At 44.4% G+C, this 288358-nt stretch overlaps 2 protein-coding genes across 3 annotated transcripts; both read left to right on the top strand.

The window, feature by feature from the left end:
* The first annotated feature begins 65 nt into the window (after positions 1 to 65).
* Positions 66 to 22973, top strand: pex3 (peroxisomal biogenesis factor 3). Of its 2 annotated transcripts, XM_087991109.1 has the most exons (12): positions 102 to 224; positions 1741 to 1872; positions 5330 to 5411; positions 7603 to 7646; positions 8223 to 8347; positions 12642 to 12708; positions 14005 to 14059; positions 15369 to 15537; positions 15812 to 15882; positions 16968 to 17090; positions 20967 to 21063; positions 22405 to 22973. In XM_087991109.1, the coding sequence occupies exons 2-12, from the start codon at positions 1866 to 1868 to the stop codon at positions 22489 to 22491; spliced, it is 927 nt and encodes a 308-aa protein (XP_087847235.1). In that variant the 5' UTR covers positions 102 to 224; positions 1741 to 1865; the 3' UTR covers positions 22492 to 22973. The 2 variants fall into 2 exon arrangements, with proteins under 2 accessions (XP_087847236.1, XP_087847235.1); XM_087991110.1 differs by lacking the exon at positions 20967 to 21063 and having other exon boundaries at positions 66 to 224.
* Positions 22974 to 47571: 24598 nt separating this feature from the next.
* On the top strand, positions 47572 to 189997 carry cd109 (CD109 molecule). Its single transcript, XM_087991108.1, has 33 exons — positions 47572 to 47992; positions 53534 to 53694; positions 61606 to 61634; positions 63136 to 63360; positions 69043 to 69168; positions 72802 to 72841; positions 73361 to 73448; positions 75518 to 75605; positions 76898 to 77099; positions 87386 to 87495; positions 88680 to 88934; positions 90914 to 91015; positions 91097 to 91159; positions 97436 to 97612; positions 99361 to 99513; positions 103322 to 103399; positions 103808 to 103862; positions 109467 to 109587; positions 117227 to 117344; positions 123125 to 123238; positions 125236 to 125454; positions 137606 to 137747; positions 151102 to 151278; positions 154512 to 154593; positions 158631 to 158859; positions 162411 to 162582; positions 164837 to 165033; positions 165848 to 166003; positions 168975 to 169040; positions 177352 to 177491; positions 185249 to 185405; positions 185577 to 185679; positions 189141 to 189997. The coding sequence occupies exons 1-33, from the start codon at positions 47916 to 47918 to the stop codon at positions 189332 to 189334; spliced, it is 4416 nt and encodes a 1471-aa protein (XP_087847234.1). The 5' UTR covers positions 47572 to 47915; the 3' UTR covers positions 189335 to 189997.
* The last annotated feature ends 98361 nt before the right edge of the window (positions 189998 to 288358 follow it).

The raw sequence follows: 288358 nt of genomic DNA, 5'->3' as shown, positions 1-288358 counted from the left end.
ATAACTGTCAGCAAAGGAGGCAGAGGAGAACTCCACTCCCCATCTTTGCAATACTGCCACAACATCTTTTGCCCCACCACGATTTGAGCATATCTGAAGACTGTTCCTGTGACTGCGGCACTCCCTCGTACTGTTTCGGGAGTGTCAGTCTGGCTTTTGTGCCTAATTAGACAAGCAGGAGGCTGGAATAGTGGGACTTTAATCTACTGCCTTTTATCTCTGAGGTGAGAAGGCTCCTCCTCGCGACACTGTACCATTCCAAAAAATTATAGATTTTCAAAACAAATGAACTGCGAATGCTATAAATCTGAAACAATAACAGAAATTGCTGGAAAGGCTCAGCAGGTCAGGCAGCATCTGAGGGGAGAAAGCAGAGTTAACGTTTAGGTTCCAATCACCCAGTTGGTTTGAGTTAGTTCTGAGCAGGGTCACTGATTTCTCTCCACAGATGCTGGCAGACCTGCTGAGCTTTTCTAGTCATTTTGGTCTTTGTTGTAGATTTACAGGATCTACTTCAAGCCCCACTTTATACATTGATAGTGTCATGCAGCACAAAATAATAATCTGCCTACTGTGCATGTACTGGCTCTTTAAAGAAAATCTTTCGCCTCTCTCCACTGTTTCTCTTTCTCCTCTGTGCAGTCTAGTTCTCTTCAAGGATATGTCCAGTCGTCTTTTGAAAGTTCCAGCATAATCTTCTTTCACCACACTGTGAAGTCATGCATTCCAGCTTACCAACTTGCTCTGAGGAAATTTCTTGTTTCTTCATTAATTCTTTTGCCAATAATTTAAAATCTGTGACTGATCCACTTAAGAGAAAATAGTTATTTCCTACTTGGTCTGTCAAAGCCCCTCACTATTTTGAATAATCTCTCCCCTTCACCTTCTTCGTCCTCAGCAGAAAAGAACTCTCCTGTTCAAAGTTGCCGAAATAAACAATCATCCCACCATAATTGAGAGGAATCTGTCCCAACTTAAAGTGGGATTTTACTATTCCCATTTACAGAAGACTTGCAGTGCCTATGTGTCAGAGAAGGCATCAAGCATATCAGTGGACTCCACGTCATCGGCTTGGGATAGGGAAGATACCACAGAAGGGAGACTGGCAGCCAGGCTGAACCTCCCATCATGGCTCTCCTCAGTCCTGGCTGTAGAAGTTCCTGTTTTGTCAGTACTGCAGCAGTGCTGCACCATAGGAAGTGACATCTTTCAGAGGAGATGTTAACCAGCGATTCCTCCCGGACATAAAGGACCCCCTGACTATTATCGTGAAATATTCTGCCAGATCAAATGGCAACAGAAACAAAGACAAGTTGATCCTTTGGACCAGCTGATCCATTGGAATCAGTACAGTCAGGCTTTTTTATGGATACTGACAGAAGCAAAGTGAGGAATGCTGAGTAATCAAGGGCAAAATTATCATTTTAACACAGACAAGAGCATTCTTTGATATCTTTTCATATAGTAAAACATCCCGAAGGAGCTTAAATACACAATCTGCTCAGCAATCTTTTTAGCAACTTTGTGCTTTGCGTTGCTGTCTTCTAACCCATTGATTTACTTTTGCAGTCAGTGGATCAAAAGAGCAAAATTCTGGACATCCTAAAGTCCTTTGCAGCTAATTAAGTACTTTTAAAGTGCAGTTGCCTTTATGTGCTTTATTAAAAATGATTTGAAAACATGCTTTTTCTGTGGGGCAGGTAGTCTAACAAAGTGTTCATTGATTTATTTCACTTCTAGGTGTGTACTTGCTAGGGAAGTATGCCCAAAAGAAGCTCCGGGATCTACAGGAGCGAGAAGCAGCTGAGTACATCGCACAGGCGCGCCGGCTGTGTCATTTTGAGAGTAACCAACGGACTTGTAACATGACTGGTAAAAACACATCTGTCACCGTTAGAAAAATCATTCTGTCTACGAGAAGGAAAATGTGATGACTACACAGTCCCAGAGCGGTCCCATGTAACTGCTCCCAGGTTCCAGCAATTTTGCAGCTTCCCAGTGGGGTGACCTCCTGGAGGCATGACTTTCTTAAAGGGCGTCAAACTGCCTAAACGTACTTTTGGATAATATTAACAGATGGTTTATCATTGGAGTTCCAAGAAGAGCAATAGACCAATACGGCAGCACGGTGGCTCAGTGGTTAGCACTGCTGCCTCACAGCACCAGGGTCCTGGGTTCAATTCCTGCCTGTCTGTGTGGAGTTTGCACATTCTCCCTGTGTCTGTGTGGGTTTCCTCCCACAATCCAAAGATGCGCAGGTTAGGTGAATTGGCCGTGCTAAAGTGCCCATAGTGTTAGGTGCATTAGTCAGGAGTAAGTATAGGGTAGAGGAATGGGTTTGGGTGGGTTTCTCTTCGGAGGGGCAGTTTGGACTTGTTGGGCCGAAGCGCCTGTTTCCACACTGTAGAGAATCTAATTTAATCTCATTTTTCTATTCCACATACCAGTTGTTGGTTTCAAGTGCTCTGACATCAGGCAAAACACAGGCCAGATGTGGTGTCAAGTTCCCTCTGTTTTACCTGGTTTTGTTGTCAGTATATAGGCATTCGCACTCCCACGTGTAAAAATTCCCTTTGCATGAGAACAGAAAGCATGAAGGCAAATTGGCAACATCAGCATTTTCATTGTATCATGCAAGGAAGTTAGAAGGCGAGCGAGGTGGAATTTCATTTTTATGTTACCACACCAAGACTTGGAGACTGTCAAGTTCTTACAAGTGGAGAAAGTAATTGCAGTGGAGGTAGTTAAGAGGAGATTTAATAGATTGACTGCAGACATCTGGGATTTGTGGTCTACTGTTGCTATTTCTTATGTTGTGGGGGACTTTCACTGTCTTAATTCAGGCATCTTAATAATGCAGATTCCAATTAGGTTTGTTTTAGTCAATGAGGGATGTGACTTACTAGGTTATCTAGAGCCAGGTAAAGGAAACTTGTCCCAGTGATAGAGACATATGTGTCGTACTAAAATAATATGTTGTTTTACCAGGACAGCAGTATTATATCATCTAATACACATCCTATTATTCCACCAGTGGTATTTGGGGCCCATTCCTGAAGAAGGGCTTATGCCCGAAACGTCGATTCTCCTGTTCCCTGGATGCTGCCTGACCTGCTGCGCTTTTCCAGCAACACATTTTCAGCTCTGATCTCCAGCATTTGCAGACCTCACTTTCTCCTAGTAATTCAAAGACCCAGTCGAATGAAATGGGTACGATTCCCCCCCCCCCCCCCCCTCCCCAGGCAGCTGGTAGAATTCAAATTCAATTAATAAATCTGGAATTGCAAGCCAGTCTCCGTGATGGTGATCATGACAACCAACAAAGATTGTTGTAAAAACTCTATCTGGTTCACAACTGCGCTCGAGGGAAGGAATTCTGCCATGTTTACCCAGTCTGGCATACATTAAAGGGAAGTGCTGATGTAGTGGTAATGTAATTTGACTAGAAGTCACAACACTGAATTAATATTCTGGTGACATGAGTTTGAACCCCAACATGGCAGGTGGTGAGCAATTAAGGAAGGGCCGTGCCAGTGACACCCACATCCCAAGAAAGAATAAAGGAAAATACATTTTATGCTTTTCTCATAAATGAGCAACAGAATATTTCCTTGCAAAGCAGGGTACCATAGAATTCTATTATCTCTGCATCAGAGTTTATCTGGAGATTAGCTGAGCCACGCAGATGTAAAACATCCTTGGATTGACAAAGTAACCTATTTCTTGGTTTATGGAAACTTGCAATGTCTAACAGTTATGGAAAATAACAGTGTGCACTCCGAGCACTGTAGAAGACCATGGAATGTTGCAACATAGAGAAGTTATTTTAATTAATAGGTCTATGGCAGTTCTTTCTGTTCATTTGTCTCCATTTATTCCATGTTTTCCTACAGGATTTTTTCTTTCATCAGGTAACTATCTGGTTTCTTTTTGAAAGCTCCTGATCACCATCCATTAGACCCAGCTGAGAAATGCATTTATGCAGTTATAGAGATGTACAGCATGGAAACAGACCCCTCTGTCCATACCAACCAGATATCCGAAATTAATCTAGTCCCATTTGCCAGCATTTGGCCCATATACCTCTAAACCCTTCCTATTCATAGACCCATCCAGATGCCTTTTAAATTTTGTGATTGTATCAGCCTCCACTTCCTGTGGTAACTAATTTCCATACATGCACCACCATCTGCATGAAAAAGTTGCCCCAAGGTCCCTTTTAAATCTTTTCCTTCTCATCTAAGTTTATGTCCTCTAGTTCTGGACTCCCCTACCCTTGGCTATTCATCCTATCAACCATCACATGATTTTATAAACTTATATAAAGTCACCCCTCAGCCTCTGACGCTCCAGGGAAAATAGCCCCAGCCTATTCAGCCTCTCCCTATAGCACAAGCACTCCAATCCTGGCAACACCCTCGTAATTCTTTTTAAATCCCTTTCAAGTTTAACAACATCTTTCCTTGAATGCGGTATTCCAAAATTAGCCTAACCAATGTCCTGTACAGCCGCAACATGATATCCCAACTCCTAAATTCAATGCGCTGACCAATTAAGGCCAGTATACAAAACACCTTATTCACCACCGTCTACCTGCGACTCCACCTTCAATTAACTACGAGCCTCCACACCCATAGTCTCTTTGAGGAATTTGAATGCAATTGAACTTGACTTTGACTACCCCCTTCCTTCCGCCTCACTGTGTGTTTAGGTAGCCTGCCTAAGTTCAAAGGCAGGTTCGCTTGGAGGCTGCTTGCACCAGGCAAGAAGCATGGCTTCCAAAGGAGTGGGGGACTTGTTTAAATGAAGATTCAGGTTGAGGATGTGAGCATTGCTGTTGAAGTTGGCACTTTTTATTTGTTCTAATTGCCCTTGGTAAGGTGGTGGTAGACCTTGAAACACTGCTGACATAACCTGCAGTATTAACAGAAGAAGATGAACATCTTTGCCTCTCCCTATACACTGATACTTGTATCTGAGTTTGTGATAGCTCATGTATTGTGCCAGTCGTGTGTTTTTTTTTGACACTGAAACTCCTTTCGTACTTTTCTCCTCCGCTTCCTCTTCCCATTGGTTGATCTCCCTGTATTTTGATAATAAGCCAGTAGCTTAAAAGTATAAAGAAATAATAGAATGGATATGTGATCATTTGTCTTGACAAACATTTATAATTTGTCTCATCATTGGTGCTTCTGAAGTTAATTTTCTGTGAGTTTTCTTTCACAATTTGCAGTCTTTTCTTCAAAGCCCAGCCATTCTGTGAGAAATTCCAGTTGTGTGGGACATACTTCAGTAAACCTGTCGTGTTTTTCTATTTATGTGTTGACAGTGCTATCGATGCTGCCAACCCTGAGGGAAGCAATTGTGCAGCAACTGAATTCAGAAAGTCTGACTGGCCTGCTGAAAAACAGGTAATGTCTGGGGTAGAGTGGGTAACCTGCACTGTTTTAACAGCTTAATGCATTCTCGTGTACAAGGGGCATCCCAGAGCTGACTCAGGCCAAGCATGAGGTTGTGCACAGTCTGATTTCCGTATTTCGGACAGGATGTGCAAACATTGGAGATGGTGCAGAACAGCACCTTCTACACGCACAGAAGATGGCTGTGAAGAAAGATGAAAAAGATCTTAATTTTGTACAGTTTACAGGGAAGGGAAGAAAGAGCAAGCAGACATGGTAAGAGGAGGCTTGAATGAATTATTAGTACCAGCATAGACCACTTTGCGATTTGACAAGAGTTGTAGCTCAGGTTGTGGATCGGGTTGGAAGTTTGCTTGCTGAGCTGGTAGATTTGTTCTCAGACATTTCGTCACCATGCTAGGTGACATCATCAGTGAGCCTCTGATGAAGCTCTGGTGTATTGTCCCATTTGCTATTTATCTGCCTTGGTCTGTTGTGGTGGGTGATATTACTTCTGGTTCTTTTTCGGAGAGGCTGGTAAATGGGGTCCAAGTCGATGTGTTTATTGACGGAATTCTGGTTTGAATGCCAGGCCTATAGGAATTCCCATGCATGTCTTTGTTTAGCCTGTCCTAGGATGGATGTATTGTCACCACTTTGGTGAAATTAATTGTTTCTCTGCTGCAAATACCCGCCTAGAGTTAGTGAGCAGTTTAGGTAGAATAGAATAGAATCCCTACGTTGCAGAAAGAGGCCATTCAACCCATCGAGTGCACCGGTATATTGGCTTTATATTGGATATATTGGTCTTTGAGACCATGTAGTTTAAATTTACAGGATTCATACCTGGATCCAAGGGTTAATTACAAGGCGACTCGTGGCTGAACCAGAAACTGCCTTCTGTTGTGAGGCTGCCCACTCCAAACTGGAAGAATGCTTAACCAACGGCACTAAAGGCTCGGCTCCCAATAAGATACCGTCACTCTGGCAGAGCTTACAATTGTACGATTCAGAAGGAGGCAAGTGGAGGGAGCTCTTGACAATCCTGACCTTGTCCCTCCACCGTAATGCCACATAGTGGATAGTAAACCTGTAGCATCTCTGTCACAGAAGGCTGTGGAAGCCTAGTCGCTGGATATGTTCAAGAAATAGATAAATTTTAGATTATAATGTTGCCAAGAAATGTGGGAGTAAATGGGAACATGGCATTGTGACTGGATCAGCCACACTCCTATTGAATGGTGGAGCAGGCTTGATGGGCTGAATAGCCTACCCTGCTCCTAGTTAGAATATGGATTAGTGGTGCTGGAAGAGCACAGCAGTTCAGGCAGCATCCGAGGAGCAGTAAAATCAACGTTTCGGGCAAGAGCCCTTTACCTCTATGTTTAGAATAGTTTATCTGATCAGTATTATTGCTGTTTGTGGGATTTGGCTGTATTCAACTTTGCTAAATTGTTTCTTTTTCTAGTACAACTCACTTCTTCACTCTGCAAAGCTTGTTCACCATCTGAAAGGTATAAGTCAGAAGTAGGATAGGGTACACTGTCCTTCTTTCAATTGGCTGCAGCTCCAATAACACTCAAACTGAATAATACAATCCATTTGATTGGCACCCCATCGAACACCTTCAACATTCAGAGCCTCCACCACTGCCACACAGTGGCTGCAAGGTGCACTGCAGCATCTCACCAAGGCTCTTTTGACAACACCTTTCCAAACCATGACCTAAAAGAACCAGGGCAGCAGACAATTGGGACACCACTACTTGCAGGTTCCCTCGAAACCAAACGCCGCCCTGACTTGGAAATTCCTCACTAATCCTTCAGTGTTTTGGTGTCAAAGTTCTCAAATATTGCTGTAGATGTCCTCTGCCCCAAGGAGTGTCACAAAGATGGCTCCTTACTCACCACCTCCAGGGGAATTAGTGGTGGTCAATAAACATTGGCCAAGCCAGGAGACCTACATTCTATTAACAAACAAAACAAAACTGACAATATTTCAAAACTATCTAATTGGCAATGAAGGGCCATGGGGTGTCCCGTCCTTGTCAAAGATGCAATGTGCATACAATTCTTTTGTTCTACATCCGCTATCATGTTATCGCAAAGTACCTCTCACAGTTAGGGCAAGTAATCAGGCAGTAGTAGTGTAACGATTAAATGTGTGTCAGTCACTTGTAACATTTTGTTTGTATGTCTTTTAGACCTGCCAACAAGTTGGAGATATGGGAGGATCTCAGGATCATAAGTAAGCCAGCTTTCCACTCTTTTTGATTTATCTAAAACTTGAGAATGAATTGGAGATGCTCTTATAAGGTTGATGACTCAGAATGCTAGAGTTGTACCAAAATCTGAGCATAAGCTAGCACCGTTCCCTTATAAAGATGGACAGTGATTAACATGAATACCTTCCATTGGTGCAGCTTAACTTAACTATTTGGGTTTTCTTCCTTGAGGGGATTGTACCCAGCAAACATTGAGAGATCTTGGTGGTAGAATGCCTACTTTTAAACTGAAATTGCTTTCTACTGATGGAAATCCAACCAAAATTTAGGGCATGAGGTTTTTGGGTATGTTTGGAGCTTGGGGAAGGTGTTGATGAAACAGACAAATAGTTGAAGTAAGTTGGAAAGCTGTAATATTACAAGCTGATACAGTGCTTCAGTTTGCACAACTCATCACCTCCTTGAGAATCTGTGTTGTGCTTCAATAATAATGCTGCACAGTTTTCCAGAAGCTGTAGGTCTTTGCACAGGTAAGATGTATTATCCATCACTCTTATTATCATTTCTGTTCTTTCTCTTCACTCTGTTCCCCTTCCAAGGTTTCAGCAGGAGCATTGTAGCTGTGTATAGTACCTGCATGCTGGTGGTCCTCTTACGAGTTCAATTAAATATCATTGGAGGATATATCTATCTGGACAATGCCGCAGTTGGCAAGAATGGCACTGTAAGTTCACCCTGCCTTTGCACTGAATTTCTTGTGTGTAAAAGCGAAACAATAGTGTTCAGGAATGTGTAGGCTAGGTGCATTAGTCAGGGAAAGTGTAGGGTAAGGGCATGAGACTGGGTAGGATACTCTTTGGAGGGTCAGTGTGGACTTGTTGGGCCAAATGACCTTTTTTCCACACTGTAAGGATTCTTTGAACCCACAAATGACTGAAAACCAACCCAAAATCATGGAAATTGCTGAAATTACACAGGTCAACAACAGCTTATGTTTATGCAGACCCTTTTGACATTATAAAATGACCCAACAGAAACTTTAGCAAATGTAATTTAGTACTTAACTGGGTTAAAAGGTCAAGCCAAATTTGCCTCGAAGAGATAGGTTTGAGGGACAAAATAGAAGAGAGATTTAGGGAGAAGGTTCCAGAGTTTATGGCTTTGGCAACTGAAAACGCAATTATTAATTAATGAGATGACTAAAACTAGGGATATTTAGAGCCAGAATTTCAGCGTCTTTCAGGTTGGAAGAAGTTACAGATATGAAAGTCTTGTGGTCTAGTGGGTAGCATCTCTGCCTCTGAGCTCAAAGCTCTGGGTTCCAGTTACCCTCTAGGAGATGTCGGCCTTCAGGATCCTATCCCATACTCCAGTTACAGGCAGTAAGAGTGGGAGAGTTTCCTGGCCAGCTATATAATGGAAAGAGCACTGGAGTCTCTACTATCACTTTCCACAGCTCCAGATTACAACATGCAAGTAAAAAGTGTATGTTCTCATAGATACTGAGACTTCCAGAGTGAGCTGTAACACATCATCACAGAGATGGGGGGGGGGGGGTGGAGGATTGTGAGGCTAAGGAAGGGTTTGGAAACAAGGATGAGAATTTTCAGCAACGTTTGGGAAAGCAACCCTTGGACAGAATACCTTGACATACGAAACGAACGCAGAAGTTTGGAGAAACACGGTAGGTCTGGCGGCATATATCGAGAGAGAAACTGTTAACGTTTCAAGTGTGATATGACCCTTCTCCAGAACCTTGAAAAGAGTTGACCCCAAACATCAATCTATCTGTTCTTACAGATATTGATAAGCTCAGTTTTTTTTTCCCCCAGCATTTTGTGGTTATTATGACATGTTCCAAGGATCTATTCAGTGTGCACCTGTTTCTGCACTGAATTTAGTTCGCACAGAAAGTAATTCTATGAAAATGACTCTTCTACAGCTTTCTGTCAGCACAGTTAATGACTAATTTCTAATTTCATGGGCCCAGTGCCCAGAAAATCACCTGTTTATTAGGTTTGCGGTGTGGAAAAGCAGAAGTCAGTTTAACTGCTACAGTACTGAATCTTACCAAGAGATGGCACCAAAGGCCATTTTACATAGCTGTGAGCAGTGAATGGACTCACTGCACAGTGAACGTATGACAGTAATCCTGGTATTATTTTCTGAGATTCCTTTTTTTTGAAAATTGTGGTTCAATACCACATAAGGACACTAGCACCTGCCTATTTCTCCCTAGGCCACACAGCATCCTGGCTTGAAGGTATATCACCTTTCATTCAGTGTTGGGTCAAATTCCTGCAACTCCCTCCCTGATGGCACTCTGGGTGTCTTCTACACCTCACAGGGCAGCTCCACATGACCTTCTCCAGAACAATTAGGGATGGGCAAACCATGCTAGCTACCTAGCCAGCAACACCCATCTTCCATGAATGAACAAATGAACACACAATCTATCCTATGCAGAACGTGACAAGGTCATAAGCTAAATACCAGAGGTGCTTGAAATCTGAAATACAGACACATTGCTGCAAATACTCAGTGGGTCAGACACCATCGGTGAGGATAGAAACAGTTAACATTTCATGCCAATGATCTGCCAGAAACAAGAATTCTGTTTCTCTCTGAGCTGCTGTCACCTGACTAGCAGAGTATTTCTAACACCTTCTGGCCTTTTAATGGAATCTTGCTGGTCAGGACAAACAAGGGTTTTCTGTAGTGTTCTGACCAACAGCCCAGGAGTGCTCACTGTGAAGACATTTACCCCTTCACAAGCAACAGCAGCCAATGTACTTGCAAGATGATTAAGTTTACTTGAAGCAAGTTGACATTACTGTAATGAATTGGTTTATACGGCACTATCCACTCAATGCTTACAGAAATGTATCCTGGTCTCTAGTGTTACCTCATAGCAGCATTGAGTATGGCGGCAATTGCAATGGCCTCTTCCCTTTTATTTTGTCCAAACCCAGTGAACAAGTGTTTTTCTGGGTACCGTTAAATCATCAAACAATTATTATTAACATTCCTAGCAGGGATACTAGATGAGTTATTTTCTGCACAGGTCCTTCCCAGTAAATTAAATTATCAGACTTGAGAGTGTGTTGCTGAAAAAACACAGCAGCTCAGGCTGCATCTGAGGAGCAGGAAAATTGATGTTTCAAGCCGGAGCCCTTCATCAGGAATCCTGATCTGCTGTGCTTTTCCAGCAACGCACTCTCAACTCTGATCTCCAGCATCTGCAGACCGTACTGTCTCCTAAATTATCAGACTGCCAACCTGATATCCAGAATTCGATAAGCAGAAATTTCATCAGCTGTTTGTTCCAAACTTCCACTCCCTAGCTACTCACTCTATCTCTCTCCTGTTTTGGAACCTTGTTGCTACATTTGACCCTCAGCTGAGCTCCTAATCTATTCCAGCCATCATAGAGACTGTCTGTGGCCACCTTGGCTTGTTCAGCCCCTGCTTCACCATTCAATAGAATCATCACTGATCTGACATTTCTTATGTCCATTTTCTTGGCCTTTCCCCATGACCCTTGAGTCCCTTACTGATTTAAGAATGTATCTATTTCAGCCTTAAATATATACAAGGACTCTGTCCCCACAGCTCTCTCTGTGGCGAGGAGTTCCAAAGACACTCAACCCTCTGAGAGAAGAAATTCCTTTTCATCTCGGTCGCAAATTGGTGTCCCTTTATTCTGAGATTATGCCCTCTCGTCCTTGACTCGCCCATGAGGAGTAATAGTCCAGAGCATTTACCCTGTGAAGTCCCTTAAGAATCCGATATGTTTCACAGAGATCACATCTCTCCTTTTTATTTCTAATAAATTCTGATGTGTAGAGTCCCAAGCTGTTGAACCTTTGCTCATAAGGTAGTCCCTCCATTCCAGGGATCATCCTAGAGAACCTTCTCTGATATGCCTCTGATGAAATGTCTTACCTTAAATAAGGGGACCAAAACTGTTCACAGTACTCCAGATGTGGTCTCACCAGCACCTTGTACAAATGCAGTTAGACTTTCCTACTGTCAAGCGACACCGCTTTGAAATAAAGGCCAGCTTTCTATTAGCCTTCCTGATTACCTACAGCACCTATGTGCTAGCTTCCTGTGTTTTGTGCACAAGTATCCCAAGGTTCCTTTGTGTTGCAGTTTTCTGCACTTTTTCTCCTTGGTTCAGGCCTTTATTACTGTCGACTCAAGTATTCCAATGCACTTCACTTTGTTTCCCACGATGCACCCTCTGTAAACTTGAGGTAATCCAGAATTCTGCGACCCTCCTCTTGACTTGCACCTTTTCTGTCACTGCTGTGCTCGCTGACTTGTGTTGGCTCCTGGTCAGGCAATACCTTGATGTTTAAAATCATCCTTCCCTTAAAATTCCTTCCGGCCTCCCTATCTCCCACGCTTCCATAACCCTCTGAAATAGCTTATGCTTCAAATTCTGACCTTTTGAGAACATCCCTGAATGTAAGTGTTTCACCATTGTCAGCCATGCCTCTGTAACCTTGGTCCTTATCTCAGGAATTACCTCCCGATACTTCTCAACCAACCCCCCGCGCCCCCCCCCCCCCCCATTTTGTTCCTTTAAGGCAATCCTGCAATCTGATCCTTTCATACAATTTTTGATCACTTTGACCTAGTATCTCTCTATGTGCCTGGTGTCATAGTTTGTTTTGAATTGATCCTGTGCTGCAACTTGGGAGGCTTCATTTTGTTTAAGGTGCTGTGTAAAGAGAAGTTATTGCATGCGGGTTGCCTTGGTGATGGCATGGATATGAAGTCAGCAGCTTGCCTCCCTGTTGAACCATTCTGGCCAAATGTCATACTTTTGTCAGGGAGCGTGACAAAGTCAACAGCTAGGGAGTGAGTTCTAGCACATAAATATGTTTGTTTTTATTGTTGTAAGATGTAATAAAGTGGTTTAACATTGTAAAGGGGTGTTCTTTCTGATGTGGTATGGTGTTGGCAATTATTACTGTGTCACTCACTTTGAATTTGTGCTTGTATCACAGGCCCCTTTAGCTCCTCCTGAGGTACAGCAACAGTACCTGTCGAGTATACAACACCTCCTTGGAGATGGTAAGCAGGCTTGCTGGGTTCATCCTGTGCCAACTTATTTCGGGAATAAATAGGGTCACAGTAGCGCCGTGGTTATGTTCCTGGAGACCTGGACTAATGTGTGTGTAATCCATTACTGTATTTGAGAAATTTAAATTTAATTAAAAGTTTATTAAAACCTGAAGTTAAAAGTATGGTAGCTGCATCAGTGACTTCGTCAAATGAAAGCTGGATCACTAATGTCCTTCAGGGAAGGAAATCTTCGATAGAATCTCTACAGTGTGGAAACAGGCCCTTCGGCCCAGCAAGTCCACACTGACCCTCCGAAGAGCAACCTACCCAGACTCCGTTCCCTACCCTATTATTTCTACATTTATCCCCTGACTAATGCATCTAACCTACACATCCCTAAACACAATGGTCAATGTAGCTTGGCCAATTCACTTAACCTGCACATCTTTGGACTGTGGGAGGAAACACATCGATAGTCGCCCAAAACTGGAGTCAAACCCGGGTACCTGGCGCTGTGAGGCAGCAGTGCTAACCACTGAGCCACTGTGCTGCCTCTGTCCTTTCCTGGTGTGGTCTACCTGTGTTTCTTGAACCACATTATTTGGTCCATGGGTAAAAGGTGGGGAGAGCATGGGACTAGCTATGTGCTTCCCGTAGAGGGTGGTGTAGACATGACTGGTTGAATGGTCTCATTGTATGTTGAAACCATTCCATAATGCTGAGTCTCAACATGTCAACAATGTTATAGGTTGTGATTTTTAAAAAAAATCACCATTATTTCAAGTTTATAGCACATAATGCATAGTTCTTACTAAATTTCTCCACCTTGCAATCTTGAGGGAGATTGAGGTGGATGGGGGTTGTATAACAGAGGGTGGTGGTGTTGGTGGAATCTTTATTGGGGTTGCACAGAAGGTAACACCACCATTGTGATTCCTCTTTATGTACCTGTGCATTTATGTATGTCATCTATACTGATTTAAACAAGCAATCCCTTACTTTAAAACAGTCACCCTTAGTTCTAGACTCTCCCACTAAAGGAAAGAATTAGTCTCTTTGAGAGAGGAGGTAGGGTTCCAGGGGAACATCAGGGAGATTTGACGTTAAAGTGGCTCCATGTGGAAAGCTGAACAGAAGCATAGCCATGGCTCACCATTTCCATGTGAGCAGCAGTCCCCATGACCAGCAAGGAAAGCCTCTCCCTGGCCCCTGCTGGTCTTGGGAGAGTTGTAAACAAAGAGCAAGAAAGCCTTTCTCACTGATACCTGAGCTTCTAACACTATCTGTATCTGTTCTTGTATTTAGGTTTGAGTGAACTAATTACAGTGGTGAAGAAAGCTGTGCAGATTGTGATTGGAAGGTAAGATGTTGGGTAGGGATGAGATCAGGTCACATGTTCTGCTTTGTCCTGGATTTCAAAAAGACCTGAAAGCCAGAACTTGTATTTATAAAGTACTTGGCACAACATCAGGATATCTTGAGGGTTTTGTAGCCAATAATATGTATTGATGGTTGTAGTGTAGGAAATATAGCCACTATTTTACATCAAGTTCCCAGTCTCAACATTGTGGAAGTGACCAGTTAATCTGTGTCTGGACAGGTAATGGTGTGATTAACGGTAAAACTCAAGCTCTCACTTAAAGTCTTAGAGATGTACAGCATGCAAATAGACCCTTCGGTCCAACCCCTCCATGCCGACCAGATATCCCAACCCAATCTAGTCCCACCTGCCAGCACCCGGCCCATATCCATCCAAACCCTTCCTATTCATATACCCATCCAAATGCCTCTTAAATGTTGCAATTGTACCAGCCTCCGCCACATCCTTGGCAGCTCATTCCATACACGTACCACCCTCTGTGTGAAAAAGTTACCCCTTAGATCTCTTTTATATCTTTCCCCTCTCACCATAAACCTATGCCCTCTAGTTCTGGACTTCCTGACCCCAGGGAAAAGACTTTGCCTATTTACCCTATCCATGCCCTCATAATTTTGTAAACCTCTAGAAGGTCACCTCTCAGCTGCCCAACACTCCAGGGAAAACAGCCCCCAGCCTGTTCAGCCTTTCCCTGTAGCTCAAATCCTCCAATCCTGGCAACATCCTTGTAAATCTTTTCTGAACCCTTTCAAGTTTCACAACATCTTTCTGATAGGAAGGAGACCAGAATTGCACGCAATATTCCAACAGTGCCCTAACCAATGTTCTGTACAGCTGCAACATGACCTCCCAACTCCTGTACTCAATACTCTGACCAATAAAGGAAAGTATACCAAACGCTGCCTTCACTATCCTATCTACCTGCGACTCCAGTTCCAAGGAGCTATGAACCTGCACTCCAAGGTCTCTTTGTTCAGCAACACTCCCTAGGACTTAGAGACTGACTCTTTGGTTCACAATTCAGGAACCAGGAAAAAGATCCTCGGAATCTTGTACATGCACCTGAGAGGATAGACAAGGAGTTGGAATAACTTCTCATCTAAAAGTAACATCTCTGACAGTACAGTAGCCCTTGGTACCCAGTGTGGAGCATAAACACCTCTTTCTGTTCTGTAAAGACCTTTGTAAATCTGAGCTATGTGCGTCCATGTAGTTTTCTTTGTGATCTGATCAATACGTTGTGCTCGTGGCTCTGCTCAATTGCTAATGCCCTGTTTGTTTGCCTGCACAGTGTGTCGCTGAAGCAATGTGTGTCACTGCAGGAGCTGGAACGGTATCTGTGTGAGATTCGACAGCTGGTGGAGCACCACAGTCAGTCCGGTCAACGAGAGGCTGACACCAGCAAGTCCCCACTGTGTTCGTATTTAATTCCCAATGAAGAGAGCACCTTAGCCTCCCAGGTACGTCTGCCAACTGGCACTGTCAGACCTGCTGAGTTTCTCCAGCATTCTGTGTGTTTGTTTGGGATGACATGTTTGAGGCACCAGGACATGTGCACAAATTGTCTTCTGCGGATTGGTTGTTTGCGTATTAATTGAACGAGGTCCAAGACCACCTCATTACTTTCAACAGAACCTCCCAAATGGTTGTTGAATAACTAACCCTCACTGACTGAGTTACAAAGTCCATTCTAAGATTTGTCTCTGAAATTTCTGTATTTATTTTTTCCCACAGGCCTGCGGTTTGACAGAGAAAGATGTAACCACATTGAAGCTGCTAAATGAAACCAGAGATATGCTGGAAAGGTCTGTATGAAGAATTACTGAGGAAACCAAATTCAATTCCCCTTCTGACATTGTGTTTTTTAGCTGATGATGCTTCTCCATTAGACTGGGATAGGGATAGAACCAGCATAGCAATGATACTCCCAGTGATATTCCCAATCATTAGAGACTGTAGGATTGCCTAGTGCTGGTCAGGAAGAATGCCATGTTTTTGTTTACCCTCCTTTAGGCTACATTTGGGAATTCTGAATGGGAGTGGTACCGCACTGGCATAATAAGTCAGTGCCCGACCTCCAATGTCAAGAGCAACAAAGGGGGATCTGTGCATTTCCTAATGTAATCTAATTGCGTAACGCAGGTACATGACTGGCAGCACATTGAACTGTGATGGGTTATGTAACCAGGATCTCACTGACCTGCTGTGCTCGAGCTCCCACCTCGAGACTGATTATTTGATTCACAGCCCAGGGTAGTAGTTGAGCCTGCCTAAAGGAATCAGAGTGGCAGCATGGCTGAACAGTGATCCACTTAATTTGTAAATGAAAGGCCCTAACCCGCTTATAATAGATTTAATAATTTAACCCATTCTTGAGTGTATGCTAGCAGGTTGCTTTTCAATTTTTCCCTTTTCAAGCAAAATGTTTTCAGATCAAACCACAGCAGAAATGTGCTGGAAAAGCTCAGCGATTCTGGCAGCATTTGCAAAGAGAAAAATCAAGTTAATGTTTCTGGTTCAGTGACCCTTCCTCAGAACCTGGACTCAAACGTTAACTCTGGTTTCTGTTCAGATATGGTGCCAGACCTGCTGAGCTTTTCCAGCGATTTCTGTTGCTCTTTCTGCTTTACAGAATCCGCAGTTCTTCTGTTTTGTTTTATTCAGATCAAACAATGTTCCTGAAGAAAGTGGAAAGCTGGGATATTCAGTTGAATTACTGTCTCGGAAGTAACTGAGTTGGTGTCCACCCCCATTGGCTCATTCTAAGTTGAGCAGGGATCAGTGACCTTGTCTGAATGCAGTTGTTCATCTGTGTGTTATTAACAAACTGATTAAAACTGAAGCAAAATTCGCTTGTCTAACTAGCCACTACTTTGTGTAAATGTTACAGTCCGGACTTCAACACGGTTTTAAATTCCTGCTTGAATCGGGGATTTAGCCGACTGCTCGACAACATGGCAGAATTCTTCAAGCCAACAGAAGAAGAACTGATGCAAAATGGAAAGGTCAACAGGTCAGTACATCCCCCCTTTGCAACATCAGCCACCATTCAAGAGGTAACAAATATGGCTATTGGAATGATCCCATCTGATGCTAAAACTGCACAATCTCATCCAGAATGAAATCTGGCTTGATAGATCATAACAAGTTTTACAGTTGGTTAGTTATTATGGTCATTAATCACATATTTACCTCAGGCTGCAAATATACATCAAAAGTATTTTGCACAAAAGGAAAAAACAACACAAAGCTCTACATACAAGACAGTTTTGAAAGATTGTAAAACAAAACAAAATATCAACCTTTTTCCCAGCAATATCCTTTTACAGTTTTTCAATCCCAGAGAAATGTTACTCCTCCCACAACTCTTTTTTTTCTTGTTTTATTTTCTTACTTAGCTAACTGCCCGTTTTTCCTTCTGCCACTGCTGATACAGCTTTGTGACTTTTTTCCCCTTCTCCTCTGCTGGTCTAAATCACTTTTCAATTCTGACAACTCAAAAGAAACCTCTATACAAACACTCAGCTTGAAAATTTCACAAACTAAAACCTTTCAGTGAGAGAGAAAGTGCTATTCTGAACTTAAAAACCTGATTCCCCTGCTGGGAGGAAATCTATCCCTTAACTGAACTTCTGAATCATCTTTGATGAAGTCAAGAGTGAAACTAATGGCTGTTGGTCTGTTTTCCCTTTGTGTCAATGACTCAGCAGCACAAATATTTCATCATTCCATCCTCTAGATACTTGACTTGATCACATTCCTTCTTGGATATGATGTATGTAGGTCACTGTTTATCATCTTGATCTTTTCAAAACAAAACGCTACACAACCGACCAAATTTCAAATGTTTCTGCTTTAAAAATGCAGATTCCAAAAATGATGGTAACATCAGTTTAATTTGGATTATGTGAGGTATCGCATTTTGGTAAAAGAAACAAGGACGTGGCTTCTACAATTAATGGTAGTGCCCCGGGTAGTGTTGTATGGCAGAGAGGGAAGGGTTCAGGTGGATAGTTAATTGAAATTTATGTTCCGCGTAAACAGGGTGGTTAAGGAGGTATTTAGCACACTTGCCTACATTGCTCACACCTTTTGCATATCGGAGTTGGGACATCATGCTAGGGTTGTACAGTGGGTAAGGTCTCTTCTGGACTACTGTGTGCAGTTCTGGTCACCCTGCTTTGGAAGGATATTATTAAATCTAAGAGGATTCTGAAAGGATTTACCAGGATGTTGTCTGAAAAGGAGGGTTTGAGTTATAAGGAAAGACTGAGTAGGCTGGGACATTTTTCATTGGAGCGTAGGAGATTGTGGGTGAACTTGTAGACATTGATAAAATCATGAGGTGTATAGGTAAGGTGGATAACCAAGGCTTTTTCCCAGGGTAAAGGATCCCAAAAATAGGGAGCATAGGTTTAAGGTGAGAGGGGAAAGGCATAAAAGGGATCTGAGGGGCAACTTTCTCACACAGAAGGTGGTTCATGTGTGGAATGAGCTGCCAGAGGATATGGTAGATGTAGGTATAGTTACAACATTTAAAAGACATTTTTGGTTGTACATGAATAGGAAAGGTTTAGAGGGATATGAGCCAAACGCAGGAAAGTGGGACTAATTTTAGTTTGGGAAACTCAGTCAGGACCGACGAATTGGACCGAAGGATGTGTTTCCATGCTGTATGACTATAATAATGCACATATGGAACAGATGGTTAGGAGGGGGAGTAGCTAATATTGATAAAATTAAAAGGTATTCTTATGCAAAAGCAAAATACTGTAGATGATGAAAATCTGAAATGAAGTCAGAAGCTACTGCAAATACTCAGCAGGTCAATAGGCATCTCTGTTTGAAACATTACTGCTGTTTTTAAAATCTGTCCACAGCTGCTCCCTGGCATGCTGAATATTTCCAGCATTTTCTGTTTTTATTACAGATTAGATTATGGCATTGGGACTAGGAGTAGCAGTGAGTAGAAACTGAGAGGTGTAAAAGGCAGAGTATATGTTACTAGCCAGATCGGGCTGGTTTTTGTCAGCTTCAAGAACAGTGCCATGTTTAGAGTTAAGGTTAGTCTCTTCCCATCCAGCACATCCTGTGGTAGAGTGGGATTTATTTTACTACACCATTGGGTTCTGACCATAAGGAGCAGAAATAGACCATTCAGCCCAGTGAGTCTGCTGTGCCATTCAATGAGATCATGGTTGATAATCCTCAACTCCACTTTCCTGCATGTCCCCATAACCCATGATTCCCTCCCTGATTTGAAAGTCCATCTATCTCAACAGTCAGCCTTGACAGCCCTCTGCGGTACAGAATTCCAAAGAATTATCACAGAATCCCAACAGTGTGGAAACAGGCCCTTCGGCCCAACAAGACCACACCAACCCTCAGAAGAGCAACCCACCCAAACCCATTCCCCCACCCCATTATCCTGACTAATGCACATTCCTGAACACTATGGGCAATTTAGCATGGCCAATCCACCTAACCTGCACATCTTGGATTGTGAGAGGAAACTGGAGCGCCCAGAGGAAACCCACGCAGACACGGGGAGAATGTGCAAACTTCACACAGACAGTCACCCCGAGGCTAGGATCGAACCTGGGTCCCTGGTGCTGTGAGAAAGCAGTGCTAACCACTGAGCCATTTGCCCCTCAAGATAAGTTCTTCATTTTTAAATTCTAGATGCAGCCATGTTGGGACTTGAGCCCACAACCTCTATCATATTATGCTGGGCTGCTGCATTACTAAACCAGTGACATCACTACACTACCAACTTTCATTACGGATTCATTATCCCCGGAGAGAAATGCTTCCTCTTTATCTCCTTATACGATGTGTGACTTTTAGATTAGCGCTGGAGTCTTCTAATTACTGATCTTCCTGGTATGGAAATAGCCTCTCCTTATTTGCTGTATTAAGAGACCTCTGTTTTTAACACATTATTCTTGTGCTAAGAAGGATGATACCAACTTCTCCCAGGAACTGAAGTTCTGCAGCCCTGGCACCATTCTGGTAGAGCTCCTCTGCCCTTCTCCAAAGCCTTCACAGGCTTGGGAAAGTATGGTGCCCAAGACTGGAGAGTGTTCAGCAGCTGAAGCTAAACCAATAGTCTATAGAGGTTGAGAACAACTTCCTTTTCTATGGTAAAGTCAGGCCACAGTTTCTGTGTACAAGTAGCTATACTGTGATAAACATGTATAATATAGAATCATGGAAACAGGTTGGTCTAACTAGTTCATGCCAACCATGTTCTGAAACTAAACTAGTTCCATCTTTCCTGTGTTTGGCCCATATCCTTACAAGCCTTTCCTATTCATGTATGTATCTAAATGTCTTTTAAACGTTGTAGCTATACTCAATCCACCACTTTCTCTGGAAGTTCATTCTACACATGAACCACTCTGTGTTTAAAAAAATATACACAGTACTCCAAAAGTGGCTTCACCAATGTCCTGTACCACCGCAATGTGATGTCCCAACTCCTGTACTTAATATCTGAGCAATGAAGGCCTTCTTAACGACTCTGTCTACCTGTGATCCAACACTCAAAGAACTACTCTATCTCGACCCTTACTCAGCTGTCTGCTTGTTATATTTGGGTTTGCGATTATATTGTTTGCAATTATTAATACCTCCAGATCTCCCAGGGCTACTGTAACTCGATTGTAAAGGAGCAGTTGGTTATTTGAATATTAGTAGTCATGATTGTGCTGATTGGATTCTGTGCTTATTTGGTTGTATTCTTGGAAGCAATTAGAAGGGGCAGCAGACAGGACTGTGAATTCATCACTTGCACCTCCTACATTTAGTATGCACCATTGTGGGACTCAGTATCACCAACAACCAATTTCCTCTCGTTTCATGTTCATCCTTTTTTCTCCCTTGGCAGCTTGTCCAACATTAGACTTCCCCTCGCTAAAATCATCCCGATTATAAATGGGCAGATACATTCGACCTGCAGCGAGACATCCAGCCATTTTGTTCAGGTGAGTGTTAGTGTTTTGTGAGTACAGTTCCTCTGCTCCCTGTGTTATAAGTAAGTCCCTGTTGACATGCATGTCTAATTCACTACTTCCTGCATCACAAAAACTGTCTCCTACAATCCACAGATAACAATCTTGGCATCACTGAAAACAATAGATTGGATTACTTAGTGTGGAAACAGGCCCTTCGGCCCAACAAATCCGCACCGACCCTCCGAAGAGCAACGCACCCAGACCCATTCCCCTACGTTTACCCCTTCACCTAACACATTATTTCTCAGCTTATTCCATGTCTTACTTTCTTCAGCTGGGTCATACCTTCCACTGCCTGTCTCATCCTACATTGTGACATCAGTTTTAAAAGTCTTGCTGTTTTGGTACTATCAGAAGGTTGACCTCTTCTATTTCCCACCAATGTATAACAGCCCCTCTTTGGAGCAAATTTTGTCTAATGCACAGCATTGGATCCATTCTATGGTATTCACTGTTAAAGCTCTGGTGCTGACCGGCTCTGTGCAGTGTCAGCATCTACATACATGAGTGTAAGAAAACCAGGAGCAAACCAGCAGGGTGAAGGTGCAGCATGTACTTGATGCTTATTCAGTGGAAGCAAAGCACGAGCTGCCTCCACCCAGAGACTACCTCCCCTTCTCTCCGTTAGCTCTCCATTCACTCGCGCCTCCAATTTAAAATCCTTAAGTTTTGGCATTTTAAACTCTGTGGCTTCATCTCCTCCCAACCTGAACAAATGGTGGCTCAGTGGTTAGCACTGCTACCTCACAGCACCAGGGTCCCAGGTTCAATTCCAGCCTCGGGTGCCATGTCTGCATGGGTTTCCTCTCACACTCCAAAGATGTGTAGGTCAGGTGAAGTGGCCATACTAAATTGCCCATAGTGTTAGGTGCATTAGTCAGAGGGAAATGGGTCGGTGTGGACTTGTTGGGCCGAAGGGTCTGTTTCCACACTGTAGGGAATCTAATCTAATCTAAACTCCTCAAGCTTCATATACTCTTCCTTCGTGGAGTTTCTCCTGTTTAAGGTCTGACCTCTTAATGTTTTCCCCTGTGCTACCCCCACCTTTTGATCTTACAGAATGTGCCTTAGCTTCCTTGGACCTACTGAGTGGAATTCTCTCCATTCCTCTGACCGTTTAAAGCTCATTGTTTTGACCCAGGTTTTGGCTCCTGCCTCCTAATCGCTCCTCTGGCCTGGCCTCCACATACATCTGATTTGTTCCTCTTTGAAAGATTGTGGGAGCTCTCTCCCATTTTAACAGGTGGTGGGTGGGTGAGGGTTGCTCTATAAATGCATGTTGTTGCTGACTGCTGGAATTGCTGCTCACAGGACCTGCTGCTGATGGACCAGGTGAAGGACTTTGCTGCCAATGTCTACGAAGCATTCAGCTCCCCTCCTCAGCAACTCGAGAAGTGACCCTCAGCCAGCAATTCTCAGCACAATGAGGGGCACTCCAGACTGATTTCATCCCCCCCCGTTTCCTGAGATGGCATGAAGTCCTTCCTCTCAGTCCTGCAACGCTCTTGTGATGGAGGTGCCAATGCCTGTATTTGCCACCCTGTCACTCGTGGCTATGTGACTTTAACTGTCTCTGAATCTTTACAGACATGATTACATTAATCTGCCTGTAACTATTTTGTATCATACTGTTATTTGTATCATTGTATTGTAGATTATAATGTATGCATCTGGATACAGGATTCTTCAGGTAGTGTGGGTAAATATTTTTACTGCAGGAGATTCCAGCTCAGATTCTAACTAATTATGTGAACAGTAATATATGTTGCCAGCTGGCATCTCTTTCCGTAATGTTAATAGTTTGATTTCTTTGCCCACAAACTTCCTTGTTTTAGTAGTATATAGTATTAAAACAATAAACGATAAGGCCATTTTGTTGATCAAGTCGTATCATTACAAAAATGGAGGTGGTAACGTGTTCAGGGAATAAAGCGTACTAAATATTTTATGAAACTTATTTTTGTGGATGTTGCTGGTAAAGCCAGTACCTATTGTCTATCCTAGTAGTTTGTGGTGAACTTTTGTAGAACAGTTTGCGTTAGCTAAGTAATTTACTAGGATACTTTAGAAAGCAGTTAAACGTTAGCCAGGATGGAATGGGAATTGTCAAATAGACAAGGTCTTTTCCCTGAGGTGGGGGTGTCCAAACCCAGAGGGCATAGGTTTAAGGTGAGAGGGGAAAGATTTAAAAGGTGCCGAGGGGCAATCTTTTTTCATGTAGAGGGTGATGGTGCGTGTATGGAATGAGCTGTTAGAGGAAGTGGTGGAGACTGGTACAATAACAACATTTAAAAGACGTCTGGATGGCTATATGTATAGGAAGGGTTTAGAGGAATATGGGCCAAATGTTGGTAAATGGGACTAGACTTATTTAGGATATCTAGTTGGCATGGGCAAGTTGGACTAAAGTTGTTCCTGTGTTGTATAGTCTCTATGTTCTATATAGGCCAGATTAGGTCAAACAACGTTTGCTTCCCCAAAGAACACTATTTAACCAGTTAGGTTTTTACTGGAGTCCATCAACTTCAAGGTCATTTATTCAAATTCAGTTTGATTTATTGATCTGGCATGAACTCTGGCTGGTCTGTTCGATTATAATTTACAGCCTCTGAATTATGTGTACAATATCTTATCACCATTATTCTGGATGGAGGGGTTGTCTTATGAGGGAAGGCTAAATAGTTTGGGGCTCTACACTCCAGAATTTAGAAGATTGGGAGATGATCTCATTAAAGAATGGGAAGTGATCTCATTGAAGTATTTAGCGTTCTTAAAGAGCTTGACGTTGGGAGGATGTTTCCCCTCATGGGAGAGTCTCTGATGAGTGGGCATTGTCTCAGAGTAAAGGGACTCCAATTTAAAATTCAGATGAGGCAGAATTTCTTCTCTGAGAGGGTTGAGAGGTTTTGGAGCTCCTTGCCGCAGAGAGAGCTGTGGGGGCAGAGTCCTTGTGTGTATTGAAACCTGAGATAGATTCCTGATCAGTCAGAGAATCAAGGGTTAGAGGGAAAGGAATATCAAATTAGCCACAATCCTGTTGAATGGCAGAGCAGACTTGAGGGGCTGAAATGCCTACTCCTGTACCTATTTCTTATGGCTTCTGTACCCCTCATCCAGGATGTTCAAAAAAATGGTCACTAAGGCTTAAATACAGTGAAGGTTTTAAAAGGGTGCAAATTTTTAAAAGGCGAAGCCCATGGGGTTATGGACCAGACCAGACCCCCTCAAAATATTTTAGGAAAGTAGCCTAGATCCTAACTTTTTCTTATTTTAAAGATGAATGTACGACGTCTGTTCCATATGTGACTGGTCAAACTACTCTATATTAAGCAAAACAATTTATTTTAAACACTGTAGTTAAAATACAACAAAGAAAGAATTTGAATAACTTTATTGGAAACTTTACAGAATAATAGATGCAGTAAGTATTACTAATTAATTCCTCCAGTATAGTAACATCCCATAAGCACACTTCTTTGGAAAAAGGAAAATGGAGATACAGATTCTCACATGCAGTTTTCCAATCCATGAGGGGAAAACATAGAGAAAATTCTGAGAGAGTAACAGCCAAGAGACATTCACTGAAGCTTCAAACTCTGTTAAGACCCCACTAGCTTCTGACAAAGTCACAGAGATGTACAGCGTCGAAACAGACCCTTCGGTCCAACTCGTCCATGCTGACCAGATCTTCTACCTAATCTAGTCCCATTTGCCAAGACTTGGCCCATATCCCTCCAAACCCTTCCTATTCATATACCCACTCAGATGCCTTTTAAATGCTGTAATTGTACCAGCCTCCACCACTTCCTCTGGCAGCCCATTCCATACACACGCCACCCTCTGTGTAAAAACCCTTTTGGTCTCTTTTATATCTTTCCCCTCTCACCCTGAACGTATACCCTCTAGTCCTGCACTCCCCCACGCCAGGGAAAAGACATCCATTTATCCTGTCCATGCCCCTCGTGATTTTATAAACCTCTATAAGGTCACCCCTTAGCCTCTGATGCTCCAGGGAAAACAGCCCCAGCCTATTCAGCCTCTCCCTGTACCTCAAACCCTCCAACCCTGGCAACATCCCTGTAAATCTTTTCTGAACCCTTTCAAGTTTCACAACATCCTTCCAGTAGAAAGGAGACATGATGTTACTGAAAAAGCAAAACCCAGAAATCCTAACCTGTAGAAGCCAGTCACACCCATTCAATGTTTTGTTAAAGAAAACAAGGCCTCCCAAGCCGTTAAATTTAATGGCCTGAACTAGCTAGCTCATCTCTTCTGCTTTACAACCTCTCTTCAAACAAAAAAGCCCAGGTCAAAATAACCTCTTACAGTGACAGCATTGTCACAAAGGACTGAAAAGGATCATTAACAGCCTGGATTGTGATTGAGTGACCGGAAATAATGGAATGGGCAGGGATGAATGGTTAGTTGTTTTTTTTTGTACTTGGGGAATGTGTGTGTTGGTGGTTCCAAGGGCTGTGGTAAGAAGACACTGCATTTTTTGTTATCTTTAGTGACACAGTCAGGAAATGGACACAGCACAATTTTAAAATTGCAAAACTTGGAAATATTGTGGGCTGTGAACAGGGCGTGATGGACTTCACCAGGACAGAGACAGGCATGTGACCTGATCTAGCTAAGTGTGAAGTTCTACATTATGGTAGAAAGCATGGAGACAGGCAATGTAAAATAACGAGTGCAATTCTGAACAAGGTGCCAGGAGCAGAGGATCCAGGAGTGTATGTGTAAAAATCATTGAAGGACGCATTGCAAAAATGACTTAAAATGTCTGACAGTATCTAGAACAGGAATGCTGTCCAGGAATTCTGGACACTGCACTTTAGGAAGGTACAAACATTCAAAGACTGGACTTGCAGCATCTTTTCAAGAAAAAAATTCCAGAGATGTCTCTGTGAGAAAGATTTTGCCTAATCTCTATTTGAAATGGGTGACCCTCTATTTTGATACAGTGAGCCAAGGTCTAGTATCTCTCAGACAACAAAAAGTGCTCTCAACGTGTACTAATACCTAAAATGGATGATTTGCCTTGTAAGGAAAGATTGGCCAAGCCAAGTTTATATCCACGGGAGCTCAGCTAAGTAAGTGGTGACTTGGATGAAACATAGAAGATCCTAAAAGGCCTTGACAATGCGCCATATGCCTTTTTAACAGCCCTATCAAGCTGGGTGGCAACTTTGAGATCTGTGTAAATTGACACCGAGAGCTCTCTGCTCATCCAGACTACCAAGAATCTTACCAGTTGCCCAGTACTCTGCATTCCTGTGACTCCTTCCAAATTGAATCGCCTCAACTTCTCTGCATTAACCTCCATTTGCCAGCTCTGCAGCTTATCTGTGCCCCTCTGTAACCTATAACATCCTTCGGCACTATCCATAACTATACAGACCTTATTGTTATCCACAAATTTACCAACCCATCCTTTTACACCCTCATCCTGATCGTTTATAAAAATGACAAATTGCAGTGCACCATTAGTAACTGAACTCCAGGATGAACATTTCGTATTAATCGCCATCCTCTGTCTTCTTTCAGCGGGTTGGATTAGAAATTGGCTAGCTATATTGCCCTCAATCCCATGCTTCTGTATTTTGTGCAGTAGCCTACCAGGGGAAACTTATCAAATGCCTTGCTGAAATCCATATACACCACACCAACAGCTTTACCCTCAGCCACCTGTTTGGTCACTTTCACAAAGAACTCAATAAGGTTTGTGAGGCATGATCTACCCTTCACGAAACCATGTTGACTATCCCTAATCAACTTATTCCTATTGAGATGATTATAGATTCTATCTCTTATAACCTTTTCCAATACCCACAACTGAAGTAAGGCTTATTGGTCTATAATTCGCAGGTTTGTCTCTGTTCCCTTTCTTGAACAAGGGAGCAACATTTGCTATCCTCTAGTCTTTTGGTACTATTCCTGCAGACCTAAAGATCAAACTCAAAGGCTCTGCAGTCTCCTCCCTGGCTTCTCAGTGAATCCTAGGATAAATCCATCCGGAACAGGGATTTATTTATTTTGACACTTCACAGAATTTCTAACACCTCCTTATGAACCTCAATCCCATCTAGTAGCCTGTTTCTCAATATTCTTGACAACATTGTCTTTATCCAGTGTGAATACTGACACAAAATATTCATTTAGCTCTTCCCCCATCTCCTCCGACTCCGTGCACAACTTCCCACTACTGTCCTTGATTGGCCCTAATCTTACTCTAGTCATTAATTTATCCCTTAGATCCCTGTAGAAAGCTTTTGGGTTTTCTCTGATCCTATCCGCCAACAACTTCTAATGTCCCCTCCTCGCTCGTCTTGGTTCGCTTTTTAGGTCTTTCCTGGCTATCTTCTAACTCTCAATCACCCTAACTGAGCCTTCACATCTCATCCTAACGTAAGCCGCCTCCTTCCTCTGGATAAGAGATTCAACTTGCTTAGTAAACCATAATTCCTGTGCTCAACAACTTCATCTCTGTCTGATAGGTACATACTTATCAAGGACACACTGTAGCTGTTCCTTGAATAAATTCTACATTTCTATTGTGTCCATGTCCTGCAGTTTCCTTCCCCATGCTTTGCATCCTAAGTCTTGTCTAGTCGCATTGTAATTGCCTTCCCTCCCCCCCAGCTGCAGCTCTTGTCTCTGGTGTATAGCTATCCGTCTCCGTCGCTAAAGTAAACATAACTGAATTGTGGTCACTATCACCAAAGTGCGCCTTCAAACCTAACACCTGGCCAGGTTCATTACCTAGTACCAAATCTAATGTGGCCTCGCCCCTTGTTGGACTGCCTACATACTGTGTCAGAAAACCCTCCTGCACACACTGGACAAAAACTGACCCATCTAAAGTACTTGAACTATAGTATTCCCAGTTAATATTTGGGAAGTTAAAGTCACCCTGTCACTCTCGCTCCTGTCAAGAATCATCTTTGCCATCCTTTCCTCTACATCTCTGGAACTATTCAGAGGCCTATAGAAAACTCCCAACAGGGTGACCTCCTTTCCTGAATGTGGGGAAATAAGTGGTGACATCTTGAAAATGTCACTTTTACAGAGGAGGAGGTGCTAGATATCCTAAAACACAAAAAGGTGAATAAATCTCTGGGACCTGATCAGGTGATCCCTAGAATTTTGCGGGAAGCTAGGGAAGTATTTGTTGCTGGACCTCTTGCTGAGACATTTGTATTGTCACTGGCCAGAGTTGAGGTGCTGGAAGACTGGAGTTTGACTAACATGATGGCACTAATTGAGAAAGGTGATAAGGAAAAGCCAGGAAACTATAGACCAGTGAGCCTGACGTTGGTTTGACTGAGTTTTTTGAAGAAGTAACAAAGAGGATTGATGAGGGCAGAACCATGGATGTGATCTATATGGACTTCAGCAAGGTTTTTGACAAGGTTCCTCATGGTAGTCTGGTTAGCAAGGTTAATCACATGGAATGCAGGGAGAACTAGCCATTTGGACATAGAACTGGCTCGAAGGTAGAAGACAGAGAGTGGTGGGGGTGCCCAGTTGGGGGGGAATGGGTTGGTGAGGGGGTGCTGGCAGGGGAGGTTTGTGGAGGTGGTGGTGGAGGGTTGCTTTTCAAATTGGAGACCTGTGGCCCAGTGGTGTGCCACAAGAATTGGTGCTGGGTCCACTGCTTTTCATCATTTATATAAATGATTTGGATGTGAACGTAGGAAGTATAGTTAGTAAGTTTGCACATGACACCAAAATTACAGATCTAGTGGACAGCGAAGAAGGTTACCTCAGTACAATGGGACCTTGATCCAATGGGTGAAGGAGTGGCAGATGGAGTTTAATTTAGATAAATGTGAGGTGCTGCATTTTGGAAAGGTAAATCAGGGCAGGACTTATACACTAAATAGTAATGTCCTGGGGACTATTGCTAAACAAAGAGAGCTTGGAATGCAGATTCATAGCTCCTTGAAAGTGGAGTCACAGGTAGACAAGATAATGACGAGGGTGTTTGGTGTGCTTGCCTTTATTAGTCAGAGTATTGAGTATAGGGGTTGAGAGATCATGTTGTGGCTGTACAGGACATTGGTTAGGCCACTTTTGGAATACTGTGTACAATTCTGGTCTCCCTGCTACAGGAAGGATGTTGTGAAATTTGAAAGGGTTCAGAAAAGATTTAAAAGGATGTTGCCAGGGTTGGAGGGTTCGAGCTATAGGGAGAGGCTAAAAATGCTGGGGCTATTTTCGATGGCGACTGAGGGCGACCTTATAGAGGTTTATAAAATCATAAGGGGTAGGGTGAATAGCCACGGTCCTTTTCTCTTGGGTGGGGAAGTCCAAGATTGGGGTGCATAGGTGATAGGGGAAAGGGCAACTTAAGGGGCAACTTTTTCACGCAAAGGGTAATGTGTGTATGGAATGAGTTGCCAGAGTAGAGGAAGCTGATATAATTGCAACATTTAAAAGGCATCTGGATGGGTATATGAACAGGAAGGGTTCAGAGGGAGGGTCAAATGCTGGCAAATGGGACTAGATTAATTTAGGACGAGTTAGATCAAAATGTCTGTTTCTATACTGACCAGCTTTATGATTATATGATTCTACGTCCACCGGTTCTCTATAATCTACACCAAATTTGCAAAGAGCTCCAAAGGATTGGTTAAACATAGTTTGCCTTTCACAAAACAGTGTTGACCCTGTATGAATGCCTTGAATAGAAGTGTCTTGTGATAACTTCATTCATTTATCCTTGCTTGCATTTTCCCTCTCACAGCTATTAAGCTAAATGGCCTGCAGTTGTCTCCTTTCTGTCTCCCATTTGAAAGAAAAAGTTGCATTTGGTATCGATTGGGGCCTTCCCTGAAGCAAGGGAACCTTAGAAAATTGGAACCATCAAGTATCTCACGAGCCACTTTTTTTAAGACTCACTCAACTTCAGAAGAAAGTTTCTTCTCATGTTGCTTTCTATTCTGCTACTCGTCTCTTGAATGGCTTGGATCTAATTTTGAGGTTATGATCACTCCACCAAAGGAAAATGTTTAATTTTATCTAGCCTATTGAATCCTTTTATGTTTTTGTAACACGTCAGAACATCTTCCAAGTGCGTATACACCTGTCTATCCTGTTCTCATGATTTGGGCACTCCAAGCCACAGAAACATTCCAGTGAATTTCAACCACACCCCACTCCTAAAGTTAACACTTCATGTTGCCCAAAAGTGAATGCATTTCTCCAAAGGGGTTTGGCCAAAGTTCGATAGAGAAGTGATCTTTCTAGATCTACTCCTGTCAGGCTTGCTAACCCAAGAAATAGGAACTGGAGGAGGCCATTCAGCCTCTCAAGCTTGCTCTGCCATTTCTGAGATGCCACCCTGCCCCAACTCTTCAATCCTTGATGATCAAAATCAACTTAATTCTGCCTTAAATGCATTCATCCATTCTGTCTCCCCTACTTTTTGGAGAATGAAATCAAGCAGGATAGTAATCCACTGAGAGAAAGAATCTCTCCTTATCTGTGTCTAAAATGGGAAATGTAGTGATGGTAACCAGCCAGGTGGACCGCAAAGAATATGAGTTCCTTGACTGGGGCTATTAATCTGATCCAATCAGGGAGCCCTGGCTGACAGATATAAACATGAGTGTAGATTCATGCACCTTGTGTCTCTCACTGTGTCTCACACTTGCACACACACCACATGGGTGCTGGGGAAAAAATAAGCACTACCGCGGTTAGGTGGTAGTGTGGGGGTTTAAAGGGGAAAAAAAAGAAATAGGAGTGTCAGAGAGAAAAAGAAGAAAAGAAAAAAGAGAAAAACACAGGAGTGTAAAGAGAAAATAAAGAACAGGAGTGTCAGACATTCTGAGAGAAAAAAGAAAAATAAACAGGATGTCAGAGGTTCTGTTCACTCTGAGAACTGGCTCTGAGGGAGCCTGACCATGTCAATGACCCTGGATCAGTGGTGCTGGAAGAGCACAGCAATTCAGGCAGCATCCGAGGACAGGCAAAATCGACGTTTCGGGCAAAAGCCCTTCATCAGGAATAAAGGCAGAGAGCCTGAAGCGTGGAGAGATAAGCTAGAGGAGGGTGGGGGTGGGGAGAGAGTAGCATAGAGTACAATAGGTCAGTGGGGAAGGAGATGAAGGTGATAGGTCAGGGGAAAAGGAGCTGGGCAGGTCGGACAAGTCCGGACAGGTCAAGGGGACAGTGCGGAGCTGCAAGTTTGAAACTAGGATGAGGTGGGGGAAGGGGAAATGAGGAAACTGTTGAAGTCCACATTGATGCCCTGGGGTTGAAGTGTTCCGAGGTGGAAGATGAGGCGTTCTTCCTCCAGGCGTCTGGTGGTGAGGGAGCGGCGGTGGAGGAGGCCCAGCACCTCCATATCCTCGGCAGAGTGGGAGGGGGAGTTGAAATGTTGAGCCACTGGGCGATTTGGTTGATTGGTGCGGGTGTCTCGGAGATGTTCCCTAAAGCGCTCTGCTAGGAGGCGCCCAGTCTCCCCAATGTAGAGGAGACCGCATCCGGAGCAACGGATACAATAGATGATATTAGTGGATGTGCAGGTAAAACTTTGATGGATGTGGAAAGCTCCTTTGGGGCCTTGGATAGAGGTGAGGGAGGAGGTGTGGGCGCAGGTTTTACAGTTCCTGCGGTGGCAGGGGAAAGTGCCAGGATGGGAGGGTGGGTCGTAGGGGGGCATGGACCTGACCAGGTAGTCACGGAGGGAACGGTCTTTGCGGAAGGCGGAGAGGGGTGGGGAGGGAAATATATCCCTGGTGGTGGGGTCTGTTTGGAGGTGGCGGAAATGTCGGCGGATGATTTGGTTTATGCGAAGGTTGGTAGGATGGAAGGTGAGCACCAGGGGCGTTCTGTTCTTGTTGCGGTTGGAGGGGTTGGGTCTGAGGGCGGAGGTGCGGGATGTGGATGAGATGCCATGACCAGGGCCTCCAAGCCCTCCGTTTTTTCCTCTCCAGACGTTCCCAACAGTACCCCTCCACCGACACTCTCATTCGTTTGGCCGAACTGGTCCTCACCCTTAACAATTTCTCCTTTGAATCCTCCCACTTCCTCCAGACCAAAGGAGTAGCCATGGGCACACGTATGGGCCCCAGCTATGCCTGTCTCTTTGTTGGCTACGTAGAGCAGTTGATCTTCCGTAATTACACCGGCACCACTCCCCACCTCTTCCTCCGCTACATTGATGACTGCATTGGCGCCACCTCATGCTCCCGCGAGGAGGTTGAGCAATTCATCAACTTCACCAACACATTCCACCCTGACCTTAAATGTACCTGGGCCATCTCTGACACCTCCCTCCCCTTCCTGGACCTCTCCATCTCCATCAGTGACGACCGACTTGACACTGACATCTTCTACAAACCCACCGACTCCCACAGCTACCTGGATTACACCTCTTCCCACCCTACCTCTTGCAAAAATGCCATCCCGTATTCCCAATTCCTCCGCCTCCGCCGTATCTGCTCCCAGGAGGAGCGGTTCCACCATAGAACACACCAGATGGCCTCCTTCTTTAGAGACCGCAATTTCCCTTCCCACATGGTTAAAGATGCCCTCCAACGCATCTCATCCACATCCCGCACCTCCGCCCTCAGACCCAACCCCTCCAACCGCAACAAGAACAGAACGCCCCTGGTGCTCACCTTCCATCCTACCAACCTTCGCATAAACCAAATCATCCGCCGACATTTCCGCCACCTCCAAACAGACCCCACCACCAGGGATATATTTCCCTCCCCACCCCTCTCCGCCTTCCGCAAAGACCGTTCCCTCCGTGACTACCTGGTCAGGTCCACGCCTCCCTACGACCCACCCTCCCATCCTGGCACTTTCCCCTGCCACCGCAGGAACTGTAAAACCTGCGCCCACACCTCCTCCCTCACCTCTATCCAAGGCCCCAAAGGAGCTTTCCACATCCATCAAAGTTTTACCTGCACATCCACTAATATCATCTATTGTATCCGTTGCTCCGGATGTGGTCTCCTCTACATTGGGGAGACTGGGCGCCTCCTAGCAGAGCGCTTTAGGGAACATCTCCGAGACACCCGCACCAATCAACCAAATCGCCCAGTGGCTCAACATTTCAACTCCCCCTCCCACTCTGCCGAGGATATGGAGGTGCTGGGCCTCCTCCACCGCCGCTCCCTCACCACCAGACGCCTGGAGGAAGAACGCCTCATCTTCCGCCTCGGAACACTTCAACCCCAGGGCATCAATGTGGACTTCAACAGTTTCCTCATTTCCCCTTCCCCCACCTCATCCTAGTTTCAAACTTGCAGCTCCGCACTGTCCCCTTGACCTGTCCGGACTTGTCCGACCTGCCCAGCTCCTTTTCCACCTATCCACTCCACCCTCTCCTCCCTGACCTATCACCTTCATCTCCTTCCCCACTGACCTATTGTACTCTATGCTACTCTCTCCCCACCCCCACCCTCCTCTAGCTTATCTCTCCACGCTTCAGGCTCTCTGCCTTTATTCCTAATGAAGGACTTTTGCCCGAAACGTCGATTTTGCCTGTCCTCGGATGCTGCCTGAATTGCTGTGCTCTTCCAGCACCACTGATCCAGAATCTGGTTTTCAGCATCTGCAGTCATTGTTTTTACCATGTCAATGACCCGCCACCTATAAATAAAGGGTGACTTGCTGACAGGATACCTGCCTCCATGAAGTTATTTCAGTGGTTGGGGCAAGCATTTCTGGCATTAGGCTGTTATTTGGGAAGCTTGTTATGCAATGCCTCCCTGTATAGCACTGGGTAGTATTAGATCATAGCTAACTAGCCCACTGGAGAGGAAAGCATGATAGCATGTGCATCCAGGAGTTTGGCTGATGCAGATTGTAAATAAGCCCAGATGGAGAAGGAAGGCGAGGTTGTCATATTTGGAGTCAGGAAGTTCTACAGGTGTCTTTACAGGTGTAAATTTGTAAAAGAAACAGATCACAACCCCCTCCTGGGGCTACTCACGGAGAATAACACCATGCCACTTCAGGTTGAATACAGCAGTGGGTTATCATTCTAAATGGATACAATTATAAGTTGGATCATCTTGTAGGGCCAAATGGGAAATGTGCATGCCTTGAACTACCCCCCACTGGCAGATGCACCACTGGGAGAGTCCGTAATGGCTTTAAACTGTCTGGACACACAATTGCCACTGACAATATCGAACTGTGGACGCAAAAAGATCCGGTCTTGGAAAAACTGAAACGATTGGTGGTGATGGAAGAAATAAAAGGGCCATCACAACTGGAATTGAAACCTTTCTGGGCATGGTGAGACCAGATCCACCGTACGGGACGGCATATTATTACAGGGAATAAGGATGATTGTGCTGAGCAAAGGTCACCGATATTGGCTGAACTTCACAGGGTTAATCCAGGTGTCTCCAAAATGAAGATGTTAGTGAGAAGGTATGTCTGGTGGCCAGGATTGGTTGCAGACATAGCCACAATTGTGGGCAATGCCCAGAGTGCCAAGAAGAACAGAAAGTACTTCCATACATTCATGGGATTGGCCAGGTGACACGTCAACTGTGCCAGTCCTTTCATGGGGTCAATGTTCTCAGTCATTGTGGACACCCGCTCAAAGTGGCTGGACGTGTATAGAGTTCATTCGTCAACACAGGGATGATGATAGAAAAACTGGCCACAACCTTTGCAATACTCAGGCTCCCAGAAATGTTGGGAGCAGATAACAGGTCATTGTTTACCAGCAGGGAATTTGAGTATTTCCTAAAGTCGAATGTCCCAGTTTCTGCTTGATTATCGGACCACCCCTCATGCAACTACAGGGACAGCTCGAGCAGAGTTGCTAATGGGGAGAAGACTCGCCACCAGGTTAAGTCTGATCTTCCCCGACCGAGTGGGTAGGGGGAAACTACATCAGGAACGCCAATGCTGAGGTAGAACAACAAACAAGACTTCTCTAAGCAAGAGACACATTTTACTTCAGGAAATGAAGTTTGGTGCCAAAGCCATGGGAATGGCCCTGCATAGGAATGAGGCGTGGTGGAGGCAATGTCAGGCTCCATGATGTGGAAAGTTCAGGAAGATGAGGCAGTCCTGAACAAGTGTGTGGACCATATGAAAACTGCAAACTCGCAATTGGGGTAGAAGCAAAATATAGCCAGCCTGGCAGAACAGCCAGAAAGATGTTTGGAACCCATGGGTTCTCCCCCCATCCCGTTTAGTGTTGAAGAAACCTTGAGTCTGAGATGTACATGGCAGATGTTGCGGTCTTTCGTCACCTCAAGAAGAGGTTGAATTTCTTCTGAGATGCTCTGGGTGGAAGAGGTGAGTTACAGTCAGGTACACACACCCCCATCTCTGAGGCTGAGTCAGAGGAACCAGACCCAGTGTGAAAATGCCCCAAGAGATGCTGCAAGAGAAAGAACAGGTCTCCATCCCTGGATGTAGTGATTGTAATGAGGTCATGCAGGGGGACCTCAGAATATGAGCTCCCTGATTGGGGCTGTTATTCTGGTGCAATGAAGGAGCCCTGGCTGACAGACATGGACAGGAGTGTTAGAGGTTCTGTTCACTCAGAGCAGGGTCTGAGGGAGCTGGACCAGTGTCAGGTACACAAGGACATAAGAACTCGGAGCAGGAGTAGGCCATCTGGCCCTTCGAGCCTGCTCCGCCATTCAATAAGATCATGGCTGACCTATTCATGGACTCAGCTCCACATACCCTCCCTCTCACCATAACCCTTAATTCCTTTACTGTTCAAAAATATATTTATCTTAGCTTTGAAAGCATTTACTGAGGAAGCCTCAACCATTTCACTGGGCAGGGAATTCCATAGATTGACAACCCTCTGGGTGAAGACGTTCCTTCTCAATTCTGTCCTAAATCTGACCCCCCTAATTTGAAGGCTATGCCCCCTTGTCCTAGTTTCACCGGCCATAGGAAACATCCTCTCAACTTCTATCTTATCTATTCCCTTGATAATTTTATATGTTTCTATAAGATCCCCCCTCATTCTTCTAAATTCTAATGAAGATATAAATAAAGGGTGTCTTGGTGACGTCATACCACCCCTTGTAGAGATATTTGAGGGAACCTCTCATTTTTAAACAGTGTACCTTTTGTTTCAGACTGCACCACATGGAGAAACATCCCCTCACCTTCCAGCCTGTCAAATCCCTTCAGAACCTTTTATATATCAGTGTGACCATCTCTCATTCTGCAAACCTCCAGTAGGTAAATAAGCCCACCCCATTATCTCAGCACTCAGTCAAGTGAAGCCTCTTTGCACTGCTTCCAGTCCATTTATATTCTTTCCTCAATGAGGAGACCAAACCTAACAATGTCATGGTCTCGTGAAGCCCCTGCACAGCTGAGGAACATTCCCTTTCTATTACCCCTTTCAATAAATGCTCACGTTTCATTGATCAAATCCTGTGCCAGTAAACTAACTCTTCTGTCATTAGCACATAAGGACACTCAAATGCCTTTGTACCACAGTATAGCCAGTTCTGCTATAACACATAGTTCTTCAATATGAATTGGCTTTAATGCAATGAACAATGCTATTTGTAGAATGTGAACTTTCCTTACCTATATTGGCTATTTCACAACCTTCTAGGGTTCTACCAGAATCAAAGGATTCTTGGAAGATTACTACCAGCTCATTCACTATCTCCATTGGTACTTCTTTTATAATATCTGAGAATGTACTCCATCACAGAATCTTTCCTTACCTATATTGGCTCTAGTGTGATTCCAACCCAATTAGTTTAAATGACGCAGCTATTGTGAGATTTTCTTATAACATGAGATCGCATGAGAACGGAACCCTCGGGTTATATCAGAACCGACTGTATTCTGCAGTCTCTCCCCAGTTTCCAAGCATTTGGGCCCCTGCTCATCCACTGCTTTTATCCATCCATTTCTCTTCTTCTTTCTTTTACTTTTCCTTCTCCTGTTCTCTGCAGTTCTCTCTCACCTTTTGCTCTTCAGGAGCTCGGCTGTGTGGTGGAACCAGTGACGGTGGCGAGCGTGACCGAGTACCGAGAGATGGCGCCGGAGCATGGGCCTAGTGCAGGACTCGAGGCAGTGGCTGGTTCAAAGGCTCGCGCTCTTGCATTTGCTCAGGAGGGCTGTGGACTCTGATACTTCGATAGGTTCCAAGATGGTCTCGGCGAGTGTTTGATGACTTTGATATTGGTGTGTCCGCCCAGGTGACAGCGAGGTGTGGGACTGGAGCTGGTACCCTCTCAGCGTTGGTGGGTTCAGCACAGATGGGGTTGGTGAGTCCGGATCAAGATTCATTGCAGCGGCAGGGGGTGATCTGGACATTTTCTTTCCCTTTTGTTTCTATTTCTTTAATTTCTGCTCTTATTTTTAATTCAAACAATTGTATGCTAAGACGGCACTGGAGATTGGCAACTGTATACTTTTCACTGTACTTCTGTACTCTAGCACTTGGGTACAGGTGGTAATAAAATCTAATCTAATGTAAAATCTAATCTAATTTAAATAATTAACTGCTTTTCCCTTTTTCCTAGTAAAGTGGGTAAGTTCACATTTACCCATTTTAGCAGTTGATGGAAGCGAATGTGAACTTCCTGACTGAGAGCAGTAAATAGGTCACTGACAGAGACGTGAGAGATATGTTTTGTAGCAAATACCAACATTAGCCTTTGTCGAGCGGTTGCTGCCCATTCAGAACAGTTTACATACTTGAATGCACAAAAATGGATCGGAAACTGAATATAATGAGGCCATCTCATATCCATCACAACCTAGTTTATAAATAAAACCAGTGTCCCCTTTAGATTCCGGTGAAGAAGTTAGACACCTGACTGAAGATTGTTCTCAACAATATTGGAACGGCCCCTTTTTTTTACGGAATGGGGATCCTTTTAAACTTTCTGCACTGGGGAATAGTGAGTGATATTGAGTTAGCTCCTGCTATACACTCCTTATTTTTCAGAGAATCACAGGACTTTTGGACATTCGTGAGGCCACATTTGGAACATTGCATAAAATTCTGGTCACCCTTCTATAGAAAAGATGTTGTTAAACTTGAAAGGGTTCAGAAAAGATCTACAAGGGTGTTGCCAAGATTGGAGGGTTTGAGCTACAGGGAGAGGCTGAATAGGCTGGGCCTTTTTCCCTGGAGCATGAGAGGCTAGGGGGGAGGGGGTGACCTTATAGAGGTTTTTAAAATCATGAGGGGCATGGATAGGGTGACTAGCCAAGGTCTTTTCCCCAGGGTAGGGAAGTCCAGAAGTAGAGGGCATAGGCTTAAGGTGAGAGGGGAAAGACTTAAAAGGGACCTGAGGGACATCTTTTTCACACAGAGGGTGGTGCGTGGATGGAATGAGCTACCAGAAGAGGTGGTGGAGGCTGGAACAATTACAACATTTGAAAGGCATCTGGATATACAAGATAATTAGGGGTTTAGATAGGGTCGACAGTGAGAATCTTTTTCCACGTATGGAGCTAGTGTACTAGTGGGCTAGTGTAGGTTAGGTGGGCTTGGATCGGCGCAACATCGAGGGCCGAAGGGCCTGTACTGCGCTGTATTCTTCTATGTTCTATGTTCTATGTTCAATAAATAGGGTTTAGAGGGATATGGGCCAAGTGCAGGCAAAGGGGACTAAGTCAGATTGGGATATCTGGTCAGCATGGGTGAATTGGACAGAAGGGCCTGTTTCCTTGCTGTAAGACACTATTGTGGGTGCATAAAGATCCCATTTGGCCCATCTGCCAGTATAGGCTCCATTATCTAGTGCCAATCCTTTGCCTTTTCCCATATCCCTGCACACCATTTTCATCCAAATAAAAATCATCCAATTCAATGTGAACAAGTGCAAGGTCTTGCACTTTGGAAAAAAGAATACAAGCATGGACTATTTTTTAAATGGTGAGAAAATTCATAAAGCCAAAATACAAAGGGATCTGGGAGTGCTAGTCCAGGATTCTCTAAAGGTTGATTTGCGGGTTAAGTCTGTGATTAAGAAAGCAAATGTAATGTTGTCATTTATCTCAAAAGGGTTGGAATATAAAAACAGCAATGTGCTTCTGAGACTTTATAAAGCTCTAGTTAGGCCCCATGTAGAATACTGTGTCCAATTTTGGTCCCCACACCTCAGGAAGGACATACTGGCACTGGAGCGTGTCCAGCGGAGATTCACACAGATGATCCTTGAAATGGTAGGCCTAACATATGATGAGCAGTAGAGGATTCTGGGATTGTATTTATTAGAATTTAGAAGATTGAGGGGAGATCTAATAGAAACTTACAAGACAATACATGGCTTAGAAAGGGTGAACGCTGGGAAGTTGTATCCATTAAGCGGGGAGACTAGGATCTGTGGGCATAGCCTTAAAATTAGAGGGGGTCAATTTAGAACAGAAATGAAGAGACATTTCTCCAACCAGAGAATGGTGGGCCTGTGGAATTCATTGCCATGGAGCGCAGTGGAGGCCGGGACAGAGTTTGATAATTTCTTGATCTCGCAAGGAATTAAGGGCTACAGGGAGAGCGCGGGTAAGTAGAGTTGAAACACCCAAATGGTGGAGTGGACTTGATGGGCCAAATGGCCTTGCTCCCGCTCCCATGTCTTAGGGTCTTTTGGTCAATTCCCCTCATTGAACTTGCCTTCACATTTCCAGGCAATGCATTCCAGACCCTAAATACACGCTATATCAGCCTGTTTATCCTCACATCATCTTTGCTTCATTTGCACATCATTTTAATCCGATGTCCTGTCATTCCTGACTCTTTTCCTTTCCATTCAAAGACTGCTCCTCCCCAATTCTGCCCCTTCCGCATTCCCTGATGTCCTGCTCCAACACTGGGGCATTTGGCTTCCACAACCTGGGGGTGGAATTTACTCTTTAAACATCTTCACTTTCTTTCAGCCACTACTGAAACCTACCTGTCACCAGACCTTTGGTCCTTTGCATATCTCTATGAGCACCTTGGTGTGAAACTTTGCCTGATAATCTCTTCTGCACTATATAAATACAACTTCTTCAGGCTCTTAGCAGGCACCAAATCCAATATTGCTTAATGTTAATATTCAATCCCACTGCCTCCACACACCCCATGATCTACTTGTTTCACCCTTTTCATTTCTATTCAGGTATATAGTGCAGTAAAATCCCAATGTGTCAAATCATAGACGACCCACCCGTAGGTGTGTGTTAACTAGAGTTATGCAAGGGCTATTCCCACAGGATTGGATCTTTATGTAATCCTAGATGCCAAATTATGCAGTCTCTATCAAAAGAAACATTCAATTTTAGTTATTCATTCATTGGGTGTGGGCATCTCTTGCTAAGCAAGCATTTATTGCCCATCCCTAATTGACCAGGGAGCAGTTAAGATTCAATCACGTTGCAGTGGGTCTGGAGTCACATGTAGGCCAGACCAGGTAAGGATGGCAGTTTCCTTCCCTAAAGGACATTAGTGACCCAGATGGGTTTTTCCCAACAGTTTTAAGATCATCATTAGATTTTTAATTCCAGATTGTTGTTGAATTCAATTTCTACCATCTGTCAGGCTAGGATTTGAATGCTGCTCCCCAGAACATGACATATGTTTTTGGATTAATATTGTGGTGATAATACCCACTAGGCCACCACCTCTCAAATGGAAGCACCATAAAGTAGTAAACAACCTGTCCACATCTGATAAAGGCCTGTTTTTGATGAAGACTGCAGTTGCACATTGAAGAATGTCTGGAGTTATTTTCAGAAAAAGGTTATGATTTTATTTTATTTAGTATACTCTCACTGTCTTGAGCATAGTGCAGTCCACTGTCCTGTCAATGCGGTCAAATATGTGTTTTGTTGTTTTTATGCAGCATCTCTACGGCCTTTATGGCTTTGGCAGGGCAAGGGGCAGGTACTCATTGGTTTCCTTTAAGGCCATTGGTTCCTTTAAGGTCATTGGTTCCTTTGGAGGCATTGGTCCCCTGCGGTCATTGGCCCCTCAGGGTCATTGGTTCCCTCAGGGTCACTGGTCCCCTCAAGATCATTGGTTTCTTTAAGGTCATTGGTCCCCTCAAAGTCAGTGATTCCCTCAGGGTCATTGGTTCCCTGGGGGTTATTGATCTACTCAAGATCATTGGTTCCCTCAGGATCACTTGTCCCCTCAGGTTCATTGGTCTTCTTAAGGTCATTGGTCTCCTCAGTTGAAGAGTATATTGTATTCAACATTTGCGTTGTCTGTCCCAATGCACTGTCTACCTTAGCAAAAGCTTCCATTGTTGTCTCTGCTCTTTACCAGGGTGACCTCCTTTTCCTGCAGCATTGGACCAGAGAGCAAAAAGTTCTCTGCTTGAGCTGCCATCAACCAGGTGAGTAGAGTGTCTCAACATTGGGATAGGCAGCCATGTTCATCCCTTTCGTTGTTAAGTTGGCAAATGGTATGTTGGCCTTCATAGTGACAGGATTCGAGTAAAGGAACAATGACATTTTGCTCCAAATATACAAGGCTTTGGTGAGACTATGCCTCAAATAGGGTGTGCAGTTTTGGTCTTCTTATCTGAGGAAGGATGTTCTGGTTATGGAGGGAGTGCAGTGAAGGTTTGCCAGACTAAATCCTGGGATGGAGGGAATGACGTATGCGGAGACACTGGATCAATTCGGACTATATTCACTGGAGTTCAGAAGACTAAGCGGGAATATCACAGAGAAACCTATCAAATTGTAACTAGATCAAGGCTGCATGATCAACAGCTGCCCACTAATGATGGGGACCCAGTGATGATCAATAAAATTGCTTAAAAAAAGGGACAGTTTGGAACCCACTGAGATATTCCCAGAAGACCACTCTGGAGTGTGATCATTCGATCCATGTGTGGGAAGGTACAGAAGTGATTCTGACTCCTAGAGATAATCACTGAAAGACTAGAACAATCACCAGGAATGTATCATAGAATCCCACGGTGTCAAAACAGGCCCTTCGGTCCAACAAGCCCACACCAACCCTCTGAAGAGTAACCCACACAGACCCATTCCCCTACTCTATATTGACCCCTGAATAATGCACCTAACCTACACATCGCTGAACACTATGGGCAATTTAGCAGGGCCAATTCACCTAAACTGCCCATCTTTGGATTGTGGGAGGACACCTGCACAGACACGGGGAGAATATACAAACTCCATACAGACAGTCACCCAAGGCTGGAATCGAACCTGGGTCCCTGGTGCTGTGAGGCAGGAGTACAAACCATTGAGCCACCATGCCACCCAACTGTCCCTTTGTTTTTATCTGTAGCATCTTGGAACAATTTCCTTTTCTATAGGTTCTATAGGTTCTATATAATGCATTGTTTAGGTAAGTCAAAATAAAATTTCGGATCCAGACATAATAGGCAAGAAGAGAGAATAGGAATTGTTAGACCTATAGAGTCAATCTGTTAAGTACGGGTGAAATACATGTTCAATTTTGTATTCCTAGTTTATTGTTAAAATTAAGGGTGAAAACATTTTCGTGTTTGCCTCCTTGCAGTAAGAGAACATAACCTCATAACACGAGCAAATAACTATAATTGCGCAGAAGAGAAAGTGGTCATGGATTGCATGTCAAAGGAAAGTATCCATTATTTTTACACTGAAGTGCTGTTTTCCTCAGGGGAATACTTGTTTTTACATGTTGCATGTCTTGGGGAAGGAGAGCTCCTCATTGACGTTAATGACAAGACTGAGCTTTCGCCAAATGTTCAAAATGATTTGTTCAAGTCCCATCACGCTCTGAGTCCAGATGACTTGATGCTGTGGCAGATCAGCAACAGAGAAGGAAGGAAACGGAAGAAAGTCCTGCTGACCTAGGGAAGGACATAGTTGTATTGGAGGCAATTCAAAGGAGATTCACTAGATTGATTCCAGAGGGGAGGGGTTTATCTTATGAAGAGAGATTGAGCGGTTTAGGTTGATAATCTCATGAGTTTAAAAGAATGTGAGGGGATCTAACGCTTTCAGTCCAACTAATTCATGCCAACCATAATCCCAAACTAAACTAGTCCCACCTACTTGCGCTTGATCCATATCCTTCCAAACATATGGGCGGCACCGTGGCACAGTGGTTAGCACTGCTGTCTCACAGCGCCAGAGACCCGGGTTCAATTCCCGCCTCAGGCGACTGACTGTGCAGAGTTTGCACGTTCTCCCCGTGTCTGCGTTGGTTTCCTCCGGGTGCTCCGGTTTCCTCCCACAGTCCAAAGATGTGCAGGTTAGGTGAATTGGCCATGCTAAATTGCCCGTAGTGTTAGGTAAGGGGTAAATGTAGGGGTATGGGTGGGTTGCGCTTCGGCGGGGTGGTGTGGACTTGTTGGGCCGAAGGGCCTGTTTCCACACTGTAAGTAATCTAATCTAATCTAATTTCTTATTCATGTGCTTATTTAAATATCTTTTAAACGTTGTAACTGTACCCGCACCCATTTCTTCCTCAGGAAGTTCATTCCACATGCAAACCACCCTCTGTTTAAAAACATTGTCCCTCATGTCCTTTTTAACTCTCTCTCACCTTAAAAATATGCTTCCTAGTCTTGAAGTCCCCCACCCTTAGGAAAAGACACTTACCATTCACCTTATCTATGCCCCTTATGATTTTATAAACTTCTTTAAGGACACTCCTCAACCTTCTACATTCCAGTGAAAAAAGTCCCAATCTATCCATCTCTCCTTATAACTCAAACCCTCCATTCCTGGCAACATCCTGGTAAATCTTTCCTGAACCCTCTCCAGGTTAATACTATCCTTCCTATAACCGAATGACCAGTATTGGATACAATACTCAAGAAGAAGCCTCACCAATGTCCTGTACAACCACAACATGATGTCTAGTCCTACCTCCTGTATCCAAAGGGCTCCACATTGAAGGCAAGTGTGCTCGTTAACTTCTTAACTACCCTGTCTACACATGATGCAACGTTAAAGAATTATGTCCCCAAACCCCTTGGGATCTCTCTGTTCTACAACACTACCCAAGGCCCTATTTTTAATTGTACAAGTCCTTCCTTGTTTGTTTTGCCAAAACATAATATCCTGCATTTACCCACATTAAACTCCATCAGCCACCCTTTAGCCCATTGGCCCACTTGATCAAGATCTCTTTACTGAATCTAATCGAAGATCCCTCAGATTAAAAGGGTTTGACAAAGTAGACATAGAGCAATTACTTCCTAACTTGGGGCAATCTAGAATGAGAGGCTATACTTTAGGATAAGGGTTAGCAGATTTAAATCAGTGATAAGGAGAAATGACTACATTGTATTGAGTACAGAGGTTGGGGGGTGGGGCATGTTGTGGCTGTACAGGACATTAATTAGACCACTTTTGGAGTATTGTGTACAATTCTGGTCTCCTTGCTATAGGAAGGATGTTGTGAGACTTGAAAGGGTTCAGAAAAGATTTACAAAGATGTTGCCAGGGTTGGAGGGTTTGAGCTATAGGGAGAGGCTGAATAGTCTGGGGCTGTTTTCCCTGGAGCATCGGAGGCAGAGGGGTGACCTTATAGTGGTTTATAGAATCATGAGGGGTATGGATAGGGTAAATAGGCCAAGACGTTTCCCTGGGGTGGGGGAGTCCAGAACTAGAGGGCTTAGGTTTAAGGTGAGAAGAGAAAGATATGGGGGAGGGGATCTAGGGGACAACTTTTTCACACTGAGGGTGGTGTGTGTATGGAGTGAGCTGCCAAAAGAAAAGATGGAGGCTGGTACAATTTCAGCATTTAAAAGGCATCTGGATGGGTATATGAATAGGAAGGGTTTGGAAGGATATGGGCCAAATGCTGGGAAATGGGATTAGATTAGGTTGGGATATCTGGTTGGCGTGGATGAGTTGGACTGAAGGGTCTGTGCAGTATATCTCTATGACTCTACTTCTCACAAAGGATTGTGGAAGCGCATGGGTTCAAACTCCATTTAGGTGACATTTAATCTAAATTGACACCACGGTACTGTCAGAAGTGTCATCCTTTGGAGGAGGATCACTCTATCCCAAATAAAAATCCCAGGACACTATTCCAAGTGGAGGTAATGGATTCTCTCTGACGCCTGGGCCAACATTTGTCTCTGAACCAAAATCTTTTGGTTAATTAATCGATGATGTATCATTGTTCTGCTGCAGTAGGTGGGGTTTGCTTGTGAATCCATCTTCTCCATAATTAGGGGCTGGGTAATGAACACTGGCCCCATCAGCAACATCCACGTCCCCAGAATGAGTAAGAAAGGAGAGAGCAACTCGTATTGTGTTGTGGGCAGGACATGCCCTGGTTACACAGTTCACACCCCTTACTTATTGTTTGCCACCTCTGTGTATTGAAACCACATCAGAGCAGTACTGACTCATCCAGCCCCAAAGGGTGTAATTTGAGAACTCTCTCCTAAATGCTAGGAGGGGTCCTGTGAAGAAACAGGAGAGAACAAAAATTGTATTTTGTTCTATCTTAGTGTTCTTACTGAAAATGAAACCATTCACATGTGTACATAAAAATGAATTAGTTGATTAAAGACACAAAGACGGGGAACAAGATAAAGGGCATTTGGTCTATCAGTCTTAGCTGGGCCTATTCAGAATCTCCTCTACATCCTATTTGACCTGACTCAACTAATAAATCACAGGAAGGAACATTTTGCAAACTGTCTTGCAGAAGAAAATCAAATGGGACATTTTACGTTGCTCGTCGGGGGAGCCAGTGGCTTTTGATTGTATTAGATTAGATTCCCAACAGCGTGGAAACAGGCCCTTCGACCCAACAAGTCCACACCGACCTATTTCCCTTTGACTAATGCACCTGCCAATGTAATGAGACTGGTAATTCGAAGGAACACAAGTTCAAATACTACAGTAGCAGCAGAAGTAGGCCATTCAGCTGATTGAGCCTGCTCACTCTCTGATATCCTTTTCTGTCAAGCAGAAGACATGGAAGCTTTAACACACGCACCAACAAGTTCAAGAACAGCTTCTCCATGGCCGTTATTTGACTGATGAATGGACTCGCTAACTTTAAATAATGTTGATCATGTCCTGTGCGGTGTAACCCATATACCTTACTCTGTCCAAATTTCTTTTTAACCCTATGATCTGCACGTCCTTGCTTACTTTGTACTGCTCGAGAACAAAGCTTTTCATGTACTTAGGTACATGTGACAATACAACAAATCAAATCAAATCAAACCATTTAATTAGATCATGGACATCCTGATAATCCTCAGCTCGCTTTCTTCCTTCTCCCCAGAACTTTTTAGATAAAAAGTTATTTTTAGATTTAAAAAAAGTCTCTGTCTCAGTCTTGAATTTACTAACAACTCAGCCTTCGAAAGCCCTCTGTGGTCAAGAATTCTGCAGATTCGTTGCTCTCAGAGGGAAGAAATTGCTCCTCATCTCTGACTTAAATGGGCAGCCCCTCATTCTGAAATCATGCCCTCAGCCAGTGGAGGAATTGAACCCACACTGTTGGCATCAGTCTGCATCACAAACCAGCCATCCAGCTCCCATGGTTACTAACAAAGGGATTGTAGACTACACATTCCAGTGTCTTCTCCTTTTTATATTTTTATGTCTTACCTCCACCCATATGGATCTTATATCTTCTGATCCTCAAATCAATTCTTTGCATTATATTTATTCCATCTTTTACCAAGCTACTACACTATCCTTTTATTCCTGCATGTCATTTTGAAAAGTTACATACCCCTGAATATGTAATTCCCAGTTTAAAATTCATTTTGTAGTGGAACATGTAACCCACCCTCTCTTTGTTGCAGTCCCTTAATAACTAACTTGATGACATAGTCTCTCTCTCTCTCTCTCTCTCTCTCTCTGTGGCATATGAAATTTGAATTCAACTACTTAACAAACCAAATTTTGTGTTGGAACCTGTAACACACACTCTCTCTGTTAAGTTCATAAGACCATAAGACATTGGAGTGGAAGTAAGGCCATTCAGTCTATATAGTCCACTCCACCATTCAATCATGGCCGATAGGCATTTCAAAGCCACTTACCCAAACTCTCCCCATAGCCTTTAATTCCTTGTGAGATTAAGAATTTATCAATCTCTGCCTTGAAGACATTTAATGTCCCAGCCTCCACTGCGCTCGGTGGCAATGAATTCCACAGTTCCACCATTCTCTGGCTGTTGCAGTCCCTTAATAACTAACTTGATGGCACAGGCTCTCTCACTGTGGCATGTCTTATGAAATTTGAATTCAACTAATTAACAAACCAAGATGTAAAAGCCAGTTACAGTTAGTGAAAGTAGAACATTTGTTGTAAAAACTTATTTCATTCACTCAATTTACTAGTGTCTTTTCGGGAAGGTAAACTGGTTTTGGTATTTCGAATTCAGATTAACCATTTTGGGTGGTGCAGCACTTTTTTTAATTCTGTTGGCACATTGTTGGCTTTGTTAGTAAACCAGCTTTTATTGCCAAGAGCAGGGTTATGAATTACTGAGGTGGGTCTGCATTCATATGCAGGTGAGAACAGCTGTTTCTTTTTGTTCTCTGCAAAAGATAAAGTACCTTGAGACTTCACCTGTCTCAATAACGTAGTCCATTCTGGAGAATAAGCTGAGAGAGAGTCAGAGACAGTGCATTAGGGTAGAGAAAGAGGCTGTGCCAGAGGAACAGAACTGAGCCATAGGAAGAGAGAGAGAGAGAGAGAGAGGGAGTATCATAGAGGGTGTGCCAGAGAAAGAGAGACAGAGAGCGAGCTTGAGTTATCGAGTTAGATATTTAGAGACATAAAGAGAGAGAGCACAACGGACTACCCCGCAAAACCTCTGCAATATTGCAGAGTTGTCATTTATTGATAATCGTAACCCTGAGAGCAACAGATCTCACCCTGAGACCTGCACCATGACAGCACTCACCCAGACTCTCTCAGTTTCCATCCACCTTCTCCTCAGTCTCCTCACCGTCTGCACTGCCTACAGGTAAGTTCCACCTGAAACTGGTACAGTTTGCAATAAAGTATTGCTGCTTTTTAAAGATGAACTTTTCTGTTTAAAAGTAATTCCACTTTGTCATTCAGTCGGGCAGAGAACGCACACAAGATCTGTTTGTAAATTCTTTTACAACAGTTTTTAGAGTTCTGTACAGTTGGTTTCAGATTGAGAATTGCTTTTGGGGTTGATATTGTTTATTAACTCCTACTTATCCCAAAAACATCAGAGATGGAATGATCACTAGGCATTTTTATCCTGCAACCTAATTATGTTGAAACCGCTCTGTGTGAACAACTTAGTTCTTTCAAAGTGCAATATCAGATTTCAGAAAGTAATTCAAATATTGGTTAAATCTACTTGGTATGTAACTATAACAGAGAAACGGTGCTCATATTTCTTCCCAAGTTTAGAAAGTTATGTTTTTTTCATGTATTTTCAAACTATATCTCTTGTTCACTTGTCTCAGCACTTGTATGGGGAGATGAAGGCATATAGTGTGGCTAATGGGACATCAGCAAAAATTTAACATACTCTGAAACAGTCAAAGTGTTATGTGTACATTCATAGAGAGGGAGAGAGACAACCTGAGGATCTGCTGTCCCCCAGAATAAGGATTCCCTATGTCTGTGCATGCTACAGGTTCAGCCAATAGATCAGTGTCACAGGAACATGGGAATCAGGAGCAGTAATAAGCCATTTGGCCTATCAAGATCTTGGCCGAACCAATAGTGACCTGAACACCATATTCTTGTCTACTCCCGGTAACCTTGGAATCTCTTGCTGCAATCTGTGTGGAAATGGATATGTTTCAGTCTTTTTCAATCATTGGCTAAATCTTCTGAAACATTACCCCATTTTTAATGGTATAGTGTATCAATGTGAATATTCCTATTTACATCTTGGGACCTTAATCAGTTTCCCCAAGTGAGGCAATCTAGAATGAGATGCCATACATTTAGGATAAGGGTTAGAGCATAGACCATTGGACTGTACAGCACAGGAACGCACCCTTCGGCTCATGTTGTTATGTTGAACATAATTTAAAATTAAATCAATCCTTTCTGCCTGCTGTTTGTCCATATACCTTCATTCCTTACATATTCATCAGTTTATCTAGAAGTCCCCACCATAACTGCCTCCATTACCATCCTGGCTGCATGTTTCAGACTCCTACCACTTTCTGTGAAAAAATGTGTCCCTCACATCTCCTTTGAACTTGCCCCCTCTCTGCATGACCCCAGACATTAGTAGTGGGTTTAAAACAGAGATACAGAGGAATTACTTCTCTCCAAGGGTCATGAATCTGTGGAATTCACTCCCCCAGAGTGTGATGGATGCTGGTACATTGAGTGAATTTAAGGAGGAGATAGATTTTTCACTATCGATAGTTTGAAGGGTTCTGGAGAGCGGACAGGAAAGTGGATTTAAGGCTGAGATGAGATCAGCAATGATTGTATTATATGGCAGAGCAAGCTCGAGGGGCTGAATGGCCTACTCCTCCTCCTAGTTCTTATGTTCTTGTGTTCTAAATTCTTAATTTGCATATTAAAAGGAAGCCATTGGCTGACAGCAACAGAAATTATTGGAAATTGCAGAGCCATTCTGAAGAAAGGTCACTGGACCTGGAGCATTAACTCTGCTTTCTCTCCACAGGTGCTGCCAGGCCTGCTGGGTTTTTCCAGCAATTTCTGTTTTTGTTTCTGATTTCCAACATCCACAGTTCTTTGATTTTTTTTTTCCTGACGTGCAATTCTGGTCTCCTTCCTATTGGAATGATGTTGTGAAACTTGAAATGGTTATAAAAGATTTACAAGGATGTTGCCAGGGTTGGAGGATTTGAGCTGTAGGGAGAGGTTGAATAGGTCGGGGCTGTTTTCCCTGGAGCGTTGGATGCTTAGGGGTGACCTTATAGAGGTTTATAAAATCGTGAGGGGCATGGATAGGGTAAATAGACAAAGTCTTTTCCCTGGGGTGGGGGAGTCCAGAACTAGAAGGCACAGGTTAAGGGTGAGAAGGGAAAGATATCGGGGCAACTTTTTCATGTAAAAGTTGGTACCTTTATGGAATGAGCTGCCAGAGGAAGTGGTGGACGCTGGTACAATTACAACATTTAAAAGACATCTGGATGGACATATGAATAGGAAGGGTTTAGAGGGCAGGTGGGACTAGATTGGGTTGGGATATCTGGTCGGCGTGAACGAGTTGGACCGAAGGGTCTGTTTCCGTGCTGTATATCTCTATGATTCTATGATTCTATTAGTGGTGACATTGAACACTTGGTGATCAGACCTGACTTGTATTGCTGATGTTTATGCTGGTGGTAGTGTTGCTCAAGGGGAGGTAAGGATGGGGACCAGAGGACAATGACACGTTGCAGTTTAACCAACTTGTTAAGACAGTGAAAATCAACCCACTTGAATCTCTCTACCCACTGATGATATTACCATTTCTTCCAATCCTCCTAACTCAAGAAAATTGAGATCATCTCTCATGCCCTGTGGTGCAGTCAATAGTGTTGTTTGTGTCTCTGTTGAGTGTGGGAAGAGCAGGAAAAAGTCAGCAGGTCAGGCAGAGTCTACAGAGAAAGAACCGGAGTCAAGGAGTTGGATTTTATGGAGGAAATAGGAGCTCCATCTCCCGGGATGAAAGTTGTGTGCTGTCCTGTTATGATCAGGGTCCAATCCCTCAGTTGCCACCAGCTCAGCAGTGCCACCGGGAGCCGTGGCCATTACTGGGACTGCACTTGGATGACTTCAAAGCTTTTGACCTGGAATATTGAATCCGAGTGGGAGTTGTTGGGAGAAGGCAGACAGGCTCCAGGAAGACGTTGATGGGTGGTCTCTGAGGCCAGGTGGTGTTGTTGCTGCAGGACTGGCCATTGATGCCAAGAGACCTCTCTGTGGTCCAAAGATTGACCAAAAAACAGAACCCATGCACCGCACACACCACCCAACCCCAGATCCAAACTGGAGGGTTACAAAAACTGCAAGTTAAAGTGCAAGGGAGAATTTTTTATTGGCCACTGAAGCAGCTCAGTTGGGGTCTGAATGGGATTTTAGAATTAGAATTAAAATTAAGCTTATTGTCACGTGTATTCAAGTATTCAAGTATTCAAGTACAAAGTCACCATTACCACCGTCATCTTAGGTACAAAGTAGAAAAATAAAGAAATTCAAAGTTAAGTGTTACAGTTTTTCTTGGTATAAAGTCGAAAAAAAAGAAGAATTAGAGTCCTCCTTTGGCCATTGTCCTGTGTGTGCTCTACACTGGGCTTACACTCCCTATGATGGCTCAATCTCCACCACAATGGGCTCACTCTCCCTCCCCCATCTTTGCACTGGGCTCACTCTCCCTCCCCCTTCCCCACACTGGCTCACTCTCCCCCCGCACACTGGGCTCACTCTCCCCTCCCCCTCCCCCCACAATGGGCTCACTCTCCCCCCCACACTGGGCTCACTCTCCCTCCCCCTTCCCCCCCACTGGGCTCATGGGCTCACTCTCTCCTCCCCCCCGACACTGGGCTCACTCTCCCCCCCCCAACACTGGGCTCACTCTCCCCACCACACTGGGCTCACTCTCTCCTCCCCCCCCCGCCCCCGCACTGGGCTCACTCTCCCCTCCCCAGCTCTGGGCTCACTCTCCCCTCACCCCTCACACAGGGCTCACGTTGGAGAAACTCAGCACATTTGGCAGCATTTGTAGAGAGAGAGAAACAGAGTTGATGCTTTGAGTTGGTGACTCTTCAGACGATTCTTCTCCAAATCGAAGAAGTCATTGTGGACTCAAAATATTAATTTTTTTCTGCACTGGTGCTGCCAGACCTGCTGAGTTGCTCCAGCATTCTGTTTGCTTGTAATACAAATGGGCCATTCAGCCCAAGTGGTACCTGCTAGCATTTAGACTCAACATTAGTCTTTTCCTACTCCTTTTCAGCTCACTCAGTCTGCACCCCCCCCCCCCCCCCCCCCTTTCCCATCCTTGAGAGGTTTGGTTCTAAGTTGAATGAAGTGGCTAGGTTGAGAATACACTGAGTCATCCAGAGAAGACTCTGACACTGATGTATACTGAAATGGCTGATTTCAGCAACGGTGGGACTAAATACAAGGGACAACGAAACAAAGTCTGCCAGGGTTTCTGCCCTACACCATCGTCCTGTGACAACCTGTCCTGGACCTCCCACGTAGATGTGATGGTCAAAAGAGCACAACACTGCCTCTTTTTCTTCAGGAGGCTTAGGAAATTCAGCGTCTCCATACGGACCCTCACCGACCTTCGCAGGTCCACCACAGAAAGCATACTGTCTGGGTGCATCATGTACGGTACGGCAACAGCTCTGCCGAGGACGGTAAGCAACTACAGGAGCTGGTGTGCACAGCCCAGACCATCATAGAAGCCAACCTTCCATCCATTTATATGTCTTATTGCAGCAGAGAGGCTTCCAACATCATCAAAGACCCATCCCATTCCTGCGATGAGCTCCTACAACCTCTTCCATCAGGCAGAAGATACAGGACCTTGAACACACACATACACACCAGCAGGTTCAAGAACAGCTTCTTCCCAGCCATTATTAGACGAATGAATGGACTTTCTAACTCTTGCTTAATACACGAGCCGTGCAGTGTAACTTGTCCGCCTTGTTCTGGCCGAATGTTTTCCCCCCTATGATCTGCCTGTACTGCTCTAAAACAAAACTTCTCACTGTACTTAGGTACACATGACAATCAATCAATCAAATCAAATCAAATCTTGATGGACTGTGTGGAAGATCAAGTTCCGACAAAAAATGGTCACGGGCTTCGCATAAGCTGCTCACACAATCACTGAGCCAACTCGCAGATGAAGTTATTTCTCCCACCATTTTGTTAGTTCACAGTGATTGATATCCTAACTCCATCCACCGCCCTCCACATTGTTTTGTATCCTCCAGTACATTTGCCCAGTACAGTTGCCTGAATAACAGTTTGGAAAATTTCCATTGACCCCCCCACCCCCACCCCCAACAGTAGTATAGAGAGTCCCAGATTCCCACCCATTCCATGTTGTTGAAGAATAAGGGAAAACCCAATCCAAACTGAGGTGCTAAGGAACTTTGTCCCTAGAGGGCAGCGAGCATCTGGAATTCTCCACCCTCTAGAGTGGTGGAGGCTAGATCACTGGAACTATTTAAAGCGGAGGTAGGTAGAGGAGTGCGGAGTTGAGGGCATGGAAGAGGAGTTGAGGACTGGAGGAGATCCGCCATGATCTTATAGAATGGTGGTGGGGCAGGCTTGAGGGGTGATTGATTGACCAATTTCTGGCCTGAAACCCCTCAAACCTGCTCTGCTATTCCATATGATCTGACTGGGGCCTCAACCGAACATTTCTGCCAACACCTGATACTCTTTGACTTCAATCAAAAACCTTAACCACTTGGAACACCTTGGTTCTGACTTCGGCCTATATCTTGGGGTGGATGAGCATAACAGGGGAAATGAACCAAAGGAATGCAATTAATTGGGTAACCTGTTTCTTTTTTATCCATTGAAGGCCGACCTACATTATTACAGCACCGAAGACTGTCTACCACAGAGATAACATGACGTTCACAGTGTGTCCATTCCTGGACAGCCAACTCCCTCTCAGAGTAACAGTTCAAATCAGCACGAGCAAACAGAATCTGAGCAGTGCTGAAGGCACCTTCGCCCAAGGTAAGATAACAGAACAATCTCAGCATTGTTACGCTGCAGATGGGGAGGTCGTTACGCCCATTGTAATTACTCGGGCACTCTGAGCATTTTAACTTTAATTGCCAATCTCCAGCCTTTTCTTCATAACCCTGCACATTGTTCACATTGTTCCTATCTCAGTCACCATCTGATGCCCTTTCCAATGCCTCAGTTAAACCTGCCTCCACCATACATTCAGGCAGCGTGCCCTAACTACTTGCTGTGTGCAGAGGGTTCTTTTTTCTTAATTCCCATTTGCTGATTTTGCAAAACACTTTAAAACTATGCTTTCTGTTTCTACGAGCGGGAACAGTTTCTCTCTAACTGCTCTATCCAGGCCACTCGTGATTTTGAAAACTGCTGTTGAGTCTCCCCTTAGCCATCGCCAAACCAAGGGGAACTATCCCAACTTCTCCAATCTTTCCTCATCACTGAATTGTCTCATCCCTGGAGCAATTCCACTTTGCACTCTTCCCCCAATGCTTTCACATCCTTCCTATAATGAGGCATCCAGAACTGTATAAATATCCTAGCTGAGGTCTAACCAGTGACTTATAAAATATTATCGTAAGCTCCCTGCTCTTGTAAGCTACACTCCTAATAATGCTACCGAGAATAATGTATGCTTTGCTCGCAGCTCGCTCTACCTATCCTGACATGAGGCTGAGGTCACAGGGGGGTAAAGGTTCCAGGAAAGGTGCAGCATAAATTTACAATTCGTTAAAATGATAAAACTCAGGGAGTAGGAGTCTTGTCTCTCAGAGACAGAGAATCTAGGGCTGTAGACCCACAAAATTAGGCGAGCTCTCTCGACGTTCCTTCACCCAAATGTAACATCACACCAAGAATCACCCTGAGATTGGATATAAAACGATTCTGTGACACCGTTTTGGAGAATGGCAGGGGGCTGTTTCCCTGGTATCCTGGCTGATACATATCCTTCATGACTGAATTAGATTATCAGACCATTACATCAGTGCTATTTGTGGGATCCTGCTGCAAACAAATAATTTGTCACTTTGCCTACATCATCAAAAAGTAAACCTGATTGTCTTCAAAATGTTTGGGGATGTTCTGAAGTTGTGAAAGGAGCTATCTAAATTCAAGGCTTCTCTTTTAGGATGGTGTCTTTGGAGTTGTGCCCCCTTCCCCCACCCCACCCCACCCCCGTGCCCTTCCTTAATCCACACCTCCTTCTCCTCCTCCCCTCATCCTCTTACCCCTTGCCCCATCCACCTCCTTCCCCTGCTCCTCCTACCCTTCACCCCATCCTTCTCTCCTCATCTCCCTCTTATCCCTTTATCTCCCACTCTCCCATCCTTCCCCTTACTCCAGAATTATATCCTCGGGGTTTAGAATCTCCCACCAGGGGAAAACATAATCCAGGCCGCCATTTTAGTGTGGTACCGATGGAGTGCTGCACCACCACAGCTGCTTTTAGCTGGGAGTTCAGTCCAAAGCCTTGCCAGCCTTCTGAGGCAATTTGTTTTTATATTTATTTACTGAATGTCGGTGTCACGGTCTGGGCCAATATTTATTGCCCATCCCTAAATCCCAGAGGGCAGTAAAGAGCCAAACATATTGCTGTGGGTCTGGAATCACAAACAGGCCAGAGGAGGTAAGGAGGGCAGATTTATTTCCCTAAAGGATCCAGATGGGGCTTTCCTGACAATTCACAGTAATCACCATTACACTCTTAATTCCAGGCTTTCCACTATCTGAGGAACGTGAGTGTGATTAATCCTCCTGCACAATTTAGCAGTAACCCACAACATGGTGTATGTACAGGAAGGAATCAGGTATTTGACCCATCTGCTCCATGCTAGAATTTATGCTTCACACAAACTTCCTTCCATGCCTCTTTATCCCTTTCTTTCAGTATATGAATGTCACTGGTCTCTGATCTCTGAACTCCCTTCTTAACAGCATTATGAATGTCCTTACATCCCAAGGCTATTTTCAATTTATTCACAGGATGTGAACATTGTTGGCTAGCTCAGCATTTATTATCCATCCCTAATCACCCAAAGGGCAGTTATTATTCAGCCACATTTCCTGATGAAGGGCCTATGCCCGAAACGCCGATTCTCCTGCTCCTTGGATGCTGCCTGACCTGCTGTGCTTTTCCAGCACCACACTCTCAACTCTGATTTCCAGCATCTGTAATCCTCACTTTCTCCACATTGTCTGTAGTCACATGTAGGTCAACAACCGATTCATGATCACTGGACTCTTAATTTTTCTTGTAAATTATTGAATTTCAATTCCACATTTACACTGTGGGATTTGAATCCATGGTCCCCGGCACATTACCTGGCTTACTGGTTTAATAGCCCAGTGCTAATACCACCAGACTAAATGTGAAAAAGTCCTAACCTCGATATCTTGGTGAAAGGCAGGAGAGTTCTGAACATTAACAGAAACAGAAGTTGCTGGAAAAGCTCAGCAGGTCTGACAGCAAATGTGAAGAGAAATCAGAGTTAACGTTTCAGGTCCGGTGATCTTTCTTCAGAACTGAGTTCTGAACATTACTTATTTCTCAACAAATAAAGATTATCTTGTAAATATCATGTTGGCTGCCTTGTTTTCTCAATAGTTAATCAGTGACTGATTGTGAAGTGCTTTGGAACACCTTATCCAAGGTGTAGTGACATTCTCAACTCAATATTTGGCTTTCATTGGCGGCGGGATTGAGTTTAAGTGCCGCAAAGTTATGCTACAGCTCTATAGAGTCCTTGTTAGAGCACACATGGAAAATTGTGTTTAGGGAGGGTGCAGAGGAGACTTACCAGGATGCTGCCTGGACTGGAGGGCATGTCTTATGAAGAAAGGTTGAGGGAGCTAGGGCTTTTCTCATTGGAGCGAAGAAGGATGAGAGGTGACTTGGTAGAGGTGTATATGATGTTGAGAGGCATAGAAAGAGTGGATTGACAGTGACTCTTTCAATTGGTGGAAAAGGCTATCACAAGGGGGCGTAATTTTAAGGTGATTGGAGGAAGGTTTAGGGGAGATGTCAGAGGTCGGTTTCTTTACACAGAGAGTGGTGGGTGCTCGGAATGCACTGTCAGCAGTGGTAGTAGAGTCAGACACATTAGGGACATTTAAGCGACTCTTGGATAGGCACAAGGAAGTTAGTACAACGAAGGATTGGCAGGTTAGTCTGATCTTAGAGTATGGTAAAAGGCCGGCACAACATTGAGGGTCGAAGTGCCTGTACAATGCTGTATTGTTCAATGTTCTAATACTGAAGGGTCATCATCAATTTCACGCAAAAATACCCCAGAGTTAACTTGAGCTCACAACCTTCAACGATTGAAGTGACGACATTGCTCAGTGATCCACAGTTTAGATGGAAAGTTGTTGTATGTGGGCACTGGAAAGGCTGATACTGAAGAGTGCCATAAGCACCCCTCATTGTGAAAATATCGAATGGACTTGTGGGCAGAACAGCGTAGGATCTGGAAGGAGTGAGACAGAATATTTTGTCCTCCTCAAAGTTTCTGTAACTATGTTTCCCATGTCAGTGTAACCTGTTGTTGACATGTAACAAACTAAATCTCATTAATCATAAGAGATTAATCTGGTTAGACGAGGGAGTGAGTTGTCTCTCCCACACTAAATCAAGTTAAAAGTCACACAACCCACTATGATATAGTCCAACAGGTTTAAAAAACACTCTGAAAGCTAGTGCTTCCAAATAAACCTGCTGGACTATAACCTGGTCTTTTGTAAGTTTTAACTTTGTCCACCCCAGTCCAACACCGACTCCTCCACACCAACACTAAATCAAAAATGTCCTGGAGCCTCCTACACTTCAAGGGGAATGTGGCAACAACTTTCACCATTAGTAACAGCTCATACAACTCACTGGAGAAAGGTAACACCCGAAACATTGACTTCCCCACCTCCTGATGCTGCTTAGCTTGCTGTGTTCTTCCAGCTTCCTGCTTCTCTACCATACAGTGGAATGAGCTGGCTTCGTCATGCAGTAGGTTTAACTCCAAAACGTTGTGCTGTAAATAAGTCCTAACTTGCCTTGATAACCAGGTGCATTAGTCAGGTGTTTTATCACACGTTCGTTAATTTTTTCACATTATCAGAGCTGTTGCTGAGAATTCCAATTTCCTCTTTTGAATCAAAGCATTAATTCCCAACTAAAATCTTGTAAAACAGATATGAAATAACTGTGCAGAGGCCAGTATCCCGTCACCATGTCACTGTTTATTTACCTGTGCACAGTACATGAGCTCTGACCACCCAGCTCAGAGCCAGTCCCTAGAATGAGGTGACTTGCTGAATCTCCTGTATATATCTGTCAGCATTTATTGCCTGTCCCTAATTGCCCAGAGGGTAATGAAAGATTAACCACGTTGTGGGTCTGGAGTCACAGTAAACCAGACTAGGTAAAAATGGCAGATTTCCTTCCCTGAAGGGTATTGGTAAATCAGATGGATTTTTATAAGAATTGGTAGTTACCAATACAGAACATAAATTTTAATTCAAGATAAATTCATTTTTAAATTCTAGATGCAGCAATGTTGGGACTTGAACTCACAACCTCTGTCATATTATGCTGGGCTGCTGCATTACTAAACTAGTGACATTACCACTACACCTTCTTGCCTTACTAAACTCATTGTTCAAGTGGTCATTGTTTTATCTGGTTCTGATTTCCTGGGACTATGGCCATTGTTTCTAAGAAGCTCTCTGTCCCTTTCTTTCAAAACCCTGAACGTTCTCTTCTTCATCAACTTTCTCAAGTCCTTGTCAACACTTGAATAAAAGCAAAACAGCATGGATGCTGCAAATCTGACACAAATGCAGAGAATGCGAGAGAAACTCAGCAGATCTGGCAGCATATGTGGAGCAGGAAACAGAATTGATATTTCAGGTCCAGCATAACTCTTTTTTTAGATTAGCTTACTTACAGTGCAGAAACAGGCCCTTCAGCCCAACAAGTCCACACCGACCCTCCGAAGAGCAACCCACGCAGACCAATTCCCCTACACTTACCCCTTCACCCAACACTGTGGGTAATTTAGCATAGCCAATTCACCTAACCTGCTCATCTTTGGATTGTGGGAGGAAATCAGAGTACCTGGAGGAAACCCCCACGTAGACACAGGGAAAATGTACAAACTCCACACAGACAATTGCCTGAGGTGGGAATTGAACCGGGGTCCCTGGTGCTGTGAGGCAGCAGTGCTAGCCACTATGCCACTGTGCCACCCACCAAAGCACCTTTGTCAATGCTTTGTTATAATCGATGCTCAAGTCTCGTTCCCTCTGAATCTATTTATTCACAAAGCAGTGTCACCCTTTGCTTTCCCAAGCCTATTTTCTAAGTGTGCCTGCATTTATGGGGGACACCAATGCCAACTTGAGCAAAGAATGCATGTGGGCAGAAGTGTATTGTTGCAGTTCAACATTGTCTGACAATTTGATTCAGCCTTGCTTCAAACTAACAACATCATGCAGAAGAGCAAACAGCAGCCCCAAACCTAACTCCATTCAACACATGCAGGGAACTTTCAGGGGAAATTGCAAGCCTAGCTTATCTCAGCCTGTCCACGTTCTCCAGTCTTGAAGATTGGCAAAGTTTCTACTAAGTAAAACCTCAGTAGTGATTGTCAGCCACTGGACCTTGGAGTTCCCTGATTGGGGCTGTTAATCTGGTCCAATCAGGAAGCCCTGGCTGACAGATAGAAATAGGAGTGTTTAGTTCGGAGGACCTCCTCGTGGGTCTGCTCCTGGGCCTGGCCAAGCTGACCGTAAACAGGTCCAGGCAGCGGGCCGTGGAGACGGTCGTTAGGGCTGATTGCCTGCCCCTCTTCCGCGGTTACGTTAGAGCCCGGGTGTCTCTGGAGAAGGAGCACGCGGTGCCCACCAACACCCTGGAGTTGTTCAGGGAGAGGTGGGCGCCGCAGGGAGTGGAGTGCATTATTTCCCCCTCCAACTCTATTTTGATTTAATCCCTGCCCTCCCCTTCACTGTTTGATCACACAGCATTGCCCTTTGATGTGAAGGGCAGTGTTTGTCACTGGCCACTCGGGTGTTTCCTTTCTTCCTGGTGGTCGAAACTGAATAAAGCTTCGTGCACCTTGTGTCTCTCACTGTGTCTCACACCTGCACACACACAGCATGGGTGCTGGGGAAAAAAATTAAGCACTGCTGCAGTTAGGCAGTAGCGTGGGGGCTTTTAAAAAAAAGAAGAAAGCAAAAAAAAGAAAGAAAAAAATAAACAGGAGTGTCAGACATCCTGCTTTCTCTGAGAGCTCGAAAAAGAAGAAATAGGAGTGTTTAGTTCGGAGGACCTCCTCGTGGACCTGGTCCTGAGCTTGGCCAAACTGCCCATAAATAAGTCCAGGCAGCGGGCTGCAGTGAGGGTCATTGTGGCTGATTGCCTGCCCCTCTTCCGTGGCCACGTTTGAGCCCAAGTGTCCCTGGAGAGGGAACATGTGGTGTCCACCAACTCCATCGAGCAGTTCAGGAAGAGGTGGGCACCTCAGGGAATGGTGTGCTTTATTTCCCCCTCCAACACTATCTTGATTTAATCCCTGCCCTCCCCTTCCCTTTTTTTTTTACCACACAGCATTGCCCTTTGATGTGAAGGGCTCTGTTTGTCACTGGCCACTCGGGTGTTTCCTTTCTTCCTGCTGGTGGGATATAAGTAAAGATGTACACACTCGTTATTTTTCACTGTGTCCGACATCTGCACACACACGACATGGGTGCTGGGAGAAAATAAGCACCACCGCAGTTAGGCGGGAATGTGGGGGGGAGAAAGGAAAAATAAAATGAAGAAAGAAACCAGAAACAGGGGTGTCAGAGGTTCTGCTCACTCTGAGAGCTGGCTGTGAGGGAGCTGGGTCAGTGTCAAGGACTCTCCATGTGTAGATAAAGGGTGACTTGGTGACGGGATACCAGCCTCTGGGGAGTTATTTCAACCTCACTTCTTGTGATTCCATCCTGTTGTCACCTGATGTGATCAGAGAGGAAATGAAGATGTCACTGGCCATTTTGAGCAGAATAAAAGCCCCAGGGTCTGATCAAGAGAAATGGTGAATACGTTTGTGTTCAGGTTGGATTGGATGTGCATCTGTGCATGCACAGGTAGATCTCGCTGCTATTTTTAACTGTCTATCACCTGGATTAGGAACACACACACTATTATTTTAAAACTCCTTCTGCATTAATGAATTAATTTTCTTGATTTGATGAACTCATCAAAAACATCTGAGAAATTGGCACCTTGGGAATTAAGGTGGAACTCTCTAAGAACGGGGTTGGTTCAATTTCCTTACTTTTTTTTACAGCTGCAGATTTAACAGATTTCCCGTGGTATAAGACAGTATAACAATATACACATTTATATAGCACCTTTAATGAAGTAGAACTTCACAAGAAGTTTCATGGGAGCCTCATCAAAGAACGTTAGACACCTAATCACATGCAGAGGAAGAGAATTTGGATTGCCCAGTCCAAAGCTTGGCCAAACTTGTAGGCTTTGGTTAATGTTTTTGGTGGCGAAAAGGAGTTGGGGAGGGGGAGTGTTGTTGGGAGGGAATTCCAGAGATTGTTGCCCAGGCAACAGAAGGAGCAGCCACCAGTCTTGGAGTGACTAACACTGGTAACGTTCAAGAGACCAGAGCTAGAGAAGCTCTGAGACCTGACCGGGATGCGGGGCTGGAAGAGGTGACAGACATATGGGTAAAAGAGAGGCCAATTGGGGTTGTGAAAACAAGGAGAGGAATTTCAAAGTCAGTATAGCACAACTCTCAGGAGAGTTCATTTGGCCATTCAGAAAGAATGTAACAATGTGATATTTTATTCCCTCTGACATTTTCATTACAGCTGATTAATGGGAGTTCCTTGCTGTGTTGTGTCTTTCAGGTTCTATGGGAAAATTGGTTCTCCCAACAGTAAGTATTTAAATACAATGATGAAGGTGTTTGAGGTAGGTTCAGTAGGGGGTTTGATGACACTGGGTATCGAATCCGGGTCACGATCTCACAGATGAACAGTGTTCAGGAACAGTCAGTGAATCTGTAGGACACTGTGGGACACAATGTGGAGGATTAAAAAGCATGAGGGTCCAAGAACAGCTTTCCCCCCACTTTCTTTGAACTTTACTTTCTTACTTGTGGAATGATTCGACATTGAGGATACCATAGGGGTTGATTTTCGTAGTTGTGATGTGTGTTTCTGTTTTGACCGGAATGGGTGCAATGGGCCGAAGGGTCTCCAGTGATGTAGATCTCCATGATTCTTTCACTCTATGGCAAAGCACTATTCTTTCTCATGGTGAATATTGCAAAATTGTATGCAGCAGACTTAGAGGCCCAATTGCAGTTGTCTGCAAGTGGAGGGATTAAAATTGGCCTCAGGATCCAGCGACATCTGCCCCTCTGTGTCTCCACACGAAAATAAAATGTTGCAGATGTGAAAACCTGCAATAAAATCAGAAAGCACTGGGAATGCTCCATAGGTCTTGCACACCTGTGGAGAGAAACTGAGTTAATGGTTCAGTGCTCGAGGGTGCGGCATGGTGGCTCAGTGCTGCCTCACAGCCCCAGAGACCTAGGTTTGATTCCACCCTTGGGTGACTGTCAGTTTTTTTTCTCATTTATTCATTCATGGGATGAGGGCGTTGCCGGCTAGCCAGCATTTGTTGCCCATCCCTAATTGCCCAGAGGGCAGTTAAGTGTCAACCACATCACTGTGGGTCTGGAGTCACATGTAGGCCAGACCAAGTAAGGATGGCAATTTCCTTCCCTATAGGACATTAATGAACCAGATGGGCTTTTCCCAACAATCGATTCATGGTCATTACTAGATTCTTAATTCTAGATTTTTATTGAATTCAAAGTCTGCCATTTGCCAAGGCAGGATTCATGCCTAGGCCCCCAGAACATTACCTGGATTTCTGGATTAACAGTCCAGCGATAATACCAGTAGGCCATCGCCTCCCATGTCTCCCTGTGTCTGTATGGGTTTCCTCCCACAATCCAAAAATGTGCAGATTAGGTGATTTGGCCATGCTAGATTACCCATAGTGTCCAGGGATGCCTAGGCTAGATGAGTTAGCCATGGGAAATGCAGGGTTATAGGATTGGGGGGAGGTACGTCCGGGTGGGAAAGGTCACTGCAGACTCAATGGACCAAATGGCCTGCTTTCACACTATAGGGATTCCATAGAAAAAGCTAAAGATCCAAATCTATGGGTTTTAACCAGGTCAATAAGAAAAGGGTATTAACAGGAAAGACAAGAGACAGATGGAAGATGTGCAATAGGTGAGAGACAGTGAAGGTTAAATGACAGACTGCACATGATAACTTTCCCAATGTGTATTTCTGAATATTTGTTGCAAGAAGAGCAATTGTTGTGCTGTGACATTTTTTGTCGTCTTTCTCAACTCCTAGGAGGGATTACCAGAAAACTACTATGAATTGGTAGTCCAAGGCTACTCAGAGGAAAGACTGCTGTTTACCAACTCAAGCTCTGTGAGGATTGTGAAGGAACCTGTCTCCATCTTGATCCAGACAGACAAGGCTATGTACAAACCAGGGCAGACAGTGAAGATTCGAGCCATCTCTATCTACCCTGACCTGAAACCGTATATGGGCAAAATAAGTATCATCATTCGTGTAAGTCCCACTTAAGAGTACTGATGGGCGGAAGAGGTTACATCCTTTGCTTCATTGTAACTATTAGCCTTTCGAGTTTTCATTCATTGCATGGGGTTTGTGAGTCATTGACAAAAATAACCCATTGATTGCACCTCCTTGATTGTCATTGAGAAACTGTTTGAACCACCTGGGTGCAGATACGCTCTCAGCATTGTCAGGGAGGGAGTTCCAAGATTTTGACTCAGTGACAATGAAGGAACGGTGATATATTTCAAAGTCAAGGGGGGATCTTGCAGACATTGGTGTTCCTATGCATCTGCTACCCTTGACTTTCTAAGTGGTAGGAGTTGGTGAGGGGTGGGGACGGTGGTTGGGGGTGGGTGGGGCGGGGGAGTTGGTTTGAAAGATACGCCCAAAGAAGACTTCGCAAGTTCCTGCAGTGTATCTTGAAGTTGGTACACACTGCTACCACTGTGCACTGCAGCGGTAGGAGTGAATGTTCAAGTTGTGGGTGCTGTACCATTTGACCAGGATGCTTTGTCCTGGTTGGCATTGAGCTTCTTCAGTGTTGCTGACACTGCACCCATCCACAAAAGGAGGGAGTTTTCCATCATATGCCTGACTCATGTCTTATAGATGATAGACAGGCTTTGCGGTGTCAGGAGTTGAGTTCCTTGCCTTTCGCCTTCAGAACAAAAGGGTCACTGGACCACAAATGTTAACTCTGCTTTCTCTCCACAGATGTTGCCAGACCTGCTGAGCTTTTCCAGCAATTTCTGATTTTGTTACTAAATGACTGATTATGGTTAGAGTATTTTGCACAGTTCTGGGTACCACATTAAAGTTGGGATATGAATGCACTGGAGAGGGTACAGAGGAGATTTACCAGGATGTTAAATGGGCTGGAGAGTTCCAGTTATGAAGAATGCTGTTTTCCTTGGGGCTTTGGGTACTGAATGGGGGCATGATTTAAATGCTTAAATTTAGAGGGGCATCGACAGGGTAGAGAAAAAAAAAAGTGTTTCTCTTTGGTGGAGGAATCAATCACTGGGATTTAGGTAAGGAACAGAGGCAGGTATCCTCATAATGTTTAAGAAGTATTTAGGTATACACTTGAGATATCAAGGCATTACAAGTGTATGGGCCAAGTGGTGGGAAATGGGATTAGAATAGTTTGGTGGTTGTTTTTGACTAGTATGGCTATGATGGGCCGAAGGGCCTTTTTCTGTGCTGTAAACTTCTACGACTCTATGATGTTAAACAACCAACTGAGGAATAACAAGTTAAGTTAATTTTTGAAGTGTAAGGTGGAAAGTCAAATCCAAAGCTTGTCGTGTGATAGACAAGAATAGAGGAATTGAAAACAGCAACAAAGAGGAATTGCATATTAAACATTCAACACTTATTTTTGTTGCCAATATTGTTACCAAGCTAATTTTATTGTCCCTTTAACTTTTAGTTTTCTTGCCTCAGAAGCTTTATTTGTAACTTTCTGGACAATTTTTGGACGTTCCCTGAGTTTTAATTGTAAAAGTTCACTTTCAGCTAAATTTAGGCTCTAAACTTTGGCACTTGCTCTCCAAACTTCCATCTGTCTTTAAGCCACTTCTGAAATCTGACATTTTTGACCAAGGTTTTCTGCGACTTGTTCTAATATTGTGACTTGGTATCAAACCTTGTCTGGGAGTACCACCATGATGTGCCTTGACATGTTTTGCTGGATAAGGGTGGGCTGTTGCTGTTGGATAAACATCCTCAATTTCCTGTTAGCCTTAATGTTAATGCATTTTGTTTTAAAGTTGAGGAACCGGCCCTGATGATTCAAGGTTTGTAAAAAGCATTATCATTAAAATCTCGTGATTGACATGGTGCTTTGAATGGAATTAATCAAATCAAAACTTTAATTTGCAAGTTTTGGTGCAGCATGCCACTTGAGGCTGTTAATGTGCAAGGTGTTGTATATCCCTCAAACTGAATGGGCCTCTTTGTTTCAATTGTTGTCTGCTCTGGGATTATTTCAGACTGTTTTAGAAACTGAAGCAGGAACCTAATTCTTGACAAGAGATTACTTACCAGTTTGTTTGGTCTCATTGACAACTAACCTGCCAAGTCATTCAGCTCATGATTGTTTACCTAATCCCGTATGGGTGCTAAACAACCCGCGGAACTCTTTACAGAAGTGAAGTGAGTTATCTTATCATGTTGACCGGTGTCCAAACGTCCACCACAAAATGAGGTCTGATTCCATCTCAATGTTGTTTGTGAGCACTTTACACCTAGAAAACATTTGTCATGTTATCAACAGGGGACTACATTTCAGATGTATTTTGTTAGGTGTAAAGCATTTTGAGACATCTGCTGTTGCAGTACAGTGCTATATTATCACAAGTTTCTTGTCTTTAACAGTCACTGAGTTTCTAAATTGGCTTATAATACATAAAGTGTTGTAAGAGATGTATTAATGGATATATTCCTTTGTCCTTTCTCACACTGATACCAAGTGAGTCCCTGACCCTAGACAGATACCAATTGTGTATAGCAGATGATTATATGAATTAGCAGCCAGAGTTGGCCACTCAGTGCCTTAAGTCTGCTCCACCACTGAGAAAAATCAAGGCTGATCTGATGGTGGCCTCAATTCCTCTTCCCCAACTGAGCTGGGTGGTTAGCACTGCTACCTCAGCAGCGCCAGGGGCCCAGGTTCAATTCCAGCCTTAGGTGACCAACTGTGCGGAGTTTGTGCATTTTCCCTGTGTCTGTGTGGGTTCCCTCTGGGTGCTCTGATTTTCTCCCACAGTGGAAAAAGTGAGGACTGCAGATGCTGGAGATCAGAGCTGAAAATGTGTTGCTGGAAAAGCGCAGCAGGTCAGGCAGCATCCAAGGATTTCCTGAAGAAGGGCTCACGCCCGAAACGTCGATTCTCCTGCTCCTTGGATGCTGCCTGACCTGCTGCGCTTTTCCAGCAACACACTTTCAGCTTTTCTCCCACAGTCCAAAGTTGTGCAGGTTAAGTGGATTGGCCATGCTAAAATTCCCATTGTGTCCAGTGATGTGCGGGCTAGGTGGGTTAGCCATTGGAAATGCAGGGCTATAGGGCGACTCTGGGTGCCATGCTGTTCGGAGGGTCAGTGTGGACTCAATGGGCTGAATAGCTCCGCTTCCACACTGCAGGGATTCTATGATATTCCTAATATTCTTTGACTCCCTTTTTAACCCCTTTCCCAGCAACGTTTTTTGGAGAAAACGTTTCATTTTCAGACGAATTATTTAATTCCTTTTTTTTATAGTATTTTTAATGCTGATTATGGAAATAACTTTTGTTTTTATCTATTTCCAATATTTTACTTGAAATTTTATTTTGAAGATACCATTTTCGGCAAAAAAAAATTGGTCTTTCAAGTAGTTCATCTTTCGACCAGTTCATTCCTTGATCTGGCATTTTCACAATACCCCCAAGCATTTTCAAGGTGAAAAACACACAAATTTCTGCCTTTGTTACAGGGCGCCACATACAATCTCTTTCTCCAGTTTGGTCAGCAAAGAGATTAGTTTCGTCCACAATTGGATCAATAATTCTGTTGTCACATAAAAGACTAAAAAAATCCAAAGGAGTCATATCAGCTGTGTCTTGATCAATTGATATTCCAGGATTTCCAGTGCTTGGGAAGCGCGGCGGTGGAGGAAGCATGCATTCTTCTGACACCACATGCCGACACCAAATTCGTCCATCCTCCTCCTCCTCCTCCTCACTTGAGAGAGAATAGCCATTATCAGACAAGCTTGCACTCTCATCTGATGTATCCAAGCTTCTAATAGAAGGTTCATACTCATTGTCATCTTCTGAGCTCGACATCTGGGCGTAATTTGTAAAAAAAAAACAGAAAAAAACGAATGACAGTGTGTGCCCAAAAGCGGTGCGTCGACGCTTCTTGCAATGCCTGAGGCGGAAGAGACACAGCTACCAGACGTATGAGTCACCGAGTATACTCGTTTCTAGCTGAGAAGGGCCCAGAAATGCCGAGAATTGACGTATAAACTCGTCTGTGGCTGTTTTTGAAATTATGTGTTTTGGACGAGTTTACTCGTCGCACTCTGAAAAAGACAAATTGGGTGAAGACAAGTTAACCCGTCTTTGCCGGGTAAGGGGTTAATTAAAAATCTATTTACCTCTGCTTTAAAAACAAACAACATACAATGATTCTTCCCAAACCGGTCTCTCGGAAAGAGAGTTTCAAAGACGCATGACCCTCTGAGCAAGAAAAGTTCTGCTCTTCTCCACCTTAAATGAAACATCCATCATTTTTAAGCTGTTTTAAAGTCTCCCACAAGGGGAAACATCCTTGCGGAATCTGCCTTTTTCGAGACCTTCATGACCTGCTATGTTTTCATAAGATCACCTCTCATTCTACTAAACCCCAATAGACCTCGGTCCAGCCTGTCCAACTTTTTCTTCCAGCATAGCCCACTACCATCGCATGTGTTAGTTGAGTGAACCTTCGCTGGATTGTTTCTAGAGCTTCTCTGTCCTTTTTTTTAATTTGAGGAGATCAAAACTGTGCCAAATCTTCCAGATACAGTGTCACCAATAAAACTGGAGGGAGACTTCCTTACAATTCTCTCTGTCTGTATTGCTCTACCTACCTATTCATTCCCCTTGCAATAAATGCTAACCTTCCGTTGGTCTTTCTAATCATATGCTCTATTAACTTTATGTGATTTGTATACCTGGACACCCGGAACTCTCTGTATCTCAGAGTTCTGCAAACTCTTTTCATTTAAATAGCATTCTGCTTTCCTATTTTTCCTGCCAAATTGCAGAGATTCATGTTTTTCTACATTATATTCCAGCTGCTAAATTATCACCCACTTACTTATCATTTGAAAACTCCTCAAGGATATCTGGTGAGCATGGACGGGTTGGACCGAAGGGTCTGTTTCCATGCTGTACATCTCTTTAAGTCTTCTTCACAACTTACTTTCCCACTGACCATATGAGTTGCCAGTATTTACTGAAAAATGGAATAAAAAGTTGCCAATATTTAGCTTCTGTTAAGATTGTAGGATGTCCCATTAAAAAAACTTTCAAAATGTATTGGAGGAAATACACACACACAGTGCGATCCAATAATCAGATTGTGGTCATGATTAGATAATCTGCCTTTGTCATGTGGATTGAGGGAGGATTACTGGCCAGAATGTCAAGGCTAACCACCCCCGCCCCCCCCCCCCCCCCCCCGCCACCCCGGTCTTCTTGGAAAATGTGACAAGGGATCATTTATTCAAAGTTTGTGCGAAGATTTGTAGCTCGGGTGCTCGTTGTTGTGGTTCTGTTCGCCGAGCTGGAAGTTTTTGTTGCAAACGTTTTGTCCCCTGGCTTCACAGGAGGCTCCCAAGCACTGATGATGTCGCCTAGCCAGGGGACGAAACGTTTGCAACAAAAGCTTCCAGCTCGGCGAACAGAACCACAACAGGGATCATTTATATCCACCTCAATATTAAGTCTCACCTCAACATTTCCCAACCCCCTCAGCGGTGCACTGGGCTGTCAGTCGTCACTTCCGTGCTCAACCAGGTGCTAAATAAATAAAATTTGTTGGTGCTTTATCATTATTGCTAATGCTCGCTGCATAAAATATGAGAGAAATAACTGAACTGAATAATAATTAACACCAAAATGAAATGTAATTTGTATTCCAACAGAGTCCACGGAAGTTTGTGATCCAACAGTGGCTGGACTTGGAGCCCACTGTAGGTGTTGTTTCTAAGGAATTTCCACTGTCTCCAAACTCATTACTCGGAAACTGGTACATACAGGTTATATCTAATGTGAGTATTATTAATCCTACTGTTCACTTTAGCAAAACTCACCACTGACAAAGGCCATGTTTTGTATACAGCAGCGGGTCAGGCCATTTGGCCCATCTGCTGCATACTAGAATTTATACTTCGCACAAACCTCCTTCCACACCTTTTTATCCCCTTCTGTCAGCACATGATATTGTTGGCTCAAATTCCTGGGAGTCCATTCCTAGCCACATTATGGGTGTTCCTTCATTCATGTGATATGGGCATCATTGGCCAGGCCAGCATTTATTGCCCATCCCTAATTGCCGAGAGGGCAGTTAAGAGTCAACCACATTGCTGTGGCGAAAACAGAAATTGTTGAAGAAACTCAGCAGGTCTGCCAGCATTTGTGGAGAGAAAGTAGAGTCAATGATATGGGTCCAGAGACCCTTCATCACAACATTACTGGCATCACATGCAGGCCAGACCAGTTAAGGACGGCAGATTTCCTTCCCGAGTGGGGCTTAGTGAGTTGCGTTATTCCGCAACAATCATTTCATGGTTATTGGCTTGTCAATTTTTTTAAATTGTTGGTTTCTAATTCCACCATCTGCCGTGCAGAATTTGAGCCCTGGTTCCCAGATTGTCACCGGGGTCCCTGGATTAATAGCCCACTGACAATACCACTAGGTCATCAGTCTGATCCCCGGTCAGCAGTGATTCAGTAAAGTAGTTCACCACCACCTTCTCCAGGGTGATTAGGGAATGGGCATCAAGTGCTGTGTGTACATGAAAAGAATCATTTTATTCCTTTATTCCTCATGATCTCAGTTATCTGTAAGAATAATAGGGTGGTTATGGTAGAGGATTTTAACTTACCAAACATCGACTGGGACTGCCATAGTGTTAAAGGTTTAGATGGAGAGGAATTTCTTAAGTGTGTACAAGACAATTTTCTGATTCAGTATGTGGATGTACCTACTAGAGAAGGTGCAAAACTTGACCTACTCTTGGGAAATAAGGCAGGGCAGGTGACTGAGGTGTCAGTGGGGGAGCACTTTGGGGCCAGCGACCATAATTCTATTCGTTTTAAAATCGTGATGGAAAAGGATAGACCAGATTTAGAAGTTGAAGTTCTAAATTGGAGAAAGGCCAATTTTGATGGTATGAGGCAAGAACTTTCAAAAGCTGACTGGAGGCAGATGTTTGCAGGTAAAGGGATGGCTGGAAAATGGGAAGCCTTCAGAAATGAGATAACAAGAATCCAGAGAAAGTATGTTCCTGTTAGGGTGAAAGGGAAGGCTGGTAGATATAGGGAATGCTGGATGACTAAAGAAATTGAGGGTTTAGTTAAGAAAAAGAGGAAGCTATGTCAGGTACAGGCAGGATAGATCGAGTGATTCCTTAGAAGAGTATAAAGAAAGTAGGAGTATACTTAAGAGGGAAATCAGGAGGGCAAAACAGGGACATGAGATAGCTTTGGCAAATAGAATTAAGGAGAATCCAGAGGGGTTTTACAAATACATTAAGGACAAAAAGGTAACTAGGGGGAGAATAGGGCCTCGCAAAGATCAGAAAAGCAGCCTTTGTGTGGAGCCATAGAAAAAGGGGGAGATACTAAATGAATATTTTGCATCAGTATTTACTGTGGAAAAGGATATGGAAGATATAGACTGTAGGGAAATAGATGGTGACATCTTGCAAAATGTCAAGATTACAGAGGAGGAAGTGCTGGATGTCTTGAAATGGTTAAAGGTGGATAAATCCCCAGGACCTGATCAGGTGTACCCGAGAACTCTATGGGAAGCTAGAGAAGTGATTGCTGGGCCTCTTGCTGAGATATTTGTATCATCGATAGTCACAGGTGAGGTGTCGGAAGATTGGAGGTTGGCAAACGTGGTGCCACTGTTTAAGAAGGGTGGTAAGAACAAGCCAGGGAACTATAGAATCCTGAGGGACAGGATGTACATGTATTTGGAAAAGCAAGGACTAATTAGGGATCGTCAACATGGCTTTGTGCGTGGAAAATCATGTCTCACAAATGTGATTGAGTTTTTTGAAGAAGTAACAAAGAGGATTGATGAGGGCAGAGTGGTAGATGTGATCTATATGGACTTCAGTAAGGTGTTCGACAAGGTTCCCCATGGGAGACTGATTAGCAAGATTAGATCTCATAGAATACAGGGAGAACTAGCCATTTGGATAGTTGGAGGTTGGCAAACGTGGTGCCACTGTTTAAGAAGGGTGGTAAAGACAAGCCAGGGAACTATAGACTGGTGAGCCTGACCTCGGTGGTGGGCAAGTTGTTGGAGGGAATCCTGAGGGACAGGATGTACATGTATTTGGAAAGGCAAAGTCTGATTCGGGAAAGTCAACATGGCTTTGTGCGTGGGAAATCATGTCTCACAAACTTGATTGAGTTTTTTGATGAAGTAACAAAGAAGATTGATGAGGGCAGAGCAGTAGATGTGATCTATATGGACTTCAATAAGGCATTCGACCAGGTTCCCCATGGGAGACTGATTAGCAAGGTTAGATCTCATGGAATACAGGGAGAACTAGCCATTTGGATACAGAACTGGCTCAAAGGTAGAAGACAGAGGGTGGTGGTGGAAGGTTGTTTTTCAGATTGGAGGCCTGTGACCAGTGGGGTGCCACAAGGATTGGTGCTGGGCTCTCTACTTTTTGTCACTTACATAAATGATTTGGATGGGAGCATAAGAAGTACAGTTAGTAAGTTTGCAGATGACACCAAAATTGGAGGTGTAGTGGACAGCGAAGAGGGTTACCTCAGATTACAACAGGATCTTGACCAGATGGGCCAATGGGCTGAGAAATGGCAGATGTAGTTTAATTCAGATAAATGCGAGCTGCAGCCTTTTGGGAAAGCAAATCATAGCAAGATGTATACACTTAATGGTAAGGTCCTCGGGAGTGTTGCTGAACAAAGAGATCTTGGAGTGCAAATAGATAGGATAGTGAAGAAGGCATTTGGTATGCTTTCCTTTATTGGTCAGAGCATTGAGTACAGGAGTTGGGAGGTCATGTTGCGGCTGTACAGGACATTGGTTGGGCCACTGTTGGAATATTGCATGCAATTCTGGTCTCCTTCCTATCGGAAAGATGTTGTGAAACTTGAAAGGGTTCAGAAAAGATTTACAAGGATGTTGCCAAGGTTGGAGGATTTGAGGCTGATCAGGCTGGGGCTGTTTTCCCTGGAGTGTTAGAGGCTGAGGGGTGACCTTATAGAGGTTTACAAAATCATGAGGGACGTGGATAGGATAAATAGGCAAAATCTGTCCGACGTGTACAGTCTTGATGTGAGAAAATGCTCACTGGCAAAATCTCATAAATATTTGGTACTATTCCCAGCTCTAACTGAGCACATTTCTGGTATGTCTCATTGCTGAAAGGTTTTATAGCTAGCAAACAAGAGTGTTTATAAAGTAGACTACTTTTAAATGCATAATTTTCAAACTTTTAAATACCCTCTATATAATGTCCATGCATTTCGAGCAAACCTGAGATGGATCCCTATGGATAAAATGTTGCCGAACTTTGGGTAAAATGTTGCTCTGTAAATGAGTGATAGGAAAGGGGGTAACCATTGTGCAGTTTTAAGTTCCTTTTGAAAAATCTTGTTATGGATGCATTAATGTTGTCATTGTATTACAGGGTGTTCAAAAGGAAAAGATTTTCACAGTTTCTGAGTACGGTAAGTAACTTGTGGTCTTTTCGGGTGCAGGACAGAAATAGTTTTCTTGAACTGAGGAAGAGCAGATGCATGGGAGCACCAGTCTCTACATGTTCCCCTCCAAGCCTCTCACCATCCTGACTTATGGAAATATAATCACCGTTCCTTCAGTGTCACTGGGTCAGAATCCTGGAAATCCCTTCCTATGGGCATCTCTACCCCAAATAGGCTGCAGCGGTTCAAGAAAGGCAGTTCACTGGTGCCTTCTCAATGGAAGTTAGGCACGGGTAACAACTGCAGTGTATGAGCTCAGAGTAGCAGTAGGCCATCTGGCCCCTCAAGCCTGCTCTGTCATTAGAGAAATTCACGGCTGATCTGCTTTTGCACTCAACTCCACATTTCTCTCCATTCCCAATAACCTTTGTTTCTCTTGCTCAAAGTGTATGTTTTAGCTCTGCCTTGAAATAAATCAGTTATCTGAACCATGACATTTCCAAGCCAGTTGAGTTCATTGTGTTGTTGACTGATTTCCAATTTCAGTGTTGTCTCGCTTTGAGGTTTTAATCAACACATCATCTGTGTATCTTCCACTTGATGACATGGACCTAACCGGTACTGTCACTGGACGGTGAGTTATTCTGAGCATCAAACTTTACACGGTAACTAAAGGATAATCATCAAATTGTAATAGATTGTCTGACTAGGCCTAAGACAGTGACATCCCTTGAGTAAGAAAGTTGTCCAGCATTGGTGAAACTAAGGATGGGTATTGAATATGTACTGATCTCTACGTTATAAGAAAGTTATCCAGCATTGGTGAAGCTAAGGATGGGTATTGAATATGTACTGATCTCTACGTTATAAGAAAGTTATCCAGCATTGGTGAAGCTAAGGATGGGTATTGAATATGTACTGATCTCTACGTTATAAGAAAGTTATCCAGCATTGGTGAAGCTAAGGATGGGTATTGAATATGTACTGATCTCTATATTATAAGAAAGTTATCCAGCATTGGTGAGGCTAAGGATGGGTATTGAATATGTACTGATCTCTACGTTATAAGAAAATTATCCAGCATTGGTGAAGCTAAGGATGGGTATTGAATATGTACTGATCTCTACGTTATAAGAAAGTTATCCAGCATTGGTGAAGCTAAGGATGGGTATTGAATATGTACTGATCTCTACGTTATAAGAAAGTTATCCAGCATTGGTGAGGCTAAGGATGGGTATTGAATATGTACTGATCTCTACGTTATATCCTCCAGGAACTTGAGGTCATTCAAAACTCTGCTGTCCATGACTTTACTCACAGCCAGTCCTGTTCCCCATCACTGCTGTGTTTGCTGATTTTAAAATACTCATTCTTGTTGTCAAATAACCTCACTCCTCTCTATCTCCACAACCCACCCCAACTCCACAAGATGAAGTCAGAGGCTGACAATTCAGCAGTGAATCACTCTCTCAGTTCCTGTTTTCTCAGCACCTCCCAACAAGGTCTGGATGGGTAACAGCTCCAACAATACTCAGGAAGCTCGACACCATCCAGGACAAAGCCCACTTGATTGGCACCATACCCACCATCTTTGACATTCACTCTCTCCATCACTGATGCAGAGTGGCAATGTGTATGCATTGCAGTGAATATTCAAGGCCCCTCCCAAAGCACTTTGATGGCTACTACCATCTAGACAGATGCAACGGCGGCAGATCCATGGGAACATCAGCCTCTGCATATTCCCTCCAAGCCACTCACCCTCCTGACTTGGACATATATCGCTGTTCCTTCACTGTCGCTGGGTCAAAATCCTGGAACTCCCTCCATAACAGCACTGTGGGGATATCTACACCCAAGAGCTGCCACTGTTCAGAAAGGCAACTCACCACTACCTTCTCCAGCGAATTAGTGATGTGCTTAAATACCCATGCTAACAATGTGCACATGAACAATCAGAAAAATCCTTCTGAGATTTCTGGACCCCGCTAATTCTGGATTCTTTGGCATTCCCAATCAATATTGCTCCATTATTGGTGTCCGTATCTTTGGTAGTCTGAACCTGAAACTCTGGAATCTGTTCTCTATGTAGCCCTGCCTCACCTCCTCTAAATTACTTCATAAAATTGACCTCTTGGACAAAACACTGGCTCACCTGACACAGTCACTTTACATAGTTCGCTGGCATCATACTTTGTTTTATATCAGTCCCCTGAAGTACCTCGGGATGTTCCACTTCATTAGAGGTGCTGTAAAAATGAGGGTTGTTGTTATTGTAGTGCCATAGTGGTACTGACCAGGCGCTAAGATCAAAGGGAGAGAAATGCCAGATGTGGACAGCACCGAGTTTGCTGAGTGGGTGTACAGGGTGTGGAAAATGTTGGCGACAGTTGTGAGTGACGGCCGCCTCAGGAACTCAAGGAGGTTGCTGAACACTAGCTCAGTCAGGAGGTTACACCTTGACGTGGTTTGAAACAAAGTCCTTTCACCAAACTTTGTTGCATCACTGGCCAAAGCTCATTAACAATTTGCAGGAATGTGAACGGCGTTGATTTGTTTTTGTTTGATTTGGTCTTGGGGTGTCGCTGGTAAGGTCTGCATTTAATGCCCGAAGCCTCTGGTGAACGGCAGCAGAATACTGCTTTGTTGTCCCTTCGTTTCTCATCTTGGTTGTGCCAGCCCTCACATCTTCTTCCTTTTCAGATACCTGTATGGGAAACCCGTCAAAGGGAATGTGACGGTTAGCATCTCCTTCCCGTTCTTCTTACAGATGACAAACAAAACTTTTGAGGTACTTCTGAAACTTTATTTCTCTTCAAACCAGCTCTCCCTTTATACCTCAATGCCCATTCCTCCTTCAGTTCTCTCCTCTCCTGGTATCATTACTCAAGAAGGCTTCAATCTCAGATTCTATACAAATGGCCATTACATTGGTTGATCCAGACTGCCTAGATTCAGGCCATTCAGCCCAACTCATCTATGCTGGTGTTTTGCTCCAGATGTGCTTCTCCCCACTCTGCCTCAGCAATGGAAATTCTAACAAGTTTAGGAAATGAATCTCCCTTCCTCCTGGATGCCAGAACACACTGTGAATGTTTTGGGAATTAATTTGATTGCCCAACTCTGTGCGCACTGTGTAAATCCCCTACTATCAACATCCTGGGGGTTACCACCAACTAGAAACTGAACTGGGATAGCCATATAAATGCTATGGCTACAAGAGCAGATCAGAGGTTAGGAATTCTGTAGCGAGGAACTCACCTCCCCATGGCCTGTCTATCATCTACAAGTCAGGGATGTGATAGAATACTTCCCACTTACCTGGATGAATGTAGCTCCAACAACACTCAACAAGTTCAACACCACCCTGGACAAAGCAGCCCACTTGAATGGCACCATGTCGACAAATATCCACATTTTAAATCTGAGATAGATACATTCTTGTTAAGCTGATGTATTAAGTAAAAGTGGGCCATAGGTAGATTATGGAGTTAGGCATAACTCAGAGTGGTCTCATTGAATGGAAGAACAAACTCAAGAGGCTGAATGGCCTGCTGCTGTCCCAATGTTCTTATATTCTCATGTTCACTCCATCCATCACCAATGCTCAGTAGCAGTAGTGTGTACTTTCTATCAGGTGCACTGCAGAAATTCACCTATGACCCTTAGACAGCATCTTCTAAACCCACAGCCACTTCCATCCAGAAGGACAGGGTAGGCAGATACATGGGAACAAGTTCCCGTCCAAGCCGCTCACTATCCTGATTTGGAAATGTATCTATTCTTGAGGTCAAAATCCTGGAATTCCCTTCCCCAGGGCATTATGAGTCAAACCATGGCACATGGACTGCAGCATTTCAAGATGGCAGTTCACCACCATCTTCTCAAAGGTAATAAATGCTGCCCCAGTCAGTGATGTCCATGTTTCATGAACAATTTTTTAATAAAAGACAAAATCCACACCATGACACTGTAGAGACTAAAATGCATAATTTCATCACAGTGTGACCAAGTCAATGACAGCATGTTGATCCTTCAGTCTATTTCAGTGAATAGTAACTCCCTCTTTATCTCGTTTTGCAGACAAATGGGACTGTCCATTTCAGTTTTGCTGCTGCTGAACTTCAGGAAATCTTTCTGAAGATGTATGGAATGTTTCAGGAAGGAGAGGGTGCATTCCCTGCAAACCAGTCGCTCCTATCACTGATAGAGAATTCGCTGCGTTATTACAAGGGCCACAATTTCCCACTGACAATCAAAGCTGCAGTGACAGAATCACAGACGGGTAAGGCCAAATCACAAAGTGTGGTTACCGTGCACAGCCTCTGAAACTTTCTCGAAATAACTCCACAGAGACCGGTATCCCATCACTAAATCACACTTTATCTACATGTGGAGAGTCCTTGACACTGATCCAGCTTCCTCCGAGCCGGCTCTCAGAGTGAACAGAACCTCTAACACACTTTTTCTTTTGATTTTCTTTTTATTTTATCAAACTGTACAAAATAGAGAAAAAAAAGTGAACAATAAACAGCAGTTTACCAGAAACAGTATGTTACAGGAGAAAGGTGTGGCAAGGGGAAACCCCAAACCTCACCGTACAGCCAGTTAGCAGGGAAATGTGGTCAAACCCCAAACCCCACCATACAGCCAGTTAGCAGGGAAATGTGGTCAAACCCCAAACCCCACCATACAGCCAGTTAGCAGGGAAATGTGGTCAAACCCCAAACCCCACCGTACAGCCAGTTAGCAGGGAAATGAGGTCAAACCCCAAACCCCACCATACAGCCAGTTAGCAGGGAAATGTGGTCAAACCCCAAACTCCACCGTACAGCCAGTTAGCAGAGAAATGTGGTCAAACCCCAAACCCCACTGTACAGCCAGTTAGCAGGGAAATGTGGTCAAACCCCAAACCCCACCATACAGCCAGTTAGCTGGGAAATGTGGTCAAACCCCAAACTCCACCGTACAGCCAGTTAGCAGGGAAATGAGGTCAAACCCCAAACCCCACCGTACAGCCAGTTAGCAGGGAAATGAGGTCAAACCCCAAACCCCACCGTACAGCCGGTTAGCAGGGAAATGTGGGCAAACCCCAAACCCCACCGTACAGCCAGTTAGCAGGGAAATGAGGAAGAACCCCAAATCCCATCTTTCCATCACTATTTTAAATCTAGTAGAATTATGGTCACTGGCTCCTACCAGGGAAGGTGCAAACCTTGACCTACTCTTAGGAAATAAGGCAGGGCAGGTGACTGAGGTGTCAGTGGGAGTGCACTTTGGGGTCAGCGACCATAATTCTATTAGATTTAAAATAGTGATGGAAAATGAGAGACCAAATCTAAAAGTTGAAGTTCTAAATTGGAGAAAGGCCAATTTTGACAGTGTGAGGCAAGAACTTTCGAAAGCTCATTTTGGGAGTAAAGGGATGGCTGGAAAATGAGAAGCCTTCAGAAATGAGATAACGTGAATCCAGAGAAAGTATATTTCTGTCAGGGTGAAAGGAAAGGCTGGTAAGTATAGGGAATGCTGGATGACTAAAGAAATTGAGGGTTTGGTTAAGAAAATGAAGGAAGCATATGTAAGATATAGACAGGATAGATCGAGTGAATCCTTAGAAGAGTATAAAGGCAGTAGGAGTATACTTAAGAGGGAAATCAGGAGGGCAAAAAGGGGTCGTGAGATAGCTTTGGCAAATAGAATTAAGGAAAGTCCAGAGGGTTTTTACAAATACATTAAGGACAAAAGGGTAACTAGGGAGAGAATAGGGCCCCTCAAAGATCATTTTCTGGATTAGTGGTGCTGGAAGAGCACCTCTGTTCAGGCAGCATCCGAGGATTTTAACCCCTCAAAGATCAGGAAAGCGGCCTTTGTGTGGAGCCAAACAAAATGGGGGAGATACTAAATGAATATTTTGCATCAGTATTTACTGTGGAAAAGGATATGGAAGATATAGACTGTCGGGAAATAGATGGTGACATCTTGCAAAATGTCAAAATTCCAGAGGAGGAAGTGCTGGATGTCTTGAAATGGGTAAAGGTGGATAAATCCCCAGGACCTGATCAGGTGTACCCGAGAACTCTGTGGGAAGCTGGGGAAGTGATTGTTGGGCCTCTTGCTGAGATATTTGTATCATCGATAGTCACAGGTGAGGTGTCGGAAGATTGGAGGTTGGCAAACGTGGTGCCACTGTTTAAGAAGGGTGGTAAGAACAAGCCAGGGAACTATAGAATCCTGAGGGACAGGATGTACATGTATTTGGAAAAGCAAGGACTAATTAGGGATCATCAACATGGCTTTGTACGTGGAAAATCATGTCTCACAAATGTGATTGAGTTTTTTGAAGAAGTAACAAAGAGGATTGATGAGGGCAGAGTGGTAGATGTGATCTATATGGACTTCAGTAAGGCGTTCGACAAGGTTCCCCATGGGAGACTGATTAACAAGGTTAGATCTCATAGAATACAGGGAGAACTAGCCATTTGGATACAGAACTGGCTCAAAGGTAGAGGACAGAGGATGGTGGTTGTTTTTCAGACTGGAGGCCTGTGACCAGTGGAGTGCCACAAGGATCGGTGCTGGGTCCTCGACTTTCTGTCACTTACATAAATGATTTGGATGTGAGTATAAGAGTATAGTTAGTAAGTTTGCAGATGACACCAAAATTGGAGGCATTGTGAACAGCGAAGAGAGTTACCTCAGATTACAACCGGATCTTGACCAGATGGGCCAATGGGCTGAGAAGTGGCAGATGGAGTTTAATTCAGGTAAATGCTAAGTGCTGCATTTTGGGAAAGCAAATCTTAGCAGGACTTATACACTTAATGGTAAGGTCCTAGGGAGTGTTGCTGAACAAAGAGACCTTGGAGTGCAGGTTCATAGCTCCTTGAAAGTGGAGTCGCAGGTAGATAGGATAGTGAAGAAAGTGTTTAGTATGCTTTCTTTTATTGGTCAGAGCATTGAGTACAGGAGTTGGGAGGTCATGTTGCAGCTGTACAGGACATTGGTTAGACCACTGTTGGAATATTGCATGCAATTCTGGTCTCCTTCCTATTGGAAAGATTTTGTGAAACTTAAAAGGGTTCAGAAAAGATTTACAAGGATGTTGCCAGGGTTGGAGGATTTGAGCTATAGGGAGAGGCTGAACAGGCTGGGGCTGTTTTCCCTGGAGCGTCGGAGGCTGAGGGGTGACCTTATAAAGGTTTACAAAAGTATGAGGGGCATGGATAGGGTAAATAGGCAAAGTCTTTTCCCTGGGGTCGGGGAGTCCAGAACTAGAGGGCATAGGTTTAGGGTGAGAGGGAAAAGATGTAAAAGAGACCTAAGGGGCAACTTTCTCACACAGAGGGTGGTACGTGTATGGAATGAGCTGGCAGAGGATGTGGTGGAGGCTGGTACAATTGCAACATTTAAGAGGCATTTTTGGATGGGTATATGAATAGGAAGGGTTTGGAGGGATATGGGCCAGGTGCTGACAGGTGGGACTAGATTGGTTTGGGATATCTGGTCGGCATGGACGAGTTGGACCGAATGGTCTGTTTCCATGCTGTACATCTCTATGACTCTATGAACTCACTGAAGAGGAAACAGTAGACACAAACACAGAGTCTGATCAAACAAACAATAAAACAGTGCATGCTACCTGGACGCCCTGATAAACCAACAAACGGCCCGCCCCTCTCACCTTCAGGCCACTCAAAGTCAGCCCGGCCCATGCCCTTCTGGCTAATACTCCCTTTCTTAGCTGACAGCCAGGACTCTCTAATTGGACCAGATTACTAGCCCAAATCAGGAACTCATATTCTATGCGATCGACCTGGCTGACCTCGTTGCAATCACTTATCTCCTGAGGCTGTTTTTAATCGGATGTCCCTTGGCATCTAAGATTGTCAGCTGACTTCCTACCTGAGTAACCAATAAGAACATTGGATTCTGCAATGCCCAAAGGATCATTCTTGATTTCATTGATCTCAGAGTTCATCTATATTAGATGAAAAATTGAATTTTGGGTTATGATCCTTAAGAAATATTACTGATCTTATCTACTCCGTAACCATTCTCCTCTCAGATACTCAAATATGATTAGCATGGAGCATTCATGTTATGATCCCACTTCTAACTAGACAAGTCCAATATTAAGATCTGACTTGAGAGACAATAATCATATTAAGAATACAATGCATAGAAGATCCAGGAGGAAGAAAATAAACAGTAGGTTTCCAGGATTAAATAGGAATGTGAAGAGAATGCTCACAAACCTTTAATGTAAGAGAGGTGGGGGTGCTGCATTGTTGATAAAGGAGGCCATCGCTGCAGTAATGAGATTAAAATCACACAACACCATGTTCTCATCCAACAGGTTTTTTTGAAAGCACTAGCGCTGCTCCTTCATCAGGTGGTTGTAGAGCATAGCCATAAGACGCAGAAGTTATATTGTCCTGCTTCACAATCACCTGATGAAGGAGCAGCGCTAGCGCTTCCAAATAAACCTGTCGGACTATAACCCGGTGTTGTGTGATTTTTAACTTTGTCCACCCCAGTCCAACACTGGCACCTCCACATCATGAGGAAGGATCTTCTCACTGGGTCTTCAAACGAGGCGCTCTTGGTAAACCTGAGAAATAAAAAAGGGGTGAATACTTTGCTGGGTTTATGGTACAGGCTTCCCAGCAATCACAGGGCGATAGAGAAGTGGATATGTCGGCAAATCACGAAGAGGTGTGAGAGAAACAGAATTATAGTTGTAGGGGATTTTAACTTTGCTAATATAAACTGGGATCATCTCAGTATGAAAGAATTAGACAGGATGGAATTTTTAAAATATGTCTAGGAGGGCCTTTTGTGCATGTGCATAGGTTGTCTACTATGGATGGAGCAATACTAGACATAATCCTAGGGAATGAAGATGATCAAGTGGTTGAAATTTCAGTGGGTAAGCATTTTGGAAATAGTGATCATAACTCTGTAAGTTTCAAAGCCATTATGGAAAGGGATAACTATAATTCAGAAGTGTTTAAATTTGGGGGGAGGCTGATTTCAATGTCATAAGACAGGATCTGGCAAACATAGACTGGGGTTAGTTACTGGGTGACACAGTGGTTAGCACTGCTACCTCACAGCGCCAGAGACCTGGGTTCAATTCCCGCCTCAGGCAACGGTCTGTGTGGAGTTTGCACATTCTTCCTGTGTCTGTGTGGGTTTCCTCCAGGTGCCCTGGTTTCCTCCCACAGTCCAAAGATGTGCAGGTTAGGTGAATTGACCATGCTAAATTGCCCGTAGAGTTAGGTGAAGGGGTAAATGTAGGGGAATGGGTCTTCGGCAGGTCGGTGTGGACTTGTTGGGCCGAATGGCCTGTTTCCACACTGTAAGTAGTCGATCAGCTGAAAAACATGCAGGTAAGTGGGAGTCTTTTAAAAGTAGCAGTGAGAATTCAGGGCCGGCTTGTTCCTCTGTGAGGGAAGGGCAAGGGAAGCAAGTCCTTGGAAATCCTGGATGTCAAGGGATATCGAGAGTCTGGTAAAGAAAAAGGATGAAGCATATATCTGACTCAATGAATTAAGAACAGGGAGGACCTTCAAAACCATACAGAGTGTAAGGGATTGCTTAAAAAGGAAATTAGGAGGGCAAAGAGGGGACACAAAATATCTGTGGCAGATAGGATTAAGGAAACCCTCAAAGCTTTTCATAAGTATCTTAAAAATAAGAGGATTACCAGAGAACGGGTGGGGCCTATTAGAGACCAATAGGGCAACTTGTGCGTGTAGTAGGTGGATGTGGGTGAGTCTTAAATGAATATTTCTCAACTTCATTTATAGAGGAGAAAGGCATTGTAGCTGGGGATTTCATTTGGGATGGGGAGGTTCTAGACCATGGTAAGATTGATAGGGAGGAGAGATTAGATGTTTTAGTGGTCATAAAGGTAGATACATTGCCAGGGCCCAATGAGATGTATCCCAGGCTGCTTTGGGAGGCAGGGAGGAAATTACTGGGGCCCTGATGGAGATATTTAATACTTTGCTGGCTACAGGGGAAATGCCAAATGACTAGAGGATTATTAATGTGTTTCCTTTGTCTCAGCTGGTTTAGGCCAGGTAATTACAGACCAGTTAGTCTGACACCAGTGATAGGGAAATTATTGGAAACAAGTCTGAAGGACAAACTTAATCCATACTTGGGACTGCAGGGATTGATCAGGAATTGTCAGCACGGATTTCTTAAAGGAAGATCTTGTCTGACCAATTTAATTGAGTTTTTTTTACAAAGGTGACCAAATTTACTGATGTGGTTGGTGCAGTTAATGTGGTTTCCTTGGGCTTCAGTAAGGGCTTTGACTTCATCCCACATGGAAGGCTGGTCCGCAAGGTAAGAGCCCAGGGGATCCAAGGCAAGTTGGCAAACTGGATCCAAAATTGGCTTCCAAACAGGAGGCAAAGGGTGATGGTGGAGGGATGTTTATGTGATTGGAAGCCTGTGACCAGTGGTATACCACAGGGATCGGTGCTGGGACCCTTGCTGTTTGTTACTTACATTAATGATTTGAGTGTGAATGTAGAGAAGTTTGATTAGTAAGAAATTTGCAGATGAAAAATTGGTGATAGTGAGATGGATGGTCTCTGGCTGCAGTCTGATAGTGATCCACTGGCAAATTGGGAAGAGCAATGACAGGTGGAATTCAATCCTGATAAATGTGAGGTGATACATTTTGGAAGGTTTAATAAAGGAAGGATATACACAATGATTGGTAGGTCCCTAGCAGTACTGAGGAACAAAGGGCCTTTTGTGTATAAATCCATAGATTCCTGAAGGCATCAGCACAGGTAGACAGGGTAGACATGGAATGCTTGCCTTCATTAGCCAGGCAGAGAATATAGGAATAAGGAAATCTTATTACAAGTTTTGAGATGAATTCTTGAAATGCTTGAATGCTTGGAAAGAGATGGTCGTGTGAGGGAACCTTGGTTGACAAGGGAGGTTGAATGTCTTGTAAGTTTAGATCAAGTAGATTGGACGGGGCGGTGTTTGTGCAGTGTGTCCAGGAAGCTTTTCTAACTCAGTATGTAGATTGTCCGACCAGAGGGGAGGCCATATTGGATTTGGTACTTGGTAACGAACCGGGACAAGTGATGGGCTTGTTAGTGGGTGAGCATTTTGGTGATGTTGACCACAATTCTGTGACTTTCACCTTGGTTATGGAGAGAAAGGTGCGTGCAACAGGGTAGGTTTTACAGTTGGGGGAAGGGTAAATACGATGCTGCAAGACAGGATCTGAGGAGCATAAATTGGGAGCATAGGCTGTCAGGGAAGAATGTCATTGAAATGTGGAACTTTTTCAAGGAACAGATACGACGTGTCCTTGATATGTATGTACCTGTCAGGCAGGAAAGAGATGGTCGTGTGAGGGAACCTTGGTTGACGAGGGAGGTTGAATGTCTTGTAAGGAGGAAGAAGGAGGCTTACATAAGGTTGAGGAAACAAGGTTCAGACAGAGCGTTGGAGGGATACAGGATAGCCAGAAGGGACCTGAAGAAAGGGATTAGGAGAGCTAAGAGAGGGCATGAAAAACCTTTGGCGGGTAGGATCAAGGATAACCCCAAGGCCTTTTATGCGTATGTGAGAAACATGAGAATGACGAGAACGAGGGTAGGTCCGATCAAGGACAATAGTGGGAGACTGTGTATTGAGTCAGAAAAGATAGGAGAGGTCTTGAATGAGTACTTTTCTTTAGTATTTACAGATGAGAGGGACCGTATTGTTGAAGAGGAGAGTATGAAACGGACTGGTAAGCTAGAGGAGATACTTGTTAGGAAGGAAGATGTGTTGGGCGTTTTGAAAAACTTGAGGATAGATAAGTGCCCCGGGATGACGGGATATATCCTAGGATTATGTGGGAAGCAAGAGAGGAAATTGCAGTACCGTTGGCAATGATCTTTTCATCTTCACTGTCAACGGGGGTGGTACCAGGGGACTGGAGAGTGGCGAATGTTGTGCCCCTGTTCAAAAAAGGGAATAGGGATAACCCTGGGAATTACAGGCCAGTTAATCTTACTTCGGTGGTAGGCAAAGTAATGGAAAGGGTACTGAGGGATAGGATTTATGAGTATCTGGAATGACACTGCTTGATTAGGGACAGCCAGCACGGATTTGTGAGGGGTAGGTCTTGCCTTACAAGTCTTATTGAATTCTTTGAGGAGGTGACCAAGCATGTGGATGAGGGTAGATCAGTGGATGTAGTGTACATGGATTTTAGTAAGGCATTTGATAAGGTTCCCCATGGTAGGCTTATGCGGAAAGTCAGGAGGCATGGGATAGCAGGAAGTTGGCCAGTTGGATAGAGAACTGGCTAACCGGTCGAAGTCAGAGAGTGGTGGTAGATGGCAAATATTCAGCCTGGAGCCCAGTTACAAGTGGAGTTCCGCAGGGATCAGTTCTGGGTCCTCTGCTGTTTGTAATTTTTATTAATGACTTGGAAGAGGGAGTCGAAGGGTGGGTCAGTAAATTTGCAGACGATACGAAGATTGGTGGAGTTGTGGATAGTGAGGAGGGCTGTTGTCAGCTGCAAAGGGACTTAGATATGATGCAGAGCTGGGCTGAGGAGTGGCAGATGGAGCTCAACCCTGTCAAGTGTGAGATTGTCCATTTTGGAAGGACAAATAAGAATGGGGAATACAGGGTTAACGGTAGGGTTCTTAGTAAGGTGGAGGAGCAGAGGGATCTTGGGGTCTATGTTCATAGATCTTTGAAAGTTGCCACTCAGCTGGATAGAGCTTGTAAGGAGGCCTATGGTGTATTAGCGTTCATTAGCAGAGGGATTGAATTCAAGAGTCGTGAGGTGATGTTGCAGCTGTACAGGACGTTGGTAAGGCCACATTTGGAGTACTGTGTGAGTTCTGGTTGCCTCACTTTAGGAAAGATGTGGAAGCTTTGGAGAGGGTGCAGAGCAGATTTACCAGGATGTTGCCTGGAATGGAGAATGGGTCGTACGAGGATAGGTTGAGAGTGCTAGGTCTTTTCTCATTGGAACGGAGAAGGATGAGGGGTGACTTGATAGAGGTTTATAAGATGATCAGGGGAATAGATAGAGTAGACATTCAGAGACTTTTTCCCCGGGTACAACAGTGTGTTACAAGGGGACATAAATTTAAGCTGAAGGGTGGAAGATATAGGGGGGATATCAGGGGTAGGTTCATTACACAGAGAGTGGTGGGGACATGGAATGCGTTGCCTGTGGGAGTGGCAAAGTCAGAATCATTGGTGACCTTTAAGCGGCAATTGGATAGGTACATGGATAGGTGCTTAAGCTAGGACAAATGTTCGGCACAACATCGTGGGCCGAAGGGCCTGTTCTGTGCTGTATTGTTCTATGTTCTAAGCCAACATGATGGGCCACATGTTGGGAAATGGAATTACAGTGGATAGATACTTGTCAGTAAGAAGGGGAGAGTCAAGAGATGTAGAGAGGAAACGTTTTGTCACCCTGAGGATACTGAGGGTCTGGAGTGCACTAAAGGGAGGGAAACGTCACAACCATTAAAGAATACTTGGATGAGTACTTGAAATGTCCTAGCATTCAAGACTATGGGCCAAGTGCTGGAAAATAAAGGTGAGTGTAGATAGTAGTATGTTCTTAAACGAGTCAGACTTGATGGGTTGAAGGCCAGTACTGTTTGATTCCATGAAGACCAACTCAGACACAATGGGCCAAGGGCTCTATTTTCATGATGTAATGCTCTATGACTCAATGACAAAAAAAAAAATCTTCCCTGTATTAGTTATCTTTTACAACATAGTAAAATCAGACAACCAATTTGGACACAGAATATCCCCGAGAACTATCCGTCAAATAAATGACCACATATGGGGTTATAGTCTAGAACTGCCCAAATAGGCTGGGGCTGTTTTCCCAGGAGTGTCAGAGGCTGAGGGGTTTGTAACCTTATGGAGGTTTGTACAATCATGAGGGGCATGGATCGGGTAAATAGCCAGCATCCTTACTCCAGAGCAGGGGAGTGCAATACTAGAGGGCTTAAGTTTAAGGTGAGAGGGGAAAGATGTAAAAGGGACCTAAGGGATAATGTTTTGATGCTGGAGATGGGGGGGAGAGGGCGGGAATGTGCATGTGTGGAATGGGCTACCAGAGAGAGTGGGGGTGGGGTGGGGTGGGGTGGGGCTGGTACAATGACATTATTTAAAAGGCATCTGGATGGGGATATTAGGAAGAGTTTAGAGGGATATGGGCCAAGTGCTAGCAAATGGGACTAGATTAGGTTGGGATATCTGGTTGGCATGGATGAGTTGGACCGAAAGCTCTGTTTCCGTGCTGTACATCTCTATGACGCTAAATCAGGCTCAGGTATATAGTAGAACATGTTCTCATTATCAACGTAAATGGGTGGATTTGATTCTGAAATTGTCCCTTGTGGTTTGAAGTGCACATACAACTCAGTTTGTGAACCTGGGTTTGTACCTGTCCCATGTTGGAATAGGGCTAGTTATTAAATACATACTAAATGGAATAATTTCACCAGATTGACTGAGTGCACGGTCGTGATTAAAACTTCTGTTTTGTGACTGCAGGAGTGACTCAATCCACAGACGTAAATGTCACTGTTTCTTTCACGAAATACCAGCTGCAGACTCTCAGCTATCAGAAAATACTAAAGCCTCCACTCAACTTCACAGCCAGGGTAAGTACTCATCGAGACAGATCTATCCTCAGAGGTCCGATTGTGACCAAGCCTGGGTGAGAGCCGGGAGGTGGTTGGGAGGTAGGCTGGGGTGAGGCAATGGGTGCGGATAGTCAATTCACATTAACACACAATGACAAGTCTCCAGTCCACCAGGATCTTTTAAATTCTCTTTGGATCAGTGCCACCATCACCTTTGAGAAAGGAACTGAACTTGTCTTTGTTCGTTAGTCCAGCATGTATTATAATCCAATCCTACATACTCTGAGATGGCAGCAGTTGGACTGTATCAAGGGCATTATTGTGTCCCCTGGATGTCCAAATGCACTTCAAGCAGTTTATCCACCTTTGCTGCCCCATCACTGCTGATGTGCAATCCTTTTTTGGCTGTTCTGTACACAGCAAGATCCCACAAAGAGCAAATACAATTCATGCCTATTTACCAGGGGGCTGCATAGTGGCTCAATGGTTTCTTCCTGCTGTCCAAAGCTGTATGGGTCAGATGGAATGGCTGTGCTAAATTGCCCATAATGTCCAAGGGATTTGCAGACTGGGTGGATTAGCCATGGGAAACGCAAGGTTATAGGAATAGGAGAGGGTAGGGTGTGTGTCTGGGTAGGATGCTCTCTGAGGAGGGGCAGTGTGGACTTGATGGGTTGAATGGCCTGCTTCTACACCTTAGGGATTCTATTATTCTATCTTTATCCTCATTTGAGAAAGCAGCCTTGATTAACCATCTCCTGCTGAACCGCTAAGTGTGGTGGTTGGGGAGGGGAATGGGTTCTGCCAGGTTATGGGTGCTGGGTTCTGGTAGAAACCTATGACCCCATGAGAGTATCGGTGGGAGCGAAGGGGAGCCAAGGGATATGGGGAAAATGCAGGAAAATAAATGTGAGGAATGTTGGATCAGCCATGATCCTATTGAATTTTGGAGCAGACTCGAGGGGCTGAATGGCCTCATCCTGTTCCTCTTTGTCATGGTTTTATGTCCTTATCTCATTGAGGACATAAGATTTACTTTTAACTCGCTTTTGGTATTTAATTCACAAAAAGATTCATTGCCAGGACTGTTAGCTTCACTAAGTATTTCCCTTCAGTGAATCTGAGCATTCTGGTCATGTCAACGGTGTTGCTGCATTTTTGTGACCATTGAGCGACTGAACGCTTCTCTTGTTAATTTCAAGGTGCATGTGACACGTGTCGATCACAGGAAACTGACACTGCAAGATAGAGCAAACATTCTCATTGTCCAAGTATCAGAGACCCAAAGACACCCAGCTGTAAATTCAACACTCACCAGCAACCCATTGGAACGTGTTGATATCGCCAGGGATTTATGGGAGACATCCAAACGCATCATCAATGTCACTGTTCCAGAGAGCGGATTGGTTACGCTTCAGTTTCCATTGTTGCCAAACACTGTGAACTTATGGATACAGGTAGAATCTGGACCCTCTTAAGCCATCTCCTGCACACACACACACACTCACCACAGAACACACACACACACACACACTCACTTACCATATAACATATACACACACTGCAAACATATATGCTCGCACACACATATTCAACACACGCACACGCAACACACACCACATAACTCGTACACACACCACATAACTCATACACACACCACATAACTCACACACACACTCACTCACAATTCACATTCACACCCACACTCTCACACCACACCACACACACACATGCACGCACGCACACACACACACACAAACACAGACGCACACACACAGCCATGCACACACACAACTAACATATAAGCATGTGGACACGCATTCAACACACACACAACACACAGACTCACGCACAAGACACACACATACACACACTGACACACACATATGCATGCACTGACACACAACACGGACACAATGCACACATACAAGCATACACACACACATACACGTGCATGAAAACACACACAAGCACACATGCACAACTACATATACAAACATGCAGATGCATGCACATGCACACGTGCACACATACACAGAATCACAAACTCTCACTATGACTCATTATCAAAGTCACAGTCATTGACACACAGTGGCTCCCTCTCGCATACACTTACTCACTCACACATAAACATGCCATCACTTACAATCAAACTTGTTTACACAATTTCACTCATTCATTCACACTCTTACTCTCTCTCACTCATTCACACTCGCTCACACTCACTGTCACACACATTCACTCACACACTCTCATTTACACATACTCCAACTCATTTGCATATATAACTCACACACTCTCACACACACTCTCACTTACACACACACACGTTCTCATTTGCTTACACTTTTATCTTTCACTCACCCTCACTCTCACTCATACTCAGTTTCACTAACTCATATCGCTTCTCTCTCACTCACTCTCACTCTTTTCCCATTCCAGTTTGACATGGGCTCTGGGAGGGCTGGTGCTGCTGGACCGATGGGAGTGATGTTGCGTGCTGGCGGGTATTCTGCTCTGTTGGGAATGCTGAGATCTGGTGGTAAATCCATGACAGCATTGAGGGGGGGAGCATGGTGGCAGTGGGTGGGAATGTTCTGGTAAGTCCGTAGGTTAGGATGAGTGGGAATAAACTGCAGTGTGCATGTGTTGATATATACACACATCAACACTACAGGTCAATCAGTGTCAAAGGAACAACTCAATTTGGGCAAAAACCAACCAGTTCAAATAAAGGATGATATGCTCAATATTTTCTTATCCACAGTTGCTCAATTTGATATTTATTTTTACATGCACAAGTTCCCATTCACACATTCACAGTCTCGCTCACTCATTCAAATTCTCATAAACACACACTCATCCTTTCACTCACACTCATACAGACTCACACACACACTCATATTCACATACACTATCAAACACACACTCATTCATACACTATTGTTCACTCATACACATTCTCCCTAACATGCACTCATTCTTTCACTCACACTCATACACACACTCACGTGTTCACGTGTTCACATACACTCTTAAATAGGGTCACACATTCTCACTCACTTATACTCAGCCTCACAGGGACTGGATTTAAATTCAGTTAATAAATTAAATTCTCAGTCAAAATTAACCTAGTTCACTAATGACCTGTTCCTATCTGGCCTGGCTGACCAGTGCCTTCAGACATGTAACAATGTAATTGCTTGTAATTGCCCTCTGAAATGACTTGACAACGTGGGGTCAAATGGGTAAACAATGCTGACCATACCCAGTATTTTAATTATCGTCAAGTGTAATATTCCTCACATATGTCAGTCCATGAATTTATGTCAGTTGAGAATAAAGCAGCATTAGATGAATTTGGGGATTGTAGAAACAGCTGGGGCATGTGGATAAATGCAGGGGATACTCACTTTGTTGCTAAAATTCCCAACAGATGCAATTTGTGAAAACTGTGGAACATATTTCAGTGAGCACTAATAACTGGTTTTACAGGAGACCAGTTATCCAACTTCAAACTCAGAGTCCTGTTCTCAAGGTAATGATCAGAGAGAAATTCACCCCATTATTCTCCACATCTTGATTTTAAAGTGCATTAACGAGCTGTGTTTACCTCTAGGTGGGGCTGCCATTCCAAGTCTCTATTGAAAGCTCAGAGTTATTGAATGAGACGACGTATCAGGTATCTTATTCCGTGACTTATAATTTAAAAGGAAAGGTTCATTTATGCAGCACAGTGTTGTACGTTTCAGTGCACTGCATTTGCCAACACAGGCTGGCAACACCAAACAGCAATAGGTGACAGTCACTCAGTTAACAGCCAACTGGTGCAGGGTGAATCAGATCAATAACCAAACCAGCAGGTCTGGCTGCAACTGTGGAGAGAGAGAAAAACAGAGTGAATGTTTCGGGTCCGGTGACTCTTCATCAGAGCTGAGAGCAACTATGAAAACGTGGTGTTTATAGTGAAGATTGGATTATGGTTGGGATGGGAGTGAAGCAGATAGGTGGAGACAGAGAGAGAAAGAGAGAGAGAGAGAGATGAAAGCGGTAGGCAGACAGACAATGGCATTTTTGATAGTAAGACAGGACAGAGGAATAAATGATAATGACGGCAAAGAACTGGCGATAATGGGTAGGCTGAAGAATCCAAAACATTCTTTGTGTTTCTTTTTCCACAGATGCTGCCGTACCTGCTCAGTTACTCCAGCAACTTCTGTTTTTGTTCCACATAGTAGATTTAGATTTATTGTCACATCTATATAAAAAACTGCAAGGAAAAGGATTTTACTGGTGCAACAGGCCTCAGGGTCACTGTTACATTCCCGGGGTCTCTGTAACAGGCTATTGGGTCTCTGTAACAGGGCCTAGGGTCTCTGTAACAGACTTCAGGGTCTCTGTAACAGACTCCGGGGTCTCTGTAACAGACCCCAGGGTCACTGGTACATTCCCGGGGTCTCTGTAACAGACTCCGGGGTCTCTGTAACAGGCTCTGGGGTTTCTGTAACAGGTTCAAGGGTCTCTGTAACGGGCTCCGGGGTCTCTGTAACAGGCCCCGGGATCTCTGTAACAGGCTCTGGGGTCTCTGTAACAGACTCCGGGGTCTCTGTAACAGGCTCTGGGGTTTCTGTAATAGGTTCAAGGGTCTCTGTAACGGGCTCCGGGGTCTCTGTAACAGTAGTCTGGATGTCGGATGTAAGTTAAATCAGGAGCTGAAATTGGCCTGTTGCAAAGATGTCACTACAGTTGTTATGGGGGATTTTAACATGCAGGTAGACTGGGAGAATCAGGATGGTATGGGGCCTCAAGAAAGAGACTTTGTGGAGTGCCTCAGAGATGGATTCTTAGAGCAGCTGGTGCTGGAGCCGACCAGGAAGAAGGCAATTCTGGATCTGGTATTGTGTAACGAACTAGAATTGGTCAGAGACCTCGAAGTGAAGGAGCCATTGGGAAGTAGTGACCATAATACAATAAGCTTCAATCTGCAATTTGAGAGGGAGAGGGTACAGTCAGAAGTGACAGTACTTCTGTTGAATAAAGGGAACTATGGAGCTATGAGGGAGGAGCTGGCCAAAGTTCAATGGTGCAATACCTTAGCAGGGATGACAGTGGAGGAACAATGGCGGATATTTCTGTGTATAATGCAGAAGTTGCAGGATCAGTTCATTCCTAAAAGGAAGAAAGATCCCAGGAGGAGGCATGGGCGGCCGTGGCTGACGAGGGAAGTAAAGAAACATATAAAGTTAAAAGAGAAAAAGTATAACATAGCTAAAATAAGTGGGAAAACTGAGGACTGGGAAGCTTTTAAAGAGCAACAGAGGATTACTAAGAAGGAAATACGCAGAGGAAAAATGAGGTACGAAGGTAAACTGGCCAAGAATATTGAGGAGGATAGTAAAAGGTTTTGTAGGTATGTGCAAGGCAAAAAAATGGTTAGGACAAAAATTGGGACCTTGAAGACAGAAACAGAGGAATATATTACTAGGAACAAAGAAATGGCAGAGGAATTAAATGGGTACTTCAGATCTGTGTTCACTGGGGAGGACACAAGCAATCTCCCTGAGGTAACAGTGGCTGAAGGACCTGAACTGAAGGGAATTTATATTTGTCAGGATTTGGTGTTGGAGAGACTGTTAGGTCTGAAGGTTGATAAATCTCCGGGGCCTGATGGTCTGCATCCCAGGGTACTGAAGGAGGTGGCTCGGGAAATCGTGGATGCGTTGGTGATTATTTTCCAGAGTTCAATAGATTCGGGGTCGGTTCCTGAGGATTGGAGGGTGGCTAATGTTATACCACTTTTTAAGAAAGGTGGGTGAGAGAAAGCAGGAAATTATAGACCAGTTAGTCTGACCTCAGTGGTGGGAAAGATGCTGGAGTCTATTATAAAGGATGAAATTACTGCACATCTGGATAGTAGTAACAGGATAGGACAGAGTCAGCATGGATTTATGAAGGGGAAATCATGCTTGACTAATCTTCCTGAATTTTTTGAGGATGTAACTCTGAAGTTGGATGAGGGAGATCCAGTAAATGTAGTGTACCTGGACTTTCAGAAAGCTTTTGATAAAGTCCCACACAGGAGGTTAATGAGTAAAATTAGGGCGCATGGTATTGGGGGCAAAGTACTAGATTGGATTGAAAATTGGTTGGCTAATAGGAAACAAAGAGTAGTGATAAACGGCTCCATTTCGGAATGGCAGGCAGTGACCAGTGGGGTACTGCAGGGATCAGTACTGGGACCGCAGCTTTTTACAATATATATTAATGATATAGAAGATGGTATCAGCAATAACATTAGCAAATTTGCTGATGATACAAAGCTGGGTGGCAGGGTGAAATGTGATGAGGATGTTAGGAGATTACAGGGTGACCTGGACAAGTTAGGTGAGTGGGCAGATGCATGGCAGATGCAGTTTAATGTGGATAAATGTATGGTTATCCACTTTGGTGGCAAGAACAGGAAGGCAGACTACTACCTCAATGGAATCAATTTATGTAAAGGGGCAGTACAGAGATCTGGGTGTTCTTGTACACCAGTCAATGAAGGCAAGCATGTAGGTACAACAGGTAGTGAAGAAGGCTAATAGCATGCTGGCCTTCATAACCAGAGGAATTGAGTATAGAAGCAAAGAGGTGCTTCTGCAACTGTACAGGATCCTGGTGAGACCACACCTGGAGTAGTGTGTGCAGTTCTGGTCTCCAAATTTGAGAAAAGACATTCTGACTATTGAGGGAGTGCAGCGTAGATTCACGAGGTCAATTCCTGGAATGGCAGGATTACCTTACACTGAAAGACTGAAGCGACTGGGCTTGTATACCCTTGAGTTTCGAAGACTGAGAGGGCATCTGATTGAGACATATAAGATTATGAAAGGATTGGACACTCTGGCAGTAGGAAACATATTTCCACTGATGGGTGAGTGCCGAACCAGAGGACACAGCTTAAAAATACTGGGTAGACCGTTTAGGACAGAGCTCAGGAGAAACGTCTTCACCCAGAGAGTGGTGGGTGTGTGGAATGCTCTGCCCCAGAGGGCAGTGGAGGCCCACTCTCTGGATTCATTTAAGAAAGATTGGATAGAGCTCTCAAGGATAGTGGAATCAAGGGTTATGGAGATAAGGCAGGAACAGGATACTGATTAGGAATGATCAGCCATGATTATATTGAATGGCGGTGCAGGCTCGAAGGGCTGAATGGCCTACTCCCGCACCTATTGTCTATTGTCTATTGTCTCTGTAATAGGCCCTGGGGTCTCTGTAGCAGACTCCGGGATCTCTGTAACAGGCTCCGGGGTCTCTGTAACAGGCTCTGGGGTCTCTGTAACAGACTCCGGGGTCTCTGTAACAGGCCATGGGGTTTCTGTAACAGGCTCTGGGGTTTCTATAACAGACTCCGAGGTCTCTGGAACAGACCCTGGGGTCTCTGTAACAGGCCCTGGGGTCTCTGTAACAGGCTCCTGGGTCTCTGTAACAGACTCTGGGGTCTCTGTAACAGATTCTGGGGTCTCTGTATGTACAGATGTCTTTTCCTTTCCAAGGCCACGTGACAACTTGTTCTTGTACTATGCCCTCGCCCTTACAATTAGCATCCACTACTCCTATCTTGGCTCCACACACTCTGAGCTGTGGAATTCTGAAGCTAAAATGCCCTCCTTGTGAGAGTCCCAGAAACAATGCGTCGCGTCCCTCACCCTGCAGACCGAGATGCTGGAAGGCACCAGTGATTGTTCTGAAGAAGGGTCACTGAGATTGAAACCTTATCTTTCCATGCATGATTCTAGACCTACTGAGCTTCTACAGCAAGGTCTGTTTACATTCCAGGTTTGCAGTATCTACAGTTTTATCTATCAGAGTAATGGTCAGTTTAGTGCTGAATTCTAAATCATTTATGGTGCGGGTCAGTCGTGATCAGTGCCAAATGGAAGATTTCAATTGCATGTCTCTCTTTAGCAATGTTTAAATTGTGTACTGCCAAGCAGTTATGAGTCTTAAATTGATGGAATTATAGTTGAGCGATTGCTATTTATAATGCTGAGCCCGAAGGTGCACTGAGTGTGGTCTCCCTGCGACAGGAAAGACACTGTGAAACTTGAAAGGGTTCAGAAAAGATTTACAAGGATGTTGCCACTGTTGGAGGGTTTGTGCTATAGGGAGAGGTTGAATAGGCTGGGGCTGTTTTCCCTGGAGCTGAGGGTTGACCTTATAGAGGTTAATAAAATCATGAGGGGCATGGATGGGATGAATAGACAAGACTTTTTCCCATGGTGGGGGAGTCCAGAAGTAGATGCCATTGGTTTAAGATGAGAGGGGAAAAGTATAAAAGGGACCAAAGAGGCAACTTTTTCACACAGAGGGTGGTGTGTGTATGGAATAAGCTGCCAGAGGAAGTAGTGGAAGCTGGTACAAGTACAATATTTAAAAGGCATCTGGATGGGAATATGAATAGGAAGGGTTTAGAGGGATTTGGGGTGAATACTGGCAAATGGGATGAGATTCACTTAGGATATCTGGTCGGCATGGATGAGTTGGACCAAAGGGTCTGTTTCTGTGCTGTACATCTCAATGACTCTATGACTCTAATTAACCTGTGCTTCTCCCCCTTGTTAGAAGTGTAAAGTGTTGGAAAAGGTTATAAAAGATAGGATTTCTAATCATCTAGAAAAGAAACATTTGATTAGGGATAGTCAGCACAGTTTTGTGAAGGGTAGTTCGTGCCTCACAAACCTTATTGAGTTCTTTGAGAAGGTGACCAAACAGGTAGATGAGAGTAAACCGGTTGAGGTGGTGTATATGGATTTCAGCAAGGCGTTCAATGAGGTTCCCCACAGTAGGCTATTGTACAAAATGCGGATTGTGGGAGATATAGCAGTTTGGATCAGTAATTGGCTTGCTGAAAGAAGACAGAGGGTGGTGGTTGATGGGAAATGTTCATCCTGGAGTCCGCAAGGTGTACCGCAAGGGTCAGTGTTGGGTCCACTGCTGTTCGTCATTTTTATAAACTACCTGGATGAGGGCGTAGAAGGGTGGGTTAGTAAATTTGCAGACAACACTAAGGTCGGTGGAGTTGTGGATAGTGACGAAGGATGTTTTAGGTTACTGAGAGACATAGATAAACTGCAGAGCTGGGCTGAGAGGTGGCAAATGGAGTTTAATGCGGACAAGTGTGAGGTGATTCACTTTGGTCAGAGTAACCGGAATGCAAAATGCTGGGCTAATGGTAAGATTCTTGGTAGTGTCAATGAGCAGAGAGATCTCGGTGTCCAGGTACACAGATCTTTGAAAGTTGCCACCCAGGTTGACAGGGATGTTAAGAAGGCATACAGTGTTTTAGCTTTTATTAATAGAGGGATTGAGTTCTGGAACCATGAGGTTATGCTACAGCTGTACAAAACTCTGGTGCGGCTGCACTTGGAGTATTGTGTACAGTTCTGGTCACCGCATTATAAGAAGGATGTGGAAGCTTTGGAAAGGGTGCAGAGGAGATTTATTAGGATGTTGCCTGGTATGGAGAGAAAGTCTTACGAGGAAAGGCTGAGGGACTTGAGGCTGTTTTCATTAGAGAGAAGAAGGTTGAGGGGTGACTTACTAGAGACATATAGGATAATCAGAGGGTTACATAGGGTGGACAGGGAGAGCCTTTTTCCAAGAATGGTGATAGCGAGCACGTGGGGGAATAGCTTTAAATTGAGGGGTGATAGATATAGGACAGATGTCAGAAGTAGTTTTTTTATTCAGAGAGTAGTAAGGGTATGGAATGCTTTGCCTGCCACGGTAGTAGATTCACCAACTTTAAGTACATTTAAGTTGTCATTGGACAAGCATATGGATGTACATGGAATAGTGTAGGTGGGATGGGCTTCAGATTGGTATGACAGATCGGCGCAACATTGAGAGCCGAAGGGCCCGTACTGCACTGTAATGTTCTATATTCTATGTTCTATGTTCTATGTTCCCTCAGGTGATATCACGGGGTCAGGTGATACTGACAGGCAAAAGCAATCTGAGCACAATCCAGCTAACGCCGGAACCTTCCTGGGCTCCGTCAGCAAGCCTCATCGTCTACTACGTTGCAGAAGATGGTCAGCTCATTAGTTCTGATTTGGAGTTGGAAGTGGAAGGCATCTTTAGAAATCAGGTCAGAGCTTTTGTTGATGTTTAAACTTGTTGTTTGGATCTGGACAGCACCAGTAAGGCAGCCATTGTCCCTCAGCTCAATGGTGGCTCTATTGCTGGACAGATCTGAACAAACCTGGCTGTTTCAGATATCTTAGAACTAGAATCCCTAGAGTGTGGAAACAGACCCTTCAGCCCAACAAGTCCACACCAACCCTTCAAAGAGTAATCTACCGAGACCCCCTACTCTATATTTACCCCTGATTAATGCACCTAACCTACACATCCCCTAACATTAAGGGCAATTTAGCATGGCCAATTCACCGAGCATGCATATCTCTGGATTGTGGGAGGAAACCAGATCAGCCAGAGGAAACCCCACAGATGCGAGGAGAATGTGCAAACTCCACACAGACAGTTGCACAAGGCTGGAATCGAACCTGGGTCTATGAGGCGGCAGTGCTAACCACTGAGCCGCCTTGCCATCCTGGAGCACTTCAACACTTTATCAATTCCTGTTTTCCGTTTCTCACATCAAAGATGCATAAGGTCGTCCAACTGTTTCTGCTATTGAAATGTGTTTCGATGTTTCCGTTGCCTTCCTAGCAAACGTCCAATCTTTATTTCGGTTGAGTTCTGAAGAAGATGTTAACTCTGCTTTCTCCTCATAGATGCTGCCAGTTCCTGCTGAGTTTCTTCCAGCAATTTCTGTTCTGGTTTCTGATTTCTAGCATCCACTTGTTTCTGTCCACTTTTTAATTTCTGGTACAAATCAGTCATGATTCTTCAAGTCCAGGTTACTCCCATTTGTGACCTTCTCAGTTAATCAACAGTACTGAGTCCAAGCTTGGACGCTGCTTTTGTTTGGCAGTAAGTCTCACTGACCCAAACTTTGGGAAATCTATCCCCACATCTCCTTAATGAACTTCAGCATGTATCCAATAAATGACCTGTGAAGGGAGGTTCTATTTCATTAAACTCTTGGACAGAGATTAAAACCTTGTCTTATGAAGAGAGATTGAGCAGTTTGAGAGACATTATTGATGTATATAAAATGCTAGAGGGAATTGACAAGGTAGGTGTAGAAAGGATGTCTACTCATGTAGGGCAATGTAGAATGAGAGATCATAGTTTTAGGATTTAGGTAGCAGATTTTTTTATGAAGATGGGGAAAAATTACTTTTCTCCAAGGGTTGTAAATCCATCAAATCCATGATCCCAGAGTGTGGTGGACACTGAATATATTAAAAGAGGAGACAGCTTTTTAATTAGTAATGAGTGAAGGGTTATGGAGAGCGGGTAAGAAAGTGTTGTTGAGACTAAGAGGTCAGCCATGATTGTATTAAATGGTGGAGCAGACTCAAAGGGCTGAATGGCCTACTCCTGCTCTTTGTTCTTATGACAGAGGAGGCTTCCTGTGTTTAGAGATGTACGGGGGCGATGCCAGTTTTTGCAGCTTGTTTTTTTTTCCTGGAGCAAGTCTTTAGTCTGAACCAGAGCCTGTAGTTTGAAGTGTATCACTCTGTATCAAGCATGTTTGACCAGGACTCCCTACTGCACTTACTGGCCTCCATAGGGTGTGCTGGCAGACTTTAGATTAATAACCAAATCTCTTTGGCAGTGTTATGAGCACTCGGTGGATACCACATCCTCGGGTGGGACTTGAAACCTGGAGCCTCATGCACAGAGTCTGTTTTGCTACAAAAAAGGTGCAGTGTAAATGCAACTTGTTGTTCCTGGCAATTTAATGATTGATTTCAATTGGTGCAGGTGTCATTGTCTTGGAGCAAGGAGCAAGTCAAGCCAGCTGATAATGTCTCTCTGAGCGTGTCCACCAATGAAGAGCACTCGTTTGTTGGGATCTTAGTGGTGGACAAGAGTGTCAAACTGCTCAAGGGAGGGAATGATCTCACAGAAGAAATGGTAAGCAATGACTAAAATAATTTTGAGAACTTCAGTCACTGTGGCCTAGAAACATTGGACAGCAGCTGAACAAGAACAAAGTCTTTTTGCAGTCAGCTTATTTGAACAAGAAGATTAATATTCACTCCTGGGTTACAGATCACTAACTTAGAATAAAGCCCAATCATCACTTCTTTATGAGATGGATTTCCTTGAGTGTTGTGAGAGGTACCTTTTCACAGTTTTGTTCAACAATCAAAAACCAATGGCTCAGAATTAGAGAGAAACATACCTTCATGGTTTATGCATATGCTGACCTCTGCATCAAGTATTTGTGTTCAGAGGGAGGCGTATTGGTATTGTCACTGAGTTGCTAATCCAGAGACTAAAGTGTGGCGCTCGAAAAGCACAGCATGTCAGGCAGCATCCGAAGAGCAGGACAGTCGTTGTTTGAGGCATAAACCCTTGACGGGCTGCCTGACCTGCTGTGTTTTTTCCAGCATCCCACTTTTCAACTCTGACTCTCCAGCATCTGCAGTCCTCACTTTCTGTTAACCCAGAGAACCAGATAATGCTCTGTGGATCTCGGTTCAGATCCTGCCACGGCAGATGGTAGAATTTGAGTTCAATAAAAATCTAGAATTAAGCGTCTAATGATGACCATGAATCCATTGCCAATTGTTGGGGAAAAAACCCATCTGGTTCACTGATGTTCTTTTGGGAGAGAAACTGCTATCCTTACCTAGTCTGGCCTTTGTGTGACTCCAGACCCACAGCAATGTGGTTGACTTTTACCTACTCTCTGGGCAATAAATGGGCCTGGCCAGTGATGCCCAAATCCTGTGAATGAATGAAAAAAAAAAGGTCTGGCCATTACAAGAAGGATATGGAGGCTTTGCAGAGGATGTAGAATAGGTTTACCAGGTTGCTGCCTGGATTATAGGGTATGAGCTATAAGGAGAGGCTAGAAAAACTCGGGTTGTTTTCTCTGGAGCAGCAGAGGCTGAGGGGAGACTTGATAGAAGTCTATAAAATTATGAGATGCATAGATAGGGTTGATGGTCAGAATCTCTTTCCCAGAGTTGAAATGTCTAAAACTAGGGGGCATGCATTTAAGGTGAGAGGGGAAAGTTCAAAGGAGATGCGAGGGGCAAGGTTTTTAGATGCAGTAGCGGCGATGGTGGCTCTGGAGTGAGACTCCTGGAATGGACTGTGGTGCAGGGGTATTGATGGGTCTGGAGACCCCCTTCCCCATCCCAATGTCAAGTGGATTACAAGAAGGGAGGAAGAACTGTCTTTTTAATTATATATGTAGTGATAGGAGTCTGGAACATGCTGCCAAGGGTAGTGGTGGAGGCAGATACGATTGGGGCATTTAAGGGACTTTTAGATTAGCGCATGAATATGCAAGGTATGGAGGGATAAGGACCAAGGGTAGGCGGCAGGGATTAGCTTAATTTGTCATCACGTTTGGCACAACCCTGTGGGCCGCAAGGCTCCCTCCTATGCTGTGCTGTTCCATGTTCCATGTTCTCAGTGAGAAAAGAACAGGCTGTTTACCAGACTCTTTGTAAATTAACAGAGATCTTGATAAGTGGATGCTGTAAAAATGCTGAGCAGTTTCACGGGGTGGTGTCAATACAAGCAAAGAGATGCCAATGTTGAATTTTATTACAAGAGCTTGGCTATCCAGGGATTCAGCATTGCTTCGCACCCAATCACAGAAAGAGGTCATTCAGCCCATCCCTTCTCTGATCATTTTAACTCACTGCCACTCTCCTGCCTTTTCCCTGGAGCCTCGAACAGTCTTTCTATTTAAATACTCATCCAGTGCCCCTCCTAAAATGCCTAAAATGAACCTGCCTCCACCACATTTCCAGGCAGTGCGTTCCACACCCTAATAACTCACTGAGTGAAAAAAAAACTATAATCACCTTGTATTTGCATGTTTTGTAAAACACTTTAGAACTGCATCCTCTAGTTTTCAATCCGTTTATGACTCGGAATAGCTTTGTCCCCTCTCTAAAGTAGACAAATAGGAGGCTGGGAAAATACAGCAAGCCACGTCCTGATGCTGCCTGGCTTGCTGTGTTCTTCTAGCCTCCTATTTGTCTACTTTGGATTCCAGCATCTGCAGTTTTTTGCCTCTTATTCCCTCGCCACTCTGTCCAGCCCACTCATGACTCTGAAGACTTCTATCAAATCTCCTCTTGGTCTTCTCTCTTCCAGGGGGATTATTCTCGACTTCTCCAATCTTTCCTCATAACTGAGGTCTCTCATAAACTGCTTCTGCACTCTCTCCAATCCATTCACCTCCTTTCTATAATATGGTGCCCAGAACTGTACACAATGCTCCAGGTGAGGTCTAACCAAGTGTCTTATAAGATGGGTGGGACTCCTTCCCCCTAGGACTTGATGAAGCATGAATGGCTGTAAGACAACAATCTGAATGCAACACAGAGCCTTAAATATCCTAGAGGAGGCAGTTAAAAAGAAAGGTACAGGACAAGATAGCAACAGACATAATGTTGCAAGTGTATTGAATGCAATATTGAGTCCAGGATGCTGCAGAGAGCTGGGTTAAAAGATGCTGCTCCTTGAGTTAGTATTGAACCTCTGATTAAGGCTGGAAACACGAGACTGAAATCAAGGTGGGGATCTAAAATGACAGGGGGTAGGAAATCTAGAGTCGTGTTGCAGACTTCATACAGGTGGTGCACAAGTTTCCATTTGGTCTTCCCAGTGTAGAAGAGATCAGGTAGTGGATAGGGAATGCAAGACATACTTCATAGGTAGAACTAGAAGTGAATCATTGTTTCATTTGGAAGGAGTATTTGGCAGATGGGTGTATGGAGGAGGTGAGTCTCCAGCACTTGCAGGTGGAGAGGTGATGTAAAGAAGGGAGAAGATGCTGGTGGGGTTACTGGAATGTTACACAGGGGAGAGCTGCCTTCAGAATGCTGCAGGATTTGATACGGTTAGGGACGTGAGGCAAAACTGAAGGCTGTTCGCAGCTGAGGCTCTGAGCTTTCGAGTGTGTGATTCTCCTTTATACAAGGGGCTCGATTCCCAAAGGAGATGGTCACAGGCCAGGCTGCACTTCCTGTGGCCATCTGCAGCTTCATAGAGTCATAGAGTCCTCCAGCACAGAGACAGGCCCATCAACCCAAACCAGTTCATGCCAACCAAAATGTCCGTCCACATCAATCCCATTTCCCTGCACTTGAGCTATACCCTTCTAACCCTTTCCTATCCATGTATTTGTCCAAATGATTTTTGAATGTTGTTAACGCACCTGCCTCAACCATTTCCGCTGGCAGCTCATTCTACATGTGTACCACTCTCTGTGTAAAAAAGTTGCCCCTCAGGTTCCCTTTTATTCTTTCCCCTCTACCCTTAAACTGATGCTCTCTAATCCTTGATTCCCTAACCCTGGGAAAAAGACTGAGTGCATTCACCCTATCCATGCCTCTCATGATCCTATTCACTTCTCTAAGACCCCACCTCAGTCTCCTACACTCTAAAGAAAAAAGTCCTAGCTTGTCCTCCTCTCCCTAAACCTCAGCCCATTGAGTCTTTTGTAAATTTCTTCTACACTCTTTCCAGATTGATAACATCCTTCCTGTAGCAAGGTGACCAAAACTGAACACAATCCTCCAAGTGCAGCCTCATCAACATCCTGTACAACTGTAACATAACTTCCCAACCTCTTTACTCAATGCCCAATGACTGAAAGGTTCAGAGAGCAGCTGTAGGGACAGAAAGTGCAAAGTGAATTTATTCTTTCCTGAGGACTGAGATGTGATAATATTGTTACTTTTGTCCACAGGTTATTCAGGAATTAAAAAGTGCGATTAAAGATGATACCAAGCAGATTCATAGCCTGCATTCCTTTAACGCATTTCAGGTGAGGAGGGGAGTGGGGAGGGCTTGGTGTAAGGCATGAGGGTGGGGGGGGGCTCCACACAGTGAGGGTGGGGGGAAGTCAGTAGTGAACAGGTTGAGGTGGGGTTGGTGGGGGTGTGCAGCCTGAAGTTAGGCAGGGGGGGTCTCGTAGAGGATCTGATGTTGGTGGGGAGGATGGGTGATGTTGTACAAGGCCAGTGAGAGTGTGGTGAAGGTGTAGACAGCCTGGTGAAGGTATGGATCATGGAGGGTTATCCGACAATGCAAGCAACACCGGGGACGAGGTCACTGTCTTCAAACCCAAGACTTCGTCAACACCCCCAGCGTGAGCAACCCCGCCCTTGAAAATAACAACATTCAAAACCACACAAATACTAATTGCAACCTTTGTCTATCTTTTCATTCACAGGACAATGACTTAATTGTGTTAACAGATGCAACTATTCCATTCAGTGAACCATTCTGTAAGTATGAATTCTCTATATCTCAATGATTGCATGATTCGGAGATGCCGGTGTTGGACTGGGGTGTACAAAGTTAAAAATCACACAACACCAGGTTATGGTCCAACAGGTGCATTTGGAAGCACCAGCTTTCGCAGCGCTGCTCCATCATCAGGTGGTTGTGGAGTATAATGCTTCCAAATGAACCTGTTGGACTATACAGGCAGAAGTGAGGACTGCAGATGCTGGAAACCAGAGTTTAGATTATAGTGGTGCTGGAAAATCACAGCATGTCAGGCAGCATCCGAGGAGCAGGACTGTTGGACTATAACCTGGTGTTTTGTGATTTTTATCAATGACTGCAGGTGCCATTCGAATTATTCCCAAAGGTGTCCAAACATGGCTACGTATTATTGGAGCACTAAGGTAAAGTCACTGTGGTCTTGTCAGACTACAGGGCTGGCTCTTTCATTTGAGCTAGTCAACTGGTGGTGGTCAAACCTGGGGGTCACCACACCTCAGGCAAGGGGGGGGTGTTTCAGAAGGTGAGTCCTTTGTGGTGACCTCAGCTGGTGTGGGAATTGAACCCACACTGTTGGGATCACTCTGCATCGCACACTGACCAACTGGTCCCCCTGCAGTACTGCAATGAACAAAGAACACTACAACACAGGAACAGGCCCTTTGGCCCACCAGCACTGTGCTGACACATGACACCTTTTCTAAACATAAAATCTTCTGCCTTTACGTAGTCTGCTTTCAGCATCTGCAGTGGACTGTATCCCTCTATGCCCTGCTTATTCATGTATCTTCCATATCCATCAACAATTTACCTGGACCTCTACCAATGTCATCTACTGCATCCATTGCACCCGATGTGGTCTCCTCTATATCGAGGACTCAGGACGCCTTCTTGCAGGTCGTTTCAGAGAATATCTCTAGAACACCTGCACCCACCAACCCCACTGCCCCATTGCTGAACACTTCAACTCTCCCTCCCACTCCGTTAAGGACATGCAGGTCCTGGGCCTCCTCCACTGCCAAACCGTTACCACCCGACACCTGTAGGAAGAACGCCTCATCTTCCACCTTGGGACCCTGCAACCACACATCATAAATGTGGATTTCAACAGTTTCTTCATTTCCCCTTCCCCACATTATCTCAGTCCCAAGCCTCCAACTCGGCACCACGCTCCGGACCTGTCCATCACTCCCCCCTCTGACCTGTCACCTTCTCCCTCACCTTCATCTACCTATCACTTTCTCAGCTACCTTTCCCCAAACCCCACCCACCTCTCAGCCCCGACTCACAAGCTTCATTCCTGATGAAGGGCTTATGCCTGAAACGTCGATTCCCCTGCTCCTCTGATGCTGCCTGACCTGCTGTGCTTTTCCAGCACCACACTCTCGACTCTGATCTCCAGCATCTGCAGTCCTCACTTTCTCCTCCTTATTCATGTATCTGTCAAGGTGTGTCTAAAACATTGCTATTGTACATCCCTCCTCCACCTCCTCTGGCCAGTACGTTCCAGGCACTTAACAACCTGTGTGTGAACAAACCTGCCTCTCACATCCCCTTCAAACTTTCCCCCTTTTTCATTAAAACCTATGCCCCTTAGTAATTGACATTTCTACCCTGGGAAAAACATGCTGACTGTCCATAGTACCTGCGAGGTGTGGTAGGCCCAGTGTGGTATTTCTGGAATACAGTCGCAGTGATGGTGACCCTGGAGTGGCACTCCTGAAATGGACTGTGGTGCAGGGGCATTGATGGGCCTGGAGCCCATTGTGGAGACCCCCCTCCTCCATTCCCATGTCAAGCAGAGTACAAGAAGGCATTAAGGACTGTGTTTTTAATTATATTCTAGTTATATCTTCACATCTTTTGTAACTTGAAGTGGACCTGGAGCACGGCGACATATTACGCTTTTCACCGTATTTATTTGTTAAATACAAGTGACAATTAATAATTCAATTCAATTCTCTCTCTCTCTCTCTCTCTCTCTCTCTACCTCCACTGCTGACAGACCTAGTGAGTTTCTCCAGGAATTTCTGTTTTGTTTCAGATGTCCAGTGTCCACAGTTCTTTACATTATCTTAAGTTTCTCTTCTCCCCTGACTCAATATCAGCAATCCCTTTGTCTGCCTACCCTTATACCTCCCTTTCTCTGGGCTCCATCTCCACCTATTTACTCACTCCTTCCACCCCTCTTCCCAATATCAACATAGAAAACACCTTTTCCGAGCTGCTATCAGTTCTGAGGAACGGTCACTGGACTCAAAACATTAACTCCATTTCTCTCTCCAGAGATGGTTCCAGACCCACTGAGTTTCTACAGCAATTTCTGTTCCTGTTCCATATTGGGTGGCACAGTGGCTCAGTGGTTAGCCTGGGGTGACTGTCTGTGTGGAGTTTGCACGTTCTCCCCGTGTCTGCATGGATTTCCTCTGGGTGCTCCACTTTCCTCCCACAATCCAAATATGTGCAGATTAGGGTGGATTGGCCATGCTAAATTACCCATAGTGTTCAGGGATGTGTAGGTTAGGTGCATTAGTCAGGGAAAATGTAGAGTAATAGGCTAGGGGAATGGGTCTGAGTGGGATACTCTTCGGAGTATTGGGCCAAATGGCCTGTTTCCACTTTGTAGGGATTCCAATATTTTTCCAGCCCCCACAGCAATGGTGGAGCACACTCAATGGGCTGAATGGCCTACTTCACCAAATCTCATGTTGTTAATATTTAATTTTATTTTTCATGTTTATTACTATGGGGCAAGGTAAGAAGGCAGATAGCAAGTTTATGCCAGAACAGGCACTCAAGCAGTCACACATTAATAGAAATGCCATCTCTCCAATGAGGTGCCAAACTGGTTCCCCACTTGCCCTCTCAGGCTGAAGATAAGTGACATCGTTTGAAAACATCTTTTTTATTTGAAGTTAAAAATCACACAACAACAGGTTATAGTCCAACAGGTTTAATTGGAAGCACACTAGCTTTCGGAGCGACGCTCCTTCACTAGGTGGTAGTGAAGGAGCGTTGCTCCGAAGGCTAGTGCTTCCAATTAAACCTGTTGGACTATAACCTGGAGTTGTATGATTTTTAACTTTGTACACCCCAGTCCAACACCGGCATCTCCGAATCATTTTTATTTGAAGATATCATTTGAAAAGGGAAAGAAGAGTTCCCCCTAGTGGTAAAACCAATACTCATTGCTCAACCAACATCATTAACAATGACAGAGCTTGCCATTTGCAAATTGGCTACCACATTTCCTAACTTGCAGAACCTCATGCCCACATTGGCTGAGGGGTGCTTTGGACTGTTCTGAGATTGTGAAATATTCTTGATAAATACAAACTTTTCTTTCATGTTTCCATGACATTTTACTAGTAATGTTCAGTTATTGTATTATTTCGCTTATTTTTCCTAATTGACCTTTTCAGAGATGTTATTATATCCTCAGGAGTAGATGAGACTTGAACCTGGATCTTTCAGTCCATGAGTAGGGACATTACCACTGTGCCACTAGAGGCTGCCCTTGTTTCAAGAGACCTCCCACTACTGATAGTCTGTCAGACGTTTTCTCTGATCAGTTGTTCAGAGATATGCATGCGTGGAATGAGCTGCCAGAGGAAGTGGTGGAGGTTGGTAAAATTGCCACATTTAAAAGGCATCTGGATGGGTATATGAATAGGAAGGGTTCAAGAGGGATATGGGCCAAGTGCTGACAAATGAGACTTGATTAATTCAGTATATCTGGTTGGCATGAACGGGTTGGACCGAAGGGTCTGTTACTGTGCTGTACAGCTCTATGACTCTATGGTATTACATAACACTGGGACTGGAACCCAGGCCACCTAGCTCAGAGGGAGGGAGATACCATCACTCCACAAGAGCCCTTCGTGATGCTCAGTTAAGGTGTGGAGGTACCGTTGTTGGGGGTGGATAATATTGAAAATCACATGACACGAAGTCAAAGTCTAACAAGTTTATTTGAAAATACGAGTTTTCAGAGCGCTGCTACCTTGTCAGATAGGTAGTAGGGCAGGATCATAGGACACAGACTTTATGGTAAAAGATTAAAGTGTCATATAACTGATGCCATGTATTGAACAAATCTAGATTGCTGTTATGTCTTTAATCACTTAGAATGGGGATGCAGGTTTTGATTGATTAATGAGTAAATCCCAGAATTTCTTTCAAGTCACTGCCCTGAGATCTTTTACTTATAAATTCTGTGTCCTATGATCCTGCCCTACTCGCTACCTGATGAAGGAGCAGCACTCTGAAAGATAGTACTCCCAAATAAATCTACTGGACCTTAACCTGGTGTTGCATGATTTTTAACTGTACTCAGTTAAAGCTTTGTGTTAGATCAATTTCAGGTGCCAACACTCAAACATCAGGGAGGTTAATTGCTTGCATGAAGCACCTTTTTGATCAGGCACTGCAGTTTGCAAATCAATTAATCTTCCTGTCAGTAGCTGAATGTTAGTATTCAATCTTAGTGATGGAGCAGTAACACACAATCCTTACTTTTATTAGCTTGATGTCAGTTCCTGACGAGAGTTTGCTGGGAGCGAGTTGAGACAATCCCCTGGGTGTAAATGGATGCATTTAGCATCAATGAATTTAAGAGGAGTCTAAATAAATCAATAAAGAGGAAAGAATGGCAGGATTTGCTGATAAGGTGAAGTGGGAAAGAGTGAGAATCACATTTATAAAGCCTCTTTCACCACCGTGCTGAAGCGTTTCATGGCCAGTATGGTACATCAGTCAGTTTTGCAATTCGGAAATGCTGCAGCCAATTCGCACACTGCAAGTTCCCACACTATGATTATGAACAGTTGACCTGCTGTTATAATATTGCGGTCTGTGTTAGTATTAGTCCAAGGATAAGGGATCATTTTCATTCACCAGAGAGGGGACTGAGAATTTGGAGTGGATTGGAATATATAATCTGCTTATTCTGAGGTGAGAATGAGGCACCGTTGGAACATGGCAGGGGAAGGTGCACGAGGAGCACAAATGGTGACCTCACCCTGCTGGGCCAAACGGCCTGTTTGCTCTGAGTACTCTGTAAGTCTATGCAATGTGTTTCCTCAACAATACTCTACTCACCATGCTTTGGAGAAATACCACAGAAATCCAAGATGAAATAACTCCACTGATTCGGCTCCCTCAGAACCAGCTCTCAGAGTGAACAGAACCCCAGACATTTCTGTTTATACCTGTCAGACAGGGCTCCCTGATCAAATCAGCTTAACAGCCCCAATCCGGGAACTCATTCTATGAGGTCCACTTGGCTGACCTCATTACAATTACTATACAATTAAATTTGAAACTTCAGTCTGCACCTTACATTGGCATTGGAACATATCTTGCAAAGAAGTAAATAATGACTTAAAAAGGCAGGCAATATAATTACATTTTGGGCAATTTTGCATGGAGCAATTTCATCCAGTTCAAATTATGTAGTAATTACACATGGAATCCAAATTGAGATTTCACAGCAATATGCATAGGGTAAGAACCTTGCACTAGCCTTTTTGTATTAACACTACTATAAATACTGGACAATGTGGACAGAGATCTTTCCTAACCTCATGGATTTTCTTTCGCAGACATAGCCTTCCGTGAAGACGCTGCTGAGTTTGAAATCACAAGCCACTCAGTTGAACCAGAAGATCAGAGAATCAGAACATATTTTCCGGAGACATGGATGTGGTTGGATATGATAACTGGGTAGGAATTCCATTTCATTGAACGTGAGATCCTCAGTAGCTGAGTGCCTGAATGCCTCATGTTGTCATAGAGTCATTGAGATGTACAGCACGGAAACAAACTCTTCAGTCCAACCCGTCCATGCCAACCAGATATCCCAACCCAATCTAGTCCCACCTGCCAGCACCCGGCCCATATCCCTCCAAACCCTTCTTATTCATATACCCATCCAAATGCCTCTTAAATGTTGCAATTGTACCAGCCTCCACCACATCCTCTGGCAGCTCATTCCATACACGTACCACTCTCTGCGTGAAAAAGTTGCCCCTTAGGTCTCTTTTATATCTTTCCAACACTGGATACCTCACTGTGAAGAAGGTGAAATTAAACCTTCGCTGTTCTTTGTAGCTGTATGGTGGTTCAGTGGTTAGCACTGCTACCTCACAGTGCCAGTAACCTGGGTTCGATTCCAGTCCCGGGCGACTGTCTGTGTGGAGTTTTTACATCCTCCCCATGTCTGCGTGGGTTTCCTCCCACAATCCAAAGATGTGCAGGTTAGGGTGGATCGGCCATGCTAAATTGCCCATAGTGTTCAGGGAATGTGTAGGTAAGGTGCATTAGTTAGAGGTAAATGTAGGATAGTAGGGGAGGGGAATTGGTCTGGGTGGGTTACTCTTCGGAGGGCCGGTGTGGACCCTGTTTCCACACTTTAGGGATTCTATGATTAGGCATTTGCAGGTAACTGACTTTCAGTCAGGTTTAGTGAGTTCTGAGATGATCGAACAGTTAGAGCACGATCTGCAGACACTGCCCCACATGGACCAGGTCATGTCTGACAGTTTGTTTAGATGATTATAAGACATGGGTTCAAATTCACCTGGACAGTCTCAGATTCCTCCCTCCCCTTCCTCGACCTTTCTATTTCCATCTCAGGCTCCAAACGAAAGGAGTAGCCATGGGCACCCGCATGGCCCCAGCTATGCCTGCCTCTTCTTAGGATATGTGGAACAATCCATCTTCCGCAACTACATTGGCCCCACCCCCCACCTTTTCCTCCGCTACATCGATGACTGTATCGGCGCCGCCTCGTGCTCCCACGAGGAGGTGGAACAGTTCATCCACTTCACCAACACCTTCCACCCCGACCTCAAATTCACCTGGACAGTCTCAGATTCCTCCCTCCCCTTCCTCGACCTTTCTATTTCCATCTCAGGCGACCGAATCAACACGGACATCTACTACAAACCAACCGACTCCCACAGCTACCTGGACTACACCTCCTCCCATCCTGCCCCCTGCAAAAACGCCATCCCATTCTCCCAATTCCTTCGACTCCGCCGCATCTGCTCCCAGGAGGACCAGTTCCAAAAACGCACATCCCAGATGGCCTCCTTCTTCAAGGACCGCAATTTCCCCCCCGACGTGATCGACGATGCCCTCCACCGCATCTCTTCCACTTCCCGCTCCTCCGCCCTTGAACCCCGCCCCTCCAACCGCCACCAGGACAGAACCCCACTGGTCCTCACCTACCACCCCACTAACCTCCATGTACAGCGCATCATCCGCCGTCATTTCCGCCACCTCCAAACGGACCCCACCACCAAGGATATATTTCCCTCCCCTCCCCTATCAGCATTCCGTAAAGACCACTCCCTCCGTGACTCCCTCGTCAGATCCACACCCCCCACCAACCCAACCTCCACTCCTGGCACCTTCCCCTGCAACTGCAGGAGGTGCAAGACTTGCGCCCACACCTCCCCTCTCACCTCCCTCCAAGGCCCCAAAGGAACCTTCCATATCTGCCACAGATTCACCTGTACCTCCACACATATCATCTATTGCATCCTCTGTACCCGATGTGGCCTCCTCTATATTGGGGAGACAGGCCGCCTACTTGCGGAGCGTTTCAGAGAACACTTCTGGGACACCCGGACCAACCAACCCAACCACCCTGTAGCTCAACATTTCAATTCCCCCTCCCACTCCACCAAGGATATGCAGGTCTTTGGACTCCTCCATCGTCAGACCACAGCGAAACGACGGTTGGAGGAAGAACGCCTCATCTTCCGGCTAGGAACCCTCCAACCACAAGGGATGAACTCGGATTTCACCAGTTTCCTCATTTCCCCCCCTCCCCCCAGCCTGTCTCAGTCAAATCCATCAAATTCAGCACCGCCTCCCTAACCTGCAATCTTCTTCCCGACCTCTCCGCCCCCACCCCAATCTGTCCTATCACCCTCACCTTGACCTTTTTCCACCTATCACATTTCCGACGCCCCTCCCCCAAGTCCCTCCTCCCTATCTTTTATCTTAGCCTGCTGGACAAACTTTCCTCATTCCTGAAGAAGGGCTAATGCCCGAAACGTCGATTCTCCTGTTCCCTAGATGCTGCCTGACCTGCTGCGCTTTTCCAGCAACACATTTCCATCTCTGATCTCCAGCATCTGCAGACCTCATTTTCTCTTCAATGGGTTCAGTAATGCCCTTTCGGGAAGGAAACTGCCATCCTTACCTGGTCTGGCCTACATGTGACTCCAGACCCACAGCAATGTGGTTGATTCATAACTGCCTTCTGGGCAAATAGGAATGGACAGTAAATGCTGCCTTGGCAGCGATATCCTCATCCCATGTATGAATAACAAAAAAAGATGCAGAAGCAGGCCATTCAGCCCATACCATCTACTCCACCATTCAACGAGGTTGTGACTGATCTGATAAAGCTCAACTTCACTTTCATGCCTTTCCCCCATTATCCTTCACTCCCTTACTGACTAAATTCTGTCAATTTTGGCCTTGAATATGCTTAATGACAGCCTCGACAGTCCTCTCTGGTAAAGAAGTCTGCTGATTTGGGCAGCACGTTTGCTCAGTGGTTGGCACTGCTGCTTCATAACGCCAGGGACCCAAGTTTGCTTCAACCCTCGGGTGATTATCTGTGTGGAGTTTGTACATTCTCCCCGTGTCTGTGTGGAATCCCCCTCGGTGCTCCGGTTTCCTCCCACAGTCTAAAGGTGGATTGGCCATAACAAATGTGGGGTTACAGTGATGGGTCTGGGTGGGATGCTCTTCAGAGGGTCAATGTGGACTCGATGGACTGAATGGCCTGCTTCCACACTGTAGGGAGTCTATGATCATTCATTACCCTCTGAGAAAAGAAATTCCTGCTGTAAATATGCGACCCCTTATTCTGAGATTATGTCCTCTCTTCTAAGACTCTCCCACAAGAGGAAGGAACCATTCTTCATTTAACCTGTTAAGTCCCCTAAGACTTTTATATGTTTTAATGAGGTCACCTCTCAGTCTTCTACATTCTACCAAGTACAATTCTAATCTACTCCACCTCTCCTCATAAGAAAGACCTTCTATACCTGGTACCAGCTGAGTGACGCTTCTCTGAGCTGCCTCTTTTCTGTGTATCTCTTTCCGTGGATAAAAGACTAAAACTGTGCACATTATTCCAACTGTAGCATTACTAGTGTCTTGTATACTTCCTTACTTTTAAACTCCATTCCCTTCAAAATAAAAACAACATTTCATTTGCCTTTCTCTTTAACCATTGAACTCGGATGCTAGCTTTCAGTGATTCATATGTTTTGAACAATAAAGGAATTAAGGGATACAGTGAGAGCGCAGGTGAGTGGAGCTGAGTTCATGAAAAGATCAGCCATGATCTTACTGAATGGTGGAGCAGACTCGCGGGGCCAGATGGCCAACTCCTGCTCCTAGTTCCCATGTTCTTATGTTATGTTCTTATGCAAGAGGACTCCCAAATTCCTGGGTTCCATAGATTTCTGCAGTCTTTCTCCATTCAAATAATTTTCAGCTCCCCTATTCGTCCTACCAGGGTGCAGCACCTCACATTTCCCCACATTATATACTGTTTGCCAAGTGTTTGCCCACTCACTTAACCTGTTTATTTCCCTCTGCAGACTCTTTGTGTCACTCTCATCACTTGCCTTTCTATCTACACTTGGGTTATCCACAGCCTCAATAGTAGCACACTCACTTTACGTTTGTCTGCTCCCTCTGGAATGTTGGCTTGGCCTCTACTCCTTCCTGCTGACGTCTCTCACTGTACTCCACACCTTCCCAGGCCAGGGCACTAATGAATCACCACGGATATTTCACCCCTTCAGGAATGTGGACTTAGCCATATGGTACTGTGAGGCAGCAGTGCTAACCACTGAGACACTGTGCCACCTGGCTCTTTCAGAGGATTGAGAGTCTTTGGAATTCCCTTCCTCAAAAGGCAGTAGGAGTAGAAACTTTAAATATTTTTAAGGCAGAGAGAGATAGATTCTTGATGACGACGGGGATGAAAGTTTATCAGAGAGGTGCAGGAATATAGAGTTCAGTTAAGATCAGGTCAACCACGATCTTATTGAATGACAGAGCAGGCTCAAAGGGCTGAGTGGCCAGGTCTTTTTTTTTCATATGTTTGTATGAATCATTTGTTATAGGTGCACGTGGTTTGGCTTGATTAAAAACAAACTCATTCTCAAGTTGATTCAAAAATGTTACAGACAACGCAGACGTAGGTACAGTGGCAGTTGTCATTGTTCTAATGGTGTAGTGATAATGTCCCTACCCCTGAATCAGCAGGCCTGGGTTCGAGTGCCACATTGGCGAGAAGTCTGTAACAATATCTCTGAGCAGATTGATTAAAACAGTTGAAAGCAGCTCCGAGGATGGGTGTGCAGAGCTGTCTGTCCCAGGCTGGGCAGATTATTCTTGGAACGAGGTCATTGCTGAAATGTCGCCTGTCTAGTTACCCTTGAGCAGATGATGTTGAATCTTCTGTGTGAACCATTACAGTCCATCCAGAAAGACAGTCCTGTTAGAGCGTTCCAGGAATTTCACCAAAATTGGCGGCACAGTGGACAGTGAAGAAGGATATCTAAGACTCTTAGATCTTGATCAGCTGGGCCAGTGGGCTAAGGAATGGCATATGAAGGTTTTTTTTTCAGAGGATTGAAAGTTTTTGAAATTCCCTTCCTCAGAACACAGTGGATGAAGAATTAAATATTTTTTAAGGCAGAGGGAGATAGATTCTTGATGACCAAGGGGATGAATGATTATTGGGGTTCAGATTTCGGGACAGTATCACTACACCATTAGTGTAATGACCACTATCACTGTATCTAGGCTGCTTTACTTTTAATATGGAGTTTAAATTAGGTGAATGTGACATATTGCATTTTTGTAAGACAAACCAGGGCAGGACTTATATAGTTCATGGTAGGGCCTTGTGGAGTGTTGTTGAACAAAGAGACTGAGGGGTGCAGGTACGTTGTTTCTTGAAAGTGTGTCACAAGTGGACAGGATGGTGAAGGAGGCATTTGGCATGCTTGCCTTCATTAGTCAGATCATTGAGTACAGGAGTTGGGACATCATGTCACAGCTGTACAAGAGATTGGTGAGGCCACATTTGGAGTACTGCATGCAATTCCAGTTGCCCCGCTGTGGGAAGAATGTTATTAAACTGAAAAGGATGCAAAAAAAGATTTACAAGGATGTTTCCAAGGCTGGAAGGTTTGAATTATAAAGGGATGCTGAATAGACTAAGGCTGTTTTCCCTGGAGTGTCGGAGGCTGAGGAGTGACCTTATAGAGGTTTATAAAATCATGAGGGGCATGGATAGTTTGAACAGCCAAGGCCTTTTCCCCAGGTGGGGGAGTCCTAAACTAGAGGGCATAGGTTTATGGTGAGCGGGGAAAGGTATAAAAGAGTCCTGCAGGACAACGTACTCACGCATAGGGTGGTGCGTGTATGGAATGAGCTGCCAGAGGAAGCTGATGAAGGGCTTTTGCCCAAAACGTCGATTTTGCTGCCCCTCGGATGCTGCCTGACCTGCTGTGCTTTTCCAGCACCACACTCTTGACTCTAATCTCCAGCATCTGCAGTCCTCACTCTTGTTTAAAAAGGCATTTGGATGGGTTCATGAGTAGGAAGAGTTTAGAGGGATATAGACCAAATACAGGCAAATGGGACTAGTACAGTTTAGGAAATCTGGTCGGAATGGATTAGTTGGGCCAGAAGGGCCTGTCTCTGTGGTATATGACTCTATGACTGTATAATGTTGATATGTTTGGTCTTTGGCTGGAGGGGGGAGGGGGTACAGGTAGAAACGTACCTCATCAATACCTAGGCATGGAAACCATTTGTGTCTAGAAAATCACCTCACGGATACAATGTTAGGTGTTCAAATTCAAGGTCATGAAATGATTTTAAGCAAAGTATTGCACTTATTCTCCAGAGTTCTGGTCTCCATATTGTAGAAAGAATAGAGAAGCACTGGGGAAGGTGCAGGAATGATTGACATGGACGATACCAGGGTAGATTGGAAAGTTTTCAAACAAATGTACAATGGATGTTGGCAATTTGAAATAAAACCTGAGAGTGCTGGAGAAACCCAGGAGGTATATGCACACCAGTGGAGAGGGAGAAAGAGTAAACATTTTGACTCCGATGTGACTTTTCTTCAGAGCTGGAAAGTGAGGAGGAAAAGTGATGGGTTTTCTCTTGTTGAGAAAGGTGAGGAGCAGTAAGGGGAAGGTCAGGGGAAGATCAGCAGAAGGTTACAGATACTAAAATAACAATGAAATGCATGAATGTCAAAAATCTGCACAAGAACAAGAGGTTTGATAAGGAAAATGCATGTAAACATGTAATGGCATTCAAAACCAAGAGAACATGGATGTAAGACATCTATTGATAAATCCAACTGGGGATTCAAGGGAAACCTCTTTACAAAAGGGTGAGATATGCTAATGCCAGGAGTGTTGGAAACAAGCTTCCTTTAAGCAAACAGGTACATCGGAGCGCCTCTGTAATGCTGTTAGCTGGGGGTATTTTATTGAATGATGAGACGGGTACATTCCCAGGAGAGGATGGTGCATGACTTTGAGTCGTAGAGTCATATAGCACGGAAATGGAACCTTTGGTCCATTTAGTCCATGCCAAACACAAACCCAAACTAAACTAGCCCCAGCTTCCTGCATTTGGCCCATATCCCTCCAAACATTTCCTATTCATGTACTTATCTAAACTTCTTGTAAACACTGTAAATGTACCCACATCCACCACTTCCTCTGGCAGTTCATTCCACACACAAATCACTCTCTTGTAAACCTCATTTCCTTTTTAAATCTTTCTTCTCTCACCTTAAAATATGTCCGCTAGTCTTGAAATCCCCCATCTTAGGGAAAAAAATACCTGCAATTCTATGCCCTTCATGATTTTATAAATCTCCACAAGGTCACCCCTCAATCTCCTATGCTTGAGTGAATAAAGTCCCAGTAGATCCAGCCACTCCCTTATAACTCAAGCCCTCCAGTCCTGGCAACAACCTGGTAAATCTCTTCTGAACCCTCTCCAGTTTGATAAAATCCTTCCTACAGCAGGGAGATCAGAACTGAACACAATATTCCAGAAGAGTGCTTACCAATGTCCGGTACAACCCTAACATGGCGTTCCCAACTCCGATACTTAAAGGTCTGAGCAATGAAAGCAAGCGTGCTAAATGCCTTCTTAACCACCCTGTCTGTATGTGATGTAAATTTCAAAGAATTATATGCCTAAACATGTCAGTATTCTACCATAGGAAGGTTTTAACCACACTTTATGACCATTCCTCTCATAGTTCTTTTCTTTTGGTTAGTTCAAGTTCAAATGTTAGCTTCCAGAGAACAGTTCCAGACTCCCTCACCACCTGGATTGCCAATGCTTTTGTGATTTCCGAGAACAAAGGACTTCAGTTGGCCACCAGACCTGCTCAGGTAAGTCAACCCCACCTTTCAGTCTCCGAATAAAGGGTCTGTTATTTCTGAATTTAGCTGAGGCAAAATTTCCTCTTAGAATTCTGTAGCCCAGAGGGTTGCAGGTGCTCTGAAGTTGGATAGATTCAAGGCTGCGATGGACAGAATTTTGTCTGTCAGGGAGTTAAGGAGTATGGGGAGTGGTCATGGGTTGAAGCTCAAGATTAGCAATGATTATATTGAATGGCGCAGCAGGAATGAATGGTCTACTCCTTCTCCTGTTTCTTATGTGTTTGTGCTTTAGGAAAGGCCTTACAATAGATTATGTTGTTTCAAGAGACCAGGGGAGATCTGAGCTCCAAACTTGGAGAGAGTACAGAAGCGGTTTACCAAGACGTTGCCTGGTTTGGAGGGTATTAGCTATGAAGAGAGATTGGACAAACTTGGCTTGTTTACACTTGAACGTTGATGGATAAAGGGTGACCTGATAGAAGTTTACAAAATTACGAGAGGCACAGATGGAATGGACACTTGGACCTTTTTTTACCCCAGGGTATAAATGTCACTTAATAGCGGACGTAGGTTTAAGGTATAAGGAAGCAAATTTAAAGGAGGTGTGAGAGGCAAGTTATTTTACACAGAGGGTGGTGAGTGACTGGAATGTACTGCCAGAGGAGGTGGTGGAAGCAGATACAATGTCAGTGTTTAAGAGGCATGTTGACAATTTCATGAATAGGAGGGAAATAGAGGGATACGGACCACATAGAGGCAAAAGACATTCCGTTTAGAAAGGCATCATGAAATGGCACAGTACTGGTGGGCCAATGGGTCTGTTCCTGTGTCCCACTGTTCTTTGCTGTAACTTGGTCCTAACACACACTCAGCACAATCTGGTGGATAGGTCCTGTTTCTGCATCTATAACCCAGAGGTCAATCTTCATTGTAAGGAATGGCATTTAGAAATAAAACTGAGGGGAGGCTTTGGAGTACTGTGATGTCATTGAGTTAGCAATCTAGAGTCCTAAACCAATGTTCTGGGGATATGGGTTCAAATCACATCTTGCAGTTAGTTAAAAAGGAATTCAATAAAAATCTAAAATTTAAAAGCTAGTCCAATGGTGGCCATGTAACCCGTTGTTGAAAAACCCTTCTGATTCACCAGTGCCTTTTATGGAAGGAAGTTTGTCAATGGATCTCCGAGTGCAGGACCCAAACCGACTACAATGAGATTGACTGCAAATTGCCCTCTGATCCTGCAAGCTAATTAGGGACAGACAATAAACACAAGAGATAACAATATTAAAATCAACAATCTTTCTGTGCTTGAGTAGCTCTATAATTTGGTTTTAATTCTTTCATAGGGAATAGGTGTCATTGGCAAAGCCAGCATTTCTCACCCATCCCTAATTATTTCCTTCTGAAATAACTGCACAGAGGCCAGTATCCCCTCACCAAGACACCCATTCTTTACCCGTGCACAATACACAGCACGTACAGACCTCCTGAACCCCCTTTTTTAAAAATGTAGGTTGAAGTCATATTGTATTGTGTAGAACTGATAACAGCACAGAAGCAACAACAAAAGAAAACTGTTCCCTGCCCCGAAATGCAAAAATACAATTGGACCAAGTCCAAATATAAAACTGTCCAGAGAACAGCATTAGCCCTTAATTAAACAACTGAGCAATGACTTCCTCATGCGTCTGCCTTGCTGCTTGTAGTGGCTGATCCAGGACTGGTGGCTGTTCTGGTTTGTGATCTTCCTCATCTTCTATGGATTGAAGCTCCTGCTTATGTCTGTCAGCCAGAGCTCCCTGATTAATTTAGGTTAACAACCTCAATCAGGAATCTCAAGGTCAATGAGAGCCACCTGATCCTGGTTCCATCACAACACCTTCCCTTCGGCCATTCATGAACCAGGTGAGTTTTTACAACTGGCTTTATAGTTCCAGATTTCTTGCCACAGTGGGAGTTGAATCTCTCCCTCCAAAGCATTCGCCTCACTCTTGGGATTGCTGTCCCAAGACACCATGTCACTCTATCTCCTTAATGACAGATCTTTCTGGAGCGAAGTTAGGAAGCACTTCAAGGGTGGTTGAGTTTGCTGTTAGTAGCAAATGGTTTGAGGAGAAAGTGAGGACTGCAGATGCTGGAGATCAGAGCTGAAAATGTGTTGCTGGAAAAGCGCAGCAGGTCAGGCGGCATCCAGGGAACAGGAGAATCGACGTTTCGGGCATAAGCCCTTCTTCAGAAATGAGGAACGTTTGTCCGGCAGGCTAAGATAAAAGGTAGGGATGAGGGACTTGGGGGAGGGGTGTCGGAAATGTGATAGGTGGAAAGAGGTCAAGGTGAGGGTGATAGGTCAGACTGGGGTGGGGGCGGCGAGGTCAGGAAGAAGATTGCAGGTTAGGAAGGCGGTGCTGAATTCGATGGATTTGACTGAGACAGGCCGGCTACTTGCGGAGCGTTTCAGAGAACACCTCTGGGACACCCGGACCAACCAACCCAACCACCCCTGGCTCAACACTTCAACTCCCCCTCCCACTCCACCAAGGATATGCAGGTCTTTGGACTCCTCCATCGCTAGACCACAACAAAACGACGGTTGGAGGAAGAACGCCTCATCTTCCGCCTGGGAACCCTCCAACCACAAGGGATGAACTCGGATTTCACCAGTTTCCTCATTTCCCCTCCCCCCATCTTGTCTCAGTCAAATCCATCGAATTCAGCACCGCCTTCCTAACCTGCAATCTTCTTCCTGACCTCTCCGCCCCCACCTCAGTCTGACCTATCACCCTCACCTTGACCTCTTTCCACCTATCACATTTCCGACGTTCCTCCCCCAGTCCCTCCTCCCTACCTTTTATCTTAGCCTGCTGGACAAACTTTCCTCATTCCTGAAGAAGGGCTTATGCCCGAAACGTCGATTCTCCTGTTCCCTGGATGCTGCCTGACCTGCTGCGCTTTTCCAGCAACACATTTTCAGCAAATGGTTTGAGGTCAGTTGTTAATTTTAATTCTGACCTTGTGAGATTTTTGTCAAACCATGCATGAGAAAGGACTGGAATATGGAACTTTGTCATGGGAGAATAGTGTAACAGGAAGGCTCTGACAAGAATCTAGAAGGGTTATGTTCCGGTTTAATTTCTCATTTCTGGGCAGGATGTGAAATTCAAACGTAGCCACAAGATGGCTCCAGAGAAAAGGGTTTGAAGAAAGTTGTTACTTCCTAAAGCGTTGCTTATGAAAGTTGTTACATTCAGTTCTTTTTATTCCACGTACACACTTTAATACCCTTCCCAAACAAAAAAAAAGCAAAATAAATCACAGCATCTTGGCTGTTCACAAATTTGATTAGTGGAGCCTGAAAGGGAGTTATTTCTCATAATTTTTGTTCCTTGCTTTCAAATGGCACCTTGGATTTATTCCGTAATATGTTGTAATCTTGCACTGCCTTATATTGATCATCCTCTATCCCTGACACTTTCTCACCATTGGTGATGTGTCATTCCCACTAACAATCCCACAGACATCTGGAGAATTGGATAAATATTGGAATGGAAATGTGTTCAAGACAATGGGAGGAGAAGGCAGAGGAGTGATAGAGTGCTCTGAGGCGTTTAATATCTGAAAGGGTTTACTGATGTTATGAGAATGTCTCTGACCAGGAGGGGGTTGTTGTGATGAGTGAACAGGTTTTCCGTACCAGTTTCTGAGTGCCAAATTCTGTGGTGTTAAACAGTATTGTGTACTTGCTCTGCATCTAACCTGATCTTTCACAAGAATCTATGATGTTTTTCAGATGTAAATGTAACGAGTTATTAAGAAATATATAAAAGGAAATACCTGATCAATATTGACCCTCTTAATTGCTGAAGACTTCATTTCATACCCTTCTCCACTTCAATCAATGATTTAAGTTAATCCCAGTAAGCAAAGCTGGTGCCCATGAATCTACCCAAGGCATCCAGATGGTACTTGTGGACCCAACCACAATATATACTAGACAGCCTGGGGTTTGGTATGCCATGGACTCCTGCACTCTTTGCTGAGCCAGGGGTCATCCCCGAGCAAGATGGTAATGGTTGAGTGGGGGATATGAGGTTACAGGTTGCTGTTGGAGTATATTTCTGCTGCTGTTGATGGCCCACAGTGCTTCACAGATGCTCAGTATTGAGTTGCTCAATCTGTTTAAAGTCTGTCCCATTTAGCACCATGATAGAGCCACACAACACGATGAGATGATTCTCAATGTGAAGTGCACAAGGATTGTGTGGTGGTCACTCTTACTAATACTAGGAGCATAGAAATGTAGGGACAGGAGTAGGCCATTCAGCCCCTCTAGCCTGTTCTGCCATTCAGTGAGATTCTGGATCATCTTTGACCTATCTCCATATATCTGCCTTTGGCCCATTTCCCTTAATACCTTTACTTAACAAAAGTTTATGTATCTCAGACTTAAAATTAACAACTCATCCAGCATCCATTGTTATTTATGGAAGACGGTTCCAAACCTCTATCACTCTTTGTGTGTAGAAGTGCTTCCTAACATCACTCCTAAGTGATCTGACTCTCAGACTAGTTCTAAAATTCCCCAACAAGTATAAATAGTTTATCTTTATCTATCCTGTCTTTTCATGTTAATATCTTGAAGACTTTGATCAGATCACCCCCTCAATCTTCTAAATTCTAGAGAAAGCAGGCTCAGTTTGTATGATCTCTTCTCAATAGTTAACCCCTGAAGTCCAAGTATCATTCTTATCAACCAATGTTGTCCTCCCTCCAAGGCCAATATATCTTTCCTAAGTATGGTGCATTGATCTATTCCAAGTGCTACAATGGGATTTAACCAAAGTTTTGTATAATATTGCTAAGGCCAATTGTTCTATTTAAACATCTGCATCTTTGTGCTTCAGTCCTTTAGAAAATAAGGGCAACATTCCATTAGTTTCCTTGATTATTTTCTGCATTTTCTTTGTGACCCTTTAAAGATCTACGCACCTGAACCCCCAAGTCTCTTTGGATGTCCACTTCATACCATCTTGAAAGCACCCTGATCTATTCTTTCTCAGTCCAAAATAGATAACTTGATATTTGTTTACGATGAGCTCCATCTGTCACAGTTTTGCTCATTCACTTAACCTATCAATGTCCCTTTGTAATTTTATGCTATTATCTACACTGTCTACAATCTGCCTAGCTTTGTGTCATCAGCAAATTTGGTTGTATGACTTTCAATGCCATTATCCAAGTCATTAAAAAAAATGTGATTTATTGAGGCCCTGACACAAATCCTTAAGGGACACCACTGGTCACATTATGCCAATTTGAGTACCTACCCATTATCTCTACTTTGTCAACCACTCTCCCAATTTACTGTCATGGATCAATGCATCTGCAGCAGGCAGATAGGTGAGGGTGAGGTCAAGTATATTTCTCCCCCTTGTTGGTTCCCCCACCACTTGTTACAGACCCTGTCTAGCAGCTATGTCTTTTAGGACTCAACCAACTCAATTCTATTTGGTTTAATTACCTTGAAACAGCCTGAAGGTATTATATTCAAGCTATATAGAAGTGATTATATGTAATGTTCTCTTGTCCTAAGTCAGTACCATTGTATCTGCCTCTGCCAACAGAAGGAGATCTGGGGTATTTCCATTCATTAACTAACACATTGAAACTAAACACATGTTTTGGCTTCGTCAATTACTTGAGAGCAGTCTTCATCAGATGGGTTCATCACCAAATCTATGACCTGTGTTCCTGTGTCTATGCTAATACCAGTTTGTTCTGTTTAACAGTTGGAAGTCTTCAAATCTTTCTTTCTGGAACTAAACCTCCCGTACTCTGTAACCAAAGGCGAACAACTCATTTTGGAAATAAACATTTTCAACTACCTTCAGCAGGACCTGGAGGTAATCCGTCTCCTGCAGTTTCAATCTCCTACATGAATATTTTGTAGTTGGGATAAAACGTTAATGCATTCCTACGTCGTACCTATTAGTAATGTCATTTTATGAATACTGTGGGATCATTTCATCTTGCCATAGCATTAGATTAGTGAGCGAAAGACTGCTTCAATTTACTAGAAAGAGCATATTGTAATCACTGGTATGAGGATACAGAGAGCAGAAAATTGAAGGGAAGAAATTGGTGACCATTTTAGCCTGATAAACATCACAGCAGGACATAATTATATTTCTGTTCCAATGGCTCCTCTAGAGGGTTTTGTTTGTGATTCTCAGGGTGTACTTCATGGCTTGCAGGGTCTAATTTGCAATTCTCATTTATTTGTTAGGTGAGGTGGTCACAGAGTAACACTGCTGCCTCTATTTGTGTTGACATAAACTCACACAGAGGTAGAGATAGAAGATTTCGTCAATATGTTCAATAATTATGAAACTCATTAAAATTGAAGCCATCACACAAAAGGGCTGCTCAATGTTCCTCAATATCAGAGTATGTAAATTGGCATACAGCGACAGGTATAAGTAAGCAATAAATGTTTTTCAAAATAATTAACTTATACCTCTGCCATCACTCTAATAACACCTTCCATAGATTGATGGGGTCATAGTCAATGGGTTTCCATCATACAAAGACCAAACCTGGAACATTTTAACCAGACAGCTGCTATTTACTGCTTCTCAGATCTCTCTGTCTCAAATTTAAATTTAGCAATCAACACAATCTTCATTTTAACAGCATCTGTCAGATTTTCACTCATATAGCACCTAAACATGTCCTCTCTACCTCCTGGTATCAGCAGACACGCTGCTCCTGGCTCTGGCTCCCCACTTTGACCTCTGCCAAATGACCTCGGGCTTCCATTACCAGCACATAGAATCCCTACAGTGTGGAATCAGACCATTCGGCCCATTGAGTCCACACAGGCCCTCGAAGAGCATCCCACTCAGACCCATTCCCCTCCCACCCATCCCTATCCCTGTCACCCTGCATTTCCCATGGCTACCCCACTCTAACCTGCACATCTTTGGATTGTGGGGGGAAACTGGAGCACCAGGAGGAAACCCACACAGACACGGAGAGAATGTGCAAACTCCACACAAACAGTCACTTGAGGGTGGAATTGAACACAAGTCTCTGGTGCCATGAAGCAGCAGTGCTAACCACTGAACCACTGTACCATCCCTGGATCCCTGGTCCAGGCTGCTTGTTCCTAGACGTCATCCCTATCAGCTCCAGACCCGTGCTCTGCCCCTTACCCTCTCTCTTGCCGCCTGGCTCTTGGACCTCAACTCTCAAATCCAATGTTGACCTCAACCACCCCCAGCTCCCAGCCCACAGCTGCCACTTTCCGGAACCCAGTTCCCTTTGAGAATAACATGAGTATTGTTTTTGGGAGGGGATGAATTTAATAATGCTTATAGAAATACTGTCTCATTCTAAATGTGATTAATTCAGTTGTCCCTTAGAACAGGGGAAGGCGATGACCCAGTCACATTATAGCGAGACCATTAATCCTGAGATCCCAGAAGTGTTCTTGAGACTAGGGTTTAAATCCCCCCATGGCAGATGGTGGAATAATAATCTGGAAGTCAGAGTTTAACAATGACCATGAAACCATTGCTGCGGAAAAGCCCACCTGATTCACCAATGTTCTTTAGGAATTCCAGACCCACAGCAATGTGGTTGGCTCTTAACTGTCTGGAATTTTAGGGATGGGACTTAAATGCTGGCCCAGCTAGTGATGCTCATGTCCCATGAAAGAATAATTTTAAAAAAGCCATAAGCATTTTAATAGGTTTGTTGAGCCATTCATTGTAAGTGTTGTTCTAAAGGCTTGTCATGGACAGAGAGAGAGAGAGAGAGAGAGAGAGAACTAACAGGGCTGGTTAACTCATGTTGCAGATGGCTAGATACTAACTTGTTTATATTTTTTAACGTGCAGGTTTGGGTGACAGTTGAACCAAGTGATTTGTTTGATTTCATCATCGTACCAGATAAGAAGGATCTGGACCCCAACAAGCTGAAAGGCTCTGTGTTGAGTCAAGATTCCCATGTATTTTATTTCCCCATCAAGATGAAGGGCCTTGGCAAGATTCCCATCACCGTTAAAGCCACATCTGGAGTTGCATTCGACGCTGTCACCAAATACGTTTTAGTAAAGGTAGCGTTTTGGTTTGGCAGATTCCAATTCCTTGTTTCTTTCTGTGAAGTAAATGCGGCAGATTCAGAAAGAGTAGAAAAAGTAACAGGAGTAGGCTGGACATCCCCGCAAGATGCAATCATTATACACCTTCACACGTGCCTATATGTTATAGTGGATTTGATGGAATGTTACAAAAATAACTCTATGGGTTAAGTGATCCAAATTAATGAGATTATTAGCAGTTATATTAGTATATTAATTAGTATTAATCAGTAAATATATTTATATATGTATGGTAGTCAATCTATATTAAGCAATATATATACCAGTAAATATAAATATTATGATATATATATATAAAATCTGTAATCTACTTTAGACATAGTAGAATATATCTACACACTAATGAGTGGAATTATAGCTTAAATGATTTTTGACACGTTTGACATGTCTAACAGCGAGTGTCACTGCGTTCTGCCCATCGCGGACCCCATTTTACGATGGCATGCCTGCAGAACTCAAGCTTCCTGACACCAGTCATGATCTCACTCCAAGGTGGTGTCCAACGAGAGCTGCAGAGTCCCTGATATTAATACTGTTCTGGTTCCGTGATGTATCACCATTGCTTACTACCCTCAGTACTTTCAGTACTTTTCCAGATTTTGTGCAGACAATAAGCTGAAAATATCATCCAGGTGGCCACGTGTCAACTGCATTAAAATATGATTCCCACTGACAAGCAAGGTTATACAGTAACCCAAAAGCCAAAATAAGATGTTTTTGCATCAGGCAAGTAATCTTTCACTTGTCTCTAACTACTCACTGTCATGTCCAATTAACCCTTAGCAATTATCCCTTAATGGTCTGGTTTGAAGATATCATTTTTAATATGTCACAACCCTTGCACAGATACAAATAGAATCATAGAGTCATACAGCACAGAATCAGACCCTTCACTTCAACCAGTCCATACCAAATGTAATCTCAAACTGAAGTAGTCCCACCTGCCTGTTCCAGGCCCATATCCCTCCAAACCTTTCCTTTTTGTGTATCTATCCAAATGTCTCTTTAAATGTTGTAATTGTACCCACATTCATCACTTCCTCAGGAAGTTCAATCCACACGCGAACCACCCTCCAAGTAAAAATATTGCCTCTTCTTTTCTTTTTTATATCTTTCTCCTCCCACCTTAAAAATGTGCCCCCCCCCCAGTCTTAAAATGCCCCCTTTTGGGCAAAAGAGAACGACCATAAAGTCGATCTATAGCTTTAATTATTTTATAAACTTCTATCAGGTCACGTCTCAACTTCCTACCGTCCAATGAAAAAAGTCCCAGCCTATCCATCTCTCTTTATGACTCAAACCTTCCATACCTGGCAACATCCTGGTAAATCTCTTCTGCTCCCTCTGCAGCTTAATAATATCCTTTCTATAACTGGGTAACCAGAACTGGACACAGCAAGAAAGTTATTAAAAGGCACTGATTAGGGATTTGATATGGAGAGGATTGTTTTGCCATAGCAAAGCAGTTGTGCTGAACTATTATGAAATAATTGATTAGTCTCCACCAGAGGGTTATGCCCAGTAGGGGGCACCACATTTTGGGAAGGATGTCAAGACCTTGGAGAGGTTGCAAGAGAGATTTACCAAAAATATGCCAGGTGACATAAAGAACAGAATTGATACAATGATGTTGTCGACATGGACTTTAGCAAGATGTTCAACAAGGTTCCACATGGTAGAATGGTTAGCAAGGTTGGATTACATAGAACACAGGGAGATCTCGCCACTTGGATACAAAATTGGCTTGAAGGCAGAAGACAGAGGGTGGTGGTGAGGGCTGTTTTTCAGATTGGAGGCCTGTGACCAATGGTGTACCACAAGGATCGGTGCTGGGTCCACTGCTTTTCATCATTTCAATAAATGATTTGGATGTGAATATAGGAGGAATGGTGAGTAAGTTTGCAGATGACACCAAAATTGGAGGTGTACTAGACAGCGAAGAAGGTTACCTCAGATTACAATGGGATCTTGATCAGCTAGGCCAATGGGCTGAGGAGTGTCAGATGGAGTTTAATTTAGATAAATATAAGGTGTTGCATTTTGGTAAGGCAAATCAGGGCAGCACTTAAACACTTAATGGTAAGGTCCTAGGGAGGGTTGCCGAACAAAGAGACCTTGAGGTGCAGGTTTATAGATCTTTGAAAGTGGAGTTATAGGTAGACAGGATAGTGAAGAAGATGTTTGGTACATTTGTCTTTACTGATCAGTGAATTGAGTAGAGGAGCTGGGAGGTCATGTTGTGGCTGTACAGAACATTGGCGAGACCACGTTTGGAACATCGCGTTCAATTCTCATCTCCCTGCTGCAGGAAAGATGTTGTGAAACTTGTAAGGGTTCAGAAAAGATTTACAAGGATGCTGCCAGGGTAGGAGGGTTTTGTGCTACAGGGAGAGGCTGAATAGACTGGGGCTGGTGTCCCTGGAGCATCGGAGGCTGAGGGGTGACCATATAGAGGTTTATAAAATCATGAGGGGCATAGATAGGGTGAATAGCCAAAAATGTATTTCCAGGCTAGAGGTGTCCGAAACTAAAGGGCATAGGTTTAGGGTGAGAGGAGGAAATATATAAAAGGGACCTGAGGGGCAACGTTTTCACACAGAGGGTGGTGCGTGTGTGGAATGAGCTGCTAGAGGAAGTGGTGGAGGTTGGTACAATTGCAATATTTTAAAGGCATCTGGATGGGTATATGAATAGGAATTGTTTTGAGGGGTATGGGCTAAATGCTGGCAAATGGGAAGAGATTAATTTAGGACATGGACAAATTAGATTGAAGGGTCTTTTTCTGTGCAGAATAACTCTATGACTTTAACTAATGGTAGGGCCCTGGGTAATGTTGTAGAACAGAAAGTACTAGGAGTTCAGGTGCACAATTTTTGAAATTTACATCACAGGTAGGCAGGATGGTTAAGAAGATACAAAACCAGAAGTTGCTAGAAAAGCTCAGCAGGTCTGGCAGCATCTGTGAAGACAAATCAAAGTTAACGTTTTGGGTCCGTGATCCTTCACAGATGCTGCCAGACCAGCTGAGACTTTCCATCAACTTCTGTTTTTGGTTCTGACTAACAGCATTCACAGTTCTCTCAGCGGTTAAGAAGACGTTGAGCACGCTTGCCTTCATTGCTGAGACCTTTGAGTACAAGAGTTGGGGCGTCATGTTGAGGTTGTACAGGACATCAATGAGGCCTCTTCCAGAGTTCTGTGTGCAGTTCTGGCTGCCAATTATAGGAAAGATATTTTTAAACTGGAGAGGGCTCAGAAAAGATTTGCCAGGATGTTGCTTGGAATGGAGTGTTTGAAATATAAAAATGGACTGGATAGGCTGGGACTTTTTTCACTGGAGCATTTGAGGTTCAGGGGTGACCTTATAGAGGTTTATAAAATCATAAGGAGCAGAGAGAAGGTGAATGACAAGGGTATTCTCCTTAAGGTGGAGGATTTAAAGACAAAGGGCCATATTTTTAAAGTGAGAGAAGGAAGATTTACAAAGGACGTGAGGGGCAACGTTTTTACACAGAGGGACTGGTGTGTGGAACAAAATTTCAGCAAAAGTGGTTGATGCAGATACAATTAAACCTTTAAAAGTCATTTGGATAAGTACATGAATAGGAAAGGGTTTGGAGGGATATGGGCCATGTGCAGGCAGGTGGGACTAGTTTAGTTTGGGATTATGGTCGGCATTGACTGATTGGACCGAAGGGACTGTTTCTGTGCTGTCTGGCTGTATGATGGGTATATGGTAGCTCACTGGTTAGCACTGCTGTCTCCCGGAGCCTGTTTCAATATCCATCTTGGCTGACTGTCTGTGTGGAGTATGCATATTATCCCTGTGTCTGTGTGGGTTTCCTCAGGGTACTCCAGTTTCCTCCCACAGTCCAAAGGTGTGCAGGTTAGGTGGATTGACCATGGGAAATGCAGGATTATGAGTATAGAGCGGCTTTGGGTGAGATGCTTTTCAGAGGGTTGGTGTCGACTCAATGAGTCAAATAGTCCCTTTCCATACTGTAGGGATTTGATGATGATGGACTTGAAGCATTGAAGCCAAGTGCTTCTGAGAGCAGAGACATTTACGAGTTTATGAAATATAGATGCTGCCAATTGTGAGGTAGACTAAATAAACTATAGGCCGGTGAGTCTCACTTCTGTTGTGGGCAAAGTCTTAGAGAGAATTGTAAGGGATAGGATTTATGAACATCTGGATAGGAATAATGTGATCAAGGATAGTCAGCATGGTTTTGTGAAGGGCAGGTCGTGCCTCACAAACCTTATTGAATTCTTTGAAAAGGTGACGAAGGAGGTTGATGAGGGGAAAGCGGTAGATGTGGTATATATGGATTTTAGTAAGGCGTTTGATAAGGTTCCCCATGGTAGGCTACTGCAGAAAATACGGAGATATGGCATTGAGGGTGAGTTGGAGGTTTGGATTAGGAATTGGCTGGATGGAAGAAGACAGAGGGTAGTAGTTGATGGCAAAGTTTCTTCATGGAGTGCCGTCACTAGCGGTGTTCCGCAAGGATCTGTTTTGGGACCATTGCTGTTTGTCATTTTTATAAATGACCTGGAAGAGGGGTTAGAAGGTTGGGTGAGCAAGTTTGCGGATGATACGAAAGTCGGAGGAGTTGTTGACAGTGAGGAAGGATGTGGCAGGTTACAGCAGGATATAGAGAAGCTGCAGAGCTGGGCTGAAAGGTGGCAAATGGAATTCAATGTAGCTAAGTGTGAGGTGATTCACTTTGGGAAGAATAACAAAAAGATGGGGTACTGGGCTAATGGTCGGATACTTGGTAGTGTGGATGAGCAGAGGGATCTTGGTGTCCATGTACACAGATCTCTGAAAGTTGCCACCCAGGTAAATAGTGCAGTGAGGAAGGCATATGGCGTACTGGCTTTTATTGGTAGAGGAATTGAGTTCCGGAGTCCTGAGGTCATGATGCAGTTGTATAAGACTCTGGTGCGGCCGCATCTGGAATATTGTGTGCAGTTTTGGTCGCCATACTATAGGAAGGATGTGGAGGCACTGGAATGGGTGCAGAGGAGGTTTACCAGGATGTTGCCTGGTATGGAAGGAAGATCGTATGAGGAAAGACTGAGACACTTGGGGCTGTTTTCATTAGAGAAAAGAAGGTTTAGGGGTGACTTGATTGAGGTGTACAAGATGATTAGGGGGTTAGATAGGGGTGACAGTGTGAACCTTTTCCCGCGTATGGAGTCGGGTATTACAAGGGGGCATAGCTTTAAATTAAGGGGGGGTAGATATAGGACTGAAGTTAGGGGTAGGTTCTTCACTCAGCGAGTCGTAAGTTCATGGAATGCCCTGCCAGTAGCAGTGGTGGACTCTCCCTCTTTATGGGCATTTAAGCGGGCATTGGATAGGTATATGGAGGATAGTGGGTTAGTATAGGTTAGGTGGGCTTGGATCGGCGCAACATCGAGGGCCAAAAGGCCTGTACTGCGCTGTATTCTTCTATGTTCTATGTTCTATGTTCTAAAATGAAGGTTAAAAATATAGCCTTTAACCTTACATGGTACGATCATCAATTTGTCTTCCCGGACATTAAGGTGAAACAATTTCCGATAGTCGGGAGGTGTGAATGGGGTAATCTGAGAACACAGCTGAGAAGAGATGAAAATGTTATTTAGAATTAAGTAAGTTGTGACCTGGAATCTACACTGCAGTTCTAAATTAAACTAATCCTGCTGAAAAATAACATTTCTCTTCTACACATCAGGACTTACGCAAGAATGCTAAACTTTAAAAATAAGCGATAATTTATTTTGCCTATGAAAATAGCGCTGATTGGTTGGCTAGTCAACACTGATTGGTTGGTGTGTTGTTATGGAGAACGCTCTCGGGAACTATTGATCTGAATGCTTTGTTTTAACTCAAAAAGGATCACAATACCCAAATGTATTTCTTTATTCCTGTAAAGGGCAGGGTCCTGCACATGACTATATGAAGCTTCCAATAAGTGTAAGTGAGCCACGTTGGTCATCCTAGATTGCTTGTTAATGGAATTATTTGGTCACCTAGGATTGTTCAGTAAGTTTTGTCCAATTGCAGAAATACAACTCATTTTGACTTTGTGTTCTCTTCTTTGAAATAACGGGATCTATTATGCCTCTAAGAGGTTGGACAATACCTCTGCTTGATGTTACCTGAAAAATAATGATGTGGAGGTGCAGGTGTTGGACTGGGATGGACAAAGTTGAAAATCACACAACACCAGGTTATAGCCCAACAGGTCCATATGGAAGTACTAGCTTTCGGAGCACTGCTTCATTGTCAGGAGCTATGGAGCAGGATCATAAGACACCTTGCTGTGTTGGCAAGCATGACCTTTTTCGAGATCCTGTCTACTTTGAGCCAGCAGTTAGTGGTGTCGATGGTAACCATGATGTGGAGGGGCCAGTGTTGGACTGGGGTGGGCAAAGTTACAAATCACACAACACCAAGTTATAGTCCAACAGGTTTAATTGGAAGCACTAGCTTTCGGAACGCTGCTCCTTCATCAGGTGATGATAACCAATTAAACCTGTTGGACTATAACCTGGCGTTGTGTGATTTGTAGCTTTCAGAGCACTGCTCCTTCTTATGATATTGCTCCACAGCTACCTGAAGGATTTTTAACTGAAAAATAATACCTCTGTCATTTTTTCCCTTTACTCTTCCAGAGGAAGTGAGCACTTTTTGACAAAGGTCAGCATTATTGCCTATACCCATATGCCCCTGAATTAGGTTATTTTAGAGAGCTGTTAATACTGCAGTGCGCCTGGAGTCAGCAGACCAAGTAAGGATGGCCCATCTCGCTCCCTAAAGAACATTCCTGAACTGGATAGGCCTTTAGGTTTTGTGAGACCTTTAATTCCAAACTTTAAAAGTGAATGTAAGATTCCACCAGCTTCTGTGGTGGGATTTCAATACATCACCCCTATCTATCAGCTTGCTGGTCTAGTGACATTGCCACTATACCACCATCTCCCAGTGTAACCTGCCCTCAGTACGTCACTGGGGCATTAACTCAAATCTCTTTCAGGCTACATGAACCCCCTCACCTTCTGAGTCAGGGACCTGAGAGCTACCAACTGAACCATGACTAACACCAGGCAATCTTCAGCTCGTTGGAAGAAGCTGAATATAAAATTCCGACTCGGATTTCACAGTTCCTGCCATTAATGCTTTTGGATTTGACTCTCCTTGGCTATGTACTTGGATTATTTGGACCGTGTCAAATCCATTTCAGATCCCTGCTTCAGTGTTCACCTAAAAAAGGGACAACAATGGGGAGATTGAATTGAACCAAAATTTTACAAATGCATTGCAGATGTTGCGTGGCACTAATCTCCACTACGTCGGCCGAGTTACAGATAATGGAGACATAAACCTGTTGTTTAACTTGAAGCATGAGCTTTGGCCTAGGTTTAAGCCGATAAGTAGCCTCAAGTGAGTTTAGAGATCAGGACTAATCCCTTAACTCAGACTCTTTCAAAGCCAACCTTTTATTACTGCTGTGAAACTCAAGCGTAGGAGCCAAAATCTGGAGTGCAGGAAGAGTTTGAAGGGGATATATCACAGAAAGAAAGAAGCAGAAAAGTGTGTTGACTGGGAGAGATGAGGAAGGATGCAAAGGGTTAAACTCTGGAGGCAACAGTATCTTTATTTGCTGGAGATATGATGGAAGATGGCAAGAGACAAAGATAGGGAGAAATCAGGAGTTACATCGAATGGCAAACGACTTGAGGTTTGAAAGGGAAGCCAATGGTGGGAAGAAGTTCCATGCTTTTGATGTCTTGCATAAGAACATAAAACCCAGAAGCAAAGCAGGCCGTTCAGCCCATTGGGTTTGCTCTGCTATTCACTGAGCTCGTGAGTGAGTTGGTAATCCTCAGCTGCATTTTCCTGCCACTCCTCTATAACTTTTGATTCATTTGTGATTAAAAATGTATCTATTCTCATCTTTGAATATTGTAAACCATCCAGCTTCAATAACGCTCTGTGGAAAAGAGTTCCACAGCTTCACCAACTCTCTGGTGGATGAAATTCCTCCTCATCTCTGTTTTATATGTGCGACCCCTTATTCTGAAATGATGCCTTCTGGTTCCAGACTCTCTACAAGGGGAAACAACATTTTTGAGTCTGCCCTGTCAAATTCTCTCAGTATGTTTCAATAAGTCGCCTCTGATTCTTCCACACTGGAATGAGAAAAGGCCTAAAAAGGTAAAAACAATGACTGCAGATGCTGGAAACCAGATTCTGGATCAGTGGTGCTGGAAGAGCACAGCAATTCAGGCAGCATCCGAGGAGAGGCAAAATCGACGTTTCGGGCAAAAGCCCTTCATCAGGAATAAAGGCAGAGAGCCTGAAGCATGGAGAGATAAGCTAGAGGAGGGTGGGGGTGGGGATAGAGTAGCATAGAGTAGCATAGCATCTATCCCCACCCCCACCCTCCTCGAGCTTATCTCTCCATGCTTCAGGCTCTCTGCCTTTATTCCTGATGAAGGGCTTTTCCCCGAAACGTCGATTTTGCCTGTCCTCGGATGCTGCCTGAATTGCTGTGCTCTTCCAGCACCACTGATCCAGAATCTGAGAAAAGGCCTAACCTAGTCAGCCCCTCCTCATTTGAAAGTCTCTCCCTATCTGGTATCAGCCTGTGAACCTTTACTGAACTGCCTCCAATGCCAACATATCTTTCCATGGGTAAGGGGACCAAAACTGTTTAGAACTGTGGTCTGACCAGTGCCTTGAATAGACTTGGCAAAACTTCCTTACTCTCGTACTTCAAACCCTTTCAAATAAAGGTCAGCATTACCCTCACCTTCCCGAGTTCCTCCTTCCTGTTTGTAATTTAAGAATGGGGACTCCCAAATCCTTCCATTTCATAGCTTTCTACAGTTTGTCACCAATGAAAATTTCGGTAACATTGAAGGATGAGGGGGAACTTGTGATGCCAAGGCATGTACACCTATGGGTCAAGTGCTGGAAATTAAGATTAGAATAGCTCGGTGCCTGTGTTTGACTGGCACTAACACGAAGGGCCGAATGGCCTTTTTCTGTGCTGTAGCTCTCTACGTCTCTGAATAATATTCTTCTTGCCAAAGTACATAACCTCACATTTTCCCCCTTTATATTCTATCTGTTGTGAGTTATGGACCGGGTCGGAGCCTCTCAAAATATTTTAAGAAGGTAGCCCAGACCCTAATGTTTTCTTATTTTAGAGGTAGATGTCGAGTGGATGTTCCAGGTGTGATGCAGCTGGTCAAACCACTTGGCTTTAAGCAAATCAGAATTTATTTAACACTATAGTTGAATCACAAACAAAAGAAAACTTAACTGACCCAATACAGCAACTTAACTAAGGAGTTGTTCCAACCCAGTAACATCTTGTAAACACACCCCTTGGCAAAAAGATAAATTCAAACACAGGGTCTGACAAACAGGAGAGATTTCAGAGAAAAAGTCAGTCAGGAGTCATCTGCTGAAGCTTGGAGCCTTTCTCTAAACACTGAGCATCTTGTGATTGCCACAGCTAAACCAAACTAGAAAAAACCCTGAACTGGGAGAACTGGCCACTCCCCTGCCATTGTTAAACTAGACACTTCTGCATCTCTGCCTTTACAACCTCTCTTGAGAAAAACCAAGGACTAAATAATCTTGTTAAAGTGACAGCATCATCGCATGTGTTTTTGCACAATTGTTTAAATTGCCTACATCCATCTGCAGACTGTTTTAATCATTCTCACCTCTTAGCTTTCCGTCTATCCTTGTGTCATCTGCAAATTTGGAGAATAGTACATACACTTTCCTCATCACAGTCATTAATGTATATTGTGAATAATTGTGGTCCCAGCACTGATCACTATGTTACAGGCATCCATCCTGAAAACACTTTCTATTAGCTAGCCTGCTCTTTTTCTATCCAGCTCGTTAACTCCTCGAAGAAATGTCAGTAAATTGTTCAGGCATGATTTCCCCTTCATGCTGACTCTGTTTGATCATGCTGTGAATTTCTAAATGCTCTGTTATTACATCTTTTACAATATACTTTTAACTTTTTCCATAGCATAATGGACATTAAGCAAACTAGCTTATCAATACCTTTTCCTTGACCCCTTCCCTTTTTAACTGAAGGTGCTACATTAGTAATTTTCCAATTCTCTGGGTCTTTTCCAGAACATAAGGATTTTTGGAACTTACTATCAGTGCATTAATTATCTCTGTTTTCCCAGAATGTATCCCATCACGTCCAGCAGAAGTATCTCTCTTTAGCCCCATTAGTTCTCCTGTCACTTTTTCCTCAAGATATAATTACAATTCTTTCCTCTCCTCCTACTACCCCTTGATTCCTCAGTAATTTCTGAAAGATTACCAGAGTTTCCTGCTGTGAAAACTGACGCAAAGCATTAACTTAACTTCTCTGCAATTTCCTGGCTCCCCATTTCATTACAGAAACCTTCCAGTGTGGAAGCAGGCCATTCAGCCCATCGAGCTCGCACCAACCCTCCAAAGAGCATCCCACCCAGACCCATACTCCTACCCTATTCCTACATTTCGCATGACTAATCTACCCAGCCTGCATATCCCTGGCCACTGTAGGCCACTTCCCATGGTCAATCCACCTAATTTGCACAACTTGGGATTTTTGGAAGAAACCAAAGTACGCAGAGGAAACCCACGCAGACACGGGGAGAATGTGCAAACTCCCCACAGACAGTCACACAAATCTGAAATCAAAACTAGGGCCCTGGTGCTGTGAGGCTGCAGTGTTAAGCACAGAGCCACTGTGTCATCCTGATGTATCTCTTCCTTTTTATATATTTAAAGAAGATCTTGCTGTCCATCTTGATATTACTTGCATGTTTAACTTCAAAGTTTATTTTCTCACTCAGCATTGTTCATTTTTTATTTGTCTTTTGTTGCTTTTTAAAATGTTTTCATTCCTCTGGCTTACCACTAATCTTGAGCATACTATATGACAGCATCTGTGAAGATAAATCAGAATTAACATTTTGGGTCCACTGTTTCTGAAGAAGGATCCCCAGTTCTGAGGAAGGGTCACCGGACTTGAAATGTTGACTCTGATTTCTTTCCACAGATACTGCCAGACCTGCTAAGTTTTTCCAGCAATTTCTGTTTTTGTTTCTGATTTACAGCATCCTCAGTTCTTTGGGTTTTTATTGACCATATTAAATATTTTTTCTCACATAGTGATGCAATCCTTAACATCCCTGGTTTAATCACAGTTACCTCTTGCTAGAATTTATCTTTCTTGCCAGAATGATATCTAAAAGAATGTACCAGAGCATGAAAACAATGCAGTGTACCTTAGCCAACCTCGATCTGATTGAGATTTAACTTCTGTGTTCAAAGTCATGAGTATCTTTGATAGAATAATTTTTGTTTCCGGTGGGTTGCTAATCGAAGGAGCACAGATTTAAGGCTGGTTGGTGAAAGAGCCAGAAATGGTCTGACATTAATAATTTTACACAGTAACTTGTTGTGATCTGGTTTGTGATAATTGAAAGTGTGATTAAGGTGGATTCAAACTGTCAAATAGGAATTTGAAAACAGATTTGAGCATAGAGTCACAGATTTATACAGCACAGAAACAGACCCTTCGGTCCAATTCCCCTGTGCTGTCCAGATATCTTAAATTAACCTAGTCCCATTTGCCAGCATATGGCCAATATCCCTCTAAATCCTTCCTATTCATATACCCATCCAGATGCTTTTTAAATACTGTAAATGTACCAGCCTCCACCACTGGGAATGAATGTTTATGGATGTGGTGTCAATCTAGAGGGCCGGTCTGTCCTGGAAGGCATCAAACTTCTTGAATGTTGTCGATACTGCACCCATCCAGGCCAATGGGGAGTAAATCCATCATACTCCTGACTTGTAGTTTGTGGGCAAGTTTTGGGGAGGTGAGTTACACTCGCTGCAGGATTCCTAGCTTTGATAAAATTTGTAGCTCCATAAACATCAGAACTCCTGATTTATTTATTACAATTTGACTCCTGATTAGTTGTCTTGCTTTTCTTTATTATTCCAGATTTTCAGGCTATGATTTTTACCTGACAGTGTTTAACAACTTGTTTCCCCTTCTGTGTCCAGGCTGAAGGAATACAGCAGTCCTTCTCTCAGGCTCTGTTCATTGCCCCAGAGGATGAGGGACAGCTTTGGTCCAAGGATATACAGTTCACCTTCCCAGAAAATGTGGTGGTTGGCAGTGAAATTGCCCATGTCACTGTGATTGGTAAGTCAGCCTGGTTACTTCTTCTGCCTAATCAAGATCTTCTCTGAATCTCCACTTAGTGAGACAAGACAGTCACAATATGAGGAACAGATTTGAGCATCCAATTACTTAAGCCTACTTGATTTATCAGCTCAATCAGTCCTAATTGGTATCTTGAGTCCATTTACCTGTCTTCTCTTGACCCCTCTAACCAACAAAAATATATTAATCTCTGAAGGCCTGAAGGCGCCATTTGACTCCAAACATTCATAGTTCTTTGGGGGACAGATTTACAGCTTGCCACTCTCTCTTGTGTGAGAAATGCTTTTCCATTTTGTTGCTTACTTTATGATCATTTTCCTTGTTCTTCATTCACCCATCAGAGGAAATCATTTTTCTATTGTTATGAAGTTGAAGGTGTGTGCTGTACCTTTAAGAGAGCGTGAAAACTGAAAAGCTGGCAAACACCTGTCATGTGACTGACTACAGGCACAAAGTGTACTGGACAAGTTGAAGATGTAATATTTGATCTGTAACTCAGATACTGAGTTGTTTTCACAACATTTTGAATTTAGCCAATCAGTTTTAATTATGCCCCAAGATACTAAAACCCAACTGAATTTAAACGTTACTGTTTTGACAACATTGAACCAATGAGACGATCCAATGTCTTGGGGTATAAAAAGCAGGCATTTTGGATAGTTAGCCAGAAAAAGAGCACCTTCTTCCATCATCTAAAAGGTATCTTTTTTGTTCTTATGAAAAATCTGTGCAGCAGAAGACAGAATACGACTACAAAGGAGGATCGACACTGCTGGCTGGTTTTGAAAGTTGACTTGCTGTAATTTAATAGAGGCTTTATTGGATCAGTATATTGTCATAGAGTGGGAGGTAGTTAACAAATTTTTTAAGCGATGGGAGGATTAGGGTTGTGAATTGTTGCTTAATGTTCACTTTTGGAGTTAAGGAATAAAATTGTTATTTTTTCTTTAAATAGTGAAATTTGGGGCAGTTCTCTGTCACTCATACTTTATAACAGATTATGAGGTGATGTGAGCTTTCCTGTGTGGTTGGTTTAATTAGCAGAACACGATATCGACCCAGTTGAGTCCTTCTAACATTTTCAACATGTCCATTACATCTCTCCCTTCTTCTCATAACCTATTTAATCTTGAGCATGGTAGTTTACAGATTATGTTGCTAAACTGGTGACTCTCCATATTGGACCCGTAGTCTTGACATGTAAGTTGAAATCTCCCTCATGGAGCAGTTTGAGTTGACTGTGGTAAGCAGAACGAATTCTCGAATTGGAAGATTTTCATCTGTACAGGTCAGTACTAAAACCCAAATGGCACTTTCAGGAAGGAATCGTGCCATCCTTGTACAATATGGTCTCCATGTGGCACTAGTCCTGCACTATGGTGATGGCTCTTACCCACTGAAATGAGGCTGGCAAACCACTCAAATGGACTCGTGTCTTAGAAGGTGACAAGGTGTTTAATGTTGAAGGCTGGGGCTTGAGTGATTACCTATTGAGTTGGACAAGGAGAAGGTTGTTGGATGGGAATATTTTAGTTGACTGTAATAAGGTGTAGAGAACTTGAGGATGGTCAATGGCCAATGATCCTTGTTGTATATTTTGTGCTCAGTGTCTATGCAGAGATGAAACTGATGTCTATGTAACTGGTTTTATTCACTGTGATGGTCACCCTGCTACAGGAAGGATATTGTAAACCTGGAGAAGGTTCAGAGGAGATTTACCATGATGTTGGTGCGTATGGAAGGTTTGATTAGATCAGATTACTTACAGTGAGGAAACAGGCCCTTTGGCCCAACAAGTCCACACTGACCCTCCGAAGAGCAACCCACCCAGACCAATTCCCTTACATTTACCCCTTCATCTAACACTACAGGCAATTTAGCGTGGCCAATCCACTAACCTGCACACTTTTGGACTGTGGGAGGAAACCGGAGCACCTGGAGGAAACACACACAAACACGGGGAGAATGTACAAACTCCACACAGATAGTTGCCTGAGGCGGGAATTGAACCCGAGTCTTTGGTGCTGTGAGGCAGCAGTGCTAACCACTGTGCCACCGTGCCACCCTATAAAGAAAGGCTGGATAGGCTGGGACTTTTTTCATTGGAGTGTAAGAAGTTGAGAGGTGACCTCATAGAAGTTTATAAAATAATGAGCAGTATAGATAGGGTTAATAGTAGTTGTCTTTTCTCTAGGATGGGGAAACTTAAAGACCAGGAGGCACATTTTTTAAGGTGAGAGGAGATTTTAAAAAAGGCATGTGGAGCAGATTTTTTTACACAGAGTGTGGTTCATGTGTGGAATGAGCTTCCTGAGGAGGTGGTGGATGTGGGTACAGTTACAATGGTTAAGAGACATTTGGATAAGGACATGAATAGGAAATGTTTGGAGGGATATGAGCCAGTAGCAGGCAGGTGAGATTAGTTTCATTTGGGATTATGCTCAACATGGACTGAAGGGCCTGTTTCTGTGCTGCATGACTCAATGACTCTAGCTCATTGTTGACAATTCTTTCTACATCTTTTATACATTTCTCTGAGTCCACACTGACCTTAGTCAAGTGAGCATCAATTTTGATCAAGCTCTGAGCAATCATAATTTTTATCTGGTTGAGGAATCAAACAGTTAAAGGTCATGATGTATTTGGCAAGGATAAGCAGCTTGAGGAGAGATTTATGGTCTTCAAGAACTGAAAAGCTCCTATCTGGAAAACAGCTAACTGAGAGGCAACTGAATAAAGGCCTTTGAAGTTACGAGTGGGTTTGCATCGGTGTTTTTAGGGAGAAGCTTGATAAAAGCATGTTAACATAAGGAGCAGAAATTATGCTGATAGGTTGAGTCAAATTGGAGGATGGAACATTAACATTAGCAAAGACCAGTTGGGCTGAATGGCCTGTTTGTGTCCTGTCAATGTGAGGTTGAGCGTGCCTTTATATCAAGAAAAAGGGATGACACCAGAGTCACATCGGGAGGATGACGATATTGCAGGGTGGGTGCCGCTCACAGTGCCCGCCAACAACACCTGCTGAGGGTTAGTCTCTGACCAGCGGACAGATAAAGTCTGATGCAGCCTTGGTGTTGAGCGTGACACAGAAGCAGGCTTTCAACATCAAGGTGCTTAATAGATTACTGACAGATCTAGCGTCTAATTCACTGGGCTTTGTCGTCCAATCATTCGCAATGTTTCCAGTTTTGAGAAGCATGTGTTTTTCATCTGAATGTTATTCTCAGGCTAACATGTCTATTTTCGGCAAGATTCTTTATTCTTACAAAGAAACTTTCTTTTTCTTCCTGCTGAATTCAATTGTTTTCACAGGACACATCTGTGTCTAATCTATCTCATTTCTAAACAGTCGTTTTGTTTAGACTATGTTGTGGCCCAGATGTGGAGTATTTTCCAGCTTCTTTTCTTTTGCTTCTGTCTGTCATTGTTCTCTACTCTTGCCTGAGAACACTGCTCTGTGCTTGGCTGCAGATCAGTGAGTGCTGCTTGTCCTTCTGTGGAGTCACAGAGTCATACAGCACGGAAACAGATCCTTCGACCCAACTCGTCCACGCCATCCAGGTTTCCCAAATGGAACTGGGCTCATTTGCCTGCTCTTTAAAGCTTTCCTATTCCTGTACCTGTCCAAATGTCCTTTATATGTTGTAAATACATTGAATTACCTTTATTGTCACATGTGCACAAATGAGACATGTGAAAAGTTTATAATCACCAGTTATGGTGCTAGCTTTAGGGACAAAGGTCCCAAAGTACAGCTTCTTCAGTCACACAATTGTTACAGTTTAACAATGTCACCGATGCATGGCAATATCTTAGGTACAGAAAAGAGAAATGAAGATCAGAAATTACATTACAGCTACACAAACCTACCTCCACCACTTCCTCTGGCAGCCCATTTCATACATGCACTACCCTCTGTGTGAAAGAGCTGCCCCTCAGGTCCATTTAAATCTTTCCCTTCTCACGTTTAACCTATGCCCTCTAGTTTTGGACTCCCCTGCCCTGGGGAAAAGACTGTGACTATTCACTTTATCCATGCCCCTCATGATTTTATAAACCTCTATAAGGTCACTCCCTCAGCCTCCAACACTCCAGGGATAAAAGGTCCCAGCCTATCTAGCCTTTCCTTAAATCTTCCAGTCGTTGTAACATCCTTGCAAATACTTTATGCACCCTTGCCAGTTTAGTAACGTCCTTCCTATAGCAGGATGACCAGAATTATACGCACTTGTTCAAAGCATGTTCTGCCATGTTGTTCAAATGTCCCTGATTTGTTGGTCAGCTGGGAAAGAGCATTTCGGCGATGAAGAGAGGCTGGATAGGCCCAGGTTATTTTCTTTAGAGCACATTGGTCGAGAGGTGTGTAAGATTATGAGAGTCATGCACAGAGTGGATAGACAGCAACTCGGTCAAAGAATCCATAACAAGGGAGATTAATCTTAAGGTGGAAGGCAGGAGGTTGTGAGGGGATTTAAGGAAATATTTCTTCACCCAGAGGGTGGTGAGGGTCTGGACTGCCCTCCCTGGGGGTGGGGGAGGGGTAATTGAAGCAGGAAACCTCACAACCTTCAAAAGGTACTTTGATGAGCACTTGAAGTGTCGTAACATTCAAGGCTTTGGGCCTAGTTTTGGAAAGTGGGACTAGTGTAGATTTAGTGTAGCTTTGGCAGTACAATGGGCCGAAGGGTCTTTTTTGTTTTGTAGGATTCTATGACTATGTTGGGATATCACAACAGGAACTGATCCTCCATGGGTACAATATCTGGGAGGGGAGGCAGAAAGCTTGCGGGAGTGGGAATCCTTGTCGATTTTGTCAGACCTTCATTGAGGAACACTAAAAGCAAATATGACCATGAATCTTCACCTCAACATCCATTCAATGAACACTCAGATTTAGAAACTTAAATAAAGAGAATGTTCTTCATTAATTTTCTTTAAACAGATCCTTGAGTATAGGAGACTGTGGGATGATCCGATCAGTGTAAAATGCTTAAGGATTAGATGGGAGAAAATGATGTTCCTCTGTTGAGGTTTAGACTTTTATGCACTTTGAACCAAGCTGTTTGGGGATGGTGTCAGGAAGTACTTTCTACACACAAAGGGCAAAGGATAACATCCCCTCAAAAATATATTGAACTTATTGAGATTTTTGTCAGGTAGGGGTAAGAATTAAAATAAAAATGACAATTGTATAGTGCCCTTAATGCAGTAAAACCCCCAAACATGCTTTCAGGGAGCATGTTAAAACGTGTCACTGAGCGAGATCAGGAGACTTTAGGACAGGTCCTTGGCCAAAGAGGTAGGCTTAAAGGAAGCAAGTGAGACAGAGAGGCCAAGCCTGGTTTAAAGAGGGAAATCCAGAGTTGAGAGCACAGGCAGCTCAAGACAAGGACACCCATAGTGGAATGATTAAAATGCTCAAGAGGCCAGAATGAGAGTATTGCAAACATTGTGAAACTTAACAAAGGTTGAAAGGCCTGAGGCCACAGAGAAAACAAGGTTGAGAATTATACAATCAAGATGCTGCTTATAACCAAGAGTCAATGTTGATCAGCAAGCACAGGGGTGTTAGGCAAGTGGACTTGGTGAGAATAAGGACTTGATTAGCGGAGTTTTAGATAATCTCAAGCTTAGAGAAGGTAGAATGTGGGAGATCAGTCCTGAGTGTGGTGCAACAGTCAAGCTTAAGGGTAATGTAGGCATGAATGAGGGTTTCTACAGAACGTCAGCTGAGTCAAGAAAGAAATCAGGTGGATTTATGGAGGTGGAAACAGATGATCCTGGTTATGGCCAGACTATGAGATCAAGTTAGGATCAAATTCGGCACCAAGTTTGTGATCCAATTGCCTTAATATTGGACTGTTGCCAAGGGAGATGGTGGATAAGGGAGATCACCTGAGGGCCAAATATGAGCAAGAGATAGGAACTAAAGATGGCTTAATAGATTGGATAGATTGAAGTTGGATCATTAAATATACTCAAGACTGAGAGAGACAGATTTTTAATCTGTAAAGGAATCATAGGTGATGGGGAAAAGGCAGGGAAGTGGAGTTGATCAGATCATTCGTGGTCTTATTGAATGGTGGAGCCAACTCAATGGGCTGAATGGTCTGCTTCTACTACTGGTCTTATGATCTAACTGTATGGCAAGGCAGGCTGGAAGGGCTGAAGGGCCTCCATCTGCTCCTGTGTTCCAAACTACAGCTTTCAGTTGCATGGAGTCTGATTGTACATCATTGAACTGAGCACCACCCAAACCTTCTAAAGATCCAGAGAAAGGGGATAAAATATATCGGGGGCAAAGGCAGTTGCAGATCCTTCGGTAAATGTTTAAAATGTGGGAGACCGTGCAAATAAGCAAGGGGTTAGAAGAACTTACATGCAGGATGTTCACACACCAGCAATTGTTAATGCCATGACTGGATATGTTTTTGCTCATTCTTAACATGATAATAATCCTTGCTGGATGTAGGTTTGCTCGCTGAGATGGAAGGTTCATTTTCCAACATTTTGTCACCATACTAGGTAACATCTTCTGTGAGCCTCCAGATGAAGTTCTGGTTGTGTAGCCTGTCGTCTATTTATATGTTTGAGTTTCCTTGTGCTGGTGATGTCATTTCCTATGGTGACATCATTTCCTATGGTGATGTCATCTCCTGTTCATTTTCTCAAGGGGTGGTAAATGGGATCCAAGTCAATATGTTTGTTGATAGTGTTCCAGTTGGAATGCCATGCTTCTAGGAATTCTCTGTGTCTTTGTTTGGCTTGCCCAGTTGTGTTGTCCCAGTTGAAGTGGTGTCTTTCCTCATCTGTATGGAAGGATACTATTGAGAACGGATCATGTCATTTTGTGGCTAGTTGATGTTCATGTACCCTGGTGGCTAGTTTTCTGCCTGTTTGTCCAATATAGTGTTTGTTAAAGTTCTTGCATGGTATTTTGTAGATAATATTAGTTTTGCTTGTCTGTGTAGGGTCATTCAAGTTCATTAGCTGCTGTTTTAGTGTGTTGGTGGGTTTGTGGGCTACCATGATGCTGAGGGGTCTAAGTAGTCTGGCAGTCATTCCTGAGATGTCTTTGATGTAGGGGAGAGTGGCGAGGGTTTCTGGACATGTCTTGTTTGCTTGTTTGAGTTTGTTGCTCAGAAATCAGTGGACTGAGTTCATTCGGTACCCATTCTTTTTGAATACACAAATAGACGATTTTCCTCTGCTCTGTATAGTTCCTCTGTGCTGCAGTGTGTGGTGGCTCATTGGAATAATGTCCTAATGCAGCTTCATTTGTGGATGTTGAGATGATTGCTTCTGTAGTCCATATGTGTTGTTTTCCTGTAGACGCTGGTTTGAAGTTCCCCATTGGCTGTTTGTTCTACTGCGACATCTAGGGATGGCAATTTGTTGTTTCCCTCCTCTTTAGTGAACTTTATGCCAGTAAGGGTATTATTGATGGTCTTGAAGGTTTCCTCTAATTTGTTTCATTCAGTCATCCATATAGCAGACCCAAAGCTTGGGTTGGAAGTTTGGCAGAGCTGTTTGTTCAAGTCTCTGCATTACTGCCTCAGCTAAGAACCCTGATATCGGAGATCCCATGGGTGTTCCATTGGTTTGTTTGTAGGTTTTGTTGTTGATGGTGAAGTGGGTGGTAAGGCATAGGTCCACTAGCTTAACAATACTGTCTTTGTTGATGAAGTTGGTGGTGTTGTGGTGTATGTGTCCTTGGTTCTCCAATAATGTAGTCAGTGTTTGCTTGGCCTGGTTGATGTTGATGGATGTGAACAAGGCTGTTACATCAAAGGAGATCATTATTTCATCCTCTTCTATCTTGGTGTCTTTGATGGTCTTCAGGAATTCTTGGGTGGAGTGGATGTAGTGGCGTGAGTCTCCGACTAAGTGTTTTAGTCTTTGGTATGGCTCCTTGGCTAATCTGTAAGTTGGTTTCCAGGTAGTCAGACTATGGGTCTGAAGGCGGGGGGGTCTCCTGGTTTGTGAATTTTGGGTAATTTGTAGAAGCGTGATATGTTGGATCTGTCTGGTTTCATTTTTTGGAAGTCAGTCTTAATTATTTCTCCAGATGTCTGAGGTTTTTGAGTAGGCTGTGATTCAGTTCTATAGCTGTGAGGTCCAGTCTATCGTCACTTGTTAGCCACTGGATAGACAGGCAGAAAACTAGCCACCAGGATACATGAACATCAACTAGCCACAAAACAATATGACCCTCTCTCACTAGTATTCTTACATATGGATGATGAAGGACACCACTTCGACTGGGACAACACATCCATCGTAGGATAAGCCAAACAGAGATATGCACGAGAATTCCTAGAAGCATGGCATTCCAACTGGAACTCTATCAACAAACACATTGACTTGGATCCCATTGACCAACTCTTGAGAAAAAGAACAGGAGGTGACATAATCATAGGACATGATGTCACCATGGGAAATGACATCACCATAGAAAATGATGTCACCACAGGAAATGACATTACCAGCCCAAGGAAACTCAAACATATAAATAGAAGGTGGGTTACATCACCAGTGCTTCATTTGGAGACTCACTGAAGATGTTACCTAGTATGGTGACAAAACATCTGAAAATGAACCTTCCACCTCAACGAGCAAACCTACATTCAGAACTTCAACCTGAGCTACAAATATTCTCACAACTCGCTAATAATACTTGCCTGTTGGCATTTTCTTTCCATGCTGACACTGAAGTGCTCCAAGCCAAGTAATACTCATGTGTACATAGGAACAGGAGGAGGCCATTTAGTTTATCGAGTCTGTTCTACCATTCAGTGCTATCCTGGTCAGTCGACAACCTAACTCCCAAACTCACATTTCCCCAAATTGATTTGGCTAAGAAAAATTCATCTGTCTCCATTTCAGAATTGATTGAGCTTCAATTGCCGTTTGCAAAAGAGATTTCTAAACACCTGTAATTATTGTGCACAAAAGTGTTTTAATGTCATTCCCATACAGTCTATCTCTCGGTTTTAGGCTCTGTACCCTAGCCCTGACTGCTCTGAGCAGCAGAAATGTCTTTCATCTATCTACACAGGCTGTTCTGTTTTTTTTAACCTATTTTTCTAATCAACCTGCTCAGAGATGTCATTACGCACCTTTCGAGCAGTTGGGACTGGAATCTGCATCTTTCAGTTCAAGAGTAGAGACCCTAACCACTGCACCACAAGAGGGTCCCCTGTTCTCCCAAACTATCTTGATAACCTCAATCAACTCTCCTCTGAACCTTCTAAATTCCAGAGAATATAACCTAGCTTTATAACCACCTCTCTGCTCTTGGCAGACAACTTATGTCACAAGAGCTTCTAACAAAAATATTCACGTGCAGTAAATATCAGTTCAGTTCTCTACAGCATTATCCGAATTTTATGGAAGCTCTTATGCATTAGAATTCTGTATCTGAACGTACATAGTCTGGACACTTTCATTGGAAGCAAATAATTTTGAAATGCATCATTGGCCCTCCATTTGCCTTTAATATATTAGCTTCAGTGATCTTGAAGACTTATCAAGACTACTGATCCCTTGGGAACAACCACTTAATATAAATATAAATGGACCAGGGACTGAGCCAGGAATCTGGGAGTATTGAGTTTACTCCAGCTGGAAAGCTCTCATCAGCTCAGGTCCTTCCACACTGTACTCTCTACGTTTTTCATCCAAGGACTTTTGATTAGTATCCAAGGCTGAGAACTCTTTATGACTTGTCTTGGTGTCAACCTTGGCTCAGTGGGTAGCGCAGTCACCTCTGAGTCAGAAGGTCAGTAGCTGTTCCAAACGCTGGAGAATGCAGTTCATGCTGGTCTTCCCAGAGCAGTGCAAAAGGGATGACGGTGCTGTCAGAGAGACCGCCTAAATCCAAGGCACGCTCATCCCCCTCCCCCCAGCCTGTCCTCTCAGGAGGACATAAAAGATCCAGAAGTACTACTTCAGAGAAGGGCATGGGGACGTTCCCATTCACTTGATTAAAACAAAGACCATGAGCTGCAGGAACAGAACTAGTCCTTCAGTCCATCGCATCTACCATTCAGTGATATCGTGGCTGATCAGAGGCAATTCAGCCCATCAGGTCTACCATTCAGTGATAACATGGATGGTCAGGGGCCATTCAGCCCATCAGGTCTACCATTCAGTGATAACATGGATGGTCAGGGGCCATTCAGCCCATCAGGTCTACCATTCAGTGATAACATGGCTGATCAGAGGCAATACCCTTATTTCCAACTCGCCCATGCCGACCAAATATCCTAAATTAATCTAGTCCCACCTGCCAGCACTTGGCCCATATCCCTCCAAACCCTTCCTATTCATATACCCATCCAAATGCCTTTTAAATATTGCAATTGTACCAGCCTCCACCACTTCCTCTGGCAGCTCATTCCATACACGCACCACCCTCTGTGTGAAAACGTTGCCACTTAGGTCCCTTTTAAATCGTTCCCTTCTTGCCTTATACCTTTGCTGTCTAGTTCTGGATTCCCCCACCCCAGGGAAAAGACTTTTTCTATTTACCCTATCCATGCCCCCCATGATTTTGTAAACCTCTATAAGGTCACCCTTCAGCCTCCGACGCTTCAGGGAAAACAGCCCGAGCCTGTTCAGCCTCTCCCTATAGCTCAAGTCCTCCAACCCTGGCAACATGCTTGTAAATCTTTTCTGAACCCTTTCAAGTTTCACAAAAGCGGGGAGACCAGAATTGAACAGAATATTCCAAAGGTGTTCTAACCAATGTCCTGTACAGCAATGGTTTCTAAAATGGAATCCTAGTTTCTTAGGAAAGCAATGGTCAGTATGTGTCAAGTTTAGCTAAAAGATAAATCATTACCTGCTTCTCTATCCACAAATGCTGCCTCTGTCACTCAATGTCCACTGAAAGACAGTTCTGATTCACATATCTGTGAGATCTCTCTGTGCAAAAGTGGGTTCATTAGATTAAAAGAAAAGTCATCTTCAGGATGTAGATGTCACAGTCCAGGGCAGCTTTTATTGTACATTGCAAATTGGCCTTGTAATGATCATGGTCAGCGGCATTGCCGAGCCCCCACAGCCCGTGTGGTATAGCTCCTCTCAGAGTGAGGTGAGGAAAGGGGGTTCCAGTATTCACACACACTCACATAGAAGGAACAATGATATTATTCCAATTCAGGATGCTGTGGTGTGCCTTTGGATCTGTCATCTTTTGAGGTAGTAGAGGTCACAGATCTGAAAGATGTCATCAAGTGGGCAGCGCGGTGGCTCAGTGGTTAGCACTGCTGCCTCACAGCACAAGGGTCACAGGTTCGATTCCGGCCTCGGGTGACTGTCTGTGTGGAGTTTGCACATTCTCCCTGTGTCTGTGTGGGTTTCCTCCCATAGTCCAAAGATGTACAGGTTAGGTGAATTGGCCACGCTCAATTGCCTGTAGTGTTAGGTGCATTAGTCAGAGGAGAAAGTGAGGTCTGCAGATGCTGGAGATCAGAGCTGAAAATGTGTTGCTGGAACAGCGCAGCAGGTCAGGCAGCATCCAGGGAACAGGAGAATCGCGTTTCGGGCATAAGCCCTTCCTCATTCCTGAAGAAGGGCTTATGCCTGAAACGTCGATTCTCCTGTTCCCTGGATGCTGCCTGACCTGCTGCGCTGTTCCAGCAACACATTTTCAGCATTAGTCAGAGGGAAATGGGACTGGGTGGGTTACTCTTCAGAGGGTCAGTGTGGACTTGTTGGGCTAAAGGCCCTGTTTCTGCATTGTAGGGAATCTAATCTAAAAAAAGTGCCTTGGTGAGTGAAAGAATTTTACTGTATTTTACAGTACAGGAGGAGGCCATTTGACCCATCCTTGCTGTACCAGCTCCTGAAAGAGCTACCCAGCTGGTCCCACTCTCCAGCCCTATTTCTGGGCCCACAAATATTTATCCAGCTCTCTTTTGAAATCTCCTATGCAATCCGCCTCCCCCACCCTCCCAGGCAGCACATTCGAAATCCCAACAACTCTCTGAATAAAGAAATTTTTCCTCATCTCACTCCTTGCTGTCTTCTGACATTCTTGAAATTGTGACCCCCCCGCCCCAGTTACTGACATACCAACTCATGGAACACAATATCCTTCTTTACCCTGTCAAAACTGTTCATCATTTTGAACACCTCAATAAGGTCACCTCTTAATCTTCTCTGTTCCAAGGAGGACAAGCCCAAGCTCTCTAATCTTTCCTTGTATCTAAAATCCCTCATTCCTGGCATCAACCTAGTAAATCTCCTTTGCATTCTCTCCAGAAATAAGATGTCCAGAACTGAACACAGATCTCCAAATGTGGTCTGACCACATTTGGGATGTTGCAATGTACCTGGTAGAAATCCCACCTGTCACAGACTTGTGTCATAGCATACCTGAACAAGTTGAATAAATAATATCTGTATTCTGCTGTCACTGTTGGGGAATCAAAAAGTCAGAGAGGTCTACAGTACAGGAAAAGGCCCTTCAGCCCATTGAGTCTGCATCAAACTATTCTACTCCCATCTGGCTCGTGGCCCATAGCAGGGATCATGGAGGAAGTGAATGTTGAAGGTGGTGGATGAGATACCAATCGCATTGACCTGGATGGTGGTGAGGGTTTTGCTTTTTGTTGAGGCTTTTTCATAATTCATTTCCTTCTGTTTATCTTTTTAGGCTGGACCACATGAAGGGGGTGTTTTCCTGAGAGACAGGCATCAATTTATTTAAGTCAGCTAATGCCTGAGCTATTCTGTATATAAGCCAGTTGTTGTAAAGACTCCTACATACCTGGTTCCCTGATATCTGCATTCCCTGATACCAGGGTCCCCTGACCTTTCCACTTGTACTTGAGCAATACCAGCTGGGAATGGTATTCATCACACTCCCTATCAGGATTGGCACCATGCAGATGGCCACTCAGGTCAGTCAGTGGAAGAGACCTCCCATCACACTAAATAAGTCCATAAATAACTCCGGAGTGGACACGAGCTGTCCCTTAACCCTCACTGCCCACCTGGGGAACTTCTGTAGTCTGCACAGAAGACTATCTGACATCTTGACTAACACATCATACCTCTTGTCTAGGAAGTAACAGGTCAAAATTGTACATAGTCAATGAGGAAACAGTTGCTCTAACAAACATCTGATTCATTATCCAGGCTCCCTGCAGGGCACCCTTTGTTAACTGGTTTGTTTTTAGATTTTAAGAAGTTTTTTACAAAACATACACAAACCCAGATTATGGCAGAATATTAATCTCTTTGGGAACTGGGTCGGTTTGTGGCAATTGCAGTTCAAGTGTAAATGAAATGGATTGTGACAATTGGTTCTCTCTTTCAGGTGATATCCTTGGACCTTCCATCAATGGAATCGAGGATCTTCTTCAGATGCCTTATGGATGTGGTGAACAAAACATGATCAGATTTGCTCCAAATGTCTACATTTTACAATACCTAACAGCCATAAACCAAGTTAATAAGGAGATTAAGGAGAAAGCTTTGTTATTTTTGATGCAAGGTGGGTTTTGTACTTTGTCAAAAAGTGTGGCGCTGCAATAGCACAGCTGGTCAGGCAGCATCCGTGGAGGAGAAGAATGGACGTTTCGACCCTAAGCCATTCCTCATTTCTGATGAAGAGCTTATACTCCAAACATCAATTCTCCTGCTCCTCGGATGCTGCCTGACCAGCTGTGCTTTTCCAGTGCCACACTTTTCAACTCTGATCTCCAGCGTCTGCAGTCCGCACTTTCTCTGGGTTTTGTACAATCACAGGGAGAGGGGAGGGGAGAAGGGGTGAATGGAAGAGTTCAGACACATGGCAGTCCCAAAAGGAAGACAGGGTAGATCACAGATTCAGGAAAATCTGAAATATGGGTTCAGGGAGGGTTTTGAAGGCTCAGGGGCGTGGGGTGGGTGGGGATGGGTTTTTGGGGAGCAGGTTTTTCAGAGCCAGCAAGTTGGTATGAAGGGTGGGGTATCACCATCTGTTGGGGAGTAGTGTTATTACAAAGTGCACACCCAGAAGACAGTCATACCCCTTTCTTTCCTCAGTTTGAAAACTTCCTTACAAAGGTGATATGTCCATTCCCATGCAACTGCCCCTGGCCAGCTGGGGTTTGGTGAGGGCAGGGTGGATGGAACTGTTAATGAGCTCAATATTTCTTAATTATTCAGTTACAAATGGTGGGCAGGTTTCTTATTTTGGCGCCTGCCCGACCTCTATTATTGTGACAATATGTGACAAAGGAAAGTTAGTCAGACGTTGCAAATTCCTCCAACACTTTGTTATGCCTGTTCTGTCTATATCTATTTCCAGAAATGACAGCACTAACATAAGGGGGCATAAGGAACAGGAACAGCTTTAGACCAGCCTGAATTAGAAAGCCAGATGTACGATTTCTTTTTATTCCCTTATGGGGCTTAGGTGTCGCTGGCTGGGCCCAGCATTTATTGCCTGTCCCTAGTTGCACTTGAGAAGGTGGTGGTGCGCTGCCTTCTTGAACCACTGCAGTCCATGTGCTGTGGGTATTACCCACAGTGCTGTTAGCGAAAGTGATCTAGGATTTTGACCCAGCAACACTGAAGGAACAGCAATATATTTCCAACTCAGGATGGTGAGTGGAGGGGAACTTGCAAAGAGGTGGCATTGCCATGTATTTGCTGCCCTTGTCCTTCTAGATGGAAGTGGCTGTGGGTTTGGAAGGAGTTGTGTAAGGGCTATTGGTGAATGTCTGCAGAGGATTTTGTACATGGTACACAATGCAGCTGCTGAGTGTCAGTGGTGGAGAGCGTGCATGTTTTTGGCCGCTTTATCTTGGATGGTGTCAAATTTCTTTACTGCAGCGCATAGATCTGATCCGTTGGTTGTGGGATCCCTTAGCTCTATCTATCGTTTGCTGCTTATGTTGTTTGGCATCCAAGTAATCCTGTTTGGTAGTTTCACCAGGTTGACACCTCATCTTCAGGTACACCTGGTGCTGCTCATGACATGCCCTCCTGCACGTTGTACCTGCCTGTTCACCAACTACCCCATCGTCTGATCCAAAACTCTGGCCCATCCCCCTGCTAACCTAGTGTAAACGCTCCTGAAGAGCTCTAGTAAACCTCCCACCCAGGATATTGGTGCCCTTCTAGTTCAGGTACAACCATCCTCCTTGTACAGGTCACACCTTCCCCAGAAAGTATCCCAATGATCCACATATCTGAAGCCCTCTCTCCTACACCAGCTGTGCAGCCACGTGTTCATCTGCACTTGCTCTCTGTTCCTAGCCTCACTAGCCCGTGGCACCAGTAGTAATTCTGAGATTACTACTCTGCTTGTCCTTCTTTTTAGCTCCCAACCTAACTCCCTATATTCAATTTTCAGGTCCTCCTCCCTTTCCCTCCCTGTGTCATTGGTACTGATATGCACTACAATTTCTTGCTGCTCCCCCTCCCCCTTTAGACTCGATCCGAGACATCCAGGGTTGATCTCCTGGCTTGATGGCAATGGTTGAGTGGGGGTTATGCCAGGCCATGAGGTTGCAGGTTGTGCTGAAGTACAGTTCTCCTGCTGTTGATGGCCCACAGCACCTCATGGATGCCCAGTCCTGAGCTGCTAGATCTGTGTGAAATCTGTCCCAATTAACATGGTGATAGTGCCACACAATGCAATGGAGGTTATTCTCAATGTGAAGGTGGGACTTTGTCTCCACAAGGACTGTGCGGTGGTCACTTTTACCGATACTGTCATGGACAGCTGTATCTGCAGCTGGCAGATTGGTAAGGATGAGGTCTGGTATATTTTTCCCTCTTGTTGGTTCCCTCACCACCTGCCACAGTGCCAGTCTAGCAGTTATCTCCTTTAGGACCCGACCAGCTCCATCAGTAGTACTGCTAGTAAGCCATTCTTGGTAATTGGCATAGAAATCCCCGCCCAGAGTACATTATGTACCTTTTCCATCCTCTGTGCTTCCTCTCAGTGTTCAACATTAGCTGAAGGAGGATGGTACGTGATAATCAGCAGGAGGTTTCCTTGACCATGTTTACCTGAAGCCATAAGATTTTATGGGGTCCTGTGTCAATGTTGAGGGCTCCCAGCACACCTCCCCCCTGACAGTATTCCACTGTGCCACCACCTCTGCTGAGTCTGTCCTGTCGGTGGGATAGGATATATCCAGGATGGTGATGGTGGGGTCTGGGACATTAATACAATCATAGCTGAGCTTGGGCTTGAAATACACTTTCCACCAACTCCCCATCTCGCTGGATCAAAACTCTGTCTACCCCAACCTTCAATCGATGCAAAAGATGCAGCAACTGCAATGAATTGGTACAGAGCCCTCTCAAGATTCACAACGCTTTAAGTAAAGAAAGTTCCCCTCATTTCAGCCCTGAATGATGAACTCTTTATCTGAACCTGTGCCCCTGTTGTTCAGACTCCCCAGTTAGCAGAAGAAGTTTTCATATTATCTCATTTTCTCTCTCTCTCTGTCACATTATCTCTCACCTGTCCAAACACTTCCCAGCCCGAAATAGCTCAGTGAGATTGTTCTTCCAAAGTCCAAACATTATAGATTCAATTTGCTCTGTCTCTCACCATTGGTCATCTCTCTCATCTCCAGGACCAGCTTAGGGAAACATCGCTCTAACACAAGTCTATTCGACTCCCCCCACCCCCACCTTCCCCCAACCCCACCGGCACTTCAACATTTGGATTCAATTTCCCCCAAAGCATCAATCCAGTTCTCAATCTGTAATGTTGTTATTCAGGTTACCAAAGGGAGTTGACATACCAAAGATCGGATGGTTCCTTCAGTGCTTTTGGAAATTCTGATTCTTCTGGAAGTACTTGGTAAGAAATTTTTTTGGCGCAAAGTAACTGAAGGCCCCTTCCGTTTCTACCTCTGGTTACAAAGCTCTCATTCACTTGACTGTGGAAACAACCCAAAAAAATCTGTTGCAAGATTTATAACTAGTTTTCTTCAATTTAATTACTGAATAATGCCAAGGGGATTACTATCAAATGTTAGGAAGGAATGACCAACTCACATAAGTGAATATGAATAATGTTCTTCTCTCTCTCCCTCTCGTGTTGTCTCATTCTCTCTTGGTCCCTCACTTTCTGACTCTCCCTCACTGTCTCTTGTACCCTTGTTCACTCATGCTTTCTACCTTTCTCACTCTTTCATTCTTCTCATGTTTTCTCTCTTGCTGTTTTGTTCTCTCTCTTCTGCTATCTCATTCTCTCCCTCCCCTGCTTTCTCATTCTGTCTCTCTCTCTCGCTCTCTCTCACATACACACATACACTACCTCATCCTCTCCCTCGTTGTCTCATCCTCTCTCTCTCACTGAACCATTCTCTCTCTTGCTGTCTCATTCTCTGTCTCCTGCTGTCTCATCCTTTCTCTCTCGCTGTCTCACTCTGTCTCTCCTGCTATGCCATTCCCTCTCTCCCCTGCTTTCTCATTCTCTCTCTCAATGCCTAATCCTCTCTTCCACTTTCTCATCCTTTCTGTCTTGCTGTCTCATTCTGTGTCTCCCACCATCTCAATTTGTCTCTCCTACCATCTCAATCTCTTTCATCCTGTCTTATTGCCTCTCTTGCATTGCCCCACTCTCTCACTCTTTCTTCCTGCTGTCTCACTTTCTCCCTCTTGCTGTTTTACTCTTCCCCCTTTTCCCTCTCCCTCTCTGTTGGATGTTGCTGCTATCGGTACTTTAGAGTCAAACAGTGTGATGCTGGCAAAGCACAGCCAGTCAGGTAGTATCCTGGGGTGGCACAGTGGCTCAGTGGTTAACACTGCTGCCTCACAGTGGCTGGGACCTGGGTTCAATTCCACCCTCAGGCGTCTGTCTATGTGGAGTTTGCACATTTGCCCCGTGGCTGCGTGGGTTTCCTCCGGGTGCTCTGGTTTCCTCCCACAATCCAAAAGATGTGCAGGTCAGGTGAATTGGCCATGCTAAATTGTCCAAAGTGTTCAGGGATGTGTAGGTTAGGTGCATTAGTCAGGGGTAAATATAGGACAATAAGGTAGGGGAATGTGTCTGGGTGGGTTACTCTTCAGAGGGTCGGTGTGGACTTGTTGGGCGGAAGAGCCTGTTTCCACAGTGTAGGGATTCTATTCTATTATAGCATCTGAGGAGCAGGAGAATCAACATTTTGGAGCATAAGCTCTTCATCAGGAATCACATTTGTGATGAAGAGCTAATGCTTGAAACACTGACTCTCCTGCTCCTCGGATGCTGCCTGACCTGCTGTGCTTTTCCAGCTCCACACTATTTGACTCTGATCTCCAGCATCTGCAGTCCTCATTTGCTCCCAGCTATCAATACTTTATTACAATGTCCTATTTTGCTCCTGCTAAGGACCTGGCAGCTTACCCTTCAGCTTCTCAAAAGGGATTAGTTAGAAAGGAACTCCTGACACATAACTTGCAAATAAATACAATAGTTTTCTTTGCTCCTCCTTTCATACCCTTTAAGTATTGATGAGTGTGTCAATCAGCTGGCTGCAGATTCCAAAAAGGTGTAAGCAACACCTAATATGCACATTAGAAGTTTTTGAAGGCTAGAGTACCTCATACAGTGGATGTACAAGCACTGAGTTCTATTACTCACTTATTTTAAAAAACAGTTAAAATAAAAGTGATTCAAAGATAAACATTGCTAATTTTTGTGGTCAGTAAGTCTTGCAAGGCGGTAAGTGACATTGGCAAACCTCCAACATTGGACGTCCACTTAAACCAGTCATTTAGCTAACAGCTAACAGCATTTCACAGTGTGCTGAGGTTTGTTTATTGACACTATCCAGCTCTTAAAGGAGTCAAGTTTCAGAAATAATGTTACTGATCTGGGAAAACAGGGCGTTGCCTTATGTCAAATATATTTTCTTTTACTGCATCTAACCTTCTTGGGGAGATGACCTCATGGTTATGTCAGTAGATTAGAAATTCAGACGCCCAGGCTAATGCTGTGGGGACCGTGGTTTAAATCTCCACAGTTAAATTCAGTTCTTACATCTGGAATAGATAGCTGGTCAAATCTGACCATGAGAATATTATTAATTGCTGTAAAAACCCATTTGATTCACTGATGTACTTCAAGGAAGGAAATCTGCCAGTTTTACAAGGTCTGGCCTACATGTCATGCCAAATCCAAGGACATGTGAATAGCTCAGCAAACCACTCAATTTAAAAGCAATGAGGGATCGGCAATCAGTACCGGCCCTGCTAGTGATACACACATCCCTCAAACAAATAACGATAGATAACTGGACAGCAGTTGACTGGCCATAAGACCATAAGGGATTGGAGCAGAATAGGGCCATTTGGCCCATTGAATCTCCTCTGGATTCAGTCATGGCTGATATTTTTCTCAACCCCTACATCCTGCCTTCTCTCTGTAACCTTTGGATCTCCTTACCAATCAAGAACCTATCCATAGAAGTTGCTAGAAAAGCTCAGCAGGTCTGGCAGCATCTGTGAAGGGAAATCAGGGTTAATGTCTGCTGACCCTGCCTCAGGACTGAGGAACAGAGGGTTCTGAGGGAGGATCAACGACATGAAATGTTCACTCTGATTTCTCTTCACAGATGCTGCCTGACCTGCTGAGCTTTTCCAGTAACTTCTGTTTTTGTTTGTGATTTATACAGCATCCGCAGTCCTTTCGGTTTTAAATAGGACCCTAGCTATCTCTGTGTTAAATACACTTAATGTCTTAGCCTCCAAAGCCTTCTGTGGTAAACTGCTCCACAGATTCCCCACTCTCTGGCTAAAGAAATTCCTCCTCATCTCAGTTTTATGGGGTCCTCCCTTCTCTCTAAGGCTGTGCCCTTGGGTCTAGTCTCTCCTACTAGTGGAAACATCTTCCTCAACCGCATTCTCCTGCCTTCTCCCCTTGATCCCCTTACCCATCAAGAACCTATCTATCTCTGTCTTAAAGACATTTAATGACTTGGCTTCCACAGTCCTCTGTAGCAGTGAGTTCCACAGAGTCACCACCCTCTGGCTGAAGAAATTCCTCCTCATCTCAGTTCTAAATGGTCATCCCTTCACTCTGAGGCTGTACCCTTGGGTCCTAGTCTCTCCTCCTAGTGGAAACATCTTCTCCATGTCCACTCTATCCGGGCCTCTCGGTGTTCTGTAAGTTTCAGCCAGACCCATCCTCATCCTTCTAAATTCCAATGAGTACAGACCCAGACACCCCAACCACTCCTCATATGAAAAGCCCTCCATCCCTGGGATCATCCTTGTAAACCCCCTCTGGACTGCCTCCAATGCCAACACATCCTTCCTTGGATACGGAGCTCAAAGCTGCTCACAATGTTCCAATAGGGATCTGACCAGAGCCTTCCACAGTCTCAGCTGTATGCTCCTGCTCTTGAATTCTAGCCCTCTTGAAATGAACACTATCATTGCATTTGCATTTCCTAACTGCCACAGAACCTGCCTGTTAACCTTAAGAGAATCCTGAATCAGGACTCTTAAGTCCCTTTATGCTTCAGATTTCTGAAGCCCTTCCACATTTAGAAAATAATCTACGCAAAATTCAAATTTGATGATGTGCCGTGGTGAGATTCAAACCTGATGACATCAGTGATTAGTTTGACGTTGGAGATTTTACTTTCACGTTATTTCCACTCCACCACTGCCTCCCCTTGTGACTGTCTACTGAATCTGCTGAGCTTTTCCGGCAATTTCTGCTCTTGTCTGCCACCTACAATGATCAGTGCACATACATTCCCAGGTCTTTAGAATTTGCCCGCTGTTTTATCTTGTTTTGTCGTATAATTCTTGCAGCTCTGGGTATGTCCGTGTAGAACCCTGCAGCACGTTCATATGATATGGTCAGAATTATGGATTTAATATCTTCTCTTTCTCTTCATGGAGGTTGTCAGCTTTCGTGGTAAAGTGCTTCCTGCAGGCCCAGGATTTCATTTACATTGACAAGATGGTTCTGGAAGAGACCATTTCCTGGATACTCACACACCTGAATAAGGATGGTGAATTCCAGGAGCCTGGACGAGTTATCCACACAGAGTTACAGGGTGGACAGAGCGGATCCGTATCTCTGACTGCCTACATACTGGCAGCCCTTCTGGAAGATCAGAGTTCCATGGTATGTCTTTGTACGTTTTCCTCAATAAATTATTATTCCATAAACAGGGAGGCATGTTTAAAAGCTGACCTCACGTATACTGTGGAATATCCATTGTTTACATTGTCGCATGCAGTGAGAGTGTCTGGTGCCTCAGGACTATATATATATATATATATATATATGTTTACAGCCTGATAAAGGAACCAGAATCAGTGTGTAGACAGTACACAGAGAGTCCGTGTAAAACAAAATCTCTTCAATTAGATGCGAATTGGACAGCGCTTACTGAACAAGTCTGAGTGTGTCAATACCAACCAATTTCAGATAATCAGTTGAGCTCACGGTGTGCTCATTCTGCTCGTGAGAAACAATAGGTTCTTCACGACCCTTTCTCTATAAGCAGATAGAGGATGTTGAAGTCTTGCTGTTTTTTAATGAGTTTCCCAGCAGCTTGGAGAACCAGCAGCTCCCCATTGCTTTCTCCACGGCATCGCCTCAGCCTATCAGAATCAACTTGCCAAAAAAAAAGCATCTATTCTCCTGTAATATACATTGTTGTGATTATAAAGCATTTGATATTCCTGTATTTGTCCTGTACGGTGGGTGCAGGCACACAGTGGTGAGTACTGCTGCCTCACAGCGCCAGGGACCCAGGTTCGATCCCACCCTCGGGTGACTGTCTGTGTGGAGTCTGCACACTCTCCCCACGTCAGCGTGGGTTTCCTCTGGATGGTCTGGTCTCCTCTCACAGTCCAAACGTGCAAGATTGGCCATGCTAAGTTGCTCATAGTATGCAGGTTAGGTGGGTTAACTATGGTAAATGTAGGGCTATAGCGATAGGGTGGGATGCTCTTTGGAAGGTCAATGCAGACTTCAGTGGACCGAATGGCCTCTATCTGCACATGAGGGATTCTGTGAGATCCCAAGGTCAAAAGTTTGGCCTTCAGGTTTCTCTTCTGAGCAAAACGTGGGCTCTGTCCTTTCATATGACTATTTATCATTGGATACGCATTGTCAGGTAGAGTGCTTTGGAGCACAGCCTTCATCTCCTCTCCTTCAGCACCCCAGACCCAGACCACCTATTGTTGCAGATTTCCCTCCTTACCCTATTCCCTCCATTGCTAAAAGATCATACGAGTGTATGATGTAGGAGCAGAAATAGGCCATTTGGTCCATCGGACCTGCTCCACCATTCAATAAGATCCTGGCTGATCCTCACGTTCACTTTCCTGCCTTTTCCCCTATGTCCCTTGATTCCCTTCCTGATTAAAATCTGTCTATCTCAGCCTTCTACATTCTCTTTCCCAGCTCCACCAAGAAAATTTAATTCTAGTGGATTTTTTTGTTTGTTTTTTTTGAAGAAAAGTGTTTAAGGCCACAAGAAACTGACAGAGTACTATGAACATAACCCAGTCCATCACGCAAACCAGCCTTCCATCCATTGACTCCATCTGTACCTCCCGCTGCCTTGCGAAAGCAACCAACATCATCAAAGACCCCTCCCAACCCAGTTAAACTCCTTTCCACCCTCTTCCATTGGGCAGAAGACATAAAAGTTTGACTACAAGGACCAACACATTCAAGAACAGCTTCTTTCCTGCTGTTATCATACTCTTGCGTGGGCCTCTCAAATTTAAAATTTAATGTTGATCTCGATCTTTGCGCACCTTCCCTGCAGCTGTAACCTTGTATTCTTCACTCTGTTCTATTACCCTCTGGTATAATCTGCCTGTACTGTACACAAAACAAAACTTTTCACTGTTCCTAGGTACGTGTCAGAAGCCACATGACTAGTAGAAAGTGAGGGCTGCAGATGCTGGAGATCAGAGTTGAGGGTGTGGTGCCGGGAAAGCACAGCCAGTCAGGCAGCATCTGAGGAGCAGGAGAGTTGATTTTTCGGGCAAGAGCCCCTCATCGTGGGCGGCACGGTGGCACAGTGGTTAGCACTGCTGCCTCACAGCGCCAGAGACCCGGGTTCAATTCCCGCCTCAGGCGACTGACTGTGTGGAGTTTGCACGTTCTCCCCGTGTCTGCGTGGGTTTCCTCCGGGTGCTCCGATTTCCTCCCACAGTCCAAAGATGTGCAGGTCAGGTGAATTGGCCATGTTAAATTGCCTGTAGTGTTAGGTAAGGGGTAAATATAGGGGTATGGGTAGGTTGCGCTTCGGCGGGTCGGTGTGGACTTGTTGGGCCGAAGGGCCTGTTTCCACACTGTAATGTAAGCTAAGCTAATCAGGACTTCATCCGAAATGTTGATTCTCCTTCTCCTTGGATGCTGCCTGACCGGCTGTGCTTTTCCAGAAATCACACAACACCAAGCTGACTTTGTCTACCCCAGTCCTACAGGCTTATTTGAAATCACAAGATTTTGGAGGGCTGCTCCTTTGTCAGGTGAAGTCTGTTGGACTATAACCTGGTGTCCTGTGACTTCTGACTTTGTCTACCCCAGTCCAACACCTGCACATCCACACCTTGGTGTATGTGACAATGATAAATCAAATCAAATCAAGTATTCGCAGAATATTGAATTGAATATCCTTTATTGTCACTTGTACTCCAATACAGATGTGCAGTGAAAGGTTTGTACAATGGCTGCCTTTTAATGGCGCCATCTTAGGTACAAATACCTAGGTACAAATCTTACAGTGTAAAAACAATATAGTGTTGTTATACAAAGGAGGATTAAAAGGAAAGGAAAGCATTACTTACAGTGCTCAATAATGTTCTTTAAACAAAAGAAAACAAGTTTGTTGAAACAAATAAATGGGGTTTACTGCTAAGATCAGCCGTTATAGTCTTCCGCTGACTGTGTCTGACTTTGCAGTGGTGAGCAACATTCTCGATCCACTGCAGTGGATGTGTTGAAGTATTCCCACTATCGAAGGTAAGGAGCCATCGGGTAAGGAGGCAGCAGTACAAGTCAAGGCAGTGCATGAGGATTCAGTGTTACTGCTGCTTCCACCCTGCTTTGTCACAGGGGGTTATACTGCGTGAGGTGCAGCTGAAACGAAAGACCTGATTGAGAGGCTGGAATGCATCCTGTCGAAGATTCTCAGAGAAGCCATCGCGTGGAACTGGTCAAGGTGGGGGTACATATAAAGTGCAGCTGTCTCCCTGTACGTAATATTGACAAGAACAGACACTTTGACCTTATGTGTGAAACCCCATCGCCTGATGGAAATGTTAGTGGCCAGCCCCAGAAAACGATGGACAACAGAGATAAGAGAAAATAGTGCCCATCGCTAGTTGATTATCATCACTGTGATCCAGTTTGACATTTCTGAGTTTGGAGACATGCTAATTATTGGACAAACCCTCTTAGACTCCCTCAATATTTTAACACAAATGCCCATTTCTAACCCTCGCTTGCCAGGAAACATAGGAGCTGAAGTAGGCCATTCAGCCCCTCAAGACTGATCTGCCATTCAATGAGATCATGGCTGATCTGATATTCCTCAACTCCACTTTCCTGCCTTTTTCCCATAACCCTTGATCGTTTCCCTCATTAAAACATCTGACTGTCTCCACCTTGAATATACTTGATAATGATTTAAATGCTGTTTCTTCCAGAGCAAAGTTTTAGGCCAGGTGTCAGGTGCTGTGAGGTATCTCGAAACCAAGCTGCAAGATGGAATTAGCAGCAACTACACCCTCTCTCTTGTGACATACGCTTTAACCTTGGCCAACAGCACCTACGCAACAGAAGCCCTGAATGAGTTAAATCAACGGGCAGATAAACAAGGTATGGTAGAAAGTCAGCATCTTGAAATAACACAAATTTTTATCAACAGTATGGATTTGTCTTTGATCAGATTTAAACACTGGACTTTGGGTATTAAACACTGAACGTAGAAAGGCAGATTTGCTTTGGCTCTCTGTCTCTGGGTCCGAATGAGGGATGCAGTCATAGAGTCATACAACACGCAAACAGACTTTTTGGTCCAACCAGTCTATGCTGTCACAAATTAAACTAGTTATACCTGGCCTGCGTTTGGCCCATATCCCTCCAAACATTTCTTATTCATGCACTTATCCAAATATCTTTCACATGTTGTATCTGCATCCACTACTTCCTCTGGAAGTTCATTCCACATATGAACTACTCTGCGTAAAACAAAAATTGCCCCTCATGCCTTTTTAAAATCTTTCTCCTCTCATCTTAAAAATATGCCCCTAGTCTTGACATCCCCCACTCTAGGGAAAACAAACCTGCCATTCACCTTATCCATGCCCCTCATGATCTTATAAACTTCTATGAGGGCATCTCTCAGCCTCCAGTTAAAAAAGTTCCAGCCTATGCAACCTTTCCTTATCACTCAATCCTCCAGTCCTGACAACATCCTGGTAAATCTCTTCTGAACTCTCTTCAGTTTAGCAATATCCTTCCCATGACAAGGTGACCAGAACTGGACACAGTGCTCCAGAAGAGACCCACATCCTGTATAACCTCAACATGATGTCCTACTTCCTACTCAAAGGTCTGAGCAATGAATGCAAGCATGCTAAACACCTTCTTGACCACCCTGCCTACCTGTGCCACAAATTTCAATGAATTATGTACCTGAACTCACAGATCTCTCTGTTCTACAATACTATCCAAGGCTCTACTTTTTATTACATAAGCCCTACTCTTGTTTGTTTCCGCAGGGCGCTCTGTGCCCCATCATTACCATGGATGTCTTTCATTAACTATGTACATTGTGATCCACAGCTATCTGCTGTCTATGAATACACAGAGATGCCTGCCTAGTTTCCTAATGAGAAATACAGTCATAGAGTCATACAACACGGAAACAGATTCTTTGGTCCAACTAGTCCATGCTGTCACAAATTAAACTAGTCCTGCCTGCCCTGCGTTTGGCCCATATCCCTCTGGGGATCACTGACACAATGCACATTGCTATGACCAGTAATGGGTAATGGTCACGTGCCCGATGGTCTGATTGAAAGTGATGGGAGCCTTCCCTCTGCAAATTGATACAATTGCCCCTTAAAAGACTTCCCATCACACAGAGGTGGAATCGATGGTGCTGATCCAGTCCACCAGCTTGTCTTTCTGGATAGTGGAGGCTGTAGGTTTTGGAAGGTGCAGTTGAGGAATTGACAGAATGCTTTTCTGTGTCCAGTCAATGATACACACTGCAGTCACAGTGTGCTGATGGTGGGAGCACTGAATGTTTAAACTGTTGGATGGGCTCCTGATCAGACAGACTGATTTGGTCTCGGATGGCAGTGAGCTACTTGAGCATTCTTGTCCAGCCTCACTTTCTTTCTCTGAAGTGTTGACAGTTGTACTTGGAGCTGGCTGGGGCTGAATCTCTTGAGTTCCCTCCCTAAACAACCCCCTCTTTAGTCTCCCCTAAATTGTTCCTTGTACTTACACCATTGACCAACTGGTCACCTGCCTCACTACCCCTCTTTATGACTTAGCTTGTAGTCTGTTCACAACTAAGTTCAAGCCCTTTATATTAATGTAAGTTGTTGTGCCAATGACACCTATTTATCGCAAGGGGAGAACATTTCCATTGCCCTTCACGAAATCCTCCCCAAAAATCAATCCTGTTTTACTCAGGAATCAATCCACACAATTTCCTCTGTGGATGAAATGGACCAAGGCAGAACTTATTTCTTTATCCGTTCAAAAGATGAGGGCATTGCTGGCAAGACCAGCCATTTTTACCCATCCCTAATTGCCCACAGGGCAGTTAAGAGTCAACCAAATTGCTGTGGGTCTGGAGTCAGACCAGGTAAGGATGGCTTTTTCCTTGTCCAAGGCACATTAATGAACCAGATAGAATTTTCCTGACGATCGATTCATGGTCATCATTAGACTCTAGATTTTTAAAAAATGAAATTTAAATTCCACGATCTGCTGTGGTGGGATTTGAATCCAGGTCCTTGGGTTAACAGTCACACAACAATACCACAAGGCCATTGCCTTCAGAGCAGGACAATCCTGAGTCAGTATTGCTCATCACCTTCCTCTCTTGTCTCAGATGGTGGAAGGTTCTGGTCATCTCCTGTGAACACACCATCCTCCCGATGGAGTCACCAGCCCCTCTCGTCAGATATCGAGGTTGCTGCCTATGCTCTGTTGTCACACCTGAAGCAGGGCTTGCTCCTGGATGGCATTCCCATTATGCACTGGCTCAGTGAGCGCAGGAACCATCTTGGAGGCTTCTCCTCAACTCAGGTAAAATCTATCCACTGATTCACATCCAACCAGAAAGAAATCGGAGAATTGCAGATGCTGGAACAAAGGCAGAAATTGCTGTAAAAACTCAGTAGATCTGTGGAGAGAAAGCAGAGCTAATGTTTGGGTCCATTGCCCCTGTTCTGAGGAAGGGTCAGTGGACCCCAGGCATGGACTCCACTTTCTCTCTACAGATTCTGTCAGACCTACTGAGTTTTTACAGCAATTTCTGCTTTTCTTCCTGATTCACATTCCTTGTGTTTGCTTTTGTTTTGATGTATGCAGTGAAATTGTAGAATTATGTTACTCAACAGCAGGCCATTCAGCCCATCCTGCCTGCGCTGGTTCTTTGAACGAGTCATCCATCCGCTCCACCCATCCCTTTCTCTATCCCAAAACCCCTCTGATCATCTTAAAACCGTCTCCTCTATTGGCCGAGGGTACACTTTCTCATTTACTCAACAGAGCCTCTCGTTGCGTTGAATCCCACTTCTCAATTTCTGCTTGACTCCATCTTGCTCAGAGGTGAATAACCCCAACTTCTCTCGGCTCTCTGTCCAGCTGGAGCTGCACGGGGGTAGAGGGGGTTCGGTGAGAGAGCCACACTCCTGTGGGATATGTTTCTCGATCTTGCCCGCGTTGCTTGCGGGTTGGTCCCACTTCCCAGTTTCAGATTCAGAACTCTGTTTGTTGGAATGCGCATGAATGAAGGGAATGCGGCAGCCAACCTCCCCTCCCACGATTCACCTTTCTCTGAGAGTCTCATCTCATCGCAGGTTGTTTCTCAGGTTCTATGATGTTCTCTTGGTTTCAGGACACAATTATGGCTCTCCAGGCCTTGTCTCAGTTTGCAGCTCAGATCTTCTCTCCTATGATGAATCTCACGGTGTCGGTCACAGCACCAGGGCTACCCGCGCCTGCAAACTTCACCATCAACCCCGCCAACGCGATTGTACTTCAGAGCGTGCAGGTATGCAACAACGTGCCATCTCCATTACAAATCCAGCTGATGATAACGCACAGCAAATCAGGTGAAACCTGACTTGACAGACCAGGAGTGTTAATCCTGCAGTTTGCACATTGTTGTGGTCAGTTACTGGAGTACATCCTCAAGAGGCTGCCAATGTACTTTGAATAAAAGAGCATCAAAGTTCATTACGCGGTTAAAAAAAAATCACAAACTATGTTACAGCATTGGGCCATGGACTCATGTAGATCTACAACACACAAAAACGCCCTTCAGCCCATTGAGTCCTGTACTGGACAAAGAAGTATTAATCCCATTTTCCAGGACTTAGCTTATGGTCTTGTCCTCACAGGTGCACGTCTAAATGCTTCTGAAATGTCTTTATCTCTACCATATACATCATAGAATCCCTGCAGCATTGAAAGAGGCCCTTCAGCCCAACAAGTCCACACTGACCCTCCAAAGAGTAACCCACCCAGACCCATTACTCTACATTTATCCCTGACTAATGCACCTAACCTACACACCCCTGAACACTATGGACAATTTAGCTTGGTCAATTCACCTAACCTGCACATCCTTGGACTGTGGGATGAAACTGAACCACCCAGGGGAAACCCAAACAAACTCAGGGAGAACATGCAAACTCCACACCGACAGTCACTCAAGGTTGAAATCAAACCCGGGTCCCTGGCACTGTGAGGCAGCAATGCTAACCACTGAGCCACCATGTTGTCCATAAGAACTAACTGAAATGATTGGATTACAAAGATCAGAAATAAAGTTTTCCACCCATTTATCCTCAACAACAACCACACACATACTCAAGCCTCGAAGGATTTGACCCTGTTTCCACTTTAACATTCCATGTCCTGGATGGTGTCAGGTCCTTGAGTGTTGCTGAAGCTACACCCATCCCGGCAAGTGGGGAGCATTCAATCATAGAATCCCTGCAGTGGGGAAGCAGGCCATTTGGCCCATCGAGTCCACACTAACCCTGCAAAGTGCATTCCACTCAGACCCACTCCCTACACTATACCTGTAACCTGACATTTCCCGTGGGTAATCCACCCAACCTGCACACCCCTGAACACTATGGGCAGTTTAGCACAACCAACCCATCTAACCTGCACCTAACCTTTGGACTGTGGGAGGAAACCAGAGCACTCAGAGGAAATCCATCCAGGAGAATGTGCAAACTCCACGCAGACAGTAACCTGAGGGTGGGCTCAAACCCAGGGCCCTAGTCCTGTGAGGCAGCCATGCTAATCACTGAGACACCGTGCCACCCATCACCCACCTGTCTGGTTTTTATTGGCTTGTGCGACGAGGGCATCAGTGGCTGGGCCAGCCTTTATTGCCTGTCCCTAATTGCCCTTACAAAGGTGATGGTGAGCTGCCTTCTTGAACCACTGCAATTCATGTCCCTTGGAGAGTCAGGGAGTGAACAGGAGTAGGCCATTTAGCCTTTTGAGCCTGTCCCACCTTTCAATGAGATAATGATTGATCTGTGTCCTAACTCCATTTCCCTGCCTTCAGTCCATATCCTTTTACAAAAAAAAACTATCTCAGGTTTAAAATTAACAACTACATCCAATGTGGATGAGAGTTCTGAACACCTAGCACCCTTTGTGTATCAAAGTGCTTTCTAACATCTCTCCTGAATGATCTGGTCCTAATTCTCAGAATTCCTAATCAGTTAGCAACTTATCCTTACCTGTTAATATCTCAAAGTCTTTGATCAGACCACCCCTTAAATATCTAAATTTTACAGAAAACCGCCGTAACTTGTATAATCTCTCCTCAACACTATGATCTCAGGGGTTAAATTATCATTCTTGTGAACACAGGAAAGTTCTTCATGGGAACCTCAGCCAGGGCAGGGGATGGTGTCACTCTGTATTGTAAAGCAGCCATCCAGCCAACTGGTTGCCCTGAAGAAGGTGATGGTGAGTTGCCTTCTTGAACTGCTGCAGTCCCATGGGGAGTCAAAGAGTGAGTTAGGGAAGGAAACTGCCATCCTTACCGGGTCTGGCCTACATGTGACTCCAGACCCACAGCAATGTGGTTGACCCTTAACTGCCCTCTGGGCAATTAGGGAGGGGCAATAAATGTTGGCCTGGCCAGAGATGCCTTCATCCTGGCAATGAATAAAGAACAAACCTGGGCACTCCACAGCCTCACAATGCTGTGAAAAGTGAATTGTTTTTATTCAGTCATGCGACTGACTGGGGAAGCATTTATTGTTGGTCCCTAGAATGTTCTTGACATGAATGTCTAGATCTGGAAGGAACCTGTGATTTAATTATTCCGAGGTGAAAATGTTTACTGCCACAGCTTATACCCTCTGGATTAATTGATCTAGTAAAATAGCTACACCTTAATTGAGATGGAGCAATGTTGGAACTTCTTCACATTCAGAATGATTCTGATCAGCATCGTTTTCTCTAGTTAAAAATCACACAACACCAGGTTATAGTCCAACAGGTTTAATTGGAAGCACTAGCTTTCAGAGGGCCGTTTCTTCATCAGGTGGTTGTGGAGGGCACAATTGTAAGGCACAGAATTTATCGCAAAAATTTACAGTGTGATGTAACTGAAATTATACATTGAAAAATACCTTGATTGTCTGTTGAATCTTTCATCTGTTCGAATACCATGATAGTTTCACTTCTTTCATGTGTATATCACAAAACCTTTTTTTTTAAAAGTTGCATTCTCAGGTTAACTGTAACAATTGGTGTTAGCTAGACAAATGTTGACATATCCACATATCCTGATGAAGGAACGGCGCTCCGAAAGCTAGTGTGCTTCCAATTAAACCTGTTGGACTATAACCTGGTGTTGTGTGATTTTTAACTTTGTACACCCCAGTCCAACACCGGCATCTCCAAATCGTTTTCTCTATTACTGCATCTTGAGCTCTCAGTGTTGCACTTCACCTAATGCCCTCCTTTTCTTCTGTTTGATGCAGATTGGAATTCAGCAGCCCATGCTGGTCACTGTAACAGCACAGGGTCAAGGATTGGCCATTTTTCAGGTACCGTAACCTTCTCACTTGTTCAGAACGTTCTCTCGACGCTGCGTCATTAATGGCAGCTGACCTTTTACAGGTGCTATACTTTGAGGAAATATGTTCAGGCCTCAGGGAGTTTGCAGGGCAGATTTTCCAGCATTATATAAGGACTAGACAGATCAGAGAACAAAACAGTGCAGGACAGGCCCTTCGGCCCTCGATGTTGCACCTGCCTGTGAACTAATCTAAGCCCATCCCCCTACACTATCCCATCATCCTCCATGTGCTTATCCAAGGATTGTTTAAATTTCCCTAATGTGGCTGAGTTAACTACATTGGCAGGCAGGGCATTCCACACCCTTACCTCTCTTTGAGTGAAGAACCGGCCTCTGACATCTGTCTTAAATCTGTCATCCCTCAATTTGTAGTGATGCCCCCTCGTACAAGCAGATGTCATCATCCTAGGAAAAAGACTCTCACTGTCCACCCTATCTAATCCTCTAATCATCTTGTATGTCTCTATCAAATCCCCCCTTACCCTTCTTCTTTCCAATGAGAACAGATCCAAGTCCCTCATAAGACCTTTCCTCCAGACCAGGCAACATCCTGGTAAATCTCCTCTGCACCTTTTCCAATGCTTCCACATCCTTCCTGTAATGGGGCGACCAGAACTCCAGAGCAAACTCCATTTGCTACCTCTCAGCCCAATTCTGAAGTTTATCTAAGTCCCCCTGCAATTCCAAGTGTGGCCGCACCAGCGTTTTGTATAGTTGGAGCATGATATTGCGGCTCCGGAACTCAATCCCTCTCCCAATGAACCTAATGCCTTCTTAACAGCACTATTAACCTGGGTGGCAACTTTCAGGGATTTATGTACATGGACTCCAAGATCCTTCGCCACACCCACATTACCAAGAATCTTTCCATTGACTCAGTACTCTGCCTTCCTGTTATTCCCAAAGAAAATCTCCTCGCATTTAGCTGCATTGAACTCCATTTGCCACCTCTCAGCCCAATTCTGCAGTTTATCTAAGTCCCCCTGCAACCTTCAACATTCTTCCACACTGTCCACCACTCCACCGACTTTAATGTCATCTGCAAACTTACTAACCCATCCACCTATGCCTGCATCCAAGTCATTTATCTAAATGGCACACCACTAGTAACTGGACTCCAAGCTGAATATTTTCCATCAAATACCACTCGCTACCTTCATACAGAAAGCCAGTTTCTAATCCAAACTGCTAAATCACCCTCAATCCCATGCCTCTGCATTTTCTCCAAAAGCTTATCATGTGGAACCTTATCAAAAGCTTTGCTGAAGTCCATGTACACCATGTCAACTGCCCTACATGCTAGGTCACCTTCTCAAAAAACTCAATGAGGTTTGTGAGACACGACCTGCCCTTGATGAATCCATGTTGACTATTTCCAACCAAATTGTTGCTTGCTAGATGATTATAAATCCTATCTTTTATAATCCTTTCCAAAACTTTTCCTACAACAGACGTAAGGCTCACTGGTCTATAATTACCTGGGTCATCTCTACTGCTCTTCATGAACAAGGGCACAACATTTGCAATCCTCCAGCCCTCAGGTACTAAACCTGTAGACAAAGATGACTCAAAGATCAAGGCCAAAGACTCGGCCATCTCCTTCCTAGCTTCCCAGTGAATTCTTGGAAAAATCCCATACAGCCCAGCGGACTTCACACCTTCTAGAATGATATCACTTCCTCCTTACTAACCTCAATCCTTTCAAGTCTAATAGCCATTATTTGAGTCTTCTCTACAATATTGTCCTTTTCCTGAGTGAAAACAGCTGAGAAATTTTCATTTAGCACATCTCCACAGGATCCACACTCAACTTCCCACTTCTGTCTTGACTGGCCCTATTCCTGCCCTAATCATCCTTTTATTCTTCACACATCTATAGAAATTTATTATTTATAATACTATAGAAATTTATAATTTCTGTAGTAAACCACGGCTCCCTTACCTTATCACTTCCTCCCTGCCTGACAGGGACATATCTATCAAGGACACACAATATCTGTTCATTAAACCAGCTCCACATTTTGGTTGTCCCCATCCCCTGCATTTTGCTAGCCCATTCTAGGCATGCTAAGTCTTGCCTAATCGCATTGTAATTGCCATTTCCCCATCTATAACTCTTGCCCTGTGGCATGTGCCTTTCCCTTTCTATCACCAAACTAAACGTAACCGAATTATGATCACTCTCTCCAAAGTGCTTACCTATCACTAAATCAAACACCTGGCCTGGTTCATTACCAAGCACCAGATCCAGTGTGGCTTCCCCTCTTGTCTGCCCTTTGACACAGTGTGTCAGGAAACCTTCCTGCACATATTGGACAAAAACTGATCCATCCGACATACTAGAATTATAGTGGTTCCAGTCACTGATGGGGAAGTTAAAGTCCCCCATAATGACCATCCTGTTCCTTTCACTCCTGCCTAGAATTGATTTGCCAATCCTCTCCTCCACATCCCTGGAACTTTGCTGGGGTCTACAAAAAGCTCCCAGCAGTGTGACCTTTCCTCCCCTGTTTCTAACCTTAGCCCATACCACCTTAGTAGACTGGTCCTCGTCAAACGTTTTTTCAGCCACCGTTATATTGTCCTTGACTAACAAAGCCACACCTTGTCTCTTTTACTGCCTTGCCTGTTTTTAATGAAAGCTCTAAACCCTGGAACCTGCAACATCCATTCCTTACCCTGCTCTATCCATGTCTCAGTAATGGCCACACCATCGGAGTCCCAGGTACAAGCTCACCTATCTTATTCTGGATATTCCTGGCATTGAAGTCGACACACTTCAAACCAGCTTGCTGTCTGCTAGCACACTCCTGTGACCATGAAATCCTGTCCATGTCTTCCCTACTCCCGTACACCTGTGTACTGGAACTGCAACACAGGTTCCCACCCCCCTGTTGAGTTTGTTTAAAGATCAGAGGGTATACAATGAAAGTAGGAACAGGGGACTGAGTTGAATGGTCAGCCATGATCATAATGAGTCATAGTCATAGAGATATACAGTACGGAAACAGACCCTTCAGAAAAACCCGTCCATGCCGACCAGATATCTCAACCCAATCTTGTCCCACCTGCCAGTACCTGGCCCATATCCCTCCAAACTCTTCCTATTCATCCAAATGCTTCTTAAATGTTGTAATTGTACCAGCCTTCGCCACTTCCTCTGGCAGCTCATTCCATACCCGTACCACACTCTGTGTAAAACAGTTGGCTCTTAGGTCTCTTTTATATGTTTCCCCTCTCACCCTAAACCTATGTGCTCTAGTTCTGGACTCCCCGATCCCAGGGAAAAGACTTTGCCTATTTGCCCTATCCATGCCCCTCATGATTTTATAAACCTTGATGAAGTCATCCCTCAGCCTCCGATGCTCCAGGGAAAGCAGCCCCAGCCTGTTCAGCCTCTCCCTGTAGCTCAAATCCTCCAACCCTGGCAACATCCTTGTAAATTTTTTCTGAACCCTTTCAAGTTTCACAACATCTTTCCGATAGGAAGGAGACCAGAATTACACGCAATATTCCAACAGTGGCCTAACCAATGTCCTGTACAGCCGCAAAATGACTTCCCAACTCCTGTACTCAATACTCTGACCAATAAAGGAAAGCATAGCAAACACCTTCTTCACTATCCTATCTACATGCGATAATGAAGGGCGGAGCAGGCTTGAAGGGCCGAATGGCCTACTCCTATTTTCAATGTTTGCATAGTACCACAAGACTATCAGAAATAGTGAATGCAGGTACATAGCTCCTTGAAAGTGCAGTCGCAGGTAGACAGGATAGTATTGGTATGCTTTCGTTTATTGGTCAGAGTATTGAGATAGGAGTTGGGACATCATGATGTGGCTGTAAGGGATGTTGGTTAGGCCACTTTTGGAGTACTGTGTACAATTCTGGTCTCCCTGCTATAGGAAAGATGTTTTTAAACTTGAAAGGGTTCAGAAAAGATTTACAAGAATATTGCCAGTGTTTAAGGATTTGACCTATGAGAGAGGCTGAATAGGCTGGGGTTATTTTCTCTGGAGCATCAGAGGCTGAGGAGTGACCTTATAGAGGTTTACAGAATCATGAGGGGTGTGGAGAGGGTGAATAGCCAAGGTCCTTTTCCCAGGACAGGGGAGTCCAAAACTAGAGTGCATAGGTTTAGGGTGAGAGGGGAAAGATTTAAAAGGGACCTGAGGGGTAACTTATTCACGCAGAAGGTGGTGCGTGTATGGAATAAGCAGCCAGAGGACGTGGTGGAGGCTGGTATAATTATAACATAGAAAAGGCATCTGGATGGGGAAATGAATATGAAGAGTCTAGAGGGATTATGGGCCAAATGCTGGCCAATGGGACTAGATTACTTTAGGATATCTGGTCAGCACAGACAAATTGGATCGAAGGGTCTGTTTCTGTGTTGTACATCTCTATGACTTTACACCAACTGATGGAAACTGTCACGGTCAACATTAGTCATAGAATCATACAGCACAGAAACAGCATGGTCCAACCAGTCCATAATCCCAAACTAAACTCGTCCCACCACCATATCCCTCCAAACATTTTTTATTCATGTATTTATCGATATGTCTTTTAAACATTGGAACTGAACCCCCATCCACCACTCCCTCTGAAAGGTCACTCCACACAACCACTCTTTGTGTAAAGAAAACAACATCTCTAATGTCTTTTTAAAATCTTTATCCTCTCATCTTAAAAATATGACCCCTCGTCTTACAATTCCCCCACACTAAGGCAAAGACACCTGCCATTCACCTCATCCATGCCCCTCATGATTTTATAAGCCTCTATAAGGTCACCCTTCAACCTCCTATGCTCTAGTGAAAAATGTCCCAGCCTATCCAGCCCCTCCTTATAACTTAAACCCTCTATTCTCAGCAACATTCTGGTAAATCTCTTCTGAACCTTTTTCAGCTTAATAATATCCTTCCTGCAGCTGGGTGACCGGAACTGGACCTTACTAAAATGAGATTTATATTTCAGACTTTAGCATCAATCCTAAATTCTCCCAGTTGCCATAGTGGGATTTGAGGCTGTGCCCTAAGGTCATTTCCACAGACCCCTAGCTTACTTGTCCCATTACGTTACCCCAACGTCACCATCTCTTCCTCAGCAATCAAGAACACTTCTTCTGAAAGGGCAAAGGAAGGAGATTCAGCAGTAACTTCTAAATTAGAATTGAAAAAAAAAAGACAAATTCATGGAGATATAAAATCCAGGAGGATGGGCTAGGAGCTGTGTGACTCTACCACCGAGATGTGAGAGCATGATGGGCCAATTGGCCTCTTGCTGTGGGAAGTGATTCCCTGACTTAAGGCTATACTTGCAGCTCAACGCACTGCCCCACAATAACAACACAACAACTTATATTTACAAAACATCTTCAACACAGTGAAACATTGCAGAGTCAGGGAGTACAAAACAGGCCCTTCAGCCTATCGAGTCTGTCCTGCCCAAAAGAATGGCAAGGCTGGAACTCAGAGTTTAAGCTGGGGGTATCGATGCATTTAGGGTGAAGTTAGAAAACTATATGATGCTGAGTCCATGCTTAGCACCAGACCAGAGTTACATTAGAACTTCAAGTGAATGACAGGGGCAATTGTAAAATCAAGTATGACACTGAGCCACATTGGAAATGATAGCCAAGTGGGCAAATAACTTCATCAAATAGGGAGGGTTTACAGAGTGGCTGAGAGGAGAGAATTGAGGTGGAGAGGTGAAGACATGTAGGGAGGGGATTCCAGAGCTTTAAGCCCTGGGAACTGAAAACATCTTGGAGTGATTGTACTAATTAAGGAAAGATGGTGGCCTAGTGGTACTATCACTGGACTATTAATCCAAAGGTACTAGTAATGTTCTGAGGACCTAGGCTTGAATCCTGCCATGGCAGATGGTGGAATTTGAATTCAATTAAAATCTGGGATTAAGAATCTAATGATGACTATGAACCTGTTGCCAATTGTTGGAAAAACCCATCTTGTTCACTAATGCTCCTAAGGGAAGGAAATCTGCCATCCTTACGTGGTCTGACCTACATGTGACTCCAGACAAACAGCAATTCGCTTCTCACGTGCCCGCTGAGTAATTAGGGATGGGCAATAAATATTGGCCTGGCCAGTGATATCCGCATCTTATGAATGAATTTTCAAAAAAATTACAGATAGACAAAGATGTCAGAATTGTGTGAAGGCAGGTATCCCAGAGGGTGGGTTAGGGGGAGATTCCAGAGAGAGTTGGGGAGGGGGAGGTGAACACATGCAAATGAGGGTGAGAATTTTAAAGTCAAGGCATCGCTTGATCGGGAGCTGATGTATGTTGGTGAGCACAGGCATGTGAGGAGAAGGGGACTTGTTATGTGCTAATACACAGGCAGCAGAGTTTTGGATGACCTTGCATTTATGAAGGGTAGAACTTGGGAGGTCAGCCAGGAGTTGTTGGAATAATTGAGTCACGAGGTAATAAAATGAATAAGGTCCTTTCCAAATATTCAACGGGAAGTGCAGTGCTCTGCTCGTCAAATATTGGTCCATAGGGTGGTTTTGAATGTTATATTGATTGTTTTTCTCTCATGATTTAATCTACCATTCTGTAATTTTATGATTTCATAAATTAGGACAGTGAAATTCCACCATTAATGAAAAACAGGACACTGACTGTGTTTCTTTATGATTTCCGGGCCATCGATAGGAATGGATTCTCAGACATTCATGGGCTTTAAAACTGTCAATTTTGTTAGTTTGACTCCTACAAAGGCAGACAGCCGTTTATAATACTTTTTGCAAAAAATGTAATCTAGTCAAAAGATTAATCGTCTGGAAGGGATTGCCTGAAGGAATGGTGGAAACATATTCAGTTGAACTTGTAAAAGAGAATTAGATAAATGCTTCATTTGGAATACATTGAAGAATGGGACTGGTTTGATCACGGTCTCAAAGAACTGACCCAGGCATGGAGGGCCGAAGAGTCTTCATCTGAGTCATAAAACTTTACGCTTCTAAATGAATTAGCCATGATAAGAGTCAGAAACAGCAGATTACCGATTGAGCGATTACAGGAGAAGAGAGGACAGTCAGGAATGGCGTGACAAGGGTCTGTAAAGTGACGAAGGGGTTTGAGGAAACCAAAGAGGGGGTGTCGAATCATAAAAGATGTATCTACATGCACAAGGGACAATTGAACCCCAAACACATTTTCATTCATAGGGGGAGACTACTAAACCTGCAGCTAGTGTATCTGGCAGAGAACTGGGGCTGGAGGATTGTGACCGACTGCTAGCATCTGAATGAAATGGGAGCAGTGTTCACAGTCTGAAATTCTTGAATCTCGAGAAGAGTAAATTTTCAAAATGGGAAAAAAAATGACATGCCTTCCTGATAGCTTCCTTTGGAATTCTGTTGAAATTTCTAAGCGATTGAAGATACAGGGATGAGGATAGGGATCAGAAACTTCAACTGTTTGTGAACTAATGTCGGGGTTCAGCAAAACAATCAGTTAGTCTGCTTTCCCTAGATAGAGACTGCATTGTGAGCAGTGAAATCAGGATACACCATTGTAACATCACCATGGCCCGAACAAACATAGGCTGCTTCTCCACGACAGAGACAACTGGTGGTGATTTAACCTGAAGGTCACCACGCCTCAAATAAGGGGAGAGGTTGAGATGGAGCAGAGCAACAGGAGTAGGCCGTTCAGCCCTTTGAATCTGTCCCAATTTACATTGAGATAATGATTGATATGTGTCCTAACGCCATAACCCTGCCTTCAGTCTGTATCACTTACAAAAAAAAATCTATCTCAGGTTTAAAATTAACAGCTGATCCTACATCCAAAGTGGATGAGAGTTCTGAACACCTACCACCTTTGTGTGTTGAAGTGCTTCCTTACATCTCTCCTGAATGGTCTGGCCCTAATTCTCAGATTATCCCTCATAGAATTCCTAATCAATTGGCAACAGTTTATCTTTACCTGGTAATATTTCAAAGTCTTTGATCAGACCACCCCCTAACTTTCTAAATTCTACAGAAAACAGGCATAACTTGTGTAATCTCTCCTCAACACCTTGATCCCAGGGGTTAAGTTATCATTCTTGTGAACGCAGGAGAGTCCTTCACGGGAACCTCAGCCAGGGCAGGGGCTAGTGTTACTCTGCATTGTAAACCAGCCATCCAGCCAACTGAGCTAACCAACACCCCTCCCACCCTGTTGAAGTAGTGCACATAAACTGTCACATGTGTTATAACAAAACAGGAAGAGAATTTGATTGGTGGATTTTGTTCTTAAAGCTCAACATTCAGTTCAATCTGGAGAGTGAAGTCGTATCAAAGAAACGGCGATCTGTGGAGATGGAAATATTTGATTTAGAAGTTGATGTTGTAGACAATATGGATGACCTGAATCACCTATTACTTCATATCTGTACCAGGTAAACACCGCTCTCATTTTAACTGGTCAACCTTTCTTCCTCCAATGCAATAAAAGAACTAACTGCTTCTGCAGCTCAGTTATCCTGTGATTGGCTGGTAATTTATTACCTGGCTGTTGGTAGGAGCTTACTGTGAACAAATTAATCGCCATGTTCCTTCCAGCACAAGAGTGACCACACTTGAATAGAATGTCATTTGTTGTCCATCCTTCGTTGCCCTGAGATGCTGACAGATGAATATGAGAAATGTGGGAAGACATTTTGAAGTGACGAATATTGATATGTGGCTTGATTCACATAAAGGTCCACTCTGATTAAAGATAGAAGGCTTCCTTCCCTAAAGAACATTCATGACCCATTTGGGTTCCTTATAGACCGATTATCTGGGAGCTTGGTGGGCACACACTGGGACTGCAGTGTCCCCTACATCACAACATTGATGACTCTTTGTGAGTATGGTATCGATTTGATTTATTATTATCACATGTACCGCAATTCAGTGAAAAGTTTTGTTTTGCATGCAGTACAGGCAGATCATATCATACAAAATGCATTAGGGTAATAGAACAGAGCGAGGAATACAGCTGCAGAGAAGGGGCACAGAGAGCGAGATCAACATTAAATTTAAAATTTGAGAGGTTCATTCAGAAGTCTGATAGCAGCAGGGTAAATGCTGTCCTTGAATCTGTTGGTACGTGTGTTTAAGCTTTTGTATCTTCTGCCTGATGGAAGAAGTTGGAAGAGATTATAACCAAGGTGGGAGGGCTCTTTGATGATGTTGGCTGCCTTCCCGAGGAAATGAGAAGTGTAGATGGGAGTCAATGGATGGAAGGTTGGTTTGCGTGCTGGGCTGGGCTGTGTTCACAACTCTCTGCAGTTTCTTATGGCCCTGGACAGAGCAGTTACCAAACCAAGCCATGTATTGGCTGTGCTGGTGTTGGAATAACGTCAACAGAGTGTAGCTAAAACTTCAGTTCACCTGAAAAACTGCACCTCTGACAGTGCAACACTGTCTCAGTACTCCACTTTAATTCTCAGAACTGTTGCATTTAAGTCTCTGGAGCGGGATTAGAATGAATAGCTTTCTGACAGAGGCAGGAGTGTTACCCAATAAGTCCCAGCGAGCACTAGGGGGCAGTATTTTCACAACCTCGGATGGTTGGCCTGGAGGTGAGGGAGCTGGGAAGTGAGTAGGGAGCTGTGTTTTGTTTTAATTTCTTCTTTCATGTTATGTGGGTGGTACTAGCACAAACAGCAGATATTGTCCTTGACTAATTGTCCTCAAACTGAGGACAGTGCTGTTAGGGAGGGAGTTCCAGGTTTTTGACCCAGCAACAGAGAAAGAGCAGCGATATATTTCCAAGTCAGGATGGTCAGTGGAAGGGAACTTGCAAGTGGTAATGTTCCCACATGTCTGCTGCCCTTGTCCTTCTAGATGGAAGTTATGATGGGTTCGGAAGGAAAATAAAAACAGAAATTGTTGGAGAAACTCAACAGGTCTGGCAGCATGTGTGTGAAGAAAGCAAGGTTAATGTTTCAGGTCCAATTATCCTTCTTCAGAGTTTGGAAAGTGCTATCTAAGGATCTTTGGTGAACTTCTGCGGTGCATCTTGTAGATAGTACACACTGCTGCTACTGAGTGTCGATGGTGGAGGGACTGAATGCTTGTGGATATGGTGCCAATCAACTGGGCAGCTTTGTCCTGGATGGTGTCGAGCGTTCTGAGTGTTGTTGGAGCTGCCCCCATCCAGGCAAGTGGGGAGTATTCCATCACACTCCTGTAGATGGTGGACAGGCTTTGGGGAGCCAGGGGATGAGTTACTGTCCACAAACCTCCCGCTGTCTGACATGCTCCTGCAGCCACTGTGTTTATGTGATGAATCCAGTTGAGTTTCTGGTCCATGGCCACCCCCAGGATGTTGATAGAGGGGGCTTCAGTGATGGTAATGCCATTGAATATCAAGGCACAAATGGTTAGATTTTCTGTTGCCAGAGATGATCATCTACTGAACTTATTTGGCTTGAATCTTGCTTGTCACTGATCAGCCTGGATGGCTTCGCCATTTCCGGGACTTGCCAGTGGTGGCAAGTCTCCCACTTCGATGGAGGTGGCCTCCCTGCAGAGGATTGGAGTCCATCAGAGCTGGAGACTCCACCTCAGCACTGGCCTCTGGAAGCAGAGACTGTACCGGAGGGCTTCCCCTCCAATCCACATGCCCTTCCAGCTTGACCCTCGAAAGATTTAATTTTAAGTGGTACCTTCTCTCAGCCCCAGAGGAACATCATGTTGAGGGGTCCTTATTTTCTCCAGGCTGCCCAGTGCTCTCCATGGTGCTGCTGTGATAGAGCCCTGCAATTTGGAGGGCAGCTTCAATGGTCCAACCTGCCTTCATTGGGCCGTGAGCACGGAAGAGCCTTGTTAGGAGGCTGTTGGATGGAAAATGCCCTTCCTCTCCCAACTCACAGCATGTGTGGGCTTAAGATCTCTGTTTGGTCTCAATGATTGAGCTTCAAATCCTATTCTTCCCAGCGTTACTGCAGTTGCCTTCTTTTCCATGTTGGTTGGGCTGTACGTGTTACATCTTACTGGGGTAACATACTAGAAACCAAGCTCCACTCTTCCTAGGATTGTCATTAAAGATTTTATCAGGGTAGAGAAAATCCCCAGTTTCCCTGCCTGATAGACACAGGTTACAAGAAAATATACAACAAACGTTTATATTTGAAAAGAATTATAAATTCAATGATCAATTTCAAACTAATTATAAATAAATAGAGTCTAACTCCCAGGTAAATGGCTATTGTTGACATTTAAATCTATTAGTTCAAATTTGGAAACCTTCTAAAAACTTCTAAATCCTCTTCTAAAAGCCTATGTACAGATAGGCACAGACAAGCAAAACAAATAGTGATATGGGCAGGAGAAAGGAATGAATACTGGGAGAACAGTTCAATGTCACCAGGTCACTGAGATTATCCTTCTGCTCTCCAAGGCTTTTTACTCCTTCACAGGGGGCTCAAGTGTTTAGTATTCTAACTGCAAAGTGGCTTAGTTGCCAGTCAAAGGTCGCACTTTAAGTGGAAGGAAATAAAATGGCTTTCTTCAAGCTGTAGGTATTTTACTTGGGGGAGGTGGGGGGAGAGAGAGAGAGAGAGAGAGAGAGAGAGAAAGAGAGAGAGAGAGAGACCGACCACACACACACACTCCCACCACCAAGACTTGTAGCAGTCTGAAAGCTTCTGCCTGTATCGTTCACACCCACAAGCTGTTCAGCTTCCAGGAAGACCATCAGATAGCTGTTACCAGGCTGATGGCCTTTTTCATTCACAACTGATCACAACCCCACAAACCAATCAGCAACCTGTTGCTGGCCGAATCTCGCTTTCCGCACAGATTCCTGGATCTGGGCTATCTCCTCCTACACCTTCACCTGCTGCTTGCCAAGCAACAATGTAAACAAAACTGGCAATGAGTTTGAGTAACTTGCTTTTTAAAAGTACTGCAATACTTTGCATAGTCCTTTGTTGTAAAGCCCTTTTCAAATTCAGTCCACAGTGAAAACTATGGAAAAACAAAAACATACAGTCATTAAGATCTCATTAAAGATCATCTGTCTCTGGCACACATCAGTGTTAAATATGCCTACTTTGAAATTTTTTATTCTCAATTGCCTTCCATAAGTTGGCAGTCACGTTTCTTGAAAGAATACCATGCCGTGGATAGGATGAGCACAGCTGGACCAGCTCAGCTCCTGCAGAGAGTGTTTGACATCACAGTCCACAGCAGTCCCAGGGTACAGAGCAGGGTCAGCACTGTGCTTCAGGGAGCCCAGGACTGGGTATCAGAGATACCAAAATGTGTTAGAGAAAATCCCCCAGCAATAGCTCCATGACATTAATCAGATCTAATCAGAGGGCTGCTGAACAGTGTGTCTTGAAGCCAATTCTGGAAACATTTAAGCAAAACTGCTGCAAAACCACAGCAGCTCAGCAACGAATCTACAGCTTCATTTACAACCCGAGCTACAAATCGTTTCAAGCATTTAAGCAAAACTGCTGCAAAATCAACACATATGCAAGCCACTCAGATACAGATCCAGAAGTACTAAAACACAGACACACATAAATAGCAGGCGGGACAGACTACCAACACTTTATTGAGGACGCACTGGCAATGTCACCCTAGCGAAGTGATGAAACATCTGCAGAAAACCACAGCAGCTCAGCAATGAATCCACGACTTCCTTCACAACCCGAGCTACAAATCGTTTCAAAAACTCTTCCCAGACAAATAGGGCTGCTGTCTCATTAGAGAGTGATGACTGGTGGTGGGCTAACGCGAAGGTCGCCTTGCTTCACTTGAAGCGGGAGGGTGGTGCGGAAGGTTGAGAAGGAGAATCCTTCATGGTAACCTCAGCTGAAGCAGGGATGATGTTAATGTCACTGGGCCTTGCTATCCAGCCAACTGAGCTACACCAACCCTCTCTCCTGGACTGGACACTGTGTGCTTGAAAAACAACTGGCCAACTAACTGTTCTCTCAGTTCACAAAAGACTCGGGAGAGGACAAAGAAGCTTGAATAAAAATGCGCAGAAGCTCTCCCTGAATCACAGCAGCATTGACATGAATGACCACAAGGAACTTTCTACCAATTGTTCAAAATGTTGGCTAGCCTTCCATCCAGCTGCATCTTTCTGAATCCAAATGGCTTAACGATGAGGCAGAGTGGGGAAGCAAAGAAAATCCTGCTGTCCAGATCCAAATACCTCAGGGGCCATCTTGCCCAATTAGGTCAAGGATCTGGGAATTGGAAACCAGCCCGCTCAGTCACATGAAGAGCCACGACAGAAATTCGTCTCCTTGAATCAAGGGGCAACCGACAAGTCCACAGTGTCAGTTGCGCACTTGATGACAACGCCTTGCTCATCATTATCGCCAACAACTTGACAAATCTGAGCTGGGGGCAGCAGTGGAGGTTTCCTGACCATCCCCAGGACAACGAGAGGCAAAATCAGCTGTGAACCTGCCCCTGATCGCTATCTGGTGTCCCTCACTGGGATTGCTGATGTGCAGGAGTTGAGAGGTCACCAGAGCACCAGGTTATGTTTTGGTGGTTTTCAGGGGATGAGGACTGTGCTGGCTCAGGTGAAGTGGAAGGAGGAATAAGCTCCCAGGAGTGGAGAGTAAACATTGGCATTTTTAAAAGGAGGCAGTAAAAGTACCTACTCAATAGATCCATTTAAGTCAATAAAGATGTTCTTTATTTCAGAAAATTATAGTTGAGCAACAAAGTTGGAAAACAACTAAAATGGATGATTAAGGCCTATTATAATATATTGGACTTAACAGCACAAAGCCAAGTACTCAGCTAGTGTTCTGTTTTCCTTACTTCATTTAGTTTCCCTGTAATTATCAAAGGTAGAATCCCTACAGTGCAGAAAGAGGCCAGTTGACCCATCATAGTGGTTAGAACTGCTACCTCACAGGGACATGGGTTCAATTCCACCTTTGGGTGACTGTGTGTGTGGAGTTTGCACATTCTCCCCGTGTCTGCGTGGGTTTCCTCTGGGTTTCCTCCCACAGTCCAAAGTTGTACAGGTGAGATGCATTGGCCAGGGAAAATGCAGGTTTAAAGGGATAATGTAGGGGGTTGAGTCTGGGTGGGAGGCTCTTTGGAGAGTTGGTGTGGACATTTCGAGCTGAATGGCCTATTTCCACACATGAAAATCATGTCTGTGCCAAACTTCTGAAGGGAGCCCCCTACTCTATCCCCATATTTCCCATGGCCAATCTACCTAATCTGCACATTTTTGGATTGTGGGAGGAAACCCACACAGTCACAGGGAGAACATGCAAAGTCCAAATAGACAGTCACCCAAGGATGGAATTGAACCCAGTTCCCTGGCGCTGTGAGGCAGTAGTGTTCACCTCTGCGTCACCAACTGGTGTAAGTTGCAGTTGCACATTCTGACCCCACCACCAAGCTGAAGACATTTCTGTTACATTTCCTCTTGGATTTATTACTGACTTTGCCTAATAACCCAAGCCTCTAGTCTGCATCCACAAGTATGACCACCTTCTCTAGGCTTGACCCATCCAACTCTCTCATCATTTTAAAAATCTCTAATGGGGTCTCATCCAGAGAGATAGTTAGTATAGTAATGAAGACATGAAAGTAAAGGAGAATAAGAGAAGTAAAGGATGAGGAAGGATGGAAAGGAGTGAGTACGTGGAAAAAGAATGAATAAAGTATCATAAGGAACAATAAAGTGCTTTACAAGGATTGTACAAGTAAGGCAGTCTGTCCTCCTGTGTAGAGAGAATTATCACTTTCTAAATGACAATCAAGACTTGGAAATGGTGTTCATTGAGTGCTTCAGTCTGGTGTTCAAACGTATGACAAGTTGCCAGGAATGATGGCCAATATCCAGGGGTCAGAATTATCTTGACCAGCAGCTGGATGTTATAATAAGGACAGAGTGGGAGTTGGCTCTTTGGAGAGCCTGTCTTGTGATTTATTATGTGAGGCATCAAGCGTTTTCTCAACCGCTGCCCCTCACTAAATTCAGCATTTGTCAGCACCATGTGCACTCAACCAAACATCCGGGACTCTGCAGATCATCTGCAAATTTAGAGATTTTGCCTGCAACGCCCATCTCCAAATTCATTAATATAAATCACAAAAAGCCAGAGTCCCAACATTGATTCCTGGGGAACACCACTTACAGCTCATCTCCAGTCTGAGAAATGCCCATCCGTACCTACCCTCTGTTTCAGCTCCTTTATCGAACTTCAATCCTTGCTGCCAAAGACCATCAATCCCAAACATTTCCAATTTGCTAACTAACCTGCCAAATGGCGTCATATGAAAGTCCAAATACTGAGCATCCGCAGCACTACACTCATCCACTACCTGTGTCACCTTGTTATAGAACTCAAACTAAATTTGTCAGACATGACCTGCCCTTGACACAACCATGTTGCCTGTCTAGTACTAGCTTTTTTATTTCTCTAAGGTAGATTTATCTTGTTTATTAATTAGAAAACATTTACAGCATGGCTGACTTATATTAGCTTGAACCAAGGTGCATTCACATTCTGTGCAACAAATACATTCAAGACTTTCTGCCCTGTTTGAATTACCCAGGAACTTGGGCAGCCTATAGTTTGGCATATCTGCTTCCATGGCAATGCCGTAGCCAATCACAGCAAACTTGCCGATGAATCAGTACCCTTTCTCAATTGTTACAATCTGGTGAAAATTTGTCTTCTTCCACGTTTCCTGATAACTGCCAACTGAAAAGTTTTAACAACCTGTGTCACTTTTTAGCTATGTTTTTGTGGTCTTGTTGATATTATTAATATCCATAAGAGAAACAATCTCAATGACCCACAATGGAGCTGCTGGTGGACTTTGAATCCAATGAATAAAATCTGGAATTATCTCCCTCTCTCCATCACCAGTGGTGATCTTCATTGCTGTCAATGGGTTTTGTGTGGAAATTGATGAATTGGGAAAACATGGTGATTGACTGGTGGTAGTTAAGAAATATAATGGGTGATTTGGTGATGAGACAGAGCACTTCTGGACATACCCAATACCTAACCCCTTCCACTTTAATGGAGAGAAATAACACTCCCTAAAACATATTTGAGTAATGATGGATGGACGGCCAGTGGGGGAAGGGGAAAGATAATATTGCAACTCATGTAAAATAGCAATAAAGATGAAATTGATTTTGCCTTTGTTCCTCAAGGTATCGAGGTGAGGGAAACATGTCCAGCACGGGAATGGTTCTGATGGAAGTCGGAATGCTGAGTGGCTTTATCCCAGAAATGAACAAGATCCAGGTCAAGAACCCAATGAAAAGAGTCGAGTTTGAAGCTGGACAAGTCATTCTGTATTTTGACTCGGTGAGTCAGGGATTTTTCTTTCATGTGGAGGGTGTGTCCACCCCTGGTACCTCTCTTCAATGTTTCAGAGAAGAGGTTTCTGTGGGAATGTTCTCGTGTAAATCGTAGAAAGTTCAGATTTGGACACTTAGAAACATGACTCTCTATGACTTGGTGTTTTCTTCTTTCTAGCTTAATGAAACTGAGATCTGTGTGAGCATCCCCATGATAAGGGACTCCAAAGTTGCAAATGCCCAGGATGCCACGGTCAGAGTACTTCAGTATTATGAGCCAGGTGAGTCCCTGAATTTTTCGGTTTGGAGTTTGGGTGTGGATCTGTATCCCTCGCCAATATGGAAACGTTGGTCTAATTTCTCTAGAGTTGGTCAGGGCGTGGGGGCAAGCTGGGTTGTCGGCTGGTGTAATGGAGCACTTCGGAGTGTCAGGGGGTCTTGTGTTGTGGGGGAGTGGTCAGTTCAGGATGAGGGGGTAGAATCGAGGGTGAGGGTGTTGAGCGGGGCTTGGGAGGAGGGTAGCATCAAAAGAGCCAGTTGTTGAGTTACCCAGGAGGCAGATTCAGGTTTAATATTTCCAGGGGAACTCTCCAGGGAGGATTAAATCACAGCTGAAAATGTGTTGCTGGAAAAGCGCAGCAGGTCAGGCAGCATCCAGGGAACAGGAGAATCGACGTTTCGGGCATAAGCCCTTCTTAAATCACAGTCATGTGATGTCTCTGACTCTAACTTCAAGTTGGAGTCATTTGCCCAGGGGCCTGGCATTGTTCATCGCAGTTCCCACAGAGTCAGTGCATCAGGATTTCTGTAGGATGACAATGTGTATCTCTAATTATACTGTCCAGACCCTGACTGACCACAGCAGGGAGGATCTGGGACATGTCTCAAAATTAGTTCCATCCAAATTTGGCATATCCAATATCCTGCTGTCAGAGTGGGTTGGCTCTCCACCGTAATCTCTCAAAAGAAAATAATGACACAACCCTACTGTTTTAAATACACATTCTCAGGATGTTGGCATTTTTGGCTGGGACAACATTCATTGCCAGTGCCCCTGGAGAAGGTGGTGCTGCCTGTTCTCTGTATATCACTGGATTGTGAGGAGGGGTGTTTCTCACACGTACAGCAGGTAGCAGAGAACCTATAGCCTCGATCCTAGAACATAGAACACTACAGCACAGGAAGAGGCCCTTCGGCCCACCATGTCTGTGCTGACCATGATGCCATTCTAAACTGATCTCTTTTGCCTGCACATAGTCTGTATCCCTCTATTCTGTCTGTGAATGTCTGTCTAAATGCCTCTGAAACCTTACTACTGTCTCTGCACCTACCACCTCCCTCTGTGTAAAAAAACTTGCCTTTTACACATACTTTCCCCTCTCACCTTAAACCTATGCCCCCGAGTATTTGACATTTCTATCCTGGGAAAAAGTCTCCAACTATCCACACTATCCACACCTCTCATTCCTTTATAGTTTTCTATCAGGTCAGCCCTCAGCCTTAGATGCCCTAGTAAAAACAATGCAATTTGTCCACCCACTTCTTATCGCTAATACAATCCAATCCAGACAACATCCTGGTACACCTTGTAAAGATCATAACAAGGTCAGCCGAATGGAATACAAGTTCCCTGATTGAGGCTGTTAATCTGGTCCAATAAGGGAGCCTTGGCTGACAGATATAAACAAGAATGTCCTCATTTCCCTGTAAACTGGTTGAACAGTAAGGTTTGGGGCCTAGCTTTACTGCTCCTCTCCCTTGTAAAATTGCTGTTGTATACAGCTGTAAATGTTAACTGTTTTTTGTAAATTGTGTTGTAATTTGTTTAATAAAATATTATAAACAAGAATGTCCCCTCAAACTCTATTTTGATTTAATCCATGCCCTCCCCTTCACTGTTTGATCACACAACATTGCCCTTTGAGAAGGGCACTGCTTGTCACTGGCCACTCGGGGGTTTCCTTTCTTCCTGGTGGTGGGAATTGAATAAAGATTCGTACACCTTGTGTCTCTCACTGTGTCTCACACCTGCACACACACACAACATGGATGCTGGGGAAAAATAAGCACCACCGCAGTTATTTGCAAGGTTTGTGAAGGTTTGTAGCTCAGGTTGAGGTTTAGGGCGTAGGTTTGTTCACTGAGCTGTAGGTTTGATATCCAGATGTTTCATTACATGGCTCGGTAACATCATCAGTGGCGACCTCCAAGTGAAGCGAAGCTGTTGTCTCCTGCTTTCTATTTATATGTTTGTCCTGGATGGGGTTCCTGAGGTTTGTGGTGATGTCATTTCCTGTTCGTTTTCTGAGGGGTTGATAGATGGCATCTAGATCTATGTGTTTGTTTATGGCGTTGTGGTTGGAGTGCCAGGCCTCTAGGAATTCTCTGGCATGTCTCAGAAAACGAACAGGAAATGACATCACCACAAACCCCAGGAACCCCATCCAGGACAAACATATAAATAGAAAGCAGGAGACAACAGCTTCGCTTCACTTGGAGGTCGCCACTGATGATGTTACCTAGCCAGGTAATGAAACGTCTGGATATCAAACCTACAGCTCAGCGAGCAAACCTACACCCTAAACTACCACAGTTAGGTGGTAGTGTGGGGGTATAACAAAAAGAGAAAAAAATGAAAATAAAAGAACAGGAGTTCTGTTCAGAAATTCTATTCACGCTGAGAGCTGCCTCTGAGGGAGCTGGATCAGTGTGTGCAAGGACTGTCCTCTTGATTGTGTCAGAGGGGAGGGAACTGACTCTGGACCAGCTGCCCACATCCAAAAAGAAGAAAAAAAAGGAGAAAAAAAAAGCAGTTGTGTCAGAGGTTCTGTTCACTCTGAGAGTTGGCTCTGAGGGAGCTGGATCAGGGTCAAGGACTCTCTATGTGTAAATAAAGGGTGACTTGGTGAGTGTATGCCGACCTCTGGAGTTTTTTCTAACTCATATTAAGAGAAAAAAACAAGAATGTCCCCTCAAACTCTATTTTGATTTAATCCCTGCTCTCCCCTTCACTGTTTGATCATGCAGCATTGTCCTTTGAGAAGGGTACTGCTTGTCACTGGCCACTCGGGTGTTTCCTTTCTTCCTGGGGATGGAATATAAATAAAGATTCACGCACTTCTTGTTCTTTGCTGTGTCTGACACCTGCACACACACAACATGGATGCTGGGGAAAAATAAGCACCACCGCTGTCAGGCAGTAGTGTGGGGGGGAAATTAAAAAAAAAGAGAAAAGAGCATTAGTGTCACACATCCTGAAAAAAATAAACGGGAGTGTTAGAGTGAGTTGGCTCTGAGGGAGCTGGATCAGTGTCAAGGATTCCCCATGAGTAAATAAAGCCTGATTGGCGACCAGATACCAGCCTCTGTGGAATTATTCATAGTCTTTTTTTTTGCCTACTTATATTGGAAGTATCAGTGACTATGAAGGAAGAGCAGATGAAAGTCCATTTGGATGGTGTATGAGTGTCTCAGAGGGAATTCTTTGCTAAATTAGAAATATATAAAGATATATAAAGTAGACCATTCAGCCCCTTGAGCCTGCTCCAACATTCAATATGATCATGTCTGACCATCCAACTCAGTCCCCCTGTCCCTGCTTTCTCCCCATACCCCTTCATCCCTTTAGCCGTAAGAACTATATTGAACTCTATCTTGAAGACATTCAATGTTTTGTATAAAGAGGTCTTTTGGAATAGGATTGGGTGAATTGATTGATTGTCGTGTTTTGCTTTAAATACAGCGAAGATGGTCGTGAGGACGTACAACTCGAAGGTGATGTCAGACACCGACACGTGCACCTTCTGTGGCATTGGCTGTAACCTGTGTCGCTCCCAGTTCAACTCTATATCCGACCAGTCCACAGCTCCAACTCTGGCCGGATGTCTGAATGTCCTCCTGCTCTCTCTCCTCAGTGTTTATCTCAGCTTGTCTTAATTACACAGCTATCATTGAATATAAATTTCCTCTTGGTGAAATAATTATTGCTTTAATTGGGAGAGGGGTGCAGAAAGACTGGCAGAGACATGTTTGACTCTGTCTTGGAAACCACCGGAACTGAGCAAACTGCTTTTTGCAAGCTCTCTGTTCATGATTTCTTCAACGTCCTCCTTTTGTCGATTTGTTCAGTGAAAAGGTATACATTTTTCATGAATGTTTCATCACTTTTATCCCACCTTTATACTCTATTGAACTTAACCTCTCCAGATTTCACAGTAAGCAAGACTATCCTGAATTTACAACTGCTGACTGAGTTATGGTCCTCCTAAACTCACTGGAACAAACTGTGGATCTATCAGCTTGCTGTGTTCGGAAACTGGCGTCTTTCAAATATTCACATAGTGCATAAAGTTCCCTAACTTTCTCCTCTGGCCTCTTTCCTGCGTTTGCTTTGTGTATGGGTGTGTGTGTTTGTTTTTCCACATGCAACTACTGATTCGCAAAAGAAGTAAAAGAAAATTTTTAATCCGCTGAGACCAAATCATAATTAACTTGTGTATGCGTGTATGTGCAGCAAAGGGATCAGGTCTGGCTAATACTGCTGTAAAATAAATCTTGATGTTATAACGTAAGTAAAAATAAAATCAAGTTTTGCCCCTATGTTCTTGGCAGTTTTTCATTGAGAAATCACCACAGTAGAATTAAACCATCCACAGACATTATTGAAATGAGACACTTTTAATAACATCTCTATTCTTCAGCTCATGGGGCTGCAGTATCTTAACTTCACATGTAAGCTTTTGGTGAGTCACACACTCTAATACTTTACAGTGGGTACTGTGATACTGACAGGTTAACACACAGCACTGAGAACACTTACATGAGGTTTATCCACTGTGATGGGTGCCCTGATTGATGGGATATAAAGCACAGAGAATTCTGCAGCGTTACACATTATAAAACCCTTATAACACAAAGGGACCTCCTGTTAGTTAAAGGAATCCCCAATTCACGATGCTCCCTCCTTCTCTGTCTGCCAAAAGGCCTGCAACGTGTATAGCCACATGTATATATATTCACAGAACATAGAATGTACATCATTACAGCAGAGAACAGGCCCTTCGGCCCTTGATGTTGCACCAACCTATGAACTGATCTAAGCCCATCATCATCCATGTGCTTATCCAAGTTTTGTTTAAATCTCCCTAATGTGGCTGAGCTAACTACATTGGCAGGATGGGCATTCCACGCCCTTACCTCTCTCTGAGTAAAGAACCTACCACTGACATCTGTCTTAAATCTATCACCCCTCAATTTGTAGTTATGGCCCCTTGTACAAGCTGACGTCATCATCCTAGGAAAAAGACTTCCACTGTCTACCCTATCTAATCTGATCATCTTGTATGTCTCTATCAAATCCCCTCTTAGCCTTCTTCTTTCCAATGAGAACAGATCCAAGTCCCTCAGCCTTTCCTCATAAGACCTTCCCTCCAGACCAGGCAACATCCTGGTAAATCTCCTCTGCATCTTTTCCAATGCTTCCACATCCTTCCTGTAATGTAGTGACCAGAGCCATACACAATATTCCAACTGTGGCTGCACAAATGTTTTCTACAGTTGCAGCATGACATTACGTCTCCGGAACTCAATCCCTCTACCAATAAAACATAACACGCTGTATGCCTTCTTAACAGCACTATCCACCTGGGTGGCAACTTTCAGGGACTCCAAGATCCCTCTGCACATCCACACTATTGAGAATCTTTCCATTGACCCAGTACACTGCCTTCCTGTTATTCCTTCCAAAGTGAATCACCTCACATTTAGCTGCATTGAACTCCGTTTGCCACCTGTCAGCCCAATTCTGCAGTTTATCCAAGTCCTCCTGCAACCTGTAACACTCTTCCACACTGTCCACTACTCCACCGACTTTAGTGTCATCTGCAAACTTATTAACCCATCCACCTATGCCTGTGTCCAAGTCATTTATAAAAATGACAAACAGTTCATAGTTATTACTGAATCTCCATCTACAATGAGACAGTGCATTATGGATTGTAACAGCATGAAATGAATTGCCCTTCCTCCCCCACATATTTCGGCAGAACTAGCTTAGCAACACCTGAAAAGAGAACAGGAACAGTTATTGTATCGGATTGAAACTCTGTGTCAATTTCACTGATGATGCTATTCTGACATTTCATTGAGGTTTACCTCTTTTGCTGTGACAGGACAATGGGTTGTTAGGGTCAAGCACAGGGACCTGCAAATTGTTGGTGTCCTGTGCAAGGTTTGGGACACTGAAAGCTAAACTCACCTTTCACCTTCCATCTAATAGTTATCCCTCTTGCCAGCTTTGTCAGAGGAAGGCCGCACCTGCTAAACCTGCTACCCCACCCTGGAATAGAAACATTGAAAATAGGTGCAGGAGTAGGCCGTTCGGCCCTTTGGGCCTGAACCACCATCTAATATGATCATGGCTGATCATGCAATCTCGGTATCCCACTCCCACTTTCTCCCCATACCCCTTTATCCCTTTAGCTGCAAGGGCCATGTCCAGTGACCTCTTGAATATACCTAATGAACCGGCCTCAACAGCTTCCTGTGGGAGAGAATGCCCCAGGTTCACATCTCTCTGAGTGAAGACATTCTTCCTCGTCTCAGTCCTGAATGGCTTACTCCTTATTATTCAACTGTGATCCTTAGTTCTGGACTTCCCCAGCAACGGGAACATTCTTCCTGCATCTGGCCTGTCCAGTCCCATCAGGATTTTGTGTGGGATAATACTGGGATAAGGGACAAGGCCATTGCTTATTGTCCATTGCTAGGTTGCCTTTGAGAAACTGGGGGCAATCTGCCTCCCCTTGAATCCATTTCCCCGGGCGTGGGTTAGAGGAAGCCTGTATGCCAACAGAACCCTCCAATGGGTTGAGAACTGAGGTCAGGACGAATGTTTTCATGGATTGTGAATCCTTTGAACTGTCTTACCTCAAAGAGCTCTCATCAAGTACCATAAAGATCAAGATCCGTAGGAACCTGGACACTCAGAGATTCCAAGAATCTGGGGACAGGGTGAGAAAGTGGACTCAAAGTAGATCAACCAATCTGTCTGAACTATAACGTCACCACAGTTTTCTTGGGTCAGAGTTGATCTGTCATTAGAGGGAGATAACTCGGGAGAGGCTTTAACCTGAGGGTCACCATGCCTCTGGTAAGGAGAGAGATTGCGAAGGAGATTCCATCATTGTAACTTCAGCTGAGGTAGGAATTGAACCCACTCAATTAGGTGTCACTCTCAATCACAGGCCAGCCAACTGAGCTAACCAACCTCTGTCAATAAGGTGTGTACAGCCTTCCCCTGCTCCTGTGGCTTGTGTTCTCTTGTGAGAATAGTCAGGGCTGGGACAGGGATATACATCAGTGTCCAATAGGGCAGCAGTTCAGTTTGTGAATTCTGACCCTGCCTCAGAGAATATTATCCCTCTCTTTGTTCCAGGACAAGTGCAATTTATTTATTTTCTTAAGTAATTGAGCTTTCCCATTGCTACATGAGCACAGTCACAATTGTCACAGCTGTTTTTCTGCAGAAAACATTTGAAGAATAAATGACCAAACTTACATTAGTCGAACCAAGAGATCACTGGACCTTTATTGGTTTCAGTCTCTCTTGCTCGCTCTCTCTCTCTCTCACAACTAGTTTTTCTCCACATAGGGAGTAAAATGGAGCACAGTATTTGAATAAGTCCAGAAAGATTGAATCCCACTGGAAAGAGAGACATTTTGCTAAAGTTTTTCAACCTGCACTCATCAGGACCAATGCAAGAATGCCAAATTTCAATCACAGCAATTTACACTGTAGGAGAAAATATTAGCTGATTGGTCGGCAAGTTGACTGAAGTATTACCATGGTGAAAGTGACAGGTAAATAATTCAAATTTGTGCAGAATGTGCAATATTGGAACTATTGTATATCAGCATGAAATTATATTTAACTAACAGTTTGCACATCCTCACAATTTCCCGACACTCTTAAAAGCAAGGAAAGACTTTTTAAGTCATAATCACTATGTAAATGTAAAGGATGCAGCAACCAATTTACACACAGAAAACTCACACAAACAGCACTACTGTGAATCATTGATTAGTATGTTCGTGGGGGGTTCAAGGAATGAATTAGCCAGGGCACAAGGAGAACACCACTACGATTTTAAAAATAATGTCTTGGAATTTTTAATGTCCAATTGAGAGGACAGATAATGCCTTTGTTTAGTTACCCAACTGAAAGAAAAGTAAACAGAACTGAGAATCTGAAGGAGGCATTTGGTATGCTTGCCTTTATTGGTCAGTGCATTGAGTATAGGAGTTGGGAGGTCACGTTGCAGCTGTACAGGACATTGGTTAGGCCACTTTTGGAATATTGCGTATAATCCTTGCTATAAGAAAGATGTTGTGAGACTAGAAAGGGTTCAGAAAATATTTACAAGGATGTTACCAGCATTCGATGGTTTGAAATAGAGCCATAGGCTACTTTCCCTGGAGCGTTGGAGGCTGAGGGGTGACCTTTTAGAGGTTTATAGAATCATGAGGGGCATGGAGAGGGTAAATAACCACGAATTGTTCCCCAGCATAGGGGAGTCCAGAACTAGATGCCATAGGTTTAAGGTGAGATGGCAAAGACTGAAAAGGGACCTTAGGGGCACCTGTTTTACACAGAGGCTGGTGCATGTGTGGAATAAGCTGCCAGAGGAAGTGGTGGAGGCTGGTACAATGACAACATTTAAAAGGCATCTGAATGGGTATATGAATAGGAAGGGTTTAGAGGGATATGGGCCAAATGCTGGCAAATGGGACTAAATTAATTTTGGATATCCAGTCGGCGTGGAAGAGTTGTACTGAAGGGTTTGTTTCTGTGCTGTACATCTCCATGACTCTGTGATAAGCTTCTTTGGTCCAGACTTTGGAGCAGAGATACGTGTAATAGAACCTTCCAGCAGGGGGCAGAAGACTTATGGCAGACTCCATGATAGACCTGAGTAACCATGGCCTGTGGAAGGGACAGGATTTGGAAAACCAAGAGTTAATTCCCTTATTTCTCATGTTCTTAGGTGATCAGTGCATTAATAGAAAAATACTGGAAGTAATCTGGAGATGTTGTAAGAATTACAGTAATGATAGCAACAACTTGCATAGGAATGGTATCGTAGTGTGGTGAAATGTTCCAAGATAAATGTGTGATTTGCTATGAGCTAAAATTCAACATGGGACCATGTAAGCGGCTTTGAGGTAAGTTTTAAGGATTGCCTTTAAGAGGGAAGCTCCAGGAAGGAATTCAGACTGCTGGTTACATAACAACTAATGGTGCAACAGTTGTTCTGGAAGGCCAAAATGCATACAGCACGGAGATCTCAGAGGGTTGGAGGGCTGGTGCAGGTTATAGAGATCAGGAGGAGTGAAATAATGGAATTCAAAAATGAGAATGTTAAAACTGATGCTTAACTGAACAGGCAGCTGGTATAATTTAATAAGAAGTGAGTGAACGACTCGATGCCACAGCGCGTACAGAAAACAAAATTTTGGATGAGTTCAGGTTAATGTAAGGTGTGAGGTGGGAGGCAGCCAAGTTTGCATTAAAATAATCAAGTCTACGGGTAGCTAAATATAACCCTTTCCAGTTCTGAGGAACCCAAAGCATTAACTCTGACTGCTCACACAGATACTACCAGTTCTTTAGATGCCCTACAGTGTGGAAACAGACCATTCGGCCCAACAAATCCACACCGACCCACCAAAGTGCAACCCACCCATACCCCTACACCTAACACTACGGGCAAATTAGCATGGCCAATTCACCCGGCCTGCACATCTTCGGACTGTGGGAGGAAACCGGAGCAAACCCACACAGGCACGGGGAGAATGTGCAAACTCCACACAGTCAGTTGCCTGAGGCAGGAATTGAATCTAGGTCTCTGGTGCTGTGAGGCAGCAGTACTAACCACTGTGCCACCGTGCCGTAACTTCCAACACCCACAGTTCTTTCATATCTCTTTCCTCTAGTTATGGCCATTTACCACTAGGGAGCAGTATTGCTCCACAATAAATGTCCAATGAACCAGATATAATATTTAGTCCCCAATATCATTCCATTATTTAACAGCTCCATACTATATAAGCTTATCAAATTCATATTTCCTTCTTAAGGTCAGACTAATTATACATTAGGAAGATGAACAATGTCTGTCTTTGAAATCCAGTCTTTTTTTCCAATGAATTTCCACAACGTGGAAAATGGCTGTATTCTGTACAAAACAATAAATAAGTTGACACAGCACCCTCACCAATAGGCAATGGACTCTATTAAATATACAGCCAGAAAGATTACTCTGCAAGAATTGGTCCATATCGCTCTAAACACTTCCTCTTCATATACCCATCCAAACGCCTTTTAAATCTTGTAATTCTACCCATCTCCACCATTGAAACATTAAGTCTGCTTTCTCTCCACGGATACTGCCAGATCTGCTGAGTTTCTCCAGCTGTACCTTGCCTAGTACTGTTATAAATGATCTACCGTTCTCATTCATTTTAATAGAATCGCTACAATGTGGAAGCAGACCATTTGGTCCATCAAGTCTACACTGACTCTCCAAACAGCGTCCCTTCCAGACGCACCCCATCCCCATAACACTGGCTAACCCACACAGCCTGCATATTCCCGAACACTATGGGACAACTCAGCATTGCCAATCCACCCTAACCTGCAAATGTTTGGACTGCCGGGGAAACATGAGCAGCCAGAGGAAACCCACACAGACAAGGGGAGAATGTGCAAACTCTACACACACTGTCACTATGAGGACAGAATCGAACCCGGGTCCCTGGCGCTGTGAGGCAGCAGTGCTAACCACTGAGCCACCGTGCCGCCCTGAGCCATCATTCCCCCACCGTGAATTCTTTTGTTTCAACCATATTTGGCAATTGCCATCACAGACTTAGAGTCATAGAGATGTACAACATGGAAACAGACCCTTTGGTCCAACCCTTCCATGCCGACCAGATATCCCAACCCAATCTAGTCCCACCTGCCAGCACCCGGCCCATACCCCTCCAAACCCTTCCTATTCATATACCCATCCAAATGCCTCTTAAATGTTGCAATTGTACCAGCCTCCACCACTTCCTCTGATAGCTCATTCCATACAAATACCACCCTCTGCGTGAAAACGTTGCCCCTTAGGTCTCTATTATATCTTTTCCCTCTCACCCTATACCTATGCCCTCTAGTTGTGGACTCCCCGACCCCAGGGAAAAGACTTTGCCTATTTATCCTATCCATGCCCCTCATAATTTTGTAAACCTCTATAAGGTCACCCCTCAGCCTCCGAGGCTCCAGGGAAAACAGCCCCCAGCCTGTTCAGCCTCTTCCTGTAGCTCAGATCCTCCAACCCTGGCAACATCTTTGTAAATCTTTTCTGAACCCTTTCAAGTTTCACAACATCTTTCCAATAGGAAGGAGACCAGAATTGCACGCAATATTCCAACAGTGGCCTAACCAATGTCCTGTACAGCCGCAACATGACCTCCCAACTCCTGTTCTCAATGCTCTGACCAATAAAAGAAAGCGTACCAAACACCGTCTTCACTATCCTATCTACCTGCGACTCCACTTTCAAGGAGTTCACATCCTGTAGGACAGATCCTGTCTACATCTAATTTGTCAATCCCCTTGAATAGGTGGAGAACATGCCACCAAATTCCACGTGGATACTATGCTGGGCAGGCTTTGGGGAGGCAGGAGGGGAGTTGATGGTCTAGTTGTATTATTTCTGGATTTGTTAATTCAGAGACTCAGGTAATGTTCTGGGGATCTGGATTTGATTCATGCCATGGCAGATGATGGAATTTAAATTCAATTTTAAAGAAAATTCTGAATTAAAGCTTTAATGATGATCGTGATTTAATTCCCAGGAAAAATACCCACCTGGTTCACTAATCCCCTTTAGGGAAGGAAACTGCCATCCTGACCTGGTCTGGCCTACATGTGACTCCAGACCCACAGCAATGTGGTTGGCTCTTAACTGCCCCCTGGGCAATTAGGGATGGGTTATTGTTGTCATATCTCTATGACTGGCTTCTGGTCGATGGTCATCCCTAGGAGGTTGATGGTGGGGGAATTCAGTGATGGTTTGGCCATCAAATGTCAATAGCCGTTGGTTAGACTCTCTTGTTGGAGATAGTCATTGCTTGGCAGCTGTTTGCCACAATATCTTCAGGAGTGGTCACCCCAAGTCCGGATATTGCCCAGACCTTGCTGCATTTGGATATGGATTACTCCAGGAGATTCACCTTCCTACAGCAGGTAAACATCTTTCCAGATTACCTTTCACGCATGACATCTCCTGGACACGTTTCATTTGTCTGAGGGATCTGGAGAGGATTTTTGGGGAAGTTGTGTTTTGGTCGCTTCTGAAGCATTTTGCTCTTGAAGGAGGTAGTGTGGGGTGAGGGCAATATGTACTGGAAGGTGTAGGGGTGAGGATCTGGTACAATGCCCGAGTTATCATGAGGACTCTGGGTCTATACGCAATGGAGTTTAGAAGGACGAGGTGGGGGGGGGGATTTAATTGAAACTTACAGAATGCTGAATGGCCTGGACAGAATAGATGGTGAGAAGATGTTTCCATTTGGCAAGAGAGACTAAAACCCAAGGGCATAGCCTCAGAATAAAGGGAAGACACTTTGGAATGGAGATTAGGAGGAGCTTCGTCCAGAGAGGGGTGAATCTGTGGAATTCATTGCCACAGAAGGCTGTGGAGGCCAGGTCATTGAATATATTTAAGCCTGAGATGGATAGGTTCTTCAGTGTCAAGGGGATCAAGAGTTACAGGGAGAAAGCAGGAGAATGGGGTTGAGAAACTTATCAGCTATGATTGAATGACAGAGCAGACTTGATGGGCTGAATGGCCTAATTTCTGCCCCTATATCTTATGGTCTTATGGGTTGGGGTAGGTTGGATGGATCCGTTGATCTTTGTTTCGTCACCAACATTTATACAGTCAGACCACATACAGCCGCTTTACTTAATCTCTTCGTACCAGGTGGAACTGCAGAGGCAGAGTGAGATCAGAGAGTACTCATATCTACACTCCTTCCTAAGTCCAAACAGATGTGGATTCCAGACCGTCTGGGAACAGTGCGGGATCAGCTCCTATCTCGATTCACTTGAAATGATTACAGTTCCCTGGGGCTCCTCGCTTGTGTGGAGGTGGAATTAATTGTGGCTCATTCTGGCCCAAGAACCAGTGCCCACTGGAGTGGGAAGATGTTCCATATGCCACGGGGTCTGGGCAGATGGAGGAGGCTTAGACTGACTAAAGATGCTTTCAGATCTGGAATCTAGGCCACTGTATCGTTTCCTGGATGTTGTGTCTTTTTGTACAGGGTCAGGGATGTCTTGCTGCAACTGTAATTTCACCTTGGTAATTTCACACCTGGAATATTGTGTCTAGTTTTGGTCTCCTTAGAACATAGAACATTTCAGCACAGTACTGGCCCTTCGGCACTCAATGTCACGCCGACCTGTGAAACCAATCTAACGTGCATCTAACCTACACTATTCCATTATCATCCATATGTTTATCCAATGACCATTTAAATGACCTTAAAGTTGGCGAGTCTACTACTTTTGCAGGCAGTGCGTTCCACACCCTTACTACTCTCTGACTATATCTGTCATATATCTATCACCCCTCAATTTTAAGCTTGATTGGCACCACATCCATAAACACCCACTCCCCCCACCACTGACACTCAGTAACAGCAGTGTGTACTATCTACAAGACACACTGCAGAAATTCACCAAAGATCCTCAGGCAGCGCCTTCGAAACCCAAAATATCAAATACCTAAAAGTAATGATGGGGTCATGACCATGTTGTTATCTTTAGTGTGGGTTTTCTGTGCACAAACTGACACTTGTATTTGCTACAATGGTCACCACTCTCCAAAAGCGGCTACACACATTGGGATGCCCTGCAGTTCCATAAAGACCTGAAAAAAAGAATGCAAACTCTAAAGCATTCTGGGACATCTGGCCAACGTGATGCCAAGACCAACGTCTAAGGAACAAAGACAGAAACCGCTGGAAAATCTCAACGTATCTGGCAGCATCTGCGGAGAAAAAGCAGAGTTAACATTTCAGGTCTAGTAGTCCTTTCTCAGAACTGATGGTAGCTCAGGGAGATGGTTGGTATTTATGGGGTGAGGGTGGGGAGGAGGAGTAAACGATGGGTGGGGTTAGAGCCCAGAGAGAGAGTTGGACAGACAAAGGAATAGGCAAGGATCAGCCTAGGACTGTAAGACCATAAGACATAGGAGTGGAAGCAAGGCCATTTGGCCCATTAAGTCCACTCCACCATTTATCCATGGCTGATGGGTTTTTCAATTCCGCTTACCCTGCACTCGCCCCATAGCCCTTAATTTCTAGGACAATGAATCACTGCTAATGGGGACTGTGAGATGCTGGCAATGAGTTGGATATGGGAGCAGCCTATGTGATGATCAGACCTGGTGTGTGGGGGTTGGGTTAAGGACATGGGAGAGGGTGCCTCAAACCCGAAAATTATTGAACTCAGTATTAAGTCCGGAGGGCTGCAGAGTCCCCACGTGGAAAATGAAGTGTTGTCCTTCCAGCTTGTGGTGAGCTTCACTGGAGCACTGCAGCCAGCCTGAGACAGAGATGTTGCCCACTGCCTAAGGTCTTTCTGCCAAAGTAAAACAGGGCTCTGTTTGCCTGCCATGAAATGCAAACATTTTCTTCCTGCGTGAGTTAAAGATGCCCTTGTTATTTGCAATTGCATGGCAGCTCTGTGTGATGTGAAATTCCAATGTATCATTGGAAAGATTGCACAGAGCAGAAGGAGAACCTTTTAATGCATACTTACAATTTTTTTAATGAATAAAAGCATACTTTTGCAATAAAAAAAGCAAAGCTTCCTATAGAAACACAGTGTCTTACCTAACGTCAGTTACTGACTTAACAGTAAGTTCTGGAACATTAGACCTAAGCTAGCAAACAGAGATACTCCTAGGCACCAGCGCTGTACTCCCAAAGGTCAGGTAAAAACATAAATTTCCCTTGCAAAGTGAAATGTTCGAGATATTCATGCATGCAGAGTATTTCTGCAGCACTAATTATTTTGTCAAACTCACTCAGATGCGCACAGAAGGGAGGGAGCTTAGAGAGAGCCAGATTATTTAATAGAGAATCCAGTCTAAAGTAAACTAACAGATAAAATCCCATTTATGGGTTGGAAATGAAATCTGTTTATTGATGCAAATGTTCCACAGCACTTAATCTGATCGAATGAACTTTGACTGGCTCTCTGACTAAAAGCTTGATGAAAATAACATGACTTTCCAGCAACGAAATGGCTGCATCACATCATTTCAAACGGGATATCATAGCTTCCCTGTTGAAACATTGTGCAGATGCCAAGCCACAGACCGCTAACCTGCACTGACCCCCATCCCCATCTGCCTTGCTATATAAAGAGTTATAGATCCATCGTAACAATGATACACACACCCCAACAGCCACTTACTAAGCTGTACAGTGACACACCCTTACACCGATACTTCTATACCCCCACACAACTGTACACTCATGCAACTGTCACACCTGTACACCAACACATATCTAAACTGACACAGCTGCACACTGCTACACCTGTCACACTGACACATCTGTACATTGACACCTGCACACTGACACATCTGTACATTGACACACCTGTCACACTAACACACCCGTCATACTGACACATAACTGTATACCCATACAGCTGTACACCCACACAACTGTACACCCACACAACTGTCACACCTGTACACTGCTACACCTGTCACACTGACACATCTGTACATTGACACACCTGCCACACTAACACACCTGTACACCCCCACAACTGTACACCCACACAACTGTCACACCTGTACACTGCTACACCTGTCACACTGACATACCTGTACATCCACACACCTGTCACACTAACACACCTGTACACCCCCACAACTGTACACCCACACAACTGTCACACCTGTACACTGCTACACCTGTCACACTGACACATCTGTACATTGACACACCTGCCACACTAACACACCTGTAACACATATCTAAACTAATAACACTTCTACACTGACACAGCTGTCATTCGGACACACCTGTACACTAATACACCTGAAAATCAGCATGACTGTCACACTGATACATTTGCATACAGACACACCTGTCACACTGAAACACTTGTCACACTGACACACTTGTCACATCTATACACTGACACATCTATACACTGACACACCTGTCACACTGACACACCTATACACTGACACACCTATACAGTGACACATCTGTAACATTGACACCTATCCATCTCCCTACCTGTAGCTCTCTCTGAACACTTCTTTAGAACAATCTCATTTCTCAAGTGGAGTGACCTCCAATTCACTGGCAATTGTAATCCGGGCTCTGGACTACCAGTGAGGACTGGGATGGGGAGAAATGTTTTCACCCAGAGAGTGTCGGATTCTCTGCTGCAGGAACTGGTTGAGGCCAAAATACAGAAAGTTTTCCAGAAGGAGTTAGAGATAGTTCTTAGGGTTAAGGGTTGGGGAGAAAGTGGGAACAAGGTACTGAGTTGGATTATCAGCGATGATCATCTTGGAGGTGGAACAGGTTTGAAGGGCTGAATGGTCTGCTCTTACTTCACAAATCCAATGCTTTTGCCATTTGGTCCAACTTCAGAGACTGGGGCTAGAATTGTAACTGGTTTTCCTCCCTTGGGCATGGTCTGGCAGACTGGCTCATGCCACAAGGCTTGGCAGCAAACACATGCCTTCCACCTCCCATCCACCTCTTACAACATCACCCCCTCCCCCACTCACCCATACACACCCATGTTCCTATTTCTCATGGTCTTATGGTTAGGAGCGGGAATCTCGATTTACAAACTGAGGCGATAAGGAGTAGCCGCTGCCCTGTCAGAGATAATGTCTTTCACAGAATTGTTACCATGTAGAAGGAGGCCATTCAGCCCCTCACAGTTGCAATGACTCTCTGAGCCTTTAGAGTTGGTGTCAATACCTGTACTGCTCCCCGGCACCCTGCACATTGCTTTCATTTAAATAATTAGGCACAATCCGCTTTCATACCTCAATTACCCTGCCCCCCCCAGCACTACATTCCAGGCCCTAGTGACGTGCTGTGGGCTCGCATTTACTACAAACGAGGAACAACAGTAGCCCACGCAGACTTGCTGTGTCATTCAATAAGATCTTGGCTGATGCCTCAATCTCCATTCCTGCACCTACCCGATAGTCTTCCATCCCCTTGGTCATTAAGAATCTCCCTCCCTCTGCCTTAAAAATATTTAAAGATTCTCCTCCCACTGCCTTTTGAGGAAGGGATTTCCAAAGACTCATAACCCTCTGAGAGAACAGAATGTTTCCTTGTCTTCCCGCCTCAGGCGACTGACTGTGTGGAGTTTGCACATTCTCCACGTGTCTGTGTGGGTTTCCTCCGGGTGCTCCGGTTTCCTCCCACAGTCCAAAGATATGCAGGTCAGGTGAATTGGCCATGCTAAATTGTCCGTAGTGTTAGGTAAGGGGTAAATGTAGGGGTATGGGTGGGTTGCGCTTCGGCGGGGCGGTGTGGACTTGTTGGGCCGAAGGGCCTGTTTCCACACTGTAAGTAATCTAATCTAATCTTCATCTTTAATGGGTGCCCTGTTATTGGTAAACTCTGACCCCCCCCTTGTTCTAGATTCTCCCACAAGAGGAAACATCCTTTCCACATCAGCCTGGTCAGGTCCCCTCAGGATCGTTGATGTTTCAATTAAATCACCCCTGACTCCACAGGATATACTGTGGGTCCATCCTGTCTGGCCTTCACTCTGAAGGCAATCTACCCATTCCAGGGACTGGGGTGATAAAACTTCTCTGATCGATTTGCAATGCATTAACATACGCAGTGTTCCAGATACAGTTGCACTAGTGGATGTAATTGTGCTCCTTGAGCTGGAAGTCACGCGCGGAACCTCAATCTAATCTACAAATCTACTCAAAACTTGCTGGTTGCACTAATGCCCTGCTTTTAATGAAACACCAGAAAAATGGACCTTTTTGGTTCAGGATTCAGATTTTCAGATGGGAAACCTCGTGAGGGTGTTCATGTTCTACAAAAGATTTCTTTGCACTGGTGTGTTGACTTGGTTTAAACTTACCTTTCACCAAAGCCTCACCAAACCCGTTCATCTACCAAGTGATGCCCTATTGGTATTATCCTTTGACTGTTGATTCAGATAACGTTCTGAGGACCCGGCTTCGAATCCTGCTCTGGGCAAATGGTGGAATTTGAATTCAATAAATATCTGGAATTAAGAGTTTGACAAAGACCATGACCCCATTGTTGGGAAAAACCCATCTGATTCATTAATGTCCTTTAGGGAAAGAAGCTTCCATCCTTACCTGGTCTGGCCGACATGTGACTCCAGACCCACAGCAATGTGGCTGACTCTTAACTGCCCTCTGGGCAATTAGGAATGGGCAATAAATTCTGGCCTGGCCAGCGCTGCCCCTATCCCATAAATGAATTTAGAAAAAGCATGCAATTTATCTCATCCTGTTTGTGGGATCTTGCTGTGCCGCAATTGACTGCTGCATTTGCCTCCAAAGGAACATTGACTGCTCGTCATGAATTAACTCAATGTTCACTTGGGCTATCCTGAAATGTTTTGGAAGAGAAGTTTCATTGTGAGCGCTATTTTACTGCAGTTCTCTATTACGAGTTAAGAGGCCCAAGTTACAAGTTGTACACTTTCTGTGCGAGATGAAGATGTTAGTAACATCACAGTGCTGGGCTATCTCTCATTGTAAGCTGGCCCCTTTCCAGCAACCTGAAGATGTCATCCAGTGTTAATGTAGAAACATAGAAGACAGGAGCAAGAATAGGCCATTCAGCCCCTCGGGCCTGCTCCATCATTCAATATAATCATGGCTGACCATCGAGCCCTAATCCCACCCTCCTCCCATATCCCATGACCCCTTTAGCCTCAAGAGCTGTATCTACCTCCTTCTTGAAAACAATGTGCTCGACCACTCTCTCTGTGGCAGTGAATCCCACAGGCTCCCCACTCTCTGAGTGAAGACCTTTCTCCTTATCTCAGTCCTAAAAGGTTTACCCCTTATCCTTAAACTGTGACCCTGGTTCTGGGACTCCCCTACCATCAGGAACATCCTTCCTGCATCCAAGCTGTCTAGCCCTGATGTGGAGGTGTTGGTGTTGGATGTGGCGTCGGTGTTGGGGGGAGCAAAGTCTGAAGTCAAATGACATCAGGTTATCGTCCAAAAGGTTTGATTGAAATCACAAGTTTTCGGAGCACTGCTCTCATGACTTCACTCAACGAAGGAGCAATGCTTCAAAAGCCAATGATTTCAATCAAACCTGTTGGACTGTAACCTGGTGCGTGAGTGATTCCTGACTCTGTCCTGATCCTGCTAGAATTATTGGGAGAGAGGTTGTTACCCTATCAGTTGTGAAGCTAAACCAGGTTTCTATGGGGTCTCTAAGATGGATGTAAAAGGCAGTAATCTGAAGAAAATCAGGGGAGCGTTCTCCTGTGTCCAAGCTTGTACTTATCCCTCAACCATCTACATGAAAAGTCAATTATTTAATTGCTGCATGTGGGCTGTAGATCATTAGGCAGCCCTATTCCCTCCTCACAGCGCTATGCTTTTTGTATCAAGGTACCTTTGTACCTGAGATGGCTCCATGTTTGGCGACATTATGCAATTTTCACTGTACTCCTGTACTTGATTACACATGACAATAAAACCCAAAAATCGTTAAAAAGATCTGTGCCCCAAGGTTGTGGACGGTGCTATGTAAATGCAACTTGTCTATTTCAGCACCCTTGCCTGAGGTTTTTCGCTGACACTATGCAAGCTGCTCAGAGCCTGTCCCTCCTCTCACCCCCGACACTTTCACCCCCTGTGGGTTTCACAGTCCGACAGAATTCAGCACGGGTCCCTCACTGTCCCCTCTAGGCAGTGCTGAGGAGGTTAGCAACTCTGCTTAGACCCAATCCTGGAGATCCCAGCATCCTTCCCCCACCCAGATTATGAACCTATCTATAATATCCTTCCAACAAAACAAATGAAAGCGGAGAATGCACTGTACTTGTTTTGAATCTGACAGTTCCCTTTCCCCTCTGGCTGTTTCTTGAATCAGTCTTTATGCGTGAGCTGTTAACTAGGAGGCAATCCAGGAGTGTGGCCAACTCAAAGCATACGCCATCTTTGTTACCCGCCCTTTCATAAGCTTAAAACTTCCAAAAACAATTGTCCCCACCAACTCCTGCTTTCCAATGGTCATCGGCTGCGATCCAGGTATTTGGCAGAATCCGCTGCGAGTTCCCGCTGTTTGACATTTCAATTTCTGCCCTGGAATTAATGAGGGTATTTTAATGTGGTGTGGACTGAAGCTGGGTCGTTAAATTAACAGTGAGATTACTACACTTCCTGGACAATCTGTAGAAAAGCTGATTTTTCTTTTTAAAAAAAGGAACGCTACAATTATAGATGGGATGGGATCTGAAATTCCAAAGACTGGGAATAAGTTGAAATGAGGTTGAGAGGTTCCACAAGCCTTTAGGGCTTACCCAATCAAATGATTTGTCACAGGCAAGAGGCCAGTAAAACTGGCGCCTTGTATTATAAAATTAAAATTACGCATAGGCTTTAATCACACACAAAAAATTTAGTGCAAATATTGTTTGATTCTTGGCATCCCCCTGACATATAAATGTACTTATTTATTCCTCACTCCTGCGCACTCCAGTACCTGGGCCAAGCGGTGGCCAATGTTTTAATGGGCTGTATGGTTGTTGGAGACTTCACCATTGAATCCAGTATTGTACTGGCCAAATGTCTGAATAGAAGTTCATGTGAGTGCATCTGTACACCCACACACACTCACACACACACATACACACACACACACACACATACACACACACACACACACACACTCACACACACACACACACACACTCACACACATACACACACACACACACACACACACTCTCTCACACACACACACACACACTCACACACACACTCACACACACACATACACACACACACACACACACTCACACACACACATACACACACACACGCACACACACACTTGAACAAAAACACAAAAACCACATACGCACTGAGAAACACATGGCACAGAAACACACACAAACACCAGAGTCTTATACACACTCTGCTCTTGTATTCTAGCCCTCACTAATTGAATGCTAACATTAACTGAACCTGAATGTTGGCCTTAAGCGAACCCTGAACCTGGACACACCCAAGTCCTTTGTGCTTCACATTTCTGAAGCCTTTTCCTGTTTAGAAAATAGTCTATGTCGCTATTCTTCTGACCAAAGTGCATAACCTTACATTTTCCTATATTGTTTCCCATTTGCCACTTCTTTACCCACTCTCTTAGCCTGTCCAACTCCTTCTGCAGCCTCCCCCTCTCCTCAACACTACCTGCCCCATCACCTATCTTTGTGTCATCTGCAAACTTGACAATGCCCTTAGTTCCTTCATCCAGATCGTTAATATACAACATGTGCTCTCAACACTGATCCCTGCAGAACTCTACTAGTCACCAGCTATCATTATGAACAAGACTCCTTTCTTCCTACTCTCTGCCTTCTGCCATGCAGCCAATTCTCTATCTTTGCTAGTGCCTTGTCCCTAACACCATGGGTTCTTACCTTGTTTAGCAACCCCCTGTGTGAAACCTTGTCAAAAGCCTTTTGGAAATCCACATAGACCATGTCTACTGGCTCTCCTTTATCTAACTTGCTCGTTAACTTTGTAGTGATTGGAACAAGGTCAGCTAGGTAAATCTCTTTGAATGGGAGTTCCCTGATTGGGGCTGTTAATCAGGGAGACTTGGCTGACAGGAATGTCAAAGGTGCTGTTCACTCTGAGAGCTGGCTCTGAGGGAGCTGGGTCAGTGTCAAGTACTATGCACGTGTAGATAAAGGGAGACTTGGTGATGAGATACCGTCCTTTGTGGAGCTATTTCAAGCTCCTCAAAAAGTTCGAACAGATTTGTTGGGTTTGACATCCCATTGACAAAACCACACACTGAGTCAGCCCTTTTTTGATCACGTAATTCCAAGTGCTCCACAATCTCATCCTTAATAATGGTCTTTAAAATGTTACCAACCACTGAGGTAGGGCTAACTGGCTTATAATTTCCTGTTTCCTTCCTCCATTCCTAAAACACTAGATGGGTTTAGGTTTGTGCACTTTCCTGCACTTTATTGGTTTTTTATGTTAAGAAAACAATAACATTTTCATTGTAAGTCTTTAATTTAGCACCAAAGAACTCTGGGACCAATCTGGATGGGCATAGATACTGATGCTAAACACATAGGGAAATTGAGCAGAAGCCAGGAATTGTGTCTCTGTATCTACTGGAAATTCGGGAATGTTCAGAACATGTGGGTAGCACTGTTTATTATTCGCTATCCCATGACATCTGCTATCCCAAATATCCGACTTGCTAATGTGTTGATTTACTACACATTAAAAACAGAGGGCTACAGCATAGTAAAAGGGGCTTCAGCCCATCAACTCTATGCCAGTAAAAACATGCAGTGAACGATTGTAACCCCATTTACCAGCACTTGGCCCATAGCCCTGGCATTGCACACGTACATCTAAATACATCTTCAATGTGATGAGGATTTCTGTCTCTCCTCACCTTATGGGCAGTGAGTTCCAGATTCCCAATGGTCTCTGAATGAAAAAGAATTTTCTCCACATCCTCTCTACATTTCCTTTGATGAAATATGAAGTCTTCCCACCTGCACCATCTCTCCAAACATGTGCATGTGTTTCTATGTGTGTGTATGTGTGTCACAGAGAGACTGCATGTATGTGTGCGTGTGAGTGTGTGTGTGAGAGAGAGAGAGAAAGAGAGAGAGACTGTTTGTGTGTATGCGTGTGTTAGACATGGTGTATGTTTGTCTGACATTGTGTGTGTGATAGTTTGTGTGTGATAGTGTGTGTACGTGTGTGTGTGTATAGGATTGTGTTTATGTGTGTGTGATAGTGTATATTATATTGTGTTTGTGCATGCGTTTGTGTGGTGTGAAACTCTGTGTGTGTGTTTGTGTGTGTGTGAAACTCTGTGTGTGTCTGTGTGTGTGTCTGTGTATGTCTGTATGCGTGTTTGTGTCTGTGTGTGTGTATCTGTGTGTGGCTGTGTGTGTGGCTGTGTATGTCTGTGTGTGTGTGGCTGTGCGTGTGTGTCTGTGTGTGTGTCTGTGTGTGTCTGTGTGTGCCTGTATGCGTGTTTGTGTCTGTGTGTGTGGATGTATGTGTCTGTGTGTGTATCTATGTGTGGCTGTGTGTGTGGCTGTGTATGTCTGTCTGTGTGTGGCTGTGTACGTCTGTGTGTGTGGCGGTGTATGTCTGTGTGTGTGGCTGTGTGTGACTGTGTGTGTGGCTGTGTATGTCTGTGTGTGACTGTGTGTAACTGTGTGTGTGACTGTGTGTGTCTGTGTGTGGCGGTGTATGTCTGTGTGTGTGTGTCTGTGTGTGACTGTGTGTGTAGATGCGTGTGTCTGTGTGTGTGTGTGTATCTGTGTGTGGCTGTGTGTGTGTGTCTGTGTGTGGCTGTGTGTGTGAATGCGTGTGTCTGTGTGTGTGTATCTGTGTGTGGCTGTGTGTGTGTCTGTGTGTGGCTGTGTGTGGCGGTGTATGTCTGTGTGTGTGTGTGTCTGTGTGTGTCTGTGTGTGTGTTTGTGTGTGACTGTGTGTGTGGCTGTGTGTGTGTGTGTGTGTGTGTGTGTGTGTGTGTGGCGGTGTGTGTGTGTGTCTGTGTGTCTGTGTGTGGCTGTGTGTGTGTATTGGTTTGGATTAACCTTCAAGTCCTACACTCATGAACTTATGGCCCCAGAAGTAATTCCAGGATCATTACTTTTTGTGTCCTGTTCTTTATTCCGCTTCCTAACTCCTGAAACTGTACTTGCAGGACCTCATCCCTTTTCCTACCTGTGTTGTTGGTACCAATACATACCATGATCTCTGTCTCCTTCAGAATGTTCTGGTGCAAGCGAAAGTAAAAGATACCTGTATGGTTTGAGAATAAAGCTTTACGGTTAATTGTTGCCGCTACATCTTCATGCCTAATCAGCATTCTGCATAAGGCCTCCTTATTCACATCTGGTTCTTTCATCCTATTTCTGATGAGTACAATACAAAAAGTTTCAATTTCATGTCTCCTTTCAGTAACCTTTGATTTCTGTACCACCAACCAGTTATTTATCCACCAAGACAATGTAAAAATTAGCTAAGTTTAGGTAAACCTGGAAATGGAAATCTGGTGTCAGCAAAGATGACCATAAATCTAGATTAGATTCCCTACAGTGGGGAAACAGGCCCTTTGACCCAACAAGTTCACACCGACCCATTGAAGAGCAACCCCCTTCTGACTAATGCACCTAACACTACGGGCAATTTAACATGGCCAATTCACCTGACCTGCACGTCTTTGGACTGTGGGAGGAAACCAGAGCACCCAGAGGAAACCCACGTAGACACAGGGAGAATGTACAAACTCCACACAGACAGGCGCCTGAGGCTGGAATCGAGCCTGGAACACTGGTGCTGTGAGGCAGCAGTGCTAACCACTGAGCCACTGTGCCGCCCACTCTGTTAGATTGCCAGTTAGCATTGGTTCAGTAGCATCCTTTAGGAGGAGAAACGTAGGGACCTTTAATGATAAAAATCACTCCATGCCCAGAGTGACCTCTCACCTGACCTCTGAGATACAAGACAGCCAGGGACAGGCAATAGGTTTGATTGGCACCACATCCACAGGCACCCACTCCTTCCACCACCTATGCTCATTAGCAGCAGGGAATACCATCTACAAGATGCACTGCCAAAGATCCTTAGACAGCACCTTCCAAACGTACATACCAACAGGTTCAAGAACAGCTTCTTCCCTGCTGTTAATGGACTTCTGAATGAACCTCGTAAATCTAACGTTGATCTTGCTTTTTGTGCAGCTTTTCTGCAGCCACAACTTTGTAACCCTCGCTCTGTTCAATCGCCCTGTGATCTTTGTATGGTATGATCTGCCTGTGCTACATGCAAAACAAAACTTTTCACTGTACTCAGAGACCATAATAAATCAAATCAAAATCATTTCCACCTAGAAGGACAATGGCAGCAGGTACATGGGAACACCACCCCCTGCAAGTTCACCTCTAAATCACTTACCATCCTGACTTGGAAATATATTGTTCCTTCAGTGTCGCTGCGTCAAAATCCAGGAACACTTTCCTTAATGGCATTGTGGGTCTACCTACAGCACATGGACTGCAGCAGTTTAAGAAGGCAGCTCACCACCTCCTTCTCAAGGGCAATTAGGGACAGGCAATAAACGTTGGCCCAGCCAGCGACACCCATGTCTCATGAGTGGATTGAAAAGAAAGCATTGCCTACCTTCTGAACGGGACGTTTTGATTAACAGATTCCATCTCCATTGCTGTAAGATGTTGAGCAGACTGAAATAACACAGTCCCCTTTCAGATTAGGATTACAGCCAAACCCAACACAGCCAAGCCAATCCCTGTCTCTGCGTCAAACTCATTACTTGCTCCAGAAGCCGCTGTGTGCACCTGGAAGCAGAGCTTTGAGGGAGCTATGTGGATAAGTTCACTTTCTTTGGCAGTTTGATGTGCTTTGTTTCTCTCCTATGGATATGAACATGCGGCAAACTCAATCCATAGAATGACACGGTGAGAATTTAACAAAGCCGCAGGAGAGAACATTCAAAGCAGATGGACAATCAAATGCTGACCTACATTTGTCTTTCATTTAACTGGACCTGCCCACAGGTGTCTGATCTTGAAGATCAAAAAGATAGGGGCATGATCTATCCATTAGATCCGTGCACACACATATGAAGTTAAACAAAACACTGGCATGAGTGGAACAATTCGATAACATCTGTCAGAAATCTCCTTTTCTGAGGATACTTCCCTCACAAACTGATAAGATTTCAGCTCCTCTTGGAGTTGATTAGAGTCACACAGTTGTAGAGTGGTAGAGGTCTACAGCATAAACTGGTTCCTTAGCCCACTGTCCACACTGGTCAAAGACAGCCACTTAATTATTCTAATCCCATTTTTCTGCATATTGCTCAGAGCCTTGTCCGCCCTGGCATTGCAAGTGTATGTCTAAATACTTCTTGAGTGTGATGAGGGTTTCTGCCTCTCCCACCCTTACAGCACGGTGTTCCAGATTCTCACCATCCTCTGGGTGAGAGTTTTCCTCACATCTCCTCAAAACCTTCTGCCACTTGCCTGAAATTTACAGCCATTGGATATTGGCCCCTTGATCAAGGGGAACGTTTCTTCTTGTCTATTCTCCTCACACTTTTATTCATGTCCCATCTTAATCTCCTCTGCTCTGAGAAAAACAACTTTAGAGATTGTCCAATCTTTCCTCATACCACTCTTCTGCCTCTCGTGTCTATGTATTCTGACTGAGATTTTCAAAATCGGAGCAGATCAAGTAAAACTGTTTCTACTTGTGAAAGAAACAAGAATAAGAGGGTGTAGATTTTAAGCGATGTGCAGACAAACCAACAGTAAGATGAGAAAAGGCATTTTTCACACAGTAAGTAGTTAGGGTCAGGAACACGCTACCTGGTAATGTGGTGCAGGCAGGATGAAGAATAGATTTTTTTGTTGTAATGATGTTGGGGGAAAGGCAAGAAGATTGGGATGAGACAATAGAGCTAGGGTAGACATGATGGGCTGAATGGTCTCCTTCTGCACCTGAATAATTCTGCGATTGTATTCGCTCTTGTGTTAATGCTTCTCTGAGAACAAAATGGATCTTCGGAGCTCGAAATACCAACCTAAGTTTTGGATGAAGCCTTCCACAGCATCAGAATGCCCCAAAGGTTTCATGGTCACTTGTGAGAAAATACTTTGCTTCATCTCTGTTTAAAATGGACAACCACTCATTATTTTTGACCCCTCGTTTTAGATTCTCCCACAAGAGGAAAGATCTATCCGGTCAAGATCCTCAGAATCTTGTAGGTTTCAATCGAGTCTTCCTCTACAAACACCTGGCCTGGATACTGGCCTGGACCTTTCCTTAGAAGACAACCCATCCAATCCAAGTATTAGTCTGGAAACCTTCTCTGAGCTGCTTCTGACATATTTACATTCTTCCTGAAATAAGGTGCTCAATACTGTATCCAAAACTCCAAATGTGGCCTCACCCATGCTTTATATATCTGCATCAAATTCTTCCTACTCCTGCATTCAATTCTCCTTGTGGTAAATGGTAATATTCTATTAGCTAATCTTCTATTAGAGTCAGATAGCATGGAACCACACCCTTCGGTCCAACCAGTCCATGCCGACCACAATCCCAAACTAAACTAGTCCCCACTGCCTGCTCCTGACCCACATCCCTCCAAACCGTTCCTATTCATGTACTTATCCAAATGGCTTTTCAACATTGTAACTGCACCCGTATCCACCACTTCCTCTGGAAGTTTATTCCACACACTAACCTCTGTGTAAAAAAATTACCCCTCACGTCTTTTTAAAATCTTTCTCCTCACACCTTAAATGTATATCCCCTAGTCTTGAAATCTCCCAGCCGAGGGAAAAGACACCTGCCATTCACCTTATCCATACCCTCCTCATTATTTGATGAATGTTATTTGCTCTCCTAATGATCGGTTGCACCTGCACACTAACCTTTTGTGACACCCAGATCCCTCTGCATCTCAGAGTTCTGCAGTCTCTCACTACTTCATTAATAAGCCTCTCTTTTTAATATTTATTTCCTGCCCAAGTGGACAGTGCCACACTTCCCCACATAACGCCTGGATCTCCAGCACTGATTGGCTCACTATTGAGCGTTGAAGTCTTTAACTTCTCCGGTCTTTGTCACACCTTCCTTCACCCTCTGTCATTCTGATTTTGCTCTTTAGCAGCTCCTCCTTCACCTCCACTCCAGTTCCAGATACCTGGTCACTTCCTACGCTGAAGTGAGTGCACTGCAACAGTCCCGCTTTCATAACCAATCTTTTATGAGCTTCATGTTCTGCTGAACTCATAAAAAAAGACTTAATTACAATCAGCCGGCTTGTGATTTTATAGAAAATATTTGGCTGTTTTTGTTTCTATGTAAACATTCCCTGCCGATTCCAATGCCAAAACACACAGAACAAAATAGCATAAAGAGCCATTAAGGCAATGGAAATGTAAAAAAATGCAGCCTCTCCCTCTTGAAGGGCTCCTTTGCATATGAACCTTTAGCACATTCCAGAGATCTATGTGAAGATACAGTATGAATCAGACCTGAAAGGTCACACAACTTCACAAGAGTCCAGTAACATAATAGGGTCACACAGCATGGAAACAGACCCTTTGGTCCAACTCATCCATGCCGACCAAATATCCTAAATTAATCTAGTCCCATTTGCTAGTGCTTGGCCCATGTCCCTCTAAACCTTTCCTATTCATTTACCCATCCAGATGTCTTTTAAATGTTGCAATTGTACCAGCCTCCACCACTTCCTCTGGCAGCTCATTCCACACACGCACCACTGTCTGCGTGAAAATGTTACCCCTCAGGTCCTTTTGAAATCTGTCCCCTCTCACCTTAAATCTCTGACCTCTAGTTCTGGACTTACCTACCCCAGGAAAAAGACCTTGGCCAGAGTAGAATAGACTAGAGTATCCTCTCATGTCACGTATACACAAGTGCAGGTGTACAGGAGTACAGTGAAATGTTTTATAATGTCGCCATCTTAGGTACAAGTACCTCAATACAAATCTTAGATACAAAAAGAGGAATAAAAAAGAAAAGTAGTTGCATTACTTTACAGGAATAAAACATAGTTAAAAGGATAGTCATTACAGTCAGATAAACTAATTACACATACATATTACATTGCAGGAGCTCAGCACAGGGGCTTCTCTACATGATCTGACCACCCGCACCAGACTCCAGTCCAACAACGCCCCCCACTCCACTCCGAGCATCCAGACCACCCTGCACTGGCTGCCAGCTGCTTCAAGGGAAGTTTGCTCCGGGACTGCCTCCCTGTTCTGGAACTGTTTCCCTGCTCTGATCCCCGCTCCGGGACTGTTTCCCTGCTCTGATCCCCGTTCCGGGACTGCTTCCCTGCTCTGATCCCCGCTCCGGGACTGTTTCCCTGCTCTGATCCCCGCTCCGGGACTGCTTCCCTGCTCTGATCCCCGCTCCGGGACTGCTTCCCTGCTCTGATCCCCGCTCCGGGACTGTTTCCCTGCTCTGATCCCTGCTCCGGGACTGTTTCCCTGCTCTGATCCCCGCTCCGGGACTGTTTCCCTGCTCTGGAACTGTTTCCCTGCTCTGATCCCCGCTCTGGGACTGTTTCCCTGCTCTGATCCCCGCTCCGGGACTGCTTCCCTGCTCTGATCCCCGCTCCGGGACTGCTTCCCTGCTCTGATCCCCGCTCCGGGACTGTTTCCCTGCTCTGATCCCTGCTCCGGGACTGTTTCCCTGCTCTGATCCCCGCTCTGGAACTGTTTCCCTGCTCTGATCCCCGCTCCGGGACTGTTTCCCTGCTCTGGAACTGTTTCCCTGCTCTGATCCCCGTTCCGGGACTGTTTCCCTGCTCTGGCCTTCACTCTGGGACTGTTTTCACGCTCCAGCCTCTGGATAAGTCAAAGTCATTCGTTGAAGAAAAAGCAGGAAGGAGGAAAAAGAAAAAAGGAAAAGAAATGAAAAAGAACGTGTTACGGAGAGGAGCACCAGCTGGAGTGTCTTCGCTTGCCAACACCCGTCTGTCTCCTGATAGGTTCCTCAGCCTATCTATGGCCCTTATGTGACTGTCTCTGCACTAAAAATGCAGGGCAACTCAGACGGTAAGAATTTGAATCTGATTCAATTGAAAATGGATCATGGAGCTGCCTTTTTTTGATCACTTAAGGGACATGGGCATCACTGGCTTTCTGTCCCGAGTTGGCCTTATCATCTTATATGAACCTCAGCTGGCTCACTAATAATATTTTAGGGAAGGAATCAGTCTTACGGTCCTGTTCTGACCAAGCAGAAGATCTGGAGCAAGTTACAAAGCCTTCTTCAATCAGACCTTCCAATCCTGAGGACCCTACCACTTGGATCAGAGCAGCAGGTGTATGAGAACATCACTATCCACAAGTTCCTCACAGGATGTATGCATCCCAGCTGGGAAATTTAATCACTGTCCTTGGATCTAAATCCAGGAATTCCCTCCCTAACAGTACTTTGAGTCTCCCCACACCATTTGAACTGCAGTGGTTCATAGATTCCCTACAGTGTGGAAACAGGCCATTCAGCCCATCGAGTCCACACTGACCCTCTGAAGATCATCCCACTTCGACCTATCCTCGTCCATCCCATTCCCATACTTCCCCATGACTAACCCACTTAGCCTGCACATCCCTGAACACTAAGGTACAATTTAGCACAGCCAATCCACCCTAAACCTGCAAATCCTTGGACTGTGGGAGGATACGGGAGCACCCAAAGGAAATCCCCACAGACACAGGGAGGATGTGCAAACTCCACAGACAGTCACCTGAAGCTGGAATCGAACCCAGGTCCCTGGTGCTGTGAGGCAGTGCTAACCCTTGAGCCACTGTGCCTGTTCAGGAATGCATCTCATCATCACCTTCATAGGCAATTATTGGCAACAATTGTTGGCCTAGCCAGTAATATCCACATCCCATGAAAGAATTTTTCAGAAGTGACCCCAGGCTGGGTCTTGATTAAAAGATACAGCTAGATGTTCCGATGTTGAGATAGTCTTTTCATATGATTCTGCTACATTTCCTACCCCATTGTCCACATTGTTCTGGCCAGTATAAGGTTCTGCCTAAAGTCTGAGATGACTTCTGAACCACATTACTGTCAAACGTTCTGAAGAGTTCTGAACAAGAGTCCTATTGGACTTGAAGCATTAACTCTTGTATTTGTCTCTCTAATGATGCTGAATCTCTCCAGCTCTTTCTGATTCTAATTCAGATCTCCTGCAATAACGGACTTTTATTTATCCACTTTCAAAGTGCCTGTGTTGCGTTATCAACAGATTTAGCCATCGCTCCTTCTCGGCAAACTGCATTGATATTGAGTGCTGTAAACAAGAACTTCAAAGCTGAAAAGGGAAATCTGGTACAATGTTTGTTACTACATATTCACTCTCTACAGTATAATGTCCAAAAGGCAGCTCTAATAATCACTGGGAACACCTTGCCTTTCATAAATCCAAGCATTACCTTGACTCTTGCACCCTCTCTAATCTCTTCCTTTAGAGATGTTTCACACTATTGAGCAGTGTGTCTGAAATGGTGGACTGAGAGTAGTGTGGATCTTGCAGCTGGTCTTAAGGTTCAAGCTTATTTCTAGATTTACTTCTAGATTTCTTGCATTTGCATGAACAGCAAAGGTTTGGAGGGATATGGGCCAAGCACAGGCAGGTGGGAATAGTTTAGTTTGGGATTATGGTCAACATGGACTAGTTGGACCAAAGGGTCTGTTTCCATGCGATATGACTCTGACTCTGCAGGGTGGGATCAGAACCCCCTGACATAGTCACAAGTGGAAACTCTGGGGTCACGAGTGCTGAGGAAGTGAGGATCATCATGGACACTAACCAAGCTTTAAAGAGCTGTGCTGTCAATTTCTCAGGCCTCACCTCCCACAACTGCCTCTACGTCACTCACAGCTCTCACCAACAGCTCAGGACTATTTGCAAATTTGCATGTGAGGTTACGATGGGAAAAGCTTTGAGAATTGATACCATTAGACTATATGCATACTGCTCCTTCATCAGGTGGTTGTAATGAACCACCTGATGAAGGAACAACCCTCCGAAAGCTAGTGCTTTCAATTAAACCTGTTGGACTATAACCTGGTGTTGTGTGATTTTTAACTTTATTCCCCATAGTATCCATTATGATTTCCAATTTGCATGTTTTCCTTTTTAACCCTGATTAATGATCTCGGTTGCTTCAACACTCCTATAAAGTAGTTTACAAGTTTCCTTCTTTCCACTTACAAAGATACAACACAGTAGGGGGCTGTTCAGTCCATCTGCTTTTGCTAACTCTTTGAAAGAACTATCCCATTCTTTCCTAATGGACTTGCAAATTCTTCCCTTTGTTGAGGTGGATGGCAAAGGCCAATGTTGCACAGCATAACCAAGGGGATTAACCAAAACATATTGTTGGGGCAATGCGGGCCAATATTTGCTGTAGATTCAAGGAAAAACTTAGATAGGGATCTGGTAGAGATTAAGGGATTGAAGAGACAAAGTTTTATGTGGGAATTGATTTTAAACTTCAGAACAGGCAGGAGCAGCCAGATTGACCATAGTGGTTAGTTCAGATTTTACGTTCACATATGCACTACATCCAAAGAAGCTATTATTCTGTTTTTCACCAGGAAAGAGAATTTCTTTTAAAGACAAGATGAAAAAACAAAAAGCGAGGCTGTGGCAGAATTCCTGTATGCAAAGCAAAGTGTGAATTCTTAGTTAGTCTTTATTCTAGAATAGTCTGTTACACAGATGGCAAGAGAATGTGCAGTCACCCTAAACCACGCATTAAGTAGGGCACTTCTATCACCACTTCGCTATTTGGATGCCGATGGAATATTTTTCAACTTATTCTCCATTACATGCTTCAGTGTTGGAAACACTGGAAATGACTGGCAGTTAATAAAATGGAAAGCTTTCCAGGTCAGAGTTGCAAACCGTATTTAACTCTTCTGGCAATTAGCTCATCCCGAAGACAACAGCATTCCTCTTAGGTCCACACGTTCCAATATTTTTGAGACAAAAAAAATGTAAAAACGCAACCCTAGGTTTCTGAATTGTCAAATTAAGAGTCTCAAATGATGTATCGATTGTTGTTACATGCACCGAGATACAGTGAATAGTTGGTTTTGCGTGCTCCATAGGCAGATTGTACCATCTCATCTCTGCCTCAACTCCACCTTCCTGCCCACTCTCCATAATTCTTCAACCCATTGATAATTAAAAATCTATCTCCTCCTGAAATTTATTCAATGTCCCAGTGTTTACCTCACTCTGGGGTAGTGAATTCAACAGATGGATAACCCTTTGGGTGATGTAATTTCTCCTTGTCTCAGTTATAAATCTGCTACCCTTTATCCTATAATTATGACCTCTCATTCCAGATTGCCTCACATGACAAAACATTTTCTCTACATCTACTTTGCCAATACCCTTGAGCATCTTGTATACCTCAATGAGATCTCCTCTCATTTTTCTATACCCCAGAAAGTATTGGCCTAAACTGCTCAATCTCTTTCCCTAAGACAGACCTCTCATCTCTGGAATCAGTCCAGTAAACCTCCACTGAACTGCCTCCAATGCAACCACATCTTTTTGCAAGGGGACACAAATTGTTTGTGATATTCCTTGCCTTGTACAGTTGAAGCAACACCTCCCTCCTTTTATTCTCTATTCCTTTAGCAAAAAAGAAATCCATTAGCCTTCCTTATTACTTGCTGCACCAGAATGGTATTTTACTGTGATTCATGCACAAGAACACCCAATTCCCCCTGCACTGAAGCTCCATTTAGAAATTAAGTTTTCTTTCTATTCTTCCTAACAAAGAATAGAATCCCTACAGTGTGGAAGCAGGCCCTTCAGCCCAACAAGTCCACACTGACCCTCCGAAGAGTAACCCACCCTAACCTACACATCTCTGAACAATTGGACAATTTAGCGTGGCCAATTCACCTAACCTACACAGCTTTGGACTCTGCGAGGAAACCCACGCAGGTACGGGAGAATGTGCAAACTCCACACTGACAGTTGCCCAAGGCTGGAATTGAACCCAGGTCCTAGGTGCTGTGAGGCAGCAGTGCTAACCATTGAGCCACTTTACCACCCTCCCAAAAAATGGATAACCTCTCACTTATCCACGTTAAGTTTTGTTAAATTTGATAAGAAATTTGTTAAATTAAATAAGATCTGTTAAATTTTGGCCCATTCACCTAACTATTCATAGGATGTAGGTTTGCTCACTGAGCTGGAAGGTTCGTTTTCAGATGTTTCATTGCCATACTGGATAACATCATCAGTGAGTCTCCGGATGAAAGCACTGGTGGCAGGGTCCGTTTTCTAATTATGTGTTTAGGTTTCCTTTGGTTGGTAATGCAATTTCCTGTGGTGACATAATTTCCTGCGGTGATGTCATTTCCTGTTCTTTTTCTCAGGGGGTGGTAAATAGGATCCAAGTCAATCTATTTGTTGATAGAATTCCTCGAAGCATAGCATTCCAATTGGAAATCTATCAACAAACACGTCGATTTGGATCGCATTTACCATCCCTGGAGAAAAAGAACAGGAAAGGAAATGATGTCATCACAGGAAAGTACACCACCAACCCAAGGAAACCTGAACACCTAAATAGAAAGTGGACCATGCCACCAGTGCTTCAATTGGAGGCTCACTGATGATGTTACATCGTATGGTGACGAAACGTCTGAAAACAAACCTTCCAACTCAGCGAGCAAACCTACGTCCAGAACTTCAACCTGAGCTCAAATCTTCTCAAAACTCACTAATTCATATCCATTTGTAAATTATTTGTTTCTTTATTGCAACTTACTTTCCCACCTGTTTTAGTGTCACCTATAATTTTTTTACAACAACAATATAGGAGAGAAGTCCTCCTGCTCTTCGTCGATCACTCATGTCCACCCAGGACAGAAAATGGAGCTTTAGTTGATTTACTATCTCACCCAAAAGGCAGTGTCTCTGACTACTCATCACTGTCAATTTGATTTATTATTGTCACATGTACCTAGTTACAGTGAAAAGCTTTGTTTTACATGCAGTAAGGCAGATCATACCATACAATGTGTATTAGGATAATAGAACAAAGAGAGTAATGCAATGTTATTGGATCAGCAAAGGTGCACAAACAGCAAGATCAACATTAAATTTTAACATTTGAGGGGTTCATTCAGAAGTCTAATAACCACAGGGTAAGAAACTATTATTGAAATAAAAGCAGAATTTGCTGCGAAATCTCAGCAGGTCAGCATCTGTGGAGAGAAATTAGAGTTAACGTTTCAGGTCCAGAAACTATTCTTGAACCTGTTGGCATATGCGTTTAAACTTTTGTATCTCCTGCCCAACTGAAGAAGTTGGAAGAGATTACAACCAGGGCCGGAGGGATCTTTGATGATGGCTGCCTTCCCGAGGCAGTGAGAGGTATTGATGGAGTCAAAGGATGGAACGTTGGCTTGTGTGGTGGACTCTCAGTGCAACACTCGATCATTAGTCTGTATCTGGATGGCACTTGAACCCATCATCATCTGACACCAAAACAAGGATGCTACCCACTCACACACGATTGATTGCGACTAATTTCACAACACACATTGAAGGAACCCACAGTCTCTTGGTTACCAGCCCCAAATGAACAGACGCCTGTGACACAGTTTTTCGACTGTGTTGTTGCTGTGGATAAATTTATGCCCATCCAGAGTTCGGATTTTTGGAAGGGTGCAAATGTCTGAACTTCAGGATGGGAAGGGCTGTCAATGGGATTTAATTGACAATAGCGATCAGGTGGATGGGTCAATCAGGGCTTGTATTGCACATAAATCAGATTATAAAAAAATGAGAGATGAAAACAAAGTGGGAAATAACAGCCAACTGACCTCAAAAATTGAGTTTCAAAACCTTGTAGGCTATAGACAATATATTTGGATAAATCTATAATGCTGACAGTCTTCTCTCTAGTAAGACAACAGGTTGTGATTGAGGTGGTCTCCTTTGCAGTCGGCATCACCTGACATGACTAAGTAGTCCAGCTCTGATATGACAAGCTTCGCATTGCTGTAGAAGGAGATTGTGGGCTGAGATGTTATCAGGTTCACTGGCCTCTGTTTTCTCTGAGCCCTCTTCTAGATCTATACAATACAATACAACACAGGACCTGGCCCTTCAGCCCACATAACCTGCACTGACTGTAATCATTTAGACTCGCTACTTATTGCCCACGCACAGTTTCTATCTCTCTGTTCTCCTTTGTTCATGTGTCTATTAAGATATGCCTTAAACATTGCTAACATGCCTGTTTCCTCTACCTCCATTGGCAGTGCGTTCTAGGCACCCTCTGTGTGAAACATTTCCGCCCCACTTGTCCCATAAACTTTCCCTCCCTCACCATGAGTCTGTGCCCTGAATCAGCTGAGGGTTTTTCATTCTGATCACCTCTTTCAATTCTCTCCAAAACAGTCAGCCTCCAGAGGTCTAGAGAGTTTGGAGCAATAGTTACACTTGAATGTCATACTGTGAGTCTACCCAACCTGTGTTCTCATTGCTCTCCTCTCCAGTGTAGAGACCTGAACTACAGGCATGAGGAAAGTTTGGCCAGTTTCCACCTCCACTCTCTTCATGGTATCCTTGATATCTCTTGGCTGGACCAGGGCAGTGATTCTGAGGTCTTTTGGCATGCTAATTCTATCAACATACATTGATCACTCTGTCAACAACATTAGAGTTGGGCTTTCCCACATTCAGCAGAAAGATAACACCATATACCCAGAGATCTTCACTCCAGTGAATTGAGTCACCACTTCCTGTGTACTCAGGCTTTCCTTGGGGGCATCCGCAAGTAAGATATGAAAATGGCGGATATGGATATAAACACAAATAAAAACAACTACATGGGGAAAGAGAAGGCAGAATGGATCTCTCTTTCACAAAAATGTCACAGAGTTGTTGGTCCAAACAGCCTCTACCTGTGGCGTGAGATACAATTCCATGAGAAGACAAAGAGTTGCAATGTCTTCAAGGTCCAAGCAATGAGTTAATTGCTTTTTTTTTTGCAAATATTTTGACCATATTCATCTTCATTTTTCAGTAACTCAAAACATTCAATAAATGCCTTTTTTCTTCAGCCAATTCCATTTGAATTTATTTTTTCTGTTGCCCCAGCTGTTTTTAACAATTTTCTGGCATGCTGATTGATCTTGTCTCAGACTATTCCCAGTGCCGCCCTTCAAGTGACAGCTAATGGGTGCGTGAGAACTGCTTCAATGGAGCCTGTAGTCCAATGTTCCTTGTCTATCCACATCAATATAGCAAGTGACATCATGCCAGCTGGAAAGCAATATTGCCTTTCTGTCCACCATATTGGTTACTAACTGCAAAGTGGATTTTGTACGGTATAATCAAAGAAAGAGTAGGTCTTGTCCTTTGAATTCTACAATTTGTTCATCGCCTAATTAGAATTGAGTTGCATTCTCCTGCAATATGCAGAATACAATAGATTAGATTCCCTACAGTGTGGAAACAGGCCCTTTGGCCCAACCAGTCCACCACCCAGACCCATTTCTCCTCTGACTAATGCACCGAACACTATGGGCAATTTAACATGGCCAATTCACCTGGCTTGCACATCTTTGGACTGTGGGAGGAAACCTATGCAGACACGGGGAGAATGTGCAAACTCCACACAGACAGTCGCCTGAGGCTGGAATCAAACCTGGGACCCTGGTGCTGTGAGGCAGCAGTGCTAACCACTGAGCCATAGTGCCACCCATAAAACTATTCCACCCTGGTGGGGAATTGAACTGCGGTCTCCCACATGAACAGGCAGGGATACTAACCACTATACTACCGAGGAAGCAACACAATAGCAACACAAAAGAAGTCAAGGGTAATGATGGAGAATTACCTAGATTAAGATGGACATTCATGAGGCAGGGAATTACCAAGGGGAACTGACCCCGGATTAGCCAATTTATCCAACAGTTTTCACTTCTACTTCAGGTCCTGTTACTATGTGTTTGTTACCACAATTTTCAATCATTTTAATACATCGACCAATTTGCTAGAGGCACAGTCCCACAAACAGTAACTCAATACTTGACTGGAGAACTTGCTGATGGAGAAAGTAAATGGTTCCAGGAATGAGAAACTTCAGTCACGAGGATAGATTGAAGAAATTGGGACTGTTTTTAAAGGAGAGGACAAGACAGAGAGGAGATTGGGTAATGATTTTCAAAATCATGAGCGGGCTGGATAGAGGAGAGAGAGTGAAGCTCTTTCCAGTCATAAAAGAAATAAGGATGAGAGGGCATGGATTTAAAGTGATGTGCAAGCGAAGCAAGGGTGATGTGAGAAAAAGAAACATTTTCACCCAGTGCATGGTTAGGGTGTAGATTGCACTGTCTGGAAATATGATGGAGCAGGTTCAATTGAGGCATTCAAGAGGGGCATTGGATCATTATTTGGTTAGTGTGCAGGGAAAAGGCAAAAGATTTGCCCTAGGTCATAGAACTGGTATGATGGACCAAATGGCCTCTTTCTGCACCGTAACAATACTGTGATTCTGAAATCGATTGACCAGTAGCCCCTTTTACTTCTGCAAAGGCTGCCTGTTGATAGGGCAGGTGAGGTCACAGTTCAGTGTATCTTCTGAGATGGTTAGACTTTCCTCAGAACTTTGCAGCAGTTTTAGCCTTTATTCGTTAAATATAACACACAGTTGTGTGGGTTCTTGGGTGGAACTTGAACTCACAGCCTTCAGAGTCAGAAATGAGCACATTACTCACTAAACCATAGCAAAGCTTTGGTCTTCCTCCTCCAATAATTCCCCTTGCAAGACCAATGCAAGAAAGGCATGCAATTCAGTTAGCTCCCCCATCCGCAACATTGACAGGTTGCATCTGGCTACTGTGTCCACATACACGGTGAGGCATCACCGTCAGTCAACCATTTCCATAAGAACTGCTTAAAAAACAAAGACAGCCTTCCCCTGCCAAGGGATGCAGACTCTGGGAATCATTGCAAAATTACATCAGCAGTTCCTGGAACCAGATAGCTGAGGAGCAACTGAAATGTGGCTGAAGCAATGCAAAGGCATCATTGATGAAGCAGCAGGAGGAATCCATCCTCAAGGCAGTTCTGAACAATGGCCAACACAGTCTCTAGGAGCTGTTCACCATCAGACTCTTCAGAGGAGTTAATGAGAAATGGTCCAGAAAGGGACCTCCACTAGATTTCAGCCATTCCCTTATGAGTAATATTCAACATGTTCATAAGCAGTGCTGAAAGATAAACTGAGGACTCTACCATGAGCCTACGTTCATGGACCAGGGAGAAGAGCTCTGGAAATTGGTAGACATGAGAGAGAAGCAATGCTTGGGAATGAGTGATTATCCTCAGAGACAGAAGATAAAAACATAAGCAATAGGAGCAGGAGTAGGCCATCTGGCCTTTTGGGCCTGCCCCACCATTCAATAAGGTCATGACTTTTGTGGACTCATCTCTACTCACCTGCCTACTCACCATTACCCTTAATTCCTTTACTGTTCAAAGATCTAAAGATCTTTGCCTTAAAATCATTCAATGAGGGCAACATCAACTAGGCAGGGAATTCTACAGATTCACAACCCTTTGGGTGAAGACGTTCCTCCTCAACTCCATCCTAAATCTGCTTCCCCCTAAGTTTGGAGCTATAACAATACTATTATGGAAGTGGTTGCTTCTCCTATTGTTAGTCATACAATATGGCAAGGCTATGTCCGTGATATATTGCCTTTATGCTTCGTGAGGAAGTATTTCAACTGATCAAACAATTCATAAAAGAGAAAGCTATGAGCATGTAATAAGGACACACTGCGTGATTTGGCATCTCTCTGCTGTTCTGAACTCACATGTGTTATTTTCTGAGCTGTTGATCAAAGACGCATTGGGAGTAATGTGTTGCGCCAGTGTTTCCCTCCTAACGTAAAATTCAAATTCAACTATATTAAAGGATCTTCTTTCGCTAAATCCAACATGTTGACAGCTGCAATGAAGCAAAACAATGGAACGAAACTCCGATAAAATCTACTGATGCAAATATCTGATTTCATAATTCATATGTTTTAGACATTTAAATTTTAGTTCAGGGAATTAAAATTTTTAAATGGAGTTAAGTAGAAACACTTGGTTGAGGAGCTGGTACACAAATCTAAAATAAGTGCAAATCAACCACATCTGGGCTAATTATAGTTCAAAAGGTAAACTGTGCTTATCTACGCATTCAAACTGGAAGTGGAAAATCCCAGACAATCAATGGCCCGTCTCTGGTTTCTTGGTGTGGTTAGGACGCCTTGATTTATTTCAGCTGGGGATTTAAATTAATCTTATGACCTCCAACTCAAAAATACTAACAAGCGTTTTGATGAACAAGAAAGTTCCTTGGTGGATCCAATAAGTCAAAAAAGAGACAAAAACAGAAAGTGCTGAAAAAGCTCAGCAGGTCTGGCAGCATCTGTGGAGAGAAATCAGAGTGAATGTTTCAGGTCAAGCGACTCTTCCTCAGAACTGAGGAAGTGTTGAGGAAGGATCGCTCGACTAGAAACATTCACTCTGATTTCTCTCCACAGATGCTGCCAGACCTGCTGAGCTTTTCCAGCAATTTTGGTTTTTGTTTCTGGTTTACAGCATCCGCAATTCTTTGGGTTTTTATCAAGTCTGAAAAGAGAACCATTTCTCCCATTACAGATATGAATTATTCCTGTGGGTCACAGAATCACTGTTTTGAATGTAAAAGATGGTTAGTTTACATTTCGGCCTGAAACATCACAAAGTATGCCACATTGCTATGGAAATAGACCTTGGAGGAGGTACTGTTTTGGCTTTTTATCTGTTTTGTTGCAGAGAACAGAGAGTTAGCTTGGGAAAAATTGCAGGAAGGCATAGAGAGAGAGCTGTAAAGCTACCATGGAATCGTAGCAAAGGTTAATCAGAAGGAAAAGGGTTTCTTTTAGAGTCATAGAGACATACAGCTTCGGCCCAACCCGTTCATGCTGACCAGATATCCCAACCCAGTCTAGTCCCACCTGCCAGCACCTGACCCATATCCCACCAAACCCTTCCTATCATATACCCATCCAGATGCCTTTTAAATTGTACCAGCCTCCACCACTTCCTCTGGCAGCTCATTCCATACAATTACCATCCTCTGCATGAAAACGTTGCCCCTTAGGTCTCTTCTTTATCGTTCCCCTCTCACTGTTAATCAATGCCCTCTAGTTCTGGACTCTCCCACCCCAGGGAAAAGACTTTGTCTGTTTATCCTATTCATGCCCCTCATGATGTTATAAACGTCCATAAGGTCACCCCTCAGCCTCCGATGCTCCAGGGAAACCAGCCCTAGACTATTCAGCCTCTCCCTATAGCTCAAATCCTCCAACCCTGGCAACATCCTTATAAATCTTTTCTGAACATTTCAAGTTTCACAACATCTTTTTTTGATCTTAAAAGTCACAAAGCAAGAATGCAGTGAGGCCCTAGCTTTGAATAGGGGATTCCACAATCATGAGGTCTTGAAGGAAATTTGGAGAGTCACTTGGCCAAAAGCCAGTAGAAGGATCATCAAGAAATCTCACAACTTGGAGAATAGTGGAACACTGAGGAGAAACCAAAGTGAATTGTAGAGAGCTGTGGCATGCTTTGATTTAGTCCCCGAAGAAGTGAATGAACCATTGAGATCTTAAAATGTATATATGGTAGAAGTAAAAGTAAAATGGAGTTTAAAATCTAAGTCTTTACAAATTATAAAGTGAAGTTAGCAGAACCTTGTTTATATACCATAAAGTTTTTTTTTAGATTACCTACAGTGTGGATACAGGCCCTTCAGCCCAGACTGACCCTCCAAAGAGCAACCCACCCAGACCCATTCCCCTACATCTAACACTACAGGTAATTTAGCATGACCAATTCACCTAACCTGCACACTTTTTTTGGATGTGCGAGGAAACCGGAGCACACCCACACAGACATGGGGAGAACGTACAAACTCCATACAGACAGTTGCCTAAGGCAGGAACTGAACCTGGGTCTAACTGGCACTGTGAGGTAGCCACCGTGCCACCCGAAGTTTGGCTTTGTTTAAGATGTCAAATCTTGTGGCTCAGTTCCTTCAGTTATTGGGAGTCATCCGTTATCATTGCCAATGATGTGTTGATAGAAACAGTATCAAATAGACAGATGAAGGTTGCCACAATAAAATTGACTGACAATACTTAGGAGATCACAGATGGATCTGCTGATCTGGCAGAAATAATGCTTGCCCTCTATTGTTCTCAAAGCTTGGTCTGAATTAGGTGAGCAATGTTTGCATGAAAAACAGTGAATAATGGGAAAACACCCTTTATTCCTGTGGCACTTTCACTGGACTTTTCATCTTCTCAATTATTGACTCAGAATTGAAGTTGAAGGGATAAGTTTGCAATAGCCAACCAGAATGGTGGAGTAACCTTTACTACATTATGGACCATGAAATAAATCGGCTGGATAATTCATGACTGGCCTCAGCTCACTAAATGGTTAATCAGTCCACCTTCTAGAAGATTGGATAAATGCACATGCATGAGCATTCAGGATTATGGCATCCATTTCATGTGACCAACTGCCAGTGTACTTTCTAGGTCATAGAATTGAGACAGGAAAGATAAACTGATCAGATAAACTCATTAAACAAATTATGGCATCATTTATTATGTTGCGGCTTACAGGAACTCGACCTGGGTAAATAAGTGGCACTGTTTCTGACCTTGCCACAGCAACCTGTGGGTCATGAACATGTGCCATATAAATGCAATTTCTTTATTCTCTTATGGTCCTGTTGCAGGTGAGATTGTAAATTTACAGTACGGATTCAGCTACCTTTTATACATCAATCATTCCTTCAGAGTTAATGGCTAATAATCAGAGAATCCTGATCCAATATCACCTTGGTGGCACAGTGGCTCAGCAGTTAGCACTGCTACCTCACAGTGCCAGGGACCCGGGTTTGAGTCCAGCCTTGGGTGACTGTCTATGTAGAGTTTGCACATTCTCCCTGTGTCTGCGTGGGTTTCCTCCGGGTGCTCTGGTTTCCTCCCACAATCCAAAAAATGTGCAGGTTAGGTGAATTGGCCATGCTAAATTCTGGAAGAGCACAGCAGTTCAGGCAGCATCCAAGGAGCTTCGAAATCGATGTTTCGGGCAAAAGCCCTTCATTAGGAATAAAGGCAGTGAGCCTGAAGTGTGGAGAGATAAGCTAGAGGAGGGTGGGGGTGGGGAGAAAGTAGCATAGAGTACAATGGGTGAGTGGGGGAGGGGATGAAGGTGATAGGTCAGGGAGGAGAGGGTGGAGTGGATAGGTGGAAAAGGAAATAGGAAGGTAGGACAAATCCAGACAAGTCATGGGGACAGTGCTGAGCTGGAAGTTTGGAACTAGGGTGAGGTGGGGGAAGGGGAAATGAGGAAGCTGTTGAAGTCCACATTGGTGCCCTGGGGTTGAAGTGTTCCAAGGCGGAAGATGAGGCGTTCTTCCTCCAGGCGTCTGGTGGTGAGGGAGCGGCAGTGAAGGAGGTCCAGGACCTCCATGCCCTCAGCAGAGTGGGAGGGGGAGTTGAAATGTTGGGCCACGGGGCGGTGTGGTTGATTGGTGCGGGTATCCCGGAGATGTTCCCTAAAGCGCTCTGCTAGAAGGCGCCCAGTCTCCCCAATGTAGAGGAGACCGCATCGGGAGCAACGGATACAATAAATGATATTAGTGGATATGCAGGTAAAACTTTGATGGATGTGGAAGGCTCCTTTAGGGCCTTGGATAGAGGTGAGGGAGGAGGTGTGGGCATAGGTTTTACAGTTCCTACGGTGGCAGGGGAAAGTGCCAGGGTGGGAGGGTGGGTTGTAGGGGGGGCGTGGACCTGACCAGGTAGTCACGGAGGGAATGATCTTTGTGGAAGGCGGAAAGGGGTGGGGAGGGAAATATATCCCTGGTGGTGGGGTCTGTTTAGAGGTGTCGGAAATGTTGGTGGATGATTTGGTTTATGCGAAGGTTGGTAGGGTGGAAGGTGAGCACCAGGGGCGTTCTGTCCTTGTCCATGCTAAATTGAGCATAGTGTTCAGGGATGTGGAGGTGAGGTACATTAGTCAGGGGAAATGTCGAGTAAAGGGCAGGGGAATGGGTCTGGGTGGGTTACTCTTCAGAGGGTCAGTGTGGACTTGTTGGGCTGAATGACCAGTTTCCACAGTGTAGGGGATTCTATGTTGTATGTATTACCTCTCAAACTGTTAACACTAACCTGAATTTCTGATGCTACCTTAGATTTACTGAATTTGATTTCAAAACTGGAGACATTTGATCTAAAACCACTACGTTGCAATCAACACTGTACCATATGCACTTGGCAAGTCTCATTTGCATTGAGGTTGACTGAGATGGGGCAGTAAATGTGGCCTTTCTGAAGATAAGGGGTCTCTGAGGTTCCAGACATAGTGACAGAAGCTAGGAACCAAACCAACCTTTTGTGATCTGCTTGGTAAACCAACATTACAGGGGCATAGGGTGATGGTTCTTCAGGGCAATGAGAATGATTGATCACTGAAAACAAAAAAATGCTGGAGATTGCAGCAGGTCAGGCAGCATCCTTGGAGAGACTCTTCATCAGCTGAAGAATCATCTAGACTCAAAATATTAGTTTGCTCTGTCTCCATAGATGCTGCCTGACCCGCTGTGATCTCCAGCATTTTTTTGTTTTCAGAACAGATTCCAGTATCTGCGATAATTTGCTCCTGCGTTGTGGTTAATGATTGATCAGTTAGTCTGGTGATTAAAGGGGTGCATTGCCTGTTGCTGACAGTGAGCATTTAGCTACAGTTTGACCAGTAGCTCCAGCTTCTCTGTTTGAGAAAGGTTTGTACTCAGTTTCAGAGGGAGTTCTGTATTGCTGTAGGCCCCACCCTTTGGATGAAGCCCCTGTCTAATCACTCTGATGGCTATAAAAGATTCCACAGCACAAATGTGAAGAAGTGCAGGGGATTTCTTCCTGGAATACTGGCTCTCAACCACGATCCTAAACGAAATAGAAATTACTGTTTGCTATCTGAAAATTGGCTGCCTGATTCCTATAGAACATCAATGACTACACTTCAAAATATGTTTAACTGGCTGTAAAGCACTTTGAGACATTCCAGCAATGCATAAAGCACTCTATGAATACAAGCCTTTGCTTTATTTTACAAGCTAATTCTTGAGCCAGTGGAATGGTCCCATCTAAGATGAAATGTGCTGATGCTAGTGTAGGATCCACAGCTCAGAATGGTGGTTCAGCATCAACTGATGATGGTTATCCAAAAAGAAACAAATTGATCCGAAGTTTGCTGGGTTTTGTTCCACCTGTGGTTTTCAGTTGGGAGGAGGATATTTTGCACGGAAAACGCCCTCTTCTGACTGCTTGATTGCTGAATGCTTGTTTCTCAGAGATACCTTGATTTTAAAATGATTATTCCCCTATTGAGCTCAGTTCATTGGCCTTCCCCTTACCACTCTCGGTAACTCCTCCAGCCCGACGACATTCTGCGATCATGACATCTGTCCAATCTTGGCTTCTGAATCAACTCCTGATTTCCCTTGTCTCCCACTGGTGGATATCCCTTGAGAGCCTGTCTTCTGGAATTGTCTCTTGAAGCCTCTTCTTCCTTCTTTCCTTCCTCCTTGAAAATGCTTCTTAAGTTCGAATCCTTCAGCCAGCCCTCTTACTTACCTGCCCTAAGGTCTCCTTCTTTGGCCTGGCTTCAGTTTGTTTTCTTACTTTTCACCCATGAAGCAGCTTGTATTAAAGGGGCTTTGGAATAGAGTGCAAGAATTTGTGAGGTCATGCACCCTTTTAGGCAAGACAGGGCTTGACTGCAAATCTTTATGGAGAACTGACTTTATTGGGGTAAAGTCAGGACAAGCTTATTAAACACTCAGGTAAATGATGTCTATAAACCTGGGTATTTACAGTTTAATGTGGATTACTCTACTTGTGCCAAGATTAGGACAACAGTAACACAAATAGTTTCTTTCACACTTCTGGACTTTTGGTTTGCAAGTACCCTCCCTCGCACTCACTCCCTCTCTCGTCTTGTTTGTTCTTGTTGCTATATGGTCTTTCTCTCTCTGTCTCTCTCTCTCTCTTTACCAGTTAAAGCCACAATGATGCCGTTATCCAACGATGCCCCTCCCCCCCACTCTCTCTCTCCCTCTCAACACAGTCACCCTTAGCGCAGTATTTAAGAATATTTTGGAGCAGAGAAGCCAGACGTGTGTATGATTTGGAGGAGTGTAGACAGGATGGAGAGAAAGTAACTGCTCCCCTTTGTCAAGGGAGCAACAATGTGGGGCACAATTTTAAGATGAAAGGCAGAAGGTTGACAGGGGATTTGAGGAATGAATCCTTCACTCAAAGGATAGTGGGATTCTAGATTCCCAGCTCCCATCCTAACTGCCTGGGAGGATGGTTGCGGCGGGAATCCTCACAACCTTTAAAAAGTACTTAGATGAGCATTTGAAATGTCATAATCTTCAAAGCTATGGACCAAGTGCTGGAAAGTGGAACTGGTGTAGATTTGGTGTAGGTTTGGCAGTACAGACTCAATGAACCAAAGGACCTTTTCCTTACTGTATGATTTTATAATCTACCTTAAACAACCAGGAACAGTTTATGTGGAGTCACACTTAGGGCGGGGTGGGTAGTTACCTAGACCCGAGGACATTAGTGCATGGGATGTGAGGGAATGTTTTATAATGAAAGACTAATGTGAACTGCAGATAGTCTGTAATTTGGATTTGGAGATGCCGGTGTTGGACTGGGGTGTACATAGTTAAAAATCACACAACACCAGGTTATAGTCCAACAGGTTTAATTGGAAGCACTAGCTTTCGGAGCGACGCTCCTTCACTACCAGCTGATGAGGGGACGTCGCTCTGAAAGCTAGTGTGCTTCCAATTAAACCTGTTGGACTATAACCTGGTGTTGTGTGATTTTTAACTTTATAATTTGGACCATGAGTGCAGACCTTGAAGAGTTTAACATAAAATTAACAACCCTGCTTTGACACTCAAGCTGAAAACTGCTTCTGATAGAGCTTGGAGTACATGGAATGGGGTCGCAGATAAAGCAATGTCAATTGCCCCTTTAGAAATACAGTGGGCAAATATCTTGCTCAGAGGAGGCATGAGGTGAAGGGAGTGTGAGCTTACTGTTTTCAGCAATCTGCCTGCACCTCACCATTGAGAGTTCGTTTACACCTTCACCCCAGTCGAATGCTAGGTCGCTTCCTCTCCTTGCTCTGAATCAGAGAATATGAGTCAGGAGGACTTTAACTGCTGCTGGCTGCTGACTTTCTTGTCACCTCTTGGTTGGTGTCACCAGCCAGCTGCCTTTTGATGGGATCCAGATTAAATATCAGCTGCATTCTCTCCTGAATGGAGCGGACCTATCTTATGATCTCCTTCTCACTGAAATGTTAAATCTTGCTGCAGTTTGCACCACCATCCTCCTCACAACCTTTGAAAAATACTTGAAGTACTTAAGGAATGTCAGAATATTCAAAACTGTGGGCCAAGTGCTTGATTTCTCTCAGTTACTCCTCAGCCATTATTTTTGAGGATATTCTGACATGGTGCTTTCACAGATACTTGTTACTGTTCTGTTACTTTGCCTTTGTTGTGAGTTGGTTTTAAGTTGGCTAAACTGACAGCTACTCTGTGTTTTTAAGAGGATAGGAGCCTTGATGAGATCTGGGATGGTATCCACTCATTGTCAACGATGTATTGGAGAGATGGAGCTAATCTCCAACAGAGAGGTGTGACCAGCGACGTTTATATCCCTGGTAGAAACTGGCAGCCTATTCTTCGTAAATGGGATATTGTGTGAATTCCTGAACTCCTTGAAACATTAACAGGTGATAATATTTTCGGATGGATTAGTGTAAAAGGAAAAATGTGTTTTTGGATCACTCCAATAACCTATCCCTTTGCTGCTGGGATTGTCTCAAAGGCTGCAGTTCTCTCGTGATCGCCATCAGAGGGCAAGACAACTCTTGCTCAATAATACCTGCAATCAAGCAGAAAGTACTTGCCATCTGACATTGTAAATGTTTCCCACTTTACAAAATCCCTATAATTAACTCCCTTACCAATAAAGCCACGCTGACTTCCCTGGCATCTTCAATGTTCATGAACTTGGTTAAATGATAGGCTGAATGTCCTCCTCCTGCACTCTCATGTCAGCTCTGTGATCATTCAGAGCGCATCTTTCTCATAACTTCAACTTGAGTCTCTCCAATCAGGCTTTGACCATGCCTCCACCTCAAAATGGCCTCATTATGGCAACGATGGTAATGGCATTTTTTCATTTTCCCCCACCATTCTCCTTTTAGGCCTTCCTTTATTGGCCAGGTCAATAGATTAGCTTCTCTTTGATTCCACCCTTCACTGGTTGACTGTACCAACAACATCTCTGTCAACCCTACCCAGCTACCTGTGAAAGGCCCAAATACTCATCATTAGCCACCTCCTGTTATGAATTATTACAATCCCTACGCAGTGTGGAAGCAGGCCCTTTGGCCCAACACATCCACTCTGACCCTCTGAAGAGTAACTCACCCAGACCCATTGCCATACCCTATTACTCCATATTTACCTCGACTAATGCACCTAACCTACACTTCCCTGAACATTATGGACAATTTAGCATGACCAATTCACCTAATCTGCATGTCTTTGGATTTAGGAGGAAACCAGAGCACCTGAAAGAAATCTATGCTGACACGCAGCGGATGTGCAAACTCCACACAGACAGTCGCCCGAGGTAGGAATTGAACCTGGGTCCCTGGTGCTGTTCTTCTTCAGTTACTTCTTGCTCATGGAGATGGTTGAATTCACTCATAATGAGGCATCAGGGCATCAAAAGATAACTTCATAATATTTGCCTTGCTAGTAGCTTTTAAAAAAAAATCTCTTAGATATGGGCATCACTGACTGGGCCAACATTTATTGTCCATCCCTAGGTGCCCTTGAGAAGGTAGTAATGAGCTGCCTTCTTGAACTGCTGTAGTCCATTTGGTGATATTAAACCCACAATGCCTTTAGACATTCTGAGTGGCTTGGAGGGGACGTTGCAGGTAGTGGCATTCCTATACTGCCCTGTCCTTCTAGATGGAAGAAATCATGAGTTTAGAAAGTGGCTGTCTAACGATCTTTGGTGAATTTCTGCAGTGCATCTTGTAGATGGTAAACACTGCTGCGACTGGCCATTGGTGGTGGAGGGAGTGGTTGTTTGTGAAAGTGGTGTCAATTAATCCTGGATGATATAAAGCTTCTTGAGTGTTGTTGGTGCTGCACCCACACAGGCAAGTGGGGAGTATTCCATCACACTCCTGACTTGTGCCTTGTGGATGATGGGAAAGGCTTTAGGGAGTCCGGAGGTGAGTTACTCACTGCAGTATTCCTTATCACGCACAAGCTCTTTATCAGATTTGAGGCTGTCTAGACTCTCAAGAGATACTGAGAGTCTCAAGATACTTCTGTTGGTACTTTGTGTGAACAGTTAGATCACTCACAGTGTGGAAACAGGCCCTTCGGCCCAAAAGGTCCACACCGACCCACCGAAGCGCAACCCACCCAGACCCATTCCCCTACATTCACCCCTGCCCCTAACACTACGGGCAATTTAGCATGGCCAATTTACCTAACCTCCACATCTTTGGGCTGTGGGAGGAAACCGGAGCACCCGGAGGAAACCCACGCAGACACGGGGAGAATGTGCAAACTCCACACAGTCAGTTCACCTTTTACATCTTTTGTTGCCTGAGAACAAAATTATTCCTTTAAATCATTTGCAGTTTCTGCCTCACAATCCACAAATTTGCAGAGAGATCAGCAGCCATATTGCTTAACTCTCCTGATGTAGTTTGGCTCAAGCTCCTCTGGGGTGGCTGGCTCTAACTAACTGCTCTGACCTTCTGAGGTGCAATAAATCCTTCTTTAAACTCCTGAAAGTTTACCTGGTCATAATAGTTGCTGCCCAGAAGTGTCAGCAGGTGAGCCTCCCCGTGGAACTTGTAACACAGGTCAGTCAGTTCCTTCCTGTTCAGGTATTCAGTCCCTGTAGAGTCACCGATTCATACAGCACGGAAACAGACTCTTCGGTCCAAACATAATCCCAAACAAAACTAGTCCCACCTCCCCACTCTTGGCCCATATCCTTCCAAACATTTCTTATTCATGTACTTATCCAAATGTCTTTTAAATATTGTAACCATACCCATATCCACCATTTCCTCTGGAAGCTCATTCTGGGCACAAACCACTCTGCGGGTGAAACGTTTGCCCCTCATGTCTATTTGAAATCTTTCTCGTCTCACCTTAAAAATATGACCCCTAGTCTTGAAGGCCCCCACCCTGGGGAAAAGCACCTGCAATTCACCTTCTCTATACCCCTCATGATTTTATAAACTTGTATAACATCACCCCTCAACCTTCTACCCTCCAGTGAAAGATGTCCCAGCCTATCCAGCCTGTCATTATAACCCAAACCCTCCAGTCCTGGCAACATGCTGCTAAGTCTTTTCTGAACCTTCTCGAACTTAATAATATCCTGTCTGGTTGTAAGGTTGCTCGTTGAGCTGGAAGGTTTGTTCTCAGATATATCATCACTGTGCTGGGTAAAATCATCAGTGAGCTTCTGGTGAAGTGCTGGTGTCATGTACCGCTTTCAATTAATGTGTCTTGGTCTGTTAAGGTGAGTGATATCATTTCCGGTTCTTTTTCTCAGAGGTTGGGTAAATGGAGTCCAAATCAATGTGTTCATTGATGGAGTTCCGGTTTCAATGCAAGGCCTCTAGGGATTCCTGTGCCTGTCTCTGTTTGGCCTGTCCTAGGATGAATGTATTGTTCCCATTGAAATGGTGTCCTTCCTTGTCTGTATGTATGGATACCAGTGATAGTGGGTCATGTCTTTTGGTGGCTAGTTGATGTTCATGTATCCTGGTGGCTGGTGTTCTGCTTGTCTGTCCGATGCAGTGTTTGTTATAGTCCTTGCATGGTATTTTGTAAAATACATTAGCTTTTCTGGTTGTTTGTATAGGGTCCTTTAGGTTCATCAGCTGCTGTTTAAGTGTGTTGGTAGGTTTATGGGCTACCATGATGCCAAGGGGTCAGAGTAGTCTGGTAGTCATTTCCGAGATGTCTTTGCTGTAAGGTAATGTGGCTAGAGTTCCTGGGTGCATTGTGTCTGCTTGTTTGGGTTTGCTGTTTAGGAATTGGCAGGCTGTGTTTATTGGATACCCATTCTTCTTGAAAATGCTATATAGGTATTTTTCTTCTGTTGCTCATAGTTCCTGGGTGTGGCAGCGTGTTGTGGCCTGTTGTGTGTCGTGGCATTTTGGAGCATAATTTAAACTGATTGGCAAAATTTGAATTTATTTTTTCTTCATGGCAACCCAGCTGCTGCTATTTGTTTTGACCAAAGCTTACATTGTTCCCTTGTTCAGGACTCTATGCTTTGTCTGTCCTTGCTAGCTCTTCAACTCTCTTAAAGGTACAGTACACCTCTACACCTTCATAACAGTTACAATGTGGTGAGCAAGTTTACCATTCAATCAGACTCATTTGCAGATGAGATGAAAGTTGGTGGAATTATGGATAGTGAGGAAGGGTTGTCAAAGGGTATAGATCAATTGGAAATTTGGGTGGCGAAACGGCAGATGGAGTTTAATGTGGATAAGTGTGAGGTGATGTATTTAAATGCAAGAGGAAAGTATATTGTACATGTCAGGACCCTTAGAAGTATTGATATACAGAGGGACCTTGCTTTGCAAGTCCATAGCTCCTTGAAAGTGGCAACACAAATAGATAAGTGGTAAAGAAGGCATACAGCATGCCTTTATCATTCAGGGCATTAAGTATAACAATCAGCAAGTCATGTTGCAGATATTCAAAGCTTTAGTTGGGCCACATTTGGAGAATTGTGTACAGTTGTGATCGCCACAATATAGAAAGGATGTGGAGGTTTTGGAAAGGGTGCAGAGGAGGTTTATTAGAGTATATTAGCTGTAAGGAGAGGTTGGATTATTTTTGCTCGAGTGTCAGAGAGTGAGGGGTGACCTGATAGAAATAGATAAAATTATGAGAAGGATGGTTAGGTTGGATAGTCAGAATGTTTCTCCCAGGGTATAAATGTCAAATACTCGGGGGGGGGTGGAAGGCGTAGGTTTAAGGTGGGAGGAGCAAGGTTTAAAGGAGACATGTGAGGTTAGTGTTTTACACAGAGGAACATGCTGCCTGGGGAGGTCGGAGAAGCAGATACAATAGCAATGCTTAAGAGGCATTTAGACAGACACATGGACTGACAGGGGATAGATGGATATGGGCTATGTGCAGGCAGATGGGATTAGATTAGAATGGCTTCATGCTTAGCACAGCCATGGTGGGCCGAAGGGCCTGTTCCTGTACTGTACTGCTGTTTTTTCTATGTTCCGTGCAGTATTCCTGCCCTCTGACCTGCTTCAGTAGTTATATGGTTAGTCTCGTTCAGTTTCTGGTTAATGATAACTTCCAGGCTATTGACAGTGGTGGATTCAGTAAATCCCAAAGAACTAGATGAAAGTGAGGACTGCAGATGCTGGAGATTGGAGTTGAGAATGTGATGCTGGAAAAACACAGCAGGTCAGGCAGCACACGAAGAGCAGGCGAATCAATGAAGGGCTTCCTGATGAAGGGCTTTTGCCTGAAACGTCGATTCTCCTGCTCCTCTGATGCTGCCTGAACTGCTGTGCTTTTCCAGCACTTCACTCTGAAACCCAACTCAAATCCCAATGAACATCAAGAGGCAATGGTTAGATTGTCTCTTATTGGAGATGGTCATTATCTAGTGTTTGTATAGCGTGAATATTACTTGTCAATTTTCAGTCCAGATCTTGTTACATTGTTACATGGTGTATTTCAGTATGTCAGGAGTTCAGCACAGACAAGGGTAAAGAATACCTCGGAAGGAACAGAGAATTACATGACTAAACAGGATTATACCCAAAGGAAGTGGAAGAGGCAGCATCAGCACTGTAGAAAAGTAAGGAGCATAATCATGAACTTTATAGACAGCACAAAAATTGATAGAATGGTAAATAGTGAAGAGGATAGTCATTAACTGCATAAGGATAACAATGGACTGGTCAGCTGGACAGAACAATGGAAAATGGAACTCAGCTTGGGAAAGTGGGAAGCACTTTGGGAAGACAAGGAAAAATGATTATTCTATGGATGTTGGGACCCTGGACAGTACTAAAGAGAAGAAAGACCTTGGTGTGCAAATCTACAGATCGCTGAAGGGAGCAGGGTAGGTAGATAAGTTGCTAAAGAAAGCATATGGATATTTGCTGTTACTGGCAGAGGCATTCAATACAAGAGCAAGAATATTATACTGGAACTGTATAAAATGCTGGTTGGGCCACAGCTGGAATACTGTGCGCAGTTCTGTCTACCATCTTATAGGAAGAATGTGATCGCCTGATGGAGAGGGTGCACCAGGATGTTGCCTGGGCTGGAGGGACTTCCCCGGAAGGTAAGATTGGATAGGCTGGAGATGTTGAAGTGAAGATTGAGAAAGTACCAAATGGAGGTGTATCAGATACTGAGCATCATAGACAAGATGGATAGATAAGCACTGTTCAAAAACAAGAAAGCAAAAATGTAAGGTAAGAGTAGAAGGCTGAGAGGAGAGTTGGGGATAATGTTTTATCACTCAGAGGCTGGTGAGAGTCTGGAACTCACTGCCTGAAAGGATAATCGAGTCAGAAACTCTTTTAAGCAGCATTTAGATATCCACTTGCCTTTCCATGGCTTCCACAGCTATGAACCAAAAGCTGGAAAATGAGAATAGTGTAGTTAGATCTTTGTTGACTGGCGCAGACATGATGGGCCAAATGACCTACCTCTGTGCAGAAAACACCTATGAGTCTATGAATGTATAATCCATGAGGTAATAATGTCTGCAGCAGCTAGCCAGCACTACTGTTTCTTCAGAAGGGAGATCACTGCAAGAGTAGAAGACTGAGTAGTGCACAGAAGCAAGGGAATCACTCTGGTACCTCTCAAATGACACAGCAGCAGGTTACTGATTTGACAAGAGGGAATTAGCTGGAACATGTTCCTTTATTCATGTCTACCATTAATCCATCTTAATAGAACTGTTTTCAGTTTTAGATTCCTGTTCAGTTAGTCATCTACTGCTCAGGTTTCGCATTCAGTCACAAAGTCAATAAAAATGGCTTGTTCTATGATGTTGACTCTCTGCAGATCACTGATGTGAGAATCCTAGATAGTTGTGCTGGAAAAGTTGATCAATCCTCTTCCCAATGTCAGGGGAGAAAAAAAAGCTCTTTTTGGTTAGCTACCACACAGACATGCACACACATGCTTCCTCTTCTTAGACAATCCCTGAGGATCAAGGTTGACTCGTTTCGATTTTGGGAAGTGCTGATGGGTCCAATGTATGATCTGCAGGTTCTGCCGCAAGCATGTGCTGCTTGCTGGGTGGGAAGGGGGAGACAAGGTTTCACATCCTCGCTCCAATACCTCTAACTCTAAATAAAAACTAAAAGAACTGAGGATGCTATAAGTCAGAGAGAAAGATAGAAAATTCTGAAAATGCTCAGCAGGTCTGGCAGCATCTGTGGAGAGGAATCAGAATTACCATTTCAGGTCCAGTGACCCTTCACCAGTTCTGAGCAAGGGTCACTTGACCTGAAACAGTAACTCTGGGATTTCTCTCCACAGTTGCTGCCAGACCTGCTGAGCTTTTCTAGAAATTTCTATTGTTACCTCTAACACTAACTCTATCATTTTCATCACCATGTGATCTACAACCACTGCTTCAGTGTCTGGACAGTGACCCACAGGAAATCCAAATTAGACAGGCAGGAGGCTGGAAGAACACAGCAAGGCCAGGTAGCATCAGGAGGTGGGGAAGTTGACATTTCGGTTTTAACCCTTCTCTGCCTCCCTCAGAAAATACATGAGCGCAGGTCAGCAAGAAAAGCATATAATTATCTACTTCCACCTTATGAACTAGGCCTCTTGATAAACTGGCAAAAATTATACACCTCAAATACTGCAAAGTTTACAACATTATTTTGTCCAATTATTACAGTTTTTAAAAAAGTGTCTTTACCTCATTTGTAAATATCATTATTCAATTGAATGGCCACATAGAATAGCAGCAGTTGATTCGATTTCAAGTCAATTTCTCCTCATAAACAGTGATGTCCGAGTTGTCAGTGACAAGGCTCTCTGTTGGTAAGTTTTACTTAAGGTAAAGCTGGATTATTATTTTCAGCGATTTATGATTCAGTGTGAAAACAACCCCTCAGCCCAACAAGTCCACACCGACCCTCTGAAGCGCAACCCACCCAGACCCATTCCCCTACATTCACCCCTTCATCTAACATAACAGGCAATTTAGCATGGCCAATTCACCCTGACCTGCTCATCTTTGGACTGTGGGAGGAAACCAGAGCACCCGGAGGAAACCCACGCAGACACGGGGAGAAAGTGCAAACTCCACACAGACAGTTGCCTGAGGCAGGAAACGAACCCGGGTCTCTGGCACTGTGAGGCAGCAGTGCTAACCACTGTGCTACCATGCCGCCCTACATTTATGCTGTAAATAAAGTATAACAGTGATGTCTACACCCCTTGTATTATGTTTCTATTACTCGATGTGTGTTCTTACATTGATTGTGTGGAACTCTTGACTACCCAGAATATTTGATCAATTGGCACATTCCTGCCACCATTTATGCCTGTGTTTACTGTAGTTGATTTCTACTCGAACTCTGCCTGCATTGCTAAATTTTTATTCGTTAGAAACATCGAAGATAGGAGCAGGAGGAGGCCATTCGGTCCTTCGAGCCTGCTCCGCCATTCATCACCATCATGGCTGAGCGTCCAACTCAATAGCCTAGTCCTGCTTTCTCCCCATAACCTTTGACCCCATTCACCCCAAGTGCTCCATCTAGCCGCCTCTTGAATACATTCCATATTTTGGCATCAATTACTTCCTGTGGTAATGAATCCCACAGGCTCCCCACTCTTTGGGTGAAGAAATGTCTCCTCATCTCCGTCCTAAATGGTCTACCTCGAACCTACAAGTTTTACAAGTTCCTTTGTAGATTGGATGTCTAAACCTTTACTAAACAATTGAAAGATGGATTCACTGATGACTGACACCAAGTCAGTTCTCCCCTAGATGGACTCCTTATGCAATTGATGTCAAATCTGGCCTCTGGAACTTTGGTTTCTGGCTCTGTCAATTTGCTGTCAAGTTTAAGTTTTAAATCTCTGCCTGGAGTCATTCTTTTCGATTTCTGCAACCCCACCAGCTGCCCCACTGTCCATTAGCTCAATGCTCTTCCAACGCTGAACTCCTCATGAATCCTTGATTTCCTTCAATATTTGCAATCATGATTCAGCATCATTTCTGTGCATCCTAAACCCTGGAATTTCCTTGAGATTAGTCTGTGTCTTCTCTTCTTCCCAAACACCCCTTCAAACCTAACCTGACTGGCACGACAATCTCTCGTTAGGTTATATTGTCAAATGTAGTTTAGGTTGTGAACCTGGGACAGTTTTATTTCCTTGAATTAATTGTTTATTAGTGGAATGTTCTTTTTGTGATAAAATGTAAGCAGACCATTGAAAAGAGCGAAGGTTAAGGGGGTAGGGGAGGCATTCTTTTTTGATGTAAAAGGACGATATAAATTGCAGGGTTTATTGGGGACAGATGTCACATTGAAGTTAGTATTGAATCCAGTAACCAAGATGTGAGTGAATATTTGGGGTCCTGTTGCTCATTGTTCACCTGAGATTCAGATGATATCTTGCCGTTGATAACCGTCATCATTACCTTTTCAATTGGAGACATCTTGAAGTTATTCCCACCTGTTAAGACTGGCGATAAATCCTAATCTAAACTTCTCATTGTCAAGTTGACTGGACTGACTATAAGTCATCAAAGGGTAACATGGTGCAAGCTTTTGCAAAGCTTACTCTCACCTAAACCCAGGAGATACCTGTCCAGAGGCCTGTTTAGAAATCTTCCCTTCCAATTCATTATACTGATTGACTTTGACAATTGAGTTTCAGATCAGTAGAATCGACCAGTGTCAGGCAATTGCAATCAAGATCTCTTGAGGACCATTTAAAGGCCAGAGGATGAATAATTAATACTTCCAGCAGAATAATGTTGAATGCTAGAGGGATTTCAAGTGGGTATGGGAGGAAAGATTGAATAAGATGCACTTGTTCTATTTGCTGTTTAGAAGAATGAGAGACTGAAACACAAAGAATTCTTAGAGGACTTACCAGTGAAGATACTGAAAGATTGTTACCCCTTGTGGGAGAGTCTAGTACCAAAAGGCAACATTTCAGAATAAGAAGCCAGCCATCGAAGACAGAGATGAAGGGAATTTGTTCTCTCAGAGCGTAGGGAATCTGTGGAATTCTTTACCGCAGAAGGCTGTCGAGGCTGGGTCATTAAGTATATTCGCGGCGGAGATAGAGAGATATTTAGTCAGTGGGGGTGGGGGATGGGGGTGGGTCAAGGGTTATGAGGAAATGGCAGGAAAGTACAGTTGAGGATTATCAGATCAGTCACGGCCTCATTGAATGGGAGAGTGGACTTGATGGGCTGAATGGACTGAATGCTCTGCTGTATGGTCTGACAGGAGATTGATATTCCTTGGTCTGCTTTCTCAATGAATGCAGCACTCAGCCACCAATATTAGCAACTGCCATTTCTCACAACATTAATGAAAAAGTCAAAGGCCCAAGCAATTGGAGCAGCTGTCGCTCAGTTTCTCATGCCTCATGTGTCAACAGATGGTCATTCCAACCCCAGTTTGGAAGCAAACCCCAGGCCGACAGAACTGTTGGAGGCACCACCTTTTGGAGTGTAGACATAGCGCTGAGGTCCCTCTCTTCCTTGACGCGGTGACTGTAACTCCCAGTGAGCTGGCTAAACTTGATCCCTCAACCAGATTCATGAAAGCAGATAATGGCGTCATGATCTCACAGCTGTTCTGGGGAGCCTGCTGTGCATAAATAGGCTGCTGAGTTTCTTTCTTCACAACAGAGTTTGTGAAGAACACTATACAAATCCAAGTTCTTTCGCACTTCCATCCAGCTTGTTCAAGGGGAAAGTTTCAATCAGAAATGAAGGAGCAGGACGGATAAGGGTTAAAACAGGGGGAAACCAGCTAAACTTTCCACTACAAAGTTTAACAGAATCACAATCTGTGGGACAAATGATGAGAGGGAAGGGTTCCAGAGCCTTTCTTTTATCGTGAAGAGAAAAGAAAGGGAGGGATGAGACTGGGAGAAAGCTGACCTTTGAACAATGAGAATGCTATTTCCAAAAACGCCTGAATTCTCGATGTTGGAAGCTAAGGATTTGTTGCCGCTAGCTGTCTCTGCTTCACTTCTGAGCATGATTCCACTGGGCTAGAGAAGGAAAAATTGCAGACAATTGCTTGATGAAGATGAATAGGGCACTGGCTACTTCTGCTTTGGAAAGAAGAGTGAGCCCTCACAGGATATTTTGTCACGCCTTAAGAATTGCTCTTAAGGAGTCCCAGGTGAGATCAGTCATGCTTTCTCTGGTTTATTACCCTGATGCGGTAAACATAGTGAGGGGACACCTGCAGTTTTGTGTTTTCCCAAATGTTTAGATCACTCAATAGCTACGTTGTAAAATTAATCTACAACAAATTGCCAAACCTTTTCTTTAGTTCAAGGGAGAGAGGCGATTGAGACTCCTCGTCACTGTGCGTCAAGTGCCAAGATACCGCCAGGGTCTGTAATGGAAAGCAGATAATGTTTTTTTTAAAATCTGCTCAAGAAGTAATTTTACATGAAGCAAAAAATAATATATAGTAACCTTACACAGCTGTGAGCACATCAACAGGATCAAGCAGTGTTAGAAAACTTGGCAGGGCGTACCGAATTCTCGGCACAAATTTACTTCCAATCAAAGGGTTTATATAATACTTTTATTCTTGGTACACTCTCTCACCTCCCTGTTTCGGCCTCTATCCTCTTCTTCCAGCCACCAGATTCTCAGCAAAGACACATTTTATTAGGAAGCCCCTGAGCGAAATTCCCAGTTTCTCCAACGTGGCCCCAACCTGGGTCTCAGACCCTGGGCACATGGACAGCACGGGGTGAGTCGGGGGGGTGGCTGTTACTGATGGAAGGGAGCGCTGCCCGATCTTATCTGCCTGCTGGCATTCACAGACATTCCTCTGAATCCCCGCTGCCCCTCAATCCTTTCACCCTCATCCCAAGACCTCCCACATGCTGACCCCTGAACCCTCCCTCACCGGGAGACCCATGAGCTTGCCCCACCCACTCCTTGAACGTCTCCTATCCTCCTCCCAGACCCTTCCCCCTGGATCCTCCCCCGCCCTGAACCCTGCCCCACCCTGACCCCTGAACCCTGCCCCACCCTGACCCCTGAACCTGGCCCCACCCTGACCCCTGGACCCTGCCCCACCCTCGCTCTGAACCTCTCCTATCCTCCTCCCCAACCCTCCCAGACCATTCCCCTTGGACCCTTCCACACTCTGAACCCTCTCTCACCATGATGCCTGAGTGCTCCCACCCTCTCCCTGAACATCTCCTATCCTCCTCCCAGACCCTCCCAGACCATTCCCCCAGACCCTCCCCCACCCTGACCCCTGAACCATCCCCATGAACCTCTCCTATCCTCCTCACAGATCCTCACCCACCCTCCCCCCAAGCTCTCCCCCACCTTGATGGCTGAACCCTCCCCTACTCTGACCCCAGAGCCCTGCCACACTCTGACCTGTGAGCTCTCCCACATGCTCCCACTGCAGAGCCTCACACACCCTGGACCACCAGACCCTCCCACCACCACTTCCTCCGGATCTTCCCCAACCCTCGCCAGACACTTCCCCAACCTGACCCCAGACCTTAATCTACTGCCTCTCAAGACCCTTCGCCCTCTCCTTGGTACAACCACCTCTCTCCCTGCCACCCTCTCAGATCACTGAGCTCCTCCTATTCTGGTTTCTTGGCCATTTGCACACCATCCCCATCCTTGCCCCTACAGAGAGAAAGTGACCTCTGCAGATGCTGGAGAGTCAGAATCAAAAGGTGTAGTGCTGGAAAAGCACAGCCGGTCAGGCAGCATCTGAGGAGCAGGAGAGTCGACGTTTCGGGCATAAGTTCTTCATCAGGATTATGGGGGATGTCGGTGGGAAGGGGGCTCAGAGTTAAATAGGAGGGTGGGGGGGAAGGTAGCTGGGAAGGTGACAGGTAGATGGAGGTAGCAGGTGACAGTGATAGATCGGAGCAGAGGGTGAAGCGGATAGTTGGGAAGTAAGATGGACATGTAGGACAGTTCAAGAGGCCAGTGCTGAGTTGGAAGGTTGGATCTGGATGAGGTGGGATTTGGAAACTGGTGAAATCCACATTGATGCCATGTGGTTGGAGGGACCCAAGGCGGAAGATGAGGTGTTCTTCCTCCAGGTGTCAGGTGGCTTGGATTTGGCGGTGGAGGAGGTCCAGGACTTGCATGTCCTTGGCGGAGTGGGAGGGGGAGTTGAAGTGGTCAGCCACAGGGCGGTGGGGTTCTTGGGTGTGTGAGTGCCAGAGATGTTCCCTGAAATGCCCCATGAGTTGGTGTTCTGTCTCCCCAATGTTGAGGAGACCACATCGAGAGCAATGGATACAGGTGAATGGATGTGCAGGGCGGGGCTGCCCCTTCAATGGCACCTTGGCCTGTTTTACCCTCTCCACATGTGGATCAGGGCCCAATTTGATCTCTGAGGATCTTTGGGACCTTGTGCCACATTGAAGACCCAATATAAATCCATGCTGAGCTGCTGTCCTGCAGTGGCTGCTCTGTCCATCTTGTGATGGTAAGCAGTTTGTAAGGGGTGAGGGAATGGGGGAGTAAGTGACTGATGGAGGTGAGGGGGTGATGGGGAGAGGTAAGTGAGGGGTGTGAGGGAGTAGAGGGGGTTGAGGGAGTTGAAGGGAGTGAGGGTTTGGGGGTGAGGGGTTTGTGGAATTGAGGGAGGTGAGGGGGTTGAGAGGGTGAGGATGTTGGGGGGGCGAGGGAGTTGGGGAACGAAGGGGCTGGGAGTGAGGGATTTGAGGGTGACGAGGTTAGTGGGTGAGGGGCTGAGGGGGGTGGGAGCGTGAAAGGGGTGAGGGCAAAAAGGTGAGGAGGATGAAGGGGTGAGGTGGGGTAAGTTGGTTGTGAGGTGTGGGTGGGCTGACGGGTGTGATAGAGTTGGAAGGGTGAGGGAGGGGATGGGGTGAGTGGTGAGGGGCTAAGGGGGTGAGGGAGATGAGCGGGTGGGGGTTTGAGGGGTGTGAGGGGTTTGGAGGGCGAGGGGATGAGGGAGGGGGTAAGGAAGTGAGGGAGGTAAGCGAGTGGGGGATGAAGGGTTTGGGGGGTTGGGGGTGAGGGAGCAGAGAGGGTAAAGAGGTGAGGCAGTTGAGCGGATGGAGGGTTGAGTGGGGTGTGGGGTTTGGGGGGGTGAGGTAGGGGAATGGATGAGGGAATTGGGGGTGAGGGAGGTGAGGGACAGGGAGCTGAGCAGGTGAAGGAGGCAAAGGTTAAGGGAGATGAGGGGAAAAGGGTAACAAGAAGGGGCTAGGTGATGGGGGTGAAGGGGAGAGCGGGTAAAGGCTGATGTGTGTTTCCTTGACTGCTGGTGACCCTTATAAAGAGCCCATACTGCAGTGTGACCTGTACCATTGGTGGACCAGCTGCAGTGAGCCCATCCATATGTGGTAATTATTCCCCTCCCATAACAGCCTCACTCCTATTTCAGACATCTGGAGACCCTCAATCACACAGCTCAGAAAGTTTATGGTTAATGATTTGCTCAGTCCGAGTCCTGAGACGTACCGTGGCCCCTCTTGAAATGATTGGCTGGTTACTGGTGTTCTGGCCATTGGGAAGATCTAAAATTCCAGACTCTCTCAGCTCCAGTGTCACAAATCTCTTCAATGCACAGAGCTCTGCACCTTTCCACACGTTTTCTCATGATTCACTGCTTGTGATGGAGACAGCTTTCACATGCTCAGTACAGGAGGAGGCCATTCAGCACTTCCTACGTGTCCTACCATTCAGATTGTCACTGAACTATACTTCAACCTCATTGACTTGTTACTGCTCCATGCCTCTCAAACCAGTCTTGGAAGCTATGGTTGTCACCACCGCAGCATCCCGAGCTTTTGGGAGCAGGGTACCAGATTTCCAATATCCTTTCTGTGAGAACTTGTGGCCAAATTTCACTCTGGAACTAAACACGTTGATTTTGATTCGCCTGGCTTAGGAAATAATTTTTCAGTTTCTAGTCATCAGATTGGTTTAAGGACAACAACTCTCAAGAAGCTTGACACCATCCAGGACAAAGCAGTCCACTTCATTGGCATTATGTCCACAAGCATCCACTCCGTCTACCAATGAGGCTCAGTTGCAGCAACGTGTACTAACTACAAGATGAACTGCAGAGATTCACCAAGGCTCCTTCCAAACCTATGACCCCAAACATCTAAAAGAACAAAGGCAGCAGATACATGGAGACACCATCTCCTTCAAGTTCCCTTCCGAGCCACACACCATCCTGACTTGGAAATATACCACCGTTCCTTCACTGTCGCTGGGTCAAAATCCTGGAATTCCCTCCCTAAGGACACTGCGGATCTACCTACAGCACACAGACTACAGCATTTCAAGGAGGCAGCTCACTACCACCTTCTCAAAAGCAACAAAGGATGGGCAATAAATGCTGCTCCATATCCCATAAATGCTTTAAAAAAGTATCAATCTAGTAAACTTCATCTGAACCACCTCCAATGCATTTATCCATTCCTTATGTGATTGGGTGAATACTGATGCATAGTTGCTCTGTTGAAAGCATGATAACCAATCCAGATCCAGTCTGCATTTAATAGTCAACCTTTTACATTTCAGAAAGGCTCACCAGAGAAAGAGTGGGTGGAGGCAGAAGCCTTTGCTGATCTCTCCTCTCAATAATGTTATTGACATTATGGCTAACCACAGCAACTCTAATGTCCACTGGCTTAGAATACCATTTCAGTGAACCCTTCCTCTAAGTCATTAAGATCTACCACACAGAAAACGGCCATTTGGCCCATTGCCAAGGAGCTTATTCTGTCTGGTCCTAGACTCTCCCATAAGGGAAAACAATCTTTCCACATCTACCCTGTCAAATTACCTAAGAAGCTTGTATGTTTTAATAAGGTCACAGTTCTTCCAAACCCAGGAGCAGCAGAGTCTGCCTCCAATACCAACATGTCTTTGCTCAGGTAAGGGACCCAAAACTGGTCACAGCACTCCAAGTTGCTCTAACTAGTGCTTTGTACTTCCTTAATTTTATACTCCATTTCCTTTGAAATAAAGGTCAACATTCAACTTGCCTTCTCTATAATCTGATCAAATTGTGAGCTGTTTTTTTGTGATTTCTGCTAAGGATACCCAGTTCCCTCTTTACTGTAGGTTTCTGTGGTCTCTCTCCATTCAAATAACATTCAGCTCCTCTATTCTTCCTGCCACGTTGTAGAACCTTACATTTTCTCACATTGTATTCCAGCTGCCAAGTGACTTGCTTACTCTGTTTATTTCCTTCTACAGACTACCTGTGTCATTTTCATCCTTTGCTTCCCATGTATTTTTGTGTCATCAGCAAGTCTGGTCATTGTATCTTCACTTTCCTCATCTGAGCCATTGATGTACATTGTAATTGATTGTGACCCCAGCACTCCACTAGTTACAGGCTGCCATCCTGAAAGTGCCTCACTTATCTCAACTCTCTGTTTTCTATTAGCTAGACAATCCTCTATTCATGTGAATATACTACCCCCAAAACCATCAGCTCTTATTAACTGGCTTATGATGAGTGCTACCTTATTAACTACCTTCCAAACATCCAAATATATTACATCCAATGCTCCCCTTTATCGATTTGACCTGTTACCTTCTCAAATAATTCTCATAAATTTGTGAAGCATGATTTCTCCTTGCTGAAGCCATGCTGACTCTGTTTGATGATTTTATAGGTATCAAAAAGCTCTGCTTTTGCATCCTTTATGATAGTTTTTGACATTTTCACAATAACAAACATTCAGCTAACTGGCACATGATTGCCTGTTCTTTGGTCATTTCCCTTTTTTAATAGAGGAGTTACAATGGCAATTTCACAACCTTCCAAGAATCAAAGGATTCTCTGAAAATTACTACCAGCACATTCATTATCTCCATTGGTACTTCCTTTAATATCCGAGAATACATCCCATTATAGAATACTGACAGTGTGGGAAGAGGCCATCCAGGCCATCGAGTCTGCACCAACCTTTTGAAGAGCATCCCACCCCAGGACCCCATATTCACATAGCCATTCACCTCACCTGCACATCTTTGAACTGTGGATGGAAACCAGAGCACCCAACTGAAATGGGGAAAATGTGCAAACTCAACACAGACAGTCACCTGAGGGTGGAATTGAACTCTGGTCTCTGGTGCTGTGAAGCAGCAGTGCTAACCACTGAGCCACCCAATGGTTACCAGGAGTTCCTGGGGCTTGAGTGGCTGATCGTCCATGATGACCTGAGCTCGAGAAAATTTCCCATGGGACATTGAAATATTTGACTGAATCAACTATTGATAAGCTCAACCTTGACCTTGTGGATGGAGCAGGCTTGAGAGGCCAAATGCAATTCCTGCTCTTAATTCATATGTTTGCATGTTCCTACAAATGCCTTTGCTTGATGGAAACCAATGATTTTGGTCAGTGTTAATGTCAATTATGGCAGTGCCCTGGTTCACTAGATGTTCTAAATTCTGGAAATAATTCAAATGACCACAAAGCGATCATGGGCATACAATCAGCAGCAAACCGAGGAAGTAGATCTGTTTCAGTCATTCTCTAATTCCATTTTATTGCTCTCATTGGAACAAAGTAAAATCTGGAATTTAAGAGTCTAATGCTGACCATGAACTATTGCTGATTGTTGTAAAAAGCCATCTGCGTCACTAATGCCCTTTGGGGAAGGAAGCTGCCATCCTTACCTAGCCATACCTACATGTGACTCCAGACCCACAACAATGTGGTTGTCTGTTTTTACCTGCCCTCTGGGCAATTAGGGATGGGCAATGTGGTTGTCTGCCCTCTGGGCAATTAGGGATGGACAATAAATGTTTGCCCAACTGGTGATACCCATGGGTATGCATAAACAAAGAATAGTCACCTTATTGTGATACCATTGTGGACTTGGCTTTTCCAAAATCTTCTTCATCCCTGAGCTCTCTAACATCATGCACTGACCCCTGGCTTCTTGCATCCTAACCGTTCTGAATGTGAGCAGCATCCTCGTGAGTGTGGAAGAACGAGGGAGAGTCTAATTGAGGATGCAGCTGGGCAGATTGTGAGAAACTATTTCCTCTGGGTAAGAACAAAGAGATCTGGTTGTAACATTAGAGCTGGGTTGGAAAGGGCTGACATAAGGAATCGCTTCCTCTTACAACCTGAAGTGAAAATTTGAGGCTCTCATTCAAAAAGCTGGCGAGACTAGGGATGAATTGAAATTTTCAGAACTGAGATTAGTAGTTATTTTTTGTTCTTTCAATGTACTAAAAGGTTATAGAAGCAACGCTGATGCACAGAATTCAGATTCAGATCAACGAAGGTGTATATGAATGGATCCAGGGTCTGCGTGTGCAACGCATACATGTTGCGTGTTGTGTGTGCGTGTGCCTGTACGTGTCTGTTAATCCTCAAAGGACATGAGGATCCAAGCCAGATTTCTTTTAAAATAGATTCTTTTAAATATAAAGGAAACTTTCTTCCCTTGGAATCTGTATCCCTTCTTTCCAATCCCCAGCCAATTCCTCCACAATCTGTCAAATTGCTATCCTTGGTAAATCTCTTGTGTGGACTATTTAGCCAGTGACATATTTCTGGTTCCTGCTATTAATTAGAGGTGCACAATCATTTTTATTTTTCGTAGTTCCAGTGGTTTGTATCAGTTTCCAAGAGTGAACATGCGCTCCACATGTTTCCAGTGTCTCTGTGGGAGAATTGGGGAATTTTGCCTCTCCGAGATATTTCACAGCTGTAAAAGCTGTTTTGAGAGATTAACCTCAGTGAAAGAATTCACACTGAGAGAGAGATTCTGGCTCCACAAAACTGAAGGTTTAGGCTTGAAAGAGACACATAGCCTCTCTAACTATGGCTGGTCATAAGTGACTGATAATCCAAGGTATACAATTTGACAGAATGTGGATTTGATTTGATTTGATTTATTGTCATCATATGTACCGAAGTACAGTGAAAAGCTTTGTTTTGCGAGCAATACAGGGGATCATGAGCAAACAAATACAGGCAGATTATAGGGGGCTTAGACAGAGCGAAGTATACAAGATTACGGCTGCACAGGAGGGGCACAAAGCAAGATCAACATTTAAAGTTAGAGAGGTCCATTCAGCAGTCTAATGGCAGGGAAGAAGCTGTTCTTGAACCTGTTGGTGTGTGTGTTCAAGCTTTTGTATCTTCTGCCTGACTGAAGAGGTTGTAGGAAAGCATGACCGGATGGGAGGGGTCTTTGATGATGTTGGCAGCCTTTCCATAGCAACGAACTGTGTAAATGAAGTCCATGGATGGAAGGTTGGCTCCTGTGATGGTCTGGGCTGTAAACATCACCTTCAGTAGTTTCTTATGGTCCTGGACAGAACAGTTGCCATACCAGGTTGTTATGCACCCTGATAGAATTCTTTCAGTGGTGCATCTGTAAAAGTTGGTGAAGGTCCGTATGGACATGCTGAATTTCCTGAGTCTCCTGAGGGAGAAGAGGCGTTGTTGTGCCTTCTTGACCGTCACATCTACATGGGAGGTCCAAGACAGATGGTTGGTTATTGTCACTCCTTGGAAATTGACACTCTCAACCTTCTGAACTGCAGCTCTGTTGATACAGCGAGTGGACTGAGGTTTGTAACAAAGTTAAATCAGACCATCTCCAATTCAAATCATACCACCACAACTTAATGATCTTTCTGAGCTGATCTTTTGGAGAGTTTGAAGTATACACGAGACACTCTGGGATACACCCCAAATTCCAGAAATGTTGGGTGTCTTTAGAAGATTCATTGGGTGAAGTTGCAATGTATGTGAAGATGAGGGCCTAATGAGGGCAGATGTAACTGCTATGAATCTCACTTATAGATAGAAATAGTTCAGCATATGGTCTGTCAACCGAGAAAATGATTGAGCCTCCCCACCCTGGCTCTGACCATCACTTAATGTGTTTAACCAGGATGCCCTTGAACTGAATGTCTCACTTGTGTATTTATAAGGAGGATGAAAGTTATAAACATTATGGTAACACAGAGGCCAGGCTGCGTAAGAACGACAGATTCCCTTCACTCAAAGACATTAGTAAACCAGATTGTTTTTTCTGACAATTGGTCATGATCACTGTTACTAATTTTCCAGACTAATTAATTGTTATGGTGCAGAAAGAGACCATTCAGTCCATCATACTCTCACCGGTTCTATTCCCTAATCTGCTGTCTTTTCCCCACATCCCTGCTCACCATTTCTATCCAAGTAACCATCTAGTGCCCTCTTGAACAGCACAATTGAACTTACCTCCACCACATTTACAGGCAGTGCATCCCACACCCAAACGACTTGCTGTGTGAAAAAACATCTCGCATCACCCTTCTTTTTTTTGCACATTCACTTAAGGCTATGCCCTCTCATTTCTGTTTCTTTCACAAGCATGAACAGCTTCTCCCTATCTGCACTGTCTCGCCCACTCATGATTTTGAAAACCTCTCTTAAATCTCCTCTTGGGTTTCTCTCCAAGGAAAACAGTTCCGACTTCTTCAATCTATCCTCATAACGGAAGTTTCTCATTCCTGAAACCATTCTTGTTAATCACTTTTGCCCTCTCTCCAATGCATTCACGCGTTTCTTATAATATGAGGCCAACAGCTGCAGTCAATACTCCAGCTGAGGTCTCACAAGTATCTTGTACAAGTTAATCATAACCTTCCTGTTCTTGTACTCTATGCCCCTATTAATAAAGCCAAGAACACTGTTTTATTTACTGTTCTCTCCACCTGTATTGCCACTTCAATGATCTATGCACATATACACCCAGCTCTCTCTGCCTCTGCATCCCCTTTAGAATTGTACTCCCTATTTTATGCTGCTCTTTCAATGTTGTTCCTATCAAAGTGCATCACCTCACACTTTCTGAATTCCAATCAAATCAGTTGCCAAGTCCCTGAGCATTAACCTCTAAGTTATTTGTGTGGTGACATTACCACTTCACCATCATCTCACCATGCCCAGCCAGAGGGTAGTAGGCTTAACAGTTGATCCTAGAGATGGCACCTCTGACGGGGTACCACTCCTTCAAGTCTCTTGGGTAGAACAAGCTCACAGCTTTCCTACACACAGGTATGTATCACAAATATTGCAACATAACATTGCCCATAAATGCGTAATTGGATCAAATATGAGGGAGCTGCAGATCTTTGGCCTTGCTGTATATGAGGCTGATAAAAGCCCATTATGGTTTCTAGTGGATGATCCATCTTGGCCTCCTCCAGTGGTCCCCAGCGTTACACAATTTAATTCACTCCACATGATATCAGGAAATGGTTGAATACACTGAATACTGCAAAGGCTATGGGCCCAGACCATATTCTAGCAATAGTACTGGAGACGTGCTCCAGAACATGTTGCGCCCCTAGCCAAGCTGTTCCAATACAGTAACAATGCTGGCATCTACCTGACAATGGGGAAAATTGCCCAAGTATGTACTGTACATAAAAAGCAGAATAAATCCAACCTAGTCAATTACCGCCCCATCAGTCTTCGGAAACCTATCCACCATCTACAAGGCGCGAGTCAGGAGAGTGATGGAATACTCCCCACTTGCCTGGATGGGTGAAGCTCCAACAACATTCAAGCAGCTTGACACCATCACGGACAAAGCAATCAGCTTGATTGGCACCACATCCACAAATATCTGCTCCCTCCACCACCAACACTCAGTAAAAGCAGTGTGTACTATCTACAAGATGCACTGCAGAAATTTATAAAAGATCCTCAGACAGGATGTTCCAAACCCAAGAATGACTTCCATCTAGAAGGTCAAGGAAACAGATACATGGGAACACCACCACCTACAAGTTCCCCTCCAAGCCACTCACCATCCCGACTTGGAAATCTATCGCTGTCCCTTCACTGTCGTTGGGTCACAATCCTGAAATTCCCTCTTAATGGCATTGAGGATCAACCCACAGCACATGGACTGCAGCGGTTCAAGAAGGAGGCTCACCATCAACTTCTCAAGGGCAGTAAGAGACATGCAATAAGTGTTGGCCCAGCCAGTGATACCCATGTCCCCATGAGTGAATAATAAAGAAAAACAAGCTTGGGATATTTGCAGAGAATTGGCAAAACTAGGGATGTAAATGGCTAATAATGACTGTTTGAACTGTTCCTCCTAAATTCTCAGTAATCTAATATCCTGCAGCAAGAGACTGGAGAGTCCTGTTACTTACGCCCAGACTATCTTACACTGATTACTATTTTTTACTTGCTCTAGCTGTAATTATCTCTCAGTTCAAAGCCTGACTTTAACTGTGACACTGAGTATATTGCTTCAATGGATCAAATATGAGGAAGCTACAGAGTATTGGCCTTGTTAAATCCCAGAGGAGAAAGTGAGGTCTGCAGATGCTGGAGATCAGAGATGGAAACGTGTTGTTGGAAAAGCGCAGCAGGTCAGGCAGCATCCAAGGAGCAGGAGAATCGACGTTTCGGGCATAAGCCCTTCAAGCAGAATAATTCCTAATGAAGAGCTGATGCCCAAAATGTCGACTCTCCTGTTGCTTGGATGCTGCCTGACCTGCTGTGCTTTTCCAGCACCACACTTTTCGACCTGACAAGGCACACTCTGGGCAGTAGAGGATGTGATGTCCATTTATGAGGCTGAACAAGCCAACGACAATCCCTAAAATTATGGAACCTGTCAATGGAACGACCCGAGACATGATCTGGGAATCCTGCAGGACCTCCCTCTTTGGAATAGTCCAGGTAGAAGCTAAATTCCGATCAAACCCTGCCTGCCTCTCAGTACCTTCTGACAAAGTCTCGAGTCTGAGCTTGAGTAACAGACCCTGCGCAGTTCCTATCTCCCCCCACTACCCAGGAAATGTTGGACTGAAGAATTCTGGACCAAATCCTGTCCTGGGGAGCCAACAACTGGCCCGTTGGACTCTTCACTCGACTCCTCAACTGCTGACTGAGTACTGCAAAATCCTCCATGAGATTTTTCAAAAATAAGATCATAGAAAGGTGAGGAAGCAGTTATATATTTGTCTGGTTAGCATTAGAAGCATTAGTCCCAATGCTGACTGGACATCTTAGGCCATTAATGTGATATGTCAGCACACCCTGACTGATCAAAGGACCTCTTCTGTGCTGTGTGACTGTATGACTCAGTGTTTTTGAATACTGGAATCAGAAATACAAGGGAAATCTCTGAAACGGTGATGGAAACTGAGGGATTAACTCCATTGACCATCTTCTGTGTGTATTAATTATAGAGCCATTGAGATGTACAGCATGGAAACAGATCCCTCAGTCCAACTCATCCATACTGACCAGATACCCTAAATTAGTCTCGTCCCATTTGCCAGCACTTGCCCTATATCCCTTGAAATCCTTCTTATTCATGTATCCATCCAGATGCCTTTTAAATGTTGCAATTGTACCAGCCTCCACCACTTCCTCTGGCAGCTCATTCCATACACACACCACCCTCTGTGTGAAAAGGTTGCCCCCAGGTCCCTTTTATATCTTTCCCCACTCACCTTAAAACTATGCCCTCTAGTTCTGGACTCCTCCACACCAGGAAAAAGACCTTGACTATTCTTCCTATCCATGCCCTTAATGATTTTATATGCCTCTATACGGTTACCCCTCAGCCTCTGATGCTCCAGGGAAAACAGGCCCAGCCTATTCAGCCTCTCCCTGTAGCTCAAACTCTCCAATCCTGGCAACATCCTTTTAAATCTCTTCTGAACCCAGGAGTAAGGCAGCAGATTTGCAGATATCAAAGCCTCATGAGCTAGGCAGATTTGTCCTTCCTGTTTTTCCATTGTTCTAATACTCTGCAGCCCAAGTGCTCTTGTAGCTGTCATTACTTATTCATTCAGTTGCAAGCAATGAATGATATAGGTTGTTGAGGTGTTCAGGCCTGTACATGAGACTAAACGTTCTTTCTAGTGAATGTAGGTTTGTTCACTGAGCTGGAAGGTTTGTTTTCAGACATTTCGTCACCATACTAGGTAACATCATCAGTGAGCGTCCGGCTGAAGCACTGGTGGCATGGCCCACTTTCTATTTTTGTGCTTAGGTTTCCTTGGGTTGGTGATGCCATTTCATGTGGTGGCATCATTTCCTGTGGTGATGTCATTTCCTGTTTTGTCACCCTAAGAAAAAGAACAGGAAATGACGTCACACAGAAAATAATGTCACCACAGGAAATGCCCAAGGAACCCTAAATGCATAAATAGAAAGCGAGCCATGCCACCAGAGCTTCATCTGGAGGCTCACTGATGATGTAACCTTCCATGACCACTGGAGTGAGCGGTGATGTCACTTCCACTGCACCCTCCCCCTGCCACGCTGCCATCACACGGACTGCCCAGACAACCACCTTGCGATCACCAGGAAGACGACCACTTCCACTACTGCTGCAGGATCCACCACCACCGCCAGGTTCCCCGCCTCCGGCAACGTTGCGATACTTGCTCTACACGTCACCTCTGCCCCCGCAGTTGCTGCCGCCACAGCCACTTCCGCCCCTAAACACATCATTCACCTGGACATGTGTGACTCCATCGCCGCTGTCATGAGTGACATCACTTCTGCCCCCATGGTTACCGCTGCAGGCCCCCTTTGTGAACGTCACTTCTGTTGGTGATGTCACTCCTGACCCGAAAATCACACCCACTCAAGCGACTGTCTCCACCCCCACACCCAGCCCCAGCCTCATCCCAGGGTTCTAGCTCCCCACCCTGCCGTGCATTCACCATTCCCCAGACCACCCCCTCACTGAGGATGAATGTTTAGTCCTCAGCAAAGGCCTTACCTTCATCCCTCTACGCTCCAGATTAATCAGTTTGACATGCATTGTGACTTAGAACATTTATTCTGTCGCCTCTGCCACTGGGTCCACTTTTTCAATAAAGACACCGCCCACCCACCAAGGACCCCTTCTCTCGCTTTCAATACACCCCATCCACCTGGACACCCCGTACTGGCCTGTTACCCGCCCTTGACCTCTTCATTTCTAACTGCCGCCATGACATCGACAGCCTCAACTTGTCCATCCCTCACGCATTGCAATCTCCCACCCTCAAAACGAGTAGCTCTCCACTCTCTCCACTCCAACCCCATCCTCACCATCAAATCGTCAGATAAGTGGGAGGGGGGGTCGCAGTGGTAGTTTGGTGCATGGATTTCTCCACCGCTGAAGCCAGGCTCCAACTTGCAGACACCTCCTCCTCCTACCCCCTCGACCTCACCTCCCATCACCAAACCGTCATCTCCCAGACCATCCGAAACCTCATCACATCCGGAGATCTCCCATCCACAGCCTCCAACCTCATTGTCCATGAACCCCACATCGCCCGATTCAACTTTTTTCCTAAGATTCACCAACCTGACTGCTCCGATCGACCCATTGTCTCGGCCTGCTCCTGTCCCACTGATCTCATCTCTTCCTACCTCGACACTGCCCTGTCTCCCTTAGTCCAGGAACTCCCCACCTACGCTCATGACACCACCCATGCCCTTCTCCTCCTCCAAGATGTTTGTTTCTCTGGTCCCCAACACCTCATCTTCATCATGGACAACCAGTCTCTGTCCACATCCATCTGCCATGGCAAAGGTCTCTGATTCTTCCTCTCATGTCATCCCAACCAGTACCCTTCCACCGACACCCTCATGCGCCTGGCTGAACTGGTCCTCATCCTCAACAACTTCTCCTTCCAATCCTCCCACTTCCTCCAAACCAAAGGGGTGGCCATAGGCACCCCCATGGGCCCCAACTATGCCTGCCTCTTTGTCGGGTACGTGAAAGAGTCCATCTTTCACAGCTACACCGGCATCATTCCTTACCTGTTCCTCTGCTACATCAATGATTGTATCGGTGTTACCTCGTGCTCCCATGAGGAGGTTAAACAGTTCATCCACTTCACCAACACCTTTCACCCCGACCTGAAATTCACCTGGACCATCTCGGACACCCCCCTCCCCTTCCTGGACCTCTCCATCTCCATCTCTGGCGACCAACTATTCATGGACATCTACTACAAGCCCACTGACTCCCACAGCTACTTAGATTACACCTCCTCCAACCCTAACTCCTGCAGTTATGCCATCCCTTATTCCCAATTCCTCTGCCTCTGCCACATCTGTTCTCAGGATGACCAATTCCACCTTAGAAAATCTCAGATGGCGTCCTTCTTCCAAGATCGCAATTTCCCTTCCCTCGTGGTCGACAATGGTCTCCAGCGTATCTCCTCCACTTCCTGTATCTCCGTTCTTGAACCCCACTCCTCCAATCGCAAGAAGGACGGAACCGCACCCCCCCCCCCAACCCCGGTCCTCACCTTTCACCCCACCAACCTCTGTATACGTCACATCATCATCTGCCATTTCTGCCACCTACAAACAGACCCCGAGGGACATATTTTCCTCCCCAACCCTATCAGCATTCTGGAGAGACCATTCCTTCTGTGACTCTCTTGTCAGATCCACAATTCCCCCACCAGCACACACTCCCCTACCGGCACCTTCCCCTGTCACGCAGGAAGTGCAAAACCTCCCCCCTCACCTCCATTTAAGGCCCCAAAGGATTCTTCTGCATCTGACAGAAATTCACCTGTACCTCTGCCAATGTCATCTACTGTATCTGTTGCTCTCGATGTGGTCTCCTCTACATCAGGGAGACAGGGCACCAACTTGCAGATCATTTCAAAGAATATCTCTGGGACACCCGCATCCACCAACCCCACCGCCCTGTGGCTGAACACTTCAACTCCCCCTCCCACTCCATCAAGGACATGCAGGTCCTGGGCCTCCTCTATCGCCAAACACTAACCACCCGATGCCTGGAGGAAGAACACCTCATCTTCTGCCTTGGTACCCTGTAACTACACTGGATTAATGTAGATTTCAACAGTTTCCTCATTTCCCTCCCCCCACATTATCCCAGTCCCAAGCCTCCAACTTGGTGCCGCCCTCCTGTCTTGTCCATCACCTTTCCCATCCGTCCGCTCCACCCTCCTCTCTGGCCTATCACCTTCTCCCCCACCTTCATCTACCTAACGCATTCTCAGCTACCTTTCCCCCAGCCCCACCCCCTTCCCATTTATCTCTTAGCACTCCCCCATCCCCAGGCCTCATTCCTGATGAAGGGCTTATGCTCGAAATGTCAATTCTCCTGGTCCTTGGATACTGCCTGACCTGCTGGACTTTGCCACCACCACACTCTCGACATTATTCCCCTCAGCTCCATGGGACAGCATTCTTATTACTCATTTAGTAAAGACAGGCAAAGAGTTTTATGTAGAGACTGAATGAGTCAAATTCTCTTTTTATTATGTGGAATTTCTAGGCTTTTAATGCTACTTTCGGACTTTATCCCGAAATCCTGTTCTACTTTTTCCAAGGAATCTGTAAATCAATGATGTTGATGACATGACAAGAATTCAAAATATTTCAAAATTTTACCACCCTTTGTACTTTATGAAAAAAACACGATGATTAACTCTGAAACCTTTGTTATTAATAGTTTTCCACGCACTTGATCTCCGTGTCTTTCAACATTATTTTAATGTAATATTTATTACTGGTGAGAACTATGAGGGACATTGCCCAGTTTGGCTACTGAATAGCTAACAGAAAGTGCTGGAGAAACTCAGCAGGTCTGGCAACAACCGTGGAGAGAGAAACAAAGTTAATGTTTCAAGTCTGTTCTGACTATTTGTAAGAACCAACTTAAAGTATTAACCCTGCTTCTCTCTGCACAGAAGTTGGCAAACCTGCTCAATTGCTCCAGAAACTTTCCATTTTTAGCTCAATATTTTAGCATATAACTTTTGTTAAACTCTATGCTTACAAGACAGCTAAATTAATATTGTTCTGTGCTTTGTCATTTAACCCAGAGGGGATACTTCAGTGGTCAGTGTCACCACATTTCTATTGAGGCAGTAAACTAGTTTGGATTCACAGATTGCACCATTTTAAAGATGACCGCTGGAACTTTGTGTCTTTCTTAACATTTATCCATCAAACAATGTCACTAAAACAGATTTTCTGATTATTATCACTTTACTGTTTGTGAGCACTTGCCTTTATGTGAATTGCGTGTCACATTATCTTACAACGCAAGAGGGACTAGACTTCAAAAGTTCTACAAAAATACTTTGAGCCATCTTGAGGATATGAAGAATGCTTCATAACTATGAATTACTCTTATCCGAAACAGAACATCTGCTGTTAGATCTGATTCCCCAACTGGGCAACACTTTCTGAACAATTCTGAGTGCGCTCTCCTATCAAACAATTTATGGTAATCAGTTGAACTTATAAATGGCTCAATTATACTTGCTAGAAGTGGCAAATATTCATACATAAGTACCTGTCCTATGCAAACTGTAATAACTCAGGAAACCTGATTGGAAAGGAACATCGTTCATTGTTGAACACCAAGATAGAGCCACTACTCGGACTGTAGATAGGATAGTCCCAGTCTGGGACAGAGAGTTCTATAGAACCGTACCTGAGTTTGCTTCATAGAGGCTTCAGGTGGTGAGTTACACTTCAAGAGGCCATTGTCTGTTGCCAAGGGAACTCATACTTGATTGGCTCCACAAGAAGTTGAATGTATGATTTCTCCATAGGCCTTATGGAGGTTGTGACACAATCAAAAGAAATAAGTTCAAACCTTACACATTTCTTGAGTTACCTAGGTGTTTTGGAGCCATGAGCTCATCATTGCTTTCTCCTTTGCAATGTCTCAGCGAATTAGCGTCAAATCGACAACAATTCACTGTTGTGGTATAATTTCATAGAGTCATAGAGATGTATAGCATGGAAACAGACCCTTCGGTCCAACTTGTCCACGCCGATCAGATATCCCAACCCAATCTAGTCCCACCTGTCAGCAACCGGCCCATATCCCTCCAAACCCTTCCTATTCATATACCCATCCAAATACCTCTTAAATCTTGCAATTGTACCAGCCTCCACCACTTCCTCTGGCAGCACATTCCATACACGTACCACCCTCTGCGTGAAAAAATTGCCCCTGACGTCTCTTCCTTGTAAATATTTTCTGAACCCTTTCAAGTTTCACAAGATCTTTCCGTTAGGAAGGAGACCAGAATTGCAAGCAATATTCCAACATTGATGTGATTGTTTGAAATTTGATGTTTTTCTATTTGTCCTGATAAGGGAAAGATGACAAATTTCAGCAACATGTCTCTTCTGCCAGCAATGTTCAATTTGTTCCTTCTTTATTTTCTCTATATAATGGTCCAAATCAGTTGGGAATACTAAAGACAAGAAGCAGCTCTAACACTAATGCCTCAGCTACCTTACCTCCGAAATATCCCCAATCCTCACATGACCTGATTACCACCCATTGTTTGCTGACTATTGCTGTTTTGAGCTGTTCATTGAGATTGAGAAAGGTCTTGCCAAATTCACATTACAAGCTGCTTTAAGAAGAGAAAAATGTCCAAAAGTCAATTCAATGAAGTTTCTTAGATTTTAACCCAGCAGCTCTCTGTCAGGGACATGATAACTCATCACTCCTGGCAGTGTGTATAAACCACTCAATGAGGGGGTAGGCTGCAGTCAGTTCTGGGGACCTATCCACCAAATGCAATGGGAGGGCGGTGGTGGGGGCCACAGTTGTGAGAGGGAAGCTGGTTAACTCAATTGTGGGGGTGAGAGGCAGCGTGATGGGATTCAGAGATGGTTACAGTTGTGAAAAAGGGCCAACTTAAAAAGTGGTGACAACACAGCACTAAAAGGAAAGGAGTCATGCGGGGTAGTGGGTTGGAGGTGGTGACTGACTGTCATGAGCATGGAGTCAATCACTTTCCGAGATCTTGCTTCAGTTGTATAGGAACTTGGTTAGACCACAGCTGGAGTTCTGTGTCTAGTTTTGGTCCCTTTACCTTGGGAAGAATATCACTGCCAAGAATAGCAATCCAAAGAGAGAGTGCAAGGGAGGTTCATCAGACTTGTTGCCAGGACTGTCCTATGTGAAGAGATTGGGGAAAATGTGTTTGCATTCTTAACAGTTTGAAAGAATGAGGGATGATCTCACTGAAATCTATATAACGCTTAAATAGTAAATGAAGATGAGATGTTTTCCCTGACTGGGGAGACTAGAACCAAGGGAAAGAATTTCAATATGAGATGGAAGTCTCTGAGGGTAGTGATGAGGAGATTACTTTTTCTGTCAGAGGGTGGTGAATCTTTGAAATACTCGACCCCTCTTCAGGGAGCTGTGGAGACTCAGTCATTGAGTATGTTTAAGGTAGAGATGAAGGGATTTCTAAGTACAAGTGAAATAAAGGGATATGGGGGGGGGGGGGGGGGCAGTGTGAACAAAAAGACATTGAGGTGAGCAATCAGCCATGACCATATTATATAGTGGAGCAGGTTCGATGGGCCAATTAACCTCTATGCTACTATATAAGTATTTCTGTTTTGAAAGAAAAAAGATCATTCTATTTCTTTAACTGGCTCAACTGATCCCAAAGTACTTTAGAGCAAATTAAAAGCTTTTTGAAGGAGATTCGTTGCTTGAAAGTAGGAAATTGTGAGTCAGTTTGTGCACAGCAGGCTTCCACCAAAAATCATCCAGGTGGAGTTGGAATGAAGTAATTAAGGATGATGCATTGGATGCAGAGACTGGAGGGATGGTAGGTGAGGACAAGGGGGAGTCAGTCCTCATTGCGTTTGGAGGGGGGTGGGGGGGCGAGGTTTTGAGCAGTGGAATGGGGAATGGAGGTGATGCCCTGGAGGGCAGTCTAGATGACAGAGGGTGGAAAAGCACATTGTTAAAAATAGATGGACATCTGGGATGCTTGGGAGTGGAATGTCTCCTCATCTGAGCAGATAGAGTCATATAGAGTCATAGAGATGTACAGCACAGAAACAGACCCTACGGTCCAACTCGTCCATGCTGACCAGATATCCTAATCCAATCTAGTTCCACCTGCCAGCACCCGGCCCATATCTCTCCAAACCCTTCCTATTTATTTACCTATCTAAATGCCTCTTAAATATTGTAATTGTGCCAGCCTCCTCCACATCCTCTGGCAGCTCATTCCATACACGTACCATCTTCTGCGTGGAAAAGTTGCCCTTAAGGTCTCTTTTATATCTTTCTCCTCTCACCCTAAACCTATGCCCTCTATTTCTGGACTCCCTGACCCCAGGGAAAAGACTTTGTCTATTTACCCTATCCATGCCCCTCATAATTTTATAAACCTCACAGCCTCCGACGCTCCAGGGAAAACAGCCCCCAGCCTGTTCAGTCTCTCCCTATAGCTCAAATCCTTCAATCCTGGCAACATCCTTGTAAATCTTTTCTGAACCCTTTCAAGTTTCACATCTTTCTGATAGGAAGGTGACCAGAATTGCACGCAATATTCCAACAGTGGTCTAACCAATGTCCTGTACAGCTGCAACATGACCTCCCAACTCCTGTACTCAATACTCTGACCAATAAAGGAAAGCATACTAAATGCCTTCTTCACTATCCTATCTCCCTGCAACTCCGCTTTCAAGGAGCTATGAACCTGCACTCCAAGGTCTCTTTGTTCAGCAATATTCCCTCAGACCTTACCATTAAGTGTATAAGTCCTGCTAAGATTTACTTTCCCAAAATGCAGCACCTCACATTTATTTGAATTAAACTCCATCTGCCACTCCTCAGCCCATTGGCCCATCTGATCAAGATCCTGTTGTAATCTGAGGTAACCTTCTTTGCTGTTCACTACACCTCCAATTTTGGTATCATCTGCAAACTTACTAACTATACCTTTTATGCTTACATCCAAATCAATTATATAAATGATGAGAAGTAGTGAACCCAGCACCCAATCCTTGTGGCACTCCAATGTTCACAGGCCCCCAGTCTGAAAAACCCTCCACCACCACCCTCTGTCTTTTACCTTTGAGCCAGTTCGGCATCCAAATGGCTAGTTCTCCCTGTATTCCATGAGATCTAACCTTGCTAACCAGTCTCCCATGAGAACCTTGTTGATATGGTACAGGTGAAGGAAGTGGGAAAATGGGATGGAATTCTTGCAGGATACTTCCACCAACTCCAAACTAGACCCCACCACCAAGAACATAGAACATCGAAATAGAACATAGAACAATACAGCACAGAACAGGCCCTTCGGCCCACGATGTTGTGCCGAACATTTGTCCTAGCTTAAGCACCCATCCATGTACCTATCCAATTGCCACTTAAAGTTCACCAATGATTCTGACTCTGCCACTCCCACAGGCAGCGCATTCCATGCCCCCACCACTCTCTGGGTAAAGAACCCACCCCTGACATCTCCCTATACCTTCCACCCTTCACCTTAAATTTATGTCCCCTTGTAACACTCTGTTGTACCAAGGGAAAAAGTTTCTGATTGTCTACTCTATCTATTCCCCTGATCATCTTATAAACCTCTATCAAGTCACTGCTCATGCTTCTCCGTTCCAATGAGAAAAGGCCTAGCACACTCAACCTATCCTCGTACGACTTATTCTCCATTCCAGGCAACATCCTGGTAAATCTTCTCTGCACCCTCTCCAAAGCTTCCACATCTTTCCTAAAGTGAGGCGACCAGAACTGCACACAGTACTCCAAATGTGGCCTAACCAAAGTCCTGTACAGCTGTAACATCACTTCATGACTCTTGAATTCAATCCCTCTGCTAATGAACGCTAATACACCATAAGCCTTCTTACAAGCTCTATCCACCTGAGTGGCAACTTTCAAAGATCTATGAACGTAGACCCCAAAATCCCTCTGCTCCTCCACCTTACTAAGAACCCTACCGTTAACACTGTATTCCGCATTCTTATTTGTCCTTCCAAAATGGACAACCTCACACTTGGCAGAGTTGAACTCCATCTGCCACTCCTCAGCCCAGCTCTGCATCATATTTAAGTCCCTTTGCAGCCGACAACAGCCCTCCTCACTACCCACAACTCCACCAATCTTCGTATTGTCTGCAAGTTTACTGACCCACCCTTCGACTCCCTCTTCCAAGTCATTAATAAAAATTACAAACAGCAGAGGACCCAGAACTGATCCCTGTGGAACTCCACTTGTAACTGGGCTCCAGGCTGAATATTTACCATCTACCACCACTCTCTGACTTCGACTGGTTAGCCAGTTTTCTATCCAACTGGCCAAATTTCCCTCTATCCCATGCCTCCTGACTTTCCGCATAAGCCTACCATGGAGAACCTTATCAAATACCTTACTAAAATCCATGTATACTACATCCACTGCTCTACCCTCATCCACATGCTTGGTCACCTCCTCAAGGAATTCAATAAGACTTGTAAGGCAAGACCTACCCTTCACAAATCCGTGCTGGCTGTCCTTAATCAAGCAGTGTCTTTCCAGATCTCATAAATCCTATCCCTTAGTACCCTTTCCATTACTTTGCCTACCACCGAAGCAAGACCAGCTGGCCTGTAATTCCTGGGGTTATCCCTATTCCCTTTTTTGAACAGGGGCACAACATTCGCCACTCTCCAGTCCACTGGTACCACCCCTGTTGACAGTGAAGACAAAAAGATCATTGCCAACGGCTCTGCAATTTCCTCTCTTGCTTCCCACATAATCCTAGGATATATCCCGTCAGGCCCGGGGGACTTGTCTATCCTCAAGTTATTCAAAATGTTCAACACATCTTCCTTCCTAACAAGTATCTCCTCTAGCTTACCAGTCCATTTCACACTCTCCTCTTCAACAATACGGTCCCTCTCGTTTGTAAATACTGAAGAAAAGTACTCATTCAAGATCTCACTTATCTCTTCTGACTCAATACACAGTCTCCCACTACTGTCCTTGATCGGACCTACCCTCGTTCTCGACATTCTCATGTTTCTCACATACGCATAAAATGCCTTGGGTTATCCTTGATCCTATCCGCCAAAGATTTTTCATGCCCTCTCTTAACTCTCCTAATCCCGTTCTTCAGCTCCCTTCTGGCTATCCTGTATCCCTCCAATGCTCTGTCTGAACCTTGTTTCCTCAACCTTATGTAAGCCTCCTTCTTCCTCTTTACAAGACATTCAACCTCCCTTGTCAACCAAGGTTCCCTCACATGACCATCTCTTTCCTGCCTGACAGGTACATACATATCAAGGACACGTCGTATCTGTTCTTTGAAAAAGTTCCACATTTCCATGACATCCTTCCCTGACAGCCTATGCTCCCAACTTATGCTCCTCAGATCCTGTCTTACAGCATCGTATTTACCCTTCCCCCAACTGTAAAACCTACCCTGTTGCACACACCTATCTCTCTCCATAACCAAGGTGAAAGTCACAGAATTGTGGTCACCATCACCAAAATGTTCACCCACTAACAAGCCCATCACTTGTCCCGGTTCGTTACCAAGTACCAAATCCAATATGGCCTCCCCTCTGGTCGGGCAATCTACATACTGAGTTAGAAAAGCTTCCTGTACACACTGCACAAACACCGCCCCATCCACTCACTCAAATATCAATCACTTACCTTCCCGACTAGCTCTGCGCTCCAACTTCACTTCCGCCTAGCTCGCGCCGCTCTCTCCTGTGAAAAGACAGTTGGCATCGAGGTAAGTTCTTAAATATCTTAAACATCTTCCTCTCTCCACCCCTCTCTGCCTTCTGCAAGTACCGTTCCCTTCAGCAATCTTTGGTTCACGCTACTTTCCCCTTCAACCCCCCCCCCCCCCCCCCCCACAAACCTCCAGGTAGCTTCCCCTGCAAATGGAAAAGATGGAAAAGATACAAAACTTGCCAGTACACCAACCCCCTCACCTCCATCCAGGACAGAGATTCACCTGCCTCTCTAGTTTACTGCATCAGGTGCTCCCGATATGGTCTTCTCTACATCGAGGAGACCAAAATTAAACTTAGGGAAAAGTTTGCCGAACATCTCAGCCAGGCCCGCAGGGGCCGACCAGACCTCCCAGTCACCACCCTTTTTAATTCCCCTTCCCACTCCCTTTCTGACAGAACCATCCATACCGTCCTCCATAACCACAATGAACCAAACTGCAAATTGGAGGAACAACACCTCATCTTCCGCCTGGGCAGCCTACAGCCCAGAAGAGATGGAAATGTGTTGCTGGAAAGGCGCAGCAGGTCAGGCAGCATCTAGGGAACAGGAGAATCGACGTTTCGGGCATTAGCCCAGAAGACACAACATTGAGTTCTCCAATTTCAAATAACCTCCCTTCCCACCCCCCCGACTCCATTCCTAGCCCCTCCCCCTCCCCACCACTCTTCCCAGCCACCAACCGGATTCATTCTTCCCACTGACCAACCAGGTCATACCCTCTACCTGTCTTCACCTATCCCCAATTTACCACCCTGCCCCCACCACCCCCTCTATCTGCAGCTCCCCCCACATCCGCCCCCCAGTCCTGAAGAAGGGTTACACCTGAAACATCCACTTCTCCACCTCCTGATGCTGCCTGGCCTTGCTGTGTTCTCCCCACCTCCTGCTTGTCATCCTTATCTGATGTGACCTACCTGAGACTCCAAATCCACAGCAAAATGATTGATTATTAAATGGCCTCGAAAATAACCTCACAAGAAATTCAGTTACATCAAATCACTACAAAGTCTCAAGGAAGGAATGACACTGGGTAAATCATTGATTGATGCTCTGGAATTGACAAAGGCAAATATAATGAAGGACATAAGAGGTCAGATGCATGGGAAAACCACCAGCTGCAAGTTCCTGCAAATTCAAACAACATCCTGACTTGGAAATGTATCACCGTTCCTTGACTGTCACTGGGTTAAAATGCTGCACCTTCTTCCCTAAAGGCACTTTGAGTGTTCCTGTACCACATCACTGATTTAGGATAGCAGCTCACCATCACCTTCTCCCAATCAACTGGGGGAAGGAAATAAATACTGGCTCAACCAACAATACCAGCATCCAATGAATGAATGAAAACAAATAAACAAAAATGTGCTAAGTGAATAAACAAACTGTCTTGAGTAATGTTGACTGAGGGGTAAATAATGGCTAAAGCATGAGGGATTCTTTCACGCTCCTTACAGATTTGATAACAGCACAGCAGGAAGCAGTGATGTGAATGTTGGCTCTCTGCAACACCCATTCGTTAAATTCCACACTTCCTTCTTCTCCCTAAATTCCCGCAATTTGTTTCTCTTCAGGCACTTGCGTGGTTTCCTTTAGAAAACTCTGAACGGATCCACCTCTAAGGTTTTGCATTCCAAATCCTGGGCACTGGCTGCATGAAAATGCTTCCATCATTGAGTCCTCTGGTTCTTCTGTCACCCTCAAATGGTGACCTCTTGACCCATCTGGATGACAGACCATGAGATGTAGGAGCAAAAGTAGGCCATTCAGCCCATCTGTTCTATCATTCAATGAGTTCATGGTCAATCTAACAAACCTCAATTCCAATTTCCTGCCTTTCCCCCATAACTGTTGATTCGCTATCCATTTCAGACTTGAATATACTCAATGACCCAGCCTCAACAATTTTCTGTGGTAAAAAAAATCACAGATTCACTACTCTTTGAGACAAGAAATTCCTTCTAATCTCTATCTTAAATGTGTAAACCCTCATTCAGAGATTAGATCCTCTAGTCCTGTATTTAGATTGGTGCTGGAAAAGCACAACAGGTCAGGCAGCATCTGAGGAACAGGAAAAATCGACGTTTTGGGCAAAAGCCCTTCATCAGGAATGAGGCTGGGAGCCTCGGGGGTGGAGAGATAAATGGGACGGGGGTGGGGCTGGGGGGAAGGTAGCCAAGAGTACAATTAGATGATGCGGTCTCCTCAACACTGGGGAGACTGGACGCCTTCTCGCAGAGCGCGTCAGAGAACATCTCCGGGACACCTGCACCATTCAACTCCACCGCCCCGTGGCCGAACATTTCAACTTCCCTCCCATTCTGCCGAGGACATGCAGGTCCTGGGCCTCCTCCACCACCACTCCCTTACCACCTGACACCTGGAGGAAGAACACCTTATTTTCCATCTCGGAACCCTTCAACCCCATGGCATCAATGTGGATTTCACCAGTTTCCTCATTTCCCCTCCCCCCACCTTACCTCAGTTCCAATCTTCCAGCTCAGTACTGTCCACATGACCTGTCCCACCTGTCAATCTTCCTTCCAATCTATCCACTCCACCCTCCTCTCCGACCTATCACCTTTACCCCCACCTCCATCCATCTTCTGCACTCTCAGCTTCTCCCCAGCCCCACCCTCCACCCCTCCCATTTATCTCTCCCCACCCGAAGTTTCCAGCCTTATTCCTGATGAAGGGCCTTTGCCCGAAACGTCAACTTTTCCTGCTCCTCGGATGCTGCCTGACCTGTTGTGCTTTTCCAGCACCACTCTAATCTTGGCTCTGATCTGCAGCATCTGCAGTACCCACTTCCCTCTCGTCCTATACTCTTCCACACGGGAGACAACCTTTCTACATTTACTCTGTCAAGTTCTCATCGAATTTTGTAAGTTTCAGTAAGGTCACCCTTCATTCTTCAAAACTCCAAATGAGTCCAGGTCCAACCTACTCAACATCCCTTTATAAGACAGGGGTTCCTTCAGAAAATGCTGTCCTCTGAGATGAAGGCGACATTGTTAAACTGTTGGCTGAAGGTTCTGCTATCTTAAAACAATGGCAATAGAAGCTTGGTTCAAAAGACCTGATTCTGGAAGTTAGCTTAATGTGGGCAGGATGCGAATCCTGATAGATGGACAAATCACCTTCATTCTTCCTATTAGCGGATAGGGTTGAACACGTGTGGAAAAGTGAATTTGTTGGCTCTTTACAGGACATTTCTTCTAACACTTTAAGGAAAGTACACTATTAAAGTGATCTTCAAAATACAAAATAAAACATTATCTCCTGCCTTAGGGACTGAGATCATCCGAAATCTTTCGATTGACCGTCTGATGAACTCCACTATCCCAAGCATTTTTCTGAGTTCATTCTTCGTCTCAACCATTTAGTTTCCTTGTGCTGCTCTTAGTCATAAATACTGGAACAATCTGCCCACAAAACTGTTCGCAGGACGAGTCTCAGCGCATAGTATAATTCCCTGCCAATGCGCAAACTTGACTTACTTCAAAAGGGAGAATGAAATTACAGCCTGTTTATAAAACTGCAGAACAAATAAATGCCAATGCTCATCAAACATGACAAGATAGTACTGTTGTCTATTAAAATAATTCATGGGCTCTCACATGGCTCTACTGCACATGATAAGAGGTAAAAACAATGACTGCAGATGCTGGAAACCAGAGTCTAGATCAGAGTGGTGCTGGAAAAGCACAGCAGTTCAGGCAGCGTCTGAGCAGCAGTAAAATCGACGTTTCGGGCAAAAGCCCTTCATCAGGAATAAAGGCAGAGAGCCTCTCTGCCTGTATTCCTGATGAAGGGCTTTTGCCCGAAACGTCGATTGTACTGCTGCTCAGACGCTGCCTGAACTGCTGTGCTTTTCCAGCACCACTCTGATCTTGACTCTGCACATGATAAGAGTCTGCCATTAAATAAAGGCCAATGTTAGTCAGAATTCTCTCCATTTGTGACTTGTTGGAATACAATGTGAGAAACTTTGCAAAGGGACAGAGATAGTTTAAGTGAGTGGGCATAGGTCTGGCAGATGGAGGACAATGTTAATAAATGTGAAGTTATCTATTTTAGTAAGAATGACAGTAAAAAGGACGATTAGTCGAATGGTAATAAATTGCAGCATGCTGCGGTGCAGAGGGACCTGGGTGTCCTTGTGCATGAATCACAGAATGTTGGTCTGCAGGGAAAACAGGTAATTAAGCAGGCAAATAGAATTTTGCGGTTCATTGCTGAAGAGATTGAGTTTAAAAGCAGGGAGGTTACGTTGCAGCTGTACAGGTGCTGGTGAGGCCTCACCTGGAATACTGTGTGCAGGTTTGGTCTCCTTACTTGAGAAAGAACGTGCTGGCACTGGAGGGGGTGCAAAGGGGGTTCATGACATTGATTCTGGAGTTGAGAGGTTTAGCTTATGGGGAGAGACTGACTAGACTGGGACTATACTCATTGGAATTTAGAAGAATGAAGGGGGATCTTTTGGAAACATATAAAATTATGAAGGGAATAGATAAGATAGAAGTAGAGAGGCTATTTCCACTGGCAGGTGAAACTAGGACAAGAGGCTATAGCCTCAAAATTAGGGGGAGCAGATTTAGGACTGGATTGAGAAGGAACTTCTTCACCCAGAGGGTTGTGAATCTGTGGAATTCCCTGCCCAGGGAAGCAGTTGAGGCTTCCTCAGTGAGTGATTTTAAAACTAAGATAGATGGATTTTTGAACTGTAAAGGAATGAGGGGTTACGGTGAGATGGTAGGTAATTGGAGCTGAGGCCATGAAAAGGTCAGCCATGACCTTATTGAATGGCGAAGCCGGCTCAAGGGGCCAGACGGCCTACTCCTGCTCCGAGTTCCTATGTTCTTATGTTTTATTCTTATGGAAGTGTGAGGTTATGCACTTTGATGGGGAGAATAGAGGCATTCACTACATTCTAAATGAGGAAAGGCTTCAGAAATCTGAAGCAAAAAGGAATTTGAGAGTCCTAATTCAGGATTCTCTTACCATGCAGGTTCAGCTGGCAGTTAGCAAGGCTTTTCCATGTTCATATTCATTTCAAGAGAGCTAGAATACAAGAGCAGAGATCTACTGCTGAAGCTGCATTTGGAACATTGTGAGACGTTTTTGGCCCTATATCTAAGAAAGGATGCATGCGCGTGGGGAGGAGTCCAGAACAGAAGATGCAAGAAAGATCCCAGGAAGAAGGGCTTGTCATATGAGGAATAGTTGAGGACTCTGGGTTTGCATTCAGTGGAGTTTAAAAGGATGGGGTGGAGACCAGATTGAAACTTACAGAATGCTGAGAGACCTGGAGAGAATGGATGTGCAAGAAGACATTTTCACTCGAAGGAGAGACCAGGACCCTTGGGAACAGCCTCAGATTGAAAGGACAACTGTTTTAAACTGAGATGAGGAGGCATTTCTTCAGCCAGATGGTGGTGAATCTGTGGAACACATTGGCACGGATGGCTGTGGAGGTCAATTTATTGTGTGCAAATAAGACCTTTGATTTTTAAGACATAGTTTCTTGATGCATGAGGGGTTCAAGAGGTACAGGGAGAAGGCGGGAGAATGAGGTAGTGAAACCTATCAGCCATGATTGAATGGCAGAGCATTTTAAATGGGCCAATGGCCTTATTCAAGGGTTGTTTGTCCGAAATGTCGACTCTCCGGCTCCTCGGATGCTGCCTGACCTGCTATGCTTTTCCAGCACCACACTCTTAACTCTGCTCCTATCTCGTATGGGTTTGATGATTGTGACCTTTTACTTTGCCATTTGAAGAAAGGTATACAAGGAAATGGGTTGACAGGGTTGGCATAAAGAAAAGCTGCCTGCGGTGAGAGGAAGAGTCGAGAGTGTGGTGCTGGAAAAGCACAGCAGGTCAGCCAGCATCCGTGCTTTTCCGGCACCACACTCTCGACTCTGATCTCCAGCATCTGCAGTCCTCCCTTTCTACTATGGTGAGAAGAAGCTTGGAAAATAAATTTATAGATGGCAATATTGGAGAAATCAACTGACTGGAAAACACCTCAAGCTATGTGACCTATATCTGATGTGGGAGGGTTAGGGTTCGAACACTGGACTGGCAATCTGGCAAATGTGAGGATAAAATTAGAATGGTGCTGGAAAAGCACAGCAGGTCAGGCAGCATCTGAGGAGCCAGGAAAATCAACATTTCGGGCAAAAGCCCTTCATCAGGAATGTGAGGATAATCCTGACAAATATGAGAGTAAATCTCACCATGGCCAATTTTAGAAATTAACTTCAATTTACAAAGTGGGGAAATAAAATATTCACAACAGTAAATGTGAGCTGTTAGTTTATTCTGAAAACTCAACTTGTTCACTAATGTGAGTCAGGAAAGGAAATTGGCCAACGTCACTTAGTTTAAACCTACCCCTGACTCCAGTCCCACGCCAATGTGTTTGACGCTCAACAGTGTACTGATGGTGCCAGAGTCATCGAAGAGCAAATGACTCCAAAAGACTGTCCACCATTGACAAGACGTAAGTCAAAGTGTGATGGAATATTCTCACTTTGATTTGATTTGATTTATTGTAGTCACATGTACTTAAGCACAGTGAAAAGTTTTGTTTTGTGAGCAGTACAGGCAGATCATGGTAAGCAAGGGCATACAGATCACAGGGTGCTTAGACAGAGTGAGGCATACAAGAGGTGCACAAAGCAAGATCCACATCATTTGAAGTTAGAGAGGTCCACTCAGCAGTCTAATAACAGTGGGGAAGAAGCTGCTCCTGAACCTGTTGGTGCGTGTGTTCAAGCTTCTGTATCTTCTTCCTCATGGAAGCAGTTGTAGGAGAGCATTCCGGGATGGGAGGGCTCTTTGATGATGTTGGCAGTCTTTCCACTGCAGCAAGACTTGCCTAGTTTAGTGAACCTCCAACAATTTGGGTGGCATGATGGCTCAGTTGTTAGCACTGCTACCTCACAGCTCCAGGGACCTGAGTTCAATTCCAACCTTGGGTGACTGTCTGTATGGAGTTCGCACATTCTCCCCGCGTCTGTGTGGGTTTCCGCCAGGTGCTCCAGTTTCCTCCCACAGTCCAGGGATGTGCAAGCTGGGTGGATTAGCCGTGGGAAATGCAGGGATAGGGTAGTGCGGTGGGTCTGGGTGGGATGCTGGTCAGAGGGTCAGTGTGGACTTGTTGGGCCAGATGGCCTGATTCAACAGCAGTTGATGAGAGTTTCAAGGTTAGCAATACCATAACTAGCTTTACATTCCGACATTTTGGGGCGGCACGGTGGCTCAGTGGTTAGCACTGCTGCCTCACAGCACCAGGGTCCCAGGTTCAATTCCACCCTCAGGCAACTGTCTGTGTGGAGTTTGCAGATTCTCCCCGTGTCTGCGTGGGTCTCCTTCCCACATTCCAAAAATGTGCAGGTTAGGTGAATTGGCCATGCTAAATTGCCTGTAGTGTCAGGGGTAAATAAAGCGTAGGGGAATGGGTCACTCTTCGGAGGGTCAGTGTGGACTTGTTGGGCCGAAGGGCCTGTTTCCATACTGTAGTGAATGCAGACTAATTCATGAGATGCAGACTTCATTGGCTGGGCCAGTATTTAATGCCCATTCCTCGATGAATTACCTTCTTGAAGCATTTGGTGCTTGATATGTCCACAGTGCTTTTAGGGAGGGAGTTCCAGGATTGTGACCCCGTGGCACTGAAGGAACAGCGATATATTTCCAAGTCAGAATGGCGAGTGGCTTGGAGGGGAGCTTCCAGGGGGTGGTGTTCCAATGTAGCTGCTGCCCTTGTCCTTCCAGATGGAGTGGGCATGGGTTTGAAAGGTGCTGTTGGGAGAGTTTTAGTGAGCAGATGCAGTGCACAACCTGCTGCCACTCAGTGTCGATGGTGGAGGATGTGAATGTTTGTGGATGTGGTGCCAATCAAGTGGTTGCTTTGTCTTGGATCATGCTTGAGTGTTGTTGAGGCTGACTCACCCAGGCAAGGGGATTTATTTAGATAGATAATCTATTATTCAAGCTTCCTTCTTTTCCATATGAAGAGTCCCTCCCAGTTTAGATCCGATACTCTGTTGCTGCATGTCCAAAGCCATGGGAATCTGATACAGTGAGATTGTTGTGTGCTTGCCAGGGGACACACCGATGGACGTCTGGTTGCCATGGGTCACATAGTTGAAGTTTGATGAACCTCAGAATGTTCCAGACTGACAGCACTCACCAGCCACAGACATTGCCACTAGCATTACACATTCCATTACCTGTCCACACATCCGTCTTAGTTGCATGGCGGCTGATATTTTGCAGCCTTTACTCGACTGTTCTCCCTGTGCTCAGTCTCCATTCCCGCCTCTCCCCTTTGGGCGACTGAGACCTTTCATACAGGGGTGCGTCCATCATCTCACATTTGGAGACACCAGCTGAAATGGTATTTCATCACTGGGGGCCATTCTTTCAGTTGGCTAACAACAGAGGTGAGGTCGATTCAAGACAGGTTTTTTAATTGGTCAGGGGATCCAGGGTCGTGGGGATAAAGCAGAAAAGTGGAATTGAGGGTGATCAACTGATGATCTCACTGAGTGGCGATGCAGACTCAATGGGCCAACCTCTGCTCTTCCCCCACAAACCGTCTTTGTGCGCTCATCTCCTGACTGTAAATGGACAGAATGCACAATGCAGAATTTTCAATGCATTACAGGGAGGAGGTTTTTGTGACTCACAGGTCGAATCAGAAGATATGGTTGAGAGGTAGAGTTGGGGGCATGAAGACGGCGCATCCCCGTTACCAGAGGGGGAAGCTGTCTCTGCAAAACAGGGGCCTCAAAGACAACACCCAGTCTTGCCTCCAAAACCAGACATCATGGGACTGTGACCACTGCACTCCTTCAAAACTAGAGGCAGTGGCATGGAGCGATATGAGTTAAATAGATTGGTGAGCCATTACAGACATCAGTCATGCAAAATCCAGAGATTTACCCAAAGGTTGGAGTCCCTTCTCCTTGTATCTTTGTTCCTGCTGGCTGGGTTTTAAGGGCACTAGGATAATGCATAGTTTTCAAGCATATGGGGATGTCATTCTCCGAGATACTCCAATCCCAGATTCCCAAATGTGTTTAAAAATCTACATATCCGAGTCCAATTCTTCTTTCACATTTCCTCTCATTCATCATCATTGTGGAAGGGGGCAGGGACTGACTGCTCAATGGAATTCCCAGACGTTGAGGTGGAACCGTGTGCCTGTCTGGCGATATAGATGTCCTGGTTTTTCTGGACCGGCTTTCCAATGGTGACCTTGTGGCCTCAGTGTTGAAGTCTTCACTCAGCTGAGCACAACCTCTGATGTCAATCAAGTTTAAGAGCCCATTTCCTCCCCTATGGCACTTACTCACATCAGAACTGATCAATGCACTCTATTCTCACTTCTCCTGTGAGGAATTCTCATCCAACTGCAACAGCCAAACATTTTCCTGGCGTCCTGACAATATCCTGAAAATGGTTAAACAATGACTTTCACCTTTTCTCTTCGAGTCAAATATTATTTGACTTGGGGAGAGAAAACTCTGTGTGAGATTTTCCCCTCCTTCCTGTAAACATCCCATTGTTTCACAGGCCAGCAGACCTCCAACCACACTGCCCCCTATGTGTCTCCAAAGGAGTTGTCACAACCTTTTGTGTGCTGGTGGTGCCTTTTAGACAATAGACGGAATAGAATCCCTAAAGCGTAGAAGCAGGCCATTGGAGTCCACATCAACCCTCCAAAGAACATCCCATCTAGACCCACACCCCTACCCTGTAACTTCCCATGGCTATTCCATTTAGCCTGTGCATCCCTGGACACTATGGGCAATTTAGCATGGCCAATCCACCTAATTTGCACATCGTTGGACTGTGGGAAGTAACCGGAACATCCGGAGGAAACCCACGCAGACACGGGGAGAATATACAAACTCCACACAGTCAGTCGCCCAAGGCTGGACTCGAACCCGGGTCCCAAGCATTGTGGGGCAGCAATGCTAACCATTGAACCACTGTCACCGACGCTAACTGGATGGCATCAGAATATGACCTCTCACCTTTCTATACCCTTCTCACAGATTACTGCCACCATGTCAAAAGTCAAGGAGACCCACCTTCCCATAGCTTTTCAATGAGTCTCCCGTCGTGACCATTAACAATTGGGGTTCTGAGGAAGGGTTACCTCTGATTTCTCTCCACAGATGCTTTCAGACCTGCTGAGCATTTCCAGCAATTTTTATTTTCTGTCTGATTTACAGCATCCACAATTCTTTCAGTTTTTGTGAACTTTGACAATTTGGTCACTTCTCTCCCTTTGTGCCTTTGGCCATGACCTGCCCTGGCAGCTAGGCCGGACAGAATTTCATCAGCAGAGGCAGGACTGGGGGAACTTAAAGCAAAGGAATCCTGTGAAAGGAGATGAGACAGTTGTCGTTGCATCTGGTCAATCTCAAAGTTTGAAAATTACTATAAGCTACCGTAGCTCTTACGCACTTGTTCTGCCAAATATCCATCAGGTTTTCTCTTGAATCTGCCAACTCAATGCTTCCCCGCACTATGTTCCTGAGCAGCCTCCTCTGTGCATTCTCAAGGCTCTTCCTGAAATAGTTAAACACTAAATGTTGCTTTGTTGCCCCTTCTCTGAGCTTGGGCCTCATCCCACCTTTTGGAGAGGTCAGGATGAGGTCAAATAAGAAAGGGAATAACTGAGTCAAACACGGCGATTGAGAAATGTGGCAATCAGAGCACAGATCGGAAATCCTGTCTCCTGTCCAATGCTTAGATATCAGCACAGTCTCTATGTTCTGGCTCTTAACCCCCCCCACCCCCCTCACACACACACACACACACACACACACACAGTCTCTCAGATCTCTTTCAGGGTGCTTCGCATCTTTTGGTCTTAATTTCTTTCACCATATTGTGCAATAGCAGTAAGGAACATTTTTTATTTACTATAAAATGTGTTGAAAATATGGAAGCATACATTCAAAAAGTTTTGTAGGAGTTGCACCAATTCATAGAATCCTTACACTGTGAAAGCAGGCCATTGGCCCATTGAATTCAGACCAACTTCTGAAGAGCATCCCATCCAGACCCACTCCCGGATCCCATCCCTGAAACCCTGCATTCCCCATGGCCAAACCACCCAGCCTCTACATCTTTGGACACTATGGGCAATTTCCCACAGCCCATCCACCCTGACCTGCACATCTTTGGACTGTGGGAGGCAACTGGAGCACCCGGAGGAAACTCACGCAGACACAGGGACAAGGTACAAACTCCACACAGGTTTGTCCAGTGATTAATAGAAACTTGTGAATAATAATAAAAAGTATTTTATTTAATATCTATTCACAAATGTGGGCATCGCTGCCTGGGCCAGCATTTATTGCCCGTCCCTAGTTACCCTTTGAGAAGGTGGTAGTGAGCTGCCTTCTTGAACGACTGCAGTCCATGTGCTGGAGGTGACCCAGAATGATGTTCAGGAGGGAATTTCAGGATTTTGACCCTGTGACACTGAAGGAACGGTGATATATTTCCAAGTCAGGATGGTGAGTGGCTTGGAGGGGAACTTGCATGAGGTGGCATTCCTATGTATTTGTTACCTTATCCTTCTAAGTGGCAGTAGTTATGTGAGCTTGACCATGTGAGCTGGATTTGCTTAACCTGGAAGCAGTATTAATGACGTAAGAGACATCATAGTTTCTGTTGTGGTACCATAAACTGAAATGGAAGCTAGGTTGCATGATTTGAAATTTTTGATCAGGAGTTTTATAATTTAAAAGAAACAAGTGCTTAATATGCTATTTGATAAAACATTGCATTTTTGTAAAAGTAAGAAAGAGATTTTGAGATTGAGCAGTGCTGAAAATCTTGATTTAAGGAAATTCCACCTATTAGCAGTGCTCTGATTATTTGAGCTGCAGAACATTAAAAAGTTTTATCTTCCAAGAGCAGTTGAAGAGAAGATATATCCAGAGACTGCAGACAGAAAGCATCTCTCTCTTTCTCTCTCTCCCTCTCTGTTCCCACCACCCTTTCTCTCTCTCTCTCTCTGTGGGAAAAGTCAGAAAAACCTAGAAGGCTTCAAAGAAAGAATTGGGACAAGAAAACCAGAGGAGTTTACAAGAGTGATCCCAGAGATGAAGGGCTTCTCATGAGGAGCAGTTAAGGATTCTGGGTCTGTACTCGGAGTTCAGAAGGATGAGTGGGATCTGATTAAAACTTACAGAATACTGAAAGGGCCTGGATATTGTGGACACAGAGAATCACAGGTAGATAGGATAGTGAAGAAGGCGTTTGGTATGCTTTCCTTTATTGGTCAGAGTATTGCAGGAGTTGGGAGGTCATGTTGCGGCTGCACAGGACATTGGTGAGGCCACTGTTGGAATATTGCGTGCAATTCTGGTCTCCTTTCTATTGGAAAGATGTTGTGAAACTTGAAAGGGTTCAGAAAAGATTTGCAAGGATGTTGCCAGGGTTCGAAGATTTGAGCTGTAAGAAGAGGTTGAATAGGCTAGGGATGTTTTTCCTGGAGCATCGGAGGCGGAGGGGTGGACTTATAGAGGTTTATAAAATAATGAGGGACATGGATAGGGTAAATAGACAAGGTATTTTCCCTGGGGTGGGGGAGTCCAGTACTGGGGCACAGGTTTAGGGTGAGAGGGAAAGATATAAAAGAGACCCAAGGGGCAACTTTTTCACACAGAGGGTGGTGCGTGTATGGAATGCGCTGCCAGAGGAAGTGGTGGAGGCTGGTACAATTGCAATATTTAAAAGGCATCTGGATGGGTATATGAATAGGAAGGGTTTAGAGGGATATGGGCTGGGTGCTGGCAGGTGGGACTAGATTGGGTTGAGATATCTGGTCGTCATGGACAAGTTAGACTGAAGGGCCTGTTTCCGTGCTTTACATCTCTATGACTCTATCACTGTATGGTAGAAGAGACTGGAACCCAAGGGAACAGCCTCAGAGTGAAGGATAACCCTTTAAAACCCTTGAGATGAGGAGGGATTTCTTCAGCAAGAGATTCCATGGAACTCAAATACCATAGAAGACCGAAGAGGCAAAATCTTTGAGTGTGTTTAAGACAGAGATAGGTAGATTCTTGATTAGTGAAGGGATTAAGCATTACGAGGAAAAGGCAGGAGAATGGGATTGAGAAATATGTCAGCCATGATTGAATGGTGGGGCAAGTTGGATGACCTGAATGACTTAATTCTGTTCCTACATCTTATGCCCTTCTGGTCTTTTTGAGTCAAGCGACCCTTCATCTGTCCTCTTCCTCCCCCAATGTGAGATACCTTGTGATGGTTTCCACAGTGAAGATGCTGTATGAAAATGAGTTGACATGTGATGGCGGCTGGTTCAATGGGTTGCATTAGTATATCAACAATAAAAGGTTATGGGTTCACTGGAATGTAGGAACAGAAGTAGGCCATTTAGTCCATCGAGCCTGCCCCACCATTCAATAACAATGTGGCTGATTGAATCCAGTGCCTTTTACACAACCCATCTCCAATAAACCTTCATTCAAGCCCCACCACAGATATTTAATCACATCTAACCTAAGCTGACATATTTGCATTACAGAGAGAGCACTAAGGTGCCCTTCTGAATTGATTTTAAATTAAGATTCTGTCTTTCCTGTCAGAAGAATCATTTAGAGCTTATGTTTTACTCACTTATGGGATGTGTGCGTCACTGGCTGGGCCAGCATTTATTGCCCATCCCTAGTGGTGGTAAGCTGCCTTCTTGAACTGCTGGTCTTCACATGCAGGGTGGTATGGTAGCTCAGTGGTTAACACTGCTACCTCACAGCGCCAGGGACTGGGTTTGATTCTAGCCTCGGGCGACCCACTGTGTGGAGTTTGCGCATTCTCTCTATCCACGTGGGTTTCCTCCTGGTGCTCCAACTTTCACCCACCGTCCAACGATGTGCAGGTTAAGTGGATTGACAGTGGAAGACATGGGGTTACAGGGATTGGGTAGGCAGGGTGGCTGTTTGGAGGATTGATGTGGTCATGATGGGCCGAATGGCCTGCTTCCACACTGTAGGTAGATCCACAATGTCCTCAGGGAGGAAATTCCAAGATATTTTTCCAATTGCCTCAGCATTTTGCTCTTTCAAGTTCCAGTTTCTTAAAGAATTCCAAAATCTATCTTAAGGCCCTAAGTAAAAGAATCTCACTGGGATTTGATGAGCTGGCGCAGAACTTGAAAACAAATGTCTATGGGATGTTCCTCTGGAGTTTCCTTCACCCCTCTTTTGGAAAGGTGGGCTCAGGAATGTTGACCTCCCTGTGACCTCGTGGGGTCAGCGTTAAAGTCCTTGACTCAATGAAATTTCAAATGTCAATCAACCCAACTTTCTCTCCTGTGCAACTCATTCACATAACAACTGGTCCAATGCACTTCCTTATAAGACAAGACCATAAGACATAAGAGCAGAAATTATGCCACTTGGTCCATCAAGTCTGCTCTGCCATTCAATCATGGCGGATAAGCTTCTCAACCCCATTCTCCTGCTTTCTCCCTGTAACACTTGATACCCTTTACAATCAAGAACCTATCTATCTCCATCTGAAAATTTCTCAATAACCTGGCCTCCACAGCCTTCTGTGGCAATGAATTCCATCGATCCATTGCTCTCTGGCTGAAGAAGTTTCTCCTTATCTCTGTTCTGAAAGGTCTTCCCTTTATTCTAAGGCTGTGTCCTCGGGTCCTAGTCTCTCCCACCAGTAGAAACATCTTCCCAACATCCACTCTGTCATTGATCCAGTGAGGAGAAAGTGAGGACTGCAGATGCTGGAGACCAGAGTTGAAAAGTGTGGTGCTGGAAAAACACAGCAGGCCAAGCAGCATCCGAGGAGCAGGAGAATCGATGTATTTAGCATCCGAAGAGCTTATGCCCGAAACGTCGATTCTCCTGCTCCTCGGATGCTGCTTGGCCTGCTGTGTTTTTCCAGCACCACACTTTTCAACATTGTTCCAGTGAGGATTTCTTGTTCAAGTGTAACATTTACTAACCTCCTCCTCCACAGTCAAATATTTCCACTTCTTTGATTTGTTAAACAACATCCCATTAAAATTCTTCCACTCTGCAAAGAAATCCCACCTCAAAATAGCAGCACTTTCATTAAACCCAATGCTTTCCACATTCTTCGTCAATCTTTTCCATTCAAGTACTTTCCCAAATGAGGTTGGATTCAAACAAAGGATTTAAGCCTTGCAAAATAACTCAATAAAATATTTTCAATTCATATTTAGATCCAAAAAAAATTTCAGATCCAAGCAAAACATCTTTCCATAAATTGTAGGTGGGTTTTTCAAAGTTTAATTTGCAATCAAAACAAGTAGCTTAGAAATTCAGAGGGAATGAATCATATTTAGTGTCTCCTTGTAATTCTGTTTTTCCTTTCAGGTTTGGTTTCTGTCTCACTGCAATCATTTTTGACTTTCTGGCAGTTCCTTCCTGTACATTGGCTATAATCTCTCCACACAATAATCACTGTTTTTTTGTGAAACTGACCTGACATTGACACTTTCATCGCCAGATCTGAGGGTTTGTCAGGTTGTGGGGGATTATTGTCTTTTAATCATTCAGGGGATGTGGACTTCTTGGGCTAGGTCAGCATTTATTACCCAGCAGGCAGTTTAGATTAGATTAGATTGCCAAGAGTGTGGAAACAGGCCCTTCGACCCAACCAGTCGACACCGACCCTCTGAAGAGCAACCCACCCAGACCCATTCCCCTACATTTTACCCCTGACTAGTGCACCTAACACTACGGGCAATCTAACATGGCCAATTCACCTAACCTGCATATCTTTGGACTGTGGGAGGAAACCAGAAGAAACCCACGCAGATACAGGGAGAATGTGCAAACTCCACACAGACAGTTGCCCCAGGTAAGAACTGAACCCAGGTCCCTGGTGCTGTGAGGCAGCAGTGCTAACCACTAAGCCACTGTGCAACCCCATTGCTGTGGGTCTGGAGTCACATGTAGGCCAGGCCAGGCAAGGATGGCAGTTTCCTTCCCTAAAGGACATTAGTGACCTAGATGAGTTTTTCTGACAATTGACTCAGGGTCATCAGCAGACTCCTAATTCCAGATGTTTATTGAATTCAAATTCCAACATCTGCCATGGCAGGAGCTGAACCTGGGTCTCTGGATTAACAGCCCAATGATAACATCACTGTGCCATCGCCTCCCCATGTTATATTTTTAGCTTACTATGTTCTGGATCTATTTTAACTCTTGCCTAGGGAAAGGAAAAGAAATTGGGAAGAGAGGAGAAGTTAGAAGAATTCAAGGAAGAGAGAAAGTGGGGGAAGAGAGGTAAGGGAGACATTGGAGAGAAAAAGCAAGACAGAGAAGATTTTTGCAATTTTCAATCAGACCCATGGTTAAACATGAAGTAAGTCAGATACTGTTTCCCAAAAAAGAGTCGGGGTTGGAGTTGAAATTTGCAAGATGGAGGTCAATAGACTTTTCCTGGGGAAAGATATCATGGTGACTGATTAAACTAAGAAAGATAGATGGAGTTGGGAGGCAGGTCAGTTGCAATTGAATTAATGCCAGAACTGATGCGTAGAAGGGAAAGGGGCAACAGCTGGTAGGGTGGAGGGCATCTGACCAGCTTCTGCATGCTATTCATTCATAACTCTCTCCTCGGCCAAGTTATCAGCTTCTGCTCAGGGAGGAGTTGAAGGCTTAGTGGAGAAAGTGAGGTCTGCAGATGCTGGAGATCAAAGTTGAAACTTTATTGCTGGAACAGCACAGCAGGTCAGGCAGCATCCAGGGAACAGGAGATTCAACGTTTCGGGCACAGGCCCTTCTTCAGGAATCTTTGCCAATTGATGGCTTAGTGGACTAGTCATCCAGAATCCCAGGATAATGCCTCTGTGGATACAAGCCATGGCAGCATTTAAAACCAATGAATACAACCTGGAATTGGGATGTAGCCTCAGTGATGGTGACTGTGAAACAGTACCAGCACTTGACCTAACAAGCTCACTGATATTAGGGAAGGAAACCCTACTGTTCATACCTGGTCTGGCCTACATGTGACTCCAGACCAACAGCAAGGCAGCTTATTCTTAACTACCCAGTGAAGTGGAAGAGAAAATCCCTCAGTTGAAAGGTAATAGAGGATGGGAAACACGTGCTGACTACAGACAGCAGCACCACCAGGTTTTGTCACCTGCCCAGTATAATCTGATCATTCTATGGTGCACTATATAAAGCAGCCTATCCGGACACATCACAGTGTGGTACGGCAAGTGCTCTTTTTAAGACAGCAAGAAACTACAGAGAGTCATGAACATAGCCCAGTCCATCACACAAACTGACCTTCCATTCATTGACTCCATCTACACTTCCCACTGTCTCAGGTGAGCAGCCAACATCATCAAAGACCCCTCCCACCCAGGGTTTACTCTCTTCCACCCTCTTCCATTGGGAAAGATCCAGATATTTGAAAACATGCACCAACAGATTCAAGAACAGCTTCCTCCCTGCTGTTATTAAGCTTCTGAATGAACCTCCCAAAGTGTAAATTTAATGTTGATCTTGCTCTCTGTGCACCTTCTCTGCAGCCACAGCATTGTATTCCTCGCTCTGTTCTATGACCCTCATACACTTTGTATGGTATGATCTGCCTGTACTGCACGTAAAGCAATACTTTTCACTGTACCTAGGTACATGTGACAATAATAAATCAAATCATATCAAATCAAACAAGGACAGCAGGACTGCCTCTGGATTCATGCTCCTTTGTCGCAATTCCTAAACCTACCACTGAGCAGATAAAAGTGAAATATTTGGGGTCACCTTCTTTTGTCCTCCATGTCACAGCAGTTGCTTCATTAGACATGAGTTGCTTAAGTTCCCTGATCACAACAGGGTATATTTGGAATGGTGTGAATGGAGCTGGGCAGATGATATTGTGTGCAATATCACAGTGCTGCTCATATCCCAGGGGATTTTCAAACAGTCTTACATAAGAACCAGGAGTAGAATAAAGCACACAACACTTTTATCCTGTTCCACCATTCACAAGAAAATCATGGCTGGTCTGACTCTTTTACCCCACTTTCCCACCTTATACCCATTTCATATTTCCTACGTCCTGACTGACCAAAATCAAATGACCTTGCTCTTAAATCTACAATTTGTTGGTGCAGAAAATTCCAGTGCTTCTTAGAGAGAAGTTATTTTTCCTCATCTCAGTCCTAAATCACTTATCCCAAGATGGTGATCACTTTTAGGCCCTCCCACAGAAGAAGACCACTTGGCCCATCTTTCAAGCCACTGTCCCATTGCACTGTTCTTTATCAAAGTCTAGATTTAGCCTCAATTCCTTGATAATTCATAGATTATATTTGTTCGCAGGACGTGGGTACCTCTGGTTAGGCCATCATTTATTGTCCATCCTGAATTGTCCAGAGGACAATTGAGAGTCAACCACATTGTTGTGGCTCTGAGACACATGGAGGCAGGACTGGGTAATGATGGCAGTTTCATTGAATTCATCAATTTTTAAAATTCATTTTGTGGGATGTGGACGTCTCTGACTGGCCTGGCATTTATTGCCCCTTCCTAGTTGCCCTTGAGAAGGTGGTGATGAGCTGCCTTCTTGAACCGCTGCAGTCCACCTGCCGTGGGTTTGATTCACAATGAAACTTTGTAGCAATTGGTACAAATTGCCCAACCATTTCAGAAGGCAATTTAAAGTCAACCACATTGCTCTGGGTCTGGAGTCACTTGTAGGCCAGGCCAGGTGAGCACAGTAGATTTCCTTCCCTGAAGGACATGAGTGAGACAGACATCAGCAATGAGTTTATGGCCATTAGTAGATTCTTAATTTGAGATGTTTTTCAAAATTGAATTCAAATTCCACCATCTACTATGGCAGGATTCAAAGACAGGTCCCTTTTTAGTTGAGTCTCTGGGTTAGTCATCTAGTGGTAGCACCACTGAACCATCACGTCCCACATCAAATGTCTTTTAGAAATTTATCATTGAATCTGTTCTCCTTCAGGTAGTATATTCCAGATAACAACAAATAACACTATCCTTCCCTGACTCCATCTGGTCTTTTGTCAAAAATTTGCATTTCCAGTGGAAATGCTGTAAACTTACATTTACTCCAACGAGCCTCTGATAATAAATTAAAACTGTTAATTAACTGAAACACTTAGTAGGTCAGGCAACTTGGGTGGAGAGGGCAGAGGGGTTAAAGTTGCAAGTGTGGACCCTTTGGCGAGAGCGACTGACAGAAGGTGAAACCTATTTCTGTGCCCTCACCACAGAGTCAACCTGAGCTGTTGAGTGTTGACAGGATTTGCTGTTCTCTGTTATGGAAGTCCAGCATCTGCACTATTCTGGTCTAGATCCAAAAGCATTTTCACATTTGGACAGTCTATCTTATGTGTGAGTGGTGTCAGTAAAACAGAGGGAGAAGGATCAATTGCATGTGCTATACTGTAGATTCTTTCGCTTTACATTAGCATCTCGTCCACACTTGTGTCATTGGAATTTCTTCACTTTGTCTATTGTCCAATTTCAATTATCCTTAGAGTGTTCTTTACTTTTACCTTTTAGTTTTCTCCTGTGGGAAAAGGAGACAGCTGGTGCCTTTTAGTAACCCCGAAAGGCGACTTCCAATCTGAGTTCATTTCAAAATCTGATGAGGGTCGTTCAGAGTTTGCACAATAGCATAAAATCCAATTCTGCTTTCATAGTCATAGAGTCACTTCGCACGGAAACAGATCCTTCAGTCTAACTAGTCCATGCCGACCATAATCCCAAACTAAACTAGTGTCATTTGCCTGCGCTTGGCCCATATTATTCCAAATGTATCTTATTCATGTAAGTGTAATGATGTATGAAATTTAGAAGTAAATCTAAGAATAAACCTACGCTCTCAGGAACAGCTACAAGATCCACGCTACTCTCTGGTGACTTCAATAGAAATTACCTGCACCTTCCCCTCCAAGCACCTCACCACCTTGACTTGGAAATGCATCACAGTTCCTTCAGTGTTGCTGGGTCACAATCCAGAAATTCCCGCCCTAAGGGCACTGTGGGTGTATCTACAGCACATAGAATCGAGAGCAGTACAGCATACCTATGGGCCCTTCGGGGCCAAATCAAACAAATCCTTTCTGCCTGTCCTTGATCCATATCCCTCCATTCCTTGCATATTTATGTGCTTTTCGATAAGCCTCTATCATACCTGCCTCTACCACCACCCCTGGCAGCACATTCCAGGCACTTACCATTCTCTGTAAAATGCGTCCATCCCAAGTCTCCTTTGAATCTACCCCCTCTCACTTAAATGCATGCCCCTTCGTTTTCGACATTAGAACTCTGGGAAAATGATTCTGCCCACCAACCCTATGTATGCATCTCATAATTTTGTAGACTTCTATCAAGTCTCCCCTCAGTCTCCACTGCTCCAGAGAAAACAACCCAAGTTCGCCCAGCCTCTCCTGACAGCTCATAACCTCTAATCCAGGCAGCATCCTGGTAAACTCCTTCTGCACCCTCTCCAAAGCCTCCACATCCTTCCTGTAATGTGGCGACCAGAATTGAACTCAATGCTCTAAGTGTAGTCTAACTAAAGTCTTATAAAGCTACAACATGACACCTTGACTCTTGTACTCAATGTCCGACCAATAAGGGCAAGCATGCCATACACCTTCTTCAAAATGGACTGCAACGATTCAAGAAGATAGCTTACCACCACCTCCTCAAGGGCAATGGGGGATGGGCAGTAAATACTGACCCAGCCAGTGACACCTACGTCCCCTGAATGAATGAAGTAAAAGGACAGCACCAATTAATATGATGCAATATACAATTTGAAGTTAATTGAAGTGGGTTGAGAGTGTGGTACTGGAAAAGCACAGCAGGTCAGGCAGCATCCGAGGAGCAGGAGAATTAATGTTTCAGGCATAAGCTCATCATTAGGGCATAAGCCATTCCTGAA

Source organism: Chiloscyllium plagiosum, unplaced genomic scaffold (assembly GCF_037043375.1).
Source record: "Chiloscyllium plagiosum isolate Xiang-an unplaced genomic scaffold, Cpla_swu_hap1 HiC_scaffold_10, whole genome shotgun sequence".
Lineage (NCBI taxonomy): Eukaryota > Metazoa > Chordata > Chondrichthyes > Orectolobiformes > Hemiscylliidae > Chiloscyllium > Chiloscyllium plagiosum.
This window is presented reverse-complemented; position numbering and strand designations above follow the sequence as displayed.

Excerpts from the sequence above, each read along its gene's own strand:
- pex3 (XM_087991109.1), top strand. Across the intron at positions 7,647-8,222 it reads GGAGGATCTCAGGATCATAA|GTTTCAGCAGGAGCATTGTA; the intron begins GTAAGCCAGCTT and ends TCCCCTTCCAAG. Across the intron at positions 17,091-20,966 it reads CAAAATGGAAAGGTCAACAG|CTTGTCCAACATTAGACTTC; the intron begins GTCAGTACATCC and ends CTCCCTTGGCAG.
- cd109 (XM_087991108.1), top strand. The coding sequence starts at position 47,916 with ATGACAGCACTCACCCAGACTCTCTCAGTTTCCATCCACCTTCTCCTC. Across the intron at positions 69,169-72,801 it reads ACATACAGGTTATATCTAAT|GGTGTTCAAAAGGAAAAGAT; the intron begins GTGAGTATTATT and ends ATTGTATTACAG. Across the intron at positions 91,016-91,096 it reads CTCAGAGTCCTGTTCTCAAG|GTGGGGCTGCCATTCCAAGT; the intron begins GTAATGATCAGA and ends GTTTACCTCTAG.